The 255,651-nt window shown below is 45.3% G+C and overlaps 1 protein-coding gene and 2 long non-coding RNA genes across 4 annotated transcripts; 2 read left to right on the forward strand and 1 right to left on the reverse strand.

Moving 5' to 3' along the window:
- The first annotated feature begins 35,696 nt into the window (after positions 1–35,696).
- Positions 35,697–55,925, forward strand: LOC310664583. 2 transcript variants are annotated; one of them, XR_014504975.1, is made up of 4 exons: positions 35,697–36,390; positions 36,848–36,910; positions 54,697–54,758; positions 54,983–55,925. It is a non-coding gene; the product is annotated as an uncharacterized lncRNA (long non-coding RNA). The 2 variants fall into 2 exon arrangements; XR_014504974.1 differs by having other exon boundaries at positions 54,697–55,925.
- On the reverse strand, positions 40,791–51,247 carry LOC310664585. Its single transcript, XR_014504977.1, has 3 exons — positions 50,410–51,247; positions 42,979–43,054; positions 40,791–41,390 (listed from the first exon to the last, which is right to left on the reverse strand). It is a non-coding gene; the product is annotated as an uncharacterized lncRNA (long non-coding RNA).
- A 5,579-nt stretch (positions 55,926–61,504) lies between the features above and the next one.
- XYLT1 (xylosyltransferase 1) lies at positions 61,505–224,118 on the forward strand. Its single transcript, XM_083413406.1, has 12 exons — positions 61,505–62,540; positions 117,530–117,568; positions 156,889–157,420; positions 177,124–177,296; positions 180,238–180,440; positions 193,516–193,596; positions 201,072–201,288; positions 204,707–204,883; positions 206,962–207,224; positions 208,134–208,329; positions 213,506–213,839; positions 218,489–224,118. The coding sequence occupies exons 1-12, from the start codon at positions 62,223–62,225 to the stop codon at positions 218,809–218,811; spliced, it is 2,856 nt and encodes a 951-aa protein (XP_083269532.1). The 5' UTR covers positions 61,505–62,222; the 3' UTR covers positions 218,812–224,118.
- Positions 224,119–255,651: the final 31,533 nt, after the last annotated feature.

The raw sequence follows: 255,651 nt of genomic DNA on the forward strand, positions 1-255,651 counted from the left end.
AGATCAGACATTGTTCCAGTAAAAAATCTATAGTTGAGGCTTGTCCATTGGGGTGAATGGGTTCAGCCACATCAATCTCAAAATGAATTAATAAAACGCTTTGCTATTTATGGGATTATATATATATATATATATATATATATATATATATATATATATAGTCTCTATTGCACACTGTCCTGGGTTCCTTTGGAAGGAAAGGTAATTCACAAATGCAAGAAACAAATAACAATTTGAATGAACAGCTAGACTAGCAAGGTTATTGAGAAAGAGAGAGGGTGGAAGATAATAAAATTATTTGATACAAATCTATCATTCACAGTGCTGCTCCCACTATTGCATGGGGATGAATTAGCCACACCCAACTCCCCCAGGAAGATGATGATTTGGCTAGTTATTTTAATTGTTGTTTTGCAGGTCCTCTTTATTGTTATATTTCAATAAATACAACCATTTTTTTCATAATAGTTCATTTTGTGGGTCTTCTTACAAGATGTGGTGGCAAATTGCAATTCTTAAAAGTATCATCCTCTTTTCCTCACCTTTGCCACCTTGAGTCTTAAATACGCAGTCCTCTAAAAGTTTCAGCTACAGGATAACAGATCCCTGTTCCTGCCTGGTGGTGAAGCTGGGAAGATACACTTGTTAATTTATTTTAACAAAAGTACTTGCTCTTAAAGCTACTACATCAGACATAACATAAAGGTGGAGAAATAAGCAGTGAGTTGGTCAGCAGGGATGAAATGAAAGAACAGACCCTGTTTTAATTTAAATTGGGATCGATCTCCCTAATGAGAAGCAGAGAGTCAAAATAAATTACATAAATGGAGTTAATCATGATGGAGAAGAAAAAGAGTAACCTTGTGCCGGTCAAACTGATTTGGCTAATCCTAGCTAAAGGCAACCAGGATAATATATACTTTTGGTAATTTATTTTTTTAAAGGAATGTTCTCAGCATTTTTCTTGGGTTGTCCTTGAGGTCTGGAAGTTCTTAACAAGAGGAAAACTAGTATGTAAAGATTGTTGTTGCTGCTGCTGCTTCTCTATATCAAAGATGAGCAATCTTTCTTCCTGGACAGCCATGTTGCGTTCCAGAGTAAATTCTGGGGGCCTCATGCCAAAGGCAAAAGAGAGCAAATTAAATGAAGGTGGATTTTGGTTTTCTTTAGTAGGTTAGTTTCTTCACACTCACATGTCCCTCTTTATCCTCCATCAAGGCACACAAGAAACATTATTAGAGTTCAAGGACACTTCTCAGCCAAGAAAAAACATGTAAGTGAGGGCTGCTGAACAGTGTATCTGGGGAAGATCTGTGACCTAGCAAGAGCCCAGAGGGCCAGAAACGTGTTCTGAAGGGCCGGATTAGGCTTGAGGCTCCCCATTCTTGGTTTACATCCTTCTTAAAGGACTATCTGATCATATAAACTGGAGATTCCAGGGACTGAACCTTCTGCACACAAGGCAGTGAGCTATGGTCCTTCACCCCCTGTATACCAGAATGGTGGCTTGGGCCAACAGTCTCCCACCACCACCTTCTGGAACTTAACCACTTCTTAAAATTGTATGTCTCAGTTCCATCTGGGGTTCGGGAGGTAACCTGGGTGGGATTAAAAAGTGCTCCACCTCTTATTTGTCCTCAATCATCATTGTCTGCTTCTCTTTCCCCGGGGATTGCAAAAAAACCAACAACAACATCCCTTTGAAAACAAAAGGAAACAGAATGAATTGGGCAAACTATACATTTATGGATTCAATCTGCATCATTTGCTTCCGAGATTTGGATTCTTGGTTTTTAAAAAAAGAATCGAGAACTTGGTGTGTGCAGAACACTCATAGCTCTTAGAATTCATTGCTAATGAATGTCAGTAACAAAAAGCAAATCAAGAGTACACTCTGTCCTTGAATTGCTAGGTAACTGTTCTAACCCAGGCTGAAGAAGGACTTAAGATTTGCAGTTGAAATAAAAGCACGGAGACCATAGATCTTTGAGTATGTATCTACCACTGCCCTCTACTGATAACAAAAACACTTAGCACGAATGTATAAAAAGATTTAATTTCTACCATGTTTTTGGCATTGTTGTACCAACAGACCTATAAGTGGACAAAGTGTGCGTTGTTCTGTTGTTATACTGGAGTGCACTGAGGGCTTACATCTCACGCCATGCTTTTAACCCTTTCCTGCTGTACTAACAGTTTGCTTTATACCTGGTTTCCCTAGGATAATGCATTGGAAATATAACAGCTGGAAACTGATGTCAGGAAATAAATATATGGCGTGACTGCATTTAGAATCCCGTTGTGTTGTTGAGATGTTGCCAGACCACCCATTAGGCAAGGTATTCACATTACCTAATGGGTGGGCTGGCCATATCTCAACAACAGATCAGGCAGAGGTGGTGGATAAAAATAAATAAATCAAACCATGAGTGGTAGTGGATAGGTTTTCCCCAGCCCATCTACCACTGTCTCTGGCCTACAGCCCCAACCTGACTTCAGAGCTGCCTAACACATATTTGCAGGCTGGCCACAGCTGCACATTTCTTTGCGCATATTTGCTGCAACATTGATGCTGTAGACTAACTCTGTAGTAATAGAAATAATAATAATAATAATAATAATAATAATAATAATAATAATAAAATGAATGAATGAATGATTTATTATTTATACCCCACCCATCTGGCTGGGCTTCTCCAGCCACTCTGGGCAGCTTCCAACCAAATATTAAAATACAGTAATACATCAAACATTAAAAGCTTCCCTAAACAGGGCTGCCTTCAGATGTCTTCTAAAAGTTTGGTAGTTGTTCTCTTTGACATCTGGTGGAAGGGCGTTCCACAGGACGGGCGCCACTACCGAGAAGGCCTTCTGCCTGGTTCCCTGTAGCTTGGCTTCTCGCAGTGAGGGAACCACTGCGCTGGACCTCAGTGTCCGGGTAGAACGATGGGGGTTGTAGCCTACAAACTGCCCAGAACGTATGTAGGAAGAGTTCCTCAAGCCCTAGAAATCTCAGAATAGTCAGCAAATGTCTCTTGTGTGTTTAGACGCTTGTCTCTGCCTCCTCTCTGCTACACGTCAGATGTATTTGTGAGTCTTTCTCAGGCACATCTGTGGAGATGTGCTCCTACTAAAACTTTTGCTGATTTTTTCCTCTGTCTTCTGTCTTTCACATTTATTTGTTTGTTTGTTTGTTTGTTTGTTTGTTTGTTTTAAAAATGTAAACCATTACTTTAACATTTTCTAAGCGGAGTAATGACAGTCCAAACTGTAACCCTGAAATAATAAAAACTAAGCTAAAGAAACATATCAATATACTAGTGGTCCAGGGCACAGTCTTACAGACCAGGGGGAACTTGTGAGATATATATATATCTGAAGCAAATAATTGGTGGCAGAGGGGAAGGCATTCAAGGGAGTTGGGGCAGTACCAAAAAATATCCATTTTCAATTCACTGCCCTACGATGTTTTGCAGGATGTGATGCCAAGAGTAAACTTTCCCCATGCAATGTAAATGATCTACATAAAGGTGCAGGTGGTCTTTCAGACCACCTGGTTCCAAATTGTTCAGGGCTTTATATGTCCTAGGGACGCGGGTGGCGCTGTGGGTTAAAGCCTCAGTGCCTAGGGCTTGCCGATCGAAAGGTCGGTGGTTCGAATCCCCGCGGCGGGGTGCGCTCCCGCTGTTCGGTCCCAGCGCCTGCCAACCTAGCAGTTCGAAAGCACCCCTGGGTGCAAGCAGATAAATAGGGACCGCTTACTAGCGGGAAGGTAAACGGCGTTTCCGTGTGCAGCTCTGGCTCGCCAGAGCAGCGATGTCACGCTGGCCACGTGACCCGGAAGTGTCTCCGGACAGCGCTGGCCCCCGACCTCTTGAGTGAGATGGGCGCACAACCCTAGAGTCTGTCAAGACTGGCCCGTACGGGCAGGGGTACCTTTACCTTTACCTTTATATGTCCTGAACAACTAGTGCAGAAACCAAAAACTATTGTAATTTTTAAATGGATGGTGCAATTTGTGTTAGTTTTTGTCACACCAAAAACGGGATAAGTCATATTTTGCTCCACCATCTTGATTTGAAATGCCACCCAGCACCCAAATCTCAAGGGAGACTGACACCCCCACCTTTAGCATGATCCTTTCCTAATTAATAGTGGCCCTCATGAAACAACAACATGTCAAACTTATTTGCTTAACAACAACCTTTATTAGAGGCAGACGTTTAAGGCTCTCCTGGCAAGGCAACACATTAGGAGGTTATTTTTGTCCCATCACACTGCCATCGGACGCTCATGAGAAATATAAGAGGCAAAACTCTAGGTGGTCTCTTCGTTTCATCAGCAAGCAAATTGGTTCAAAGGATGGTTCCATTTTCGTGTTTTAGAAGCTTAAAAGCCTTTCCGTGTTGACTTCAGCTGGACCCTCACTTCTTAATCTAGAGCTTTCACAAAAGCTTCCTTTCTCTTCAGCCACCAAATGATCTTCCACCTCCTGATCAGCAACACTAATAGCACAGAAATCTTCTCATTAGGGAAGCTGGCCTTCTGCCCCTGATGTACATAAGACCCGGACACCGTAATGCAAAAGACACTTCCAAGTTTATAATGATGACAAATGCATGCCAATTTGTGAATCCAAGTCATGAAATGGGTTATTTTAACCCATCGTTCTTTTGAGCCATGGGTTTCTCATACAGAAAACTAGCACAATGGGAAAAAGAAGACATGACTCCAAGATAATAGATGAAGAACCATATATTCAAAGATGGTTTCCTTAACATTGTGTCCCAAAGATAAGGTTTGAATATTCTCATAAGTGCAGAAGTAGGATGCCACCAACCCAGTTCTGTTGTTACTATGAATTAATTTATTAACTAGATTTCTGTCCTGCCATTCCTCCCAAAGGAATCCGAGCAGCCAACACGCAAGAAGAAGAAGAAGAAGAAGAGTTTGGATTTGATATCCCGCTTTACCACTACCCGAAGGAGTCTCAAAGCGGCTAACATTCTCCTTTCCCTTCCTCCCCCACAACAAACACTCTGTGAGGTGAGTGGGGCTGAGAGACTTCAAAGAAGTGTGACTGGCCCAAGGTCACCCAGCAGCTGCATGTGGAGGAGCGGAGACACGTACCCAGTTCCCTAGATTACGAGTCTATCGCTCTAAACCACTACACCACACTGGCTCAATGACAAAAGAGATTTTCCCTTCTCCTAGATGGGCTACCTTGCCATGTTGACAAGCCCCATCTGCTTAGTGGTAGAGCATGATTGCTGAGATGACTCAGTTGGTAGAGCATGAGACTCTTAATCTCAGAGTCAAGGGTTCGAGCCCCAAGTTGGGCAAACGATTCCTGCATTGCAAGGGGTTGGACTTGACGACCCTTGTGGTCCCTTCCAACTCTACAATTCTATGATTCTAAGATCTACTTTGCATGCAGAAAGTCCCAGAATCAATCCTCTAAATCTCCAGATAGGGATGGGAGAACCCTCCATCTGAAACCCTGGAGAGCTGCTGCCAGTCAGTGTGGACAATACTGAATTAGATGGAGCAGTGGCAGCTTCCTGTATTCCTACGACAGGCTTCCTCAACCTCGGCCCTCCATGTGTTTTTGGCCTACAACTCCCATGATCCCTAGCTAGTCAGTGGTCAGGGATGATGGGAATTGTAGTCTCAAAACATCTGGAGGGTCGAGGTTGAAGAAGCCTGTCCTATGATGTGTAACCAGAGGTAAGCAACAGCAAAGAGCAATAAGGGAGAGTTGGGAGTATATGCTAAATATTTGAAGTGTGTTTGTAAAAAAAGACTTGGGTCTGTTTACGTAGGATATATAAAGCACTGTGTTTTGCTGCCTTAAATACTGAATTGATGAAAATGGGACGCTTTTTTCCATGATGGATATAACGATCATGTAATTCACAAAATATATGAGCCATTAAAGCCCTGTGACATCTCTTCCCCGTGCTAAAGATTGTAAGTGGGATTAATGGTACCAATAAATCCATTCCCATAGGGAAGACTATAACAACAACAATCCCAAAAAAGGGGGAAATGGTAGGAAATATAGCCCACCTGGTAGGTTTATGGCCTTTCCGAACACAGTAATCATTTTAAAGAGATGCTGATTAGTGCTGGCAACAAGATTGGAACTGGAAGCTTACACGACATCCATTTAAACCGGAGCGCTAGGGAGTCTATAAGATCCCATTTTGTGGCTCAGACGGAGATGATTCATCCTGGTTGCAGGTGCGGCTTGTTCCTTGCACGCTTCCACAAATGGATGAAGAAAGCAAAGTTTGCACAAAGGAATCAAACAACAGAATCCAATTCTCAATTTGCACAGGTGGGGCTGGTTTAGCAAATCGACACCAGTGCTGAGCCAAAATCTGTGCTCCAGTTGCGGTTTTGTGTTGCTGGTTTATCTGCATTGTTGTTGTTGTTTTGGGTTTTTTTAAAATAATTTCCTCCCTATTTTCAGGGCTTGTTGAGATTTCTTTAGCATTTCTGCAGGAAGGAGTTATAGTTATTTATATAAATATTTATAAACTGCACTTTAAAAAAACACACACACAGTGATGAAAGCACAAGGGATGGCAAACTATCAGGGAAGGGGGAGATGGAGTGGAATGTCCCATACAGGAGCACTCAAGACTGCAAAGTTTTGTATTATTGATTGAGATTCATTTTTCCGTTGAGACATTATAATTAATGGACTGTTCTAATTTCCTTTGAGACAACATTCCTAATTGCAGTACTTCTCACTTATGACTTCTAGGCATTCCTGTCGGCATCGATTCATTTCAATTTGCATTTCTGCACTCTTCAATTATAGATGCCCGGTCAATATAGGTAGGCAAGCGGTCCATTCTTTTCTAAGGCTGCCTATCATTTCAGAGGGAGAAAGGGGGAGAAAGAAAGGAGTTGTCTGGTGGAAACTGAATGCTGCAATATGTCCTGTTCTTAGCTAGGTCTGATGGTGACAGGGCAGCATAGGTGGGCACAAGGGTGGGCACTGGATGTGCCCAGACACGCCTAAATGTTTCTTTCTTAAAAGGGGGATCAAGGGAAATAGAACGACAGAAAGAGATGCAGGCAGAATTAAAAAGCTGGAAGGGATCTGGAAGGAATTCTGCCTGAGTCTGTCTCTGGAAGCAATGGCGGGGTGATTGGCTCCAGCAGCAGCAGTAAGCGGGGAGCAGAAGCTCATTTGCTTCACACAGAAGCTGCGGATCCATTCCAACCTTTTTTTTCTGCCTGCATCTATTTCTGTCTTACAGCTCTGCCTCAATTTGAGCTCTGCTTGCCACCTTTTGTAGAGCGAGATCTGGAGGGGTGAGGAGGTGCTTTTGTGGCATGCAAGCAAGGAAAAGCCATCCTGCCCTCTGCCCTCCAGATCTGCCCTGCCTCTGGTCAGCTTGGCGTGGGTCTTCTACTGTACAGGAAAAAGATACAGTGGTACCTCGGGTTACAGATGCTTCAGGTTACATACACTTCAGGTTACAGACTCCACTAACCCAGAAATAGTACCTCGGGTTAAGAACTTGGCTTCAGGATGAGAACAGAAATCGCGCGGCAGCAGCAGGAGGCCCCATTAGCTAAAGTGGTACCTCAGGTTAAGAACAGTTTCAGGTTAAGAACGGACCTCCAGAACGAATTAAGTTCTTAACCCAAGGTACCACTGTACCCTGTTTTGTCTTCTTGACCACTCTTGTTGTGGTTGTTTTGTTAGCTTTTGTGCCTTTTTACCCCTTCTTGTCCTTATTTCTTTCAGCTTGTCATTCCTACTGCTTTTTCCTTTGTTGAAATAAATAAACCTATACAAAACCCCAGGTGCCCTGTGGAGTATCAGAGGCTGGAACCCTGACCACTTACAGGGTTCTAGTTCAATGGTTTCCAAACTTTCCCACCCTACAGACTACTTGAAAATTGCTGCCTGTTGCTTAGCAGTTGTGATGCGCTGTGCTAGATGCTAAAGTATCTTCTTTAAAAAGTATATGAGATTCAAGTTTAACACAATAAAATGTAATAAGGCGCCAAGGAAGCAATTAAAATACAATTAAAAATCAATATTTGCAATTTAGCTGTAATGTCCTTGCTGTGCTGGTGCAATGTCGTGTTCAGCCACATGCTGGCATAGCCATTGGTATTCCTCTGGTGTAAGAATGATCAGTCCGTCAGAACAGTAAATAAGAGTTGGTCAACGTATAGACCAGAACTTGTGCAAGGAGCAACCGCGGGCGAGAGTGTAACCTTGCGAGCAAAATTCTCACGCAGGCAATTCCCTGTTTTAGACAACTTGCTCTGATAATAGATGCCTGCAGGGATCCATCGCGGAATTGTAACAAGAAAGTTCAGCCTGCCTCAACTCAAGGGACCTTCTGCATGAAGAATTGTTGCCCATCCTGAAAACACAACACTTGCCCACCTTGTTTAGCATTAACTACACTGACTGGGGGTGGTTCTCCTGCATTTCAGACTGGGAACATTCCCCAACCTACCTGGAGATGTCCAGGATTGAACCTAAGACCTTCTGCATGTAATACTCTGACTACTGAGCTATGGCCTTTTCCTGGGCTTCCAGAAACTCCCCACCCATTTTTGAACTCAATTCTTTTCTTTTCTTTTAAAACAGGAAGTATCCACAGGGACGCGGGCGGCGCTGTGGGTTAAACCACAGAGCCTAGGACTTGCCGATCAGAAGGTCGGCGGTTCGAATCCCCACGACGGGATGAGCTCCTGTTGCTCGGTCCCTGCTCCTGCCAACCTAGCAGTTCGAAAGCACATCAAAGTGCAAGTAGATAAATAGGTACTACTCTGGCAGGAAGGTAAACAGTGTTTCCGTGCCCTGCTCTGGTTTTCCAGAAGCGGCTTAGTCATGCTGGCCACATGACCCGGAAGCTGTACGCCGGCTCCCTAGGCCAATAAAGTGAGATGAGCGCTGCAACCCCAGAGTTGGCTACGACTGGACCTAATGGTCAGGGGTCCCTTTACCTTTATTTTTATCCACAGAGACAAGCAGCTCCCACTTCAGAAGATCACCTTCCAATGCTTGGAGAGCAATCAGAATGGCACCAGGAGCAGAACTAACACATACCCTTCCAAGTTTATTTAAAATGAATGCTCAGTGCCTCAGACGGGGGCTGCAGTATTAGCAGAATGAGGAGTGTGAGGAGAATACTTTATTTTTATGACAAGGCAGGAGGCGATGCTGAGGCTGTTTGCCTTCCCACCCACACCAGCTGTTGGGAATCAAGCCCAGGTTGAGGGAAGGTGGGAGAAAAACAGAAGATGGGGAGGAGCTGTTTGTGTTTTATAAGCCACAGAGAACAATGGAGAAAGGATGGAGGACAATGCCACACAGTGCCCCAGGAGAAGATTTTGAGCATGGTTCATGGTTTGTAGGAGAGAGTGAGAGGGGGGGAAGAAGTTCTCTATCCCACCCCATGTTTAACCCGATGAAGGGGCTCTTGGACCCAAGAGGTGGGACTTCTGCATTATCTTCTAGTGTAAGAGGAGTTGCGAACCCTCTGAGGATAGCAGGGAACAAGCTTGGGGGAGCTTACCCATTTTGGGGGGAAGATGTTTACATGCCACACTTCCTTCAGAGTCCACAGGACAGTTTAAAATAACAATTAAACAGTAAAATTAGAAATCTATCCCCAAACACTGAGGAAAATAAGGAAGGCAAGGATATGTGGCCTGCTCAGATTTGGAAGGTGGCTCTCGTAGAAAAGTTGACAGCGAACCTTAGATTAGTAAACACACAAAAGAAAACGGACATATTCCACGCCTCTCTGGAATGATTTTATCATTTGCACAGAGCACCAAGTAGCCCAATTTCCTCCATCGGCATACACCTGTCTATGGCTGAATTGAAGAAGGATTGGAGATTTTGAGAGATCAACTGTAAGGGAACCAGAGGAAGGTTTATTTTCAACTCCACCAACAACAACAGCAACAACCCATCACTATTATCTTTACAGTGGTACCTTGGGTTACAGACACTTCAGGTTACAGACTCCGCTAACCCGGAAGTAGTACCCCGGGTTAAGAACTTTGCTTCAGGATAAGAACAGAAATTGCACAGCGGCAGCGGGAGGCCCCATTAGCTAAAGTGGTACCTCAGGTTAAGAAAAGTTTCAGGTTCAGAACGGATCTCCGGAATGAATTAAGTTCTTATCCAGAGGTACCACTGTATTCTTAATATTATAATTTATAATCACAATTTCAAAGCATTTCAAATACGTATATATTCAATAATCTTCAATCCAACTGGGTTCAAACAACTTTAGATGAGGCAGTGAAATGAAGAGGACCAAGTCTATTTAATATTTTTTTTTATTTGCCTGGCTGTAAATGTTAATTTTTATGTGAGTTCTCTCTTTCTGTTAAACGAAATACTATGAGCAGAAGGGGAAGCTTAAACAGGTGTGCTATTCTTCCCCTCTTTTTCCTTTCTTTCTTTTTGTTACTTTTCCTTCTTCTTGATTTAGGTACAAGTTATGCAAAATGGTAGTTTATGTTGAGTTAACTTTGCTGCTGGAATCTTCAGATTAAAAAATCTGCAATATGCCCAACTTGATGTTACTCAATCCATTCATTTATAAAAAAAATAAAGAGTGAAATTATATATCTATCCCAAACTATAGAGGATAATAAGGAAGACAAAGGACCATGGTGAGAATTATGAGGTTTTGTGAAGAAGCAGAGTTTTCCCTTGACTTCAGAAGGATAAGGCAGGCGAAGGCAAGGAAGACAAAGAGGAGCAATATGGTCAGAATCTCATGCGAGATAAATCAAAGGGTCAATGTGCTCAAGACAGAAACAAGTGGAGCGAGATGAGAAACAGCAAGAAAATATCGCAGAAATCAATAAGGGATAAAATGAAAACCCGAGCCAAAGTTTTTGCAGACTTGATAGGAAGAAATGGATGGATCTGTGCCGTGTTGGAGAGATGAACATGACAAGACTTCACTGAAGAATTAATACAACGGAAACATGAAAAGGGATGAATCAAAGGAAAAGAGCAAAGCGACGTGCTTGAGGAGAAGCTTGGAGAGCAACACGATTAAAAGAGAATACAAAGAGTGAAGGAATGAGGGGAACCTTTACCATGAGGAAAGAAACATTTGGGGCTTTTTGGTTTAGGAAAAAAAAGGGGGGTAAAAGAGGACTTGACTGAGTATATTGCCCAGATAGGGGCATTTTGTGGCCCACGAGAGCAGTGAAGTAACTGAGACAGGAAGCCATATCCAAGACCGTGTTGATCGGAAGCCCCTCTGTTCCCCTCAAGTGGTCCCAAGTCTTCCCTCTTGTCAAAACACCCAGAAAACAAGAACCACCCCCTCAAAAAAAATGCCTCTTCAATTTTGGGCCCAAGCAGCTCAAAACAAAAATTAATAACCCAAGTATGCCAATAATACTGCCTCCTAGAAAAGACATTTGAGGGAGTGGCCCTTGTCATTATGCTGCCATCCCCCCACAAGTGGCTTTCTTCAAATGAACAGCTTCCCTTTGGTGCCATCTCCTTTGGAAACAAATGCAGTTGGCTCAGCTCTCTTGGAAGTTGAACAGCCTCTCAGAAGCTCTGGCTTTCTGGGCTGCAACCTCCTCTCCAGTCAAGATTTAGGCTTATCCAATGCCTAACCGCCTTACAAAGTTGTGGTGATTGCTACAAGATAGGCAAAAACCAGATGGCCAGACCAGTTTGCCAAATGGAAAAAAATCCTGCCCGGCCCCAAATATGGCGGCCGACTTCATCCATAGCAAGGTCGTAGCACAAGTAAAAGCAGTCAAAAATAATGGAGGGGGGTGGGAGATCTGACAAAAAAGGCAGAGGAAGGGTGCCAGGCAGGACGCAATTTAAACATCCGTGGAAGTGGGCCCAAGCATCCCTATTGGTTGGTTGGGCCTGCTATCAGGGCAATGCCCAGCCTAAGTCTCCCAGTATTGGTCAGTTTGGCCTGCCATTTGTTGGTCACTTGCACGGTCCGAGGCCTGACCGCAACACCACCCACTGAGGAAGGTGAGTGGACTTCTTGAAGTGAATTATGGCAGTCAGGTGGGCATTTCTGCTGGTGTTCTCCTCAGCAGTAGGAAATGCGGCAGGGCCCAGCTAGAGTAAAACAGGCACATCTATTCTGCAGTTGCCCCAGTGGCCGTGTTCGTTCCTACTGATGGGTGTCCTTCACTGTCGCACCACTTAATGTTCTTACAGAAAGGCTAGCTCACAATTCCTTAAAACAGGAATGAAGAACCTGTGGCCCTCCCTGATGTTATTGGACTTCCTCACTGACCATTGACCATGCTGGCTGGGGCTGATGGGAGTTGGAGTCCAGCCACATCTGGAAGGCCACAGCTTCTCTGTCCCTGTCTTAGCGCCTTAGATTCAGCCGTGAGAGTTCTTGGTGTTTTTCATGGAGTTGTGATTAATTTCCAGGACAAGGAGTAAAAGAAGATGGAGCACCATACTTTTAAAGCGCATTCAACACACCTTTAAAGCACATGACTTCTCAAAAGAATCCTGGGAATTGTAGATTCCCTCTCACAGAGCAGCAAGCTACAATCCTCAGGATTATTTAGGGCAAAACTCCATCTTTTGTGCATTCAACTCAAGAAAAGAACAGGCATCCATGTTGAAACAGCAGAAGTACAATTAGAATAAAAAGAACAAAGGATGAAAGAGAGGAGGCAGTAAGATAAATCTGGATGTCATGTACATAGCAGTGATGTTGAAGATAAAGTGAAGGAACAGAATCTTAACACGATTATAAGACTTTAAAGGGGGCTAAAACACAGCGCAATGGCAGCTGATAAGGAAAACTAGGAATGTCAACATCCATTAACGTAAATTTTTAAAGAGTTAACACAAGTTAAGAATGAAACAAGAACAGGACAGTACTATTTTTTAAAAAAAACAACAACCCAAAGTGTGAAGATAAATAGGGGATAAGAGAGAAATCAACTAGGTCAAAAACAGGAAAATAATGATTTTACAAGAAGAACCTTAGAAATCTTACCAAAGGCCGTTTCAGGGGGTATAAGGAGCTAAACAAAGAGTTTCATTACAGAAATGAAAGACTCTTCAAAGTTCAAGAAGTTTAGAGGAAAAACAGAAATGCTAAAGGACAATCAATTAGCAAGAACAGAAGGGCCAAGAGTTGGCTTCTTAAGAATGGGTGAGATCACTGTTTGCTTAAAATTAGAAGTGGGAGTACCAGAAAGAAGGAGAAAGGTTGAAAAATGTAGGAAGTGTAGGCAAAAACAGCAGAAGCTCCAGAATATAGAAAATAATTGGGTAAAGGATCAAAGTGGGGGGAGTATAATGGGCTTTATCGAGAAAAAAGAAAACATTGCCTGTAATAATGGTTTGTGTGGCTGAATGAATGAGAAATAACTAAGGAGTTAGAGGTGAGGAACACCCTCCAGTTGTCCCTATTTCAATGGGACATTCCCAGAATTTCAGAACTCATCCCAGCTTCTGATTTGATCCTGGAATGTCCCGGGAAGTCATCTTTTGGTGCCGTGTTCTCGCGTCCCGGTTTACATCAGGGGAATGTTGGAGGGTAGGGGACTATCCATAAGAAAGAGGTGAAGAAACATCAAATGGATGAAGAGAAAGATGGATGAATGTTGGTGAAGCAATGGGTGGCTTGCTTACCTCTGTGCCACACAAAAGCCAAAGGTTTCTACAGTCACATGTATCTTGCAAAGCAAAAGGCCCCAGAGCATTTTGGGTGAGGCCTCAACCCTTCATCCCTCTTGCCAGATCCTGCAAAATGATTCGGTCTCATGAGATCTCATGATAGTCTAACAGGGAAGCAAAACTTTTCCCTCCTCACTGCTCTTTGCGCCACATGCCCACACCCTCCAATATTTCTCTTATGAAAATAGGGAAGTCCTATTCCATTATTATTATTATTATTATTACAGTGGTACCTCGGGTTACAAACACTTTGGGTTACAAACTCTGCTAACCCGGAAGTAGTTGCTCTGGGTTGCAAACTTTGCCCCAGAATGAGAATGGAAATCATTCTCTGGCGGCGCGGCGGCAGCGGAAGGCCCTGTTAGCAAAAGCACACCTCAGGTTAAGAACAGTTTCAGGTTAAGAACGGACCTCCGGAATGAATTAAGTTTGTAACCTGAGGTACCACTGTATTATTACTATACGCTGCCCATCTGACTGGGTTGCCCCAGCCACTCTGGGCAGCTTCCAACATATATCCAAGCATTATAAACTTCCCTATCCAATGCTGTCTTCAGATGTCTTGTAAAGGTTGCATAGTTAGTTATCTCCTTGGCTCGGGGAAGGGGGCAGTGTGGTGTAGTGGTTAAGAGTGGTAGACTTGTGATCTGGTGAACCGGGTTCGTGTCTCCGCTCCTCCACATGCAGCTGCTGGGTGACCTTGGGCTAGTCACACTTCTCTGAAGTCTCTCAGCCTCACTCACCTCACAGAGTGTTTGTTGTGGGGGAGGAAGGGAAAGGAGATTGTTAGCCACTTTGAGACTCCTTCGGGTAGGAATAAAGCGGAATATCAGATCCAAACTCCTCCTCCTCCTCCTCCTCCTCCTCCTCCTCCTCCTCCTCCTTCGTCTCATAACTCCATACCCTCCAAAATTTATCTGTTGAAAATAGGGACGTCCTATCATACCCTCCAACATTTCTCTAATGAAATAGGAACGTCCTAAGGAAAAGTGGGACATTCTGGGATCAAATCAGAAACCAGGACAGCTTCAGTAAATCCAGGACTGCCCCTGAAAAATAGGGGACCCTGAGCAAAGTCAGCTCCTGTGTAGTGAGCCTGGAACAAGGCTTATTTTTTTGGTTCTCTTTTTCTTTTTCGTACTGTTTTATTGTTTAACTACATCAACAGCAAAGCCACTCGGACATTAGGGGGCATACCAATAAATAAATAAATAGAAATAATAATTTCCATTCATTTTCAGCGGTTCGCTTGGGATTTCAGGCACAACCTCAAGCAACCAACTTGGAGAAGTTTAATTCTCTCTCTCTCACTCTCTCTCTCCACTGGCATCTTGTTCCAAAGAACTTGTTTTTGTTTCCATGTGAAGAGAGGCAAGGAAGAAGGGGAGGAGGCTGGAGCTGTCACCCGCCTTTATGCTCAGTCACATTCACACTTCTCTCATTCTGATCAATCTGGCAGTTCTGCGGCAGGCCGGGGGAGGGGGCAAGAGAAAGCCCAAATAACAGTATTGTGTCGGGTGGGGGGGGGGAGCAAAACGAAACACAAAACAACATTACGGAGTGCACCAGCTGTGAAGGAGAAGAACAACAGGAGAGACGAGGGGAAGATTGATGAGGGAAGCCACATTGAACTTAACGGCGTGTGGATTGGTCTCGTGCTGTACGGTTAGCTAATGGTTGTAGTCTGTGGCATTGGTCTTTGGCTGGTGGGTCTGGACCCACAGGTGGGTCGCATCCTGACCTGAGCTGGGTTGCATCAGCAACAGTGGGTTGTCTCCAACCAAATTTTTGCTCCATCTGCACCATATCATTAAGGCAGGATAATTCCACTTTAAACAGACATGGCTTTGTCCAAACAATCCTGCAACTGTAGTTTGTTAAGAGTGCTGAGATTAGTTAAAGGTAAAGGGACCCCTGACCATTAGGTCCAGTCACGAACGACTCTGGGGTTGCGGCGCTCATCTCGCTCTATAGGCCAAGGAAGCTGGCGTTTGTCTGCAGACAGCTTCCGGGTCATGTGACCAGCATGACAAAGCCGCTTCTGGCGAACCAGAGCAGCGCACGGAAACGCCGTTTACCTTCCCACCGGAGTGGTACCTATTTATCTACTTGCACTTTGACATGCTTTCGAAGTGCTAGGTTGGCAGGAGCTGGGACTGATAAACAGGAGCTCACCCCGTCGCAGGGATTCGAACTGCCAACCTTCTGATCGGCAAGCCCCAGGCTCCCAGCACTGCAATTCTCAGAATTCCCTCTTCCAAGAGAACTCTCTATGTAAGGCGATCCAAGAGGGCTCTATCCCAGACACATCAAACCCAGGTCTCCATATATTTGCGCTTATATGCATACTTTAATGTAATATATGCTTATTTCCCCCCCCCCACACACACACATTACTTGGCTGGAAAACTGCACTGCAAAATTCAGAGAAATGAGAATTTTGAAGGGTGGTTGTGTTTAAGTTCTGCCATTGCTTCAGAAAGTGTGAATTAGGCAAGTTTGCCTTTCAGTGCAACCCGCATCAAGTTTAACCCCCAATCCTAGTTGGGGAGTGTTTGCTGATGCACTAGTCATTTTCCAGTATATTATGCTTCAGTTAAATGGGGTAGGGCTGTGTCTCATCTGCCTCACATGCAATAGGGTTCCAGGTTCAATCCCCGCCATCTCCAGTTAGATCTGGGAGAGACCCCCAGCTACAACACCAGAGAGCTGCTGCCAGTCACCACAGACCAGTGGTCTTCAACTGGTCCAGTCCCAAGGCCCACCTCTGACTCCCAACCTGCAACGTAGGACCCATTTTCACATATTCACATAATATTTTATACTTAATAGTTTATATTTAATAGTGCCAATATGGCACATCATTAATCCTTGGATGGCAATTCACAGAGCAATAGACATAGTATTGCCTTGGCATTGCTGCAAGTTATTTTTACACTTGTCCCTTGTGCAGTTGAATGCACATGCGTACTCCGTCCATTTCCCTCCCACCTGCCCACCCTGCTCTGTTTGGACCCGGGTACTGGCAACCCATGCTACATCACTGGGTCCCCAGCATACTTCCATTCTGGGAGAGTTATGGAGAACCAGAGACACAGACTAGATAGAAAGTGTCCCTGCTCCGTTAGAAAGTGTCCCTGCACTGCCTTAGAAAGGTGGGTCAGAAATACATTTCTCCTTGGACTCAGCTATGTTGTTGTTGTTTAGTCGTGTCCGACTCTTCGTGACCCCATGGACCAGAGCACGCCAGGCACTCCTGTCTTCCACTGCCTCCTGCAGTATACAGCTGCAAATAAAATGTTTAAATGTGTTGTAAAGTGCAATGCTCATATGTGTCACTAGATGGCAACAGTGAGCTACACCGAATTCAATGTATTTCTCAAAACGTTTCTTGAAAAAAAGCATTTTCACAGCCTTTTTAAAATGTTTGTAGATTCCATTCTTGTAAAAGGCTCCTGCCTTTCTCCTGCCATTTTGCAACACTCTCTTGTCAGAAGACTGTGCTCCTTTGGTTTGGTCAGCGTTAGCTGGAGTATGGCATAGCAGCCAAAACAGCTTTGCACTGGCCCCACTGGCAGAAGAAGAGGAGTGTGGGGGGAGCACACTGCCCCCGGCAGCGCAATCCCAGTGGGGTGCTATCGCTGCTGCCCTGGGGCTGGGTGCCCCGCCCCCTCAGGTGGCATGCCATCCCCCCAGGGCACATGCCACACCCCTGCGGGCAGCGCGCCACGCCCCCGGGACGCGTGCCAGCCCCGCCCTGCCTACTCTCTGCCCCCCGGTGCTGGAGCATGAAGCTCCACCACTGACTGGCCCACCTAAGATGACCTCACACCCCACCTGTGCTGTGGACAATATTGAATTAGGATGACCCGTGGTCTGTCACTGCATAAAGCAGGTTGCTATCTCTCCTTCCTTCTGTTGGAGGCCAAAACAGCCATAGGCCCACCCTACCTTTCTACCTTACAAATGTGCCCCCACCCCCAGCATACCCTTGAGCCCAGATTAGCACAAATTAGGCTGGCTAACCAGATCTTGTGTTGCCCATCTGCTTAGAGGCAACCCACAATAAATCCAGAGAAGCCCAGCACAGCTGGTGTCTGTAACCGATACAGCCAGGCAGGGTGAAGAGGGGTAGCTGGGGGGGGGGGGGACAGCAGTGGCTCAGCTCAGCTTCCCAAGACGGTGTGAAGATGAATGAACATGTGAAGAGCCCTTTGAAAATAGAAAAGTGCTAAGTGTTATTAAGAGAAATCAAACCTGACCAAAAAGAGCAGCCCACGCATAATTTCTTTGAAAGCTGACAAAGCAATAGCTGTCACGGTCAGCACATAATATGACAAACAATTCCACCATATTAAAAAAAAAAAAAAAAAGTCTGGAGAGCTGTACATTTTCTAGCTGTGAAGTTTTATTAAACCCGTGGTTTTTTTTCCCCTTCCTTCCTCCCACTCGCCGGCCCCTCCCCTCCACTCTCGCTTTTGAACTGTCACTTCTACTTAAAACCTTTTCAGTTTAGTTGAGTTTCCCCTCCCCTCCCCCCACCACCACAACGGCTTCTCCCCCCCCCCCTTCCCCTGCTGCAGATTTCATAGGAAGGCTGAAAAGCATTTGGTGATTCATCGGTACTTTTAACTAACCACAGGAACATGGGAAACTGCCTTACACTGACTCAGATGGCTGGTCCATTGAGCTCAGCATTGTATCTGCTGACTGGCAAGGGCTCCCCAGAGATTCAGATGGGGTCAGAGGTGCTGTCCATTGAGCCCGGGGCATAGGTGTAGCTGGGGAGGAGGGCAGGAGCAGCTGCCTCCCCATAAATCATGTTAATAAATAAAAATACTTTACCAAAAGTATAAATAATCAGAATATTTGAAATCGAAATGCTCACTAGGGTCACTTGGATGAGGTTGTGGCGTTCTAGCAACACAACTGGCAACCCGACTGAGCGATAGCTGTGGCTTCCTCAAACTGACCAATCGCGTCACAGGTAGCTTGGTCCTTCTGCCACCCACCCCCAACATAAATCCTGTCTGTGCCCATGGTCTGGGACCCTCTAGATCAGCGGTTCTCAACCTGTGGGTCCCCAGATGTTGTTGGACTACAACTCCCATCATCCCTGAGCTCTGGTCTTGCTAGCTAGGGGTGTCGGGAGTTGTAGTTCAACAACATCTGGGGACCCACAGGTTGAGAAAGGCTGCTGTAGATGGAAAGCGGGTGCTATTTTGCTGAGCTACAGTCCTTCCTGCAAACATAGGATGCTGCTTTAGGCTGGATCAGACCCTTGGTCCGTGTAGCTCAGCATCGTCTCTGCTGATTGGGGATTTGGTTGGGCATCTCTCTCAGCCCCTCCTGGAGATGCTAGCGATCAAACCTGAGACCTTGTACATGCAAAGTGGATTCACCACCGCTGAGTTCTGGCTCTTCTCCCAAGACACAGAAGCTGCCTCACACTGAGTCAGACCCTTCGCCTATCTGATTCAGCCTTGTCTCTGCTGACTGGCAGGGGCTGGCCAGGGTTTCAAGCTGGGAGTCTCATGCTGGGGATTGAAGCTAGGAACCTGCATTTTGCAGGCCCTGTGGTGGGCTGCTTCCCAGATCTCCAAATGTGTTGGCTGATCTTTGCCTATCGCTAAGATATCGTATGCCTGTTGTCTTTGTCCATGGAGTTTTCTTGGCAGGGATACTGGAGTGGCTTGCCGGTTCCTCCTCCAGGTGGATCATGTTTGGTCAAAACTCTCCACTATGACCTGTTCATCTTGGGTGCCCTGCTCGGCATAGTTCATAGCTTCTCTGAGTTATTCAAGCCCCTTCGCCACAGCAAGGCAGAATTGATGCTTTTGAATTATGGTGCTGGAGGAGACTCTTGAGAGTCCCATGGACTGCAAGAAGATCAAACCTCTCCATTCTTAAGGAAATCAGCCCTGAGTGCTCACTGGAAGGACAGATCATGAAGCTGAGGCTCCAATACTTTGGCCACCTCATGAGAAGAGAAGACTCCCTGGAAAAGACCCTGATGTTGGGAAAGATGGAGGGCACAAGGAGAAGGGGGCGACAGAGAATGAGATGGTTGGACAGTGTTCTCGAAGCTGCCAGCATGAGTTTGACCAAACTGCGGGAGGCAGTGGAAGACAGAAGTGCCTGGCGTGCTCTGGTCCATGGGGTCACGAAGAGTCGGGCACGACTAAACAACAACAACAACAAAGATATCGTATAGGTCAGGGTTCCTACACTGTGTGTAAAAATACAATTACATGTGACTCCCCACTTATGTGGGGGTTAGGCTCCCAGGTACTGCACGTATATGTGAATTCACATATAGTGGGGAGCACCATCTCAAAAGCTTCTAAGCACCCTCTCAACCTCTAGAAACCCTTGGAAAAAACAGCAGCACTTACCTTACTGGCATGAATGGTGGCAATCGTGGCTCTCAGTCTTCCTCAGCAGTGGAGAACAACGTGTAAGCAATGACAAGGGGGTGTACACCAGTATCCCAAAGTGATGGACTGTGGGTCAGACTGAGGTTGCAAAGGTTTGTGGGATTGCTAGCCATTTTCCTCACTCTTTTTGCACAGTTTTTGCAGTTTTTGTGCTCTTTTGGGGCCATCTTGGCAGCTCAAATCAAGTTATTTGTTTATTTCCACATATATATGGTTGCATGTGAGTCAAATGAGCATAAGTGGAAAGTTGCTTGTTAAAATTAGACAGCCTCCAGCACAGTGCATTGCAATTGGTACAACGGGCAGGGAAAATCATTAAGTGGTCCACCAGCACTACTGGCAACTTTCAAGTGGTCCATGGGGAGTTGGGAGAACTCTGGAGACCACTCATTTAGGTATTTAGTTGCGTTAAATATTCCCAGATATAGGAGAGCGTTTTCAGCGGCTGGGTTTGATGTCAGCAGTTACAGAAGCAGGGTTTACAAGGCTGCCTTGGCACTTGAGAGGCTGTGCTTGCAAAAGCGTCTCATCCAAAATGTTAGCCCATGCTCTCCTAAGCTGTAACTTTTATAGGGATGTAAGATTCCAGTTTATCTCCCTGGTGCTTTCTCTTGGGAGACTTGGGTGAATTCTGCATTTCAATTTTAATGGCTCTAAGCTCGCCAGAGCAGCGATGTCACGCTGGCCACGTGACCCGGAAGTGTCTTCGGACAGCGCTGGCCCCCGGCCTCTTGAGTGAGATGGGCGCACAACCCTAGAGTCTGGCAAGACTGGCCCGTACGGGCAGGGGTACCTTTACCTTTACCTTTTACCTCGCTGTAGCCATGAAAACTAGGCCACAATTATTAAAGGGGAGGTGAGTTCAGAGTAAAAATCACCAATATTTTTAGCCATTCATGATTGATCATGGATTTTGTTATAAAGTTGGCCCGCAACTTATGCTCACTTTAAACACGTGGTGGCAACCATATGCAGATGTGGAGGGGAAATAAACAAACAGAGAGTAGGGGAAACCTGCCGTTCCCTGCTCTACAGCTATTTATTCCACAACCACCCAGGCATCCAGAGGGTTGTTTATTTACTGGACCCCGGGGAGGTGACTTTGAATGATTTTGCCTTTGTGCACAGATGCCCTGAATCGAACCCTCACATTAGTGGTGGGCCAACTGTACTAGGATACTTGTCCATTTGGGGACACGGGTGGCGCTGTGGGTTAAACCACAGAGCCTAGGGCTTGCTGATCAGAAGGTCGGCGGTTCGAATCCCCGCGACGGAGTGAGCTCCCGTTGCTCAGTCCTTGCTCCTGCAACCTAGCAGTTCGAAAGCACGTCAAAGTGCAAGTAGTTAAATAGGTACCGCTCCGGCGGGAAGGTAAACGGTGTTTCCATGCGCTGCTCTGGTTCGCCAGAAGCGGCTTTGTCATGCTGGTCACATGACCCGGAAGCTGTCTGCGGACAAACGCCGGCTCCCTTGGCCAATAAAGCGAGATGAGTGCCGCAACCCCAGAGTCAGTCACGACTGGACCTAATGGTCAGGGGTCCCTTTACCTTTTTACTTGTCCATTTGCATAGGTCTGTTGCAAGTAGGAACAATGGGACATTGTTTGGAAAATTGTGTATGTTGGGGAAAGTTGCATACAAAAATGTGTGAATCAGGAGAAATGCTGAGATGCTGGTGAATTTTCACAGGGACTTTTTAAAAAAAACAAACAAATTAATGTAGATATATGGAGACTGAAAAATGAGAACCTGAAAGAAGTTGTCATTCATCCATCCCTAGCAGTGATATATGAGTTCTTGAATTCCAAACATCTGTTGTGGCATAATGGTTAGAGTAGTGGGCTACTGCTAATCATAAGGTAAAGGTAAAGGTACCCCTGCCCGTACGGGCCAGTCTTGCCAGACCCTAGGGTTGTGCGCTCATCTCACTCTATAGGCCGGGAGCCAATGCTATCCGCAGACACTTCCGGGTCACGTGGCCAGCATGACAAGCTGCATCTGGCGAGCCAGTGCAGCACACGGAACGCCGTTTACCTTTCCGCTGGTAAGTGGTCCCTATTTATCTACTTGCACCCGGGGGTGCTTTCGAACTGCTAGGTTGGCAGGCGCTGGGACCGAACGACGGGAGTGCACCCCGCTGCGGGGATTCGAACTGCCGACCATGCGATTGGCAAGTCCTAGGCGTTGAGGTTTTACCCACAGCGCCATCCGTGTCCCCCACAGCTAATCATAGCTAGGTTCAATTCCCAGCTTAGCCATGAAACTGAGACACTGAGTGGCCTTCAACTTTGAGAGTTTTCTTCTTTACCAGTGCATAAGTGACCACCCTGTCTTTGGTCCTGGCCAGTGGCTTGCCCCACAGTTCCTGGCTCACCTAAGGCTGTCCCCACAACCTAGCCCTCATACTGAGATAAATGTATGTAAAGAGCTTTGAACACTCACAGTTCTCTCTAGACTATACACATATGCTTGCATCCAATATACCTGAAGGAGCGTCTCCACCCCCATCGTTCAGCCCAGACCCTGAGGTCCAGCTCTGAGGGCCTTCTGGCGGTTCCCTCACTGCAAGAAGTGAGGTTACAGGGAACAAGGCAGAGGGCCTTCTTGGTAGTGGCGACCGCCCTGTGGAACGTCTTCCCATCAGATGTCAAGGAAATAAGGAACTATCTGACTTTTAGAAGACATCTGAAGGCAACCCTGTTTAGAGAAGTTTTTAATGTTTGATGTTTTATCATGTTTTTAATATTCTGTTGGGAGCCGCCCAGAGTGGCTGGGGAAACCCAGCTAGATGGGTGGGGTATAGATAATAAATTAGTCCTACTCAGAGTAAACCCAGTGAAATTAACAGGTAAGACTAATTTAGGTTCATTAACTTCATTGGGTCTTCTTTGAGAACCAGTGTGGTGTAGTGGTTAGAGTGTTGGACTAAGACCTGGGAGATCAGGGTTCTCATCCCCACTTGACCATGAAGCTCATAACCTAACCTATCTCACAGGGTTGTTGCAAGGATAAATTGGAGGAGAACAATGTAAATCATCTTGAGCTTCCTGAAGGAGAGGTGAGATATAAATGTAAAAATGAATGAATGAATGAAATGAATGGAGACTGCCCAGAGTCATTGCATGTTCGACTGTGAGCTATCTTCTCACATGACTAGTCACTGTTCCCTGTCACAAGCTAAACTGGTGATGTGGGATTAGTTGGGCACCACAGAACATTGGGTTATCACCAAAGCTAGTCTTATTCAAGGTATGTATACCCATTGAAGTTAATGGGCATGACTAACTTGGGACCAATAATTTCAATGGATCTGCTCTCAGCGTACAAACTATTATATGCTTCAGTCCCACAATAGGCTTGTGGGGAGCTGTGGGGAATCAGCGGGGGTGGGGGGATGCAGAGAAGTTGTGTTTGATCATCTTCTGTTTTTCTCCATGCCTAATTTTTAATTGCTTTCCATTCATCAGTATTTTTGAACAAGGAAAATGATAAATGAGCCCGGGAGCTCAACAGAACAACAATTTCAAATGAACCTAAATCGCTCAGTTTGTATGCATGCAGTTTTGACACCTGTGGGGCTGCGGGGGGAGGGGGGCGTTCTGTTCCGGGGGTTTTTTTTCCGTTGTTGAAAAAATAATTCAATTTAATTTTCAGGTATGTCCATGAAATGTGCAAGCATTCTAATGGAAAAAGCATAATTAAAGTCAGCGGAAATATAAATGAGAAGATTGTGCTATGACTGGAATATTGTCTTGAGACAGAATGGTATATTACACAAACCAGATTATTAATTCATAGGTTTGGCATTTAAAAAATAATAATCTTCTAGAATATCAAAAAGAAGAAAGCTTCATTATTCCCATGCATAATTATTGGCTAAGCAAAAATGTGCTAATAACAGCAAACTCCGCATCCTACGAATAAGTTTGGTACAGAAGGGAGGGTGGGCACCTCCATCATTAATGTCGCCAGAAGAAGCTGCTGGGGTAGAAAGTGGCAGGCGTGTCTGCAGAAAGAATCAACAAGAAGGGATACTGTCAGCTGCAGCAAAGTGAGATTAATAGGAGGTGGAGCATGACACAAATCATCTCAGAGTGGGAGTTGATAACATGGGGGAAAGCCTTCCAGTGGTTTTCAACCAGTGTGTCATAAAACCCTGGGGTGTCTTGAATGATGGTCAGGGGTGCCTTGGGCAACACTGGCCTCTGTCCCTCTTTCCTTCCTTCCTTCCCTCCTCTGTTGCCCTCTCATGCCTCCCAAAGGCTTGCACACCTGTTTGTTGCAGCAGTCCTGGCTACAAGCTCCGCAGTTGAATGGTGCCTGTGGGAGGCAGCTGTCTTTGAGGCGGCGAGGGGGGCAGCTCAGAGACCAGGGGCGGCGGCAGCAGCTACCCAGAGGACTCCCAAGGAGAGTGGAGAGGAGAGGAGGCTGAGGAATCACTCCAGAAGGAAGGTGCTCGAAAAAGGGAAGAGTCTGCCAGCTCTGCAGACATAACTGGGATCCTGAGACCCACCAATACAGTAGCAGCAAGTCAATTTCATAAGTCGTGTGTATTCATTCCTTCATTCATAAAGTCTTTACCCTGGCATTCAACACATACTTTTAGGGCCTGGCCTATTCTTTTGACGGTAAATTGGTTTAAAACTGATTTTAGGTTTTGATGTTTGAGGGTTTTTCCTACACTCAAGCAGTATATATATATATGGGTTTTTTTGAAAGAAATAAATGATATTGTATTTTTTTATTGCTGTCATCTACCTTGGGATTTTAGTGAATGGTTGTATAGAAATCAAAACAATGCTAATATTCATAATAATAGTAGTCGTAATTCCACCCTATTCCCAGACCAATCTGTTGTTGTTTTTAAAAAATCTGCATTAAAAAAATAAACTCCTGTTTTATCATAAAGCACATATTTAAACTTGCCTTTTATTTTAGTGCATGCACTTCCCAATGTATTTTACCCTAAAATCTGTCATGTTTTTAAAAAAATGCATTTTGGTACATTTTTTGAGCCATTGAATTGTATTGCAAGATTCAAAGGAGTGCGAAATCCCAACGGATAATTTTGTTCCAGTTCAGGAGGTGCCAATTACGGTCAGTTTGCTTAACAAATGAAGACCAAAGGAAACTCTCTTCAATTCCTGATACCTGTATGAAAACTTTAAAGGAAGCAGGAGATGAAAATGAAGAATGATTACTGCAAGCTGTGACAAACTGCACATATGCTGATTCTGGAATTAATTTAGGAATCTTCCTATTTGAATTGTTAATTCAGAAGGGAAGGGTGGGTGGGGAAAACTGGATCCAGGAACGGAACTCTAAAGGAATAGAACAAGGGGAAGATTTCATAAGACGAAGGCTCCATAAGGACACCAGAAATTGTCTTAAGCCAAATCAGACCGTTAGTTCATCTAGCTCTGTATTGTCTATCTCACTCAATGGTTCATCACCTTGTCATGTTGAGTGGGCTTGCATGTTCCTATAACCCTTGTGAGCGAAGCCATTTGTTTACAAAGCTATTGTACTACCAATCTTACTGTATGCTTGTGAAACGTGGACCACTTATAAACGCTATCTCCAATTCCTCGAAAGATTCCATCAATTATGTCTCTGAAAAGAATTACACATCACCTGGGAAGACAGGCGAACTAATACTAGTGTTCTGGAAGAAGCAAAGATCTCCAGTGTTGAAGCAATGATTCTTCAACATCAACTTCGTTGGACTGGTCATGTTGTGCGGATGCCTGATTAACGTCTTCCAAAGCAACTACTCTATTGCTAACTTAAAAATGGAAAGCATAATGCTGGTGGTCAACAAAAGAGGTTCAAAGACTCTCTCAAGACAAATAAAAAAAAATGTAGTATAAACACTGACAACTGGGAAACACTGGCCTGCGAGTGTTCCAATTTGGAGAACAGCCTTTACCAAAGGTGTCATGGGCTTTGAAGAAGCTTGAACTCAGGACAAAAGGGAGAAACATGCTAAGACAGGCATGACCAAAGTCTGTTTTAGGTGCCTAATATGGCCCCCCCTTGCCGGTTTTATCTGGCCCCTGTGGCAGTTCATTTACTGGGGTCAAATCCTTGAAAAAACCTCAACAAGTTCAATCCTTTAAAAAGCTCAACAACTTTGGCCAGCCCTCACACATGTTCACTTCATCAAATCCGACCCTCTTTGAAAAAAGTTTGGGCACCCCTGTGCTAAGAGGAAGGTAGAGAGCCAGTGTGGTGTAGTGGTTAAGAGCGGTAGTCTCAAAAGTCTGGGGAACCGGGTTCACGTCTCCACTCCTCCACATGCAGCTGCTGGGTGACCTTGGGCCAGTCACACTTCCTTGAAGTCTCTCAGCCCCACCCACTCACCTCACAGAGTGTTTGTTGTGGGGGAGGAAGGGAAAGGAGACTGTTAGCCGCTTTGAGACTCCTTAAAGGGAGTGAAAGGCGGGATATCAAATCCAAACTCTTCTTCTTCTTCTACACTTGGTAAACCCTCACTGTGATCAACTCCCACCTGGAAACCTATGTCCCCACTGTGGAAGGGCGTGTGGATCCAGAATTGGTCTCCACAGTCACACTGACCATCAATGACTTCAGGATTTCAGACCTTTTCATCTCCGCCTTGACATGCCACGGATTTCACTGGGGTCCAAGAGGAGCAAGCACAACTCCTTGACAGAACATCTCAGCACCAGCAAAGACACCACACCACCCCTCTCCTGCCTCTCCAGTTTTGCCTCTGCGTAGCTCTCAGCGTACGATGCCAGAAAAGAAATCATAAAGTACTGCTAGTCCTGGAAGAAAAGCTAGAAACGGACAAGCCAAGTGACTCATTCCATTTCTTAGTTCTCTGGCAAAAACAGAATGTGCTGAGGCAATCCATTCTGTCAAGCTTTGAAATGTTTCAAGAACATCACTTGTGGCTCAGAGAACAGGTAGGGGACCATAATTAGACACGTCCTCCTGTGTCATTTTGGGGATGGCCGGAGAGTATCTTTGGCTATTAGAAGAGCAATGGCAGGGCGGAGATCTTTCATGTGAGATGGGAAGTGGCATGAGTCTCTGCTCAATTTGACAGCTTGCATTGAAACAAATTTTGGAAGTCTCGGAGAGGTTTTTTTCATGTCTGTTTCTCTCTTGCAGTGTAAACGAGAAACCACAAAAACAGTTACTGAGAGAATAGTTGGAAAATACTTTTATTTATTTATTACATTTATCTTCCAAGGATATCAAGGTGGCATACATTGTTCTTTTCCTCCCCATTTTAGCATCACAACAACCCTGAGAGGTTGGTTAGACAGAGAGGCAGTGAGTGGCCCAAGGGCACTGAATGAATTCTATGGCTGAGTGAGGATTTGAACTCTGGTCACCCAGGACCTAGTACCACACTCTAACCACTAGGCCATGCTGACTCACAGGTATTTCACATGCTATAATAGGGTGCCATGTGTCCTACTATACAGAGGACAGTCCTCTGTTTGAAGGCGTCCTCTGTTTAAAGCTGGGGGGACGACTCTGGATCCCCCAGAGGCCCAAAGCAGCCCTCCAGTCCTCTCTATCTGACCCTCAAAACTTTCCCCAGGCAACATCCCTCACTGGCTGCAAATTCTGCTGTTTCTTCACCCCTGGTCCACACTGACTAGAGGGGTGTCTGAGTGCATGTGGAAAATAGCCAACTGTACAGCCCGGATGTAAATGGCTATGTGAACAATAAGAAATGGGAGCAGGCGGGTCCTTGAAGTTGCCCATCAGCAGTAAGCAGAGCTGGCTTGAAGGCTGGCCCAAAGGCTGCATATGGGAGAAGAGAAAATGCAGCCATAGGGAGCTTGCAAAGGCTTTAGTGAAGGAGGCAGGGCTGTGCAAATAACCCTGGGGAAACCCCCATTTGTGTGCATTGGAACCTGTGCAACCAGGCTGTGGGTGCAGGCTGAGCAAGGGGAAGAAGGGATGTGGAAGAATTCAGTTGTATAAGAACAGTTAAAGGCTTCTTTGCAGGTCATGGGAGGACACCCATCTTTCCTACTTTACAGAGGACAGTCCCTTACCCAAAGGGCTGTCCTGTCCAGGTCTGGTTTCAAGGGAAAGAATCACAAGATGGGAGAGCAGCAAGAGCTTTGAAGCTGCCTGTATTGTATAGGACGGGTGGCAACCCTAATTGGCCTTGAGGTGGGTGTATAAACTACAGGTGGATCTCAGCAGGCAGCAAAAGGCTAAGCACACACACACACACACACACACACCCTCATATTATCTTCTGAGCAATTCTCCTTCCCAGAGTGCCCATTTGTTTTACAAGGTGCAATTGGGAACTTCACTTTTCTATCATAAGGTATAATTCCACCCTTAGAGCCAGTCTGGGTACATATAAAGCGCAGCCCCTATAGTGGTGAAGCCACTAACCGCTCACAATACAAATCCCACATGATTAATACTCCTACTATTCACTAAAAATTACTTGCAGACCAATTTGTTTCCTGAGGCACGCCCTGTATAATTACATTTCGCTGAATTGCATCATCCACGGCTTTGCTTTTCAAATGAGAGGGGGGAAATGCCAAATTCTCAATTTAGCTTGGAAGCTACTTTCTCCTTCCTTGAAAAACCTTGATCCTTAATCGCAGCTTTTGTGAACTGATTCTAGTTTGGGTTCTCCATGGCGGTGGAACACACATGTTCAAAAGAGCGTAAATCTTACATTCTGAGGATATGATCCAGCTCAGTTTAAACACCATTAAATGCTGCTGGCTTCAATAGGAGAGATGTAATTATGTGCTCAACCCATACAAAGAAGCATGGCTTCCAGTGCAATTCTGTGCCTGTCTACTCAGAAGTAAAGTCCATTGAGTTCAGTTGGGCTTCTTTCCAGGTAAATGGGTATAGGATGGCAGCTTTACGCTTCCCTTTAATGGGATTATCTCCCAAATGTGTATTTCACTTGCTGATTTACTTTACTTATTAGTATTATGGAGCCACAGCCTCTGCCTCTATAAAGGGTATTTATAAAATCTCATTCTGCCATTATAGTGAGAAATGATGGGGCCACGGGTGCTGTAGCTTATACTTAGAAAATGGCTCAACAACATAATTTGAAACTTGGCGGCAAAGGAGAGGAAGGGTGAAGAGTTGTCAATGCCAAATTTGAGAAAGAAAGGATAAGGAATTGCTAATTTTGAACAAGTTGAACATTTGATGAATGATTCTGGCATTTTGATAGGTATTGCACATTTTCTCCCCAAAGGTTTTGCTACGTTGGGCTTCAAGGGATGTCTCCACTTGCACTGAGAGCCAGTGTGGTGTAGTGGTTAAGAGCAGTAGTCTCGTAATCTGGGGAACCGGGTTCGATTCCCCGCTCCTCCACATGCAGCTGCTGGGTGACCTTGGGCCAGCCACACTTCTCTGAAGTCTCTCAGCCCCACTCACCTCACAGAGTGTTTGTTGTGGGGGAGGAAGGGAAAGGAGAATGTTAGCCGCTTTGAGACTCCTGAAGGGGAGTGAAAGGCGGGATATCAAATCCAAACTCTTCTTCTTCTTCTACTGCATCTTCTGGTTTTGTTTTGTTAGGTCAATGAGAACATTTAGTACCATGCAGGATTTTATTTCAGGTTTTCAAAACCAACCATGATCCTATGTACTGGAGATGTATGGGAAGAGTCAGAGGGAATGCCTCACCTGTGCCTACTAGGCACCGAGCAGGGGATTGGGCAACAAGTTTAAATGGACCTTTGATCTGGTTCATGAGGCCACTTGCTAGGTTTTTATGGCTAAGTAGAACCTCCAGGCTTAGGGGCAGTGTATCTTGGACATCCCTTGATGGAAAACAATCCTAGGAGGTGGGCTATTGCTTCATGCATAGGTTGCTGGATTCAGCAGGGCTCTTTTCCTGTAATGCTACAATATGTAAAGACAAGTTTGCCTATTATGGCCCTGGTCAGTCTTGGATTAGATGGCGTTCAGCTGTCCTCAAGGAAGAGATGTTTCCCCTTGCATGCAAGCATCTGCATCACATTAAAATATTGTTCCAACGAGAACACAGCTGGCTGCCAAACATTATAGGTGGATAGCAAAACATTTTCTGAAATGCAGAATTTCCAGGACCTGGTTTATTTTTCCCTTCCACCTTGGGAGCCCCGAGAGGGGTAGACCTTGCTCACTTGCTGCCTTGCTCACCTTGCTGCCTTGCTCACTTGTGGCACTAACTGCACCAGTGCCTGCACCCCACTGCTCTTCCAAGGGGTAATCAGGCAACTCAGCTGTTTGGCAGGCAAAAACTCACCACTGTGCCAGATAGAGATGTCCAAAGGCACCATTTTCCATTCCGCTAAGTATTTGTTGCACGCAGCCTCAGTTCCGTTCTGCTGCATTTCGTCTCCCACTGCATTATTCATCTCGCCATCCACTGTGGCAAGATTACATAACTTATGCAATTTACATACTTAACTGCATAAATTGCACAAGCTACGTCGTCGTTACATTGTTCCACCGCTTTCGTTTCAATGCAAAGGAAATGCAATGCAAATTACAGAGGAAGAGGGCTGAAATCAATTGTGTATTGCAAATTATATGGCTGGATAGGCTTTCAGAAATACAAAGTTTTTAGTAGGCATCTGAAAAAGTATTTAGTAGGGTGCCTGCCTAATGTTAATCTTTATTAACGCGCGCTCTCCCTTTGTCGTTGTGGGAGAGGGCTGTAGCGTTTTTATTGGTGTGGTCCTTGGCATAGGAATAAATACATGTGAGGGTTTTGATATTTTTATGTGCATTTTTTTTGTTTGTTTTATCATGTAAATAAAAGGGTAAACAGGAGTCCGCTATTATTCTATCCTCTCTCTCCTTTTTCCAGACATGATGTGTCTTGCTGCTGATAATGCCAGTTGAGCCCAAAGATCCCTTGGTGTAGCAATCAAACTGCCTGGAGATTCCAAAACATGCAGCCAAATCATGCGGTGTGTGTTTCCTGACTGTGCCAAGGAGGAGCTCTCATGGTTTAATGCTCCCCGCAGGAAGTAACATACTAAGTGAACCCCACCAAAGCTGTGAGGCCAAAGTTTCCCCTGGTACAAATGGAAGGTTGTCTATTGGCTGGTGTCTATTGGGACTGGTTGGGCGGAAGGCAGGGAGACGAACAGTAGGTGGCGCCAGAGCCAGCGGTAAGCAGAGCCTACTCATTCTTGTTTTGTTCCCATCCTTCTCCTCTCTAAGTTCTGCCAGGGAAACACTGAGACTATAGGAGAAGAAGGTAACAAATAGTGTCATACCCTGGACTAATAAAGTAAGAAGGCAGGCTGGTGGGGGCCGGCTAAGGTTGGTGGGGCAGTGCCACCCTGGTGTCCCAGCCTCCATTGCATTTTCTATCCTAAAGTTCATATGGGGGAGATGATTTTCATTGGGCCGATGGGGTGCAGGTTTAACCCTTCCTCCTTTTCCATGTGCCCTGGCTCCAACCCTGATCTCACCCTCAGGGCTGTTATTCGGAATAAAATAACTAGAAACATCCCATGCAATGGCTGGAGTGACCAAGTGCCCTCTGTCTGTAGGAATCCTCTGTTGGAAGGGCAAGTCTGCCTTTCAGATAAAGAGCCATAAGAAAGGAAAGCAACTGGGAACTTGAAGAACCGTAGCTCAGTGGAAGAGAATCTCCCTTGCATGTTGAAGATTCCAGGTGTGTTCCCCGGCTTCTCCAGGTAGAGTTGGGAACATGCCCTACCTGAAACCCCAGAGAGCGGCTGCCAGTCAGTGTAGACAATACTGAGCTGGAGGGCTTCCTGCGCTCCTCCTTAGCACCTCGGCAGCAGACTGCAAATGCAAGGGTGACATGGTCATAGTCTTCTCCAAGGTGGTGTGACTTACTGTATTTATATATAATTATATGAGAATCTACACCTATGAATTTAGGATGTGCATATATATTTTTGTAAATCTTTGTCCTTTTTTTTTAGTGGTGCAATTCCTTCCTTCTGATGTAAAAATTGGGGTTTTGCTTTTGGGGCCCAACTCCCCATGGGACACTGAGTCCCTGAGTCAGAGAAAAATGGATGGAGGCTGGATCCAGTGGAAAGCAAGGCAGATATTTATTATTCTGTTGCAACAGAGTCCACTACCCTCCTTCCAAGAAGGGAGAGCACCTGAACAAAAGTGTGCAGGAACCTTTAAAGGCTTTTGATATTGCCCAATCCCCTTAGCCAAAGACCCCCCCCCAATCATCATACATACATCATAGGAGATGGTCTACAGCAGAAATCCATGGTCACCGATTGCATTACCTGGGCAGCCTGGCCATTCTTTTGTGATGGTTCCTGAATTCAGGTCACAGGCCCACCATATTCATACAAAAATACACACTTAAGACAAGATTTGTAACCGAAAAGACAGTGGGAAGGCTTTCCCCATTTGTCTCCCTTACTGCAGAGGAATATTTGGGAGAGTCAAAATGGCTCCAGGATTGCTCTCCTGTCCTATTTCAGACACATGGTTTATGTACCATATTTTTTGCTCTATAAGACGCACCAGACCACAAGACGCACCTAGTTTTTGGAGGAGGAAAACAAGAAAAAAAATATTCTGAATCACAAAAGCCAGAACAGCAAGAGGGATCGCTGCGCAGTGAAAGCAGTAATCCCTCTTGCTGTTCTGGCTTCTGGGATAGCTGCGCAGACTGCATTCGCTCCATAAGACGCACACACATTTCCCCTTACTTTTTTGGAGGAAAAAAGTGAGTCTTATAGAGCAAAAAATACGGTATATATTTAGATATGTGTGCATTTATGAATATTTATTCTATATTTGAGACCTTAGAATTCTTATAACACTCCTTCCTTCCTTCCTTCCTTCCTTCCTTCCTTCCTTCCTTCCCAATATCTAAGTGGCCAGCCCAGCAATCATCCATTTTACATCAAATCCAGTTTCCCCCTCGTTTAGCAATGTGGAGAAATCTCCCAGATTTTTACTGCTGAGGCAATTTCACCAACCTCCACTGTTCAGATGCTTTGCATGTCCTTTACAAAGACTGAAAACAGATGCCCTTGTAAAACTCTAGAAGTACTTAAAGGGAGAAGAGAAGTTTCAAGATAGACCCATCTCCCTTAAGGGCTCTCAGCTAAATACTTGAAATCATCCGTGCTAGGCTTATCTGCTCCTCAGAGGTCACCTAAGATCTTAAACAGCATTTGCTTTTTAGATTTACCTGAAGTACTTGGGTTTTAAATGTGGACAGGGAATTAAAAAGAACGATCCAGAATTTTTTCTTTCTTTTAAGGACATTGATTTTTCTTTTTTTAAAAGGAAAATTCACTGATAAAATAAAGGCTTTTAAACCCCTGCATCTCTACTACTTGACTCTTAAACCGAGATGGAAAATTAGCAGATAATAGGGCTTGTTTTGCCAGTATGCTTGATAGGCTGCAATCTTGCTGCTTGCGCAAGCAAAGGAAATAACCCCAAATTCCTTGGAAAGCCTGTGGTTGTGCATTACCCACAGTGGATAAATAAATACTACTTTGTTGTGTGTGATGTTTAACAGGGTAGTTTAATAATTATTTATGCAGTGCAGAGGTGGGCAATATTTAGGACCTCACACAGACACGTACGTGTGAGCACACTCCTCTTTTTTCAGGAAAACCCAAAAGTTGTTTTTTTTTTTTTTTTGAAGGAAGAAGACCTCAATTTTTCGATTGACTTGCCGAAGATCCAGGACAAAGCACCAGACGCATGGCAGTCCTAACACACACACATACATAACATTTTTTTAAAAAATCTTCCCTATACAGGGCTACCTTCAGATGGCTTGAGGGTCAAATAACTCCATACCCTCTATGAAAATAGGACTGTCCTAAGGGAAACCGGGACATTCTGGGATCAAATCAGAAACGGGGACAGCTTCTGTAAATCCAGGACTGTCCCTGGAAAATAAGGGCACTTGGAGGGTCTGAGACATGCAAGAGGAAGAGAGAGGGTACACAATGAGATCTCTGAAGTCTGCAATATCTCAAATACCACCCCTCCCAATATGAAGCAATTCAGACCCTGCAATCATCATCTGATACCCTTCTTCATGTGCCTCTTCCTCAAGAGGTCTGGAGGATGGAAACACAAGAGCAGACCTTTCTCTGCACTGGCAACCCGCTTTTGGAGTCCTCTCTCCAGGGAGGCTTGCCTGGCGCACCTTCATTACAAAACATTCCTCTCCTCCCAGGCCTTTGGCTAATTAAACAATATTTGGTCTTCTAAACTGTATATTCCTGCCAACCTAGCAGTCCGAAAGCACGTCAAAGTGCAAGTAGATAAATAGGTACTGCTCCGGCGGGAAGGTAAACGGTGCTTCCGTGCGCTGCTCTGGTTCGCCAGAAGCTGCTTAGTCATGCTGGCCACATGACCCGGAAGCTGTACGCCGGCTCCCTCGGCCAATTAAGCGAGATGAGCGCCGCAACCCCAGAGTCGGTCACGACTGCACCTAATGGTCAGGGGTCCCTTTACCTTTAAACTGTACAGTGGTACCTCGGGTTAAATACTTAATTCATTCTGGAGGTCCGTTCTTAACCTGAAACTATTCTTAACCTGAAGCACCACTTTAGCTAATGGGGCCTCCTGCTGCCGCCGCGCCGATTTCTGTTCTCATCCTGAAGCAAAGTTCTTAACCTGAATCACTATTTCTGTGTTAGCGGAGTCTGTAACCTGAAGCGTATGTAACCAGAGGTACCACTGTATATGTTTAGAGGGGTATTCATCGAATCCTAGAATCGTAGAGCTGGAAGGGACCCAAAGGTCATCTAGTCCAACCCCCTGAAATGCAGGAATCTCAGCTAAAGCATCCATGACAGATGGCCATGGATTAAAAACCCTCAAGGAGGTGAGTTAAAGCCCTGCCCTGAGTTTCTGCAGAGACGGCTTCTGGGATCTTTGGAAGTTGCAGGAGAAGCCACCCAGCTGAACTGAGAATTAAGGGATATGATGGTTGCTTAAGTTACCTCCATCACCTTAACTATGAGTGAAGAAAGTTGTTAGGTATAAAGAAATAAATCTACTTGTCGTCATAGGAAGAGCACTGTGGACTGAGATCTCTCTTCTTATCACCAACTGCATTTCGTCCATAGCATCTGCTTCTCATTTGGGTCAGCTTCTCTGTGCAGATTGTTAGCAAACTAATGCCATACACCGATACAGAAGCTTGTTCCAAATTCTCCTTGGCTTCACTGGAGAGTTCTTAAGTACTTGACTCCAGGGGTGCTGTTCAGTCCAAGAAGCCCAGCCCTAATTTGAGGCATGGAAAAACTCAGAATGTGTAATGTCCTGTGATCAGACCAATGGCTTTAGTGCTGTGTTGAACCTGCCTGCCAATTTCTCAAAAAGAGATCTTCCCCCATGAAAGAGGTTTCAGTTTTTCTGTCTCGTTCATTTTACTGCTTAAGTGAGTACAAGGTTGAGCTTGTCTTATCATTGCGAGGTAGCTCCCAAGGGAAGGCATTACCTCATGAAACCTTCCCTCACATTTTAACTGAAGCACAGGAAGCCAAGGAGGCTGGCTTAGAGGTCACCAACACACTGCCCTCAGGAGGCACCAATGTGTCTGGCAGTACTTCCTAAGGTGCCCCCTAAAGATCTTGGTTTTTAAAAAATCCCCTCAAAAATTCACAGTGCACAAGAGACAGTTTGCATTTCCCGCTCAGTTCCTGTTTGCTCAGCCTCTTGTCCATTGAACCTGCCCCTTAATCATGTCCACATTTCATTGCATGACAGGGTTGGGCACGAAAAGAGGGAAAGTGCCAAGAGTGTCTCTCGGTGACTGAGCATGGTGGCAACTGATATAGGTGTCTTTTTCATTTTCTGTCCCTCTTTTTCTGTTCTTTTCGATGTGGCTGCCATTTTGTGTTCAGCCATTCACCAGTGTCAGCCATTTTGTGTACTTCCAAACAGGCCCATCCAGAGCTTAGCCCACCAAGGCCCAGGGCAAATGTACTCAGCTGCCCCCTCCATCTGCATGAGCCTGCTTCCACACACTTACCCAGCACCAGCTGCCATTTTGTGTTGTGCCCAACACCCTGCGGCAGCCATTTTGTGACTGGCACCATTGGCGCTTTTTGAAAAAATTCAGATGCGCCTACCGGTTTTCAAAGGGCATTTCCTGGATGCCTCCTTAATTGATGGAGAATGTTTGGGGTGAGGGAACAGAAGAAATCCAACCTAAATCATATGGACAGAAATGTGATGTCTTTTGACTAAGTAATTCACCAAACAAGAGCATGAGTTTCTCCACAGTCAGTGGGTAAGAGAAGAATAATGTGTCTGGACTTAGCATAAATCGCTTTTGTTCAAAACAGGATCATATTTCTTCCCTGTCAGAATCCAAACTTCAATATTTCCACTACAAAACATTACATGTCACTTCCTTCTTGGTTACAATGTCAAAATAAAATAATTTCATGCATGATGAAGAAATCTCACTGCTATATTCTGCTCTGTGAGAAACTATCATGACGAGGTTTAAGAATGAGTCAAGTACAAAAAGACGAGGCGGCTTTTTATTATTACTGCAGTTCACCTCCACTAAATTTACCTGATGGAAACAACCAGTTATGAAAAACGCTTAATCTAGACATGCTTTTTCTTTTAAAGGGTGGGTGGGGTAGAGGGAGGGACATGACAGAGGTGCAAAAGATAATGTGTGGAATGAAGAAAGTGGATAATAAGAGGATTTTTTTGTTTCCTTTTCTTACTGCTAGGACCCGGGATAAGCCAAGGACAGTAACGGGCATCCCATAGCCCTTGAAGACACACCTGTATACGTAAGCATTCCCTTGAACTTGTAATCTAATTGTTTAAATCAGTTTTTTGCTGTTTTTTCATTGCAGGTATTTTAATGCTTTTTATGGAATTGTTCCGCATTTTAATGATGGAAAGATTTCATAGTTGATTTTACCCTTGTAAAATGACTTGGAATCCATTTTGGCATGTAAAGCAGCATATCAATTAAATGGTTATTACGTTTACTGTTGCGTTTGTAACCCATCTTTCCTCCAAGGGGCTCAAAGTGGCATGCATTCTTTCCTGCCCTCTCTGCTTTATCTTCACAGCAACCCTGAGAATTAGGTGGGCAGACAAAACGGAAGTACTCCTTCACACAGCATGCAGTTAAACCATAGGATGTGTTGTTACAAGTTGTAGCGAGGGAGACCAACTTGGATGGCTTTAAAGGGGAATGAGACTAATTCATGGAGAATAAGGCAACCAATGGCTACTAGCCATGACAGCCATGTAATGCCGCCTCTTCCCATATGAACTAACCCCGGACCCTGTGATCATCATCTGAGGCCCTTCCTTGTGTGTCCCCTCCATGAGAGTCTTGGAACGCAGCAGCATGAGAAAGGGCCTTTTCTGTGGTGGCTCCCCATTTGTGGGAGGCTCTCACCGGGGAATCTCAGCAGGCACCTTCATTACATATCTTTAGGCACCAGGCAAAAAACATTCCTCTTCTCCTAGGCCTTTGGCTAATTAAGCTATCTATGACTGTCAGGGGTCCCTTTATGTTTACTATGGCTTTCTAAACTGTGTGGCAGGGGGGGCTATTGTTTTTGTTTGTTACTATGTTATGCATTTTTGTGTTTTTATATTGTAAACGGCCATGTGATCTCAGATGAAAGGCAGTATAGAAATTTTATTATAATTAATAATAATAATACCTAAGTGAAAGGCAGCAGGCTTCGAGAAATCCAAGGTTAGCGAAGGTACAGAAATCTGAGGGGGTAAAAAATGCTACTAGGTTGGGGAACCTCAGTGACAGTTCAGTGAGGACTGAGCATGCTCAGTATCCACAAAATGTTTACTATGTGAGAAGGGGAAGAACAGAATGCAGTGTCAGAAAACTCGTGAATAAGGAGCGCTCTATTTTGATCTTGAGGTCCAGGGTGCATTCAGACAGCACTTGATTCTATTTCCCCGGCATTTCGTTACCTGCTACTTTTTGTGTTTTGTGTGATGTTTTAAGTGTTTAAAAGTGTAAAAGCCACTTTTAGAAAACGGGTAGAATGACTAATGCTGTCAACTTGAAAAAACTGCATTGCAATGTCACGTGACAAGATTTTGGGTGGTATCCCAGCATGCATCCTTTCCCACTATTTAAAATTCATCACAACATGGTGGTTTGTGGATCAAAAGGGCACAGTTCCGTAACACAACTGGTAATGCAGTGTAAAAGGAATGTATGAAATTGGGACAAGAGGCACCAGCGTTGGCAACCACTAAGGCTTTGTCTGAAGGCAGCCCCAATTATCACCTCACTAATTTGCCCCAATTAACACCTCACTTCGCTTTCCAGTAGCCAGGTGAACTTCTCTCAGTCACTCTGTTGTTCCTTATGAAAGCATTCTATCCTTTACGCAGGCAGCCTTGATTTAAGAACTCCGCTACTTTGATGGATGTGGCCAAGATGATCTTTTGGTGGAACAATGCACGGAAAGAATCCTTACAGAATGCTCCCCTTGTAGCTGGTCCTTTGGCAGCTGATCCTCAGGGACGTGTCACATTTGAAAATGATTGATTATTCATTCACCTGCGCTGCCTTGCATGGAACAGAAGCTTCGACGTGAGTTGCTTTCTGGTCCATATGAAACACCACCATCTTAGAATTTAGCACTCATGTCCTGTTTTGAGGCTTCCTATCTGGTTGGTCAATCTGAAAACAGCTTGCTGGACTAGATAGTCCATTGGCCTGATCCCACAGCCAATCTGATGCCAGCCAGATACCCAACTTTCCCTAGTCCCTAGTCCTTTTTATTTTTTTTAGCGCCTCTGAAAGGTCAGCACCAAATGCTGACCATGACCAGACAATAAGCCAGGTGTAGGGAAGCTTTAATCCTGTTCTCCAGGTGTTGCTGAACGACAACACCCATCATTCCTGGTTATTGGCCATGCTTGCTGGGGCTGATGGGAGTTGAACAACAATTGGAGGGCCACTGGTTGCAACAAGCCATGGATATTGCTGCAAATACATGGAATGCTCAATTAAAATGTAGGCATCTCATTGCACAAAAGCTACAGAGGGAAATGTCATAATTTATGTATAAACTCATATTTCAAATTTATTATTATTATTTTATTTATGTATACACTGTTTACATACCAAAATGGCCCTTAAGCGGTCTACAACTATAAAATAAATTGCAAAATCCATGCATAATTAAAATATACAATAAAACTGTTCCATCAAAGCATTAAAACAGCCTTAATTAAAATATACAACAAAACAAGCCAGTTAAAAAGCATAACAAATAAAACAGTTATCATTTTATTTATCCAGTGGTTTTTAATATATTCACTTGTTTTGTATTTAGTATTTTTCTGTAATATGAAATGACTTCTAGACGATTCATAAATGACAGCAAGAAATAAAAGTTTAAAATTCTTAATTCTGTAATTGAACCATGCAGACACAGCCAGGTATATCATCCCTGACCACTGGTCCTGTTAGCTAGGGGTGATGGAAATTGTAGTCCCAAACATCTGGAGTGCTGGTGTTTGCCTATGCCTGCTTTAAGAAAGGGGTTCTGATGAAAATTCATCAGCATTTTAGCGCACATTTCTTCTGAATTGACAATTTTGTCTGCTATTTTACTGAGAGGAGCTACAGTAGACACTTTTAAATATCTAAAGGGCTGCCACTTGAAAGATGGGGCAAACTTGTTTCCTCCTGCTCTGGAGGACAGAACCCTCTTAACTTGGAGATTCCAACTAAGAAAGGAGATTCCAACTAAGCATCAGAAAGAACTTTCTGACAGTAAAAGCTGTTCAACTTTCATGAGTGGTCATGGATTCTCCTTCCTTGGAGGTTTTTAAGCAGAGGTTGGATAGGCACCTGTCTTGTATGTTCTGGTTGATATTCCTGCATTGCAGGGATTGGATTAGATGAGCCTCTGAGTCCCTTCCAACTCTACAGTTCTATGATTCTAGGACTCTATATTCCAGTGGTGGTGAACGTGATGATGTTGGACTCCAACTCTCACCACCCCAGCCAGCAGGGTCAATGATCAGGGATTATGGGAGTTGTAGCCCAGAAACACTTAGTATGTTTAACCTGCAGGAGAGATGACTGAGAGGTGATATGATTTGTTGTTGTTGTTTAGTGGTTTAGTCGTGTCCAACTCTTTGTGACCCCATGGACCAGAGCACGCCAGGCACTCCTGTCTTCCACTGCCTCCCGCAGTTGGTCAAACTCATGCTGGTAGCTTCGAGAACACTGTCCAACCACCTCGTCCTCTGTCATCCCCTTCTCCTTGTGCCCTCCATCTTTCCCAACATCAGGGTCTTTTCCAGGGAGTCTTCTCTTCTCATGAGGTGGCCAAAGTATTGGAGTCTCAGCTTCAGGATCTGTCCTTCCAGTGAGCACTCAGGGCTGATTTCCTGAAGAATGGATAGGTTTGATCTTCTTGCAGTCCATGGGACTCTCAAGAGTCTCCTCCAGCACCATAATTCAAAAGCATCAATTCTTCGGATAGCCATCTTCAAATATCTGAAGGGCTGTCACATGGAACAAGCTTGTTTTCTCCTGATCCGAAGGGTAGGGACTTGAACCAATGGATTCAAATTACAAGAAAGGAGATTCTGACTAAACATTAGAAATAACGTTTTTGACAGCTGTATGACAGGGGAACTGGCTATGTCATGGGAGGTTGGATTGCCACCTGTCAGGGAGCCTTTAGCTGTGATAACCTGCATTACATGGGGTTGGACTAGATGACCCTTGGGGTCCTTTTGAACTCTATAATTCTATGATCACAGCAGCCACAGGTTCCTCACTCCTGCTGTATTATATGAAGGGCATGTATGATATCACACTGGTGCTATGGGATCAGTATTGTAGATATAGCCAACAGTTATATTTGTGGTGGTGGGGCAGCCTTTGATTAGTGTGGGAAAGAGTTCAGGGAATTTCAAGCGCATTTGTCTGGACTTTGGCTGATTTGGTCACCATGACCATCTTCCACCATGCAAAATCAGGGCTCAGAAAAGAGGTTGCCTTTGGACATAAACTTTGCAATGTAAATCTGTATCCTTGATTATGACATCTAGTTTGGAAATCCTTGACAGAATACCAGGCTTTTACTGCACTCTTCTTGCCTAACTGATTTCAGCTGTTCATAACAGTTTTGAATGGCATGTGATGATGGCATAAAACTCAACTTAAAAGTGTAGCATGGAAAAGAGCAGCCAGCTCCAGCAGTGATAAGTTGAAATGTGTTTTGCAGAACTGGCTCCCGCAGTTTTCAAAAGCTGACAACAGAAGGGAAAGAATAATAACATTGGAGAGAGGGATGGGTGAATCTGTCAATTTCTTATTCTTTCATATTCTTGTTTTTCCATTTTTAAGCTTGGTTCTCCCTGTTTCCACTTGAGTTCACAAAAACTTTTTTTTTTTTTAAAGTCCTCGTGGAAGTTCGTCAGCAATTTCAGTGTGATTTTCCCCCAATATCCACATTTTTAATACAATTTGCCCAGCATACACATTTTTGCAAGCAATTTCTCCTAATATAATGCATTGTGTGTGTGCTCTTTTCACCAGTATATGCATTTTAATGCACATTTACATTTAATTTATGTTTTACTGTAGCAAACGCATTGTTGACAAAATTCACAGAAGTGCAAATTTCAAAGAATGAATGTGTTTTGGTCCTCATAAAGTTCCAAGTGGTGTGAATTAGGTAGGTTTACCTTTAAATGTGAAGTGAGCTAAACTTCTCCCCCATCTCTAGTTTGGAGAAGGCAGAGGCCTGCAATGGGAGCTGGGGCTTCTTCTTTTTGATAGGAACCTGTTTTTCATTTACAAAATGCAAAGTGCTGGGATTCATTCTCCCTGCTCCCAAAGCCATGCCTTCTGACCCAGAGATCTGTATATACCCCCAGCCCCTGCTTTATTGGAGATATTGAATGCCTTGGTATTGATGGGAAATCACTCTGCATATCCTCAGAGGCACTTGTGTTATATCAATACAACATTCCAAGGCTGAACCTTGATCCTAAAAATGTAGCTCATTAGCAAACTGTGGCTCAAATCAATCCCCGATAGTGACTTGTGGTAGCAGGAATATATGCCAGAGGTTTTTGCTTTTGTCTTAAGGGTACTTCAAAAATTGTTCCCAACAGAAATCTATATATTCTCCCCTGATATCTTTAATATGATTAATGGAACTGACGTTCAAGAGAGCAGGTTCCCTGGGGGAAACTGTTTCCAGGAGAACAGCTCCCAGTCTTACATTTTTAAATGTAATTTTTCTATCCTTTTTTTTTTCAACTGAGAGCTGCACCGCAAGATTCAGACAAGTGCAGAATCTGAAGGACGGGTGTTATGAAACCCACACTTTAGTCTGAGAGGTGCGGACCAGGTCAGTTCAAATGGAAATTTATGAAGAACAAATCCCCAATTCTCAAAAATAAAAGCCCATATATGTGGGGATCCCTGTGGTGAGGGAATGGTACTCAAAACATTTCATGTATGTATTTAACCAAATTTGTAAACTGCTTGGTTGTAAAGAAACCTCAAAGCAGTTAATAAAGAACATGCTATGGGCCACTGTTTGCTTTTTTAAAAACTTTGTGTACCTCCCAACTGAACCCTGGCCTTCTGAACTGAACTCCCAGGGTTGAGCCCTCGCTTCCATTAAGGTTTAGTTGCTGGCTAGATAATACTTCGGAGAGCAGAATACTTTTTGTGTGTTTATTTCCCATCATCTGTGCAGTTGTCCCCCCCCCCCCTCAAAATATGCGCTGCGCCAGATAGAGATGTCTCCTCAATACTCGTGATGGATGGCTAACCCAAATTACTTTGAGGCATCTGAGTTTTCAAGAACTTCCATTAAGTTACCTCATTTCTTGCCTGTTTGTTCTGCAAGGCAACCCTGGGCAATAAGGCGAAGATTCCTGATCTTCGTAAACATGTCCTAGAGATAAAAAAAGAAATTGTTTCAAAATGCTGCACCCTCCTTTCCTCTGTATCTCCACATGCAATTTCCTCTTTGCCAGGCTTTGAATTCAGAAAAGTCTCAGATGTGATTTTCCAAAACTCAAGCTCCATCTTTTTAAAAGCTTTTAATCATAGCTGCCAAAGACTCATCCCCCGAGGCTGCAATCCTGTACACCAGTGGTTCCCAATTAGCTAAGTTCTGTGGATCCCCTGTTTTTCAAAAGCCAAGCCATGGACCCCCTTCTTTTGAAAATGATGATATCTCTGTAGTAGTTTATGTTGAGTGAATGGTGCCACCATATACCCTCCAAGACGTCCCAGCACAAAATCAGGACGTGCATTTTCTGGACCACAGTCTCACTTGATTCACATGACCCGAAAAATGGGATGGTCTGGACAGTTGATGGGTATGTGCCATGGGCCCTTTGGGGCCCGTGATCCACCAGGTGGTAACAGTTGCTGTATGCACTTACCTGGGAATATTCCATTGCATTCAGTGGGCTTACCTCTGTGTGCACATCTATAAGACTACACTGTCAATCAGAGGGTTCTTCTACTAGGCCATCATAGGAAAGCAAATGGCAGCTTTCAATGCAGCTACGAGCAGTTACTATATTCTTGGGAGCCATCCTGTTCTTCAGATTTCCAGGTTTAGGGACCGTATGTGCATTATGCTGCTCAAATCAACCTCCATGTGAATCACTAGGTGTAATAAACTTAAAGCATTCAATACTCAATAATGGCTGGTGCCCATTCGACCTGCAGAGGGAGAAGGCAGGGAGCCCAAACAGTAGATGGAGCCAGAGCTGTTGACCACCAGAGCTGACTATAGATTTATCTCCATTCTCCCCGCTGCTGCTGCCGCCGGAGTGGTACCTATTTATCTACTTGCACTTTGACGTGCTTTCAAACTGCTAGGTTGGCAGGAGCTGGGACCGAGCAACGGGAGCGCACCCTGTCGCGGGGATTCGAACCGCAGACCTTCTGATCGGGAAATCCTAGGCTCTGTGGTTTAACCCACAGCGCCACCCGCATCCCTTTTTTGATATGTTTACAACCCACTTTTCTATTCATAGCAGCAACCAATTGGGAGGACCCCCCCCCCAACCTACAACAGGGGTGGGGAAGAGATCTGGCAGGCTGGATCCTGAGCTCCTATATCCACCAAGGGCTGCCTTCTAGGTTTTTGCTAAACCTGCTGTTGTTGTTTTATTTATACCCCACCCATCTGGCTGGGTTTCCCCAGCAACTCTGGGTGGCTTCCAGCACATATAAAAACATAATAAAATGTCAACCATTAAAAACTTCCCGACACAGCTCCATTCTGGCATTTGGAGGTGGGGGGGGGGAGGAATTTCCCAAAGGCAGCAGTGGCAAAGGCTCATTCATCAGATCTGTGACTTGCAACGTGCAGCTGAAGCTGGTGAGCAACATCCTTCCCAATGTTCCCTGGTGGCTGGGCTGGAAGAAGGCCTGGGAATGTGCTGCATCGCATAGCACAGGGTGGGGAGCTTTTTCCACCTGGTGGGCCAGATGCTGGTTTTCCCCACCTCCACCAGGCCACTCTGGCCAGTGGGTAGGGGTGCCCACTTGTCCATTGCCTTACATAACCATGGCAGCAGGTGAGCTCAAAGGAAGATCCAAGGCAATCTGAGCAGGGCTTGAAGTCACTGTCCATCAGCTGACTGGCACAGACTGCAAGCCCTGCTTTCAGGACTGCAAGCCCTGCTTGCACTCAGCAGTCCCTCTTTAGTGTAACTGATGCCAGCAGGCTTGAGGTCACTGCCCATCAGCACTGACTGCAAGCCCTGGGCAGGGGTCAGCTGCACTACAGAGTTTCCCACTGGGAACGCCAAAGCACGGCCGATCCCAGTGGACTTGCTGCCACTGCTGGTCAGCTGATGAGCAGTGATAGCAAGTCTCCCTTGCGAAGGAATCACCAGGAGTGCCCTTTAAGTTCCCATTGGCACCAGTGGAAACCTCCCATCAGACCAATAGCAACTTCATGGAGGGAGTGATTTTCAGCAAGATAGGGAATAGGGAAAGGATGGCCCGTCACAACCCTATTCACCACTCCCTCCCCCTACAGTGGCTATTCGAAGAATATAATACCTGAGCACTAAATGCTTCTGTGCATTTAATGTCACATATCATTTTGTGACATGCCCTGGTGCTCAAGCTTGCTAGCTCTGGTCTTGATACTGTGCGCTGGAAATTCAGCAGTGCCCACACCCAGCAAACCAGCTGATGATGGACTGGTGTGTATTTGACTTCAGACCCAGCAGGGTGAATGTGCATCAGGACTGAAAATTGAACTTTAGTAACACAGGTTTCCAAGCCAACGGCTAGAAGACTTTGTTTATACCCTCTTCTTTCAGTTTCTGATATGTCTAACTGATGCCGCTTTGCAGTCAGAGAGGAGACCATTGGTTGGAAAAGTGGCTAGACACAATAAACTGCTTTATTGTCATTAACTCTCCCCCCTCCCCAACCTCGATATGGGAAGCTTGACAGAAGGCCATTTATGCAGACACATTCCAAGACTTTGCTGCTTGACAATGCACCTTCTCTTCTACCAGAGGCCAATCCATGTGGGGAAATGGGACACTGGCCCATCAACCTCAGCCACCCCCAACCTGCCTGCCTTCTTACTTCCAACTAGGGTCCAAGAACGAGCACTACCTCAACTTCCGACTCCTTAATCCAGGGGTGACTGACATCAGCTCCAATGTATGGCAAGATCTCATGAGAAGACTTTTTCTGAAGTGGTGGGGGAGCCACGAGAGAACCCCAGTGCAGCTGGACACCTGGAGTAACTTGCTGTAGTTTTAAGGCAGTTCAAAGTAGCTAGCCTTCATGAATTTCAGTTGCAATGCTCTGTGTTGGCCCCTAATTCTTCCCCTGGACCTCAAGAGCAAAAGCAGTAGTGAACCTAGGGAGAAGCTCAGAGTTTGTGTAGGAACATGCTTTTAGCTACCAGGAATCTTTCATGCCAAGGCTCTCCCGGGATGGAAGGTCTAATCAGGACGAATGAGAAAGCAGAGATCCCAGTGAGCAGTGACCCAGCAGATTGCCTGTCACTCTCCTATCCCAAAACATAAGAACAGCAGTTCTAACGTGAGGAAGAGATCTTTATTCAGGCTGATAAAAGTATGGGTTCAGCAGCAAGCACAGGATCTAAAAGTCTTGATGCCTAGGTACACGAGTAAGGTGAAAGATGCAGGACTGAAAGGATGCAATGAAGATGTCCCAACAATTTGTCATGCTGCTCCCACCAAGCTTTTAGATGTGAGGCAGGGCAAGCTCACTGACTCTCCTGCTTTATGATACAGCCTGCATGCAAATGCATGTTCTGTCTGGGCTGCTGCGTCTGGTCCCTCGGTTCCCAATTTACAATAACTTTTGTTTGCAGTTATGTTGCTTATCTTCTTCTCCCCTTTCTTGCATTCTCTCACTCACTTGTCCTTTCCTTCCATCTCAGCCTCTTCCAGTCTCATGCTATTCCTTTAGTTCCATCCAATTTGCATTCACACTCCAAACTAGCCCCTTCTCCTGCAGCATCAATCTGCCAAAATTTATCCTTGTGGTCCTGAGCATCCTCCAAGACCCACTGACGCCACAGTGGTCTCATTCTGGGTTGGGTGGCCTGCAAGGATGAGACCCTTCTCAGACTCTTTCTCTCCTTTGTCAGCCTACAGAAGCCAGCTGCAGCAGTCACTTACCTCCTGTTCTGCCTGCAGCTCTCTATTCACATTTGGGATGAGAAAATCTGTCTATTTCTCATCGATGTCATTTTCACACATGTTCGCCTATAAGTCTGTTCCATCTGATTTTAGCATTAACTTCCATTTAAGAAACAATAAAGTCTGGACTGAAATTTTAAAGCATATTTCCCCTACAGTATGCACCTTTCCAAATGCCAGAGCAGTTTGAAACTACTCTGACAAGTTAAGCGTCTGAGAACTTTTTTGCCAAATTGAGAGAAAATGACATAATCAGTGGGCAGCTAAATTCTGATTTGCCCATTCAGAGTTGTGAAGTGTGGATTAGGCCAGGTCATTATAGGATTTGCAAAGACAAAATAATCTACATGATTATTTTCAACACACCCACACAAAATAAATTGCAGTCATTGCTCAGTTGTTACGGGGAATCTGAAAGTGTGAAGATAAAAGTTCATTGCTTGCTTTAGGGACTCCTTGATAACACTTTTCAAGTCAGTACATCACTTGCTTTAGGGATTACAAATAACATTTCTCAAGCCAATTTTGCATTGCATAGCTAAAACCTTCTCCCAGTGAACAGGGGACTTTTTGTATGGAGGAACATTCTGGCCTATGAGCCCACAGGCTGATTGACTTCCTAGGGAAGGAAAGGGGAACCCGTGGACATCCAGATGTTCTTGATCTCCAACTTTCATCAGCCCAAACCAGCAGACCCAAAGCCTGTCCAACCATCGGGTAGTATCATACCTAACCCTGATTTGATGCCAAACACTGAGTCCTCAGGGGATGAACCAAACATTCCACAGGTCAAGGAAATCTTGAGGGGCAAGCAGGGTCTCTTGGAGGCGGTATGCCTGGAAATCCCAGGTGTGAGAGAAGCATCCCTGTGTAAGAAACCCTGTCAAATTGCAGTCAAAGGGGCCCAGGGGCTTTTGTGCCACTATCAAAGGTTATGGCGGGGAATTAAAAAGCATTCACTTTCCTCTCTGAGGTTGTGCTTATATTTATTTATCCCTAGAATCATAGAATTGTAGAGTTGGAAGGGAACCCAAGGGTCTTCTAGTCTAACCCCCTGCAATGCAGTAATCTCAACTAAGGGATCCATGACAGACGGCCATCCAACCTCTGCTTAAAAACCTCCAGTGACAGAGAGCCCAGAACCTCCCGAGGGAGACCATTCCACTGTCAAACAGCTCTTACTGTCAGAAAGTTCTTCCTGATGCTTAGTCAGAATCTCCCTTCTTGTAACTTGAATCCATTGGTTCAAGTCCTACCCTTCAGAGCAAGAGAAAACAGGCTTGCTCCATCTTCCATGTGACAGCCCTTGAGATATTTGAAGATGGCTATCATATCTCCTCTCACTCTCCTCTTTTCCAGGGTAAACAAAGTCAGGTCCTTCAACCATTCCTCATATGGCTTGGTTGACAGACCCTTGATCATTTTGGTTGCCCTCCTCTGCACACATTCCAGCTTGTCAACATCCTTCTTAAACTGTGGTACCCAGAACTGGACACAGGACTCCAAGTGGGGTCTGACCATGGCAGAATAGAGTAGTACTATTACTTCCCTTGATCTGGACCCTGTACATATTTCTGATGATACAGCCTTGAATAGCATTAGATTTCCCCACCCCACCCCACTGTGATTGTAAAGCCATTGTAAATCTCTCCTTCTGACTAAAAGAGAGGCATGCCAATCATGGAGGACCCCTTTGGGAATGTGGTCCTGTGTCTACAAAAGTCTCCTTCCAAAGATCAAAACGAGAACATTGAACTGGGTTTGGAAGCTGTTATAGTGCTGGCATAATGCCGCTTTCCAAGAGAATACTATGAAGAGGTACCAAGTTGTAGGATTGGGTCACTAATCATCTTAAAACCCAAAACTTCAACTTATCTAAATAATGCCCTTTGGCTGTGACTGGGCCAAGGACATTTCAAAGTTGACCACATAGAGCAAAAGTGCCTACAGGGCTCTGTGTTTAGAGATGGTGCTTCTCAGTCAATGACTCTGGGCACTGTGGAAGCTCTAGTCACTTATGATGAGGCAATGCATCCTTGTTAAAGAGTTCTGGCGATAGAAGGTGAGGGCAATTTGGTGACTTAACAGAATGGCCAAAATGAGAGAGTGGGAATGAAAGCTAGCTATGTATTACAGTGATGCTTTCACGAGGAAATGGACCGTGCATTTAATAGCCCATGTTATGACTAAGCCTATTCTGAGTTGGATGAGACCATAGGCTTGAAATTGTTTTGGATAATCACAGGGTCCTTTCATAGCAACCTTCAAATCCATTTCAGTGGAAGAGCTTGAGGATTAGAGAAGGCATTGCAACTTTTGAGAATGTATCTAGAGGATCCTCTAAAACTGGGGTGGGAGACCTTTTCGAAGAGGGCCACATTCCCTTCTGAACAACCTTCTGGGGGCCACTGGCCAGTATTAGGTGGGGCCAGAGACAAATGTAGATGGGCGGGGTACAGTCATCATCACCAGTGCTTTTTTTAATACAGAAAAATGGTGCTAGGACTCACGCTGAAGTTGTTAGAGTAAGTACCACACTTTTAATGGGGGGGGGGTACCAGTACTGCTTACCCTTGAATACCCCCAGAAAAAAAGCACTGAGATTCATCATCATCATTATCCAATGAAGAAGCTGATATAATGTATAAATCTCCTCTACGGTCTTTGTGCTGGCTTTAAAAGAAATATTGTATTTAAAATACACATATATTAATTGTGCAGTCTCACCACTGGCTGAGAAAGTGTCATGCTTTGGATAACAATTTTTCAAACAAAATTTAACACACTAATTTTCTTGGGATGAAGATCAAGTAGCTTTCCATTCGGGATGTACCTAGAGGGCAACTTGTTCAAGTTAAGCTTATTGAAACAGAAGCAACAGAATGTCAATTTGTGGTCTAACAGCATGTCATATCTGAGAATTGAATAAGCAATTACATGAGGCTAAATTGAATTTATTTCAGTGCCAGATTTGTAGTCCACTTGTTGTTGTTTTTTGTTTTTTATTTTTTGACTGAGATAAAATACTACTCTGTCTATACAGTAAACATGTTCTCAGGTGTCATAATTTTTAAGTTAGCAGCTTTAAAAGTTGGCTGTTTAACCCCCCCCCCCCTTTAAAGTGAGATGTGCTACATGCTCTTTTACCAGACTGCAACTAGTTAGACATCACTGTAGGGAAAAGAGAAACAAGGAACTCTCCTGTGCAAATGAGTTGTAAGCAGAAACAATTACGTGTGTATGAAAAAAGAGGTTTCTGGAGACCCTACAAAATCAAATTGGAGGCATGGCATGGCAGTCCTCAGTTCAGATAAGTTTCATATTCTCTTCTTGCAAATTACATGATCGCCATTGTGGAAGTGATGTCATAGCATCATGAATCAGATTTGGCTCTGTGATGACATCACAGAACCAAATCTAAACGAAGACAGCCACAAGCCCATCAGGTCTGTGTCCCTGCGTCAGTTCTGTCATGCAGAAATGTTGGTGAGTTTCCACGATGATTTTTTAAAATTGCAAACTGATGTGGAAGTGTGGAGAACTGAACTTAGCACTGGAAAAAGGCAAAACTAAAAAAAAAAACAACAACCTGGAAATAAATTCATCCATCACTCAGCACCTCCTGCAGAATGTGTGGCTGGAACACTGGGTTTGGTCTAGGAGGAAAAACAGACATGAATGAGACAGAGCACCTGGAATTTTGTTGGAGCAGCTCTTGAGAAACATGTGCTAATAAGTAGGAAGAAGAGACACTGTGTACTTGGGGATCTGTGGCAGAAGCAGTATGTCAGTTTCTGAAAGGATGGGCGCTCGCTGAGTCAGACACGATTACTGGCATTGCCGCAGACCACCAGGATGGATTCTGATGCTGCTTGCTACTCATGTTTAATCTGGCCTAACTCCTTGGAAGGCTGTCCTTTGACATCTCTCTAAATCGGAACACGGTCCTCACACGCCTGGAGGTTCTTACACAGCTGCCTGGGATTTGTTCTCAGGACCGCACCTTTCGACAGCCACCAAGGCAAACCGAGTAAGATCCTTAAGCTTGCAGCACAATAACAAGATTTTAAATGCTTCTTCACATCTTGCCTCTGAGCTCTCATGTCCGGGCTCCTACCTAGCACATGCAGAGCTAGACTCTGATACTTGGAAGCAGAAAAGGGGTCTTTATTTGCGCAAGTAACCGTACAGCATCGGCAGCAGGTGCCATGCTCAGGAGTCACGACTCAGGAGCAAAGCAAGAAGCTCAGAACTGGACAGAAGGAGCAGAGAGGCTCTAACAGGTTTCCCCTCCTGGCATGCTTTTGAAGATGAGGCGTGGCACGCTCACTTGTGGCACGTTTCTTGTGCTGTGGGAATACCAGAACCTAAGAAGAGCCTGCTGATTCAGGCCAATGGCTCGTCTAGTTCAGCATCCTATTCACTTATATATATAGGAGTCTTGGTTGACCACAAACTTGACATGAGCCAACAGTGTGATGCGGCAGCTAAAAAAGCCAATGCAATTCTGGGCTGCATCAATAGGAGTATAGCGTCTAGATCAAGGGAAGTAATAGTGCCACTGTATTCTGCTGTGGTCAGACCTCACCTGGAGTACTGTGTCCAGTTCTGGGCACCACAGTTCAAGAAGGACACTGACAAACTGGAACGTGTCCAGAGGAGGGCAACCAAAATGGTCAAAGGCCTGGAAACGATGCCTTATGAGGAACGGCTAAGGGGGCTGGGCATGTTTAGCCTGGAGAAGAGGAGGTTAAGGGGTGATATGATAGCCATGTTCAAATATATAAAAGGATGTCATATAGAGGAGGGAGAAAGGTTGTTTTCTGCTGCTCCAGAGAAGCGGACACGGAGCAATGGATCCAAACTACAAGAAAGAAGATTTCACCTAAACATTAGGAAGAACTTCCTGACAGTAAGAGCTGTTCGACAGTGGAATTTGCTGCCAAGGAGTGTGGTGGAGTCTCCTTCTTTGGAGGTCTTTAAGCAGAGGCTTGACAACCATATGTCAGGAGTGCTCTGATGGTGTTTCCTGCTTGGCAGGGGGTTGGACTCGATGGCCCTTGTGGTCTCTTCCAACTCTATGATTCTATGATTCTATATAATTTTTATTAGATTTTGTATTTTACAATTTAGAATACTCTTTTAAACATCCTTAAAATATCAGTTACTTCCCTTCCTCTCTTTCCATGGTTCATTTTGCCAATCGTAAAACCCTGCATATTTTACACATTTTATTCCATTATTACATCCATCAAAACTGTTGAATTTATCTTAATGCTGCCAACATTTTCAAGTGTACACAATTTGCCCCCATATACAGTCATACCTCATGTTACGTTTGCTTCATGTTACATTCTTTCAGGTTATGTCCCACGGCAACCCGGAAGTACCAGAAAGGGTTACTTCCGGGTTTTGCCGCTCGCTCATGCGCAGAAGCGCAAAATGACATCACGTGCATGCTCAGAAGCGGCAAATCACAACCCGCGCATGCGCAGACACGCCACTGCGGGTTTTGCTCTTTTCATGTTGCGAACGGGCCTTCGGAACGGATCCCGTTCGCAACCAGAGGTACCACTGTATTCAATAAACATTTTCCAATCTTCTCTAAACGTATGTTCTTCTTGTTCTCTTATTCTATATGTTAAGTCCACAAGCTGCACATATTCCATCAGCTTTAGTTGCCATTCTTCTTTAGCTGGAACCTCGCTCGTTCTCCAAAGTTCAGCATCCAGTTCTCACAGTGGCCAAGCAGACACCTGTGGGAAACAAGCAAGCGGGACCAGAGTACAACAGCTGTCTGCCCACCTGCAATTCCCAGCAGCTGGTATTCATAGGTGTTGGCTGCAGGTGGGCACTCCCATTGGTGGGTCTGCTCCCATCTGCAAAGGCATTGTCTGGTTCTAGGTGACAAGGCTGCACCCTCCTGATCAGGCCACTTGCTGTTCAGCTCCACATCTTGGCTGATCAAAGCACTCCCCAGGCTTCCCTGGGGAAGATCCTTGCTCCCCCCTTCCACAGGGCAAAGAGGGGAGTTCCCTCCTCCTCCAACCCAGGTTCCCCCTCCCCATATTTCTGCCTCCTCTCCCATTGGATCCTGCTAACCCAAACCTGATCCTGAGACTGTTGGGGGACTCACGGCATCTAATGTGTGTTCACCCATCAGCAGAACTATCATCATATCTGATTTTCAAACCTCAATGCAGATAACTCTCTGCCTTCCCTCTGCAAGAAATCCCTTGAGAATGGACCCCAGCAGTAACGAACAGAATTTAAAAAAACAACCCAAAGAGGATTTCACCTTCTCAATGCATTTCTCATCTGAAGGGGGTCGGGTGGGGAAGCCAGCTCACATTCTGCTTCTTAATATAGATTAATTTAAATCCAATTGCTGTGCTGCAGGACGGTATAAAAATCAGGCCACCCAGTTTTTATTGCTGGGAAGTGGTTGTGATCCTGGGTAACAACGAAGAAATACAGAGCCGCAAGCAGAATGTTGCTTGCATGTTCCATAGCCCAGCAGTTCTATTCACTGTTGCTTGCACGGTAGGGCATGGTTCTTACACCAATCAGGCCCTGTTTTTCTTAATCTCACAGCAAAGATTGGAGAAACACAGATTGTAGAGTTGGAAAGGACTGTGAGGATCATCTAGTCCAACCACTTGCAATATTTGTTTGTTTGTTTGTATGCCTCCCTTATCTCAGGGTGGTTTACAACATAAAACTACAATATAAAAATCACAAAATACGTAATCAAATAAAAACAAAGACAACCCAATAACCCCCCTTTCCAAAATACATTTTAAAAGGGCATCAGATGTCAATCAGCCAAAGGCCTGGTTAAAAAGGAATGTTTTTGCCTAGTGCCTAAAGGTGTATAATGAATGTACCAGCAGAACTTCCTTGGGGAAAGCATTCCACAAATGGGGACCCACCACCGAAAAGGCCTGTTCCCATGTTGCCACCCTCTGGACCTCTCGTGGAGGAGGCACATGAAGAAGGGCCTCAGAGGATGATCTCAGGGTCTGGGTAGGTTCATATCGAGAGAGGCAGTCGTTGAAGTACTGTCCTGAGACATTTAAGGCTTTAGAGGTCAAAACTCGCACTTTGAATTGGGCCCGGAAACTAATTGGCAGTCAGTGTGCTCTGGCCAGGATCGGTGAAATACGTTCAAACCATCTTTCGCCCAACATGGGGTTCAACCCCACAACCCTGAGATTGGAAAAGGCAGTGGTGGAACACGTGCCTTGCATGAAGAAGGTCCAGGTTCAATCTCCAGCAAGTAGGGCTGGGAGAGACCACCCCTGTGGCAAAAAGTGTGTGTGAAGAGCCCATCGCTGAATTTAGAGAGTGTTCCAATAGGCCAGAGTATATAAGGTCACTTTCTTGAGTCTCCTAGTACCTGGAGGCAATGCAGGTCTGTGGCACCTTGTTCCAAATGTGGTGCAGGGGTTAGAGCATCCTTTCTCAACCTTGGGTCCCTAAATGTTGTTGGACTACAACTCCTATCATTTCTAGCCAGCATGGCCAGTAGTTTGGGATGACAGGAACTGGAATCCAACAACAGGCTAGATTCGAGTGTTGGCCCTGGGAGACGCGGGTTCAAATCTTCACTTGGGCATGAAGCTCATTGAGTGGCCTTGGGCTAGTCTAATCTACCTTAATGACTGTTGTGTGGGTTAAATGAGGAAGAGGGTGGAAACCATGTATGTCACCATGACCTTCTTGAAGAAAAAAGTAGGATATGAATGCAATAAAATAAGTAAACAAATAAACAGAATAAAAATAGTTTTCCTGTCTTGCTTCATGAACTCCTTGTGAGATTGATCTTGAACTGTCCCATAACCTTGTTTTTGGATTATGTTTTGGACCTGGACAGATTCTCTATGCTTGTGTTTGGCTTGTGAAGACTGATCTTCACCTCGAACCCTACTCTTTTGGGTGTTTTGGTAAAAGACTTTACCCTCTTCGGACTGAACCTCTGGCCCCTGGATCATGACAGCGATGGTAGAAGTTGTCACTCAAAACATCTGGAAAAACCACGTTGGTGGGGATGCTGCTCTAACAGTACACACTAAGAGCTTACATGTGTTCTGAGGCACACTCTTGCCTTTTTCTGGATTCCCCACACCTCCCTGTGTAAAAAGCCCTTCTTTGTTTCTCAGATATGATACTGACCTGTCTGAGAACAGAAGTTCAATTGACCCACAGCTGACCACAAGATGTTAGGCCAGTCTCCCTGTAAAGCTTCTCTCAGACATCGCCATTCTCTTCCCTGTGGAGTTCTAGGAGAACACTAAGACCAAGGAGGAGGGGAGCTCACAGGCAGTGCTGACCTCTGGACTGTTTAGGTAAGGAGGTGGGCCTGTGGGTGGGTGGGAGGTGGTGGAAGCAGACTGAGGTTGGTGGGGCAGTGCCCCACTGGCCATAATAAGACCAGCCAGCACTGCATGTGTGGTGAATATATCATTTCTCCAGGAAGGTAAGATTTGGAAGAAAAGAGCAGGGAGGGGGTATTATTTTGTGAAATAAGCATGCCCTAGAGTGATTGCTCTGTGCTCATAAAACAATTCCATTTTCTAAGTCCCTGACACTAAATCTCATGGTGTAAAAACAAATTGTTTGGAGAAAACCATGGATGTTACAAATCATTCCTGTACAAAGCAAACAAGCTATTTACTGAACATCATAATGCTCCCTTTAAGGTCAAACAAAAAATTGTGTGTGTGTTCAAAAAACAACAACAGAACTGTTAAGCTCTGCTGTAGATCCCTAAGCTAAGCACCCTTGCCTTTAAACAACAAATGCGAAAAATGAAAGGAGCACATATGCGGATTCATATGCACATCTGGCTTTGGGTTCTTTATTTCTAACCTCCAAAGTGAGCTGGCTTCACAAGGCTGAATTCATATAGAAAATCCATGCCCTACTTGTGATTTATGACACCACATAACTACTCCAAGATGGTGCGATCCAAAATATCTCGAGGAGGAGTAAGAAGCCCCATAGAGCTCTCAAATGTTCCTACTTGGCATTGAAGGTTTCAAAAACTGTTGAGAGAGAGGCAGGATTAAAGAATCCAGAGACAGTTTTCTTACAATGGCTCGTAGCAGGGGGAAGAAAAAGAAGAAGAAGAGTTTGGATTTGATATCCCGCCTTTCACTCCCTTTTTAAGGAGTCTCAAAGCGGCTAACATTCTCCTTTCCCTTCCTCCCCCACAACAAACACTCTGTGAGGTGAGTGGGGCTGAGAGACTTCAGAGAAGTGTGACTAGCCCAAGGTCACCCAGCAGCAGCATGTGGAGGAGCGGAGACGTGAACCCGGTTCCCCAGATTACGAGACTACCGCTCTTAACCACTACACCACACTGGCTCTCGGGAAGGGAGCCTCGGGCTATCCTGACCTCTTTATCTGGCACTTGGGCTAGAGAACTTGTTCCGTCTGGGGGCCACATTCCCTTCTGGTTAATCTTCTGGGGTCAACATGCCATGGATGGTTGAGGCCACAGGCAAAAGTTGGCAGAGCAATGAGTACGAATTTTGTCTTTCTATATAGTCTAATTTTTACACGCACCTCTGTCTATCCTCCATCCAGATAAGCATGATCAGAGTCCATCTTCAAATATCTGAAGGGCTCTCACGTAGCAGGTGGAGCAAGCTTGATTTCTGCTACTCCAGAGGGTGATTGTATTATTATTGTTATTATTATTATTAAAATTTCTATACTGCCCTTCATCCACAGATCACTGGGCAGTTCACAACATAAAAATACAAAATGAAAACACAAGGTAGACCCTGAAACCATGAGTAAGACAACAGATTCCAACAAAACATTAGGAAGAACTTTCTGGTATCAAGAGCTTTTTGACAGCAGGATGGGTTGCCTTGGAAGGTGGTGGAATCTCCTTTAATGGAGGTTTCAAAACAGAAGTTGCACGGCCATCTATCAGGGATTCTTTAGCTGTGGTCAGTGCATTACAGGGGGTGGGACTAGATGACCCTTGGGGTCCCTTCCTTGGGGTCCGTGATTCTAGGATTCTGTCTTGGTTTAAGCTACCTTGCAGAGTTGTTGTCAGGATAAAATTGGTATTGGGAGAGAGAACCAGGTGTGCTGCCTTTTGCTCATAAGAGGAAAGGCAGGATAAAAAAAAATTACAGCAAATAAATTAAAGCAAGTCTGGAGAAACAACATCTAGCACTTGTTTCATAGACCCTTAGTTTCTGAAAGAGAGTTTCTGCGACAAGCAAATCTTCCAAGCACAACAGATGTGTAATATGCTTGTTCTGTTCTTCTAAGAAGTAGCCAGCTGAAACCAAGAGGTACTACAATTTAACATGTTAAGCTTTGTGCCCCAAGCAATTAACAACACTTTTCAACCTGAAATCGGTGTTTTACACATAAGGCGGCTTGTTTTATGTGCAAAACAAAAGTTACAGAAGCACAGCTATTACCCACCTCCCAAAATGTTATTTTGCTCAGTTCTGTGCGGACAAAATCAAGATTGAAGCATAAGGATGGCCTGGCTTGTGGGAACAGAGCAAGCTGCCTTATACTGGATTAGACCATTGGCACATCTAGCTCAGCTGACTAAACCAATGGCAACCAAGCTAACACCCACAGGATCTATGGCACCCCTGAAGACTTCTAGTGGCACCTATGACTCTGAGCTTTCTTTCTTTTTAAAAAAAGTTTCTAGCCCTCCTAGATAGAACCTCACGGGGCAAGATGAACTACCTTGTGAGCAATTTCTGTGAAATGAGAGTGGTGTAGCTACCTTGTATTTTTCCTGGTATTGGGTGGCGCTGTGGGTTAAACCACAGAGCCTAGGACTTGCTGATCAGAAGGTCGGTGGTTCGAATCCCCGCAACAGAGTGAGCTCCCGTTGTTCAGTCCCTGCTCCTGCCAACCTAGCAGTTCAAAAGCACGTCAAAGTGCAAGTAGATAAATAGGTACCACTCCGGCAGGAAGGTAAACAGCGCTGCTCTGGTTCGCCAGAAGCAGCTTAGTCATGCTGGCCACATGACCCGGAAGCTGTACGCCGGCTCCCTCGGCCAATAAAGCGAGATGAGCGCTGCAACCCCAGAGTCGGCCACGACTGGACCTAATGGTCAGGGGTCCCTTTACCTTGTGAGAGTTGTGTAGCTACCTTATACTTTCCTGGTACTGAGACATGCTCAGGGCTATTAGATCTAGCTGGTGCTTCTCACCACTCCTCAGCACTCAGCCAGTCCATGACAGCAGTGTTTCAGGCATCTCGCAGCCCTACCTGGAGACGCCGAGGACTGAACCTGGGACCTTCTGTGTGCAAAACAGATGCTCTGCTACTGCACTATAGCCCTTCCCCCCAAAGGGCACAAAGGAGATCTGGCTATAAATTACTTTTAAAAATAAGATAGTTGAATGCTAGCAAGCACTTGCTTGTTTTTGTTGTCTGGGAGCATTCTCGGCCTTCACCAGCGGGCCTGTGCAATCTACCCTTTGGGTTGTGACTTTTTTGTTAGGTCGATAAAAGTGTGCAGTATAAATATATTATCATTCACTGCACACAGTGCTGCCTTTTCAAATGCTCCCCCCCCCCCCGGTTGTTGGCTGTGGTCTCCCCCCCCCCCCCCCCGCTCCTTTCTCCTTCCCTCATCTACTTTTCTGACAAATGACCTTGATTTGTAATGCAGGCAGCAACTCGTCCCCCCTCGGCCCACGTAGGCCTCAGCGTTTCCTTCAGGGAGAGCAAACTTCGACAGAAAGCTCAATATTTGAGGACCCATTGGCACATTTCTCAGAAGCAGCCTCAAGACAGGCCGTGATATGAGTGGCGTCTCCTAAAAATAACCTCCTTCCATAGGCGTGCCTGCACTGTTGCTTCACAGCTTCCTTGCTCAGGGGCTTCAACCTTCACTCAAGCTGCTGGAGAAAAACGCCACAGTAGGGAAGGCCCATGGCTCAGTGGGAGAACATCTTTTTTGTGTAGAGATGGTCCCAGGTGTCTCTAGGTAGGGCCGGGAGATAGCCACTCCCAGAGAATCATCACGGCAGACAGTACAAAGCTAGATGGACCATAGTCTGATTCAGTAAAGTGAAGGGCTGTAACTCTATGATACTACTTTAAGCAGTCTGGGCTTTCCCCCGAAAGAATCCCAGGAACTGTAGTTTGTCAAGGGTGCAGAGAGTTTTCATGCCCCTCACAGAGTTACAATTCTTAGAATAGTTTCATAGTCAATCTCTTTTCACAGGGAACTCTGAGAATCTTAGCTCCCTGAGGGGAATAGGGGTCTTCTTAGGAGACCCTTAGCACCCTTTACAAACTACAGCTCCCAGAATTATTTGGAGGAAGCCATGAGCACTTGGAAGTGGTATCATAGGGCTTTCAGGGTGTGGTGTGAATGTGGCCAGTACTAAGCTAAATGGTTCAATGGCCAAACTATGTTTAAGGAAGCTTCCTCTGTTTGCACAAGTCATCCGTTCTATTTCATCACAATAATGATGAGCCAGAATCTGCTCTTAAAAGGGGGTGGAGAACCTCAGGGCCAATAGAGAGATGAAACCCTGGAGAGTTGATGCCAACCAGCATAGACAATAGTAGATGGACCAATGACCTCCCTCAGTATTAGGGAGTGTTCTAGGTTCTTAAATGCAGCAAGTGGCTGAGAAGGCACACTCTGTACTACCAGAGAACAGGATGGTATCAGCTCAGCAGAGTTTATCTCTCCCAGACCTTTACTCCAAAAACGCAGTTGAGAATCTGGCCCACTAACTTCTTAATTAAGAAGCAAAGTACCAATTAATTGTGAGGCTGTTGCTATGCGGGTGCCACATCACAAGAAAGGAGAGCAGATAAGGGGGGCACTTTGACTGTGCAATGAAAAACATGGAAGATAATATTTATTTGGTTCAGCTGAAAAGAAGTGTCACAAAACCTCAGCGCTTGAGGAAATAATAAAGGACAAAAAAGCTAATTGTCTTGAGTAGATTTTTGCAGGTTTCTAGAGCTGCGGCTGCAATTGTAAGGCTGCTTTTAAGCAGGGAATTATTTTCACCTATCACAAACCTCTCTGCGTGGCATTCCAAGCGGCATGTTATTATTATTATTTTAAAAACTGAAATCTTTATATCCATTTGTTAGTAATAACCCACCTGACAGCTTTTATCAGCACAAGCTCTAACAGACAAAAGGCTGTGCATTTGCAGGAAACTAACAAGAAAAAGTTGTTCAGGTTTTGCTGAATAATTTAAGTATGATCAGTAGTAGTAATAATATTTTGCTCCAGTTATAGAATCTTAGGATCACAGAGCTGTAAAGTTGGAAGGGATCCCCAGTGGTGTCATCTAGTCCAATCCCCTGCATTGCAGGAATCACACCTAATAACAGGTAGGGGATGGCACGTACACTGACATTTGAAATACTTAGTCAGGCAATGAGTTGTGTGGTGGCTTTTGGGTGTCCCCTCTGTTGAGCACTCCCCATGATGTTTTTGAACAAAGCTGCACGGAGCTTGGTTGGTGGCAGCTATATATTGAGCATTCATTCTGATTTGTTTGCAGGGAGGTTAGATGATGGTGATGCACCAGGCATTATCCCACACTTTCCAGTGCATTTCCCTCCCACTTTCTTTATCACAAAAGTCTTGATTTTTGGAAGGAAGCGGGTTTCATTGCACAAGAGCTCTGAATCAACTCTAATTGCGCAACCTGAGCCTGCTATTTATAGTAAAATAAGTGCTAGCGCTCACTTACAGATTCAGCTAACTTCAGTGAGGATTAGCCCTAAACAACTTAGGCCCACAGCACCTTAAGGACTGTCTGCTTCCTGATGCTCCACATCAGTCACTGAGATCTTCGGATGAAACACCTTTGATTGCCCTTGAGCAGGCATAGGCAAACTTGGCCTGCCAGTTGTTTTGGGACTACAACTCCCACCACCCCTAGCTAACAGGACCAGTGGTCAGGGATGATGGGAGGTGTAGTTCGAAAACATCTGGAGGGCCGAGTTTACCTATGCCTGCCCTTGAGGTTTGGCCAGCCTTTAGTATGGCAGCCCTTGCGCTGTGGAACTCCATCAACAGAAGTTCAGATGGTGTGCTTTATGCTTTCTGTTTAAATGGCTACTGTTCAAATAGGCCTTTGGAATGTGATTTGTTTTTATCGATGTTATTGTAGTATTATGTTGTCATGTTGCACACCGCCTTGGTATGTGTGTGTGAGTTGCAACATCCTTATCAAAAGGGTTTTTTTTTTTCAAAGCTCCGCTTAAATGCAATCGACTTGTTTTCAGCAGGACTTACTCGCCAGCAGGTGCACAGTGGCGGAGCTCCATGCTCCGGCACCGGGGGAGAAGAGCAGGCGGGGGCGGGTCGCCCAGCCCGGGCGGGGGGCAGCCGCGATGGAACCCCACCGGGATCGCGCAGCCGGGGGCGGTGTGCTCCCCCCGCCCCCTCTTCCTCCGCCAGTGCAGGTGCATGCATAGGAATGCAGCCTTACAGACCCGCTGAAGCCCGCAATCTTAGGCGCAGTGTTCCCCCAAACTGTGGCTGCGTACACACACCATCCATACATGCCTGCAAAAATCTGGGAACTGTAGTTCCCCCTCCACGGAGCAACAATTCCCAGCACCCTGAACGAACTGCAACCCCCGGGATTCCGCGGAAGGGCGGGGATGCGCTTGGGCTGAGCGACGTCTGTGCACGCAGCAATTGCTGCGAGGCCAGAACAACGCGCGGGCGCGCTCCCCCCTTCACACGCCGACTCGCGTGCCTTTAAGAGCGCGGCGTGCTCTCCGGGCAAGAGCTCGGCACGCGGAGCAGCTCTCGCTCGGCCCAGAGGCTCCCAAACCGGGAATCACACCTGCTATAATAGTCGCGGATTGAGCCGCCCTTAAAGGCACAGCTGGAAAGGGGTGGCCGGGGACGCGGGCGCACGGCAGCTAAGCCGGGCGCCCCTCTCGGTTGCGAGCCGTGCCAAGGCGCAGCCGGAGAGAGACGCCCCCACCCCCTGCCTGTCCAAAGCCCCCAGACCAGCTTCTCCTCCTCCTGAAACAAGGCGCCGCTCGCTCGCTCGGCTGCGCCGCCGCCGGCTCCTCCCCACCGTCTCCTTTGCGCGCACGCCCCTCGCCGGCCAAGCCCCTCTCCTCCCCTCGGCTCGTCTGGAGCGAGCGAGCGCGGGGCTGCCTCGCCTGCCTGCCTGGCTGCCGGAGGGCCGGGCCTCCTCGGCTCCTCTCGCCTGCCTGCCTGCTCTCCGCCTCCTCGGCCGCCTCCGCCTCCTCCTCCTGCTGCTGACGTCTCGTCCGTCTGAAAAACTCCAGGCGGCGGCGGCGGATGCGGCGCTTCTGAGTGGCTCAGCGAGCAGCAGCAGCAGCAGCAATCCCGAGCAGCAGCAGCAGCAGCAGCCGCCGCCGCTGCCTCCGCCGCGAAGATGGTGGTGGTGGCCGCGTCGCCTTCGCCGTCCTCGTCCGCGGCCGCTTCGTGCGCCCGCCGCCTGGCCCGCCGCTCGCGCTCGGCGCTCGTCTTGGCGCTCACCGTGCTGCTCGTGCAGACGCTGGTCGTGTGGAATTTCAGCAGCCTGGACTCCGGCGAGGAGGAGCAGCAGCGCCCGCCGCAGGGCAGCAGCAGCCGCAGCGCCAGCCGCCGCCGAGAGAAGCGCGACCTGGAGAGCAGCAACCCTGGCCACGACGGGCACCGCGCGCACCAGCACCGCAAGGGACCCGGCGCCTTCCGCGCCAAGGCGGCGATGGTAAGGGGCGCCTTCCCTCAGCTCGCGGGGGAGGAGGAGGTGAGGAGCGGGGAGAGTGAGGCTAGGAAACGCAGCGGCTTCCCCCACCCCCCTTCCCTCCAAAGATGCTCTGAAGGGCAAGCCCTGGAGGGCGCCGCCGGTAGCCCTGGAGAAGACGCCGTGGCCGCCTTTGCGCGCCTTTGCGCCCAAGACGCCTTGGCGCGCGTCTTACCCGTCTGGCGGCGCACTTCTTCGGAAGGCAGCCTCCGCTTCGAAGGGACTTATTGCGGGGTTAGGGGGCGCGGGGTGGTGGGTTAACCCCTTCCCGCCTGCCAGCTGCGTCTTTCCTTCTCTTATCTCCCTCTCCCCGCCTCCTCTCTCGTACTCCCCGCGTGGCGATCTCGTCTATCGGACTGTGTTGGGTTTCTATGATGGATGTCCCTTGGGGGGAAACAGTGTTGTTGAATTGGGCTCCTTGGGAATTTTGCACAAAGTGGACTTTAAAAACAAACAAGCACGCGCGACATACAGCCCACCAAGCCTGATCTAATGCGTTTTGGCTCCGATGTGAGTCCCGCTGAGGGCAGAGCCGCACCATGCAATATATGGGCTTGCTCAAGAGTAAATAGGGATTTCCACCGTGGCAGGGCTTGCTGGAGGAGCATGCCTCTATGCGCTTGGTGGGACTTGGGAGGAAACATTCTTAAGATTTGGGGCTGTCATTCTGAGACCTTGGGCACCTTTTGGGGTTTACCTTTAAGTGGAAGAAGGATGGGGTACTGATGGTGAAGGGAGAAGTCCCTTAAAAAAAAAGACTTTAAGGTGGCCAATTCAGAGAAAAAGTAGTAAGATGATTCATGACAAGATATGTGTGGTATTTTCCCCCTTTCCATGCTCGATCATGATGTTTGGTGTCTTGCTCAAAGAATAGTCAGGAGAAGTCCTGGGAGTCCTCTTTGCACTCTACAGTTCTTAGATGGAGCGGGTTGTCTCGCAGTGTCTTCTTCTTCATCTTTGCCAAGTAAGACTGCCTTCTATGAACACAGTCTTAACGATGTGTCCATAAGTGACTGCAGAGTCCAATTCTGGATCCACACATCCTTCTTGCAGTGTGTGCCATGGATGTAGAGGTGTCTTAGGGTTGAGGCATCAGGCAAGGGATGGATGGCTTCCACATGCCAGCTTGTTCTGCACTTGGTTCAGTTCACACATGCAGGTGTACCACAGCATCCACAGGATTACAGTGGTACCTCGGATTACATACGCTTCAGGTTACAGACTCCGCTAACCCAGAAATAGTGCTTCAGGTTAAGAACTTTGCTTCAGGATGAGAACAGAAATTGTGCTCCAGCGGCACGGCAGCAGCACGAGGCCCCATTAGCTAAAATGGTGCTTCAGGTTAAGAACAGTTTCAGGTTAAGTACGGACCTCCGGAACGAATTAAGTACTTAACCTGAGGTACCACTGTACGTTGTTCTCATGAAAATGCCATCACATATCATCTACCCCCTATTATATCCAGGTTTGCTGTTTCTGGGTTGTTGTTGTTTTTTTAATAAAAAAAGCTTTCTGGATTTTCTGTTGAAATTATAACTCTGGATTAAATATGGGCTGGAAGGATCTATTTATGAGAACCATGTCATTTGGGCTTAGGGAAAGTGCCCCGAGGACCTGTAGAAATATGTGTCTCTCTTTTATTAACTTGAGTGTATCCTGGTTTTAAATCTGCATTCTAGGTGAGGATGCGTGAACCAGTCAATTTCAGTTTATCGTTTTTCCCTGTCTTAAGCTTGATTCTCCACATTCCCACAACTTGTGACAGAGTTCATCAGCATTTTAGTTCGAATTTCTCCAATATACGCATGGCTGTATTCAATTTTACCTAATATATACATTTTTGCAAAGCAGTTCCCCCTAACTATAATGCATTCCTTTACATTACTTTCACCTGCTATATGTGTTTAGTATATGGATCTTTGTACATATAGGTTGTCTGGAGAGCTGCACTGCCAGATTCAGAGAAGGGCAAATTTCGAAGTTCGGCAGTGTCTTAATTTTGCTTATTGTTTCAGAAAGTGAAAGATCAGTAAGTTCGCCTTTGAGTGTGAACTGAATTGAATTGCTCTCCAGTCCTTAGCCAGGGGCAGGTAGCCAGGGTTTTCTTCCAGACACGGAGGAGTTTCTGAAAGTTGGATCTGGGTGCTAAAGGGAAGAAAAAGAAGAAAGGACTTGAAGCACACAATTTGGAAGTCTCTTCCAGCTTGCGATGTGCTGGTGTGGTGCATGTACTCCTACACCCTGTCAGTGGCGTAGCGTGGGTTGTCAGCACCCGGGGCAAGGCAAGTAATTTGCGCCCCCTAACCCTAACCCCCAGATGTTGCACCCGGTGCGGCCGCCCCCCCCCCGCACCCCCCACGCTACGCCACTGCACCCTGTGGCATTTTCTCAAGCCGGGGTGGCTCACCCTGGCCATAGAGCAAACTTTTCTGGGACCCCACTGATTTTAGCAGAGTTGGCAAAAAGGCAAAAGTCAGACTCAGTGCTGGGGTCGGTGGAGAGATTTAAACCTCTCTGCAGAGCCCAGAAATGGATCTCTGCCTGCCACCCCAGACATCGGATCAATCATTTGATGAGCAGGGAAGGCTGACCGAAGGAGGTAGCTCTGTGCATGTGTGCATATGCAACAGTGTTTGATGGGCACGACTCCTCTTTGAGCGCACTTGCCCCTGCTATGTGCCTTGCCCAGGCTCACCATCCCTGACGTAGGAGTCAATTCCTAGAGGCCAAGGGCCCTTTGCCCCCCCCCCCAGTATTTGAGGTCCTGGACCCCCCCCCCCAAGTTGAAGGGCATTGCCACTCAAGTGGTGTGCGTGTGCCGTGTCATATGATCAATTATGTGGAGCGAGGCTGACTTGGCTCCTTCTCCAATATTTTCTTCAATACCCTAGGCTTTGGGTGGCAGGTGCAAGCCACATTTTAATCAAAGGAGTTGTTCAGTTCCCCATATGTTTTAAATATGTGCTTTCTGGATTTTCAGTCTCGGAAGTGTTGAGCCAAGGCTTGGGTCCAGAACCTCCCTTTGAAGGCTTGGACTGAGTCTTGGAGCATGCTGAAATCCTAAATTGGATGCCTCTGACCCTGTGCTGAGTTAGTGCCATTGTCTTACCTGCGCGAGTAACACTGCCACCTCTTGTGCAGCTACGCCAAGAGCTTGTAGAGCAAACCAATAAAATTTGAGACAGAATCTTTCGAAACCGTAGGCTTGGTCTTTGCCCCTCTCGAAAGTGACCCAGTGCTTCAGCGGCATTTTCCTTCGTCTGGCTGGCCTTGCTTTCGACAAGCCTACCTGAGTCGACGTTTCCACAGCACTGCTTTGTAAAGAACTCCTCAGTCCGGAGGTTTGAACCTCTTCCACCAACGCTCAACACAGCTGTAATTTTAAAAAGTGTCTGCCTTCATATTCAAGAAAGGTAGCCAGCATAACTCCTTTGTTGGCGGAGACTGCATGTCTGCCTCACGAGGATGCTGCAGTTTCATCCTGCGTTTAGTTGGTGAGTTGAGCTAGGAGGTGACCACTAAAGACCCTTCCCATTCTAGCTTCTAGAAGATCCCATCTGCCTCACTGTGGTGGCACTTTTATGACTTAAATTCTAAGCAACCCCCCTTAACTCTAGCTCAGTCTGTTTGGATTCTCTAACTGGGGAAACTCCCTCCAAGTCAACCTTTTCTTGGAGGGGGGCAGTGCTGAGGTGTTCATTGGGTTAAGAAAGGCATTCAACACATTCTCAGAGGCGTCCTTTTTCACGTTGTTAAAGACGTTGTTAAAGAGGTCCAGAAAGATCTACAGTACCCCCAAAAAAACCCATTAAAAATCCCCCACTGTGTCTTGTGATCACAATATTTCCTTGAAGGAAATCTTGTAGATCCAATGAATTAACTCTACCTGGCGTGCCTGATTTAGATCAACAACAGCACATTCCTCCTCTCCTTAAAATTACCCCAATAGTTCCCCTAGGAAGGACAGAACAGCCATATTTTGGAATGCAAATATTTTTGTAGTCAGATAGAAAGTTTTGTGCATTTTTTATTTTAAGGGCAGCTGCCTTAAATCATTTGAAGTTGCCCTCTGTCCTGGCTTTGGGGTTTCACAGCTGAGCTGTAGCAAAAGCATCCTAGTTCTGGATCTCTCAGAAGGCCGTTTTTTAAACTTTCAAAGCTGCCGTGAGCTGTGTCACACCAGTGCGAGTTAACTTCCCTACTAAGCATTAATCTCGCTTTTTAAAACACACTCTTTTCCTTGTGCCCTTTGGCAGTTTGCTCAGCTGTTTCGGGTGTGGGAGCCCCTGGCTATCACCCACAATTCTTCCCTTTGGCTATCAACTGATAAGGGGAAGGGGAGCAAGAAGAGAAATGTCCCAGAGGCCTTTGGCACATCAGCAGTTTCCCCAACTACCTTAAAGGCACAGGCTCCTCCCGGATCTCCACTGCATTTCTCTTCCATCTCCCTTCTTGCGTTTGCGACCTCGCCCGCCCTCTTCTCACTGGAGCCCTCTAGCCTTGGAGCTCAACTTTTCCCCACTCTTTTGAGCCCAGAGGAAAGAGGAGAACAGAAGCCCTAAGTGACCTTTGTTTTCCTTTTGGAGGGTTTGCTGTGCTATACCCACCTGAGGAATTTCGTTCCCTGAAGCAACCAAACTATCCGCAGGGGACCTAGTTATGAAACAGCAGAGGGGAAAGTGCTCTAACTGGGTTCTCTATTATTAGAAGCCCTCTTAGGGGACTCAATTATTTTGAAATGCATCACTTGCTGAGTCATCGAAATCTCCCCCCAAAGTTGAGGGGCATTTTCCTTCGCTGCTGGGATATTTGCATTGGGGATATATATATATATATATAAAATCTTCTCTCTGTGTATAATATTGCAAAGCAAAGCATGGTGCTGAGCAGTCCCTGAACAGGTAGATCAAGAAGAAGGACTTGCGATGCTGATGAAATGGGCAGCAATGTTGCAAGGAATGCATGTGGTGTTGAAAATATTGCCCCCTCACACATATTTTAAAAAATGAACATTACGGGTTGATTTCAGGCGAGTTCTTTCCAGAGCACACCCACTGAAATGAAGGGACGCAAGTTAGTCCTGCCCATTAATTCCAGTGGGTGTACTCTGCATGGAAAACAACTTTGTATCTCTCCTGCTAGAACAGGCCGGGAGATGTTTGTTTTACTTACCTCTTAAGGTAAGTAAACCTTAGCATTATCTTCTCCTGAAGATATCCTGCAAGGCAGGCAAGGATTAGATCAGAGGTTTCCTGTGTGGTGTAGTGGTTAAGAGCGGTAGTCTTGTAATCTGGGGAACTGGGTTCGCGTCTCCGCTCCTCCACATGCAGCTGCTGGGTGACCTTGGGCTAGTCACACTTCTTTGAAGTCTCTCAGCCCCACTCACCTCACAGAGTGTTTGTTGTGGGGGAGGAAGGGAAAGGAGAACGTTAGCCGCTATGAGACTCCTTAAAGGGAGTGAAAGGCGGGATATCAAATCCAAACTCCTCCTCTTCTTCTTCTTCTTCTTCTTCTTCTTCTTCTTCTTCTAAATGGACTACCTTCCCAGGTTGTTGACAAGCCCCACCTGCCCTTCACGTCCCTCTACAGCTCATGCAGAAAACACCTTCTTGACCATTGGACCCACTATTGGTCTCATTCTCTCAATCTGCCATAGCCTGTCTTCACATGCAGGGGGAGTCCCTAACTCACCAAGGGTTTGATACCCATTGGCTACCCTCACCTGGTTTAGCCGGCCAATCAAAGCAGCTGCTGTCACATGCTGACAGCTTCTGGGAGCCACAGGTGAGAGCTGAGTGCAGGGTGGGGACCAAAGGTGGGCAAACCACCCTCAAAGGAGCACGATGTGTCCCCTCACCAGTGGTACTCCCCCTCCTGAAATGCCCCCATACACCCCCTGGTTGATATTACCTGTTTACTAAAAGGATTCATATGCCACTTTTCATTCAGGGTATCAAAGTTGTGTACAGCATGATTTAAACAATGAAATATAATTAAAACTACATCAAATGATATATCAAACAAGGGGCATGTCTCTTGACGACACTCCTTTTTCAGGAAGCCTTTTCAAGCGGAGGTTTTTATCCTTGTCAGTCTCTTGTATCGGATTCGAAATTGCTTTTATTGTTGATGGTTTTTATCCTTAATTGCTCTGAGATGCTTTTATGGGAAGTGATTCATAAAATAAATAAATAAAAGTAAAAATAAGCATACAGTCCTCATACGGTAGGCACGAACGAGTGAGCGGGTGATCAATGGTCTTTAATTCACTCAAGCGTTTGCAGTCCAGTTGCCAACAAGAAACCACCAGTGAAGGTGTCCGCTGGATTTCTGAGGGGAGACTATTCCACAAAACAGGCACCCCTACAGAGAAACACCCTACTCCTGGTTGGTGCCAGGTGGGTCAGAGCAGGCTGTGGTGCCACACACGGGGGGTTCTTTATTTGGGAGATGGTGGGCCCAGGTCCTTATCTTCCCCCACCCCTCACAGGCCAAGTTTGACTGTTGGTTGGGGCCACAGCCCTGTCAGTCACCTGATGCCACTGTGATGTCATCAACCCATTTTTTTGCATAGGGCTGTAAATGGAAGGCACAGTCAGCTGATCACTGGGCCTTCTGCTATGATCAGCTGATTGCCAGGACTTGCGAAGTGATGGGCATAGGACGGCCAACCAGCTGATCGTTGGGTTTCTGCAAAGTCCTATTGGCCCAGCCACTTCTTTCCCTGCACCTAATGCCCTATGGCAACAGACGTGGGCCTGGTGGGTATGACTTGGCCACAGCGACCTTGCAGGCCACACAGAGAGCCCTGGCAGGTTGAATTAGACCTGATGCTTTATGTTCAGCCTTTTACCACCAAGGCAAGGGTAGCCAACAAGGTGCCCTCCAGATGCAGGTGGACTTGCAACTCCCATCAGCCTCAACTAGCGCAACCAATGGCTGGGATTGACTGGAGTTGTAGTCCAGCAGCATTCAAGACACCACATGTTGATCTTCCCCTTTCTCATTTTTTCCTCACTTTCAGCCCTATGAGGTAGATTGTACACACACACAGAGAGAGAGAGAGAGAGAGAGAGACCCTTGAAAACCCAGTGAGCTATTTATGGCTGAGAAGTAATTTGAAGCCAGGACGTCTGGCCTGATATGACTTCGCTATTGCACCTTCCTGGCTTTTGGAGACTGAAGGACTGTCATGAAACAGGAAACTGGACTTTGCCATTCATGACATCACAGTTTGTTAGCACTGGCACAACACAAGTGGTTGTAATAAGAATGACGAAACGCACCGGAGGCAACGAAATCATTTGACGATGGGATATTTTGGACCTGGGGGTCGAAGGAAAAGGAAACTTTTCTCCCTGCCCCCCCCCCCCCCGTTAGCACTGAGGGAAATCTTATTACAAAGCTTTCCGTTAACCAGGCTCTGCTTAATAAAACAAACAAATCTCTTCAGCCTCTGAGCTAATGTATGCATTATTTAAGAACACTGTTAAAAGGCGGCAGCCTAAATGGATGGGCTACTGTGTCAGTTGTCTCATTAAGTCTCTCTCTCTTAGGCTTTCTCTTTTTTTAATTTGGCTTTTTACGGCCCACCTAAGATTTGAGACAGATTATAAACCACTTGGTTCATATTCACAGCATCTCTGATTGGTGGGCAAGTCGTGCGCTATTCCCAAATGCCGGATCTTTCAGAAGCGCTCTGCTGTGAGCTTTGGCAAGTTAACGGAATGCAAAGGAACAGAGGAAACTGCCCGGTCCTGAATCAAACCATTGGGCCATCTAACTCAATATTGTCTACACTGACTGGCAGCAGCTCTCTGGGGTTTCTGGCAGGGGACGTTCCCAGCCCTACCGGGAGATGATGGGTTTTGAACCGGGGATCTTTCTATTTATTTTCTCCAAGGAGCACAAGATGGTACACATAGTTCTCCTCCTTGTTTAATCCCCACAACAGCCCTGTGAGGTAGGTAAGGCTGAGAGGCAATGATGGGCCTTCATGACCAAGTGGGGATTTGAACCCTAGTCCAACACACTAACCACTACACACCACACTTGTTCACTCAGCACCCTGAAACTGCACTGTGGAACAACCAGAGGCTTTGGATCATGATAGATGCTTTGTTCTCACCCCCCCCCCCTTTTAATATTAAGGTTTCATTGTCCATCAGTTTTTCCCACCCACCCCCCCAAAAAATTTCCATATCACTCTGCAGTTGTTCTTATTTGAAATTAAAGCCTATTCATTTTTCTGCTGTAACAAGAGAGGACCAGCTGTTGTACACAAGAAATCTATGCCTGGTGTGCAAATCCCACCAAGTGTTGAAATTAACAGTATGAAATAACCCATACGGTTACCTGGTTTGTATCTTTTCCTGAAAATACTTTTCTCATCCTTAATTTTGTGTGTGTTCCGAAGATGCAACGTTCCGTGTAGATATTTCCAAAACCTCATGTTGATGCTGGATGACTCGAGGGGAGAGGAGCATGAGCTGGGGTATAATTTGCAAATGTTGTTCAGAGCGTGTGGCTTGCAATCCTCCTGATTCTTCTCTGCAAAGCTGGAGTAAATTTTGCTCCTGGCAGAGTCAGTAGGGCCTGTTGCTATCCAGAACATAGGAAGCTGCCTTGCACTGAGTCAAACCACTGGTCCACCTAGTTCTATCTTGTCCACACCAGGGACATTTCTGGCAGTACCTGGAGATGTTAGGGGTTGAACCCAGACCTCCTGCATGCAAATCAGATACCCTACCACTAAGGGACGCGGGTGGCGCTGTGGGTTAAAGCCTCAGCACCTAGGACTTGCCGATCGAAAGGTCGGTGGTTCGAATCCCCGCGTCGGGGTGCGCTCCCATCGTTCGGTCCCAGCGCCTGCCAACCTAGCAGTTCGAAAGCACCCTCGGGTGCAAGTAGATAAATAGGGACCGCTCACTAGCGGGAAGGTAAACGGCGTTCCGTGTGCTGCGCTGGCTCGCCAGATGCAGCCTGTCATACTGGCCACGTGACCCGGAAGTGTCTTCGGACAGCGCTGGCTCCCGGCCTTTAGAGTGAGATGAGCGCACAACCCTAGAGTCTGGCAAGACTGGCCCGTACGGGCAGGGGTACCTTTACCTTTACCACTGAGCTACAGGCCTCCCACTTTTTACCCAGCTACAACTGCACAGCTAAGGTTTTCCTTGGGGTTTACCTTCTGCTCTTTAATTCAATTGTCCCATGTTTCGTTAGCTTGCAGCCAGGCTTGAGGTGACATTAACTGCACCGTCTCATTTAACTTGTCCTTTACAAAACAAGCAAACAAAAAACGCAGGTAGCACCAACTGTGTATGTGACTGGTAACAATTATTAGAATCGCTGCAGACAGGGAGGAGGAACTTATCCGTTTCCTCTTCTGGTGCTTTTCTGACGCTTCCATTGGCATCGGGGAGAAATCCCCTGTGGGTACTTACACGGGATTTCCCCCAAGGCAAATAAAAATCTTCTGAAGAGGGACTTTCCGCTGGACTGTAGCAAGGGAGGAAAGCATCAGAGAAGTTCCTCCTCCAGGCTTGCTGCAATCCCAGTAATTAACTACCCTCCCAAAACAATGGATGTTGCTTGCATTAAACACAGTAGCGCCTGGTGTCCATTGAGACAGGGCAGAAGGCAGAGAAAAAGAAAAGTAGCTCTCTGCCCGCCTCCCCAAACAATCTGGTACCATCCAGATGTTTTGGAGTACCATTCCCCATAGACAATGGTCAGGGATGATGGGAATTGTAGTCCAGACCATCTGGAGGGCACCAGGTTTGGGGAAGACTGCCCATGATGATGTCAAAGGCTGTAAACCAGATCTTTTAGTGGCTGTAAGTGTGCATGTCTCTGTTATAGACTGTGGGGCTGTTCTGTTTGGTGGGTTGTTGTTGTTAACACCAGCTGAGGATTCTGGCTTTAAAAAGCATAATTACTGTTGCTGTAATAATGGCATCAAACAAGCAATTATTTTTTTGTGTGTGTTTTAAATTTTGCATTGCAGAGCACAATTTCCTCCTTGGATCAGTGCAAACATTTTTATACGTTGTGCTCCACAATAGGCCAATAACAACACAGAAAATTTATTCACATTTGTCATCTGGCTGTGCCATTTCTTGGTGTTAGAATAACGGGTTGCTGCCCCCAGGGAGTTGCCATGCCGAATTAGAAAAAGCCTATCCAGTGTCAATGATACTCAAAAGACCTGCACATAGGAATGGAAGAATTTCCCTTTTTCCCCAGCATGGAGAAGGATGGGGAGAAAACTGGGGCCGGCTGGCTAAGACTGTCATGAGTAGTGTTAGAAGCTGAGGTTTGAAAGCTAGGAGCTAAATGGCACCTTAAACCTAGGTTATGGGCACAACAATGGAATGTCTAGGCGTGCTTTTCTTAAAACAAGAATTCAAAGCTGAAAATGAATGAAGGCACCTAAAATATTATGTTCATTTTTCGCATGGTCTAGTCCTTCCCCCGGGACGCGGGCAGCACTGTGGTCTAAACCACTGAGCCTCTTGGGCTTGCTGATCAGGAGGTTGGCAGTTCGAATTCCCGTGATGGGGTGAGCTTCTGTTGCTCGGTCCCCGCTCCTGCCAACCTAGCAGTTCAAATGCACCCCAAAAAGTGCAAGTAGATAAATAGGTACCACTCTGGCGGGAAGGTAAACAGTGTTTCCGTGCACTGCTCTGGTTTGCCAGAAGCAGCTTAGTCATGCTGGGCACATGACCCAGAAAAACTGTCTGCAGACAAATGCCGGCCTGTAAAGCGAGATGAGCACCGCAACCCCAGAGTTGTTTGCAACTAGACAACTGTCAGGGGTCCTTTACCTTTACCTTTTTTAGTCCTTCCCCACCCACCCCCCTGATATTCTTAAGTGGCTCTCTTCTCCAGTCTACTCCAGAGAGTAACTGGAAGTGGGAAGGCAGAAAAAGGTCCTCCTTTCCTTCCACTCTGCAGTTTTAATCTGAAATCTTAGGTGCAGGACTGTGCCCAGAGCTCAGAAACTGCTCGCACTAATGAAATTCCTGTCGCAAAACACGCCTAGAACAATCGGAGTTTCGAACACTGGTCATGAGCTTTGATGCCACCTTCTATTTGTTTCCCTGCCAGTCAAAAACTGCACCAAATGGACCAATGGTCTATCTTAGTACAAGGCAGCTTCCTGTGATAAATATGGAGCGCTGGCAAGAGTGATTTCCTCTTCCTTCAGCAGCCGACTGGGTGGGGAGTGACAGACAGAGAGGAGGAAGGATGGTTCCGTCCACCACTGACACATGACCGTAGATAGGACAGGTGTGGCCAATGTCCCCAACTTTTGGCCTAGGCCTTGGAACTCTTTCCCCCATATAATATCACTTTATATGTTCCAAAATTGTCTTTTCTCGCTGGGAGGCAAGCAAAACTTGAGGTGTAGCATGCAGAATCCAGAGTGTACCATGGAGGGTTACCAACTTTTTTAGGCTGGTGGGAACATTCAGAATTCTGAGAGAGTTTTGTGGATGCCATTCACAAAATGGCTGCCATGGTGCATGGTGCTTCACAAACTGGATTGGCGGGGCATGGCAAAAACACAGAATGGATATTTCGTGAGATCTTTTGTGGGTGCCATAGGACACACTGGAGGAAACTCATTGGCAACACCTGGGGTAACAAAATGGGGGAGTAATAACAAGATGGAACTGGAAGAATATTCTCATTGCTAGTTTCAACCCTACCATTCCAGGAACATCACGTGCATCTGGATTTAAGTATGTCAGTTGCCTCCTAAAAGAAAAGGGCCTCCAACTCAAACAGTCTGGAAGGTCCAGAATCCCACTGATGCCTAGAGAACACACAGCCCTTGGAAGGTTGACCCAGTTCTAATCCGACCCTTGGGATGAAATAGATTCTCCACCCCTGCTCTAAACTTAACAAGTGTTTATACCTGCATAGCTTTCTGGTCATGCACTGTTTGCCGAAGAGGGATTCGGCTTAAAGTTTCCTCGCGGACTGTAGCCATAACTCATGAGTGCTGCAAGCATGTTTATATTCAATCCATAACTGGGAGAGTACTCTCTTTGCTTACCACCGTAAATGGTGAGGCTCGAGGAGTTGTGTTCCCGATTTCTGCACCGCATAGCTGTTGTTTCTCGTGCTGAGCAAAAACGGAAGGTTACTGTGGGACACTTGTCATCTGCCCTCTTATTTTGAGAGTCGATTTGGGAATTCTTCAGAGGTCTGAACTGATTATACCATACATACAATTGGCCTCTTTTTCTTTCTTTCCCTATTTTTTTATTTTTTGGGTGGGAGTAATAATGGGTTGAAATGCCATAGTCAGTTATTTCGGGAGACTTTAATAAAATGACTTGGCAAAGAGCAGAAGGCTTCATTGAATATTTACAACAGCCTGGCTGAGGTTTTCTCCTTCAGGTTTTGGGGTGGAGCAGGTTTAGCTGTTTTCACATTATTGTTGTATCTGTGGTCTATTATGTTTGGGTTGTGTTCTGGTGAATGGGGCCTTTATTAAATAAATTGGCTGAAAGGAGTGGAGGGATGACACTGCAGAGTCCTGTGATCCCTGGGTTGTGAATAGTTGTTAAATGTCAAATTGCATCTAATCTTTTCTCATAAGATGCAGTTCATTTCAGCTGCGTCTTCCTACCACTATTATTCTTTTGATAAAGGCTAATTATACATTTGGTATAAATAGTCCGATCTTCAGAAGAATCATTTAAGTGTGTCTGTATGTGGCAGGGTGGACATTACCCCTGATGCCAGAATTTAATTTTGAGTAGGGATCAGTGAGCATCCTTGACCTTGTCCCAAAGGGTTGAGATCTCCAGAGCATTTTGAGATCATCCTTGGTAGAGGAAACTGCCTTATACCAAGGATCAGGCTATTGGTTTATCTAGCTCACTAACTGATGTGATGGGCACTGGTTCTCTACGGTTTCAGACAGGTAGTCTCTCCCAGTCCTACCTGGAGATCCTGGGGATTGAACCTGGAACCTTGTGCATTCAAAGTAGATGCTCTATGACTGAGCTAAGAACTGCCCAGCAAGGGACTCACTGGTATATTTCATGCAGAATGGGTTCTCAAAAACCTAGCTTGGAGCAGAGGCAAAGGTTTAGCTACTCCCGGTCTCTGGAGGAGTGGGCTGCCTTTTATCTTTGGGAACCAGACACCAAGTCCAAGCATCTCCCTACCACACTCATCAAAGAGGAGGCTGTTGTCTGCCAGGATTGGGAGGACAATTCCCATCAGCCCCAGCAAGCATGGCCAATGGCTGGGGTAGATGGGAGCTGTAGTTCAGTAACATCTGGAGAGCTAAAGGTGCCCTATCCCTGATATAATCCAATCCGCTGATCAGTGCAGGAAATCCAGGGTTAGAAGATCTCAAACAAGCCTCTGTTTTGAAGACATATGATGCCCATATGCTGCTTCCAGGATCTGGGTCCCGCCTGCCTCTTGATGAGTGAAATCTGCCAATTTCAGTTTCTTTCTCTTTCTCATTTCCTCACTCTTTAACTTAAATTCTCCAGTTCATTTCTGCATCAATCCGTGAATATTTTTTAAAATGAAAATTGACCCGCATTTTACTGCCACATTTTACTCCTAATATACACATTTTTGCAAAGGGATTTCCTCCAATGGAACACATGTTGGAGTGTTATTTTCACTGATGTATGTGGGTTTCTTTGTAATAAGTTTTTATACTGATGTATGTGTTTTAATGCACACTTTACCCTAATATAGGCACTTAATGTGCCCTTTACCTGGTTGGAGAACTGAGCTGCAAAATCCAGCTGAATTTCAGAGGGTGGTTGCATTTCAGTTTGCACTAGGTAGGTTCAGCTACCATGGGAATAGATAATTTCTCCTCCATCCTTACCTCTGAATACCTGTCATGGGGGGAGACAATGGGAGAGGGATCTTCATTCGTTTATTCGTTCTTCCATTTATATCCCACCTTTTCTCCAAGGAGCTCAAGGTGGCATAAACAGTTCTCCCCCTTTCATTTTATCATCACAACAACCCTGTGAGGTAGGTTAGGCTGAGAGACTGCAACTGGCCCAAAGTCAACCGGTGGAGCTTTGTGGTTGAGTGAGGATCGGAACCCTGGCTCTCCCAGGTCCTGGTCTGACTCCCTAAGTACCACACCACACCATGAGCAGGGCATGAGTGCTTCCCAGAGACATCTGGCTGGCCACTGCAGAGAACAGGATGCTGGTCTGGAAAAAGGCATTTTTTCTGGTTCAGAAAGGCTCTTCTCATGTTCATCCCTTGGCAAGGGCAAGCCCAACCACTTCTGCAGGTAATTGACTCCGTTGTTGAATTGTTCTTACCATCAAGAGGTTTCTCGCTAACGTTCATTTAAAATATCCTTGACCACTTGGATTTCCATGGCTCTTTTCTTTTGTGGTATTCGGAGCTGACTTTCAAACCACCCTAATGCAACAATGCCATGGCCCTCAATGGCATAGTAAGAGCCGTTCTGGCGTGGTGGTTAGACTGGGGAAACATGGGTTCGTATCCCCATTTAGGCTGCATACACAGCACACCTTTGAAGCATGCCCTCCCCTCCCCCCAAGAATCATGGGAACTGTAGTTTGTTAAGGGTGCTGGGAATTGTAGCTGGACTAGATGACTCTTGGGATCCCTTCCAACAATTCTAGGACACTATAAGTTATTTCATCAGACACACAGAAGTATATCTCACCTGTGCTCTGGGCGCTTGGTATAATCTCAAGAATGCCATCACAATTATTAGTCACTATATTTTTCAATCTTAATGAGCCTTAAAAGAAAACAAAAAACCCACACTAGAATTTCCACCTTGCCAAGACTGCTAGGGGTAGCAGCAAAAGATGCTTCAGTGTCATGCAGAGGCAGCCAACATGTTGCCCTCCAGATATTGCAAGACTATAATTCCCATAATCCCTTACCATGGTTGTGCTGTCTGGGGCTGATGGGAGTTGCAGTTCAACGACATACAGAGGGCCTTTCATTGACTACCTTTGGCATAAAGGTACCACAGCAAAGATGGGAAAGCTTTTACAGCCCCAGGGCTACCTTCCCTTCGGGGGCCGCATGGCAGTGGTGGGTGGGGCCAGATGAAAAAGTGGATGGAACAGAGGATGCACATTCTCATCTGTGCACGGTTTCTACAAGCTCAAACCCACTTGTGTCCTCCATCAGAATTCAGGGGCACATTCCAACCAGGCAAACAGAGAGTGTGAAGGAGGGCCAGTGAGGGCTGTGGCCTGGGGAGAGTTCCGAGAGCCATTCAGAGAGACATGGAGGGCCACATTCAGTCTCCAGGGCCCTTGGCTGCTCACCGCGGTACAATAGCTTTTGCTGTCCGCACATTGGCATATCACAAAACTTCCATGTCCTGCAGCCCTGGCGCTAAGCTCAATTGAGGCAAAATGCCAAGATGGTTTGCAATCTGAAGTACTGCATGGCTACAAGGTATTATTCTCCTGGTGCCCACACTAACAGCTTTGCTGGCTTCATTTACACAAGAACTTCCTGAACAAGCATCCAGCTGCTATCAGGAGGCAGCTCCTTGAAGCAGAAAAGCAACATGGTTGAGGGCTTGTTATTACAACAGTAGCCGAGACCCACTTCAGCACGAGAGTCCCATTAGCAAGGTGTGTACCACGTCCAGACAGTTGGCAACCAACAACTTGGAAGGAGCAACAGGGGAAAAAGGGGAGGCAGACTGTAAATTTTGAGAGGATCAACAAGGTTCTCCAGGTGTGTGGTGGGCAATGTTGAAGTGCAGGAACTCATTGTGACAGCCCTTAGAGCCACGCTTCCAAAGAGAGTCGAAAAATGCAGGCAGTTCTCCTGCACTCATTCACATATATGTATCACACACACAACACACACACACACACAGCAGTATGTAGCAGCAACAGTCCGTAGCGCAATGCCCAAACCCTATGCATAGTTTACTCCAATGCTATGACTCCAGTCCTATGCAAAGTTGCCCAGGAGTAAGCTCCCTTGAACTCAGTAGTGCTTAATTCTGACTGCATAGGTTCAGCTTGTAACACTGAGGTTTAACAAAGATATTCAGCCAGCTGAAACACAACTTTTAGTATTTAATAAGAGGTGCAAGCAACCTTGCAGGGAAGTGTAGGAACACCATCGGGAAAAACGAAAGAAGTACCCAGCCTCTATTTGATTCCCTGCCCCCATTCTCTGACTTCCTCTGCGGTAGTCTGCCACAAGCAATAGCAAAATCAGAAAGTCTTGTCACCACCTTTGCTTGCCAGGCTAAGAATGGCAGACGATGCCATCACTCCTCTCCCCCCCCCCCAACCCCCTTCTGGAGCTGTTCTCTCCCTCTACTACGCAACCAACAATGATGTTATCAGCCTCTACTCCACTTGTAAGAACTGTGTTGTTTTTAATTTTTCATGTTCTTATTGTGTGGTTTGTCTTCTTTTTACTGTTATAAATAACTTTGATACATTTTTGCAATATTTTTAATAAATAAATAAATATAATTCCGGTGCTCAATTTTTAAAATCAGTTTTACTTTATACACTACCTTTCCTTGGAATAGTTCAAAGCAGAGGACCTGGTTCTCCACTCACCCTCTTTAACTGCTCAGCAACTCATTAGAGGTAGGGTATCTGTGTGTGTCTGGCCCAAGGTTTCCCTCTCAAGGAATCCCAGGAGCTATAGGGTGTTGGGAATTGTAACTCTATGAGAGAGAAACTACACTTCCCAGGAGTTGCACTACCTGTATCCAAAAAGCTTTTTACAAATATGGAGCCTTGCTTAAGCACCACTGACTTATGTTTAACAGGACTTACTCTCAAGGAGGTTCATGTGTAGTAATGCAGCCTAACAAACCTACTGAAGTCCACAATTTTAGGCACTCACTTCCTCCAAATATCGCACCACTGATTTCAAGCCCATTCTGCATCTCAGGCCTAGAGACGCGGGTGGCGCTGTGGGTTAAACCACAGAGCCAAGGACTTGCCGATCAGAAGGTTGGCGGTTCGAATCCCCGCGATGGGGTGAGCTCCCATTGCTCGGTCCCTGCTCCTGCCAACCTAGCAGTTCGAAAGCACGTCAAAGTGCAAGTAGATAAATAGGTACTGCTCTGGCGGGAAGGTAAACAGTGTTTCCGTGCGCTGCTCTGGTTCGCCAGAAGCGGCTTAGTCATGCTGTCCACATGGCCCAGAAGCTGTACGCCGGCTCCCTCGGCCAATAAAGCGAGATGAGCGCTGCAACCCCAGAGTCGGTCACGACTGGACCTAATGGTCAGGGATCCCTTTAGCTTTACCTTTACCTACATCTCAGGAATTCTGGGAAATGTACTGTGCTGGACTTGATGGGCCTTTGAGATTGATCCAACAGAGCTTTGCTGAGTTCTTCTTAATTGCTTTCACTTCGCTCATTCCTGCTAGCGCTGGGAAGAAACTAACCACCACCCCCGCTTTAGCATTGTGGTTGAACAAGGAATCAGGTTTTTGTAATGGAACAAACCATGGTGATAAGCTAGGGCTTGTCCTTGGCTCGCCAACCATGGTTTGTTTGAGTTCAGGGGTGGTGGTTTGTTTCCTCCCCGGGCTAGCAGGGTTGAGGGAAGCAGGGGCAATGAACTCATGCATGATAAGCTGTGGTTTATGGCCTATTGTGTCATGTGGGTGTGGCCTTTGAAGTGTTGTTGAAGCTATTCTAGAACAATAGCCCAAAATCAAACTATACTGCGGCATATTGTGCTGAACACAGCCACAGTAGATCTGCTAAGTCTTCAAGGTGCTGACAAGGCTCTGTAGCGTCATACCAGAATATGTCTGTCTGGAGCCGCTTGACCTCAAGCTGTTTGTGTGAAGGATCAAAGAAGCCAGTCAGTTCTTCAGCTAAAGTGTGATTTTTAACAGATGTTTTGGTATCCTGGTTCTCAGATGTCCTCAGGCTCCCTTTAGCATGTGGATGCATGGCTAAGGGTTGCCCAGGTCATAGAAGCTTATGAACTGCCTTTGATCATGCTAGATTTATTGGCTGACCCGACTCGCTACTCTGACTGGCAGTAGCTAACCTGTGGTCTCCAGCCGATGTCTTGCAGATGTTGTTCTCATCACTTGATGGGACCTTTGGCGTGCACAGCACATACTCCACCACTCGGCCTCTCCCACAGGTCGACTTTGACATTGGAGCAACCAAGCCAAAAGCTGAGACTCCATTATTTCTGGGATGTGGGATCAGCTTAGCAAATGGATTGGGCAGGCAGAGATGGTCACAGGTCGAATAGAACCTTCAAGAGTGAACACAACCCATATATAACTCTGGTGCAAAGGCCTATCCATCAAGGCAATGTGGTGGCCATGAGCACAATAGTACTCTTGAGGCCTTCCCCAGGCACCCATGAGGCCTCTGAGCCTCTCCACTCAGCTGTCTCTGAGGACATGAGGTAGTGAGGGAGGTTTCACCCTGACATCTCACGGGGTCAGGCCACCACCAGGGCCCAGCACCCTGAAGGAGGAACAAGCTGCATTGGCTCTGGCGCTTCGCGTCTCATTCCTCTCTCGATTTGAGGGCCAGGGAGCGATGGTGCCTTTCCCCAGCCTATACTTCTGTTGATGCAGCCTAGAATAGCATTAGCTTTTTCTTTTGCTGCTGCTGCTGCTGCTGCATCACACTGTTGACTCATGTTAAGCTTGTGGCCCACTAAGCCCTTAGATCCTTTCTCCTTTTACCGCTAGTAAGCCACAGATTCTGGCAACTGCTAGCATGGAGGAGGAGGAATGTGGTCCTCTAGGTACTGCTGGATGGCATCTCCCATCATCCCATGGAGCACATTGGCTGAGTCTGATAGGAGTTGGGAGGTTCCACCAACATCTGGAGCCACCCAGAGTGGCTGGGGCAACCCAGTTGGATGGGTGGGGTAAAAATATCATCATCATCATCATCTGGAGGGTAACAGCTCCCCCATTCCTGTGCTACAGAGGAAAGCTATAGATCCTCTTAACCCAGCTAACAAGTTTCTGTTGAAATAAAAGCTGAAACTCCAGTCTGACCCATCCCCACCAGTATGGTGCAAGTGATCACATAGGTGTTGGTGGATGTGGTTTCTGATGCAATCTGTTGCTGTCAGGCAAGAAGCAAGGCTGATTTGACTTCTCTTTTCTGTGACCAGAATAATACTGTAATAATAAAAATTCTACGGATGTGGTAGGGGAGGGAAATCCTCTTTACCTCAACCAGGAAGACTCAAAAGCACTTTTGTTTTGTCAGTTTTTTGCGGGGGTGGGCGGGCTGTGTTAACAACTTACTTCTACACACCCTTTTCTTGGGAGTAAGCCCCACAGGTTTCAGTGGGGCAGTGGCTTTCAACCAGTCCAGATCCAAGACTCACCTCTGACTCCCAAGCTGCGACATGGGACTCACTTTCACATTTCTGCATTTGAATTCTGCTTAATAGGGTTAATAATACTCGTTATTTGATCCTAAAAGGGCAGACAATAGGCAGTGTGTTACGCGGGTGGCGCTGTGGGTTAAACCACAGAGCCTAGGACTTGCCAATCAGAAGGTCAGCGGTTCGAATCCCCATGACAGGGTGAGCTCCTGTTGCTCGGTCCCTGGTCCTGCCAACCTAGGAGTTTGAAAGCATGTCAGAGTGCAAGTACCGTATTTTTCATCCCATAGGACGCTCCGTCCCATAGGACGCACCTAGTTTTTTGGGGGGGAAATCAAGGAAAATTTTAGCAGGCTGCTATCCGCAGCATGGGGAGCCCTGCGGGGAACTCCTGGAGGGCTCCCCATGCTGCAGATGTCTGTCCGGCACGCGGGGCGCTCTGCTTCAGGGCGCCCCGCCCGCTGGGTGGCAGGCTGCTATCAGCAGCGTGGGGAGCCCTGCAGGGAACTCCTGCAGGGCTGCCTAGGCTGCGGATGTGTTCCCGAAGCGCCAGGCTCTCTGCTTTCAGTGCGCCCGACGCTCCGGGAAGCAGGCTGCTATCCACAGCCTAGACATCCCTGCGGGACCTCCCACAGGGCTGCCTAGGCTGCGGGTGTCTTCCTGAAGTCTGGAGAGCGAGAGGGGTCGGTGCGCACCGACCCCTCTCGCTCTCCAAGCTTCAGTGAAAGCCTGCATTCGCCCCATAGGACGCACCCAGATTTCCCCTTCATTTTTGGTGGGGAAAAAGTGCGTCCTATAGGGCGAAAAATACGGTAGATAAATAGGTACTGCTCCAATGGGAAGGTAAACGGCGTTTGCGTGCGCTGCTCTGGTTCTCCAGAAGCGACTTAGTCATGGACACATGACCTGGAAGCTGTCTGCGGACAAACGCCGGCTCCCTCAGCCAATAAAGCGAGATGAGCACCGCAATCCCAGAGTTGTTCGCAACTGGACTTAACTGTCAGGGGTCCCTTTACCTTTACCTTTACCTCAGGGTTACTACTAAATGAAAACTAGTTCTGCAAAGTGGCAAGAGAAAGCTGTGAGCCTGTGGTTAACCACAAATACGTATCTTGTTTAAAAGAATGGTTCATCCCATTCAGCACTCGTGGAAATTGATAAAATGAGCTTCTAATCACAATAGCATGCCCTAGTCCAGACACACATATAGTTTTGCTCTGGTCTGGTCAGCCTAAGCTGGAATCCAGCATAGTGGCCTCAGCTTTCCTGCAGCCCACCTGGTATGGCCTCGTGATCTACCGGTGGTACCTGACCAGTGTTAGAAACTCGGACATATAAGCTAGGTGCCAAATGGCCCCTTAAACCAGGGTTGTGGTCGCCAAAAATGCCTAGTTGCCATTTTGGGGCCAGACAGCTCGAAAATCGTATTTTTCAATACAACTTTTTGGTTCCGGAAATTCGTTCTGATTGTGCAGAGAAAAAATAATGGATAGAATTCTATAGGATGTGTGCTAATGTGTGAAAACTGTCAAGATCCAAGGATCCCCAGGCATGAAGCTCCAGATGGTGGAGAAGTCAGCTGCCATCCTGGCGCCTGGGCATCTTCACTTGGTCACAAGTGGCCGATAGCCAGGTGCAAAATATTCCTGGCACCTGAATTTCAAACACTGGTCCCAACCCACTGCTTGAAGACCTGTGCAGTGGGATATACTTCTGAGGAAGCAGGCATAGGATCATGCTTTAGACCTCTTTCAGCAGAAAGAAATAGTGGTTGTATGGTCTTGAAAGGCTAAAAGATCGGTTTATTGCATCAGTTTTTGTGGTTTGGAGTCACACACCCAGGGCGAAATAAAGCCTTCATGCATGCCATGAAGCGGACTTCAGTCTTATGATCAAATTATCTTTCTGTTTTGTTTTGAAACTTTCCTTTTGCTTGAAAATGTCCTCAGCTGTTACTGTTGCAGTATGTGTTTTGGTTTTCTTTTGTATGTTTTGTACACTACTTGCTTTTGTCTGAGCTTTTCAATGCTCTTGTATGCCTGCCTGTGATGTGCGCACACGCCTTAAGAGATGGTTTAAGGAAAGGGGGGGGGGGGCAAAGGCTTCAGCCAGAAGTCTGGTGTTGGCCACAAGCCTGCTGTGCTCTTATTTATTGAAGAGCGAGAGTTAGCCAGCCACTTTTAACATTTTTGATTAAAAGAGTAAATACATACACACATATCTGTAAAAAATTAAATAAATTCAGAACATGCAGTGTTCAAAATTAGCCAGGCGCCCTGCGCATTTTGTGACTGGCAGGGGTCCAATTGAGACCATGTGAGATCTCTGGATACCAGGTTGGCGACTGACATCTCCACCTGGCTGGCCCCTCCAGCTTTCTTAAGCAGTTAAGCAGAAGAGCTTGCGTATTGCATGTATATTCCACCTTTTCCTCCAAGGAGTACATAGTTCACCCTTCCCTTCACAGTTAATGCTTACAATGACCATGTTAGGTAAATTAAGAGAGTGTGATTGGCCCAAGGTCATCCAGTGAGCTAAATGGGTAGGGGTTTGAACCCTGATCTCCCAGGTGCTGGTCCAACACTCTAAGCATGACCTTGGCTTCCCAGAGCACTTCTGCAATGGGGCAGCTATATAAATTAAGCAGGTAAATAAATATGGGGAAAACAAAATGTCACTTAGAGAAGGATCTGCGATATTTTCCTTGAAGCTTGCATTTGTTTTATTCAGGCTTGTTTTATTTGCAGTTTTAATGTATTGTCGACCACTTTGAGATTTTCTTCCTTTATAGTCTAAAGCAGGCATAGGCAAACTCGGCCCTCCAGATGTTTTGGGACTGCAACTCCCATCATCCCTAGCTAACAGGACCAGTGGTCAGGGATGATGGGAATTGTAGTCTCAAAACATCTGGAGGGCTGAGTTTGCCTATGCCTGGTCTAAAGTGATATAGAAATGAAAATTTAAAAATAAGGCTCATTGCAAAAGAAAAAGAAAAAAAAAGTGCCTAGACATTCCGTTGTGGCGACTGTAACCTAGGTTTAAGGCGCCATTCATATCTGAGTTTCTAACGCTGAGAACATGTGAACCATAATTATGTAGCCCAGCCAGGGCAACAAGCCCCATCCTATCTGATGGATGGCCCTGTTGGTTGTGACTGATAGAGTCCAGCAATTGGTCTGAGATCTCCACTGCTTGGTCAGATACAGGAATGTCCACTATCTAATCCGCAGTGTTATTCTGCTGGGTTTGGGGTTGGGTATATTGCAGAAGACCATCCCTGACCATTGGCCATGTTGGTTAAGGCTGAGGAAGTTGGGTGCCCAGCAGCGCCAGGAGGCCCACAGGGTCCTCACCTCTGAGCTGAAGACTGCTAAGGATGTGCTCTGGTGAGGGGAGCTCAGGAATCTTAACAGCAAAAACGCCTGTTGAAGGGCAAGCCATATGCACACCCACAAGCAAAGAGGAGCTGTGAGATTCACCACTGATGGAATGCCATGGCTGCTTTTGAAGTGTCAGTACAATTCCATAATGAGTATCATCAGCCAGATAACATCCCATAGATATGTTCCGTTTGATCTATTTCTGGAGCGTGCAGAATTGGGAAGAAAAATGAGGGAGACGCTTAATAATTCTGTGGCAAAAGCAAAGACACCACCAAATTGTTGTGGAGACCGCTCCCAGCTCAAGGGATGCATTTTCTCCCCTTCTCGCGCTGATATCACACAAGCTTTGTTCTGTGGGCTGCCCTCTCTGAAAAAGGAAACAATTTGTTTCATTCAGACCTCGAAATGTTTCTGTGTATTCCGTTTCCAACACGCAGCTGGGTCTTTCACTCCCAGTGAATAGGGTGATCGTAGACGAGCCTGCTTGGAATTGAAGCTCATTGAGTTCAGTGGGATCTGCTTCCATATTGGTGGGTCACATTTAGGCTGCAATCCTATACACAGTCATGTTCACTTCGTAGAGTCTGGTATGGCTGCTTTGTAAAGTCCAGTCAAAGCTAAAGCTGAAACTGGTTCCAAATTTTATGTCTTAAACCCATAGGTGGTCAAAAATGAGCCATGTTTGTCAGCCACCAACAAACATGGCTTCACTCTGGCCATGACTTAGTGTGAACATGCTGGCTCCCAAGAATGTAGGAATGTTTTGTTCCTGGATTATTTAGGAAATTTTTTTGTTGCAGAGCATGGTTCAGGAAGAGGAGACATTATGATCCAGGGTTTGGACAATGTGCTTAAACAGTAGTGTTCATCTTTTTCATACCCAGGATCCACCTTACCCAAACATACATTTGGAGACCAATTTATTGATATTTTACCATATATTTGTATGGTAGGTTGCAACCCACCTTGGATTCAGCCATGACACAGTAATGGTTCCCAAACCACCAGCTGAAGATCAGTGTGCTAAGCCTGAACCTTGGTTGGAGAGGAGCAAAGTGGTTGCAGCCTCTTTCTTGGGAGCCATTGTGTTTGTGCAATTCTTCTAAACCATGGTTTGACTCAGTGCTATGTGTGAATGAGGCCGTTGTGGTTTGCTGCCAGAAATCAAACCATGGTTAGTCCGCTGGGCTGGGGCTGGTTCTGAACAAACCACACTGTAGCGAAACAAACCCTGGCTTGGTATTGAGAGCTATAGTGTTTCGGCTAGGAGTTCATAACCATCCAACACATGAAGGGTGTAATAGAAGCCCTATGACCTTGCTCAATTATATGCATGCAAACAACTCCCCCTCCCACTTGTTTCCAATAACAAGACCCCCACCCTCAAACACTTCTTAATGCAGGACAAGCGAGTTTGTGCAATGTCCCCTCTACATGTTGGATGTATGCACAACCCGAATGTCTTTCTCCATGTTAATATTTTGTTGTTGTTGTTTAGTCATTTAGTCGTGTCCGACTCTTCGTGACCCCATGGACCAGGGCACGGCAGGCACTCCTGTCTTCCATTGCCTTCCGCAGTTTGGTCAAACATATGCTGGTAGCTTCGAGAACACTGTCCAACCATCTCGTCCTCTGTTCATATTTAGTCTCCCCTTTAAGTCTACTTATATCACTCTAGCTGGTGGTGGGATTTCTGGAGCGCAGTGCCTTTCTAAAACGGATATTGCTGTTTTTCTGAAAATTGCTTACTTTGTAAGATGGACTGTTCTATTTATCTGTATGCACCTGAGCATCCTTTATGTATCCCCCCCCCCCCCCGCTGACTTCGTTAAGCTCCTTCTAAATTACATTGTTTTTATGGGGCTCAACACATTGCCTTGCTAAAGATGCTCATGCGGAAGGTAATTAGCATTGAATTTTGCAGTGTGATGGATTGTGGTGAAGCTTAATTGCGGCTTGTAGGTGCGTTGAGCTCTCTATACATATATTTATGCTTAGCTGTGTGATTTTTTCTCTCTCTTTTGGAATTGCTACAAGCAGCTGAGTTTCTATTTTGATAGCAACTCACTGCTTGGCCATTCCATAAGAGTGTGTGTTGCTGCTGTCATTTTTTAAAAGTGAAAACAACATTATGCAGTATAACACAGGGTCACTGCTTCAGACAAGGGGTGAGGGACCTTCAGCCCTCAAAATGTTGGATTGCAGACCATGCTTGCCAACCTTCACTGTGGCTTGTTGAAACCAGGCAGCTTCTTGGCCCATGGTCTGAACAAACCATAGTTGAACCCCCCAAACAAACCATAGTTGAGATGAATCGTACAAACCATACTTAAGATTAATGGTTTTCAGTGGCATGACAAGCCACTTGCAGTAGCTCATTCTCATATGGTTTGATGTGACATCTAAACAGTTCCAATGCTATTTCACTACTTTTGAGTTATTTTTTATCTGCTTCTTCCTTGTAAGCCATTATGCAGGTCAGAACTTACTAATTTCCCGTACCTTACATTATTTTTAATGGAAGGTATTCCCATATCCATCCTTTTCTTTAGAATCTCTCAAGTTGATTCTACAAGCAATTTGTTCTGTTCTGCAACTGGTCTGCTAATCAGAGGTTGCAGTTTGAACTTATCACCCTTTGTCATCCTTTGTGGTGTTAGATTACCTTTGCTGTTGAGATTACAGATGTCCTTCTCCTTGTTTGAGGCTGTTTTTCAAAAGGTGGAAGGTCACCCAAAACTCCTCAGTATTAAAGGCTGAGGAAACTCTGTTCTTTTATCCTTTCTTTTACTGCACGTTTTTACAGCTTCTATCATCTTTGACTGTCTGTTCCAGATTCTCTGGTGCTGCTTTAAATTGTGGCCAAACTGCTGTTCCTTCTATTATCTTAAGAAAAGGAAAAAGTGGTGCCTGCTTTTCTTCACAGCATTGAATCAACCTTTTTGCTGTTTGCTATACTCTATCTCAGCTCAGACGTCTGATTCGAGCCATTGCTAAGGGAAACTTCACTGTGGTTTGCAATCAGCTGGCAAACCAGAATTCGAAACTGTGGTTTGATGTTGCTGAACTTCTATGTACCCTGCAGCTTTTGAAAGTTCAGAGTTAGGTCAGGGGGTGGGTATAGCGAAGGGGCAAAACTCTACCCACTACACCACACTGGCTTTCTGGGTAGCATCTCTTCACGATTGGACTAGATGACCCTCATGGTCCCTTCCAATTCTGTGATTCTATGCAAAGCATGCGCTCTTCCACCTAGTCACAACCAGTATAATGCAATAATGCAAACAACAAAATCTAACATTTGATGCAGGAGCAGACCTGCTGGATTAGGGGGACAATTTGCTCCAGCATCCTCTCTCCAGCCAGATTCCTCTGAGACATTGGAATACAGTGGTACCTCAGGTTAAGAACTTAATTCGTTCTAGAGGTCTGTTCTTAATCTGAAACTGTTCTTAACCTGAAGCACCACTTTAGCTATTGGGGCCTCCTGCTGCCACTGTGCTGCCGCTGCAAGATTTCTGTTCTCATCCTGAAGCAAAGTTCTTAACCCGAGGTACTATTTCTGGGTTAGCGGAGTCTGTAACCGGAAGCATATGTAACCTGATGTGCATGTAACCCAAGGTACCACTGTATAGCTTACTGGTCGCTGTTGACTCCACCCCCCAACCACCACCAAAATTGAGTTTTCAGCACTTCTTAGGTTAATCACTGGTGTCCTCAAAAGCTTTTCTTAAAACTATTTTTGGATAACTTAAGTAAATATTGCCAATCCTGTTGGCTCAAAGTAGCCCCTTGAAAGGAAGAATGGAGATAAAGTAAAAGGAATCCCACATGACAAGCTGAGCAGCCTTTGGGGTAAAACTGGAAGATTTAGATAGCTGCCTTTTCTCTCTTGCCGTCCGGGTGCCAAAGAGGTCATTCTGGAATTTTGGATTGCCCAACACTTAATCATTGTCTTAAATATCTCCTTTATGGGCAGATGCCAAAGCCGGATTATTACCACTCCTTAACCTTTGGGCAGTTTTGAGATATTTATGACTCCAGTTTTCCCCCAGAAACTGAGGAAGCTGAAAAAGCTCATGCAGCAAGTGTTTTGTTGCTTAAAACAAATCCGCCCAGGCAACAAAAGGCAGTTAGGATTGATGGCAAATTAGGAGGGCGGAAAAACACTTTTTGACCAAGGGCCACATTTCCTTGAGGTCCCCCTTCTGAGGACTGCATGCCATTGGTGGGTAGAGCAGCAAAAGTAAATTTTGTTTTCAGGCAGTGGGCTGTCCTCTAGATTACACTCACAGGGTTGTTCAGAAGGGAATGCAACGCTTGGGCTGAAAAAGTTTCTCCACCCCTGGCTTACACCGATTCTGGCCCGACTGCACTGGCTGCCAAATAGCTTCTAGGCCCAAATAGCTTCATAGGCTGGTGTTTACCTATGAAGACTTATGTGGCTCTGGACTTCAGTACCTGAAGAACCACCTCTCCCCATATGAACCAACCCAGACCCTGTGCTGGTCATCCAAGGCTCTTCTCTTTGTCCCCACTCCCCGAGAAGTTTGCAGGGTGGTGACACAAGGAGAGGCCTTTTCGGTGGTGGCTCCCTACGGGGAATGCTCTTCCCAGAGAGGCTCGCTTGGCACCATCATTACAGGTCTTGAAGCGCCAGGCATAAACATTCCTCTGTACCCAGGCCTTTGGCAATTAAGTAATCTCTGGCCTGTTAAAGGTGGGGGGGGGACTGTTATTATAATTATTTTTATTACTATGCTTTGCTTTATGTCTTTATTATTATGCTCTGTAAAATATGTTTTTAATGTCACACACTCCTCTGAAAGCTTTTGATAAAGGGCATTTTTTAAATTGTAGTAATAATGATGATGATCATAGAATCATAGAGTTGGAAGAGACCACAAGGGTCATCGAGTCCAACACCCTGCCAAGCAGGAAACACCATCAGAGCACTCCTGACATATGGTTGTCAAGCCTCTGCTTAAAGACCTCCAAAGAAGGAGACTCCACCACACTCCTTGGCAGCAAATTCCACTGCCGAACAGCTCTTACTGTCAGGAAGTTCTTCCTAATGTTTAGGTGGAATCTTCTTTCTTGTAGTTTGGATCCATTGCTCCGTGTCTGCTTCTCTGGAGCAGCAGAAAACAACCTTTCTCCCTCCTCTATATGACATCCTTTTATATATTTGAACATGGCTACCATATCCCCCCTTAACCTCCTCTTCTCCAGGCTAAACATGCCCAGCTCCCTTAGCCGTTCCTCATAAGGCATCGTTTCCAGGCCTTTGACCATTTTGGTTGCCCTCCTCTGGACACGTTCCAGTTTGTCAGTGTCCTTCTTGAACTGTGGTGCCCAGAACTGGACACAGTACTCCAGGTGATGATGATGATGATGATGATGCCAGGGATGTGAACCTGGGACTGTCTGCATGACAAAGCATACATCCTACCACCAAGCTAAGCTCCCTTCCCAAGTATGAGTGGAACATAGGAAGTTCCCAGGCCTGATGACACAAACAGAGTACATTCTTTGTGATAAACCCTGTTTTGTGGAACTACCTCTCCACAGAGGTACACCTGCCACCTTCAATATACTTCTTTGGGTGAATAATGAACACGCACCTCTTAACCTTTACACCTGGGATGTGTGTTTTCAGGACCCAGCCCTAACCCTGTGAGTGTAATTTGTTTTAACTGTAATTCTGAATTTTAAACTGTGGCAACCTGCCCTGGGACTTGCTAGTGAAGGGCATGTGATAAATATTATCGTTAGGTATATGTATGGCGTGTTAGGGAAGAAGTAATACCTCTGGTGGGGGACATGTCCTTCTCCTTCTGGGGCATTTTGCCCACCTTTAGTCCCCATCCTGCACTGAGCTCCTGTGGCTCCTAGAAGCTGTCCGCATGTGACAGCAGCCACACCCCGGGAAAGAGCTTCAACTGGCTGGCTAAGCCATGTGAGGGTAACTGGCGGGTCTCAAATCCTCAGTGAACTTGGGACTTCCCCAGCAAATGAAAACAGGCTCCGGTGAATTGAGTAGATGAGACCAATAGCGGATCCAGCCATCAAGAAGGCAGATTTTGCACATGCTGTAGAAGAAAGTGAGGGGCAGATGGGGCTGGACAACCAAGGAAGGTAACCCATCTAGGAGAAGGAAAACTCTGATTCTAATCCTCCGCTGTCTTGCGAGATATCTTCGGGAGAAGATAAGGCTCAGGTGTAAACCCTACACAAATCTGGAGTCTCTAAGACGGTTGGATGGCGCCATGTACGCCTCTTTTCAGCAGCTCCTGCAGCCAAGCTGGTGCTGAATGTATTTTTCTGGTTTCCTTTGGACCACATCAGAGAAGTCTGAGAGGGGGAGTCTTGTCATCTGGGCAACCCAGGAACTCCATACACCATCTTGCACAGCGTGGAAGGTTGCTTAGGTGCTGCTAACGCAGCAGATTGACTTCACCCCCGGAGATGCACCTCATTGTCTCTTGTGAGACAGTGAAAGGGAACTCACGGGTCATCTAGCCCAGCCCCTGCAATGCAGAAGGGCTTGTTATGCTGCTGCTACTACAGCAACAATGCTATTGTGGCTGGACCGGAGGAAGGACCTGCGCTTGGGAAAAATGAGTGCAGCATTATTATATGGGATAAATGTTTACTCTTTCCCATTGGCGCGCGCATACACATACACACACACACCCTTTCTCCAGCATGGTCATTGCCCCAGTGGCTAAGAAGGCGACAGACAGAGATCGTCATTGTGTTGGCACCCTGCTTAGCACTGCCACATCGATTCACTTTGGGAATGGTCCGGGGGCCGGCGGCAAAGAAAACCATCTTAATGGGCTCTGAATGAGCCCCAACCGCCAGCCATTGTTGGATGCCGAAAGGCTGCAATCCCTGAGTTATGGCACTGCCTGCCGAATGCTGTGCTAGATCAGGGTCAGGAGGCAGCTTAGCATGACATCAATCAAGAGCGGCAACACAGAGGGGGCCTGCTGAGGCTGGGGCGGGATTCCCAGGAAACACGCAATGGGGGGAAGAGGGCGATTAAATGGTGTCTGTCTGCAGTGCTGGGCTTGGAGCTGCAGCTAGGGACAAAAAAAGGGACCAAAAGAGTGTGTGTGTGTGTGTGTGTTCTGACTCTACATGCTGAAACGTTAAATAGCTGGTTTTGAGCATTAGTGGAGATCTTCATTCCTTGGGCACTGTTAGCCCTCCCCCCCAGAAGCTCTCTATCTCCCTCTAATGCCTCTGCTGTTCTGCACTGCCTATCCCATATGCTTGAAACCATTTCCCAGAACCTGTGTGATGCCTCCAGGATTCCTCATGCTTTTAATGTGCACTGGATTTAATGTTAAGTGTGTGGTGCAGATCTGCTCTCTGTTTCCATCGACTTGTAGTTCGCTTGTGAACTAGGGTCAAAAGCCTGTTTTCTGAGAAAACCCATTGGTTTGATTAAACCAAGAAGCATCACACGCAAGGCAAAGGGAGGTGGAGGAGGGAGCACACAAGCAGTGGGTTCATATCCAGTTCTCCAAACCATGGCTGGGAGGGTCATCTGAATGCAGTCACAGCTAAAAATTATATTGGTATTTCAACAATCCTCTCTGCACTCCTTTGCAGCTTTGTGTGGTGCAATTCAGTTGTTGGACTTAATGTTCTCCCCAGGACGGGAGGCTCTTGGGATGTTAATATGTATTGTTTCAAAAGGTGATGATCCAGCACTGTTGCATTTGAGAAACTTCCTGCTCATTATTTGGATTGTTACCCCAGGCACCTGCCCAATGGCACTGGGGGTGGTCCTTCTTTGCTTTAGAAGCTACATTTTGCTATTCATATTAAGGAAGCAGTGAGCTTTAGCCCATTGCATCAAAAATTTATCAGCTGTGACATTCCTTTTCCTGAGTTGCAATCTTCCCCCAAAACTGGGCATTGGGTTGCTTGAGATTTGACATAAATAACCCTGGAGGGAGGCAAGGTCCTATATATCAGTGGAGGACTATTCAGGGATTCTGAGTGACCTGGGATTTCCAGCACAAGAGGTACAGAAATGAAGCTCTGAAGATCAAAAGTGGGCTTACGAGATCATTAACATTAACTAGGTGGTAGGGGAAGGCAGTAAGCCAATATTACCACACGTCTTCTAGATTTTCCTGATCTGTTTTCGTTTGAATGATTGTTTTCACAACTTGTCACATACATGATCTTGTTCGTTTGCATTAGCCTTGACCAGACTTCCCACAATATTTTGAAATCTATAGGTCAGGGGGTTGTTCTTTTTTTGTGAGGGGCTGGGTAGTGTGATTATATATGCCACTTTTATCTCTTATCTCTAAGATAAATGCTCTAAGAGAAACGCAAAATAAAAATCGCTAAGATAAATGCAATCTTAAGAGCAAATCAGTACAGTTACTGTTGCCAGTTATCAAAGGTCGAGTTCAGTTGATTGTGGTTGTGCTTATATACACGTTTGCTTCTTAATAAAATGCCTGTTCTAAATTACTGGACTGAATCTGAAATGTCATATAGAATACAACACAGTAAGGTGGGTCAATAAATAGATAGACCAGGAATGGGGACCTTGTTTGACCCTCTTAGATGTTGCTGGGCTACAACTGCCATAATTCCTTACCATTTGGCTGTGCTTTGCTACAGCTGATGGGTGCTGGAGTCCAATAACATCTAGAGGGCCTTTGCAGAAGGGCCATAGGTGAGTGGTCGAGCATCTTGCTTGCATGCAGAAGGTCCCATGGCGCTATCTTTCTGCATTTCATGCCCTTATTAAAGGTAAAGGGACCCCTAACCGTTAGGTCCAGTCGTGGCAGACTCTGGGGTTGCGGCGCTCATCTCGCTTTATTGGCCGAGGGAGTCAGCCTACAGCTTCCAGGTCATGTGCCCAGCATGACTAAGCCGCTTCTGGCGAACCAGAGCAGCGCACGGAAACGCCGTTTACCTTCCTGCCGGAGCGGTACCTATTTATCTACTTGCACTTTGACATGCTTTCGAACTGCTAGGTTGGCAGGAGCAGGGACTGAGCAACCCTGTCACAGGGATTCGAACCGCCGACCTTCTGATCGGCAACTCCTAGGCTCTGTGGTTTAACCCACAGTGCCACCTGCATCCCATGCCCGTATTAGTTGGCCACAAAACAGCCCTGTCATCTCTCCACTTGCCCATCACCCTTCGTTGCTGCCTGGACTGCTCCAGCATGGACCCTTCCGTGCCTCTCCTATGAAGAAAAAGCAGCAGCCTTAGGCCACGCCACCAGCATGTACCGCAGGGGCCACAGAAGTGGATTGTATAGAAATGGGTTGTCCAATTGATTTGATTTGAATGTTGTTGTTGTTGTCTAGTCGTTCAGTCGTGTCCGACTCTTCGTGACCCCATGGACCAGAGCATGCCAGGCACTCCTGCCTTCCACTGCCACCCGCAGTTTGGTCAGATTCATGTTTGTAGCTTCGATAACACTGTCTAACCATCTGGTCCTCTGTCGTCCCCTTCTCCTTGTGCCCTCCATCTTTCCCAACATCAGGGTCTTTTCCAGGGAGTCTTCTCTTCTCATGAGGTGGCCAAAGTATTGGAGCCTCAGCTTCACGATCTGATTTGATTTGAATACCTGCAGACAATTGGTTAACCAAGTTGATTACTTTTAGAAAACTAATCAATTGCCTATTGATTGATTGATTCTTTTCAATTTTCTCTTTTTTTCTGTGGAGGAGGTTACTCATGTTTGGACAATTTAAGAACTAACCAGTAGGATTTTAAAAGGAGATGTCTAAGAAGAGAGAAATGGTGGGCTTCAATGGGATGGAAGGAAGGAGTGGAAAGGAAAACATGAACTTAGTAAATGTTTCCCTCCAAAATAAAATGACCACAAGGCCATATAAATAAAGAAGACCACAAGCAGCAGCAGCAACAACAACAACAACAACAATGGGAAAATGCAGATTCAGATAAATCAAATTTGATAATAGTTTTGAGAAATTTGCTTCTGGATAGTTCCAAAGTTTTGAAACTGAAATTAAAACATTCAGAACCAATATAATAAATACTATGAATGATGCAGAAAGTGGATTAGCAAATAGATTGGCCTTGTTAAAAAGAAAGGCTGGTGGAGCATGAAAATAATAAGAAACAAACATAACTAAGGCATTCAAACTATTGGAGCAAGACTTTAGCCAGCGAGAACTAGACTTTGCATATGCCACAACTGAAGCAGTAGAAAATAAAGTCAGATAGCAGAATATTAGACACAGGGGCTTTAACAAGAACCTCGGGGGGAATTACATAAAAGCTTCTCTCTCTTTCTCTCTTTCTCTTTCTGAATGTAAGATAGGAGATGCTAGGTAGAAAGCCTAGCTGCTCAGAGTGACTGGGGCAACCCTGTCAGGTGGGCAGGGTACAAATAATAAAGTATTATTATTATTATTATTATTATTATTATTATCATCATCATCATCATCATCACCACCACCACCACCACCACCACCACCATCATTAGTGATACAGCATCTAGGAATAAGAACATATGTACCCAGAAAGTGCCGTAGAGACATACTAATTCTGTTTATGAGAAGAAGAAAAAGGGCTAGAACAACCTTAAACAACCAGGAGCAACCTAAAGTTGAAGAAAACGGAGAGGTGTTTATATTGACCGATCTCTGCCCAATAACATTCAAGAAAAGGAAAAAATGAGCTTTTAAGCAGTTTTTATGATAAAGCACTGTTCTGCGATTGTATTGCACTGATCTGTTACTTTAAAAATTGAGGGAGGAATTACAGATAAAAAGTTAATTTATGACTATAAATGGGAATGGAATGGCCTGAATAGGGCAATTCAAAGATGAGGCTTAAAGAAAATTATATTTCATGACAATCCAGATATTCTGTTTGTTCAAGAGACACATTTCAAAGAAAGATAAACAATTCCTGAAATAATTTTTGAGGGAATTATTTACCATGCTGCTGCATAATAAAAAAGGGGGTGAGTTATGCTAGAGCTCAAGACTGCAGGCATAGATAATTGTTAATAAAAAATGGATTCAGAAGGCAGATTCTAGTTCCTAAAAATAAAGATGCAGGACAGAATCACATCAATCCATATTCCTTCTGTTGGATTCCCCCCCCCCCCCCCAAGGACATGATATATCAAACTGCACACCGGATATTAACCAGAAATTTCAGTGTGACAGTGCAGCTCCTGGAATATAGCAGGTTAGTCCTCTAAACAAATTCTGGATTTTCTGAATCATTTTGACATTGTACTTTTACAAGAGGACTGACAAGTTGAATTCATAATTCTTAATAGGTGCCACTACCTGGCAGCTATTCAGTTTGAGAAGGGAGGGATGGTTAGCATGCATTATTTTATTTTATTTTATTTTATTTTATTTTATTTTATTTTATTTTAGTTAAGACCTATGATTTTTTGCAAGCCTTTGGCAATTGCTGTACTAATTAGGCTCTCAGAAATCCTTCTGATGGTGGTCAATGCATACATATCACCCTGCTCTACCAGTCCCAACCATTATGATTAAAAGGATTACAGAATGTGAATAAGCATTTCATACAACAATGCATAAAGTCCCCAGAGTAACATGAAAGGCAACACAAAAGAAGAATTAAGAAGGTGGTCCTTTACAATATTGGTGGATGCTCTTAGACAACTTACAAAATTTCAAATGCTATTATCTAGTTTAGTGTCTCCAAAGGAACTATTATCAGAAGCATGGAACATGCTATCAGGTATACAAAATGGCAGCCCTGAAGTTAAAACTTCAGTAGTCGAGATAAAAAGGTTTCAAATACTGTTCCCATGTTTCAATACTGACAGAGACTGCTTCGTTACATATCGTGATGGTCACAAGAATTTGCTGATGTTGTGGTAAAGGAAAACTTCTAGAAGATGTGTGGTACTTGAATTCGCGCAAATCACATGCAACACACACACAAGAACTACCTGTCATTTTTAGCTTGGAGTTGCATCCAAGATCAAGAGGTATTTAGACACATATGGCGGAATTACAATATTATAATGATTTTCTGAATGATGATGATGATGATTATAAATGATCGAATTACAAACCACAATTAGAAATGAACCCTATCAAGGTTTGATTTGTAGAGTAACCCCCAGATTTAGGGGTTCATACTCACTTCAGCATAAGCTTTCTTGGACCAGAATCCACTTCAACAGATCCTATCACCTCCCTTTGGAACATTTCAATGGGACTTTCCCCCTGTCCCTCCCTCTACCCGAAATTTGCTTTGTAGAGTAACCCCCAGATTTAGGGGGCATGTAGGGGGAAGAGTACAAGTGTACAAGTGGGACTTTCTCCCCCTCTCTTCCCCCTACATGCCCCCTAAATCTGGGAGGGACAGGGGGAAAGTCCCATTTTGCAAGCACATATCCTTGTGCAGACAGGATGATTACCTAGTGTTACATTGGATGCAAGCCTATCTATTTTGTTGAAATGTTCCAAAGGGAGGTGATAGGATCTGTTGAAGTGGATTCTGGTCCAAGAAAGCTTATGCTGAAGTGAATCTGTTAATCCTCGAAGCTTCTTGTAACCCTGTCTCTCTCTTTTGGTGTATCTGCTGCAACAGGCTAAGACGGCTTCTACGCTGCGAGATTTACTAATGTAATCTTTGCTAGCCAGATTCTCCGTTGGCTAATTCACAGGTTAGGAGTGCTGCTGCAGCCAGCCTTAAGTGGAGCCCTTTGTACATCTCTGGTCAGTTCCATCTTCTCCCCCACCAGCCCAGTGCGAGCTGTACAGTTGTACTTAAAGACAACCGAGCTGATGCAAGTTATTTATGCAGTAATGATCTTGGAAGCGGGCATTTATCATCCTTTTCTAAACACACGACACACGGCTCTGCCCTCAAGGAATACAGTTTAAAAACCAATATAAACATAGCTCTAGTCTGCCTGATTCCATTAGTCTTTGCTGTGCTGAGTGCATATTCAAGGACTCTGAAAGAAATGGCAGCGGTGGAAGGGAGTTAAAGAAACCATTCTTCATTTTGTAGTTACACTTGGGTGTAAACAGCACATTCATTCAGCAAAATTGGGCGGCGTTTCTTTCTGTGCCTGTTGCCTTGATGGTCTGTTGTGAATAATTTTTGTATAAAAAAAAACTCAAAAAGGCTGCCCAGATGGAAAGGTTGTCTAGAAATCATACCCTCTCCCATAATATTGGGTGATGGCATGGGGGGGTTGACTCACTGCCTTTCAGCAGTGAGTAGGGGGGCTCAGGGGTGCCAAATATTGGGGGGAGGCAGGTAAGCCCTGCCCCACGTAATCACAAGACAACACACACACATCACTTGAACACACCGTTAACTTTGGGGAGGGGCAGCCCCCTTGAATATATTATTGGGGAGAGGCTGGAGGAACCTTGGCCCTAGGAGTTGGCTCCTGGGGGAGGGCCACATTTAAAACTACAGGGTATCATTAAAGCCTTTAAATAACCATGGCTTTCACCCAAGAATCTGGGGAACTATAGTTTGCTAAGGTTAGGAGGCTGCAAAGTGTTAGGAGGCCCCTGTTCCCCTCACAGTGTCAAAGTTCCCTGTGGAGAGGGATCAAATTTTAAATCACTCTTGGAATTGTAGTTCTGGGAGGGAACTTGGGGTGTCCTGGCGCTGTGGTCTAAACCCCAGAGCCTAGGACTTGCCGATCAGAAGGTCGGCAGTTCGAATCCCCGCAACAGGGTGAGCTCCCGTTGTTCAGTCCCAGCTCCTGCCCACCTAGCAGTTCGAAAGCATGTCAAGTGCAAGTAGATAAATAGGTACCGCTCTGGTGGGAAGGTAAACAGCATTTCTGTGCGCTGCTCTGGTTCGCCAGAAGCTGCTTAGTCATGCTGGCCACATGACCCGGAAGCTGTATGCCGGCTCCCTTGGCCAATAAAGCGAGATGAGCGCCGCAACCCCAGAGTCGTCCACGACTGAACCTAATGGTCAGGGGTCCCTTTACCTTTACCTTTAATAACTCTCAGTGAACTCTAGCCTTCAGTGGTTTCTGTCAACTGTATTCAGAAGCATTACTGCCTCTGACTGTGGGAGAAGCCTTATCCTCTGTGAATTTGTCTAATCCTCTTTCAAACCCATACAAGTTGGGGAGCATCACCACCTCCAAAGGAACAGGCAATGCGGAAAGGACCTTAGTCCAGTGTTTGTGTGAGCGCACGCGCACACACACACACACATATACACACACAAAGAGGTATTTTAGGTCTCTTTCATTTGGTTGGCCACCTAATTTGTTTTTCCTTGGTCTCGGCACTCCCATGTCATCCTGGACACCACGAGTTAACTTTAGGGCTTAGAAGAATCTGTCTGCGTTGGGCCTCCCTTGAAGGCCACATGAGAGGGGTTGGCTAAGTCTGGCTGATGTATTAATGGCTTCTTTCATAAGAAGTGTAAAGACTGGCTTCATGTCAAGTTTGGACAGGCACTCTGCCCTGCCATTGCGCACAGAACGGTGGTTCTTCAGAGAGCCACGGAGCCAGATGCAATGGGCTTTCCGTCTTTTGAGAAAAGCAGCCATTTCAGAGTGGTCTGCCCCTGACAAGGAGCCCATTGTGTGGCAGGGAGCCTCCTACGTCAGCCAAGGTCATCTGCGATTGAATCACAGTTGCTCCGCACTTCCTCAGAAGCAACTGTCTTAATATGCTGCGTTCCCTCAGCATGGAAGGAAGCGATTTGTAGTAGACTGCTTATAAAGTCATTTCCTTTCTCGGGAAGGGTTTTGACTATACTGCTGGGGGTTTTCATGGGGAAAAAGCGGTGGCTAGTTCAGCTACGTCATGTGCCCGCAGGAAGCGGGGAAAGGAGGAAGAAAGGAGGTTCAATAAGTCTCTACCCCTATTGTATCTATGCAAGAACCAAAAGCAGTCAACAGCTACAGTCATTTCATATGTTAAAAGCACTGTGATGCCACATGAAACACTCATGGTTTCACCCCAAAGAATTCTGAGAGTTGTAGTTTGCTAATTTTGCTGCGAGTTGTTAGGAGACCTCTAGTTCTCCCACTGAATTACAGTGGTTTGACAGTCACCCCTCATCCCAGGGCCGGATTTAGGTTTGATGAGCTTAGGTTTGATAAGCTACTGAAGGTAATGGGGCCCTTTATATGTCCAGCTGTCCTTTGTCAACAACAAATTGTCACTGTTTTTTGTGTTGACTATATGCTATATGGTAATTTATGGACCTAATAGGTATCTGTCAGGGAACTGCCATCGGAGCAGGAGGAGGTGAGAGGGCTCCCGGATGATGGTGGAGAGGGTCCCAGTAGGAGGAGGGATAGCCCATACGCTGGGGAAGGAAATCAGCGTAACACCAGTGGAGAAGGGGAGGAGATAGAGGAAGTGGAGAGGTGGCTCCCGGACTCTTCGCAGGAGACAAGCGGAGAGGGGACAAGTGCTCCTTTGCCCACACCCACCTTGCGCAAAAAGCTTTCGCGCAGGCAACGGGGGAGGAGACTGGGCGTCAAGCAGCTTTTATGTTGGAAGAGGTTTAAGAAATGCCCACTGACGGATTCTGCCAGCGACTGAGGCAGCCACGAGATAGAGGCTGCCCTGTCAGAAAGGGTTCAACCATGCAACCTAGCCAGGAGTAAAGGGAACTTACGCACAAGCAATCCCTAGAACCACTACAGTATCTAAAGCCATTTGCCACTGCTGTTGTATGTAGGTTTTATTTTATTTGTTTTTTATCTTATATTTTGGAAATGTACGTCCAGGTTTTTTTCCTTTTGGGGGGGCAAGAGAGTGGGGCCCTAAGCTATAGCTTGTTTAGCTTGTACGTAAATCCGCCACTGTCTCATCCCAGGGAAGGCCCACAACTAAAATTATGCATGTCCGGAAGCAGTCATCACCATCCCACCATTCCAGAGGCCTGCGTGAGTTGTTCTCTTTGCCTACACCTCCCTGCAGTTTATGTTTTTTTCAAGTGGTAAATAAGAAAATTGAATGTTTAAAAGTAAGGCTCTGGAGGACATTGGATGATAGTGCTTGAAAAGCCTGGTAAGTGGGCTTTTGATTGGATACTCAATCTGATCGTGTGACTCTCCTTCATTTCTACAGCAGCACCGCTGGTTTGTGTTACGAAAATTTTGGAATGCAGTCTTTTGAGGGAAGGCCTGTGCTTCTGCTTCAGAACCCCCCATAATAGGATGAGATCTTTTCTTTCAACTCTTGGGAGTTCTTTTAATTTCCCTTTTCCCATTCCCCAATTACATAAGAGTGTGCGCTTTTTTTACAGCTTGGTACAAGCAAACAGAAGTGTGCAAGAAACAAAACTGAACAGATGTGCAGGAAGCAATATATTGCGGCATATCTCTGTTGCTTTTGCAATTTATAAGAAAGTTGCCTTTTAAGTTAAGAGTCCATAGGGCAGGGGGCGGAGTCTCAGACCCAAGGGCCATTGTGGCCCTCCAAGTTTCTTTGCCTGGCCCTTTAGACTCTCTCTAGGCCACACCCCTCTGAGACCCTGCTTCGCATCCCGAGCATTTTTGCCTGGCCAGAATGTATCCTGTTACTATTTCCTCCTCTTTTAGATGTAGCAGCCATTTTGTTTTACGCTAAAACCAAGGCAGCCATTTTGTGACTGGTACCTGCAGCGCTTCCTCAAAATTCCAAACATGCCCACTGGCCCAAAAGGGTTTAGATATATCTGGTATGAAAAAAATAATGTGGATTTGCTCCCAAGTCCACAATGAGTTGACTCTCTTCTCCCACCGTCTAATACAAAGCAGTTAAAAAAAAAAAAAAAACCTTGAGGAAACCCATAGCAAGAGAACCTGCTATGCTAATAGGCTTAAAAATAATTTTTCCCCCTTGAGGAAGGATTGAGCAGTGTTGATTTGCTCTGAGAATGATGTTTTATATTCTCAAGTAGTTCACCAGAAAGAAAAGCTGATTTGACGTATCTATAAACAAGTTATTCCTTCAGTTGCAGGGTATTTGGTGAGAAAAGCCTATATATATTCTCTTGACGTTTGGAGTTTTTGCAAGAGGAGTGTTTTTACTTAAGAAGGTTTTGTACATCCAATGCACAATGTAATGTCACTTACAAAGATGCTTTTGCACTACTAACACATTTCTGGCCAAAGTCCCATGCCTACCTATGTTACATGGAAATGCTACAATTCATAGCTTCACCGTCCTCCTCTCCAACCGCTGACAGTCTAATGAACTAGATCAGGGATGAGGAGCTGGTGGCCCTGCATATGTTTTGGACTACAACTCCCATCATCCATACCAACTGAAGCTGATAGGCGTTGGAGTCCTTGAGTACCCGGTATATGTTTTGGACCACAACAGCCATCATTCCTATTGGCCATCCTAGCTGGGGCTGATGGGAGCTGAGAGTCCAAAACCTATGCAAGGCTTTGGGTTGGCAAGGGCTGGCCTGCACTGATAGGCAGTTCTCTCCAAGGTTTCAGGCAAGGATCTTGCCCAGACCTACTTGGAGATTCCAGGGATTGAACCAGGGATCTTCTTCAAACAAAGTAGGTTCTCCATCGGGACTGCCGTTGAACCAGCAGCCCACCTGTCTTGTCCCAGTGTAACAAGATGCGTCTTGCTGAGCAGCTGGTCTTGCCTGTGAATTGTTAAACAGTAGAGCACAGAGCGGGCAGACTGATGGGATCTTTTTGGATATACAGTCCTGATCTGGATTAGAGCCCCCTACACGGGCAACTACTGTTGTGGGTGTTTTAAAAAACCAAAAACAGCCCTGCACTTATAAGGCATGATGCCGTATCTAACATCAACTCGTTATTTGGCCTTTAGTCCTTCCTAAGGACTGCAAGAGATAAGGAGTGTACTCAGTGATGGATTCAGCCAAAATCGGTGCAATTAATAGGTTAAGGCTTGCAAAAAAAAAAGGAAAAGGAAAAATACATTATAAATGTCCATGTGTCTATTTTATGTAATTAGGAAGCTTGTAATGTGTCCAGTTAATGATTAATTGGCATGTTTTCTGCTGACATGCCTGCTCCTCTTCATTACCTTATGGCACACAGCACAGCTAGAAGTTGCTGTGGCTAAGATACGAGACAATAGGTTTCTTTTCAAAGCTTTTAGATCAGGGATGGGGAACCGTCGGCCCTCTGGATGCCCTTGGACTCCAACACCCATCATCCCTGACCATTGGCTGTACCTACTGGGGCAGGTGGGAGTTGGAGTCCCCCACCTTGTTCACCATCTCAGTTTTAGGTTACGTCAGGGCAGAATATAAAGTCCAAGTTCAAAATGTAGGATCTAAGGTTGTATCCAGTGCCAGACCTAGTCAGTGGACCCATTCAAGTTAATGAAATTGACAAACTACGTCTACAGAACCTCACATTCATATCTGGATATGTGCTGCTTCAAGTTCTCTCCGTTGTTCTCTTGTTGTTTACTTCCTGCATCCGCATTAACCCTGTTGTTAGTTTTAGATTGTCCACCCATCACATAGGTGGTCATCCCCTTGGTCTTTAAAAATTGTAGGGTCTTCATACTAACACTGCTTTATTCCATCAGCCTGAGCCATTTCATTTCACTTTTAATTTGTACACTGTACTGCCTCTCTGTATTGCTATACATACGGCAGTTTACAAGCTGAAGAAACAAGCAACAACAAAGATCGCACACCTTGTAACAAACTGATCCAGTACAAAAATATCCTAATAGAAACGTAACTTTAAACAACTTATATTAAATAAAGTAATATTCAATAATACATTTGAATATAACAGCACACCGTGAAATCAAATATCAACAAATAACAATTAAACAGAAATTCACTCTTAACAATTGCAGTTAATAATTTCTAAACTATAATCAATAAAAGTCATCTCTTGCCACATGTCCTGTATATGTTGATTTTAACTTTGCGGCATTTCCACTACATCTGTGTCTTGATCATGGTTGTATCCAGTTATTAGTTTTTCTGTCTTTTAATGTTGTTCCTAACATTGCACGTTCCATTTCATGTTGCATTGTTCACAAGCTGTTGATGTTTCTCTGGGTCATGGTCCTGTTCTCTGCTCCGTAACACACCACAGGTAATGTGCATATATTGAACACATTTCAAAGGAAATGACTAACTTAGAGCCATTCGTTTCAGTGGGTCAACCCTGAACTGGATACAACCCCCCAGTGTCGCTCTTTTATGGGAAGCTGAATCTGAAGATGACCTTCTATAACATTGCAGATTCATATCTCCATGAGGCAGCGTTCTCATCCTGCAGGCAGGAATTTTAAATCAGAATGGGAAGATAATGTACCATCCAGCCAAGATGCAGCAGATTAACAGACTTTTTTTGTATATTGTGGAATGGATGTGTTTGAATTGCCATGTGTCCAGTTCTTTAGTGCTTAGTGTTGTTGAATCCACTATGTTCCTGAATTGTGCTCTTACAACTGATGTAAACAACTTTGGTTGTCCTTGTTTGGTCTTTCCACAAACAACCTAAGTTTATACTAATGAAGGGGAAAGCTCTTGGGTTGTATCCAGCAACTCAGAGTAGACCCAAAACACATTTGCTTGCAGTGGTGTTGGTGCTTCATTGGTGCTTTCCTCTTGCTTCGTGGTCCCAACACAAACAGCCTCCCGCAGAATAGCTTTTCTGGCCCTGAGGGCTCAAGAGCAACTTCTCTTCTGCTGAGAACATCAGCTTGGGAAGTGGGAGAGAAGCCAGTCCCAATACCTAGTGCACACAAACACACCACAGCTGTTAGTTGACACCCCACTTCCCCACCCCCCAAAAACAAAGTAGGTGAAGAACAATTGCACATTTTAGCAAGCCTGCAGCATGGCTTGGTGGAGGTGACATACTGTAAATAAGATGCTCTGTCTCCACAGTCAGAGTCAGAAGGAATATTAGGTCAGTTGGTTAGAGTGTGGTGCTGATAATGCCAAGGTTGCAAGTTTGATCCCTGTAAGGGCAGCTGCATATTTTTGCAACAACAATCTGCATGCCTCCCATCTGACTGGGTTCCCAGCCATTCTGAGCAGCTTCCAACAATACAACATGAAACATTAAAAAACTTCCCTATACAAGGCTGCCTTCAGATGTATTCTAAAGGTTGCATAGTTACTTATGTCCTTGACATCTGATGGAAGGGCGTTCCACCAGGTGGGTGCCACTACCAAGAAAGCCCTCTGCCTGGGTGACTTCACTTCTCATAGTGAAGGAAGGTCCTCGGAGCTGGACCTCCAAGTCCAGGCTAAACAATGGGGGTAGAGACGCTCCTTGAAGTATACAGGGCCGTTTAGGGTTTTAAAAGTCAGCACCAACACTTGTGAGTCTGTGTTTTGTTTTTCTTGTCCTGTAAATATAATAATTCTTTCTCTCACGCACATGCACACACACACACAATCCCACTCTTGAATGTTTGAACTGATTGCACTGTGTTACAAACCAGCATGCCTCCTGTTAGGGTTTGGATTTAGGCCAGTGTGAACCGAGAGCAGAGCCCAGCTGTGAGTTAGCTCCCTCTCTCTCTTTCTCTGTGGGAGGCTTAAAACAAGAAGTAGTACTTCTGTAATAGTCCCTTGGGGGAAAGGATAATGAAACAACCAGGCTTCGAGTTAGTTCTCTTTCTGGAGGAAGTATTGCAGGAAGGGAAGCCTTTATACCACTACGGCATTTTGTTTTCTTGTTCCCTTTATCCTCTGACATGAACTGTGACTCAGCCACTGAAAACGATGGGGCAGAAATTTGATTCAGTTCACATTTAAAGGTGAAATCCCCTTTTTTGCCCTTTCCAGAGCAATATGCAAACCAAAATACAGTGGTACCTTGGTTTAAGAACAGCTTAGTTTATGAACAACTTGGATTAAGAACGCTGCAAACGCAGAAGTAGGTGTTTTGGTTTGTGAACTTTGCCTTGGAAGCAGAATATGTTTTGCTTCCTGTTGAGTGTGTTCCATTTGTAACCTGAGTCCCCCACTGCTATGGGAAAGCACACCTCGGTTTAAGAACGCTTTGGTTTAAGAACAGACTTTTGGAACGGATTAAATTCATAGACCAAGGTACCACTGTACAGCCATCCCTTGAAATTCTCTGTATTTCACAAAGCAGTTCTCCAGCCAAGCAACGTGTAGAAAGAGAGCATTTGCTAGGGTTAAATGTGCATTGCAATGCATATATAAGGGAAATAACATATAAAATGCATTATAGTTGGGATATTGTGTATGAAAATGTGTACAATGGGAGAAATTTGCGCTAAAATGCTGGTGTGTTTTCATTCAAACCTTTTTTAAAAGGAAGAATAAGCACACTTGGAAATGTGGAGAACTGAACTAAAGGTTGGGAAAATGAGAAACAGAGAAATCGAAATTGGCAGATTCTCCCAGCCCTGGCTGTAATTCTGCAACAAGCTTTTGTTTCTGAGTGGACAAGCTGATGTTCAGTCAGAGCTATGAAATTCTCCACTAATTTTCTATAAAATGTATTTGTTGGAGAACAAAAAGATGACCTTCAATATACATCCGGAAATTCCCTCTCAAGATACTGTTATGGGTTGCTGTCTAGCGTTCTCGTCTTGGTGGTCATTAATGCGATAATATTGCATTAGTGGTGGATTCATACTGGACCATCCATCCATCAATTCACTTTGTTAGTTCTAGGGTGATTCCTCAGTATTACAGCATTCTTGCCGTCTGGAGGGGCCACTCTAGCATTGTGGTGCAACAAAAACAAGAGGTATAAAAGAAAACCTCAAACTGGAACATTTCGGCAGGAAGTTAGGGGACATGGATTGATGGGAAACGAAACAGCATGTCTGAAATATACTCGGCGTCGAGTGTGGATTTCATGCTCTTTATTCAGCTCATAGTAGTGAGGAATGAAAGTTCCCCCAAAATATCTGCTTTATATACGTTATTTACACAATGGGCCGCACGTGATTGGCTAATTCTGGGATTCTCCTTTAGGCCAATCAGGTTGCGGATTCACTTCCACCTGGAGTTGGATTGGGTGGCTCCTGCGGACCAATCATACTGCTGCATTGTTCTAGGACCAGTCAGACTGCTGCATTCTGGACCCTATTGTTCTAGGACCAATCAGACTGCTGCATTCTGAATCCTATTGTTCTAGGACCAATCAGACTGCTGCCTTTTGGATCCTACTCAACTCAGTACATAACAATGTCTGCCCTGAAAGTTTTGCCGGCGCAAACGGTATCGAAAGCACAATCACATATAACTGCCCCGGTACCATGCTAAGCCACAAATGCCCAATAGAAAGGATGCCTGTAGGAAACTTTAGAGAGTGATCTTATTGATTGTTATATGGGGTGGGGGGCGGGCTCTGGTTCTGGTGTCTTTTGTGTGAGTGATGGCACGTCCCCATTTGCCCAAGCTGAAAATCACCCCAGCTCCCTCTCTGCAGGCTTCTCCAAGTTCTCTTTATTAAACGGTATCATTTGTGTCATTGTCGGGGAAAAGATGGCTTTGCAAATGCCAAGCTGAGTATCGCCGCAGCCCTATTGTGTGTCAGCTCCTGAAAGGAAAGATAAACCTGCTCGTTAATAAATTAAAACACTGGTGATCGCTCTGCCTGTAACATGTTATACAACATAGCTGGCTTGTGTAACTGACAGGTTCAAATATCTCCAGTGGACAGCTGTGTGATGCCGCCATCTGAGGCAAGCAGGGAGCAAAGAGGACCTGGGAGAATTGTCTCATAGAACAGTATTAGTATAGCTTTCCGTGGAAGTTGATGGATTTGAGTACTCTTGGAGCCCCTATGAATGCATCTTGTAAAATAGAAAAATGGTATTTTTGCTCCTTCTTGCCTGCAAGTTCTAGGTTTTCCCGTTTGTGTGTGTCTACAGACTCCAGTTTGCATGTTCCAGATGCTATGTGGCAGCAGTGGGGAAGATTTGACCCTCTGGAGGTTGCTGAACTACAACTCCCATCAGCCCCAGCAAGTGTGGTGGGGGGCCAGGGATAATGTTTTAATTATTACATGGAATGTGCCGCCTCAGATTTCTTGCATTCCCTTTTAAAATGTGTTTATCAGCAGCAGTTTTTTGGCTGGAAGCTGGCTTGTCTTCCTCTGAATGTTGGGCTTGATCTCGAACCTTCAGATTTTAGTTGAAGACTGTTTATGGACGGGGTTGCCCAACTTCTCATGTGACGTGGACTGCAATAGTACTTCAACATGGAACCTGCAGGCTGCCCACTGCCTTGTGACGCGGGAGTGGGGAGCGAGACCAAAATTTGGCACACACACACACACACCCACCCACCCTCATGCTGCCTTCCCAAAACCAGGCAATGGGAAGGAGGTATGGGGGCTGTGTGTGTGTGTGTGTGTGTGTGTAATGTTGCTGAGAGCCACCCAAAAAGGCTGTGAGGGCTGCATGTGAGGGCCACCCTGTGCTAACACATTCTCATGATATTTGTACCTTCTTCAAAAGGATGTTTACGTTAGCTGATGGTCCAAATCTTTTAGTAATAAGCCACATCAATTAGGTCTTTCCATAAATGTTATTGATGTGCAAGGGTGTTGCCAGGCAAAATTTAGAGGACATACAAGGCTGCCTTGTACCGAGTTAAACTATCAGGCCACTTAGCTCCATATTGTCTACACTGACTGGCAGCCTCTCACCAGAGTTTCAGGCAGAGGACGTTCCCAGCCCTGACTGGAGATGCTGGGGATTGAACCTGGGACCTTCTGCATACAAAATAGATGCTGCGTCACTGAGCCATAGCCCTTTCCCACATAACCTCCGGTTTAAGGACATCCATGCACAACAACATTCCATGTTAACTGCTCATAAAACCTGCTCTGTGACTCATCTTGGTGTGTCTTTTGAGTTTTCGGAGGGTCCTGCTGATCATTTGGATAACCTGGCTGTTGCCAAACATCAGCTAACCTTTTCTAGGACTAGACTTGCCTTCCTTCTGCTGCACTGAGGGGCCATTTGGTGGGTAAGCCATATAACATAGGACTCTCCAGCAGGAATCAAGCAACGGAAACATGAGCACGTCTTTTGTTTGCATGTATGCAACAAACCACATTCAGTGAAACCACATTGTTGGGCTAATGTTTTATCACTGAAATTCCAATTGACTTCAGTGTTCATTATCTTCCTTTCTTTGAAGGAAATAAAGCAGTCCCCAACTGCTGCTAGAGATTAATGATTTACATCATCTGGGCAATGGGACGTTTGACCTTTATTTTATTTGATGAGATGATTATTTCAGGATCTGATTGGTAATTTCTCTGCCCTCCAGATATTTAAATGGGATGAATTGTAATGCAGTTTTAAAATCATGAGGAGATTGGGGGTGGGGAGGGAGAGAATGCATATACAGGGCGCTGTTAATGTGGCTTTTCAAAAATACAGATGTGGAAACCCAATTGCAAAGTTTAAGATCTGGTGTAGATTAGTCCTACTCAGTGTAAGGCAGCCTCTTAAAGTGGAAACACAGGTTTCAGTCAGCACCTAGCTGTGAGCAGGGCCCTATGTGCCTCAGAGCTACCCATAAGTTTTCAAATTGGGCTGGCGGCGCTTGCTTTTGAGAGTTCCCTTTCTTTAATATTTCTATGTAGGAGGTTGTCACCTGATGTCTCCCTGTAAAACATTGTCCTGGGTTGTCTCCAAACTATCAGCATTTTGCCGGAGGGATTCAATCACATACATCCCGTTCATCTAACAGGAGTGGCCACCAGGACCATAGAACACCGGTCCTGAGAGATCTGCATTGGCTCCCAGTACGTTTCCAAGCACAATTCAAAGTGTTGGTGCTGACCTTTAAAGCCCTAAACGGCCTCAGTCCTGTATACCTGAAGGAGTGTCTCCACCCCCTTAGTTCAGCCTGGACACTGAGATCCAGCGCCGAGGACCTTCTGGCGGTTCCCTCATTCTGAGAAGTGAGGTTACAGGGAACCAAACAAAGGGCCTTCTTTGTAGTAGCGCCCATCCTGTGGAACACTCTCCCATCAGATGTCAAGGAAAAGGCAGCTATCCTATTTTTTAAAGACATCTGAAGGCAGCCCTGTTTAGCGAGGCTTTTAATATTTAATGCTGTATTGTTTTTAACACTCGATTGGGAGCCACCCAGAGTGGCTGGGGAAACTCAGCCAGATGGGCAGGGTATAAATAAATTATTATTATTATTATTATTATTATTATTATTATTATTATTACTACTACTACTACTACTATTACTATTATTACTATTATTACTATTACTACTATCTAACTGGGTTGTCCCAGCCAGTCGGGGCAGCTTCCAACATATATAAAAACATAACAAAACATTAATCATTTTTTAAAAAAAATCCTCTGCAGGGCTGCCTTCAGATGTCTTCTAAAGGTTGTATAGTTACTTATCTCCTTGGATCGGGGTTCTCATAACTCCATACCCTGCAACATTTCTCCAATGAAAACAGGGACGTCCTAAGGAAAAGTGGGACATTCTGGGATCAAACAGGAAACCGGGACGGCTTCTGTAAATCCGGGACTGTCGCTGGAAAATAGGGACACAAGGACCTGTGGTGTGGCTGTGGCCTAAACTCTGCATAAAGCTTCTTGCAAGCAGATCTGGATGAAAGTTCAATCAACAGGTTGTCTGAAGGGGCCCTTAGGCTTCAACCAGGAATTGCCCCCTTGTGTCATGACACCCCCCGGAGCTTTGGCTTTGCTTTCTCACATGTCCTGCTGTTGCAGTTATGACAGCTGCTCCCAGACTGTTTCACAGGCCTCGGGCTACAGGTTTGTTTTTTTCTGAGCTCGGCTGTCTTTGACACAGAGTACCTCTTGGAAACAAAGCTGCTGGAAACAAAGCTGTTGAAGTGGAAGTTTTTGAGGGAAGGAAAAGAAGAAGGGATGGAGGGGGAGCCTACACCATTGCTTCCCGTTCTTGAAAGGCATCCATTGTGCCTGTCAAATGTGCGTTTCCACCAGCTGTTCCTTTTGCAATAGTGCTGGAAGATGCCCCAGTACTTTGAAACGCTGTGAGTTTGGCCTTCCTGCCTGTGAGAATAAGCCCCCACTTCCCCCCTCTGAACCCCATGCTTTGATTAAACAGGACGTTTCTTAGCGGCGATGGAAGCAAGAGGGTGTCAGGCCGAACCTCAGCCTCTCTCATTTGGCCCACTAGATGCGATAACTTCCGCTTTGACAGCCGCACAAACGGCGACACGTCACCTTACGGCACACGGTGTTTCTTTGCCCATTAGACAGGAAGTGTGGCGCTGGGTGCCAAGGCTATTTGCAGGTTCCCCAGCCGCAAAATAGCTCTCAGTTGTGCAGGAGCGGGTCCAGCTGAGGAGAGAAAGAAGCTATTCTTGTCAGGGTGTTGTGTATTGGAGAGAGGTGTGTGTGCGCGCTTAAAAAGAGAGTTTGTGCACATATATATATATGGGATATTCAGGCATGGCATCTGTTGCCAGCTTGACAAATAGGAATGCTTTATGTGAGTCAGGCGTTGCCCAGGGTTTAACCCCCGAAGCAGAGAGCTGAAGGGGCTGCTTACGTAAACGAGCTCTTTCATTCTTCTTCTCCCTCTCTTGCAACTCCTGCTAACAATATCCCAGCTGCCATTCATGAGGAAGGGTGCCAGGAGGTAGGAGAGGATGAAAAGAGGGTCTCCGTGTTAGACCCTCTTTGCAGAGGAATTGGCAAATCCTGCTTCATCCCCAGCCCCCATCCTGGCCCTCCTGCGAGAAGCAAATAGGAGAAGGAGCAGGGTTCTATTCAGATTCCTTGGTTACTGAGAAAAAGGGGGTATTTTTCCTTACCCAGTGTTTCATTTGGGAGGGAGGAGGCAAACATGGGTCTCCAGCTGTTTTTGGACTACAATTCCCATCATCCCTGACCGCTGGTCCTACTAGCTTGAGATGATGGGACTTGTAGTCCAACCGCTGGAGACCCAAGTTTGGGAAAGCCTGATCTAAAGAAAGGTGCAGTGTGTGGTTTCTCAACTGCTGAATAATGGCAGTCTATACTCTACACATCTTGTGGTTGTGATGAGACGGTCTTCCCAGGGACTCGTTGCAAGTCTTGTGCTTATAACACAAGAAGACCCCTTCTCCTGGATCAGGCCAAAGGCCTATCTAGTCCAGCATCTTGTTCCCCCCATGATGAACTAGATGCCTAGGAAAAGTCCATAAACAGCACCTGAGCATAGCAGCACTCTACCCCCTTGTGATTCTCAGCAACAGTGGAAGGAGAACATAGCCTTGTCCCCCCATGAATTTGCCTGGTCCCCCTTTAAAGCTATCCAGATTGGTGGCTGTCACTCCATCTTGTTGGAGTTGGGTTCCATTCAGTTCAACTGTGGGCTGTGTGAAGTAGTTATTCTTGTTGTTCATCTTTGTTGGATGGCCTTAAGTTCTAGTTCTGTGTGTGTGAGAGAAGAATATTTCTCAGCCCACTTTATCCACACTCTTTATCATTTATCCACACACTTACCATCTTCATACACTCTTATCGTGTCCTCTCTTACTCACCTTTTATGTGATTAAAAAGTCCCCCAAAGCTCAGTGGTAGAGCAGATGCAGAAGATTCCAGGCTCAATCCATGGCATCTCCAGTTGAAAGAATTAGGTGGCAGGTTCTAGAAAGACCTCTGCCTGAGACCCCAGGCAGGTATAACAGGGGTGGGGAACATTATTCAACCTGGTGAAGATTTGCCCCACCCTCCACCAGCCATTTTTCTTAGGTGGGCAGCATTGCCCACATGACATCACCATGATATCAGGTGACAACTTCACATGGGCTCTTTTTTCAGTCTTCAAGAACTCATCCCGCCCTACCACTGACTGTTTTTGCCAAGTGTGGTATAGTAACTGGTCCAAGGTCAGCCCAAGAACTTCGTGGCTGAATGGAGATTTGAACCTGAGTCTCAAATATGAGGTGTGTGTGTTTTGCTTTTGTTTCAGTTTAATCTTTTCAGTTATTCTGTGTATTTGCACATGCACGAGGGTGCATGCACACACACACACACACACACATATATCTTCTGTTCAGTCAGCAGTTCTGAATCTCTGTTCTGTTTTGGACAGGCTCCAAGGCTCCCCGGGACATCAAAACTTTCTGGCAGCAAACCCAAGCTTTGCTTCCACCTATTTTCATTGCTCTCTCCTAGAATTCCATTATCTCACAGCATGTTAAGCTAACACTTAAGAAACATTATTGCATGCCAAGGTCGTAATGGTGGAACCCTGGGGAGCGAGACCACACAATATGGTCTACAGGCACCATGATGTTTGACTTTTCTTTCTCCCTCCTTCTTAGCAGCTTAAATTCTGTTTGGTGTGTGTGTGTGTGTGTGTGTGTATAAATCTTCACTTTTGTTAATTGGCTAGCACCCTTAATTGTAGAATAGAAGCTGTTGTGGTCTATTCTCTTAAGCTCTGTGGTCCAGGGCTGGTGTTTGATGCGAAGGTTATCAGTTTCTAACCGGAAATGTTACTGGAAAAACCTCTGCAGCAGGTGTGAGGAACCTTTGGCCCTCCAGCTGTTGTTGAACTACAACTCCCATTATCCTTTTTTAAGGGTCCAGGGCAGGGGCCACCCATGGGCCCTTCGAGGGCATTGGGGCCCAAGCTGCTGTCCATGTATGCAGGCAGCTCTTCAGGTAACCTAGTCAAAGTCCATTTATAGGTCCATAAGAAGGCTCCCAAACTGGGTAAGAAACGTCAAGCAATCAGAGGGGCCCAGAATTTTCTAATTGACAGGCTGTGTTGAGAAAGTAGCAGCAATTCTGTTTCATGAGTTGAGCTTTTGATTGCTTTTGGAAGCCATGCAGAGTTCCGCGTAGCTTATAGCATAAGTCTTCCTTGGCTCCGAGTTCAAAATCAAATTAGCGATGAATAGTTTCTGACAACTTTATCATAATAATGTAACGGTGATACCCAGTGCAGTGAATAGTTTAATTATTCCTCCTTTTGACAGACGAGTTTGGTGCCAGGAACTAAGTATATAATTGTTTTCTGTCTCTTTGGAATACAGTTTGGGTGCACCTGGAGCTTGCCCCCCCTCTTCCTTTCATGTTGCCTTCCTTAGCTGTTAACAGGGCCTGAACAAAGTCATTCTGGACAGCTTAACCACCCATCTGCCAGACAATGGAATGGTTGGCCAGTAGTCATAATGCCCATTGCCAGGACCCAGGTTTGGGGGACCCTTGGGCAAGATGCCCAAACTGGAAGCCCCTACCTGAGTGGGCTCATTTCCTCCTCACTACCCATTTTATTGCCCCCCTTCCATCTGGTCCAAGTCCATACCACCAGCCAGAGAGAGCAACATTAATATTCCAGCCAGGCAAAAACACTCAAGGAGGGTGTGAAGGAGGACTTGTGAGGGAAGTGGTTTGGGGAGAGGAGGTGTGGCCTGAGGGGAGTTTTGAGAGCCTGAGGTTCCCCACTCCTGCTCTTCACATTTGTCTGGAGAGAGGAACATGCTAAGAGATGATGGAGGAGTTGAGTAGCAGGACATCCTGGGGCAATAATGGGCCCTCTGCAGGTAGCCAGCAGTGCCAGCTCCAACACTAGTCCTGGTAATGGCAGTAGCCCAAATGTGAGTGATTTCTTTGAAGAAGCTTTTCTTGTAACATGTAAGGGCCAGTGTCGTATTTATGTTGGGACTTCAACTGGCGTTCAACCAGCAGTCTTGGAGATGGGGACCCTCTTGCCTTCTCAGAGCACTGCATGGAAGTGCTTGTAAGATGCTCAGTGCTCTCCTTCTCCTTCCACCCAGCTTGTCTCGAGGACCACCCTTCTCTCTACTGATATGGCTTCTTCTTAAAACTCTTTCAATGCCCTCTTCCAGGAAAGTGACCTTAGAAGAGGGCCTCAGAAGCTCCCTCAGACTGAGTCAGACCTGTTTAGCTCAGTTCCATGTAGCTTGACTGGCAAGGACTTAATAGGATTTCAGACAAGGTTCTCTTCCAGCCCTACCTGGAGATGCCAGAGACTGAACCTGGGACCTTCTACATGCAAAGCAGATGTTCTGCCATTGAGCTGGTTTAACCTTCTGGGTCTTACCTGGCAGTGCAGATGTCCCTGTTCAGCTTTGTCACTGCATCCCTGTAGCTTTGCTAAGCAAGACGCTTCAATCAAAGAATCATAAAGAGCTGGGCTGCTGGGGGCTTGCAGTCCAACCCTTGTCATGGCAGAGCTGACAGTCAATTTAGATGGCCCAGTGGTCTCACTTGGTATGATGCAACTTCCTGAGTACCGAATGCAGCCACTGATCATTGGAGGACAGGACACAGCTCAGTGGTAGAACACAGGTTTTGTATGCAGAATGTCCCATGTTCAACCTCCAAGAAGTACCTCGGGTTACATACGCTTCAGGTTTCAGACTCCGCTAACCGAGAAATAGTGCTTCAGGTTAAGAACTTTGCTTCAGGATGAGAACAGAAATTGTGCTCCGGAGGTGCAGCAGCAGCAGGAGGCCCCATTAGCTAAAGTGGTGCTTCAGGTTAAGAACAGTTTCAGGTTAAGAACGGACCTCCGGAACGAATTAAGTACTTAACCCGAGGTACCACTGTATAGCTGGGGGAGACTCCTGTCTGAAAATTGCTGCCAATAGGCATAGATAATACCGAGGACCCAGATAGATCAGCTTCCTGTCCTCACTAGATGAATACGAAAGTTGCTTCCCAGAATTATTAATGTTTCTTTTAGCATGGAATCGTGCAGCTATAAAGCCATGCCTCATCAGGTTCGTAAAGAGGAAGAGGAGCATGACAGTTACCTGTTGCTATTTTGCCGGCGGCTCTTCAGGAGTAGATTTGCAGGTAGCTGCAATAACCAAGATGGTTAGAATTCTTCATCTCGGAGGGAGTGGGGGTGAGCCCCCACCCCCCACGAAGTGACAAGCAGGAACCAACTGTAAACAGAAGCCTTCTAATTCCGACAGGCGTGATGGATGAAAGAGAGAGCATCATTGACCTGGTTTCACTTCGTTAAGCTTTCCAATTAAGCAGGGGTGCGATAGAAAACGAGTCTGCAGGAATATCTGCAGCCATCAAGCACAGATGTTTTGCAGAAGTGTGCATGTTTCTTTTGTACTAAACAAACAAACAAACAAACAAACCACACAACTATTTTCCTTAAAAAAAAGAAAAATCTCATTGAGCTTGGGGAGGGGGCAGGGTTCTTAAATTCCCATCTTCTTCCCAGAATTTGAGTTCTGGAAAACATGGTCATAGTGGCTAGTACGCAGAGTAGTACAGTGGTACCTCGGGTTACATACACTTCAGGTTACATATGCTTCAGGTTACAGACTCCGCTAACCCAGAAATAGTACTTCAACCTCCAAGAAGTACAGTGGTACCTCAGGTTACATACGCTTCAGGTTACATACGCTTCAGGTTACAGACTCCGCTAACCCAGAAATAGTACCTCAGGTTAAGAACTTTGCTTCAGGATGAGAACAGAAATTGTGCTCCGGTGGCTCGTGGCAGCAGGAGGCCCCATTAGCTAAAGTGGTGCTTCAGTTTAAGAAAACAGTTTCAGGTTAAGAACAGACCTCCGGAACAAATTAAGTACTTAACCCAAGGTACCACTGTACTAGCATTGGATACAACCCTTTGCTCTTGGATTATTTCTGACATACATTGACTGAGATAAAAACTTGGAGCTGAACATTTCAGTCCTACTGGAAATTACGTCTGAGGACATTAAGGGGTGGGGCAGGCACTTGCTTCCCTTCCGCATCATGCCATTGAATGGAAACGGCCTTATGCTATGCAGTGAGGAGACCACCAGAACATTTTCAGCCTCCTCTTGAGCCAGAGGACAGGGGATGCAAGCTGCTCTTGATCCCAGTTCTGGGACCGAAGGAGCTCCAGCTTATCCTCAGGAAAGTAAGGAGGCAGCAATTTCCATCCTGTTCTGGATTCATGGCAATCAGCACTGTTTCTATTCTGCTACAGTTCGGCTTCCAATGAAATCTTTTTTCTTCTTCTTTTTTTTGTCTTGCTATTTGCTGCAACCGAAACTTACACAGTTAATTAGATAATAAATTTTAGTGCATTTCAATGAAAGGGAAATGTCAAAAACAAAGCAGAAAAATAATGTAATAGCTTATGTAATGTTTGTGGACTAAAAAAACCCCCCAATACTATGAATATTAATTTAATAATAATAATAATAATAATAATAATAATAATAATAATAATAGGTATGTCTACTTGCAATTGGCCTCTTTGAAATAATCCATTTATTCTTCTGTGTTCTTCTTGCAGGATCAGCCTCTCAATCCTTACAAAGGCTTGGAAACCCAGGTTAGTTCTTTATTATCATGTCCTCTTCTTAAAGTCTTTATTCAAATTCTGGGATGTTCTGGCATGCCCTTCCTTTGAAAGCCAGCAAAGCCAGGATGTCGCCTGTCATTACATCTCGACTGTGCCTTGTTGAAAAGTGTACATTTTGTCAGTTCTAAGGATGTCATTCCCACCTTGGAGGTGAAGCAACCTATTTGTACCGCACTTTCTGTATCGTCTCTTTATTTCTTTGCTCATCCTCCCAGACAGATGGCACGTTTTGAAGGAAGACAATGGCGTCTCTTTTCAGATTTTCACCTTCAGTGTAAAAAAATGCATCACGTGTCAGACGTTGCTTTTAAGGTCACCACAATGGGAAGTGTTTCACATATTCAGTGAGAGACAAGTTCAGTTTATTTATTATTTATTAAACAAAATTTTGGACCACTTTGCACCATAAAGCCATTGAAGTGGGGAGAACAGAGTACAAGACAGACAGACAAGCTCTAGGCATAATAAAATCAGTTCAGCAAACTCTGAAACAATAAAACCATCCATACAAACTCTATAAACAACAAAACAATTTCATCAGGCTTCCATAAATGACTGAGTCATATATTTGCAGCCCTTTGTGTGATGGTGTCATTAAATTCCCTTCTTCATTTCTTTGATTGGGGGGTGTGACAATTATCTTGGTGACAGGGATGCAGCGAGATGGCACAGATTTAATCCGTTTGCCTCAAGTGTGTCTGATATCATTGGCAGCTAGAATAAGTATTTCTGCCCTTGCCTCCTGATCTCTTAGGGTGGTATCCAAAGCTAGTCCTACTGAGAGTAGACCCATTGAAATTAGTGGCCTTCACAAACTTAATTTCAGCAGATCTTCTCTGAGTTGCCTACAACCTTTAACTCTTATTGACAGATCTTCTTTTTATGCCATTGGCTTAGCTGCTGTGATGTCACAGCAGCAGCTCTTGGAAGCTGAGTGCTAGCTACAGTCCACAATGAAGCTGCTGTTAAACTGCTTCACCTTTTGCCCATTGGCAGTAGGTTTTAGAGGTTGTTAAAAGGAACTTGGCTTGTGTGGTTTTCTGTGGCTATTTCATAGCCGCCTGTTGAAGAGGGAAGAGGATGGTTGCAGCTTGTGCATAGAATGGCTTTAAAAAAGTGTACTGGTGGGAGTGGTGTCTACCACAACTTTACCTCATCACTGAGTAAACACAACCAGCGCTACTACGGGGCAAAGACCTATCCAAAGCTTTTTAGATGTGATTTCCATTCTGTCGAGTGATTCTGCCGATGCTACTTTTGTGATTTTGTGACCTCAGTTTATTTTGTCATCAGTGGGTGTAGTGTGTGCGTTGTTGTTAATCATTTTATTCATTTTTTTAAACCACCCTGAGAACATGATTCAAGGCAGTGTAAACCTACTTTAGAAACAAAAAAAGGGGGGGGGTTAAGAGCAGCATGCCTCTTAGGAATGGGGGACAAATTCAGTTTAATTTGAATATAACAGTGAACCTGCTTAATAATTCACACTTTCTGGAACTGTACAATGCAAGCATCCTTCAAAATAGGAACTTATTTGCATTTTCCAATGCTGTTCTCCAGCCCAATAAATGTGGGGGGAAATGCGTGTAGTGAGATCAATGGGCAGGGAATTCCAGAGAGTAAGTCCTGCTGCCACACTGTAGCTTGGATTCCTTGGAAGCGTGGAACAAAAGTCATGTGGCAACTGTAAAAAATGCCAGTTATCCAGTTGGTCACATGATTGCTAATGGTGGTGGTTTGGGGAAAGGGAGCCAAAATGGCACCCAATCTCACCGAGATTGGTAAATGGGTCTCAGTTCTTCCCTGAACACAGCTAGGTAGTGTGCGCATGTATGTGTGCATGCATACAGTTGACTACAGTAGACATTTAGCATTTTAGCATTCAGGAATTGCCAAGCCTGAGGCCTGTGGTTTTCCATTTAGCCACAGAGCGTGTATAAAATGTCTTTGGCATCTGCCCTTCTAATTTGCCTTCTCCGACCCGAATGTAGTTCAGCCTTCATGCGTATTAATTCCTTGCTAAGTGAGTGCCAAGGCGAATGCCAGCTGGCTTTCAAAGACTCTGTGGTCCCCCCCTTTTTTTTCCAGGAGGACATAAATATTTCCAGAAGGCAGAAGAAACTGTGCTTACACACTCACACATGCGCACCTGTTCTTAAATAATTAAGATAGAGATTAAGTGTGTGGTTCTACATATGGATAAGAGCAAATGGGGGAATTGCTGGGTGTGTTTCAGAGCCGGGACTTCTCAGCCAACTGTTTTGCTAGTCTCTTTTATTTGAGATCTATTACGGGGGCCGGGAAACAGCTTTTCATGTGCGCCGTCTTTGTACCTTGCGGTGCTGAGACCGAGTCAAAGCAGTTCAAAAGCAGGAACTGAGATCAAGGAGGGCTTACCGGGGAGACAAAACTCAAATGATCGTGTTTTGCATGTTGTGAAAGGGCCAGAGTTTGAGCATCAAGAGAGATGATCATCGGAGGCAAAAAGATTTGGTTTTTGCTGCATTTTCTTCTTCTTTTCTGAAGCCATATTTCTCATGTTCAAAGCTGGCAGCAGAAAGTACGGAGGAGGAAATCTCCCATGGCTGTCAAGCAAACTCTGCATTGGGTTCTGATTTAAACTATTGCACTTACTCCCATGTGTGTATGTTTTGAAAAGAAGAGCACATAGCAGGTTTGAAATGTTCAATGCAGCTGATTTTTTGTGTGTTTGTGGTCGTGTAGCAATATCTAATGTAAATCTATCAATTTTCCACATCACACACAAAACACCATATTGCACAACACATCAACCACTTTGCTTTAAAATATTGTATCAAATTCTTACAGTTCACTCCAGTCTGTCGTCCCCCCGTCCCCCCCGCATATTGCCATGAGATCTCAGGAGGTTATAAACACAATGTTCTTGATGCATATAATCCAAAAATGTTTGCCACACATTATAGAAAAGATGGGGGTTAGAATTCCCTTTGGTCTCACAAATCTGGCACGTCAGCTTTTCAGCCAGGGCTATTGTTCATGCTCTGAATGCAACTGATTCTTGAAAGGTTGTAAAGACCTATTGCCTCTGGCTGCAGAAGTTTGAGGAATAATGGTGGTACTAAGCCAGGAATAGTAAACATGATGCCTTCTAGATATTGTTGGACTCCAACTCCCAAGATCCCCAGGGAGCATCAGCAGTGGTCAGCTGCGATGCATAAAAATAGGATGGGGGACACTTGGCGTGATAGGAGTACAGGTGAAAAGGACCTAGGGGTCTTAGTGCTTGACATGAGTCAACAGTGTGATGCAACAGTGAAAAAAAGCTAATGGTATTCTAGGCTGCATCAACAGAAGTGTTGTGTACCAGATCAAGGGAAGTAATAGTATCACTTGGAGTCCTGAGTCCAGTGCTGGGCACCACAGTTTAAGAAGGATGTTGACAAGCTGGAATGTGTATAGATGAGGGCAACCAAGATGATCAAGGGTCTGGAAACCAAACCTTATCAGGAACAATTGAGGGAGCTGGGTATGTTTAGTCTGGATAAGAGGAGACCGAGAGGTGGTATGATAGCCATCTTCAAATACCTAAAGGTCTTTCACATGGAGATGGAGCAAGCTTGTTTTCTGCTGTTCCAGAGTGTAGAACCCAAACCACTGGATTCAAATCACAAGAAAGGTGATTCTGACTAAACATCAGGAAGAGCTTTCTGACTGTAAGAGCTGTTGACAGTGGAATAGACTATCTTGGAAGGTGGTGGGCTCTCCTTCCTTGGAGGTTTTTAAGCAGAGGTTGGATGGCCACCTGACAGGGATTGTTTAGCTGTGGTGGCTGCATTGCAGGGCATTGCACAAAGATGACAGTTTGGGTCCCTTCCAACTGTACAATTCTGTGATGCCATGATGGGTGTCATAGTCCAACAGCACTTGAAGGGCTGCCCCTGTGCTAAAGGACAGCAAAGGAAGGGTGGATAAAAAGAAATCTGATTTCCAAACTCCTCTTATAATCCGTATGTCCAATACTTGTGAGCAGAAATTTCAGGATAAGAGCATCATGGGACATTGCTAGTTGTCCACCAGCTTTAGTTTGCTGCTGGCTATGTTTGGGGCAAGGGGCTGTTGCACAGTGGTGGTGCATCCGCCTTGCATGCAGAAGGTACCTGGTTCAGTCCCAGCAACTCCAGGTAGGGCTGGGGAAAACTGTCTGTAACCCTGCAGAGCCACTGTCAATCAGTGTAGACCAGGATTTCCCAAACTTGGGTATCCAGCCGGTTTTGGACTATAGTTCCCATCATCCCTGGCCACTGGTCCTGCTAGCCAGGGATGATGGGAGTTGTAATCCAAAAAAATCTGGAGACCCAAATTTGGGAAACACAGGTATAGACTGTACGGAGGTAGATGGACCAATGGTCTGGCTTTGTATGTATATGGCAGCTTCCCATGTTCTTCAGAGTAAATGCAAGAAAAAATCAAATCAGTTGATGGTTTTCCTTTAGGTCTTCCATTATCTACTCTCCAGATGAGTTAGTGATTATCAGGCCATTGCTGATCTAGAATATGTTGCCAGCAAGGGGTGTGGGTGGATGACTGAAAGGCAGCAGTTAACCATGCAGTTTGTACTATTAGACTAATAAATTGGATTTACTGGAAAATCTTACAATGATATAGTATTAACTCCCAACTCGTTGATGCTTCCAGAAGTCTTATTAACGTCAGTTTCATAAATATTCTCCCTTTCCATTTTTATTATTATGCTCAAGGCAATTTTCATCAAAACTGACAAACGTGTAACAGCAATGAACACATCAGCCTGTGAAACAATTACACCACAGTATACACAGAACAATGGAATAAACTGAAACTGTTCATAATAATAAGACAGTAGACATAAATATCAAGACACTGATATCTGGTAAAAGAAATTATTTTTTGAAATATTACTCAGTATAATAATCAGTAAAGTCAACCACATCAATCAGTTTATAATTCCATGTTCCCAGGGATTGGCCTTTGCCACCCAGCAGTGGAGGGGGAGAGTAGCCAGCTTCTCAGCCTCCCATATGGCAAGAAATGCTTTGCATTTGCATGTGAGACTGAGAACTTGTGCAGGAACTTAGGAGCCAATCAGTGTGCACACTGGTATAGCAATCATCACAACGTTCCATTGGCAGAAGAGGCATTAGGCTGCACCATTAGTGAGGAGGAGTGCCCTTCCTGATCTCTTAAGGCAGTGTTCCCCAACCTTGGGCCTCCAGCTGTTTTTGGACTACAACTCCCATCATCCCTCGCTAGCAAGACCAGTGGTCAAGGATGATGGGAGTTGTAGTCCAAAAACAGCTGGAGGCCCAAGGTTGGGGAACACTGTCTTAAGAAGAAGAAGAAGAAGAAGAAGAAGAGTTTGGATTTGATATCCCGCCTTTCACTCCCTTTAAGGAGTCTCAAAGCGGCTAACATTCTCCTTTCCCTTCCTCCCCCACAACAAACACTCTGTGAGGTGAATGGGGCTGAGAGAAGTGTAACTGGCCCAAGGTCACCCAGCAGCTGCATGTGGAGGAGCGGAGAGCGAACCCGGTTACCCAGATTACGTGACTACCGCTCTTAACCACTACACCACACTGGCGTAGGGATCTTAAGGGATCTTTGATCAGAAATCCAGTTCAGGGGCTGATGGGCCACAGCATCCTCTGCCAGTAGTCAGGTGGTGGAGTCTACCAGAATCAGTTTGCGCCATAGGCAGACCCCAACAACAGTTGACTCACAGGTGGGCTGTGTCGGTCAGGGATGACAGAAGTTATAGTCCTGCAACATCTGGAGGGCCACAGTTCCCCATCCATGGTTTAGGTTAGTCTCTTCTCCACAGGTACGCAGGCGCTGCTACGTCATGGTCGCTGTTGAAGGGTCGGAAAGGAATTTTCCTGCATTGGCAGGTTTTGCCTTTCCCGTAGCAAAACGTCACAACTTTGGCGGTTTCAGGCCTTGGGCGGAATCCTTTAGACTCTCTTCCTAAGGGGGGGGGATAAAGCGGTGACCCCCCCCCTTGCAGCGGTGATCCCAGGGTTCCCTATTAAAGGGGTCTTGAGGGGAGGCATTGGCCATAAGCCAAGAGGTTGTCATTGCTCTCCCCTGCGATGGTGGCAAAACGGGGGGCGGGCTCTCTGCTTGAACATATGTTCTCCAGAGCCAGCCCAATCCCCACACATTCTGGATAACCCTGATGTCTCCCAGAGCCCCGGCTGGGGACTGGGAAAGATGAACGCCCAATGCCTGAGCCAAGTTCTCCCTACATCTGAAACTTAATAAAGTTGTGGCCATTTTTAATCCCATAGCACATTGTCTTGAGTCATTCTTCCCCTCAGGGGTTGCCTGGGGTTGGGGAGACTCCTCCTGCCCACGCAAAATCTTTATAGCCAAGGAAACATTTGAACCATGGCCAAAGCTCAAGAAGGCTGCATGCAGGACTTGCCCCAAAGTACCATGGGAATTGTAGTTTGTTCAGGGTACTGTGAGTTATAGCTCTGTGGGGGATTAACCACAGTTCCCAGGATTCTTTGGCAGAAGTCATGCTTTTCAAATGAATAGTTTGTACGCAGCCTAATAGGACAGCTGTGGGTCGTGTAAACTTTCAAAGTTACATAGCCCCTACTTCTGTACAACCTGAAAATAACTTTATAGAAAGCTGATACCTCGAATCTTGATAATAAAGCGGCAACAAATCAATTAAGTTTTATCAGTAAGCTCCAGATCGGCTTCATGGTAACCTTTCAAAGCTGCCTTTTTCTTTTGACTTTGAAAACCCAGAAACGTGTCATTTGAGAGCTGGAAGAAATGGAGGTCGCCACCTTTTATTTTTGGCATCAAACTGATGACTGGCAGAAGTCTTCTCCCCCCCGCCGGCCGCCCACCACATATTTTTTTTAATAAAAAAAATTCATTTATCCCAATCAAAGAGTTTGAGCACATACAGCATTCTTCACAGTTTGACCTTTTAAAACTGTCAGAATGATATTAAACTGGGAGCATTATCATCTTATTTCGACTTGCGAGCCAGGGTGCCGTCTAAATCCTGCTTCGAATGGCGACTTTTTAATGTGACCTTTGGCAAGTTGCTTGTGTCGCAGCCTCACAAGGACATGTGGCTTGGAGTTGTTGTGTTGGAGGCAAAGCCTCAGAACTGGCATCCTCTCTGCAGCCGTTGGAGAGGGTGGAAGTCACAGTTTCCACCCAAGGAACTGTGGGGTTAAGCTCTTGTCACGACTATTATTGTCGTTTTCTTAATTGCCTTCCAAGCAACAGTCATGAGGCAATTTACACATTAGATTATTAGAAGCGGTTAAAAAAACACAAAAACAGCCATTACCTCATAAAATAAAGTACATTCTCAAGAGACTACATGCTGAATTGAATGTTAACAACAAAAACTGACCCGATACAGAAAAAGAACAAAATAAATGCTATGAATACAAAAATAAAGCCGTATTTCATTGGGACTTTCCATCTCCATAATAGACCTTTCATAAAGGTAACAAATGGCCGACAAATGGAGGCAAACTCCATAGGTTCAGCTGCATCCAGAGATACTCTTAATTTTATAAGTCAGGGTTTTTTTCTAGGAATTAGAATAAACATTACTTTGTGGAACCAGATATTTAAAGACAAACCCTAGGACTCCCTGTGATATGGTCAAAGGGGCAGCTACTGATAGAAAAATGACAAGACGTTTGCATAGGAAGTCTGTATTTCACTCGTCAGAAATTGGCAGAAGATGCAGTTGGGGCTGTGAACTCTGTTTTTGTTGTTGTTTTATACTTTTTCCTTTTCATTTTATTACTGGAGGGCTGTTTAAACTTCATAATGAAGTCTTGAGATTAAACAACAACAACATCTAACATAATATTAAATCCATACAAAGCAGACCCTTTCGACTAAGTCCCATTTATCTAGCTTGATAAAAGCCTGTTTGAACAAAATGTCCTTTTTTACTATAAATATTTTTATTTCGGGTTTTTTGAAATTATACAGCTAAGAAGATACACGTAACAAGTTACAATAGCATTTCCCTGTAATCCCTCCATCTCTCTCCCTGACGCGGGAACGGAGCGGTGTTTTTAATGGAAGATGTTGTTCCAGAGCTGCAGGTCTGTGTGTTGAAGATGCCGCACTGCAGAATTGCCCATTGAAAAATAGTGAAGGGATACCAAGTTTTTATAAAGTCATCTGCATTTTGTTTACCCCTCAGGGCTTTCAGGTGTTTAGTGAACTTTTCCATTAATGCCACTGTCCATATATTTTTGTCTGCATATGGAGACAATGTGAACTGTCTTCGCTTGTTTCCAGAAAGTGCAGATATAGGGCCTGATGTTACATTTGGGGAAATCGCTGCGTAAAATTTTTTAAAATGTGTATTTTAGACAAAATTGCATACAACTGTATATTCTGGAAGAAATTCTTATGATAATATTGATGAATTTTCATAAGAACTTTTTTTTAAAAAAAAAATCACAAGCTGATGTGGAAGTGTGCAGAACTGAAATTAAGTCTGGGAAAATGAGAAATGAAAATAGACAGATCCACCCATCCCTAATCTGCAGTTTCTAGCAAGTAGCAAGGTGAATCCTGCAAGCCTAATGCCTACCCACCTCTGCCCTAAGCTTCAGAAGGGGATATTGGCAGCTTCCAATGAGATGGCACCAGTGTGGGCGGTCTGGGGTCAACACACACGCTTCAGGTCAACGAGGGCTTTAGCTAATTGGTTTATTATAATGGAAGCTCTTGTAAGCAAGCTTCTGCTTCATCACTTGCAGATATTGGACTAAGAAGGAGATGGGGGTGTGTGATAGATTTTTACATACGTACAGTGCAATATTTAGCCATCGGTTAAAGGTAAAGGTACCCCTGCCCGTACTGGCCAGTCTTGACAGACTCTAGGGTTGTGCGCCCATCTCACTCAAAGAGGCCGGAGGCCAGCGCTGTCCGAAGACACTTCCGGGTCACGTGGCCAGCGTGACATCACTGCTCTGGCGAGCCAGAGCCGCACACGGAAACGCCGTTTACCTTCCCGCTAGTAAGCGGTCCCTATTTATCTACTTGCACCCGGGAGTGCTTTCGAACTGCTAGGTTGGCAGGCGCTGGGACCGAACAACGGGAGCGCACCCCGCCGCGGGGATTCGAACCGCTGACCTTACGATCGGCAAGCCCTAGGCGCTGAGGCTTTAACCCACAGCGCCACCCGCGTCCCTCAGTTAGTGTCATCTTTTACAAATGACTGTATCCACCACTCCATCCAATCCACCAGCTCCATGCCTTTGGTGAAGGTCTGAATTGTATTTGTGCACCCTCCTCTGTGTAATCAGGGCTCCAGATCACACGGAGTTGCCTATTCCAGTGGTGCTGAAGTCAAAAGGCTGGGCCAGTGATGTGACCCAGCTCTCCCTTCCCCATCAACCTTAAGAACCTAAGGTTGCGTCAGGTGACTATCCCATCTAGTCTAGCATCCCATTCTCACTCTGGCCAACCAGATGCCTTTGGGAAGCCCACAAGCAGGACCTGAATGCAACAGCCCTCTCCCCTCTTGTGGTTTCCAACTACTCACATTCCCAGGTGGACTGCCTTCGACAGTGGTGGGCTTCCCCTGCCTTTTGCTCCAACCTGTATGGAGGAAGGAAATATCACAAGAGACCTCTGCATGCTTCCTTCTTGTTCCAGCCCACAAATCCCAAGGCTATAAAGCCACCCCGGTGGTGGAGGGGTGCCCATAAAGCAACTCCACAAAGCCATCTGCACTTCATGGTAGCTGGTCTTAATCATTTTTCCAATCAAAGGCCGGTTGGCATCCTAATTGATTTTATATGATGTCCCTTACCAGAAGGGAGAAGGCGTGTGCTTACCAGGGCAGCACAAAGAGAGCAGGTCTATTCTTACTGCTGTATTTAATGCTGCTGCTAATCACGGAGATTAGGCTGAAACAATTACAACAGCTAATTAAAGAACAATGCGGGTTTTGGCATCTTTTTTGCAGACAGCACTACCGGGAATTCCTAACTCAGGCAAAGTAGAGATAATTAAAAATCGAGCTCCGGTTTCCTCGCACGGGCATCTGGATCATACTGATTAAACTGCAAACAAAACAAACGCACGCGCAAAAACAGATGAAACCAACACTTTGCAGCCTATCCAATTTCACTTAAAGGGCCTTTTGGACAATTCATAAGCAGGAAAGTAGAAAGGGAGAAGAAAAGGCAGGGAGACAGCCAACTCTCAGCAGCCAATTAGGTGACTAAGCTATGAAGATGGATTGTGACTCTCCCTCGCCCTTTTAAATGCCAAACGCTGAGTATTGCAAGCAATAGAGCCTCGTGGAGCACTCAAAATCGTTGGCGCTCCTACTGACCGTGTCTGGACAATCAGCTTAATAAGCCAAGAGGGGAATGAGCCTTTTGGCTGCACGTGCCGCTAGGGATGGATGGATCAGGCTCAATTCAGGCTGTGCCAATTTTACATGTGGCTGGTATTAAGTTTGTTCAGTCCTGTTATGAGCTGCATGTGTAGTTCCTCTCCTCCTCCCCGCACCCCCCCCCCAAAAAGTACAAAGATTATTCGGTTAAGGAAAGCTACTTCCAATGAGTTGTTTGGATGCCAGACAATAGGAATCCCTGGTGTCCCAAAGATCTGCTCTTTCCCCCTCTTCTTTTGTGCACTTTTGCTCCTTCTGATTTCCCTTCCTTTCCCCCCTCACACTTAGGATGCAGCTTTCCTGTGGTGGCTTCGACTGAGATCAGGTAGCCCCTAGACATTGTTTCCTGCAAATGCTGCTTTGCGATAAGTGAGGGTGGATGGAGAAATCCATTCCCCCCAAAAGGCAAATTTGAAAACTTTGCAGAGAGGCTTAGACAGCAGTTGAAAGCCAGACACTCATTAAGAATTCACCGTACTGTACAGTTAATTTATAGTACAATGGTGTACATGTCTGCTCATAAATGAGTCTCTGTGTTTAATGGGGCTTCCTCCCAGGTTAGCGGATACAGGATGGCAATGGGTTGGTGTTGGAGGAAAAACCGTGTTCTTGTCAGTGCTATATTTCTAGAGAAAGAGGTGCCAGAATTCACCATGAACACCTCCCTTGTTCTCTTATTATGGCAATGGCACCCACCTGAGAGGTGCCAGGACTGAGTTTCGTCGAGTTCCGGCTGAAAAAAAGCCCTGATTTTTGTGCCTTTAACAGCTGCATGGCAGGCAAATTCCACAGGTTAAGCATTTTCTAATATGGAAATGCAATTATGGAGAAAGCTGCTCTCTAATTTTGAGTGGAGGCCACACTCCCATCGCAGCTGCTTTCTGACTGGCATCGACAGGACTCTCTCAAAATTTGAAATCTTCCCACTGGTCTATAAAGGTTGGCACTCCTTCAGTTAGGTGATGGAAGCAAGGACTTGCAGGAGTTCTTCAAGTGGAGGCTGGGGACAAGGGCATTTTTAGTTCTGGATTTCATGGAGTAAGCAGAAGGCTGGATTTGGACTGCTTCACAAGGCAGTTTATTCAGTTTCTCCATTTGTGCGTGGCATGTGAACTTCCACATGACATCAAAGCCACTTCTGGAGAACTAATGGAATATAGCGCATGGTTGGAGTTTATTTCCATGTTATTTGATTCCAGAGGGGAAAAAATATTTGCAGCTGCTTAACCCAGAAAATTGCTGGAACAGAGGGACAAAATTTGGGGTGTTATACTGGCATACGATTCTTCCCTGCTGTTTTCTTGGGAGAATCGGGGGGGGGGGGACAGAAGTACACGTGTGCAGAAAAAATGGGGGAGCAGTGACGTCCAATGACACTGATTGTTGTGTCACACCCTGTCCATTGGTTTATAGGACATGTATGGCATTCCAGTATATCGGTCAAAAAGCCACAGTTCCATAGACAGCTGCTGCAGTGAAGATGGAACATAAGAAAATGGGTCAAAAGCACTTCATTATAATCGGGAAAACTAATATAATATTCCCCACATCTGAATGTGTGGTGGTCTGTAAGACTTCCTCCAATCCTATGATTCTCTCAAGCGCAATACAGTACTGCATTTTGGGGGATCAGAGTTTAAAATAGATATTACTAATGTTGTATGTCCAATATTTACATGCTTGTGTGTGTGTGTGCGGCACAAGGTGCCACTCTTAACATTGCTTGAAAGTATTTGAGCACACATCCTCTCATAAAACGGGACGGCTAGATTTACAAACCTAGCTCACCTTGCAATTCCCAGGGACGGCAGCAACGCTTAACATGCATAAACAACGGTGCAATATAAAAGATATTGATGTAAAAAGGCTGTAAATTGCTTTCCCAAATATATGCCTTCATGTCTCGTCCAATGCACACGATTACTCATATTTGTGCAGGGCAGAAAGGGGAGAACGTTAAGCCGTTTATCAAACAATACATAAAGCTCAAAAGCTAATGCAAAAGCAGTGGGTCAGTTCTCCCGGCAAAAGGGATAGCACACAACTGTGAAAAGTTATTGGCATGTTGCATTAATTCCCCACATTCTGCCCCCCCCCCTTTCAACAGAAATGCTCAGAAAATGTCAACTGGATGCCCCAAATCCAATCATCCTTACCACCATCCAAATTCATGTAGGAGCAACAGAAGCTTTCAGCACCAATCCAATGCAGCAACAGAATCTGGCTTTGCACAACATTCTGGTAACAAAGGAGGGAACTGCTGGCCATGTCAGCCAGGTCTTGCAAATAACTCAATTCATGCTGCTGATAATGCCAAGGTTGCAGGTTCGATCCCCCCTTGGGACAACTGCATATGCCTGCATTGCAGCGGATTGGACTAGATGATCCTCAGGGTGCCTTCCAGCTCTAGGATTCTGTGAATTCTATGATTCTCTGTCAATTTAAACAGCCTGAAGGGAACACCTACACGCCTCATTAGAAGGGCATAATTTCACTAATGGGCTGGTTCAAATGCATTGTGAAAGATGTGTGGTGGAGCAGTTACCACACAAAAGGGACGCAGACCACAAATACAACTCTGCTGTGAAATAGTGCATTTGCTGTACTCCAGCTCAGTTGGTGCTCCCCTGAAGTACAACCCAGCCTTCGCCATGGCTTAAACAGAGAACCCCCATTGCACAACTGCTTTAAGAGCCCTGCCAAAAATTGCCCGTGCTGCCTTATTTTATGTGGGGGGTCAGCCCCACATAGGGTGCATTGCAGTAATCTTATCGGGGCCAGACCTCCTCCAACCCCTGTGGGCCATTTTGACAGGTGAGCAGAGACTCCCACCTGTGAATCACTTGACATCACAGCAATGCCAGGTGTCCCATCGTAAAGGTTTTCCATTGCAAGCACCTGCAGAGGAGTGTCCTTTGCACTGCAGGCTTGAATTGAAACTGGCAGTGCAAAGGGTTATTTGTGCTTACAGCAGATCAGTGTAGTTCTCAGTGGGGAAGTCTGTAGCACAGCTGATCCCAATGGGTTTGTTGTCATTGGTCCAACAGTAAGCCTAAGCTTCCAGGGGTCCTCTATCCCTGGCATACATCAATAGTGGCTAGACCTGGTTTCTGCAGCTGAGGTTGTGTAAAGGGCATTTCTGGGCACAGCAGCTACCTGAGCATCCAAAAGTACTGCCAAAGGTTCCCTGGCTGCTAGTCCAATGTTCCTACCCTATGCCGGAAATCCAGAGCTAGCACACCCCTGCCAGATGGCTGTCCAGCCTCTGTTTGAAACCTCCTGCAAGGGAGAGCCCACTAGGTAATTGCTTCCTTTGCTGAGCTGATCCTTGAGATGTTTCTCCTAATTTCCAACTGAAACCCACCTTGCCATCTCTTATGCCCATTAAGGAAGTATAGGGGGGTTTCTTCTGCAAGTCCCAAAGACCACTCCTCAGTAACCCATAGCAGTGGGGCTGCCCCTATTGTGCGGAATAGCATTCCTGCTGAAATACAACAAGGCACCCACTATCTGAGCTTTCCGGAAACAGCTTGAATACATTTTTGTTTTGACATGCTTTCCCAGCTGACTAAATGGGACTCTGCCATGAGTGTCTATTTTGTATGCTTTTAGACTTGTCTTAGCCGTATTTGCTCTCTTGAGTGGGACAGCCCTTTGGGTAATTGAGTGCTGTCATTCCCACCACCACCTCCGTCTTCTCTTATCCAGGCCAAACCTTATGCATATTTTTTGCACTGTCCGCTAATCCAGTTTCTGGCTGTGACTCTCTATCTTCCCAGAATGCCTCTCCTGTGCCTTTAATGTGAAATGGCATTCAGGATGTGCCAGCTGGGGAAAAGAGACCCTGCAATTTCCAGCTGTGGGGCTTAGGAACAATTTTGTATTCCACCCTTCCCCCCCTTTTTAACGAGATAATTGCAAACATTGGGGCCAAATCATTGCTTCCCTTGTGCCAACCATGGCCTGGACTCCTGCACTGTGTGTAGGAGGTGCATGCATTAGTAATCTGGCATGGACACACCAGTTGAATGTTTTGTATTTCCCGAGAAGCAGTGCTTTGTGTTTGTGTGTAGCCACAAACACAAAAACCCCTCTTTCTACAGTGCTCAGTACAGCCTTGAGGGTTATCATAACAGTTTTGGCTGACTACATTTGTAAAGGGGGAAAGCTGGCAGGAAGGAGAGAGAGACGGAATGGGGTTTCCACGTCCAACAATCTGGTCAAACCCAGTTCAGCTATGCCTCATGCTGGCAGCAGGGAGCCCAGAGGAATCAAAGAGGCATGGTTTTCCTTGCTGGTTAAGCAGACCAGCTCAAAGGAAGCTAACCACGGGAAGGAGCAACAACCAATAAGGTCTGATACTGTAATAATATGTGGCATTTTTGCATATGCATGAGTCATCCACTGGCCGTTTTCATATAGGGCAGAAACTTCTACAGTGGTACCTTGGGTTAAGAACTTAATTTGTTCTGGAGGTCTGTTCTTAACCTGAAACTGTTCTTAACCTGAGGTCCCACTTTAGCTAATGGGGCCTCCCGCTGCCGCCGCGCAATTTCTGTTCTCATCCTGAATCAAATTTCTTAACCCGAGGTACTATTTCTGGGTTAGCGGAGTCTGTAATCTGAAGCGTCTGTAACCCGAGGTACCACTGTGTTTCCCACAAGTAGCAATGCCTGCTGTTGCTTTGTAAAACCGTAAACTGTGTATCTGTAACATTTGTAATATTTGTAACATCCCATGCTTGTTTCTTTTTTGGAAATAGCACTGAAATGGCCCTCTCGCTCCAGTAGCTATAACATATGGGATAAAATATAAGCTGTATTTAAAATATACATTTATTGACAGGCTTAACCTTTCCAGATAATATTGCTTGCAAAATACAGAAATATTAAGCCTATCCCCAGATTAAACTAAGCACTCTGAGATTGCTTGGATCGAAAAGGCCACCTGTTACAAAACTGGCTGCCGGTGAGAGAACTGTTGGGCATACCAATTATCCAGAGCTCTGATGAAGCAAGGAGATGCACTTTAGATCTGGGTATTCTGCTGCCTTATCCTAATATACTGAAGGGGAGAGGGATGGTGGTGGCATAACCCCAGCTGTCTTATTTATTTATGTGCATTTATATCTTGTGTTTCTTCTGTCAAGGAACTCATTTGCTTTCCATTATCTGGTCACCTATCCATTTACACCACCCTTGCTGCTCAGATATATTTAAAATGGGCCTATAAAACATAAAGGAGTACTAGCAGAGGAACATAGGAAGTGACTTTGTAGTGGTCAAGAACCAAAATGATCAAGGGGACGGATCGACTCCCCTATGAGGAAAGGTTATAGCATTTGGGACTTTTTAGGTTAGAGAAAAAGCAAGAAAGAAGTGAGATGATAGAGGTTTCTAAGACATTGTAGGGTGTGGAGAAAGCAGCTAGAGAAAAGGTTTTCTTCCTCTCTCTTAACCCTAGAACTCTTGGACATCCAGAGAAACGGAAAGTTGGAAGGTGCAGGACAGATAAAGTTCCATTTTTACTCGATCCTAATGCGCCATCAAATCTAATGCACACCTTAATTTTCACAACATAATTTGGCCAAAAAAGGTGAGCATTAGATTTGAGTAAATATGGTATTTCTTCGGTCATCGTTAAACTTTGGAACTTGCTCACACAGGAAGCAAAGAAGGCCACCAATCTGGATGGCTTTAAAAGGGGATTGGACAGATTCATGGAGGAGAAGGCTATCAATGGCTGCAAGCCACAGTGACTATGCTTGGCCTCCTCAGTCCACAGATGGGGGGGAGTGCTCATGGGCTTGGGTCTATCTTTTAGGTTTCCTGCAGGCACCAGGATGTCCAACATAGATAAAACGTAAACATTTTTAAAACTTCCCTATACACGGCTGCCCTCAGATGTCTTCTAAAGGTTGTATAGTTACTAATCTCCTTGGCTCAGGGGTCGCATAACTCCATACCCTCCAACATTTCTCCAGTGAAAATAAGCACGTCCTATTCCATACTCTCCAACATTTATCCAAAGAAAACAGGGATGTCCTAAGGAAAAGAGGGACATTCCAGGATCAAATCAGAAACCAGGACGGCTTCTGTAAATCTGGGATTGTCCCTGGAAAATAGGGACACTTGGAGGGTCTGCCAAAGTACATACTTTTTGCTCTCTGTTCCTTTCCTGCGGGCAACTCCCAGCTTGGCCAGGGATTCTGGGAGTCATAGTCCAGCAGCATCTACAGGGCTGCAGGTTCCTCATCTCTGTCATCATTATTATTGCTGTTATTTCAATTTATTATTAATAATTTATCTCCCACCCTTCTTCAAGAAGGAACTCGGGGAGGCAGCAGTAACTCCTATGTGAAGCAACGAGCAACTTTCGGTGCCAGCTAGTTAATTGCCTATAAATCTGTCAGCCTTCCATTATTAAAAAGTAGTAGAAGAAATCAACCTCCTAGTCCTCTTCATATCATGGGTTTCTGATATTTATTTTAAACCCCTAATTTTACACCGAGGCATTTTAATTAGTGTTGTTCACCCTAGCTTAGCTTCCCCCAAGCAGAAACTTGCTGGGATGAGCCAACGAAAGCTTCTGTTCATGAGGTAATCTCAAAAAAGGTTATTTCTCATGTTAAGAGTAATTCTTGCAGTCTAATCAAATGTCTGGGGACAAGTAATAAGCAATAATTGGCAGTCTTGGCTGTTTGTAACTAGAAAGATTGATTCAGCCAAACCAAAAAAAAAGTTATTTTTTTCTCCTCTCTCTCTCAAGTTCTTTTGCTGCAGTACCGTTACATTACTAACGTCATGGATATTAATTGTCTCCAATATTCATTCCATGGGGATTCCAGAGAACAGTGGCTCCGTCAGTTAATAAATTCACATAGTTTGAGGAAAGTTTTAGTTTATTAGAGCTACAGTATGACTTATTTTTTTCCAGGAATTGGTTAGGAGTGAGATATTTTGCAGTCACCATTATATATATTTCTCTCTCTATTTAAAAAAAATAAAATTTAAAAACCTCCCCAGGCAGCTAACATGGAAACCATGGACATACAGCTATGTCAAAGCAAATTAATGGAAGAGACACTTATTCGCATTATTTCACCCATTATTGGTGAAGCTACAGAATAAGTGTTTACGGCTTCTGGGGTCTGAAGCTATATTCACACCATCTATTTAAAGCACTATTGTACCACATTAGCCATCATGGCTTCCCCCAAAGAATCCTGGGAAATGCAGATTGTTAAGGGTGCTTAGGTTGTTATGACACACGCACAAAATTCCCCTCACTGAGCTTCAATTCCCAGGGAAGTTTAGCGGTGAATTCCTTTCCCCAGAGAACTGTGGGAATTGTAACTCTATGAAGGGAATACTGGTCTCCTGACAAACTCTCAGAAACCCAACAAACTACAGTTCCCAGGATGTTTTTTGAATCTCCATTTGAACACATTGGCTCAGGTCCAGCCCTCTGGAGCAGCAGAAAACAAGCCTGCTCCATTTCCTCAGTGTCTCAAACATAGTGTTGCTGTGGGGTATCACAAGAAATTTTAGTAGCCACTGCAAGCTACCACAATGATCAGATAAGTGATGCTCCTTTAAGTGCTTGCTTGCTCTTGAGAGGACAAGTCAATCAGTTGCCTCCTGGATTGGAGCCATGGGGCAGATCAGAGGGAGGGCTATGCACGGATCTGTGTATAAATCCTCAGTAATAAATGATTAAATAAGCCCACTGTTCTCTTTTCTTACCCCAAGAAGTGCATTTTTACAAGGGACCTCTCAAACCTGGAGCTGGCTATGGTTTTTTTTGTTTTTTGTTTTTTTTAATAATATTTTTTATTAAGGTTTTTACATAAAAGGAAAAAACAAAAGAAAAAAACAAAAAAAACAAAAAAACAAATAAAAACAATTCCATTTTCATAATATTCCTTGCGTTTACTTATTTCCCAGACTTCCCCACACCTCCCCTCACTGTATTCCAGTCCAAATATTTAATCAGCAAATCCCTTCCCTCTAACTTAACTTAATCTTTATCTTAATGTCTTAATATATCTTAATCTTATCTTAATATCTTAATATGTTAAACCTTTTAAAGTTTTCCATACTCCTTCACCACTTTGTTGCTAATAACCTTTTAACCTCCATCCGATGTCATTCTAACATTCATTAATCTTATAATATTTCTGTAAATAGTCTTTAAATTTCTTCCAATCTTCCTCCACCGTCTCTTCTCCCTGGTCTCTGATTCTGCCAGTCATTTTTGCCGAAACCTGGAGCTGGCTATGTTGAGGGGCCAAGACAGACCATTGAAAGGGCCTTGCTCTCCCTCACCCCTCTCTTCCTGCTAAATATAAACATATAAAGAGCAACAGAAAACCCTTTTTCGATGACTCATGAGTTTCGGGACTAGGTGTTGGGTACAGTGAATGATCCTCAGTTCCTACGCCCAAGAACTCCCCCTACCCTATAATCATTTTTCTGCAGTTTCACCACAATGAGTTTTGAGATAACTGCCTCCTTTTAATTTTATTTTAAATTTTTACTGGAGGCAGGAGGGAAAATGTGCTTTTCTTTTTGTTCCCCGTTCTTTCAACAATGCCGCATTTGTGCACTGGAGGTTGGCAGTTAGTTAATTTTGAGCAAGTATACGTATAAAAAAAAGAAGATACTTCCTGTTGATCATAAAGAAGAGCTCTGTCTTCTTCCAGGAAAACCACACACACACACACAGGGCACTGAAAGCTGCACTGTAGTATTTCACAAATCTGTTTTTTGTCCACATTGTATTTTGGACCTCCGACAAGGGCAGTCCAGTCGCCCTTCTGCACAGGGTTTATTCAGAGACCGGCTGTTACAACACAACCTCATTGAATCTGCAGCTGCGGAACAAGGGATCCTTTCAGCCTCCAGTCTATAAATGTTGTGTTTTCCTCCATTGTGAGGAAGCAAAGCTCTGCCATTCTTTAAGGAAAGGAGGACGCTGGCCTAGTTTTCACTGAGACAGTCAACCCAGGGCCAGATTAAGATGGCAGCGTGAGGGAAAGGACAAGATGGCGGCCCCTCATTCGTAAAGCAGTCTCAAGCCCTGTTTGCTATATACAGCTAAAGCCCTGTTAAACTACTTTAAACAGTTATGGCTTCTCCACAAATCCTGGGACCTATAGTTTGTTATTGGGGCTGAGAATTGTTAGGAGATCCCCACAGTTCCCCTCACAGAGCTACAATTCCCAGAGTTCCCTGGGAAGAGGGATTGGTTGTTAAACCACTCTGGGAATTGTAGGGGTTTTGGGGGGTTTTTTGCAAAAGGAATCACTGTCTCCTAAGAAGTCTCAGCACCCTTAACAGTTCCCAGGATGCTCTGGGAGCAGCCATGGTTGCTGAAAGTGGTACAGTATTACCACTTTAGAAGAGAAGAGCCCTGAAGAATCTGGCCAGGAGCCCATCTAATCCAGCATCCTGTTCTCACAATTAAAATAAAAAAAACCTTGTCCAAATGAAGCCAATCAGTGGTGTATGGCAATCGCAACATTTTCAGTGATGAGGATGAGCTGCTGACAGAGCTTTCGTCTGTGAGCAAATTCTACCTTCCTCCAGAGGAGCTCTCAAAAGAGCGGTGGTTGGCAGGTTCCCTTCCCTCAATTAAATCCTGTCAGCTGAGAGAACATCCTCTGGCCTCCTCTCCCCCCTCCCCCTTCCCTCAACCAATCTACCCATTTGCTTTAGTGCTGGATAAAACCAGCTGTGGACCATATGGATACATTGTAAGCTCTTTTGGATTCTCTAAAGTATGATTTAATGACCATGTGCTTGAATGAAGAGCATTACGATGGCTATTAGTTGACCTACATAATCAGGGGAAATGGGAGCCGTCAGCATTCCTCTGCCTTCACTTCAGGATTATTTAGTTAAAATGTCCATTCTCTCACACACCCCACCTCTCGCTTTCCTCTGCTCTGCTTGCTGCTTTTCAGGAGATGCAAATGCTTCTGTCTCGTAGAGCTGGAGTCAACTCATAGCAGCTCAGGCTTTGCGTTGGCAAGGTTTCCAGTTTGGCTCTCAACATCTTCATATAGATATATGAGCCAAACTACATGTGACAGTAAGCATGGTCTCCAGCTGAGTTTTACTCAAGAGTAGACTCACTAAAATCAACAGCCCTAAGTTGGCCGTGCTTACTAATTTCAGTAGGTCTGCTCTGGAGTAGGACAAGCATTCTATGCAACCCTTGGTATACAAATGCAATTTGCATGCATGTTTGAGATTAGTTTTTTATATACTGCTTAATCCCAAAATAGGCTTCTAAAGCAGTTTACAAGCACCCACTTAAAAGTACAAGCAGCCACAATTAAAATTTGCAACAAAACATGGCCATTTGAACAGCGCAGCAAGTAAAGCAATAGACTTAGGTCAAGGGAACCAAGGGAAGGCCTGTATAAAATAAGGGAATCTTCAAAAGCTGGCAGGGTACCAATACAGATGTGGCCTCTCATCTTTCAGCAGTGAGTACATTCCCTAATACCAAGTGCCATCAGTGGAAAAATCCTGCTAAATGGGTTCCAGGTGTTTATCTTAAGGCCATCATCAGGCAAAGGTGGGGAACTTGAGTTTTGTAGGAGTCTTTGTACAAACCCTGAGTTGCAAGCTGTTTTAATGTGCCCTGGAGTGTTTAGGGGCTTGTCCAAGCTGAAGTGGGATCTCAAGTTGTGCATATTTCCTCTTTAAATATAAAATCAAATTTTAGAGGCGCTTCCCTGCCTGTAATTTGGCAGCCTTGAACCACTCTGTAGGGGTTACAATGTCTGCAAATTTCACCCACTTCTGTAAAAAGGGAGGATGGAAGTTTGAGCTGCTTTTGACTCCCCATAGTAGTGAAGGAGAAGTAACAGAGATTGTTTTTCATGAAGCAGATTCTGAGCTGGACCTGGAGTCAAACTGGGCAGTGCACGAGACACTCTGGGATGAGACAGGCTGTTCCTGAAGTAGGATCCAAACTGAATCTTGATCCCACTGCACACGCCTAATAAATAGCTTTAATCAGGGAGCCTGAGCAGCTTTGAGACTGTACGGAAGGAGAGTCCAGTTTTCCCTCTCCCTGCCACAGTCCTGCTTCTGCATAGTTGCTTTGAGTTTCCCAGGAAGCTCCCGTTGGCACCAATGAGCTTCACACATCCATGCCCCGCAGATTTTCACTTAGTTGATTTAAAACAGGGTTGGGGGACCTTTTTCAGCTGAGCCCCACATTCCTTTCTGAGCAACATGCAAGTTGGGTGGGGCCAGGGGCATAAAGTGGGAGGGGCAATGAATTTAAGATTTCACCTTTTGTGTAGGAGGCTAAAGGTAAAGGGACCCCTGACCATTAGGTCCAGTTGTGACTGACTCTAGGGTTGCAGTGCTCATTTCGTTTTATTGGCCGAGGGAGCTGGCGTACAGCTTCCGGGTCATGTGGCCAGCATGACTAAGCCACTTCTGGCAAACCAGAGCAGTTCACAGAAACGCTGTTTACCTTCCCGCTGGAGCGGTACCTATTGATCTACTTTCACTTTGATGTGCTTTCGAACTGCTAGATTGGCAGGAGCAGGGACCGAGCAACGGGAGCTCACCCCGTTGCGGGGATTCGAACCAACCTTCTGATCGGCAAGTCCAAGCTCTGTGGTTTAACCCACAGCGCCACCCACGTCCCATAGGAGGCTAAGCTCTGCACAAATTCACATGGCTCTCTCTCTGTCCTCCATCCAGACAAGCAAAAGGCATTTGTTCAAGGACGCATGCCATCCAAGCAAAAGCTCTCCATGAGAATGCCAAACAGGGCTGGTGACAAAGGGTGTGACTCATGAGCAGAGGGGTGGCCTGAGGAGAGTCATGAGGGGCAGCTGAAGAGGCCTGTGGGGCTGCATTTGGCTCCAGAGTCCCCATCTTGCCTTAAAACATACTTACAGTGCACCTGGACATGGGCTAGCCAGGATTTATGTTGGGGGCCAGAACCTCAGTTAAGTATTTTTATTGATTTTTATGAATTGGGGGGGTGCCCCCGACTACCCCCATGTACCTGGAGCCCTGCTTACTACAGCAAACAGAGTGGGGGGCATGAATGAAAGGAAACTACCTGCAGGGAACGTGGCAATGACAGTGTTTCCTCCTTCACCAGTAGCTTCAAAGGGATGCAGTGAATATCCGGGTTGCCACCTGGCAACCCTAATTACACACCTGATAACGTTTTCCACGCACGTCTTTTGAAGCCTAGATAATATACGCCCTGCTGTTCCAAATCTTGTTGTGTTCTCTCAGGTGTGCCTTAACCAGCGTTCTGAAACCGCTCAGGCTTCTGCTTCAGATTACATTGATCTGCATCCTGTAGCCAGCTATTAGCTTAGCCTTAACTCATTGCTGATGGCTGCGCTCTTTTGTAATGGGGAAAGGAGGGCTTAGGTGCAGTGACTACAGCTTATCTGTGTTTTTGACAAGCACACAGAGCAGCCTGGTGTTCTCAGTTACGCCGAACCTCTGTGGTTCACCTGTTACTCTTGGCGTGTACATCTTAGGCACTTTTTTTGTTGTTCTGCTAATCCCTATACAATGCTCAACTCATTCTCAGAGTGTGAATCCTAATTAGCCGACATGGCGTCATCCATGCACACAAAGGATGTGTCGGCAGGCTCAAGAGAACTAAGGGCTTAGGAGAGTATACTGCGAAGGCTCCCCTCTTCCCATAGCCTGGTTTGGACTTAGGGCACTTCTGCACAATACACTATGATCCCACTTTAACAGCCACAGCTTCTTCCAAAGAATCCTGGGAACTGTAGTTTGAGATAGATAGATAGATAGATAGATAGATCACTTAACTACAAATCTCAAGTGGTATATAAAGATACAATATGAGAAAATAAAAATCAGTTTAAACTGTAAAATCAAACATCAATTAAAATGCCTCTCAGTATTACACCATATCAAAGCACGGGCATTACTAGTCACACTGAAAACAATGGGAAGCCAATGGGATCTTTGTCTTATTTAATTGCCTCTAAAACAGGGACGTACTCCCAACCAATGTGGCTGAACCTGGGAGAGGTCTGGTGCATTAAAGGAAGAGTAGAAAGCTTAGCATTTTCATGCCGTTTGGATGGAAAATGTAGGAGTTAAAGGCACCAGAAGACTGCCTGGGTCTCCCTTTGAAAGCAATGGGAATCTAATGTGGATAACAAAATGAATGAACTAGTGTGGCATTGCTTGTGAAGATGAATGAAAAGCAAATGAACCAGCCATTGAAAGTTTTAATAGTGCAACTAAATGGAATGAGTAAATGTGGGGTGGGAATCTTGCACACTACTAGGACCACACCATAAAAGGATTATCTGTCCACTTTGAGGTCACATTTAGTATAGCTTTCCCTTATATGTCAGGTCATTATTTCTCTTTCAGCAATAAGAACAACAAATGTAAGTGACATTGGAAGTTAATGCCTGCAGGAAACAAGTCGATTGAAAAAGGAGACAAGGCCCCAATGAAAGTCACCAAGTTCCAACTTCTCAGCTGAATCTCTTAAGCACCATGAGTGCATCTGGTGTGTGTTCTTACTCCGAGTCTCTTGGGTACGGCCCATAAGGTTATTGTGAAATCATGTTTTTGAGATCATCTCAGCAACAGTGTAAAACAAATTAAAGTTGTTGGGGGTTTTTTTCATTAGCCTTCTGTGGTTCTTGGAATTAAAAATTCAAGAATACAGAGAGGGTAGCATTTTTTAAAAAACAAAAACAAGTTGACTATCTGTTGACATGGAGAGAGAGAGGAATGACCTAGTTTTTTTCGCCCTCTACACCATAATACACGTATCCCTGTATACATTCCTCCTAGATTTCAAGCAGTTGGTTGTAGCCAAGGTTTCAAGTGACCTCCCCCAAAAAGAATAATCGGGGGACATAGGGAGGTTTCTACCAACACCCCTTGGGATGTTAAATTTTTTTTTTTATACTTCTGCAAACCATGGGGGGGGGGGGTCCCCTGAGCATGCTGACACCTCCCTCTTGTTTCTCACTGCCCCCTTTTGATTATGTATCTGTTGGCACTCCCCATCTGACTTTGCTATTTAGAAGGAGAGATCAAACATCAAAAGCAGTAAAAAAAATCATAAAGTGTGGGAGGGGGTGTGTTGTAATCCAATTAATCAACATAAAACCAGGAAGGTTTGATCATAAAAGCTCTTCTGGAATTAAAAAAGAAGTATCCAGAGCTTATCAACATATGGGAAGAGGTGAGGCTTGATGTACTTCTCTAGAGGAAAATATTTCATAGCCGTGGTGCCAACACTGAAAAGGCCTGTCCCTGCTACCCACAGACCAGACCTTTGCTAGTAATGGGTCCATTCTTAGGCCTCAGGTAAATCCATATAGATGGAGGCGATCCATGAGGTAACCTTGTCCTGAGGTGTCTAAAGATTAACAACCGGCATGTTTGACTAAGCATGGAAATGAATCAGCATGCAATGATCAGTCTGTAGGATCGATGTCAAGGTGTGCGAACTGCCTTTCTCCGGCCCTCACCTGTTGCAGTTTCCAAACTGCATGGCCTTATAACAAATCAGACAAACTAGTTTGGGCAGCAGCTATCCAGGATTTCAGGCCGGGCTTTTCCATAGCCCTAACCTGGAGATACCAGAGATTTAACCAGAGACAAAGTGGATGCTGTATTACGGAGGTACAGACCACCTCATCCTTCAGTTTGCTGAGGAGGAGGGAGCTCTGTCTAAGAGAGACAGTGTTGTGACAGCAGAGGCCACCAGTTAATATGTATTTAATCTAGTGTGCTTCTGCTGTCCCAGTGGACCTTTTGTTTCGGCTGCCTTTGTAATGAAAAGTGACAGTTGTTTCACCTACTGGTAAAAATCTTGTATAATTGGTCCCTGGATCAGTATCTGAAGGGGGGAATTAAGATTATGCTTTCCAGTGTGTGTGTGTGTGTGTGTGTGACATAATTCTTCTCTAAATGTAAATACAATGGAATGGGAAGCTTCCAAACAGGAGCTTTGCTTTGTTTACTTCATCTGTGTTGCCCGTAATCTGCAGGCTGTAATTAAAAGCCCCAGTACTTGGTGGTAACAATTAAAATAGTCCATGGGTGACTGATGACTGCTCTGTTGAGGTTTGTGCGATGTTTGCCAGTCAGGGATATCAAATCCAATTACCAGGTGGTCAAGATAGGAAGCACTGTAGCTCAGTGGCACGCAGAAGGTCCCAGGTTCAAGCCCCGGCTTCTTCACGTAGGGCTGGGAAGGACTCTCTGCCCTTTTTGCTAAACTTCTTTGGGAGGTTTTCTTACAGTCAGATGGTGTATAAACGTTATGACAAAGCAATAGAGAAATGCTTGGAGAGTTGCTGCTGGCCAGGGTAGACAATACTGAGCTCAATGGACCAGTGGTCTGCTGTCTATGTTCTAAGACCATTGAGCAAGGGCTGCTCAGATATGCAATTATGTGTTGACACTAGGTTCATTGTGGGTGCCATCGTGCTTTATGTGATTGGCTGCCAGTCACAATAGAACCATGAATATTGAAGTCACCATTCTGGTTAGAAATTTAAGGATGAAGGATCAGGGGGAAGAAGAAGACACTTTTCCAAAGTGTTTTTGAAATTTTTAATATTCTATTCCCTTCTAGGTTTGATTGTGAAGCTCTTTCCCCTTTCAATTGCTTGCAGACAATTACCGCGAGATCATTTTGCTTCCTGACCCTTTGCATCAGGGCAGAAAGTCAAGCACACATGAATTAATTTCCTCACCCTTATTGGCGCATTCATTATGTAAGAACGTCCAAAATTTACAGAGATGAGTAAAGATTCCTTAACAAACTCTACTGAATGTCCCCTCCCCCCAGCCACCCAGCCACATTGTTTTGTGGATTTGCCATGCCAGCTGATTGGGCTGGTGTGGGCTCATGAAAAGGATCTTTCCATCAACTTTTGCTACAAATGGGCCAGAAACCCATTAAAATCAACATGATGGTTTTACAGCAGGAGTAGTCTCCACCAAAACTGGTTGCAGTCCAACTCCCATCATCCCCGTCAGCCAGCAGAGCCAATGGTAGGGATGATGGGAGCTGCAGGCCCACAGCGCACCATATTGACTATCCTTGTTTTATTTATTTATAAATGGCCCTTCCTCGTGTGGCAGGAACAACCAGGGTGATGTACGTCAAACATAAGAACCAACGGCAGTGCTCATAGCTGAAAAATGCAGAGAGTTGCTAGCCCTCCTCAAAACAGACGCATTGAGATTAATGAATCTAAGCTAGGCCTTTTAAATGACTTTGATGGGTCTAACCTGAAGAGGACCAGCCTTGGATACAACCCGTATGCACTAAAAATAACAATAAAAATTGGATAGCAAATCATTAAATAAGGAATAATAAATGTATATATTTTTTTTCTAGAGCATGCAGGTGGATCTAGGCAACTAAGCAGCCGTAATGTTGGTTTTCAGCATTATGCTAAGAAGTTGACCATTCCAAGGAAAAGGGATTGTTGTGGTGGTTGTAGTTAAGGGTTAGAGCTTCCACACTCACCTTGTGATATCTTCCTCCCTCTCCGACCCTTGTTTATATCAGGGACCGCTGGTATGGCCGGATTTGTTCCAGTCTGTTTGAGAAACATTCTAATTTGATGCTAATACAAAATAATAAAGGCCAGCCAATTCAGACCTGCCTACAATAATAAGCAAAGCTGACCTCTTTCTCTCCCTCTCTTTCTTTCTTTTCAAAATCAGTGGATAGCATCCTATGGCTTGTTTTCCCTCTGTGTGTGAGAGAGCTTTATTATCACAAGTGCTGATCACAGAGATTACCATGCTCAGAATTGCAATGTGCTGGGCTGCCAAAGAAGCTGATCCCTGGCTGTTTATTTCTTCCATGACAGCATTATTACACACACACACACACACACACACACACACACATGCACATCCTCCTCCCTTCCTCTCACCCTGCACACATTGTTAAGCATCGCTGCTTAGTTACATTGGTATTCCAGCCAACGTGCTCTTGAGCAAACATTTCTCTGCCGTCGCCGTCTTTGCAAAGCCTCTTTCGCCTATGGCACCCAGACAAGGACACGGGGAGGGAGAGGAGACTGCGGGAGGGAGGAGAAATGAGTAATAATCAGAAGTATATTAAGCGAGGCACCAAATTCTCTCTCCTCTCCTGCTCCATCCCCCTGCAGTAAGAGCTGTCTTGAAGTCACCTTATTCAAGGCAGGGAAGGGTCGCTGTTCAGGAGCAAAGCACATGCTCTGCATGCAGAACGTCCCAGGATTATTCTCCGGCATTTGCAAACCAAGCTGAGAAATTGCTGGCCTACAGCCCCCATCAGTCCCAACCAGGGATGGTGGGAGTTGTGCTATGCAAAGAACGTGAGAACAGAAGAGCCTGTTGGATCAGGCCAATGGCTCATGCAGTCCAGCATCCTGTTCTCCCAGTGGCCACCCAGCTGCCCCAATGGGAAGCCCACAAGAAGATCTTGAACTCCACAGCACTCTCCCTTCCTGCAGTTTCCAGCAGCTGGCATTCAGAAGCAGTGCTGCCTCCAGCCGTGGAAGCAAAGCATAGTCACTGTGGCTAGTTGATAGCTTTACCCTCCATGAACTTGTCTAGTCATCTTTTGAAGACATCCAAGTTGGTGGCCATCACTACCTCCTGAAAGATCTGGAGGGATCACACTGGCTAGGCAGAGAGCAGGCGATAGCTGGCTAGATGATCCAACCCTCTGCCTTGGTGCAAGACAGCACCCTCTGTTTAGGGAAGGAGGTATAGCTCAGTGGTAGAGTACGTGCTCTGTATCCCACATTTAATCCCTGCTTGGAGAGCCGCTCCTAGTCAGCGTAGACAATAGCCAGCAAGGTGGACAATGGTCTGATGGTACATAAGGCACCTTCCTAATTTCCTATCCTTTTCATAGAGCCTAAATCTTCAACTGTCTTGTGTGTAGCCATGCCAGTGATCCATCTACCCCAGCATCGTCCATTCTGGCTGGCCGCGCCCAAGGTCTCAGGCAAAGACTTTTCCCGGCTCTTTCTATGTAATGAATTTTTTTTTCTACAACTGGAGAAGGCGAGGGCTGGAAATTCTGCCTACTAAGTACATGATCTGCCGCAGAGCTGCATCCCCTCCCCTGGAGAAGAGGTGTTGAATCTTCCTTATTGACACTGGTAGCTCACATTAACATATATAGCAAAGCAGTCCTCTAAGGCAAGGATAGAGGCAATGATTGTTCAAGGACAATTTAAAATAATAAAATAAAATAGGGACTTCTTGCTGGCAGATGAGGATAGTCAGAGTATATGGGCTCTGCTAAAAGGCTTCGCAGTTGTTGCCTTATCCCTTGATCTGAGATGTCCTTGTGCATCCTGCCCTTCTGTTGACAGGGTGAGGCCTTTGAACCAAAGCAGATTGTAAGTTACAGGGACAGGAGAGGTGGCAGCATTTGCCCTGGGTGGAAGAGGGAGTGCAGAACTACTTGTGGTGGTGTCCTTGGCAAGGAGAGAGACGCTGGGTTGCAGATGCCTAATTATGACCATTTTCTTGCTGCTGTGTAGCTTGGTGTGTGAGCGGTGTTGGCTCCATAGTGCCACCTCCTACGCATTGCTGCGGCCGCTGCCCAGTCGCTTGCCCTTGTCCCTCTGGCCCCAGCCAACACCACTGCTCAGAAATGGGGGGCAGGGTACCAAGGCAAATGGAATCTGCTTGCTCACATGGAGAGGACAGGTGCAGGAGGATCAGTGATCTTGTGGTGTGGTGCCTCAGTAAGTGCCCGAGAGTGCTGTCTCCTGAGCACAAGTCCCTTGGGATATCCATGGCGGTGAGATTCCTGCCAAAATCAAGCAGCCCCAAGCATGATTCTTGCATTGCAGGGGGTTGCATAACCCTTGGGTTCCCTTCCAACGCTACAATTCTATGCTCCACTTAAGCTGCAGTGCAGACTTCTCCACCCACCACGGCCAATGGAGCCACCATCACCGCAACAGCTGCAGCCCTGCTGCAAGCAATGGATGGGGCAGAAGGAGAGGGCAGACAGTTCCTGTGCCAGCCTAGAGTTGTCACAGCAGTGATTGTGTTGACAGCTTGGGATCCAAGAGATCCTGAGCCAGCTTCACCTCACCCCTTGAAAGCCCCATTTTGGGGCTTTTTGCTGGCCACCACCAGCCCATGCGAAGTCCACAGAGGTCAGCAGAGGGGAACCAGCACCTCCAGTCCAGCACAAGCAGCACATTGCTCTGCTACACAGTGGACTGCACCCAACCAAGTTCTCAAAGTAGATCCATTGAAATGAATGTATCCAAGTCAGTTGTGTCCATCAGTTTCAATGGGTGAACAGGACTGACTTTGGATGCCGCCCAATATCTCAAAATTGGGACGCAGAAACATTTAAAACAAAGCAGTGCAGTGCAGTAGCAAGTAGCTCTGATGGTCTCATCTACGCTTGGTTGGAAGGCAGTAAAAGCAAACATGCATCCCTTGACGACCTTCAGTTTAATAAACCTCTTTGCTGGCGCCTCCAAATCAGAATGCCCGTTCAGCAGCAAATTTAGCTTTCACATTAAGCTCTCCTTGAGACCTGTCACACAATTATTTTTAGGCCTGCTGCTTCTAAAACCAGAGCCGACGCGCCTGGCTCCGGACAGGCCTCTTAATGAAAAGAGACACGAGGAGAAACCTCAAAAGAATTCAGCAATATAGATCTCTCTGGCAATCCCAACTCAGGGAACAGCCCAGGGCTGAGTTTAGATAAAGGCTAAATTGCTGCCTGACAGTTGCGATTGGAAGAGAAAGGCCTATGGAAAGCAGTAGCACGAGGAGGTGCGGAGTCGGGAAATGTGTCTGGAGAAACTACCGGATACAAATGCAGCTGCTCGCATTAGCTTGTTAAGGGCGGAAATGGTTTCGTTTGCAAAAGACGTTGAGGGGGATGTTTGCATTAGAGAGGCATCAGAGGGGGTCTGTCTCTCGCCTTCTGTAGCGGCCTGCTTAGTTACTCTTTTTATTTTATGGATTGCCTTTGTATCCCACCTTTTTCTCCAGTGAGCATACATGGTTCTCTCTCTCCTCTTATAATCCCCACAACAACCCTGTGAGGTAGATTAGGCTGAGAGTGAAGCGACTGGCCCTCAAGGTCACCTGGTGAGCTGCATGGTTGAGTGGCGATTTGAACCCTGGTCTCCCCAGTTCCACGCTAATTACTGGTGGACCATGTTTTGACTAAATCTGGGGTGGGGGCTGTCAGAGATCATGGGTTCCCATAAGGGCCTTCCTCATATTAAGAACGAAAGAATCTAAAGTTCTGTTTTTAAATGAACCTTGGGAACTTGTGGCCCTCCAGTGATGGACACTAACTTGGATGGCTTTGAGAGAGGATGAGACAAGTTCATGGGGGATAAGGCTATCAGTGGCTACCAGCCACAATGACTATGGTCTGCCTCCCTGGCTGGAGGCAGCGATGCTTCTGAATACCAGAGGCAAGAGAGCTCTTTTGCTCAGATCCTTCTTCAATGTCCCCCCCAGACATTTGGCTGGTTACTGTGAGAACAGGTTGCAGGCTCTTCTTGTGTTCTAGTGGGGTACGAGAGGAGCAGGTCCTTGTCTTTATCAATCTCTGGGGCTTAAGTAGATCCACCCATAATTTTGCATGTGATGAAACCATGCAGTTTCCTCACCATGCAGACCAGGCGTTGTAGCTCAACCCACCTGGACAGCTTTGTTAGAAGCGTCATTTGTGGGGTGCGTGGGGTGATGGGTATGGACCACTGTTCATGGCAGTAATGGGGGAACCCGTTGTCTTCCAGAACTTGCTAGACTACAACCCTCATTAACCCTGACCATTGGCTATGCTGGTGGAGGATGATGGGAGTTGGAGTCCATCCACATCAGGAGAGCCACAAGTTCCCCAGCCCTGCTGTTGGGTTAGAGGCAAAGCATCTCAAGATACCAGTTGATGGGAGGCAAGCATTCGTATGATTGGCCACTGTGGAAAACTGCGCTGGGCTCAAGGGACCATTGATGTGCTCAGACATGGGTGATGCCAAGAAGGGAGGCAATTTGCACCTGTCTTTGCCAACCTGACTGGGTCTCACAGAAGCTGCAGTCCAAAATACCTGGAGGGCACCAAGTTGGGAAAGGCTGGACTAGAGGAAGACTGAACTTTTAAGAGTTGCAAAGAGTGAGGCAGTTTAATGGATGCCCCTAGCACACTGAATCAATTTTTGACTTTGGAATGAAATGTACTGAAAGGAGCTCTATCGATCTGTGTTGAATTAGATGTAATGAACTGGCTGGGTTTAATGAACTAGATTTACTGAATTTATTGAAATTAACATTGGTTGTACACCAGGATGTTAAAAAGTGTTGGAAGTCTTGCAGTTGCTATTAGAAAACTGAATTAAAATTGAGCTCGGAATGAAATGAATTAAAAGAGCCATGTGGATTTATATTGAATCAGAATTGGACAATAAATAAAATGTAGTGAGTTTATTGGAACTAGAAATTGAACTGATTAGCTGCAGTGAATCAGACTAAGGTTGTATTCCTGTGCACACTTTCCTTGGGAGTAAGTCCCTTTGAACACAGTCAGATTTACTTCTGAGAAAGCATGCATGGGATTGCACTGAAATGCTACAATCCTATTCCCAGTTTCCTGGGAATTCCCAGTATCCATGCAACTCAAACTTACTTTCTAAGTAGACATGCATCGGATTGTACTGTTAATTAATGTATTGGAACTAGGGAAATGACCCTATAGGATAGGATTAATGGGCTGAATATATTCATTTGGGAAGTAATTGTACATATATAACTAGTAATACATTTAGAGGCTATAAGCTGCCTTTGCTTATTTTAGAACACTGGGGGAAATAATGGCCTATTATAGTTGATGGATAAGCTGACAAGAGAAAAAGAGAGATGAGTATCTCGTAAAAATAAAAGCTTTAAAACATAAATCTTAACTGTTTCTTAGAAATCATAAACTGCAAGAGGGAAATAAAAAATATGTATATAACACTCCAATGTGTTAGAAAATATTACTTATTTATCAAGATTTACATACTGCTTGGTTGCAATAGAACCTCAAAAAGAAAGAAAACAATAAAATTATCAGGTAAAAACAACTACTACTTAAAATGTTCAAAAATGCACAGTGGTCTGAATTCCCAGCTGGCAGGAGCAAGGGCGCTGTGGACAGGGCTAGCCAGTGTCTCTCTGCCCCTCTCGCCTCACATTCTCAGTCCACACCTGAGCAAGACTGGTGAGATGCGGAGCGTTCTGCTATCCATCAGGTTTTTTCAACGTTTGAGGGTCAGCTGACATGTCTGCAGGTGGGGAGAGTGCCGTTGTGGTCGGATTCTGCTTGTGGGCTTCCCATGGGCATCTGGTTGGCCGAGGGGAGAAAAGAATGCTGGACTAGAAAGCCCTTTTGCCTGATCCTGCAGGACCCAGTTTCTGCAAGTCATAAGCAGGTAGGGTGCTGTTGTCTACAGGTCCTTCTTCTGGGCTCTCCATGGGCACCTGGTTGATCACCTTGAGAACAGGATGCTGGGCTGCCTGTGGACCACTGGCTTGATCCTGCAGTTCTTGGTGTTATGTTTTCCCCCCTTATAGTTAATACAGTTTTTCTCTGCAGAAGAAATAACACAAGAGTCTGATTGCAATCCTCAGTTAATGTCTGAAGCCTCTGAATTTCCAGAAACCAACAATTGTTAAAGTGCAATTTAATTTTTTAAAAAAATTAAAAGAGGAAAGCATATGGAAAGAGCAAACTGCATTAACATCTGTTCTTTCTCCCATCTGCTGTCTTTGGCTTTGCTCTTGCCCAGATCTGTCCAACTGGCTAGATTTCCAAGGAGGCTCATTGCTTATGAGCTATTTCTTCCAATAAAGTTCATTATTTTTTCTTCATCATGACTGAAATGGAGAAAACGTCTCTCTCAAATGTGGAACAGCTTTTTGAGAGAGGTTTGTTGTTGTTTTTCCCCCTTAATGAAAAGAGCTGGATGTTGAGAGAACAGGTGGAATATAAAATGGATCTGGCTGGGTTGTGGGTTGTTGTTTTTTAAAATGTCATGCTATCCAAAACAATTGTGAGATCACCTGGATCTGTTATCTTTTGTTTATCTCAGAGTCTGTCTCCCATTTCAAGCCTTGCGCCACCTTTCTGAAATTCAATGTATCTGCCACATAACAAAGAATAATATTTAAAACCAGTTGGCTATTACAGTTTCTTTCTTTTAAAAAGGGAGCCAGGAAGGTCATGCTAGGCAACAAGCCTGTAGGTTTATATGCGTTTCACACTGATTGTTGTAAGTATCGTGGGGGAACCTCTCCTGGTAATCTGTTCCTTTATATCAGGGCCACAGCACAAAAGGCCCTGCTCCCGATCTGACCAGTTCAACACTGAAAGGGATGGTCTAGGAGAGATGTGGGCAGGGCAGTGGAGGAAACCAATGTATGCTTAAGCTGCAAGGGTTTGATGTACATTCGCTTTCCTTATGTCTTTTGCCAACCGGCTTAGCCCAACTGAAACTGTAGCCAAAAGTGTGTGTTAGGTTCCACTATAACAAGGTCAGGGAGGTCTGTGCCCTCCAAGTGTTGCTGGACTACATCTCCCCTCATCCCTGGCATCTATCATCCACTACCCAGGCAAGGCAGAGGCATTATCAGAGAGCCAGGACACATACCAGCCGGTCAAAAACACTTGGAAGAGGGTGCAAAATAAGCAAGAAGAACCCCACTGGACCAGGCCATTGGCTGTTCTAGTCCAGCATCCCGTTCTCACAGTGGCCAACCAGTGGCTGTAGGAAACCCTCCAGCAGGACCCGAGTGTAAGAAGAATAAAAAGAAAAGTTTGGATTTGATATCCCGCTTTATCATTACCCGAAGGAGTCTCAAAGCGGCTAACAATCTCCTTTCCCTTCCTCCCCCACAACAAACACTCTGTGAGGTGAGTGGCACTGGGAGACTTCAGAGAAGTGTGACTAGCCCAAGGTCACCCAGCAGCTGCATGTGGAGGAGCGGGGAATCGAACCCAGTTCACCAGATTATGAGTCCACCGCTCTTAACCACTACACCACACTGGCTCTCCTCCTTGTCATTTACAGCAACTGTTATTCACAAGCATTGCTTGCCTCTCCTTGTGGAAACAGAGCAGAGCCATCCTGGCCTATAGCCATTCTCCCCCCATGATTCGTCCAGTCCTCTTTTAAAGCCATCCACATTAGTGGCCATCACTGTCTCCTGTGGGAGAGTTCCATAGTTCAACTCTGCACTACATGAAGAAGTACTGTCCTGAATCTTCCAGCATTCAGCTTCATTGGATGCCCACAAGTTCTAGTATTGAGAGCCAATGTGGTGTAGTGGTTAGTGGTTATCTGCGCGAGCGGCGAAACCTGGAAGTAACCGTTTCCGGTAGCTTAGGGCCCCACACTCGGCGGGGGGGGGGGCAAAAAAATAAAGGAAAAACCCTTGATGTTTATTTCTAAAATATAAGATAAAAAACTAATCAAATAAAACCTACGTACAGCAACATTGTTTTGTGTTGTGTAGGCTCCTGTGATGTAAGCAATGGGCCCTGCCTGCTAGCCTGCTCCCTAAAATATCACTGGTTTGCTCATTTCTATATATAGGGTGCCTACATTCTGCATGGATGGGTTGCAGGGCAAGATGTGCAAATGGCTTTAGATACCTATTAGGTCCATAAATGACCATATAACATATATTCAACAGAAAAAACAGCGACAATTTGTTGTTGACAAAGGACAGCTGGACATATAAAGGGCCCCATTACCTTCAGTAGCTTAGGGCCTCATCAAACCTACCGTATTTTTCGTTCTATAGGACGCACATTTTCCCCTCCAAAAATTAAGGGCAAATGTGTGTGCGTCCTATAGAGTGAATGCAGGCTGCGCCGCTAAGCCCAAAGCCAGAAGGGGAAGACGGAGCTCTGCGGAGCGCTCCGTCTCGCTGTTCTAGCTTGGGGATGGCTGCGCGCAAAGCCTCTCCAGGTCAGCGGTGTGCCTTCACCCCGCTGTCCTACAGAGGCTGGCAAGGCTGTTCCCAAGCCAGAACAGCGAGACGGAGGGCTCCGTCTCGCTGCTCTAGCTTGGGGATGGCTGCGCTCACAGCCTCTCCAGGGCAGCGGGGTGCCTTCACCCCACTGTCCTGCAGAAGCTAGCAAGGCTGTTCCCAAGCCAGAACAGCGAGACGGAGGGTTCCGTCTCGCTGTTCTAGCTTGGGGATAGCTGTGCGCAAAGCCTCTGCAGGGCAGTGGGGCGCTGCGCTCCAAAGGCTTCAGGGATCTTTGAGGCTGGCAGTGGGAGAAAGCAGCGCTTCCCCCCACCGCCAGCCCCACAAGCTCTGGTGAATGTACCTTGAACGCACCTTGTTTTAGAGGGGGAGAACAAGGGGAAAAAAATTTTCCCTGTTCTCCCCCTCCTATGGTCCGGTGCGTCCTATGGTCCGGTGCGTCCAATGGAGCGAAAAATACGGTAAATCTGGCCCTGATTCCCTTGATCATTCTGGTTGTGCTTACCTGAACCTCTTCCAACTCTACCATATGCTTTTTTGAGGTGAGGCAACCAGAACATAGTATTCCGAAAGCGCTTGCACCACAGACCCAGTGACGCGTGTTGCCTGGAAGACAAGGAAGTGTCTGAGGATGGGGGTGGCCTGGGGGGGGTAGTCCTGAGCACTGTATTTGTCCCCCCCAAGCATGAGGCTTCCCACCCCTCCAGCAAAGCCTAATGCACGTTGACCCTAACAGTAATGATAAGAAAAAGTCTCAGCCTGTTTATGTTGTCGAATTTTATCCCTCTTCTTCTTGAAGGAGCTTGGGGCAGTTATAGAGAGCAGAGGGTTATGGGGGGATTTGGGGAGGGGGGCAATGTTGAGCTGAGAAATGGAACTGGGCCAAATGCCAGCTCTTGACCTTCACGGCTCAGCTTAGCCATGTTAACACATCAGCCACCTGCTTGCAGCGTTTCCGCCCCACAAATGGCATGGGAAACAGGCCTTCAGCATAAGGCAAACATCTGTTTGGAGGAGCAGAGGCTTTTAAACATCTCCAGGTTTTGTTTTTTGTTTTTAATATTTTTTTTAAGTTCACCTTGTTTCCCATTTTTTTCACTCGTTCTTTTTAAATCGAGCGGTTTCACTCAGCTCAGTGAAGTGTGTTAGGAACATCTGCTTTTGGAGTAACCGGGAACAGTTTAGAGAAAGCAACTGATAGCAGGCGATGAGCAGATGCTGATTCTTGAGAGCTGGGAGCCGAGAGGGAAATTAATAAGAGTCTTTCAACGGGGCTTAACCATGGAGTGCTCTCAGTCCACTTTTTATTGGCCTGGGAAACAGCCAGGTTGCAGCTCAACAGGGCACAGCCAAGGCACATGTATACTAGTCTCCTAAGTTCTATTAGTTTTTATCTTCATTGTTAATGGTGATGGTTTTTAATTGGTTTGTGGTTTTCGGCCACGTTTGATCTATGGTTTTGTTTGTACTGCTTGGAAAGCATGCGCACGTCTCTAAAATTTCTAAATCAATAAATGAAATATGGTAGGCAGGGAATGAATGGTCCCAGTGGAAACAAAGGCACCAATAAGAGCATTGTGTTTTTCAATGGCTGATCACAAGAGTGGAAGGGAGGATTTTCATTGAGATCACAACTTGGGGAGCATCCTGCGGTTCCGATAAAAATCGCCACCTTGCACCAACCGTTACATTTTCTGAAAACCTGATGTTCTTTTTTGGAGGATAAGGCTATCAATGTCCACTAGCCGAAATGGCTTTGTTTGACCTCCACTGTCAGAGGAAGTAAGCCTCTGAATGTCAGTTGTCGGAAACCAGTGGAGGGGAGAGGGCTCTTGCGCTCAGATTCTGCTTGCGGACTTACCAAGAGACATCTGGTTGGCCACTGTGAGAACAGGATCATAGAATCATAAGAGTTGGAAGGGACCCGGAGGATCATCTAGTTCAATCCTCTGCAACAAAAGAATATGCAGCTGTCCCATATGGGAATTGAACCTGCAACCTTGGCATTATGAGTGCCACACTCTAACCAACTGAGCTATCAGAGACTTAGGATGCTGGACTAGATGGGCCTGTGGCCTAATCCAGCAGGGCTCTTCCTACTTTCTTGGAAGCTATTTTTATCCACTTGTCTAGAAATGTTCCCACTAAACCAAGACTGGCCAATATGGCTGCTCTCCAGATAAACTGGACTCCCAACTCCCATCTTCCCCATGGTCAAGGATGATGGGTGTGGAAGTCCAGCAACAACTAGAGGATGCCTGATTGGCTACCCCTGCACTAAATCATTCAAGTTTTGCCCTTCTGTTTTCATACATGCAGGTGTGTGTTTTTTGAGCAACATACGTGTAATTTCTGTATATGTTACCTGTACCGAACCCATGTCATAACCGAAAAGAAATCAGGCTGAGGACATTGGCAAGGCATCGTAAAACACTACTGTGTTTCTGCCTTTCCTTTCCAAAACATATGAACAACTGCGCATGCACAGCGACTAATATTAATATTAATTGTATCATTACCAAATAAATTCTGTGGTTCTCGTCTGCGGGGGGCTGGGGGGGATCCCAGCCCCCACAAAACGCAAGAACATCCCAATAATCTCATTAAAATGAAAGAAGCCGCCATGTTCAATTAGCATAAGTAACCCCAATTTGTAGCAATTGCTTGAGGATAAAGAAAACAGGACAACAAATCATGCAAATGAATAATTCTTAGTCTGTCACAGCAGTGGGAGCGACAGTTCAGTAGAGAAGTTCTGGGTATAATGTTAATAAGCTTTACATTTTTTACATTTGTCTTGCTCTGCTTGAATTATGTTTTCTTTTCAAAGCGATAATGACCCAAAACTACCGAGAGCAAAGAGTTTGAATGTAGGGCGGCAAACATGCAGAATGCTTCCTCCGAATTCGGCTGTGCTGAATGGCTCCGTGCCCCAGAGCGGAATTCGTTTTACTTATTATTTATATCAATCGTTCTAGGCTGCATTTTGACCCAAAGGGAGCCAAAGCAGCTCTCAATGTAAAATCCCCCCTCGCCCACAAAAAAAAAACCATCCTAGTCATAAAGCATCACAACAAAAACACATTTTAAAATAATGTAGCGAACAGCACAGTGGAACGAAACCATAAAATGGATGAGATCGAAGCCATCTCTCCAAATGGAAGACCAAACAGCAGTGGGGGCCAGTGTCCATTGGGCAGAAGGCAGGGAGGCCAACAGTAGGGGGAGCCAGAGCTAATGGGAGGCAGAACCACCACCTGACTGGTTGTAAGGAAGGAAGGCAGAAGTTGGTAGGGACCAGCCTCCCAATGCCAGTAAGGCAAGAATGGGTAACCCATAACCTTGTCAGAGCTAAATAATTCTAATTAGGTCCTCATCCTCTTCCCTTCTGTGTTCTACACAGTTCTTACTTCCATGCAGCTTTATATTTCAACAGGAACTTTAAAGAGTTTATATAGCGCAAGAAAATCCATTTTTAAAAGAGATTTAAAAAAAAACCAGAATGGAAGAGACAGAAGAGAAATGATTCAGTTCCATATTCCAGGGGTGGCTAGCATGGTGCCCACCAGATGTTCAATACCCCCCTCACATTGCTACATTTCCCAGCACCCTTCACAAACAATGAAACATGTTCGCATGATTCTTTGGAAGGAGCTATTGCGCTTTAAATGTGCATTGAATGTGCTTTCAAGGTCTGGTGCAGATGGGAAGATGGGCCAACGGTCTGATTCAGTGTCAGGCACCTTGCAGATCCACACAGGCCAGTGACCATCCCGAATTATCAGAGCAATAATTGTTTTCCCCCTTTGCTTCTCCAGGACGGCTACTTTTCCCACCGGCCAAAGGAGAAAATGCGGACGGACAGCAACAACGAGAACTCTGTCCCCAAGGACTTGGAAAACATAGACAATAGCAACTTTGCTCCCAGGACACAGAAGCAGAAGCACCAGGTGGAGCTGGTGAAAAAGCCCCTGAGCAAGCAGAAGGAGCGTTTGAGGAGGAAGCTGGAGCAGGAGGAGAAGGTGAAAGAGAACTCACTCCTGGGGAAAAGCTCCAATGAGGTGCTGCAGTACGGCCACCCGGTCCCAAAGACCAGCATCAATGGCAGCCAGTTGAAAGACATCCACAGGTCCCAGGCCAGGCAGCACCATCTGAAGAAGAATGGGAACAGCTCTCCTGAGCTCGCCTACGAGCAGCCCCCCAAATGCGAAATCTCGGGCAAGGAGGCCATCTCCGCGCTCTCCCGAGCCAAATCCAAGCAGTGTCGGCAGGAGATTGCCGAAATGTACTGTCAGCATAAGCAGGGGAAGCTGATGCCGGAGCAAGTGACTCGTTTCTGCCCTCTGGAAGGTAAGTCGGCCCATGAGGAAAGGAGAGATGTGGCTGCCACTCCCGATTTTCAAATAACATAAAATACAGGGAGCCCTAAAAATGAGTTTCAAGTGTGGGGAGGGAGTTTTGCGACTTAGGGACCGCCACAGAGAATGCCCTCTCCCCAGCCACCACCACCTGAGCTTCAAGAGGGCATCCTCCACGGATCTTAGCCCCCGAGAGGGTCTGTAGGGAAGGAGGTGGCATTTGGGGCTCCCACCATTTAGGGCTTTGAATGTTAATGGTAGTGCATGCTAACACACTGCTCACTCTACTGCTTGGCTGCCTTCTTCATCAGCTCTACTTGCCTGCTTCAAGATGGACACTGTCGATCTTGCTTGCTAGTAATCTGGGGGCAGAATTGCTGGATTCAGTCACATTTCAACCAATCCTCTCTGCTCACGGAAATCAAACACATAGGCAGATGGTTAGACTAGAAAAAGGTTGAGGAGAGCTCTGCTAGATCAGCCCATCAGACCTAGCATCCTTTTCTGACATTGGCCAACAGGCAACTGGTCTTCAGAAGCACAGGGCCTCTGTGGGTAGCAAATAGCCACGGCCAGCCTTATCCTCAGGACAGACAAAAAAAGGTACTTCACACAGTGCATAGTTAAACTGTGGGACTTGTTGTCACTGGAGGCTGCCATGTTGGATGGCTTTAAAACAGGTGGAGAAATTGGTGGAGGTGAAGATTACTGGCGGCTGCTAGCCCTGATGGCTGTGTTCTGCCTCCATCTTCAGAGGCAGTAATGCTTCTGAGTACCAGTTGTTGAAAACACAGGAGGTGAGAATGCTGTTGCACTGGGGGTCCTGCTTCTGGGCTTCCCACAGGCATCTGGTTGGCCACCTTGAGACCAAGATGCTGGACTAGAAGGGCCATTGGCCTGATGCAGCGTCTTCTTGAACTGTTCTTATATTCTAATAAAGGTAAAGGGACCCCTGACCATTAGGTCCAGTCACGGATGACTCTGGGGTTGCACGCTCATCTCGCTCTATAGGCCAAGGGAGCCAGCATTTGTCCACAGACAGCTTCTGGGTCATGTGGCCAGCATGACTAAGCCGCTTCTGGCGAACCAGAGCAGCACACAGAAATACATTCTAATACCTCCATAAATATCTCTCATTTGCCATTGGTTAGTGGCCATTACCTCATCTTGAGGAAGGAAACGCCATATGTCAAACTACACACTGTGTGAAATGGCATTTCCTCCTTCTGTTCCTTCTCCTCAGACACAGAGTTTTGGAGCGAGTTTTGATCAGTGCATATGCCCACCTGCATTCTGTTGTCCCTGAAGAGACTGTCAATCAAATCCCAAACAATGTCTATTTTTTAAATTAAAAAAACAGCAGTTCCATAATTTTCGGCACGACATCTGTATTCTGAGCTATGAAACGTTTACACTACAGTATTAAATTCCTTGTTGAAGCAGCTGATTGATTAAAGAACTCAGAAGTTCACATATAAATTACTTTCTGGTGTAAAACCAATGACGCTCTCTCTCAAGTTTTGCATACCTGAAATTGCTGGTTGTTGTTTTTTAAGCCTATTTTCTTTTAATTACCCAGAAGGGAAAAATAGATTGCTCTGTATTTTTTCAATTAAATGGAATGAAATGCAAATGGAGAACATATTCTGTTACTCAATATACACTTTCAACATAGCTGGAAGTTCAGGCTTCAAGCAACCATTAGTTCAGCATTTTGAACACCCGTCCTAAAGCAGTTATTGCTGGGATCTTGAAAATGCACAATTACGATTCTTAATAACCTCTAAAGGGATGTGACTGTCATTTAAAGGTCCCTGTGCAGCTGGCCTGCTTGTTGGTTAATAACATGTTTCTGATGCCCAGAAAAGAAAAGAAATGGGTAGCCCTTTTTGAGCTTGCTTCACTTCCATTTTGAACAATATGGAAATAAGGGACAAGGTAAGGCAGGGCAGGGCTGCGTTTTGCTGCCCAATCCCTGGCACTTGCAAGCTCTCCCCTTGACACCCGCTGGGACATCAATCTTCGTTTCACATTCTGGAGACACTTGCAGTTGCTTATGCTGCACTCACAGATACCAGGAAAGGTATATGCAAAATCAGGGATGAGACTGCTTGATCTAGGCCACATACACACCATACATTTAAAACACTATGATACCACTTATTATTGTTATTGTTATTACAGTGGTAAGGTAAAGGTAAAGGTACCCCTGCCCGTACGGGCCAGTCTTGACAGACTCTAGGGTTGTGCGCCCATCTCACTCAAGAGGCCGGGGGCCAGCGCTGTCCGGAGACACTTCCGGGTCACGTGGCCAGCGTGACATCACTGCTCTGGTGAGCCAGAGCCGCACACGGAAACGCCGTTTACCTTCCCGCTAGTAAGCGGTCCCTATTTATCTACTTGCACTTTGACATGCTTTCAAACTGCCAGGTTGGCAGGCGCTGGGACCGAACAACGGGAGAGCACCCTGCCGCGGGGATTCAAACCGCCGACCTTTCGATCGGCAAGTCCTAGGCACTGAGGCTTTTACCCACAGCGCCACCCGCGTCCCTAATTACAGTGGTACCTCTGGTTATATACTTAATTCGTTCTGGAGGTCCGTTCTTAACCTGAAATTGTTCTTAACCTGAAGCACCACTTTAGCTAATGGGGCCTCCTGCTGCTGCCGCGCCATTGCAGCGCGATTTCTGTTCTCATCTGAAGCAAAGTTCTTAACCTGAGGTACTATTTCTGGGTTAGCAGAGTCTGTAACCTGAAGCGTATGTAACCTGAAGTGTATGTAACCCAAGGTACTACTGTAGCTTCCAGCAAAGATACTACTAATACTAATACTGTACTAATACTAATAATACCAAACATTAAAAGCTTCCAGAAACTAGGATAACATTAAAAGCTTCCCCAAACTATGATACCACTTAAACTGTCGTAGTATCCCCCCCAAGACTTCTGGGAGCTGTAGTTTGTTAAGAGTGCTGAGTTGTTAGGAAACCCTCTGTTCTGCTCTCAGAAATACAATTCCCAGAGTTCCCTGTGGAGAGGGCTTGATTGTTAAGCCACTCTGAGAATCGTAACTCTGTGAGGGGAATAGGAACCCCCTAAGGACTCTCAGCACCCTTGGTGCCCAGTAAACAACAGCCTTGTTGTGAAGAGCGAGGGAGACAGAATTGTCACTATCATTGGAATAATGTTGCTTTTTACCTGATTGCCACGAATGAGTCTTGGGTTTGGATGAAAGGGAGTTAATGGGCCAGAATGACTGTCTGATGTCCCTTAGTGGTCAGTGAGCAATTTGTGCCAGCCACATCCTTTGTTTGGAAAAATTGCAGGTAATTGAGCCAAGATGAGTGATGGATGTCTCTTTAAGGGCACTAATTGTTAGGAGGTGATTAGTCCCACATCTTCCCTGGAATGTGGAAAGCCATTTGGGGAAAGTGGAACACCTTCTTCCCCATCACCCACTCCTAGCTAAAGGTCTGGGGTTGATGTGTGAAATCTGTATGAGAGAAGCTGCACTTAAAATTTGGAAGACAGACATAGGGGGAGAGAAATGAGCTGTGTCCCTGGAAGGCTGAAAATATCTTGGGGCAGCTCTCTCTGGGGATCTGGTGTGGGGCAATGGGTCTGCTGATTTGATAACAGTGCTTAAGCGATTGGCCTCTGTCATTGCTGGAGGTGCAAAATCTATTGCCCTCCTATTTGCTAGACTCCAGCTCCCATCAACCCCATTCAGCATAGCCAATGTTAAGGGATGATAGGAGCTGCAGTCCCATAACATCTAGAGAGATGCACATCCCTACCTCTGGCCTATGCCCGGCTTGCATATTTAAAAGTAATCGCTCTAAGTCTGCAATGAGCTCCTTGGTAGTGCTGATGGACTCTCCTTGATTTCTAAACCAAGATTGGGTGGCCATCTGCCAGGGATTCTTTAGCTGTGATTCCTGCTCTTGGAGTCCTTTCCAACTCTACAATCCTGTGATTTTGTTATTCTATGATCTCTCCTCTCCCAGGAAGCCAAGCCCTTGCAAAGCATTGCCCCTGGAACATTTTGCTACTTTGGGGTCCCCAACACATTTTGAAATCTGTTGTGAGGACCACAAAATACCCATTTCACAGAAGGAAAATCAGCAGTGCTTAAAAGCAGGCCCTCCCAAAAAAAACCCCAGAACAAACACCTGCACAGACCTTAAAATGAATTAAACTTATATATATATATAAAAGGAGGCAATACCCTATAAAAAAAGGCACCTACCCCACCCTAAAGCCATAAAAAAAGTAGAGGGACAGGGGGTCTTAAGAGGCACCAACCTGAATGTTTGCAGGTGTCATAGCACCCATGGGTGCCACGCTGGGGGGGGGGGGAATCAGGGTGTAGCGTACAACAAATGCAGACAGGAGCCTGGCCACTTCCTTTTTATTTCCAGGATGCGCTATGCTTGTGTCAGCATCACTTCCCATTGGCACAGGAATCGACTCCTGCCAATTTCCATTTTGTCCCCATCTCTGGGGATAATTGATAGTCCGGAGAACCAGCCGGGGTGTAATATTTAATATTAATGCCTGCTCTCATGCTGGTTGTGAATTAGCTTTGCTAGACTCAATCATATGTCCTCAGCAGGCACATGTGTAATTAAAAAGGAGCGCACATCGGGTTCACAGTTGCACTGAGATCTGCCTGCTGTAAAAGGGCCGTATGTTCCTTTGGGTTTGCATACTGGAGGAATGTAATTATGGTATTGCTAAAGACTTCTAGGGTTCTGGTAGATTCTCCCCCACCAAAAAAATATATATTATTTTTTAGAATAACACTCACCTTACCTGGAGCAATGCTATTTCCAAAATAGAAGGGTGGGTTGTTTTTTAGCGCAGGATTTCTTGCTGTGCTTTCCTAATGAATAAAAGCAATGGACGCACAAAGGGAAGCTGGATTTTTGCTGAAGTTCAGTTTTTGCACACACCAAAAAATGGATGGGGTAGGAGTAATGTTCACAAAAAAAACTGGCTTTCCACACTTTTTTTTCATATCCCTCCATCCCACACTTGTTGTTGTTTAGTCGTTTAGTCGTGTCCGACTCTTCGTGACCCCATGGACCAGAGCATGCCAGGCACTTCTGTCTTCCACTGCCTCCCGCAGTTTGGTCAAACTCATGCTGGTAGCTTTGAGAACACTGTCCATCCTCTGTCGTCCCCTTCTCCTTGTGCCCTCCATCTTTCCCAACATCAGGGTCTTTTCCAGGGAGTCTTCTCTTCTCATGAGAGAAGAGAAGAGGTGGCCAAAGTATTGGAGCCTCAGCTTCAGGATCTGTCCTTCCAGTGAGCACTCAGGGCTGATTTCCTTAAGAATGGAGAGGTTTGATCTTCTTGCAGTCCATGGAACTCTCAAGAGTCTCCTCCAGCACCAGAATTCAAATAATTCATAATCCCACACTTAGAATCATAGAATTTTTGAGTGAAAAGCGACCTGAGAGTCATCTAGTCCAAATGTAGGAATCTCAATTAAAGAATCCCTGGCAGGTGGCCATTCAACCTCTGTTCAAATTTGAAAGGAGAGGAAAAGAGGTGAACTTGGGAGCAAGCTATATTCGGCAGGGAAGAATCAGAGAGAACTGGGTTGTTTGAAAGGAAGGGAAAGGCAAGGATGGGAGTGGGGCCCCTGCTTCACTTCAGATCAACAAGCACCAGCTTGAAAGTCAGGAAAGCCTGGTTTAAAAATATGTCTTGTTAATGAATGGTTAGGAGATACAGAGCAAATCACATTGAAGCATGGCATTTGAGATGTGGTTTCCTTTGGGCCTTAATTGGATTAGTGGGATCATATTAAAGATATAGCGACTATGCGATGTTTAGAGGATTATTCAGCCCCTTTCTCTTTTTCATTTTTTGTATCATCTAATCCTGTTGATTGGGAGCTGCTTTAGAGTTAACTGCAACCAGGCAAGCAAGGCCCAAGTGCTGCTGTCCCATCTGCTCCCAAGTGCCTCTTGCCTTACCGCAGCGGAATATCACAGAAATGGAAACAAGCATGGTGGCTTTTTCAGAAGATGCCCGCATGATAGCTAAGCCCCACTTTCGCTTAGTGCTACACCGAGTACTCCAGATTGCACACGTCAACCCTGATGGTTTCCCAGTCATTTAAACTTTAGGAAACGCTTCTTAATTATCAGAGCATTTCCAGGAATGCAGTAAGCTCCTGGAGATATCAAGAATCCTCTGTCCCTGAAAGGCTTTTTTCTTCCTTTCTTTTTTTAAGGCTTTCAGGGATGTGTTTGGATATTAGAGACACTTGCCAAGGTTAGGGCAGGAGTGGTCAAAGAAGGTGGTTAGAGTGGGCCAAATTAGGCAGAACATATGAGAGTATGAGATGCCCCTATGGATGGGTAAATCTCAGTTTTGGTTTCTCTCTCAATTCTTCATGTATCCAGGCTTAAAGTTCACTTCCCCACATTTCCACATCAGTTTTCAACTTTCCCCCCCCCCAAGTCCTCATGAAAATTGATCGGCGTTTTAGTGGGAATTTCTCCTAAAATACAAAAAAAAAAAATTTATATGGCGTTGTGCCTGATGTCCTCAATTTTTGCAAAGCAATTTTCCTTAATAGAATTAATTTGCGAATAGATTCATTTTTACAGACACTGTCCCCTGGCATATGTGTTTTCGTACCCTTTACTTGGTGGAAGATGGGCATTACAAAATTCAGAGAGTAGTGTGAATTTGAAGAGATGGCTGTGTTTTGCTTCTTGTATTGTTTTGGGAAATGCAGATTAGGTAGAATTACCTTTAAATGCAATCTGAATTGAACTTCTCCCCAGTCCCTGGAGAACCAGCCAGTGTAGACAAAACGGATGGACAAATAGTCTGATATGGTACGAGGCAAGTTTCTGTCTTCTTTAAGAAGGAAAGGCTCCTCCAAAATTTCCTCCCCATTAGTGAGAATGTCTTGGGGAGAGGATTTTTCCATGGAGTTGGGGCAAACCTTTTGGTTCCTGCCCACCTTGTTAGCAACAGACTATTGTTACACCCCCACCTTGGCAACAGGCTTTTGTCCTGAGTCAGTACAGGGTTAACATACGTGGAATATATTTTTATCATAAACTTTTAGCTGCAGGGATTTGATGTAAGGTGGTGAAGACAGAAAGGCTCTATTTTGTTATGTGTGTGCTATTGTAACTCGGCACACACACACACCCCTATGAGTAATCTCCCAAAGCCTGCCAAACAGAACCAGTGTTAATTGCTTATGCTAGAATCTATTTGCTGTTGGAAATGTCACACCATAAATTATGTTTCATTTCTCCATCTGACAAGCAATGTACCCGAAATAAATTGGTCCCGTTTCCACTCTTCTCCCTCCGCTCTGATGTCAAATTTATTTGCGGTATCCTTCAATTGATATCCACGGCGTGTGTCGTGGGTTGCGTTGCTGTTGTTTTTTGGAACTGCAAAAAGAAACCCGCAAAAAAAAACCTCTAATCAATGTTAAAATAGCTGAAATGCTGTTAATAAGCACAACAGCAGCAGCAGCAGCAACAACAACAACAACAGAGTGTGGTTGGTGCAAACAGTCCAAGCAGGATGGTACAATTTAGTAGATTTTGGGGGGATTAAAATTGCATTGAGATCGTCCTTTTCAGCAGTAGGAAGCCAAGCCAAGCCGATTGACAGTCTTGCTAGGGAGAGAAACAACTCTTGCTTATTCACGAGTGTCAGGGCTGGAGTCCTAAACAGGTCAGTGAGAAAGGATGCAGATCTCTGTCGTCAGCAAAGCGAAAAAATTATTCAAGGAAATGAACATACAATGCGGCGTAGTGGTCTCAGAAACCCTTCCCAGCAGGTCTTGCTCCTGTGGAGCAGTTGCCAGGACTGAAGGTCCCTGCCTTCCACCTTTTCTAAGGCTCCCATCTAAGAAAGCAAGAGTCCTGAGCCCTCTTCGAGTGAGCTCCCGATTCTTCCTTTGAAGTCAAATCTCCTGGTGCCTGGTGATTGACTGGCGAGAAGCCCCACCCACCAAGCAAAGGTGACCTAAGGAGGGTGGGCCTATTCTGTATCCAGCCCAATGTCCAGATCCAGTTTCCCATCCCTAGATGACACTGGTAACTGGATGGACTAATGGGGGATAGGGCTATCAATAGTTACTGGCCACAACTGCTGTGTTCCACCTCTCCTGTTGGGGGCAGTATACATTTGAATGTCAATTATGTGGAATCACAAGTGGGTAGGAGTGGTCTTGCCCTCAGCTCTGGCTTTGGGGATTCCAACTGGGGCCTCTGGTTGGCCACTCTGAGAACAGGATGCAGGGCGGATGGGCCTTTGGCCTGATCCGGCAGGGTTCATCTTAAGCTGCTAATGCTCTGAACTCTGTAAACAACAGCTTCCTATCTTTGCCATGTTTGCCTTTGGATCTGCTGCCCCCTGCGAGAAAATGAAGATTCTCCTCTGTCCGTGTTTCATTGTCCTAAAGAGAAGGAGGGGAAGTTACGTTATCGATCAACCAGGCTTTTAATATCCCCGAAATAGAGCAAAATGAGAGATGGAATCAATAAAGATTATTTCCCTGAGTCTAATTTGAGCCCTTTGCCTTGATAAATCCTCCCCCCCTCCTCCTTTCTCTCATTTCTTTTTTTGGTGACATCCATGGCGTTTGTTATATTACATCAATATTGTTGCCTTTTCGGTTAATTTATTTCATCTGTGACGCTTTAGAGGCCGTGGTTAACTGCCCGCAGTTACCTGCGCTTTGAAGGATTAGAACCTAAAAATGGATTATGTGAGATCAAAGCAGAGGAGAAGAGATTTGAATCAGGCTGCCTGAGCATCCATTCCTGCGAGGGTTGGCATAGTTTTGTTCCTTCTATCTGGAAGGGCGAGGAAATCCGTGCAGAGTTTAGGAAAGACAACTCGATCCAACTGGGGCATGGGAAGCCTTATACGGAGTGAGGCTTTGTCTACACTGACTGGCAGTGTCTCTGTGGGGATACAGAAAGCAGTCCCTCCCAGCCCTAACTGGGGATCAAACCAGGGACCTTCTGCTCACAAAGCGGATTCTCTCCCACTGAGCTGTGGCCCTTGCTCAGTGCTTGCATCAGTACCTCAGAAGAAAGAACCAGATTGTCCCTAGATCTCCTTGTACATCTCTGAACTCATACCTGCCAATGCTTATCCGTTATATGTGCTAACAAAAGTACTCATTTAGAGATCTTTACCGAAAAACAATTGTGCACCGCCAACACTTTAAAAAAGAATAAAGGTGAACAGCATTGCGGTTACCTTAGAAATCTTGCCTTGCTTATTACTGCAGGGAAAATATCCAGTAAATGCCGATATTACCTTAGCTAGTGTAAGGGAATTAGCAAGAAGCATGTGGTATAAAAACGTTTATTTGAGCAAAATGGCCAACAGAAAGTGAAAATTGCTTTGCAGCTTGTGCAGAGATGTGAAATAGTAAAATGATAAAGGTGATTACAACTTATACAGACTACCATTCCCCCTGGGGCCATAAACTTAAACTGCTTCTGGTATAAATCTATAATATATAGGCAGAAAGATGCCTTATATAGAGTTATTCAGGTGTTTCCCCCACCACCACCCATTTAACGTGAGCAAATTATTTTAATGATTGTTGCTGTTATGTATACAATGTGTTACAAGCTATTGCAAAACACCCTAGACGATACAGAAATCTAAATAAATCAGAATTATGGGATATTGAGGCCTTAGCTCAGGATAGGTTGTTATAAGAAGGCCTCCAAATAATTAGCTGTAGGGCAAAGATACAGAACCTGTGGCCCTCCAGATGTTGCTGGACTACAGCTCCCATCATCCCAGACCATTGGCCGTGCTAACTGGGGCTGATGGGAATTGGAGTCCAAAAGCATCTGGAAGGTCCAAAAATACCTCCCTCTTCCCCTAATGGAGGCTGGTCCACTGCTGACCTCTCTATATAACCAGTCAGGTGGTGGCTCTGTGTCATGGACTGGCTGGATGCAAGGAGAGATGGGAGGCACCAGTTGGGGAACCTCCAAGGGAACCCGGATCCGAGCCAGAGGATTGGTGGTGGAACAACGATGAACGGTCAGAGAGAGAAGAGGGAGCAGACTGGGAGGAGGAGGAGGTCTTGGAAGCTGAAGAGGCAACAGGGTTTAGTGAGCAGGACGGGGCTGTGGCAGAGAGCAGTCCAGAAGCAGAGGCAGAATCTGAGGTGGGTCAAGAGGCAGAGATGAGGCAAGCTGCTGAAGAAGCCTAGGAGTCTCCCCCTCTTACTGCAACCAGCTTTCCTCCCAGAAGAAGTATGAAGAGGGCGGAACAAAGAGAGACAAGACAAATGACAGTGAGGCTGCTGGGGAAGGAAGCAAGGGAGGAGGAGACTTAAGGAGCAGTGGGAAGGCGGGGATCTTCAGTCCTCGCAACTGCCTCATCGGGGCAAGACCTATTGGGAAGAGTACCAGTGGGTGCTAGCCACCCCTTCCTGGAAGGGGTGGTGGGCATCAGTTCTTTAAAAAAGGGGGGGAAAGTCAGCATAACCAGCCCTTCCCAAGAGATTGTGTCATTTATAGACATATTCTCAGCAGAGCTGGAGCTTTTCGTAGCCAAGGAGCCCTCGCAGGGCGGGCAGTACATCGAAAAAGCACCTCTCTGCATCCACCAAATAGATGATCCTTGTATAACCATTTAGTATTCACTGTGATCGTGTTGATTATGATGAACTAATTAGCTGTTAAGTGATGTGATAGGTATTTTTAATAGGGAATTCATTCTAATTCCACAGTAATGAATGTACTGTTACTTTTAAGTGCTATTTGTTTATGCATATGAGTCGATGGAGGGGATGGGGGGGGGAACACGGCGGGCTCATATGCTCCAACAAAGCAAGGAAATAATTGTGATTTGTCTCTGAGGGATGATAGCATCTTCATAATTAGAAATGTCAAAAAAGCAAGTTTGCTGTTAAGATTATTGGTCTGGCAAGATAGCTATCCTTGTAAATTAGATTCCATATCGCTGTATCTCGCTTGTACATGTCGTGTACCAGCGTCCTGGTTATTAGGCGCTGATTTGTAAAACACAAAAATGATTTCAGCAATTGCTTATGACTATGAAATCCTAAATGAAGAGAATTATATTTTGTTTTGATGTTTTGGGTTTTTTTAAAAAAATATTAAAATGCATAAACAGCTACTTTGCCGGTGCATTCTGGTTCCATATAGAATGCAGTTTGCATGCGACTGGATAGTAGCCAGGAGAATATCCAAATAACAAAAATGACTGGCATGCTGATCAGACTCCCTATACCTGTGAAATGCAGGTTGAAGAGGTTAGTTTAGAGACCATAGAATCATGGAATTGTAGAGTTGGAAGGGACCCTAAGGGTCATCATCCCTAACCATCCTGTCTGGAGTGATGGGAACTGGGGTCCAAAACAACTGGAAGGTACTACATTAGCTATCCTTTGATTTAGACCAGGGGTCAGCAAACCTTTCAGCAGGGGGCCGGTCCACTGTCCCTCAGACCTTGAGGGGGCCGAAGTATATTTTGAAGGAAAAAATATGAACGAATTCCTATGCCCCACAAATAACCCAGAGATGCATTTTAAATAAAAGCACACATTCTACTCATGTAAAAACACACTGATTCCCGGACCATCCATGGGCCGGATTTAGAAGGCAATTGGGCTGGATCCGGACCCCGGGCCTTAGTTTGCCTACCCATGATTTAGACTTTCTCCATGCCCCCCAGATCGTGTAGATTAAGAAAATCAGAGTTTCACAAATTGGGCTAGCCACATCACCCTCCACATTAGTTGACTGGATTTCTGCCGTTTCCCCTTTTTTGCTGCAGAGAATCACACAAAGTGTATAACCAGACAGGCTGAACAGATGCTGCCACATGTGGACCAATTGCATTTCCAGGCCCAATTCAAAGTGCTGGTGTTACCCTTTATCGCTGTAACCAATGGAAGTTGAAAAGCATTTCATGCGTCATATCCAATGCTAGTCCTCCTCAAAAATAGTCCCATTGAAATTAATGCTTTTAAATGTTTCCAATCAGTATAATGGGTCAACCTTGAGTGGGCCTAGCATTGAATACAATCCCATCAATCGCAATTTGTAGCAAACGTAGATTTTATAAAGCATTGTGAAAACTTCAAAGGAAAGGCAGAGGTGATATTTATAAGGAATATTGTCTTTTCCAGATATTCTGCTTTGATTAGCAGCTATCTTGTCTCTTATCCATGACTCTAGAAGATGCATTAAAATCATGCTTTGAGGGTGGTGGGAGCAAGGATCCTGGAAGAAAAAGAAAACCACAACATTATAAAAAAAGACATAAGTACTGGTAGTGTAGTGGCAGAAGAGATCATCTAGAAATCCCCCAGAGGCAGAATATCGGCTAGTCTGGAAAAAGATTCAGCCCAAGAGGTGAAAACAGTGATTGAAAGCAAGTGAGTAGGAGGGTGTGATAATGGTAAGATGGCTTCTGCAATTGTTGCTCAAGCTGAGTAGCTGTTTTGTCGCCTGTGTTGTACTGCTGAAATCAATTATGCTAATTGTGTGAATAAGTGCTATTAAAAATAACAAAGGGTTGCAGAATTTAGCCCTACCCTGTGGTTCCAGTAATGCAGCTATAATGATCATTTATTGGCACAATCTAAATAAATAGTGTGTGGAGCTGCAAAAGGAACGGCGTTCTGCTATGCCTGCTACCCATTTATCTTCGATAAGTGATGTACACAATGCAGCTGCGTAATGTGTCAGTAGGCAGAAACATTCTAGTATGCATTATATGTTAGAGCATAAGAAGCTTGCCTTTAGACCAAGTCAGACCCTTGGTCCATCTAGCTCAGTGTTGTCCACACTGGCTGGCAGAAACTCTTTAGGGTTTCAGACTGGGGACATTCCCAGCCCTGCAGATGTCAGGCATTGAACCTGAGACCTTCTGCACTCCCTTCTGGAGTCTTTGAATGTAGAGGATAGGATGTTGTCCTGAATGTGGTCCCACTTCTGACACCCTGTTGCCTAATTCATGCAGGTATGGGTAATGCATAGCTGTCAACTTTTTTAAAGAGAAATTCCCTTATTCCGAATAGGTTTCCTCGCAAGTAAAGGGGAAAATTGACAGCTATGGGGTATTTTAGCATGTGTGTCAACAGGGGTTTATAGCACTCCCTAGCAGGGTCCTTAAAAAAAAACTCCACAGGCCAGTTGCAGCATTTCTGCTAATCCAAGGGGAAGAAGATGGACAGAACCAGCTAGGTTGTACTTTATGGGACAGCACATTGCCTCCTGATTGCAACACAAAACTCACCAACTTCTATTTTGATGTCTTAACTTTCAGCACAGATATCAAAGGAGCTCAAGGTGGCATTCATGGCTCTCCCCTTCCTCATTTAATTCCCTCAACAACCCTGTGAGGTAGGTTAGGCTGAGAGGCAGTGACTGGCGCAAGGTCACCCAGTGAGCTTCATGGCAAAGTGGGGATTTGAACCCTGGTTTCCCAGGTCCAAGTCTGACACTCTAACCACTGCTCCACACTGGTTGAAAACATTCCAAAGTATAGTACATAGCACTTTATGGAAGGCCACTGAGGCCTTTAGCAAAGGCAGGAATCATAGAATTGTAGATTTGGAAGGGGCCACGAGGATCATCTAGTCCAGGCATGTCCAACCAGTAGATCTTTTGCCCCACATCAGGCTCGAACCCACAGCCCTGAGATTCAGAGTCTCACGCTCTACTGACTGAGCTAATAGGGACTACAGATCTTTTCTTACTCAACCAAGCACATGCTGTTATCATTGTATGTGGTGCAAGTCAATGCTGCATAGGGGGTTATTGATCATTTAAATGTCATCCCCAAACGTACACCTCAGCTTCTAAATATTAATAAATAAAAAACTATTAAGAGTAATTGCAATCCTGCTGATTCTCAGCAACCAATTGTTTTAGCTCTATTATTATCTGCCTGTTCTTTAAACAATTTAGAAAGAAAAATGCAATTTTATATCGATCTTTTTTTCTTGTTCCATTAAAAGGAATTGATTTGCTTCCCTTGTATAGCATCAAGCTGAAATTAACCTGACATTCACTGCTTGAGAAAAGAAGGCATCTTTTGAAGAGGTTGGGGCCCCCATAGTGGTGTTGGTGGGTGAGAGATTCGGGAACATGCTTTTGTTCACTACAGGAAACTTTCAGGCTGATCCCAAGACTCACTGCGCTGGGAGATGAAATGCTAAGAATAAGCTCTATTGAACGCTCTCCTAGCGTAATCTCACCCAGACATGATGACATGCAAATGCTGCCTCTAGGGGTGGGAGAACCCCTCAATTTTGGTTTCTCTCCGTTTCTTATTTTTTCCCCAACCATAAAGTTCTCCACATTTCCACATCAGTTTGTGATTTAAAAGAAGAAAAAGCCTCATGAAATTTCATCAGCTTTGTAGTGTGACTGTCTCCTGATGTGCACATGACTTTATGTGTACAAAGCAATCTCCTCTAATCTAAAAAAATCTTTGTGTGTTATTTTCACTAAAATATGCATTTATCGAGCACATTTTGTACCCTTTCCTGGCTGGTGAACTGCATTGCAAACTTCAGAGGTTTGTGTGCCTTCTGAAGGATGGCTGTATTTTGACTCTGGTATTGTAGATGTGCTTTCACACACAAACATTCTCCTCCATCCCTAGTTATTGTTGCAATATTGTTGCCCGTAAACACACACAAGCCAAATCATAGGATCTGGGTGCCAGATTTGACCACTCCAGTGGCATTTTGGTCACTGAAAGTTTATGATCAAACAGCCACTTCTTGTAATGTAGTCAAGTTTCGTTTTGGTTTGTTTGACTTGGTGGTTTTCTTCTTGTTTCTGCCAAGCTATTCCCACATTCTTACTTCAGCTGATCACTGCTGCTTTGCCTACGCAGGTAGATTTCAAATGGGTCACCTGGTGTCATTGCAAACATCAGGTGATGGAGAGGTGGGAAGACTTGCCCAACAGGGAATGGGGGAAGATAAGGATCAGGCCCACAAACAGAATCCAGGATAATTCTCATTGGGAATATTGTACACAGGGAGGGGAGGTTGAACTCTCCCCCCCCCATGCTAAGAAAGGGGAGTTCTCATTGGCTCCAACTTCTTTTTTAAAATGCTAGCGTGATTCCAAACTGCATGCACAATGTCACATGGAATCACTCATTTTTAGGACTCATTCAGATCTAGCACTAAACAAGTGGGACTGGGCAATAAACGATGGTTTGTTAAAACAAGAGAGCTTCATAAACCACCATTTAGCACCATATCCAGACAAGGTCTTAACACTGGCCAGTGTATATTATATTTTAGTAGCATGATAAAACCCCTTTTCGGAAACCATCTTTCTGAGAATGGTTCATCCTCCTCCATTCAATGAATATTTTCTAACGTTTCCTAAGCTAAAATGCCTCATATGAAAGAACAGAAATTACAGGGGTCTCTGATGTCCTGCTTTTGATATTGGTTTCTCATTGAAAAAACTGTTACTCCCAAAAAAAAACACCCAACCCATCAAGGAAGAGAAACCTGTACCTCTCCAGATGTTGGGCTTCATCAGCCCCAGCCAGCATGTGCCAGGGGTGATGTGAGTTGGAGTCCTACCACATCTGGAGGACCAGAGGATCTCCATCCCTTATACATCAGGCCCCACTGTGGGATCTCACTTGAATCTAGAGTTCAGTGACTCTTAACCGAGCAGGCTGGTATCATGCACGCTAAAGTGAAATACGTTGATCTCTTCCTAATGTAGGGGAACAACCATAGCTCAGTGGCAGAGCACACACTTTCTGTGCAGACAGGCCCAGGTTCAGTCACCAATATCTCCAATCAAAATGGTGCTCCTCAAACATTTTGAAGTGGGAACCACCTATAGGCCTAATTAATCTTCTGAACTTTGTTTTTCCTGTTTATAACAGAAAACGCAGAATGATTACATTAGATTACTAGCACAAGACAATTTTATATTTTATTTTATAAAATAAAATAAAAAATGTCCAGTAGCATCTTAGAGACCAACTAAGTTTGTTCTGGGTATAAGCTTTCGTGTGCATGCAGATACACTGAAACAGAAGTCACCAGACCCTTATATATAGTGGGAGGGTGGGGTGGGGTTTTTTTCTCAGAAGGGTAGTAGGAGATGGGTGATTGACTCAATGGGTATGGTAAACCTGTTGATGACTGTTAATGACTATAATTAGTCCTACAGGGAAAAGCAAGGGATAGTACAGTGGTATCTCAGGTTACATACGCTTCAGGTTACAGATTCCGCTAACCCAGAAATAGTGCTTCAGGTTAAGAACTTTGTTTCACGGTAAGAACAGAAATCGTGCTCTGGTGGCACAGTGGCAGCAGGAGGCCCCATTAGCTAAAGTGGTGCTTCAGGTTAAGAACCGTTTCAGGTTAAGAACGGATCTCCGGAACGAATTAAGTACTTAACCTGAGGTACCACTGTATGCAGATGACCAAAAATAGCTTTAGCATATGTAATGAGACAAGAATCCAATATCTCTATTCAGACCAGGTTTCTCCATAGTTTTCAGTTTAATAATAAGTTACTAAACTTTAGCATGCACACAAAAGCTTATACCCAGAACAAACTTGGTTGGTCTCTAAGGTGCTACTGAACATTTTTTATTTTTTTTAAATTTATTTCTACTGCATCAGACCAACACGGCTACCTGCCTGAATTTATAGTTTGTTTTTTCATTAATAATGTCTCTCTGTGTACATACATACATACATACGTACATACATATTGTATCTATTTACACGTTTTATATTTATTGTGCCTACTTAATACATTTACTTTGTACAAAGATACAGTTCAAGGCTGCATTCACATGGAAATTTATTCCCTTTTCTTGATGTTTCCCTTATTACAATATGAACTTTCCCATGACCTAAAATCCACTTCCATAAATAGAACGGAATATAACACAAGTTTTGCAAATTTCTGTGTTGTTTCCAGAAAAAAAATTCATTTGCAAATAGCACAGAAAATGGAGCATTAAACTTGCACTGCATTCCGTAGTATTTCCAGAAGTAGCTTTTACGTTGTGTGAAAGCTCAAAATTCATGGCAAAACCCAATCCAAATGAAGAGATTTCCTCCTCTCTTTTGAGATCCTTCTGAGTTCTTTTGCAAGGCAGAGTGGGGTAAGACTATTTTTCCTTCTTAATTCAGAAATACTAAGTTCTGTCATTCTTGTTTTTATTGGTGTTGCCCTTGGGAACAGATTGCTAAGGATGATAAATTGAAGAAATTGAGGCTATATAAATAGAGATTTATTACTTGTCTGTCTAGTTTGTTTTCTAAAAATGAATCATTTCCCCCCCTCAAAAAAAAAATAGGGGATCAACTAATGATTTCCAAACTCTCCAGCGTGCCCTCAGAAAATGTTTGCTACTGCTTAAGTCTGATTCATCTTTTTCTGGCACTCTAATAAAATTATAATGCTGTGGGTTGCTGTTGTTTTCATCTGTGCATAGAAAATTCCACTCTCAATTTTGGTAGCCCTAATGCTGGAATAATTTGGTTTGAGGATCACCTCTGAAAAAATCAAGGCTAAATGGGGGTGGGGGAGAGAGAGAGAGGAAATGAATATATGTATTTGAAAAGAGATTACCAGGTCCTTGAAAAATACAGAGCCACAACTATTTTGCAGATCACTTTAAATCACTCCTCCCCTGAGATGGATGACAGCAGAATGAGGTACACAGGAGGAGAAAAATTGACCCAAATCCTTATTCTGTGCATATCAGGAAAGCTCTAGGGATTTTGGTGCAAAAGCAGCAACCGTTTGCAACAGCTGAGAGAGTGGCGAATTTGTGAGAGGGAAGTAGTGATATCTTTGCTTTTCTAAGCCTAATTTTAGACTCGCCCAACCATGTGCACACACCTCGTCAGCTCCCTAGCCAGCTAGCAACATAAAGCTTCACATTCCGTTAGGTATTGCATGGAGTTTGCCAGCTAGCCTAATGGATCTTGCTCGCCCATAACGGCCGCCCTGCTAAGCATTCAGTAACTGACAGCTTCCTCTCAGAGATTGGAATACTTGTGAACATTCCGTGACATTTCTGCTACATGACCTCAGCTAAGGTCTTCATGGGAGTCCTCCCCCCCGCCCCATTTTCTTACTTCCCATTTAAAGGCAGCATGAGAGGGAGTAGCAGGGGAGCGAAGAGCCTTCCTAGCAGTGTTCAAAATTCTTCCTGATGTATAATCGGAATCTCCTTTCTTGTAACTTGAATCCATTGGTTTGAGTCCTACCCTCCATATCAGAAGAAAGCAAGCTTGCTCTGTCCTCCATGTGACACACCTTTAGATATTTAAATGTGTCTCTCGTGACTCCTCACAGTCTCCTCCAATCCAGGCTGAACATACCCAGCTCCCTCAACCGTTCCTCATAAGGCTTGTTTTCCAGACCCTTGGTCTGCACACGTTCCAGCCAGATGCCTCTGCTGTTGGATTCCAGCTCCTGTTTTTCTTTATTTTAATAAATGTATATACAGTGGGACACGGGTGGCGCTGTGGGTTAAACCACTGAGCCTAGGACTTGCCGATCAGAAGGTCGGCGATTCGAATCCCCACAATGGGGTGAGCTCCCATTGCTCGGTCCCTGCTCCTGCCAACCTAGCAGTTGGAAAGCACGTCAAAGTGCAAGTAGATAAATAGGTACCGCTCCAGCGGGAAGGTAAACGGCATTTCCGTGCACTGCTCTGGTTTGCCAGAAGCGGCTTAGTCATGCTGGCCACATGACCCGGAAGCTGTTCGCCGGCTCCCTCAGCCAAGAAAGCGAGATGAGCACCACAACCCCAGAGTTGGTCACGACTGGACCTAATGGTCAGGGGTCCCTTTACCTTTACCTTATATACAGTGGTACCTCAGGATGCGAATGGGATCCGTTCCGGAGCCCCGTTCGCATCCTGAATGGAACGTAAGACGCATCTGCGGGTCGCGTTTTCCCGCTTCCGCACATGCGCGTGGTGTCATTTTGAGAGTCTGCGCATGCACAAGCGGCGAAACCCAGAAGTAACGCACTCCGTTACTTCTGGGTTGCCACGGATCGCAACCCGAAAGTGCTCAACCTGAAGCACATTCAACCCGAGGTATGACTGTAATGCTGAATGCCACAGTTTCTAAGCCAAACACAACAGAGGATGCAGGAGGGACACCACAGCTCAAAAGCAGTAGCAATGACTGGGGTAAACTTACTTTAAATGCCTGCTGAAATAAGTTCAAAGCATGGGGAAGTTCAGCAGGGAGGGAGTTTCTGATCTCAGCCTTGAGGGAATTCCACACACCCTGCAATGATAAGTGTGTGGCTCCTGGTGGATAAAGGCCAAAGAATGGGTGCCACAAACAATGACTCCCAAAGACCTCAGGCAGGGATAGAAGGCATCAAATGGTCCTCAACATATCCTGGACCCAAGCTGCATTCAATGACAAGGTCCTTTGCAACCAGCCCTCCTGCCAACATAGCCGATAGTCAGTGCTGTTACTCTGGGGAAAGTGAGGCCAGAGTCTTCCCTCCCAAGGCCATGTCTCTCATTGATGATTGCTTAGGCGGAAGGGAGGGGGGAGCTCCGCCTGCTGAAATGTGACCCGAACTCGTCCCCTCAGCCCACCCGCCCTGGTACAGCACTCTGCAGATGCCCTGACTCTGTTTTGTTTCCAAACAGGCAAAGCCAACCACAATGTACAGTGGGATGAGGACTCCGTAGAATACATGCCAGCAAACCCAGTCAGGATCGCATTTGTCTTGGTTGTTCATGGCAGAGCTTCCCGGCAGCTGACGCGCATGTTTAAGGCTATTTACCATAAAGACCATTTTTATTACATTCATGTTGACAAGGTAATATATCACTGGTTATAAATTGCCTGTCTCGCCACCTGTCAATCTGCCCCTCTCCATTTGCTTTTGCCCATCTCCCTCCTTTTCCTTCGTCATCTTTAATCTCCATTTTTAATGTCACTTATTGTGTGTGTTTCCCCCATACATCATGGTTTATGTATGTGTATCTCCAGCCTTTCCTCCTCTTCACTGTGTCCATCCATCCCTTTTATGTATCCCAGGTCCATTTCTAACTGTAGTATGTGTACAGTGCTAACTGATGAGCCGTTCCAGCAGGCATGGGGAACTTGAGGCCCTACACATCTCGGACTACAACTCCCATCAACCCTCACCATCAACCATGCTGGATGGGGTAGATGGGAGTTGGAGTCCAGGAACATCTGGAGGGCCATAGGTTCACCACCACCCCTGCCATTAAAGGCTCAGATACTAATTGAAAAGAGCTTCAGCTCTCCCCAGACCAGATGGAAGAGAATTAAAAGGGGGAGTGTTCTTCTTGATGTTTCCACATTAGTTTACAATGAACAAATGGATTTGGTCTGTGATAAGACTTGCAGAAGAACGTGAAATAAATATTAATGGTGCATCCTTTGCACATCTACTCAGAAGTAAGCCCCATTGAGTTCATTGGGGGTTGCTCCCAGTTGAATGAGAGGGAGGGTGGCGCTGTGGGTTTAACCACAAAGCCTAGGACTTGCTGATCTGAAGGTTGGCGGTTCGAATCCCCGCGACGGGGTGAGCTCCCGTTTGTTCGGTCCCTGCTCCTGCCAACCTAGCAGTTCGAAAACACATCAAAGTGCAAGTAGATAAATAGGTACCGCTCCTGTGGGAAGGTAAACGGCATTTCCATGCGCTGCTCTGGTTCACCAGAAGCAGCTTAGTCATGCAGGCCACATGACCCAGAAGCTGTACGCCGGCTCCCTCAACCAATAAAGCGAGATGAGTGCCGCAACCCCAGAGTCAGCCACGACTGGACCTAATGGTCAGGGGTCCCTTTACCTTTACCTGAGAGTGAGTCTGGTTGAACTCAGTGGGGCTTACTTTTGACTGAGGAGACATGCCTGGAATTGCACAGCAATTGTCACTTTCGTTAGAATACTATTTTCTGTACAAACCCCCACTCAGAATTCTCTCTTGTGAAACAGTTTAATTGAAACTATTCCAAGAAATGTGTGAACTTCAAATTATTATTATTATTATTACTACTACTACTACTACTACTACTATTATTCCTACTATTATTAATTAGTTGCCTTTCAGCAAACTCCTGTAGGTAACATTCAGGGTCCCCATTTTCACATAACAGTGAGCCACAAGGACAAGCAAACCATGGTTTACCAAAAACATAAGAAGCTGCCTTATACTGAGTCAGACCAGTGGTCCATCCAGCTCTGTATTGTCTGCACTGATTGGCAGTGGCTCTTCAGAATTTCAGGCAGGGTGCTCTTCCTGCCATATTTGGGAGATGCTGAGGATTGAACCTGGGACCACTGTGTGTAAAGCAGGTGCTCTACCACTGAGTTATGATGCTTCCTTGTGTGCCTCCTCCCCGAGAGAGGTCTGGAGGGTGAGCACACAAGAACAGGCCTCTTCTGTGGTGGCTCCCCACCTTTGGAATGCTCTCTTCAGGGAGCCTCACCTGGTGCCTTCATTTTTATTTTTATTTTTAAAAATAGTTTTTATTGGGGGGGGGGTTGTGTTACAAACAGGGAATGCTGCATCTGTTTTCTCCACTTTCCGTTCATCATGCTTTTCACGGTTCGTTTGGTGAGAGACATTTTTGTCATAGACACCTTACATCACCTTACAACACAAACAAGCTGCCTCATAGTACAATTGCAAGTCTGGCAGGGCAAAGCCTCCACTTCCTTTTGTATTTACTGAAATTTTATATTTAATTCTTGGCTTTCCCCCCTGCCAGATAAATTTGGGGGGGGGGATCCATTCTTTGAAGCAACTTGCATTATTTACCATCAGAATTGATTGTAATAAAATCAGCATCCTAAGAAGTACATTCATTTTAACGACTGAAATTCTACCTAGCAGGGGAAGTTTCATCCTCCCCCAGGTCTCCAAGTCTTTCTTAACCTCTTTCCCCAATTTAATATAATTGTTTACAGATAAGTTGAGGTTCCTTGCTTTCAGCTGAATTTCCAAATATTTGACTTTTTTACTTATTTTTAAACCAGACAACCTTTCTAAAACATTTTTTCAACTGCTCCTCCATGTTTTTAACCAACATTGTGGTTGTGTCTGAATTTATTTTAAAACCTGCCACTTCTCCAAGCCTTTTAATTTCTTCTAGCACTTTGGGGACGCTCTCTAATGGTTGTTCCAATGTTGACACTCCATTGTCAGCAAATGCCCTTAATTTATAGACTCTACATCCCACTTCAATACCTTTAATTCCCCTATTTCTCCTCATGTTCTGAAGCAATATTTCTAATGTCTAGATACAAATGGGGAGCATTGGTCAGGGGTGATGGAGAGCTGGACTCCCAAAAATATGTGGAAGGCCCCGGATTCCCTGTGCCCATTCTAGGATGAATTGACGATAGCCTTGGACGCCCATCATTCACAAAAGCAAAACTGAATATTGTAAATAGATGGCGCTTCCCAAAATGAAGTCTACCTCAGGCTACAACCCGATACACACTTGACTTGGAAGAGGATTTAACTTGTAAGCAAGCACATCTGGCATTCTATAGGTTTTTTTCTTTGCAATGAGTCAGTAAATGCTTTGCCACACGAAATGGAGAATATTTCCACCGAGCCTCTCTCGGTGCCTCTTCCCGTTCCATCTGCACTTAAGGAACATTGGAGGAAGATAATGATGGGGAACATGGCTGTATGGTTTATGCATGTGCAAATGTGTCAGAAGCCTTTTCATTAAATTTTCTCCTCCTTCTTGCTCCCCCCACCCCACCCTGTCGCCTTAAAGCGCTCCAATTACCTGTACCGGCAAGTGCTCCAGTTTGCGAACCAGTATCCAAATGTGAAAGTTACTTCTTGGCGCATGGCAACGATCTGGGGAGGAGCGAGCCTTTTGTCGACCTACTTGCAGAGTATGCAGGATTTAATGGAAATGAAGGACTGGCAGTGGGATTTCTTCATTAACCTAAGTGCTGCGGACTACCCAATCAGGTACAGTGATTCACTCCTTTTGGAACTAGTTATGGTTTCCTTGTTATAAGAATTGCCTTGGCTGGATCTGACTTAGGGTTCTTCTAACCCAGTGATGTGTTTCCAGTGGTGGACAGCCAAATAGTTTCAACAACCTTCCAAGAAGCAAGGCAGTAGTTCAGGCATGGCCAGCTTAAAGTACCAGCATTGTTATTTCAATATGTATGATGCTTTTCTACCCAGGTATGTCCAAAGTGGCTTACAACACGATAGCAAAAAAAATACATCTCAATGCATCATTACAATAATAAGCAGTCTAATAGCAACTCATTTCAAAACATAACTTGACAATCCGATTTTCTTTTAAAATCATTTAAAATCATTTAAATCATATCAACATTGTAACATTTAAAATTCATTATAGAACGGGCAATGATCATGAAAATGAATTTGTATGTTTTTGTGCTGAAATATAGAAAACTAGAATAAGAAAAGATGTGACTTTTCCGTGCAGACAGGTATTAATAAATGGTGTAACCAGGAGCCAATTCATCAAAAACACCAAATGCATGAAATAGCATCCAGATTGCTTATACAAGGGCTGCCAACCTGGCACCTGTGGGCACAGAGATGCTTCCAGAATCCTTCTCTGGTGCCCAAAAAGATTGCCAACCCCTTCCTCAGAGCCTGCAGCAGATGATCTCTTAATGTTCCACTCACTAAGGCCAAATCTACACTATACATTTAAAGCAGTGTGATGCCACTTTAAACTATTACGGCTTCCCCCAGAGAATTATTGGAGCCATAGTTCATTAAGCGTGCTGAGAGTTGTTGGAAGACCCCCTGTTTCCCCTTCACCAAGCTACATTTCCTAGAACTCCCTGGGAAGAAGGATTAACTATTGAACCACTCTGGGTGTGTTTAGTGGGGGAAGGTGGAGTTTGACCTCAACTTTGCTTGACCTTGCCTTTACCCTCTGCTTTGTCGGACATTACCTTGCTAGGACTTGACCTTTCCTTGACCAAACTTTCCTTGACCTGGTTCTGGAACAGGGCTAGCAGTATGTGGCCGGATGTCCCCAGACTCTCCACCTAGTGCAGGTTCCCACTTGAGCTAGAATTCTGTCCTGCGGTTGAGGTCACCACCTGGGACAAAGCCAAAATGTCTTATAAAAGACCCATAGCTTTGCATCTGCTTTGCATGCAAAGGGCCCCGGGTCCAGTAGGGCTAGGAGAGACTCCCTCTCTGATACTCTGGAGAGCCCTTACCAGTCAGTGCAGAAAATACCAAGCTTTATGGAGCATTGGTCTATGTTCCTAAAAATAAGAGCTAATCAAAAGTGGAACAATTCTGCCTTGGCAGGTTGGGTGCTCTTCTTTGATGAAGATATTTAAACAGATACTGACAGGGGTGCTGTAATTGCAAACTCCCTGCATTGCAGATCCTGAATAATAAGAATAAGAATAAGAATAATAGAATGCTAGGTGAGGTTGTTTAGAAAACCCCTTTATGTACTCCAGATGGGCTTGATAAACTCTTTAACTGCGAACAAGCTGATGGCTGGTCTTTAAGGAAAGGTCAAACCAAATAATATGCAAGTCAGGGGAGTTGTTTTGTGCTGTCATAAGATGCATTTGCTTCTTAGCTCTTATCCAGAGTACAGGCTTCTCTCTGTTCTGGGTAGTGAATTTCCCGGTAAGAAGGAATGTTCTTCTTGTTTGTTTTTAAACTGTACCCAGAGGTGCCCTAAGGTCGGAATCAAGAAGGTTGGTTTGTCCTTTCTGTTCCTGCCTACCCTCAAAGGGAGGAAGGTGGGGAGGCTGGAGGCGGGAGACATTAAATCTGGCAGCTTTGAGAAAAGCCACTTCTTTCACAGTGTCACGGTTGGGCTGTGGGCAGCAGTCTGGGGTGAGCTGGGAATAGGGGTGGAGGGAAAATCCTATTCAGTTTGCATTTAAAGGTGAGCCAACTGAATTTGCACTTTCTGGAACAAATAGGAGAAAAGAAACACAGCCAGCCTTTGCAATCTGCACTTCTCTGAATTTTGCAGTGCCAAATAAATGTTTACCAGAATGCATATGCTGGGGTACAGCGTGCATAAAAATGCATCTATTAATGAAAATCACACACAAACACACAAACACACACACACACACACACACAAATGAATTGCATGGGAGAAAGTTGTTTTGCAATAATGTGTATATTAGGAGAGGTTCGCGCAAAAATGCTGATGAATTTTTAAGAGTTGGGGGGGTGCTTTTTTTTACAAAAGCAAACTAATGTGAAGAACCTAAGACTGAGAAACAATGGGAAACCAAAATGGGCAGATTCCCTCACCCTAGTTGGGAACCGACAGCTGTAGGGCAAGCTGGCAGCCAGAGCCAAAGGACAAGTGAGTCAGGATTGACGGTCCATAGAGGCAGGACCACAGAATAACAAAGGATGCAGGAGCACACCTGAGCTCAGGAAGACCATGTTGCTCAAAAAAGAGATGGGGAACCTTTTTCAGACTGAGGGCCACATTCTCTTCTAGGCTACCCTTGCCAGTGGTGAGTGGGGCCAGATCCAAAACTGGGTGGATCAATTGTTTTAAATTGCACAGCCTAAATGTCCTGCATCACCCCAGCAATCAGTCAACATTATTTGGCCATTGTGCAAGGATAAGTCATATTTTGACTACAAAGGCACTCTTCTCTGAAAACCAGGAGTAATTAAAATGTCTGCCAAAGAAGAGTCCCCACAAAAGCATGATGTTGGACCCGCCCCCCCAAAAAGGGCAGATGAGGCATTGACAACCCGCCTCTCAAAAAACATTGGTTCAAACTTTTCTTTTCAGAACTTTCTGTCCAGAATTTAAGACCATTGTGTCTAATAGCTATATTGACTAATCCTCCTGATAACAAGAAAAAAGCAAGACTAAACGATGAGTGTTTATTGTCTCAGTGAAACCACAGTGGACAGATTGCCTGACACCACTCTGTTGACTTGAGTTGTTTGCTAAATGTGATAAGCAAAGCTGTAATTTACATTGAAGCGCTGCTGTTCAGCTTTCACACTAGCTTTGCAAAACCTTGAAGGGGAGAAAAGTTATTTTATAAAATGCAGAAATGATTGGGTGCCTTGCGGGGAAAGTTCCCTAGTTAACCTAGCTGTCATAAAATAAAATAAAAAATGTAATGGCAATGGGAAATGAATCCAGTTGGCTAGAGATGCACATTTCAAATGCTGTGCTTCCTAGTTTGCAGTATTCAGTGACTGAATGTGCTTTACTGAGTTAGGCTTCAGGCACAAAGCCAATGAGAATCTGTTCTATTCTGCCTTGGTCAGACCCCACCCCTGTGTCCCAGCACAGTTTATGAAGGATATGGACAAGCTGGAACATGTGCAGAGGAGGGTGACCAAGATGGTCAAGGGTCTGGAAACCAAGCCTTATGAGGAACAATTGAGAGAGTTTGGTACATTTAGCCTCTAGAAGAGAAGACTGAGAGGTGAAATGATGGCCATCAAAGACCTGAAATGATATCTGGATGATGGAGCAAGCTTGTTTTCTGCTGCTCCAGAGGGTAGGACCCAAACCAGTGAATTCAAATGACAAGAAATGAGATTCCGACTAAACGTTAGGAAGATCTTTCTGACGGCAAGAGCTGTTCAGCAGTGGAATAGAGTACTTTGGAAGGTGATGGACTCTTCCTTCATTGGAGGTTTTTAAACAGGTTGAATGGCCATCTGTCAGGGAGTGTTTAGCTGTGATGGCTCCATTGCAGGAAGTTGGATTAGATTACCCTTCTCTGCAATTCTATTCTAACTGGTCTGCTCCCCTCACTAACCTCCTAGCAAGCTGATATATGGATTTTCACCTACCACCTTAAAGAAGGAACATCAGGTAGCTGTTGGTGGGTCAGCCTAGGACAAGGCAATCTGCGTTCAATCCGCAATCATCCGCGTAGCTTACTAGGCATACATGAGTTAGACAACACTAATTTATCCCTCCCTCACTTGATGACATCCTAGTTTATTCTGATGCCCCAAAATTCCATGTTCAGCCTGTACATTTGTCCATCAACACCCCAGAGAAAGCAGACTCTACGCAAAGCTGGAGAAGTGTGCTTTTGGCCTGACCCAAGTTGAATTTGGGGGATTGTTAGCACCCCCAAGTCATTAAAATTGATCCCCGAAAAGTTCAGGCTGTCCACACCAAGAATTGTGAAGGTGCCCAGCGTTTACCTGGCTTCACAGATTATTACTGGTGCTTTATCCTCAAATTTGCCACAATAGTCATTTCATTGACAGATTTTTTGTGAAGTCAGTCCATCTTCGACTGGGCCCCTGCAGCTCAAAGTGCTTTTCTCAACCTCAAACAGGAGTTCACCATGGCATCTATGCTTGTCAACTCAGATCAGACAGAACCATTCATTTCCAATGCCTCCACTGTGGTTGTTGGGACCGTCTTACACCAATCTCAACTTCTCCATCCATGTACATGTTTTTTTCTTGAGAACTGCCCCCCCCCCACTGCAGAATGCATCTTGCTTGCAGAAATGTGTGCATTAGTCAAAACGTCATATTGAAAATGTGTTTATTTGCACTAAAATGCTGATGAACTTCCATGAGGATTCTTTAAAAAAGAAAAGAAAAGAAAGTATAAATGGCTACAAAATGTGGACAGCTGAATTTAAGATTCAGGAGGGGGGATTATTGGGTTGTTTTTGTTTTTATTATGTATTTTGTGTTTTTATATTGTGACTTTATGATGTGAACTGCCCTGAGACCTGTAGGATTAGGGAACTACAGTCGTACCTTGGATCTCAAATGCCTTGGTACTTGGATGTTTTGAATCCCAGACGCCACAAACTCAGAAGTGAGTATTCCAGTTTGCGAACATTCTTTGGAACCCAAATGTCCAACGGGGCTTCCACGGCTTCCAATTGGCTGCAGGAGTTTCCTTCAGCCAATCAGAAGCCGCGCTTTGGTTTCCAAAGGTTTTGGAAGTCGAATGAACTCCTGGAACGGGTTCCGTTTGTCTTCCAAGGTACGACTGTATACATATTTAATAAATAATAATAATTTTTGAGAAATGAGAGAACCAAAATGGACAGATCCTTCCATCCCTACCTGGGACTCTCTGCATTAAAAGGGGCCCCACTTTCTCTGCAGGCCCACAAGAACAGGAATGAATCTCACCAAAACAAACTCTTCCCTCCTCCCACCGCCACCCAAAAAAGTATCTACTGAACAATCTGTGGAAACCCAGGCAAAACCCAGCCTTTGTTGTTAAAGCGAACATTTTCTTCCCGTCAGTGAAATGAAGAGGAAACATTGAAGGAAAGGGGGAAGTATTGAGGTTAGGAAGCTAGTCCAAAGAGTTGCGGAGCACATCCCACCATGTTGATATGAGAGAGGGAGGGAATTAAATGAAAATCCATGCGTAGGCAGGCCAAGCCATTGGTGGTGCCTCACCTGTGTCCACAGCAATCCCACTTCATTTTGGAATTGGGAAAGGCTGGCCAGGCCATGGCTTATTAATACCGCAGTCCAGACAGAACAGGTGGCATTCATTTCTGAGCATTCATTCAGCGCTTCTGACCTTCATCCATACCAGCCACACAGGGAAGGGTTGTAGCTCAGTGGCAGAGCATCTTCCTTCCATACCAAAGGTTCCAGATTCTATCCCCAGCATCTCCCGGTAGCGCTGGGTGAGACTTCCACGCACAACACCCTTCCGCACACAGTCCCTTAGCAAGCACCACGTGCCAGAGTGATGCGTACATCCAGCCACAAAGCAGCGTGTTTTCATTCATCGTAAGATTTCACTGCCCTGTTTAAAAAGATGCCAAACACTCTGGTGAAACCCTGATAAGCTTTGAATAACCACTGGGACTTCGAGTTTATCCAGAATACACACCACATGTTTTCCTTTCCATCACTGAAGAGCCAGAGCAAAATCCTGGGCCGTCGCTATCAGCATTCCCCACCCAGCCAATGCTTCACCCAGCCCCATGATCACTTTCCCAACCGAGCATGTAACTGTTCAGAAGATCCCAGCCCCTCCGTCTTGCAGAAACACACAGAAACGGTTCTGATGCCATTTTATCTGCCTGCGTTGCAGCTTTGCACCAAGGTGACGCTTCTTTCCTGCTGTGAAGGCAGGGAGAAATATATTTTGCTATATGATTGCCATGGTGGTTAAAAAAAAAAAAATAACCCACACCAAGAGAGGGTTTCCCATATCCTTATCTTTGTTCTACAGATGTTGGGGTTGCAAATCCTGGCTTGCAGCCAAAATTCACTCCCAAAATTAGGATGGGCTGCCTCTTACTTCACTTCATATTCATGAAAAGCTGGGATATGGGGAATGAGGCATCGTGTCATCCATTTTTACAAAACAAAACCAGGGTTGGCATCACTAGAGCAGTATCCAGGGTCCAAGTACCCGAGGACGGCACACAGATGAGGTCCTGTCCTCTGTTCACAGAGCTGATTTCTCTGGCAGCAGTGGCAGGGTCTCAGAAGCAGCCCAGCATTTCAGATTTCCTGTAAGTCACCCAAGAGATGTTGGCATGGAGGGCAACTGAAACGACAGGCAGTTTGCAACTACCTAGCACGAGTGCTGCTGCCCTCCACCACCACCACCACCAATAAGTGAAGTGTGGAAGCCAATGATTTCAAGAAGGAAATGACACTTTGCAGGTGATTGAGGGGCAGGGACTTAAAACTGAAGCCAGCTCTAGGCCACATCCACACCATACGTTTAAAGCAGTATCATACCACTTGAAGCAGTCATGACTTTCCCCCAAGGAATCCTGAGAACCATAGTGTGTTAAGGGTGCTGAGAGTTGTTCGGAGACTCCTATTTCCTGTACAGAGTTCACGTGGAGAATAGATTTACTGTTATACTGTTCTGGGAATTGGAGTTATAAGAGGGGAATGGGGGTCTCATAGAATCATAGAGTTGGAAGAGACCACAAGGGCCATCGAGTCCAACCCCCTGCCAAGGGTCTCCTCGGCACCCTTAACAAACCGCTGCTCCCAGAATTCTTTTGGGGAAGCCACGACGGTTTAAAGCGGTCTAAGAGTGGTTTGAATGTGTAGCGCAAATGGGGTCTTAGTTAACTAAGCTATTGGGCTGTTCTGTTCCATCCATAGATGGTACCCTCCAGGCAGCAAAGTTTATGGTGGGTCCAGCACCTTGGAGAGCTCAGAGTGATAAAGTTGCTCCTGCAAAGGTTGGAGGTGAATTGAGGAGGAGCTGCTATTAAAATGCCACCATAAATGTCGTTGATGTTCACTGGGGTCATCCAAAATAGCTGGAAGGTTTCTGGACAGGTAAAAGGAAGCCATCCTTCACATAGCACAAAGAAACTGGACTTTGGCTTTTATATAAGATTTTGGATTTGATCCAGCGGGACTCTGGTGCATTGGTGACACCATCTATCTAGAGGCTGCTGTCAACTGGCCATGGAAGCAATCTCCATGGGACAGACTGTGTCTGCCAGGGATGATGGGAGCTGTAGTTCAGCAACTAAGTAAAAAAAGCATGTGCATGAGCTTGCATTTTAAGCCATTATTATTAGCGGTATTCAGTTTAGAAAAGGTTCTGGGCCTATTAAGAAATACTTACTTGGCACCAGGAGGCGGGATTGCCCCCACCCCATTAACCAAAGACATTTCAAGGTTCCTTAGGATATAATCATAAAACATTCCAAGCAAATGAAGTTCTGCTTTCTAAGGATAATGAGACATTGAAGGTCTTTATGAACGCTCAGCTTGAATAAAACTAATACCCCTAGTTAGATGAAGAAACCCCCAATAGAGGATTTTCATCGGTGACTGAGCCTCTGTTTTCCTTTCTTTCCAATAGAGCATTTACATATCACAGCATTTTTTGGCTGAGGTCCATAGTTTGAAACTCATTTTCTTCTCTTACCCTTGCCACATTCTCTCCTAGTCCTCCCTGGGTTGTCATGTAAGCTTGACGTGATGTTTGGTTTTTGCTTTGTTTTTAATGTAGTCTTCAAAAACTTTTCTCAGTTTAAACTTGGCCATCTGAGGAACGATACATTTAGAAAAAGAGCCGCCAAGGTTTTCAAAGTGGGTTCCTTGGAGTAGTAAGAGACTGGTACACCTTTTTACAAGCAAGTGCAGCCTGATATCAATGGCTGCTGACCACAGTGGCTATGTTCTGCCTCCACTGCCAAAGGTATTATGTCTCAGAATAGCAGCTGCTGGTATTCGGAGACAGGGAGAGTGCTTCTGTGCTCAAGTTGCTCATACAGGGAAACCACCACCTGCTGTTTATAGCATAATAATAAAATAATAATATTTTATTTATTTATACCCCACCCTTCCCGGTTCAGAAAACTGGGCTCGGGCGGCTAACATATTTAAAACACTTAATTGATGCAACAAAAAACAGCATAAAATACAGTATAAAACGTGAATAACAATAAATTCAGAATTCAAAAATCAATTTACGGGGGAAATCCATCCAATAAATATTAGATGATCACCAGGACTAGCTGGCTAAATTATTCCTATTTGGGCCAGCGAGGAGACCAGGGGAGAACTAGCTGTGGGATCCCAGAGCAGGTAATCTTCATAAAAAGGGGAGGGGGAGGGAAGGAAGGGAAATAAAATATCAGGCTAAGTTTAAATTGAAAGCCAGGCAGGGAATTGCTCTGCCTTACAGGCACTGCAGAAGGAAATTAAATCCTACTGGGCCCATGGGACAGAGCATTCCACCAGGTTGGAGCTATCACTGAGAAGGCCCTGGCCCTGGTAGAAGATAATCTGAGAACGTAAGAAGAGCTCTGCTGCATTGGGCCAGAAGACTTCTCATAGCTAACAACTAGATTCCCCAGTGGGAAGTCAGCAAGCAGGACTGAGCACAACAGCACTCTCCCTACATGTGATTCCCAGAAACTGGCATTAAGACAGTGGAAGTAGCCTCAATGTTTCTCAACCTAACCTACCTAATGGTTTGGGGCAGGGGACTTGGTAGTGTGCCTACAGAGGAAAGTTAGGATGCACTAGGGTTGCCATAGGACATCCTAAGGAAAAGTGAGATCTTCCAGGATCAAATCAGAACTGGGATGGCTTCTGTAAATCTGGGATTGTCCCTGGAAAATAGGGACACTTGGAGGCTCTGAGAATCAATTCCCCAAAGCCAGTTGGAACAAGAAGTCACCTGTCAGAAGAACAACAACAAGGAGGGAGCTAGTAAAGCTTCTCTTGGGAGGGACTTTCAGATTTTGGGAGCAGCCAGCTTCTCCTGTTTTTTTCACTGGGGCTATTCTATAGGTCTGGGATTTTTTTTGTTGTAAGTGTTCTTTTTATATTTTGGTATTACGCTTTATGGGTTGTATTCCACTCAGTCCTGCTCAGGTTAGACCTGTTGCAAATACTGGCCCAGAGGACCATGTTCATTCATTTCAATGGCTCTGGACTGAGTAGGATTAGCACTGAGTTGTATTCAAAGCTAGTCCTACTCAGAACTATGCCCATTGAGATTCATGGACATAACAAACTTCAGTTGACATTAATGAGCCTGTTGGGTATATTCAGTGGATAGCTAGAAACTGGAAAGAGGCACATCTGGAAAGAAGTACATCTAAACAGATGTACAAGAATGGTATAACATAATTTGGGACATAGCATTTAATGAAAAACTGATACAATAAATTTCTGTGGGTAGAGGGAGGGAACTGAAGAGACTTTTATGGCAGACTGGTGGTCATTTGTCCAGCCCATGAACAAAGGTTCTACAGAACAAACTGTACTTGCTGCATTCTATAATACATTAACATTCTCCTCCATATTGATGAAACTTTCAGTTTCTCTCCACTTCTGTTCCTGTATGAACCTTTAATATTATTGTTTACATCTGACTATGCCTTTGGGTTGTGGGAAAGGGTTTGTAAATGTATTTAAAAATATATATGGGAGGGATGCGGGTGGCGCTGTGGGTAAAACCTCAGCACCTAGGACTTGCCGATCGCATGGTCAGCAGTTCGAATCCCCGCGGCGGGGTGCGCTCCCGTCGTTCGGTCCCAGCGCCTGCCAACCTAGCAGTTCGAAAGCACCCCCGGGTGCAAGTAGATAAATAGGGACCGCTTACCAGCGGGAAGGTAAACGGTGTTTCCGTGTGCTGCGCTGGCTCGCCAGATGCAGCTTGTCACGCTGGCCACGTGACCCGGAAGTGTCTGCGGACAGCGCTGGCTCCCGGCCTCTAGAGTGAGATGAGTGCACAACCCTAGAGTCTGTCAAGACTGGCCCGTACGGGCAGGAGTACCTTTACCTTTACCTTTATGGGAGTGAAATGGGGGGGGGAATTAATGAGCCTGTCTACTTTGAGCAGAACTTGGGTACAAACTTTTAAAAGTCACAGTTAAAGACTCTTTTACGTAGCAAGCGACTAATACACTGAATGGATAACAATAATAAATAAATATAATTAGATCTTCATCAAGGGAACGCTGGCAGTAGAGGCAACGGTTGAGAATTTTGCATAGCTGTTGTGTTTCAGGATTGTGGCATTGAAACACAGCTCAATGAAAAGATCGCAAGAAACAAGAGAGCTCAGCATTTTCTTTTTAAAAAATGATTATTGCACTTGTTAACTTGTTAAATTCATTCTTGGAGTAAACTTAAAGTAGGAAAGTAAAGGTAATATCTGAAAAGATCATCCGAGCACGCCGGTGTTTGCCTAGAAACGAACCCTAAGATGTCAGCCATTGAGGCCTTTTCATGTGGAAAGATCGCTAAGTAAATTCCCTAAATGTCTATTCATCCCCCATAAGATGGCAAATCAGTGAAGCAGCAAATGTGAAAATCGGCAGGGCTTTACGATAGAGAGGGAGAGAGAATGTGTGTTTCTTCCCCTGCAAATGCTAAATTGAAATGCAGATTCTGACCCCGGGAGACTTTTAAAGCTCACTTGAGTGAGCATCAAAGGAAGGTCTCAGGCTTCTGCAATCTAGCCATTTAGGTTGATTGATAGACAGATACTCCAATTGGTCTGGACTTAGTCAATGGTTAACTTGTTCGTTATTCATCAGGGCAATAATGAACTGTTCCTTGAGATGGTTGGAGAGTTTGTAAATGCAGGCTACTTAGGGGGATCACTGTGTTGATAGAGTTCCCTGGCTGGGTTTGCTCCCTGTGCAACTTGGAGTACGAGTCATTTTGCTCCACAGGCAACGTATTCAAAAGGAATTGCCGCAGCATTTGAAAAAGAAGTTCCGTGTTCCCGACTACGGGCATAGAGTGACTCAAAGCACATTTTCGCGGATAAACCGCTGCAAATGTGCCTCTTTCCCTTTTCAATGTCCAGCTGGGTGTAAGTGGAACCTGCAACCCAAAATCCCACAAGTTCAGGGGCAATAATGCTTCTTGAATACCGGTTGCTGGAAATTCTGCTGCACTCAGGTCCTGCTTGTGGGTTTGCCAGAGGCATCTGGTTGGACCTTAAGAACAGGATGCTGAACTAAATGAGCCACTGGCCTGACACATCAGGCTCTTCTTATGCTCTTAATTGGTAGTGGAACCTTGTTTCCTGGAAGAGTTTCAAGCTAGCTAACCATTCCCTCCTTCCAGAATGCTGTAGTCTTGTTAGACTTCTCAACCTGTTGGTCCCCAGATGTTGTTGGACTACAACTCCCATCATCCCTGAGCTCTGGCCTTGCTAGTTAGGGGTGATGGGAGTTCTAGTTCAACACCATCTGGGGACCCACAGGTTGAGAAAGGCTTAAGAAAACCATTCTGTTTCTTCCTTTGCAAGTTTTCCATTTTTTTCTTTTCCAATTAACCATCAGCATTCTGTGACTACTGAGCATGCTCAAACCTCAATGAGTTGTTGGGAGATGAGTTGCCTTTTTAAGAGGGATAGGGTTTTTTTGTATTTCTGCAAACTTCAGGGTTCTCAAGAGCATGTCTCTCTGTCTCTGTCTATCTTTTTAAATAAATGTTATTAAGACATAAGGGGGGGGAATATAGAGTTTAATATCTTTTCCTTTAAAAAAAACCCCAAACCAAGACTTTTATCTAGATACTATAAAAACACAAAAAGCGGGGAGAAAGAAAGAGAGAGAGAACAATTAAAAAAGTAAATAAATAGAATAGAATAGAAGAGATTAAAAGAGAAAGATAGAGGAATAAGATTCAGAAAGTAAAGAACTTGCAGTTCTTCATCTGCCTGCTATATAAAAACAATATTCACTTTGTCCAATCCAACATAACACCCAACAAAGCTTCTTTCTATAAACAAACATTATATTCATTCCTCAGATCCAGATATCATTATTTCTTTTTCTTTCTCACACAAAAAGTTCCTTTCTCTCTTGTTTTTAAATTCCAGATCGTCAGTGCAATCCTTCCCCAAAAAGTGTTTGGTGGCACCTTAAAGACTAGCAAGTTTATTGGCATAAGCTTTTGTAGATACCATAATAAATCCTTTAGTCTTAATGCACCACAACACTCTTCCCGAGAGACTGCTCATTTTAAAACCTTCTTAGAGCTGCTCCTTTCCCCAGCTGCTGCCTCCAAGTACTTTGAAAGGATGTGAATAATTTTACAGGTGTGTTCCCTTCACACTTTATGTCAGTTTTGTACTTGTGCTTTTCACAAGGCTGTAGTTTTGGAGTCAGGACCGTTCAGAGCTAGGTAAAATGAGTGGGCAGGTGTAATTCAGTTTTTTTAAAAAAATTGTATGGTTAACTGAAATACATTTTAAATATGAAATAATAGATAATCTGAATGGAGAAGCATCTTCAATATGAAGTGAAAATCTGTTTGCATAAATTGCTATTGAATTTTCAAACTACAATTTAGTCAGCGATGTCTTTCAGTAATGTAACATTTTATCTTCTTTTACGAGGGAGGATCCCTCAGATTTGATACAGGAAATACAAATCCACTGAATTTTTGTTTCAAGAAGAGAAAGAGGCAAAGAGGCTCTTCTGGAATGTGTCTCACATGATATCAATGACTAGGCAACATCTACTTGCAAATCTGAACTTATATTTCAGTGGTAAAGTTCCTGGTGTGTATGACTAACTATTAGTCACTGTTTTAATTTTTTGTCCCAATCATTTCACAGGACAAACGACCAGCTCGTTGCCTTCCTTTCCAGATACCGAGACATGAACTTCTTGAAGTCCCATGGAAGAGATAATGCAAGGTAATGTGGCCCTTTCTGTGCCTCTCAGTATAATAATAAAAAATTGTGGTGATACTTCTCATTTCTTTTCTTTTCTTTTTGCAGTCCAGGTGAAATTGGGTCACTTTGTGTGATCAGTAAAACCTGCACTTTCAGCTGCAGTTTTCCCAAGAAAGATGTACAGATCTGTGTATTGGATAGGGCAGAGCCAAGCATTCTCAAGACAGAACGCTTGGATCAGAGTTTGACCCCACCAACCTCAGTCTATCCCAGCCTTAATTCCTAAAAAGAGCAAAGTTGAATGTCAAGCCTGGGCCATGGGTAGAAGTTTGAGATGAGGCCTTAAACCAAGAGACTCGCCCATTATTTAGGACCAAGGAGTAAGTCAGAAGCAAAGGACAAACAAAGATATAGGAACAGATTAGGGAGCCATTGTTGTTTAAACAAGGCTCTGCTGCGGCAGGAAGACCTCTTATATTGTTTCCTGTCCTGCGGGGGCAGCCTGAGTCCATCCAGGGCCTGAAGGTCCTTCACTGAGAAGCTGGCATTTGCAATTCAGTGGCTGACCACGCAAGGCAGACACCCAGTGGCGTAGCGTGGGGGGTGCAGGGGGGGCCGGCCGCACCGGGCACAACATTTGGGGGTTAGGGTTAGGGGACGCAAATCCACAGGTTAGGGGGCACAAATTACTTGCCTTGCCCCGGGTGCTGACAACCCACGCTATGCCACTGCAGACACCCACAGATCCCAGTAGCTCCTGATAGTGAGGAGGTGATGTCGTCTTCCCAAAACCCACATTATCCGCCCATTCCATGCAAGAACAGGCTGTGGTTGCTCAGAGATGACATTAAAAAATGCACTCTGACCCAGCTCAGGGGCGCCATTCATTACCCGCCTATTCTACCATTTTAGACAAGCCGTTGAAATAAGATTCCAGATCTAAGCCAGGCACAAAATTAAGCCCATTTCGCACCTTCCAGTTAAACGGTGGCAGATTTGAGAAGGCTTACCACTTCATGCATATATATCAAGTGGGCTGGGGGGGAGAGAGAGATCTCTGTCTTTTTGTCACTAAAGTGACAGTGTTGTCATTTTATTTTCTTGCAGAGTATCAATCTGCTCAAAAATATGAAAAGCTTATTATATGTTTATCTACTCTAATCTGGTTTCTCTTTTTTTACAAAGAGTTTCCTGAGATCAGCTTATATATTTTATCTCTCTTGCTAATACAGTTTAACCATATCTTAGGACAGTACTGTGTCATATTTTTTAAAGGAGAGACTGTTACTTATCATTCTCAGTAGTGCTGAACTTGGATGGTCTCGTACCAATCCCTTTGCAAGTGACACTGGGCCACCCAAAATATGTTGTTGTCGTTTATTCCGTGTTTCAGGATACTGTACAAATCCTTCCAGGGTTTCAAGTAATATTAAGACTTATTAGTAGAATCACTATATTATCACAGTAACTATATTAAAACAAAACAATTCATAGAATCATAGAGTTGGAAGAGACCACAAGGGCCATCGAGTCCAACCCCCTGCCAAGCAGGAAACACCATCAGAGCACTCCTGACATATGGTTGTCAAGCCTCTGCTTAAAGACCTCCAAAGAAGGAGACTCCACCACACTCCTTGGCAGCAAATTCCACTGTCGAACAGCTCTTACTGTCAGGAAGTTCTTCCTAATGTTTAGGTGGAATCTTCTTTCTTGTAGTTTGGATCCATTGCTCCGTGTCCGCTTCTCTGGAGCAGCAGAAAACAACCTTTCTCCCTCTTCTATGTGACATCCTTTTATATATTTGAACATGGCCCTATATATTTGAATATGGCCCTATATATTTATATATTTGAACATTCGTCAGAGGGCATATCCACACCATACATTGGAAGTACATTATTTCACCCAAATTATTCTGGGAACTGTAGTTTCCTATGGGTGTTGGGAACTGTAGCTCTGTAAGGGGTAAACTACACTTCCCGTGGTTCTTTGAGGGAAGCCATGTGCTTTAAGTTTATGGTGTGGGTGTGACCTAAACCCTTTCCACACTGAGCAGTTGGTAGGTAGATGCTGCTGCGCAGAGATCGGACAGAGGAAAGTCCAGCTGAGGGAAGCTGTTCAGTGACTTTTGCACCCCTCTCCCAGAACCCCTCCTACATGGCAGTCTGTGGCAGATATGTTTGGGCTGTGGGAAACTGGAGCAGACTTTGAAGTCTGCCCACACCGCTTTGTTTCCTGAGATTTTCCCCATAGCGCACCACATGGTCCCAGGAGATATGTCTACGGCAGATCCATTCCTTGATCTGTTGGTTGTGGAACTACCAAGAGGACCCTCCCTGCCTATCTTAACACCCAGCAAAATTTGTAGGAGCAGAGGTGGTCATTTGGCTATCAACTCACTTAGGGCTGTGTGAGCACACCTTGAACTGGGCCCAGAAACAAGCCAGCAACCAGTCATAGACTGGGGCCAACAGTCTTGGCTTCCTGCAAAGACTACTGGGAAGTGTAGTAAGTTCAGGGTGTTGTTGAGGGACCCCTATTCCTTTCACAGAGCTACGTACAGCTCCCCAGAAAAGAGGATTTGTTTCTTAGACTACTCTGGGAATTGTAGTTCTGCAAGGGGAATAGGGGTCTCCTAACATCTCTCAGCACCCTTAGCAAACTACAGTTCCCAGGATGCTTTGGGAGAAGTTGTAACTGTGAAAAATGCTGCTTTAAATGTCTAGTGCAGATGTAGTCTAAGTTGTTTAGGGCTTTGAACACATATGTGAATGCAACTTGAATTGGGCCCAGAAATGAACTGCGAACGCATTGCTTCATTTTGACTGGCAGGTTTTGCATTAGCTGGCATTCCTGTCAAACGATGGAGTTAAATTAGAAAGGCAATAAGAAAGGGTTATGGAGATATGCCTCCCGTTCACTTCTGACTCTTGTGATCATTGCTCCTCAAACACTGTCAAAAGAAGAAATAAGAGCATAAATTATGACCGTTCCACACAAAGCCATAAGATGCTCACCTCGGCTGGGACAAGAGCAATTTGGATGAATTAAATCTGCTCATCTTCTCATTAATTTAATATTAAATTGTGCTAATGTGCCACTTGGCCTCTCCTCTGGGGAATAATAGGCTGGGTCTTTAATGACGATTCTGCCTTTGGAATACATAAACAGTTAATTGCATCTTAGGATGTGCTGTGATATATAGGTAGGGCTGGCATATCAGTTTATGTATTATTCAGAATCAATTATCTCTTTAAAAAAAACAACTGAAAGTGCTTCAAATTAATTACAAAGAAAGCAGTAACAAACTTGAGGGGTTGCAATGGAAGACAGTCGGATTTCAGGAAAACATCGTTTCAGGAGAGCTGTTCTGGAACCATCTGTGGGCAGAAAGTGGTTGGGCGAAGGGAGAATGTTCCCACAAGTTGAAGCCCGCTCCCCGAAAGCTGCTGTTCACTTGCAGAAGAGAATGGCGTGGCATGGTTTCAGGGGCACTGTTGTGGTGGAGTGGAGTGGCAGCCTCCATTGGATGGGGTAGGAGGAGTTATGGCAGACTTCCTTAAACTCGGCCCTCCAGATGTTTTGAGACTCCACTTCCCATCATCCCTGACCACTGGTCCTGCTAGGTAGGGATCATGGGAGCTGTAGGCCAAAAACATCTGAAGGGCTGAGTTTGAGGAAGCCTGAGTTACAGCATAGAGAAGAGCATTGGTAGTTAAGAACCCAAGAAGAGCTCTGTTGGAGAAGACCACAGATGCTTCTGGTCCACCACCCTGTCCTCACTGGGACCAAAACAGATGTCTATGAGACACTCACAAGCAGGATCCGAGTGTAAACTGCACCTTCCCAGCAGCAACTGGTTTTCAGAAGCGCACTGCCTCCAACAGCGCAGGTAGAGCACACCCATTGTGGGCAGTCGTGGTGCTTTAGTAAGTTGAGTTAATAGCGCACTGTGTGAAATGCTGTATGGCACCAGCAGCAGGGCATTTCAATTCTGCTCCCAAGCAATTGCTGGAAAGCAGTTCCTCAGCAGGGAGGATGCACTCAGTGTTATCAGCAGAGTGTTTCTGAGCAATTAATCAGTATGCTGGTCTGAATGGCACATCCAGTAAATGCTTGTGTATTTCTGTAACAATGAATCACCCATTTAATACCCAGCACTACTAAGTACTGCACATAGAGCAGAATTTATTATCCCTGCAGCCCAAGTATTTTAACCTCTTGGCTCCTGGTAGCATTAATGGTCTCACTAGTTTTGGGTGCAGCTCTGGTTTTTTTGCCGGGGGGGTGGGGGAGGCAAGTTACATGTTTGAAATTTTAGCCAAAGGACTCATTGAAACACGTTGGCTACAAAATTCCTTCTTATTGTACCTGGGAAACATAATGCAATAATTGCCGGAGCTGTATACAAAATAAAATATTATTAGAGCACAGGATGTTGTTGTTTTGGTTTTAATTTTTTTTTTTTAAGTACAAAGCAGGGGCATTTAGAAATGCGTATGTTTTACAGTGACTGCTCTGTTTCTCCACTTTATCACCTGGGTTGCCATAAAACAAAACAAAACAAACTTTACTGCTCATTTTTGGCAAAGCGCCCTCACTTGGCTTTCTAGCCTATGCTATTTAAGGAAGAGATTTTTGTTTTATTTTTTTGAAATTGGTGCTAAAATAAATAGGTGTTCTGAAAAACTGGGGTAATATAACTCAGGCTGCAAGGTTAGGGGCAAATGCATGGGAGCAGTGTGAATGCCACTGCAGACGAGGGTGCAATAGCAGTAGTGGGAACAGGATGTGGCCCAGATCTGCAGGGGGACATTGGAGCATTTTGCATACAGCGACAGTGGCGTAGCGTGGGGGTTGCAGGGGGGGGCGGCCGCACCGGGCGCAACATCTGGGGGGGTGCGCTCGCACTCGCAGCTCTCTGCCCCTACCTGGCTCACTCACTCTCTCTCACTGCAGTGCTGGCTGTGCGAATCCGATCCGAGCCGCCGGGTCGCCGCCCACTGTGGAGGGGGGGTGCCAGGCGTGCGGTGCGGTGCGGAGAGAGAGCAAGGGACTATCTGGGGGAGGGACAGTGAAGCGGGGGGGCGCAAATTACTTGCCTTGCCCCAGGTTAGGGGGCGCAAATTACTTTGCCTTGCCCCGGGTGCTGACAACCCACGCTACGCCACTGTACAGCGAGAAAAAATCTTGGGCCACCCCAGTAGCCCCATACACATAATTGCTTGAGAATTATATGAAAACAGACCCCTCAGTGCAGCTGCAAAAGGTTCAGTCCTTGATTCAAAATGGCTTCCAGTTGTATCTCAACATCGATGAAAATCTGCTCCTTGATTTCAGGAACCATCATGCAAAATTTGGTACAATATCTTAAGGGATATTTAAATGCACAGCAAAGATGACAAATTACTTTCCAAAATATCTAGTAGATGTTTTTGAGGAGGCAGCGTATGATAAAAATCTTCATTTGCCCCTGTTGTTGGCTACTTTTAAGGAAACCCATCGATGTTCTTGCACTTCACCGCAACAAACTTTTCCATTAAAGTATTGGAAACAAATACATTTTGTGGCATAGATACAGCCTCTCCGCTGGGTGAAATATGTGACTGTTCGAACCATATGTTAAAAAGTAACAATGACAAATGGTTTGTTAGTAAATACTCCCAACAAATCTGTTGGTTGTTAATTGCTAGGAAGAAAAGCAGGGGGGGGGGGACACCGAACCCTCTGCCAACCTTTTTAATTCCAGAAGTCATTTAGATTTTATTGCAGAGCATTAGAATGATTAATGCTGGAAGAGGAATATTTAATCTCCAATGGACAGCGCTGATTTAGTTTTCTTTGTTCCTTACCTTTCACTGGAAGGACTTATCAGAGGTGGGATTTCAGGTTTTCATTTCAGTTGTTGCCAAGTTGCAATCAGCAATTAATTAGCCTCGTGGGTGATATTACTCACTTTGAATTGGGAACCGGACAATCCCTGAAGAGTATCTTGGCTCCAAGCTTCTGCAGGGACACACACACACTCTCTCTCTTACACTTTTTTTAAAAAAAAACAGGGGTGCAAAGCCTTTTCCAAGCCAAGGGCCACAATCCCTTCTGACTAATCTTCCAGGGGCCACATGCCAGTGGTGGGCAGGGCCAGAAGTAAAAGTGGGTGGAGCAATTAATGTAATTTCATAGGCTAGTTTTTACACATTCTCAGTCCCTTTGTCTGCCAGCCAGGCAAGCAACAGGCATTATTATACAAATTCAAGGACACATTCCAGGCAGGCAAAATTTTCTAGAGTGTGACTTCATTATACAGCTTTAGGCGCTAGGCAAAAACATCCCTCTTTAACCAGGCCTTTGGCTGAGTGGCATCCAATGTCCCTTTACAATGTGTTGGGGGGGGGGGAATGTATTGCGTTGTCTTTGTTTTCATTTTTTCTGTCTTTATATTGTGATTTTATGTTGAAACTGCCCTGAGACCTGCAGGTATAGGGCGGTATACCAATTTAATAAATAATAATAGTAAAAATAGGTCCTGTGAGGAGTGTGGCCTGAGCTGAGGAGAGTTCTGAGGGCCTGAAAATAATTCATGTAAATTGCATATTCAAAGTAAACATGTTTTTTTTTCAGAGGCGTCCCCACCACCATCACCAAATAATAGAAATAAATGACTGAACTTTCACATGCATGCATATTTAATTTCGCAGAGAATTGCATAAATATTGTATTTGGAGATTCTAGAACACCCCATTAAAATTGCAAGACATTTCCATTATCCCTTTTATAATAGAATGTGGAATTAGGAGCTCATCTATGGAAATAAAATGAAATAAAAAATTCTCAACTTCTTATCTTCCCTTTTGTCCTCTAAGCGCCGTAAACGCACAGAGAGGCTCGTATGTCTGGGCTTTGTTTTTCATTAATTAGATTTGGAAAACAGCCCATTTTCTTTCTCTGGGCTCTGTTGCTTTTTGAAATAAATTCTAATCAAGGATAAGAATGCTAACTGCTTAAGCACCAGAGTTTCGTGGGGACCAGGAAGGTACACAAAGGTGTTTAGTACAATGTTTAAGAGAGAGAGAGAGAGTCAGTGTACACACCATATACTTAAAACACATTTCCCACTCCAAAGAATGCTGGGAACTGTAGTTACACCTCACCGAGCTACAGCACCCAGCACCCTTAAGAAACTACAGTTCCCAAGATCCTTTGGGCAAAGCCACATGCTTTAATTGTATGGTGTGTACACAGCCAGAGAAGGGAGCTAACTGTCCCTTATTTACTATCCTCTGTTTTCTTGTACCTGCTGCTGGTGAATCTTCTATCCCTCAGAAGACAATTTGCATGACATTTTTCACAATGGAGGATGTTGTACTCCTGCTTTAGTTGTTTCTCTCTTTCCCCCGCCCCCTTTTACATCCTGCTATAATCACATATGTTCCAAGAGTCTCTATCTTTCATACTCGTTACGTGTATTTTTAACATTTCCTTTCCCTCCTCTCCAGGTTTATTAGAAAACAAGGGCTGGACAGGCTTTTCCTGGAATGTGATACCCACATGTGGCGCCTTGGTGACCGAAAGATTCCGGAAGGAATAACGGTGGATGGCGGGTCAGACTGGTTCCTGCTGAACAGGAAGTTTGTGGAATATATCACCTTTTCTAACGATGACCTGGTGACAAAGATGAAAAGGTTCTACTCCTACACGTTACTCCCAGCTGAGGTGAGCAAACTTGTGGAGAGCCCTGTCCCACCACAGAAAAATAAAAACAGCACCGGGGTAATTCCTGAATGCCTGAATTATATATGTTCAGTGTTATGAAAGGCTTTTTCCTTTGGTTATTGGTTGGTTGGTTGCTTTGAAGGTGCTCCACTTTAACATACATTACCTTTCAAAAAAATCAAGGCCAGCCCTATCATTAGGCAGGGTGAGGAAGCTGCCTCAGGTGATGGAACCTGATTGGTATGTTGTGGAGGGAGCAGAATTCTTGCTGGCTGTCATGACGACTGTGCTCTGCTTTCATTGTCAGATGCCGAAATTATTCTGAATGCCAGTCATTGGAAGCCACAGGAGGGGAGAATGCCTTTGTGCTCGGGTCTTGCCTGCAGGTTTCCCACAGGCACCTGGGTGGCTACCATGAGAACAGAATGCTGGACTAGATGGACAAAATTGTCACAAAGCCCATGTCCAATGCTACCATCTTGTGGCAGCGGATTCCATACATTATATGTTGCATTAACTGGATTTTTTCTTCCTCTGTCATTCTCATTAGTAATGGTGACCAAAAGTTATATTAAGTGTGTAGGTGACATCCATCTTTCTTCTATCCACTAGACCTTAATGCAGTCAGAAGACGACTGATCCCCTTTCTCCTTTTCGCTTACACATATATTAAATGTTCTCCTTTTAATCCTGCTTCTCCTAAAGGGAAACGAAAGGTATCGTCTTCCCTTTCAACTCTGTTAACTTTTTATTCTGCTTATCTTTGCAACGGCCTTCTCTGCTAGTATAAAAGGACAGGGCAGTGGGTAATTGGGTAGGTTTCTCTTCCCCTCCCCTCCTCAGTCCCGGCTTTTTGCCTGAATGACAATGTATGCCTTAATGGGTTTAACTAGACAATTCAAGCGTAAAATCCATATTCACTGGCCTGTCATTTAACGTTTTTTTAAAAGGGGGCAAGGGGCTTGTCCAGGGGGATAGGCGGTCAACCATACTAATGCCATTCCGTGTGTCTGTAGGTCACCCTATAGTTGATATTTTACAAAAGAACTCACTGTTCTGTAAGGGCCTTTTGCTTTTTCACCGCCCAGTGTTTATCCTGTTTCAGTTTTTCTACCCACAAGATTTCCTCGGCTAGGTTTTGTATCCGACTCCTTCAAAATAATAATAAAGATAAATAAATAGGGAGCCCACTCTCATGTTAACCTAGCCCGGCCTTGTCCAACCTGATGTGCGGAAGTGTTGGACTATAACTCCCATCAGCCCCAGCCACACAGTCTGTCAGGGAAATTGGGAGTTGTAGCTCATAACATGGGGGGGTGCATAAGGTCTGGGAGAAGAAAAATCCTCGCCACTGTCCCAAAAAACAAAGCCTTCCTGGACACGGGAAGATAGGAAGCTTTAAACACTCGTGGCTTGTCCCAAAGAATTGTGGGAGCTGTAGTTTGCTAAAGATGCTGAGAGGTTTTAGGAGACCCCTTCCCACCCCCACCCCCGCAGAGCTACAATTCCCAGAGTATGTTAACAATAAGTCTATTCTCACAGGGAACTCTGCACCCTTGACAAAACTAACCAGGTCCCAGAATTCCTTGGTCAAAGCCATAACTGTTGGTGCCATAGTGCTTTAAATGTATAGCGTGAACATGGCTCTCCAAGGCTTCAGTCAGGGGTTTTTCTCAACCCTAACTATAGACGCCGGAGATTGAATCTGGGGTCTTCTGGATACCAAAAAAAAAACCTCTGCCCCCCACCCCAGTTATGAATGTGAGCAAAACTTCTCAGAGATGCTGGGGCCCCAGTAACTGCCTGAGGGTGCCTTGTGGTGGTGCTGGGCCTGTCAGTCTCCATTACTATGGGATTTAAGTAAACACCGAAATTACAGTGGTATAATTAGAAGAAGAAGAAACCCATTGGAATTTCTCACTGCCTTGCATTGGCAAATAGACTTAGCAGCTTCGGAAATAATTGCAAGAGACAGAGCGTCCCTTCTGTTGCCTTAGGGGCAAACTGGGTCTTTCACTGCGAGGTCAGTTTCACCTATGGGCACATTGCAACTTCCAAATAAATCAGCGGTAGTAGACAGAGAGGAATTGGCTTGGTTTGGGGTGGTTGTCTTTTCTTTTATTACTTTTACTATTTCCTCACGTTAATTGGTGGGAGATTTTGACCTTGAAATCACCACCACCACATTGGGAAATTTATCTGAGGGGGGAAAAGGAGCCTGACTGGAGATGCAACTTTAAATGCAAGACAACAGAATTAAATATGATCTCTTCCTCCTTCAGGTGCTCCTTTCTGTGGCGCTTTTCAGTGTTGGTGTTATAAAACCACTTTCCTGTTCCAGAAATCTAAAATGCAATAACTGTCCCAGGCTATCTTCTAGAATTGTCATTTTTAAATAATTGATAGGGAAATTTTCCTCAAGGTTAATCTCCTCCCCACTACAGCAAAACACACACAAAAAACCCCCCAAAAAACCACAATGAGAGATCTTGTAATAATCAAAAATACCAAACACGTCAATTAAATTATTAAAACAGCAGCCAGAGAGAGAGAGAAAACAATGTATTCGATTTTAAAATGCATTGACACAGCAGCTTAATAAAATCTTTCTGTCTTCCTAAAATTCAAGAGGAAAGGGGTCGGCATAACTTATTTTGGGGAGGGAGGTTCATAATCTTGGTACCAGGGCTGGATTTAGGTTTGATGAGGCCCTAAGCTGCTGAAGGTAATGGGGCCCTTTATATGCCCAGCTGTCCTTTGTCAACAACAAATTGTCACTGTTTTTTGTGTGTTGAATATATGCCATATGGTAATTTATGGACCTAATAGGTATCTTTGCACATAGCAAAATATGTATTTTATCAAAGTAATTGTTGAACTTATCTTATATTTTGGAAATGTACATCCAGTGTTGTTGTTTTTCTTTATTTGGGGGGGCCCCCAAGAGAGTGGAGCCCTAAACTATAGCTTGTTTAGCTTATAAGTAAATGTGGCACTGCTTGATACCCTTTTCGTATACCACTTGAGAGTCTTTTTGGCAAAAGGGCGAGGTATAAATGCTGCAAATAAATAAAATAGTAATAACACACACACACACACCAGCGGTCCACAGAGAAAAATGGTTTCAGAACAAGTGCAGCGCACTACGTGATCTCTTCAGCCCATATGCTTGTAACCCTCTATTAATGTGCTTGACTCCATACATTTAAGCATTCCTACCCCCACTTTAACAATAATTTTTTAAGGGTGTTGGGAATGGTAGCTCTGTGAGGTCGGCACCCTTAACAGACTACGGCTCCCAGTATTCTTTGGTGGAAACCGTATCATGAAAGCGCGGGATGGATGTGACCGTAGTGTCCTCTCACTCTAATGTACCAAAACACCACTGAGTTTTGTGCTTCTCCCCGTCTCCCAACAGTCTTTCTTCCACACCGTCCTGGAAAACAGCCCTCATTGCAACACAATGGTGGACAACAACCTGCACATCACAAACTGGAACCGCAAGTTGGGTTGCAAATGCCAGTACAAGAATATTGTGGACTGGTGCGGCTGCTCCCCTAATGATTTCAAGCCGGCCGATTTCCACCGATTTCAGGTAAGTTGGTATTTTATCAGGTTTGTTAGTCACACCGTCATAAGGCTGGATCCAGCAGGTCTTTTCTTAACGTTCTCATGTGTAGAATTGGAGTCCATCATTAACCAGAGGACACCGTGCTGACAGCTTCTGCTCTATCCCATACTGTCTGCTCTACCTGACAGCAGCTCTCCATGAGATCTGGTCACTGCCGCCTGGTCCTTTTTCCTTCCTTTTTTAAAAGATGGTGCCAAGGGTTGAATCTAGGACCAGCTGCCCTTCCCTCCCACAGAAGCTCCACCTGGTGTTTCAGTCTATGGTGTATCTAGAGCTTTGAACGTTAGCTTTTTTAAAGAATCTAGTTCAAGCTCAACATGTCCAGAAAGGAACCATTGCAAGTTCGCCTTCATCCCTTTACAAAACAAGCTAGTTCACAGTTCAATTCAAATTCAACCAAATGACCCTCAGCCCCCCCACCCCCCCAGAAAAAACACACCAACATGCAGAAAGTTACTGGCTGCTGTGCTGAAATATAAAATATAATTAAGAAGGCTAAGAAAACATCCAAAAATGCATTTACACAGTGGAATGTGAATTGTTTACTTATAGCTCGGTCAGCAGAGCATGAGTCATGGGTTTGAGTCCCACGTTGGGCAAAAGATTCCTGTATTGCAGGGAGTTGGACTAGATCTGACCCTCGTGGTCCCTTCCAACTCTACTATTCTATTATTATTTTTGGCTCTTCTTTTCATTCTATGATTCTATTTTTCCTCAGAAATTGTGATCTTGAAGCTTAAAGGCCCAAAGTGTCTGAAGCATTAAAAAAAAACCCCACACATGTAAGAGATGATGAACTGGAAATCAGTCAAAGTCCCACCCCAAAATGAATTTAGTTCATGTTCTGTTCTCAGCAATTATGGGAGCTATATGTTCAGGCATAGTTCAGATATTTTTGAACTCATTCAGTAAACTTCATTAAACCAAACTAGTTCATTCCAAACACTGGGTGGAGGGCTCCCACTTGCACAAATGAGGTCTCAGGATCAGCTGCTGGCATTTTCAGTTTTAAGCATCTTAGGTAGCTGGGTTGCCCAACAAGTTCTGGAGGGTCGAAAGTAAACCTGCATTCCTGATGAGAATGCTTCATGCATTCCAGGCATTCTGGCTGCAAATGGAGAGAATAAACATAATTGGAGCCACTCCGAAAGCAAATTTGACGGGTGGTGTTGACTTTTCAGAAGGCATGTTGCACCTTTTGATCTAGGCGCTTTCAAGCTTGACACTTTCTATCCCTCTATATTAAAAAAAAATGTGCAGAAAACAAAGAAGGCTTTTACAGTCTAACAGAGCGGTGTTAGAGAAACACATAAATCGTGAGCAGCATCCCAGTTCAGCCTGTTATAGAAAAATGTAAGAGGCCCCGATCACCAGCATCCGCTTTCCCAAACACTTGTTAACATATCATGGCTTCCACAGACACCAGTGTACCCACCAGTGCGTCCTGTAAATAATATGAGTAAATGCGTCCTGTAAATAATATGAGTAAATATCCCCTCAAAAACACACAAGAGACGATTTGCTTTCCCTGCTCATTTCCTGTTTGCACTGACTCAGCCTCTCTTACATTGAAGCTTTTATGTCATACCCCCATAGCAGCCATTTTAAGTTATAGCACCCACCCACCCATGGCAGCCATTTGTGTTATGCCAGGCTCAAGGCAGCCATTTTGTGACTGATGCCAGCAGCACTTTCTCAAAATTCTAAATGTGCTCATTGGCCCCAAAAGGTTGGCAACCCCTGCGCTCGAACAGCAAATCACCCATACACAAAAGTTCACAATTAAATTCCTTGGTCTCATCTCTTTGATACTCATTCATCCAACCTGCCAGGACTGTGTTGACACTTTGCAAGTGGCTTTTTCTTCCCACCCCCACCCTGGTTTCTCTGCATCTGAACTTTTTATGTCCCGTTTTTGCTGGAATTTTCTGACATCCGTTCTTGTATCAGCTTGACGTGTAAGGTGGGAACCTTGTGTTCTTCAAAAAAAAAATCCACAGAAACCACCTTGTAAAAAAAAAAAAATGTTCCTATTGACACAGCAAACCACAAGACCAACCTTCTTTGCGCGCAAATTTGAAGCGGTGGTGAATCAAGAAATAATTGGCCAGCTGGATTACTACTTGTATGGCAACTACCCATCGGGCACTCCAGGCCTGAGATCGTACTGGGAGAATGTCTATGACGAACCAGATGGGATCCATAGCATCAGTGACGTCATGCTGACCATGTACCACTCATTTGCTCGCTTGGGCCTGAGGAGAGCAGAAACCTCCTTCCACACTGATGGTGAAAACAGCTGCCGGTAAGTTCAGAGTTCCTTCAGTCTACAGCAGGTGGCAAGTACCTCTTCTCCTCCATGCAGCTGAGGTCTACATTCCCTCTGGGCTAATCTGTCAGCAGCTGCAAGCCAACTGGGATTAAGAAGCTAAGCTGGTGGGCTCAGGACAGGGTCAAAAATGAGCAGGGACTCCCCTTCTCCCTATTTCTCTCTCGCCAATCTCCAGTCTCCGTTTCTCTTTCTCTCCAATAATATCCTTTTCACTCTCACTTACTCTCGGATTGCGACTGCACCTTTCAGCTTTATTTATTTATGTAGACAACAAGGGTAGCACCTGTCTAATATTTTAATGGGAGGGAATTCCAGAAAGGAGGTGCCATAGAATTAAAAGCCAGATTTGTATATAATGAGACGTGGACTCTGCAAGAGGCCCTGTCCTGCAGAGCACAGTGACTGATTTGGTATATAAGGGGCAAGATGGATATTTTAGGTATCCTGGTCCCAAGCTGTACTGTAGAGGAGTTTATACACCACAACCAACACCTTAAACTTAGCCCAGTAGCCAGCTGGCAGCCAGTGCAATTTTTAAAAGTTTGTGAGTCTGGGAGCTGCCATTTAAATTTCCCACAGGACCCGCAAATGCCGAATCGCCCCAAGGGGTTGTGGTGAACGTAAATGGCAGCTCTCAATAGCTCTCAATTAACTGCTGCGGACTGAGAGTCCTTGCTCTCCGGGGTCCCATCTCGGTGCCCTTTGCCATTCCCCCACCCCACCCAGGCTTAAAAACAGAGGTTTAAGAAGTAGTGCGGCGCATCCTCATTCCAATGAACTCAAGGTCACTGTAGCTGTAAGAGCCTCACCCATTGCCAAACCACTAAATCTGTTGTTCTGCAGCTAATCAGACTCTTCTCCATTGGCAATTATGTTTTCCAGGTACTACCCAATGGGCCACCCATTCTCCGTCCAACTCTACTTCCTTGCTGATCATTTTCAGGGTTTCCTTGTCAAGCACCATGCTACCAATCTGGCTGCCAGTAAGCTGGAGACCTTAGAGACATGGGTGATGCCCAAAAAGGTGTTCAAAATTGCAAGTCCACCAAGTGATTTTGGAAGGCTGCAGTTCTCTGAGGTAAGCGTTGCTGTTATCTTTTGTTTTTCCCTTCCTCTTTTAAGCTGAACAAGGTTTCCTTTTCTTTGTTCTGTAACTACCATGGCTCCTACTTCCTAACTGAGGCCAGATCTGCCAGATATGGACTTCTTCACACTTTCATTTGACCCCTATTTTGAGTGCACTGTGTTGTGTACCAATTCATTCCCCTGGGTCCCAGAGCTTTTCTCGCTGTTCTGAGGCTGTACCTTGAGAAAATCCAATCTTGCTCGGAAAATTCTTATCAGGTGTGCAGAAAATTCAAAGAGAGATGTTGCTTAACCCATTTGCCCTGTGGATATCTCAGTCGGTAGAGCACGAGATTCTAAACCTCAGGGTTGTGTGTTCGAAATCCACCTTGGGCAAAAACAAAACCTGCATTGCAGGGGGTTGGACTTGATGACCCTTAGGACCCCTTGCAGCTCAATAATTCAATGATTGTAAGCTTCAGTTCAGCAGGTAAGATCAGATTTTCTTAGCCTGCCAAGGAATTTCCAGAGGATGTTTCCTTGTAATAATTGCTTTAAATTGTTTTTTATTGATTCCATTTAATCCCCACCCTTCTTTCAAGGTGTTCAGGATTGTGTACATAGTACTTTCCCACCCTCAACATTTTATCCTTCCAACAACCCTGCAAGGTAGTCTGGGAGAGTGACTGGCCCAAGGTCGTCCAATGACTTTGATGGCTGAGTTGGATTTTAGTCTCCCTGATTTCAGTCTGACTCTGTCAAGTGCTAAACCGCTCTCATCCTGAGCCACACATTCTTTGCAAATGGCACAGCTGCCTAAAGCTATTTATTTCATCATTTTTTCTTGCTAAATCACAAATTTTAATTAAAGCCCACACAGCTAATTGAACAAATTTTTGTTCGTAGTCATTATGTCCTGGCCTATAAATTCTGCATTTTCTTTGGCAATTGAGAGAGGCTTAGGTAGGCTTCAGTGTTTTTAATGGCATGTGTGGCAAATCGGCGACATTAATGTCCTATTAAGGAGATGGATGCCGGTCTTGTTCTGTTTATTGAGATATCGGTGGACTGAATTGCCGTTTTCATGTCCTGACAAATGATCGCACCAACTGTATTTCTTGGGATTGGCAATTCTTCTGTTGTTTTGCTGGTGTGAGGGCATCTCGCAAGTTAATGAGAAACGCACATGCAAGATAACAACTGAAACAGTATGTCTAGGTTTTACTTGCAGTATAGTTACAAGCGTCAACCTAACCTATTAAAGATCCCATTGGTTAAACTCAAATTGGGGGCTGGCCAACATTGGTCAACATTGTTCAGCATCCGCCAAGCCCTGCAGCTTTCCCAGGGGCCCCCATTTGGCCCTACTGCTGCTGCACCTCCTACTTACAATTGCTGCCTGCTCACCTGCCTTCTCCAGGAATCAGCAGCCTCAGGACTCATTTTTCAGGGGTCAAAATTGATACTCCTCCCTTAGCATCAGAGCCTTAAAAATTGGACTGGGCCGATACATGTCCTTGGCAATAGTCAATCATATGATCGATTCCCACAGAAAGCAGGGTTGAAGTCACTGCCTTGCAGCTGATGGGAACTTGACCACCCTACAGAAATCAGCTTTGCAAGCCATTTTAACTAGTGGTTGGGGCAACGCATCTGTCAATCATCAGATGCCATCATGATGTCAGGTGACTGGCCAGCCAGGTGATTGTCCCACCCACCAGTCAAAGTTGGTCTGTGGGGGTGAGGATCAAGAAGGTTCCAGCCTACCAAGCCAAAAAGGTTTCCCATCCCTGGTAGTGACAGTACTGAGACAGATAAACACTATTTTGTTCACTGGGGCACAGAGATGGGGCGCCTATGGTCTTCCAGATGTTGCTGGACTACAGCTCCCATGACCCTTCATTGTCAGCCATGTTGGCTGTGGATGTTCCACAGGGTGGCAGTTTCCCAGTAGGAGGTTAATTCCATGTGACATAGGTATCACCTCTTCATTTGTGTTTGTGTTTTTTGTGAAAGATGACGTTCATCCAAAGGGAAGGAGAAAGATGGACTTGGATTTCATTTAGGCATTCAGGGACTTCTGCACTAAGCCTTATCGGCGGAACTCAAAAAAAGTTTGTTTCTAGCCTCGTTAGCAGTTGCAATTCATCACAGAGAACAAAGTGAACTGGGCGGCAGGCAATTAGTGTCTTCTGTGTGGACCTAATGGTCCCCGTTTGTGGTGAGCAATGAGACACAAGCTAGTAATCAAGGCATAATTTATCTTGGGCAAATTTTAAGTGCAAACCCAAGCAGGGACCAGAATAAGTGATGCAAAAGCTGAGTAGGGAGTTAAGGAGCACCCTTCCCCCCTCCCAACCTCTTCAGAGGAAAACTGCAACTGAGTGGATTCTCTGATGGCACAGAAGTACAAGGGGATGAATGAGACACAGTGGTGATCAGCCTGTCTGCAGTACAGAAAGTGGTGACTTTGGGAGTTTAAATGCTTAGCAGAAGTGAACTTGATGCAGAATCCCTGTTGCAATCACGCTGGGACTGAGTTTAGAAAAGTAAGAAAGCTACCTTTATCACAGGAAATGCATGCTTGATAGGACAGGTCCTACTCCTGACTAGCTGAGGTGGAGAATGCAACAGGCTATGCATCTCAGCAGGAGAGACACCAAGTTGGAGGCAGTAATGCTTCTGAATGCCACTTGCTGGAAGCTGCAGGAGGACAGAGTGCTTTTGCGCTCAAGTCTTGTTTGTAGACTTCCCATAGGCATCTTGTGGACCACTATGAGAACAAGATGCTGGACTAGATGGACCACTGGCCTGATCCAGCAGGGCTGCACTTACATGAACTGCATGGGGGAAACAAAAATCTAGTGAGTAACTGGGTCCCAATCTGCACATTCGTCCAGGAGGTGCCAATCAGGTCAGTTCATACGGGAATTATCGAAGATCAGATTCCTTAAGCATGATCATCCTGAGCCCCTGGATTTTCCCGAAGTTGAATTTGGCATTCTGAGAATCTGTTCCTTTTATTCTTTCTGGCTGGGACGGGGTAGGAAATTCTTCCAGGTCTTGGAGATACTCAGATAAAATAAACACAATAGGGTTGCCACCTCCAACTTTACTTTCTGTTTCAATGCTGCATACCAGCAGGCCAGATCCTTATCTTTCCCACCCCCTGAGGGCCACGTTAAATGGGTGGGTAAGGCTGCCAACCTGCCAATCACCCACCATCACAGTGACAACCCATTTTTGCCCCAGTGCTTTGACGTCCCAACAATCAGCTGATAGTCAGGGCTTCAAATCTCCACACGCTGCTCTCTGCAAGGATCACCAACCAGTGGCTCAGTGGTGCTTGCAGAGAGACCTGAGCGATGATCTGAAGGCCCAAGAATCTGCTTTTGTCATCAGCGGAGGCATCGTTTCATTGGATTTGTGACTTCTGTACCTTCTTCCACCTTCTTCCTCCTTGTGTGTGTGGCCTGGGGAGTTCATATTTCACTGATTACAAATACTTTCAGCACCCAGTGCATGCCACATTTAATTGCCGTTACTTGTGTCCCTGTTGCCCCTTGGATACTAACAAACTATTACAGCTATCTCAGGCATAACTGAAACATTGGGGTGATGGGGAGAGAACAGCTAAGAAAATGTAAAGTCTGCTCAATGCTTGTGGTTGGTTGTAAATCTGTGTAGTTCTATATAGAAACTTGTTGTTCTGTGATTCTTCCCTTCATTCCTGCCACCACCTACTGGGCGTTAAAAAAAAAATCAGTTGAAGCTGTTCCAGGTGGTGTCAGGCTGAGCAGGCAACCTGCAGGTAACATATTACAAGCATCAGTGCTTTAGTGCCAACAAGAATTGTGAAGGGTCCTCAGGAGTAAAGCAGTGGTGAATGTAGAAGTGCAGGTCCCCCTCATGATAAGTCACAGTTGTGACCCCCTCATAGCCACACCCCTTTCTGAGACTATACAGCTTTCTATATTTATACAATGATCCTATGATTTTGCATTAATAATAATTAGGGATGCATTGCAATGATGCACTGGTTTTCTACTAGATCTACTAGATCTATTTTCTGTGCACATATAACTGGGGCAGATGGGGCTTCTCAGCCTGAGAAGGTAGCCCATCCCATCTAGGAGAACCAAAACTCTGATCCTAAACTTCCACTGCCTTGCGGGATATCTTCGGGAGAAGAACAGGCCAAGGAGTAAACCCTACACAAATCCAGAGTGGAGTCCCTAAGACAATAGGATGGTGCCTTGTACGCCTTCTTCCAGCAACTCCTGCAGCCAGGCTGGTGCCAAACGTATTGCTCTGCTTTCCTTTGGACCACATGAGCAAGAATGAGGAGGGGGTCTTGTTGTCTGAGTAGCCCAGAACCTCCATACACGCTGCTTGGCTTGCTCCTCAGAGAGGTCATTTCTGTGCTGTTAACGCAGTGGTTTAGCTTCATCCCCAGAGGTGCACTCCATTGTCTCTTGAGACAGACAGATGCCAACAAAATATGAGGAAATCATTTTGAGTATATCAGGGAAAATCAAGTTGTGTTTCCCTTGTATGTCACAGAACTTGCACACCATTCTCTTGAAACTCACACACCTTGTGTTTCCGGCATTCCTAAATGCTTAGCTTTAGAGCTACAGAACAGAAGAGCTCCACCTCCTCAATGTTATTGCCACTTGCCTGTTCCAGAGTGACCCTAGGAGACAGTCCTCAGGGACTGACTTGCCTCCTTTCAGTCTGGCTCCAGTGAGCACAGAAGGTGAAAGCACTTCTTCTCAGTTGTGCAAAAGCTCCCCCTTCATGCAGATTGGGTGGCCCCAGTGTGCTGGAGATGAGGACCCTGCTGCAGGAATAGTAATTGTTCTTTGACTCCCTGCGACCCCACAGAACCCCATCTCTGGTCCCTAGCATTGAGACAGAGATTGCATTCACAGATGCACAGGAAGGGTGGCTACTGGCTGCCTCCGTCAATCATTTAGCTCCATTTATCTCTCCCTTAGAAGATAATCCCCCCACCAAAAAAAAAACCACAGTGGGATGGAGAGCAGCAGAGCAACTCAGGACCCAGGACCTTATAGCAGCCATCCAACACGGCAATTACAAAAAAGAACAGAATATGTTGATTTTTAAAGCAGTTGGTTGTTTCTTTCAGTGTTACCTGATGTGCAGTGCTTCTGTTTACCCTTCAGATTGGAACCGACTGGGATGCTAAGGAGAGAATATTCCGGAACTTTGGGGGACTCATTGGCCCCATGGATGAACCAATCGGCATGCAGAAATGGGGGAAGGGCCCCAACGTCACTGTTACTGTCATCTGGGTAGACCCCACAAACACTATCGCCGCCACGTATGATATCCTAATAGAATCCAGCGCAGAGTTTACGCACTACAAGCCTCCGTTGAATTTGCCTCTCCGCCCCGGAATCTGGACTGTTAAGATCCTGCATCACTGGGTCCCTGTAGCGGAAACCAAATTCCTGGTGTCTCCTCTGACATTTTCCAACAGGCAAAGCATCAGGCAAGGTAAGTCCTTTTCGCGAACCAAACCGTTATTTGCAATTACAGCTTGGCCACAGGTGCTTAACTAAGATGGGGCTTGGGTCAGATCCAGAAAGCCTCTTCTTATTTTTCTCATAACATGATGGTGGCCACCAACTTAGATTGCATTAAAAGGGAATTAAGGAAATGCAATGGAACGTAATGTTTATCTACGGCTGCTAGCCATGAGGGATACATGGTACCTCCAGGATCAGACAATTGCCTCTGAATTGTCGTTGTTTTGTGATTGTCAGTTTATTTACATACCACATTTTCCTCAAGCAAATCTCTGCTCAAAGCAGTTCACAAAGTCTAAATACAGTGATATGGTAACAATGCATAATAAGACATACAATATCACTGCAACATACTAAAAAATTGATAAGCAGCAATTAACACTTCATTTTGCATATATAAATGTTTAAGTAAGCATGCAGCTGGAGAGTAATAGCAGACGATGAACACATTCTGCCTGTTGGTTTCTGTGCTGCATCCTAGAGGGGGAAGAGATGTCAACAAGAGCATGTTCCGTATCTTCCATAGACTCACACCTAAGGGGTCAAAGAAGGCACTGACTCCTGTCAGGGCTGCTGTAAGGATGGATTTATTTCAGGTCTGTGGCTTCACAGGCCTAACTATTCCGGCCTGTTTCCACTGCCCTGCTGCTCTGAGACTGTTTGCATCCTCCTGGATCACATTCACACCATAAGTTTACAGCAGTATGATACCACTTTAAAGAATCGAGACGTCCCGCAAAAAATCCTGGGAGTGCTAATTTGTTAAGGGTCCTGAGAGCTGTTAGGGGGCCCCAATCCCCCTCACAGTTAAGCCATTCTGAGGATCGTCATTCTGTGAGGGGAGCAGGGGTCTGTGAAGAACCCTCAGCACCCTTAACAACCTGCAGCTCCCATAATTCTTTGGGGGAAGCCATGACCGTCTAAAGTGGTATTGCACTGCTTTAAATGTGTGGTGTGGATGTGGCAGAGGTTTCCTGTCCTTTCTCTTTTGGCTGAGGCAGCTGTACACCTCCCCTCCCATCAGGCAGGTGAATAATGGGAGGGCACTGCTTATCTCCTTCCAGCGCAGGAATCCAGGCAAGGATTCCTCAGAAGCCATTCCTTGTTTGCTGCTTGGTGGTAGGGGATCGGGGCCTCTTTAAAGGGCAAAGTGCTGGCGAATGAGCCCCTGCAACTCATTACAGCATCCCAGAGGCATCTGGTTGGCCACCGTAGGACAAAAAGATGCTGGACTAGATGAGCCTTTGATCTGATGCATCATGACTGCTTCTTAGTACAGGATGCAGTCCAAACAAAGTTAACTTTCCGTTAACTTTCCTTAATTTCAGCAGAAGTGCCTGTTAGAGTCAAGCACTTTGATAATGACCACAGAGATTAAGGAGTATTCTACTCACTTGAGGAAGGAGTTCATTACTGGAAAAAGCATTGCCCTTCTATTATTTATTGTACTGGTGCAACTCAAGGTGCAAGGGGCGGCACTGGTGCAACTCAAAGTGCAAGGGGCAGCTTTAGGTAATGATTATACGAAGGAACCAATGCAGTGCTGTCGTCTAAAATGCAGGTATAGAAGGGGGACCTGTTGCAGTTTCAGGTGCGCCTGTTCAAGCAGACAGTCATGCCCTCTTCCAGGACGCTCTGTTCCTTTCCCACCCCCCATTTTCATTTCCATCTTTCCAAGGCTACATGCTAGTGATGGATGAGGCCAGAAGCGCAAGGAGGCAGAGCAATGTGTGTATATTTTGCCTTTGTTCTGCAGCCCCGTGTAGGGAAGTTTTTAGTGTTTGTTACGTCTTACTGTGTTTTCATTTGTTGGAAGCCGCCCAGAGTGGCTTGGGTAACCCAGTCAGATGGGTGGCATATAAATAATTTTATGACGATAGTTTCTATGCACCATGACACCACCACCCCTCTCTAAGCACCATCCAGGAAAACAAGAGGCATTGTCAGGGTTCGAGGACACATTTCACAGCCAGGGAAGAAGGAAAAAGGAGCGGGACAAAGCAGGGGTGGTTCAAGATGTGGCCCAAGAGGATATGTGGCCTTGAGAGAGCCCCGAGAGCCAGACAGAGAGGTCTTGAAGGGCCACGTTTGGGAGCCTGAAATCTGCACAGTTGGAATATCGTGGAAAAGGATACATGATTTCAAGAGGCACACTGAGATTAGAGCCGAAGTTTAGAAGAGCATTTACAGTGTGAGCTTCTGAGTGTGCCTCTCCAGGACCTTGCAGTTCAGAAACATTATGCTGCATGCGGAAAATTGTTACAAAGCCTCTTAGCTTTCTTTTCTTCCTTTTTTCTTCCTTCTTTCAGCATTTTTTCGCTTTGCCACCACTTGCATTACTTAAACTTACTTCTAATGCCGATGCGAAACTGACAGAAAAATTAGGACATCTCTAAGAGCCATTTTTCTGATATTTTGTGAACAATGCCAAGGCTGCCACACACAGAAAATCACTACGCACCTCTAGATTCAAAGAGCGGTATAATGAGACCTGCCTTTTATGAAGGATAAATAATAGGGCAGAACTAAAGGATGGGGAGAGGGTAGCTCGTTTTCCGTAAACTTCTTCAGCCACAGTGATTCCCCACCCCCACCCCACCCAAGGATCATGTCAAAATGGGGCTGAGTGCCTATTCAGAGTGAGGGCAGTGTGGCGGAGGGTGTGGCACAAAAGGAAGTCTGGATCGGCCGTGTCAGAGGCAGCCTGCCTCCGAATGACAGTTGCTGGGATTTGCAAGTGGAGACCGTTCAGCTGTGCTTACGTCCAGCTTGTGGGCTTTTCACAGGCATCTGGTTGGGCACGAACAGGATGCTGGACTAGATAAGCCCTTGGTCTGATCTAGCAGGTGCCTACAGTGAGAGCTCATGCCATCTGAATAAATAATAAATAATAATAATAATAATAATAATAATAATAATAATAATAAATTCTATTTATACCCCGCCCTCCCCAGCTGAAGCTGGGCTCAGGACGGCTAACAACAATCAAAATAAAATCAGGTAGAATTCAACTGCCTTGGCAAGCGAATTATATGATCAAAGCCATAATAATCCAGACAGAAACAGCATATTTAATATAACTGAATAATCGGGGTTGGCTGGGGGGGGGGGGGGCTTGCAAGGGAGGGGGGGTCACCTCAAAATAAAAGACTTAGGTCTCAGACAACCACGAAGAGTGTCCAAGCCAGGGAGACGGAGCCTTAGCCAATTTACAACAGAAGATCAAACTGTTGCTTCCTTGCACAAAAGGAAGAGCTTAGATAATTGGCACGAGCTGCAAATTACACAGGCGACGTGGCAGGAATTGTAGACACTAGTATGTCATTCCTGGCCCACAGACCCACTGGAACACACAGCATAGTTCTCCAAGTCTGAGAGGGCCTTCTTGAATGAAGGCATTTTGCCCTGGAGGTGGTATGTATGTTTTGGCATAGTTTGGCGAGTCCCTTCCTGGCATTAACCCCAACCACCTCTATCCCAATTTCCATATGTGAATTTTGAGCTAGTTTCCTACAGGCAGTTTTAAGCACCTTTCATGTAGCACCATGGACACTCAATGAAGCTGAATGTTGGAAAGTTCAAGACAGGTAAAAAGAAAGCACTTCTTCACAGAGTGCAGAGTTAAACTATGGAACTCGCTTCCACGGGAGGGCACCAAATGGGATGGCTTCAGAATCCCAGTTGCTGGAAACCACAGGAGGGAAGAGCGCTCTCATTCTTGAATCCTGCTTGTTGGTTCCCCACAGGCAATTGTTCAGCCACTATTGAGAACAGGATGCTGGACTCGATGAGCCAGAGGGCTGATCCACAAGGCACTTGTTAGGTCCATTCCAGGGATTGCTCTGTACAGTGGTACCTCGGGTTACATACACTTCAGGTTACATAAGCTTCAGGTTACAGACTCCATTAACCAGAAATAGTACCTCGAGTTAAGAACTTTGCTTCAGGATGAGAACAGAAATTGTGCTCCGACGGTGCAGCAGCAGCAGCAGGAGGCCCCATTAGCTAAAGTGGTGCTTCAGGTTAAGAACAGTTTCAGGTTAAGTACGGACCTCCGGAACGAATTAAGTACTTAACCCGAGGTACCACTGTACTGCTTTTAATGAAGGGGGCGTTCCCATTTTTGTATTGCTACACACTGTGCCAGTATTTCATTAGGAGGTTACTTTTACACACACTTATTTATTTATTTCTTTATTGATTGATTGATTGATTGATTGATTGATTTAATTTCATAAAATTTATATGCTGCTTGATTTATCAAAGGGAACTCAAAGCAGTTTAAAAAAACAACAACAAAGCAGTAAAATTATCACCAAGAAAAGTTAACAACAGTTATTTAAGACGTTCAAAAAATTAAGGTAGTGATACATTAAAAACTCACGTCAACTTTCTAAACATCCGGGTAGCTTTGTCTAAACAAAAATGTTTTTAGCATGCACTAGAAAGAGCACAGTGAAGGTGCCTGCCCGATATCAAGAGGCAGGGAGTTCCAAAGGGTCGGTGCCGCCACACTAAACCACCAAATGGTTTTTAATGGCAGCCGTACGCAGAGCGTGCTAACGGTAGTTTTGATCTGCAGGTCAGATTGATTTCGGTTTGTTGTTGTTTTTACAGAAGAAGCTACGAGGTTGCACGGCGGACCTCCAAAGAACGCCTACATGGAGCAGAGTTTCCAAGGCCTCAACCCAGTTCTGAATATCCCCATCGACGCTGCGCAGGTGGACCAAGCAAAGAAGAATGCAGCCCTTACGGGCAGCAAGCTGGAGAACTGGGTGGACAAACTGGTGGGAGGCATGTGGTCAGCTGTGGATATCTGCAGCACAGGCCCCACCTCCTGCCCGGTCATGCAGGCCTGTAGCCAGACGTCTTGGAGTTCACTCAGCCCAGACCCAAAATCTGAGCTGGGGCCTGTTAAACCCGACGGCCGTTTGAGGTAGCACAGGGTACACAGCCCTTCACTGGCTTTTAAAGGGGAATTTAACATGGCTGCTCTTGTGACATGGGGGGAGGATTCTCCACCTGCCCTCCTAAACTTGGGCTGGTTTCAAAGTGGATTAACTGCCAGGCATCCTTCAAGAAAACGTACGATTTAGTTTTCATGTAGTTCCTGGAAGTGGTACGGTCGGTCGCCAGCTAATTTCATTGAATGGCTGTCATTCTAAACTCCGGGAAGGTGTGGAGAGAAGGAAACCGGTTTTTAAAACATGCCTTAAGTTTTTAGCGCGGGTGCAGTATCAAGACTACAGATTATTTAAAACCACAATCTGAGGTGTGTTGGCTATTTTATCACACACACACACACACACAGAGCTGATAAATAGATGGTAAATGAGTAGCAAAATGGCAGCCGGTTTAAAATGCTGAAATTGCCATCGTTCCCCATGCCATCACTTCCCAAAGCAGCCTAGCAAAAGTGTTGACATTATCACTATGCCAAGCTGTGTTTTGGGGCTCCACATCCCCCTTTTGTTATGTATGTAACTATGTATTTATTTATTTATTTCAGTCACACACACACCACAACTCACTGACATTCACAAGAGTTCAATATTTGTCATAGCAGACTACAAAACACTTGCAGAGAGCCCCAATGGGAAGAAACCCCTTCCTCCACCCCAGCATTTTTAAGAAGTGGTTTCGGGCAGGGAAATAGCAGCTGTTTAGGGAAGTTTTTAATGTTTAATGTATTGTGTTTTTAATATTCAGTTGGGAGCCTCCCCGAGTGGCTGGGGAAACCCAGCCAGAAGGGTGGGGTATAAATAATAAATTATTATTATTATTATTATATAGTTATAACAGGGAAAGAGTTCAACTACTTCCACCAGCCTGTGCTTAATCCTCAAGCTACAGGGAGCTGGTGTTGGATAAGGAGTCTCTCTGCCTCAGACCCTCAAGAGCTGCTGCCGGTCAGAGCAGTCAGCCCTGGGCTTGGTTTCAGGCAGTTTCCAATATTCTGATTTTAGAAGGTTGCAGGAGGGAATCCTGGGTAGGGTGCAAGGCAGGAAGACCAGCAGTAGGTGGCGCCAGTGCAAGGCAGAGGCAACTCATTCTAGTCTTGTCCCCATCTTCCTCCCTGATAAATTTCTACTGAGGGCAAGGAGAAGGAGGAAGATGACAGCACTGTGCCCCCCCCCCCCAAGAATGGTTGTCAGCAAGAAGACAGGCACATGGGCTTATGGGAATCAAGGCCTAGACTGGTGGGGCAATCACCCCAGTGGGTCAGTTTGGGACAAATGACTCTTTGGGGCTAGTGTTAAAAGCTGCTCTTTCATAGGAGGGAGAGCAGCGCCCCCTGGAGTGCATTTATGTGTTTTACCTGTGACATTTTAGCAGGTCTTGAGCACAGTTGTTTTTCCACTTTTGGGAGCTGATGGCGTATCATTTGGTCCCCAGGCAGCGTAACACTGAGGAAAAAGTATAGATTCTGTTAACATTCAAATGGCATTTTAGTCCAATTAATTTCTAGCTAAGCTCTTTGGCATAAGTTGTGCAATCTACATATACAGGTGGGTGTGTTTGTGTAAAAATAGCCAGTTAATGTATTTTTTCTAAAAAGGTTTCTTTCTCTTCTCTCCCCCCCCCCCCCCCATTTTGCACCTGTGTAAAACTTTCAGGCCTACTCTAGTGCAATCCTGTGAATGCGTACCTGGGCATAAGGGCACTTCCAGACTGCCACTGTTTTGCTGTGGGATTCAGTCACATGCTGGCAAGTTCAAGTTGTGCCATTGTAATTGATTGGGAGGGTCCTGTGTGACAAACCAGCTTCCCCCGTCCCACCCCAGATTGAACTTCCTTGAGATAAGGAAAGTGATGGCAAATTGGAAAGTGTTGGCTTTTAAGACCACATTACCTAACCCATCTCACAAACAAAGCTGAACGAATGACCATTCAAACAACCATCTCCTTGCAAACAAATCAGGTTGGCTGGTCGGTAAACTGGTACCCTGGAAGCAGCCTCAATCCCAATTACCGTATTTTTTTGCTCTATAAGACTCACTTTTTCCCTCCTAAAAAGTAAGGGGGAATGTGTGTGTGTCTTATGGAGTGAATGCAGGCTGCGCAGCTATCCCAGAAGCCAGAATAGCAATGCTGCTTTCACTGCACAGCGATCCCTCTTGCTGTTCTGGCTTCTGAGATTCAGAATATTTTTTTTCTTGTTTTCCTCCTCCAAAAACTAGGTGTGTCTTGTGGTCTGGTGCATCTTATAGAGCGAAAAATACGGTAGTTTAGTGGGGCTTCCTTCTGAGTAGACCTGCACAGACTTGCACTGTTCTGTAAGCTCACCTGTTGGGAGAGCCTGACGACAGAAGAAGCACGTCGCAAGAATCAGTTAAATTCCCTTTTAAAACAACTGCAATGGTGACCGTAAAAAAAAAAAAGAAACTTCTGAGTTTCCAGTGGCTTGCTAATGTTTTTCCTCTCACCATCCTGTTTGGTTTAAAGCTACTACCGTTCGCTTTGGACTTTGAAATTGCAGTGTCAGCTGTGCTGGCATGAAGGCAGAGCATTAAATGTTTAGAGCTGGCAGCAAAGGAGGCTACATAGGAGGGCGGTTTTAGGTATTTATTTGTATTTTTAGTCAATGACTAATTAGTAGGTGCTGCTTATGCAGCTTGGAGATTATCTTATCTTACTAACGAAAGCTGCCTTTATTAAGAAAAGGCCTTTTTTAAGAAAAACAAAACAAAACAAAAAGACATCTCATTTCTCCCCCTTCCCTTTTCCTGCATTCTTGATTTCCACCCAAATAAGAATTCTGACTACAAAAAAAGAAAACCTAGATGTTCCAATTGCTGATAAAAGAGGGGAGAGAGGATGGAACCCATTCCGTCAGAAATCGTCCAGTCAGAGGTAGCAGCTGCTCGTATCAGTGTACCCATCCATGTCTATCAGAATCCTAGAAAACCACAGTTCTATTGGTCCACATGGTGCTTCCATGATCTCTGCCATTGTCCCTGCTGGCAAGGGCTGATGGGAGTTTGAGTCCAATAACATCTGGAGGGCCATGGATTTCTCTGTCCATGGCTTAGGTGCTTCTGTAAGAAGACCTTCTCTCCTGGAGAACCGTCCCAAGTCCTAGCAGAAGACCAGAAGCCCAACATTCTCATGCTGAAACAAGGAAAGCCCAGATTTCCATCCAGCCTTGCGGAGCTTATTCATTCATCTGTGTTCATCACTCTCTGAGCTGCACCCAAGTGGTCTTCCTTGAAAACGACTGTGCTGAGTTGATGTGAGCCAATGGCGTTTGATGTTTGGCAGGCATCTCCCATGCTTGGGTCATTGCTTCAGGTTGTGCTCACTGAGCGCCGAACGATGCATATGCAAATCTACCCAAGCTGGGATTCTGTCCATCCTTCTTTCCTTGAGCGTCTCAGGTCAAGGCAGCTTCCGAAATCTATGGTGCAGATCACTCAGCATGCAGCAATCCCCACAGTTGCTCCCAGTAGACTGTGACGCATCTTGAGCTTGACTCCCTGGTTATGTGGACTGTGGAAACAGATCCACTGCCTGGAGCTTCTAGCACACGGATGAAGCCCTACACCGGGATTCCCAAAAGCTTCATCTGTCGGCTGAACGGATGGGAAAGTAACTGCTGAGTCCACCAGGTTCTGCTTGCCTGCAACATCCGCTCATTCTTGGCACATCAGCACCCTGTGGATGCAACTCTTTGCACAGTCGCAGAAGAATGAGATCTGTGGCTCAACGGGCACGTAACCATGTGCAGGATCTGAGCCAAATTCTTTAGACCATTCTGAGCGCTCCACTTCCACTCCACCTACCCATCAGCTCTTGTGCTACAACACCTCCATGCGGAATGTCACACGTTTGAACTCGTGCAAGGAATCTTTGTGGTTGTTCAAGAGCTTCCAGGGAGCACAAAACCCCAAGATACCACTGAGCAGCATAGGGAGGGCTTAGCTCAGCTGTAGATCCTCTGCTTTGCACGCAGAGGGTCCCAGGTTCAATCCTTGGCATCTTCGGGTAAAGCTGGGAGCGAAACCTCTCTGAAAGCCTGGGCAGCCACTGCCAGTCAGTGTAGACAATGCTGAGCTCAATGGACCAGTGGTCTAACTCAATATAAGGCAGCTTCCTATGTTCCTTTCATTAGGCAGCTGTAAGAGTCCTTATGTAATGCAAAATATTCTTTACTCTCCTCCTTCTCCCCCTCCCCTGATTCCTGATGCTTCAGAGGTGGCCCTTTGCACTTCATTCCGAAGCATTAAATATATATGTATGTATTTTCCAGCTTAGTATCACGGTAGCAGTTTATGTCATCTGTTTTCCTTGACAAATTCAGATGCTGTTAATCAGGCATGGTGGGGAGAACTGTGGCCCTCCAGATATTGCTGGACTACAATTCCCATCATCATGTGGGGGGGGGCCTCCATCCTTGCAGTTTCCTCCCCAAAAACACCTGTTTTCATTCTCTCACTTTCCTGCCCAATTGCTTCCTGCCTTGGTTACCTTCTTTTGCTACCAAAGGTACTACCTCACTAATTCTTTGAAACGTGTTTACCTAATGAAAACAAGAAAAGAGGGTTTGGGGAAAGTGGGGGGAAATAGCTGAATGTACAATCTATGCAAATTCTTTCTTTCTTTCTTTCCTTCTTTCTCTCTCTCTCTCTCTATTTTAGTAATTTAAAATAAAAAAGACAAAGAAAGAAAACTTATAAGTATTAGAACTTGCCAAATAAACAGCAAGATACTGTACAGGTGCCTCTGATAGCAGAGCGATCTTCTACCCAGCACAGTTCATTGTGCCGTATTTGTATATTATAAAAAAAATGAGTTGTCTTTTGGTTCCGTTTGTGATTAGAATCACCCTTGATGGAAGGAGGTGGTTGGCGTTGCTTTGTTAAAGAACAGCACCTTCAGATTTGCTGGGGAAATATGCCGGACGAAGAAATGGAGCGTGCTTTGTAGGGGGGGGGTTATGTTGGTTGCCATTAACAGACAGCGATGGCAACAGCAAAAAAGTGTGGGGCACTGGCTCCTTTTTAAAAAAAGCTTGGGAGGCTGTTGGTTGAGAGATTTCCCTATGGGTAAATCAGGTTATCTGGACTGTTTCCAACTCAGTGTTCATGCCATGGCATCCTATGAGTTGCCCCTTTTAGAGAAGCCTTAAGTTCTTTCATCTTTTTTTCAATGTGGCCTTAAAACTGTGTGTGTGTGGAAATTTTAGCTGTTGTATATTCTTTCTCTCTTGACTATTGTCAACGTATTAAAAAACAAAAGCACCTTGAGATGACTGTGGCCTTTTTTTTCCCCCACACCCTCCTGCTGCTGCTGTGCAACTGTCACTTTTTACGCACAGTGCAAGTCCACGAAAGGACATGTTTATAACTGCAAGATCCTGGGGGAGGATGGAGATGGGGCAACATTTTGCAGAAAAGATCAGCATTATCCATTTTTGCAGAAAGAAAGGAGGCTTTGGAAATATCGGCAGTTTTCCTTTTGCAACACATTGATGGTAAGACGGTATGATCCCTCTCACTAATGGGGAATGTGCCTTAGAAGAAACTCCTGGGTTTTTACACCCATAAAAATCTGTTCCGCACACCTATCTGAGAGCCAGTCTGGTGTAGTGGTTAAGAGCGGTAGTCACGTAATCTGGGGAACCGGGCTTGCGTCTCCGCTCCTCCACATGCAGCTGCTGGGTGACCTTGGGCCAGTCACACTTCCTTGAAGTCTCTCAGCCCCACTCACCTCACAGAGTGTTTGTTGTGGGGGAGGAAGGGAAAGGAGATTGTTAGCCGCTTTGAGACTCCTGAAGGGGAGTGAAAGGTGGGATATCAAATCCAAACTCTTCTTCTTCTTCTTATCTGAGTGCAGAGAAAGGTGACCAAGAAGATAAAGGGTCTGGACACCAAGCCTTATGAGGAATGGTTGAGGGAGTTGGGTATGCCTAGTCTGAATAAGAAGCCGAGAGGTGATATGATAGCCAAATATCTGAAGGGCTGTCGCATGAAGATAGAGCAAGCTTGTTTTCTGCTGCACTGGAGGGTAGGACCCGAACCAATGGATTCAAGTTACAACAGAGGAGATCAACGGAATCATGGAACTGTAGAGACAATAGTCTATTCAGGGAGGTTCACTGACCAAAGATTCAGTCCAGTGCTGATCAATAGAAACAAGGAAGCGTTGGACAACAAAACATTTGCAGGATCACGAGTCCTGGGGTGCAGCCTGCAATAGATCCAGTTAGAGTTGTTGTTGTGACCACCATCATCATTTTGTATTCGGTAACTGCCCTTTACCCAGGGCAGGTTATAGCTTTAAAAATATAATGCAATTAAAATGTACCAATTCATTTGCAATCTAGCTGGGTTGGAAGTTTCCATAGGAAACTTTTCCAGTGAACTTCAGGAGGTGGAGGAGAACAGGGGAATGAAATGGGGGAAATCAATGAATTTTCAGGGATTGGGGGACACCATTTTTTGCCACTCAACTGCTTTATTTGATTTAAAACAAAACAAAAAAGCTTTCTGACTCCTTTGTCTTAGTGTCCATGAGACAACCAGTTGCCCGACCTCATTCCTGTTTTTCACAAAATGGTCTGGTGGGAACATCTTGTATGGTGTGACTTGGGACCCCTCAAGACTGTTGGTATTCATTCTGTCTCATACCATTAATGCAATAATAGTACTGGACCTTCCACACATTGTTCTGTTTTGTTAGTTTTTCTGTGATTCTTCCCTACCATTACCACATTATGGCTGTCTGGAGGGGCACCCTGGCATTACAGTTCAATGAAAATGAAACCAAAAAAAGCCCAGACATTGGTTGTGTAAGTGACAGGATTCCAGCAAGAAGTTTCAGGACATGCACTGATTGTCCAACGAAGCAGCATGTCTGCCCCAAAACTTTTAGAGGTGTGAACAGAATGAAAACAGGATTACATATAACCTCCCCAAGACCATTTGGAGCACAGGCCATTAAGGATTCTTCCGCTGCGATTCCTGCATTGCTGGACTAGATGTCCCAACTCTACAATTCTGTGGTTCTATGGACGTGCAGTACAGTCTAACATCATCAGGAGGGCTACAGGTTTCCCAGCCTTGCTTTGGGCTGTTCTTCTGGAAGGAGCAGTGTATAACCCAGCCTTGGCCAGCAGAGAAGGGGGGGGGGAATTATGCTCCCAAATGCCTGCCCCCCCCCAAAGGTGTTTCACTGAGCTTCCCTTCCTCCTCCTCTTCCAAGTGGCAAAAGAAAATGCAACTCTGCTCTAGGCACAGCAGGGGAGCCTGTTCCTTGCTTTGCCCTATGCTGTGCTCACCACATCCCTGTCTAATCCACAGAGGATGATCTTAGCTTTTTACTAAGGAGATTGCATCAGCACTGGTCAGGAGTCTTGGAAGCAGAGGGAGGGCGTTTCCTAAAGGAATGTGAATTTTTAGGAGGACGCCTCCAAAAGAGGGATGAGGAACCTCTTGATGCAAGGCCCAAATGTGGCCCCCGGGACCCAGGCCAGGCCAAACACCCCTTCCAGTGACACCCGCCACTGACCCTGCGCCTCATCCCCAAGTGTTTTTGCCAGACTGGAATGTGTCCTTGAACTCTAATGTCTCCAGTTAGTGAACATGTGCAGAAACTAGCCTACTGTACATACTTTTTTAAAAAAATGCTTTCATTGCCCTGCCCACTTTTACCTCTGGCCCCACCCATTACTGGCATATGGCCCCTGGAAGATTGCCCAGAAGGGAATGTGGCCCTCAGGCTGCAAAAGGGGCTCCCCAGCTGTGATCTAATATGACAGGGAGCATTGATACTTCGTGCTACGGCAGCTGGCTTGGATTTCCCTCCCTGCCAAACCACAGTATTGTATATTGGGGAGACAGTGGCCAGGAATGTGGGTGGGGGGAAATGGGCAAAAGCATGGGAAATGGAGCTTCGTACCTCATCTGAAATGGCAGCCACTGCGGGGGGAAAAGAATATCAAATGTAAGGGGGGAAAGTGGCCTTGCACTTGTGGAAAAGCTTGAGCTCTGAGAAATTCCTATATTAATGACAACCCAGCACGGAAAGTATCGTGGGAATATTGGAACATGTGACACGGAGCATAAGATCCCTCCAAACTCCCCTGTAGTGATATTTTACTAAGAAGTGTAACAACAATGTTTCTGTTGGTGCTGTTGGGGTTCAGGTCAGATGTTCTTCTTCCAAGTGGAAGCTAGCATCTCTTCCCCACCCCATGACCTCCACTATGGACCCTTCTAGATTTCCATTTATTGTGCATTCATGATGACTGGCCCTCATGATTGTGTCAGGGCAGGTATAATCCCACTCCTAATACAGTTTGCACCCCTATTACCCTCACAGAGCAACAACTCCCAGAGTTTCCTATGAAGAGGGATGAATTGCTAAACCACTCTGGGAATTGTATTTTTGGGAGAAGAATAGGGGTCTCCTGTAGCAACGCTCAGCACCCTTAACTAATTTCAGCGCCTGAATTCTTTGGGGGAAGACATAGCGATATGTTTTCGCATTGCTTTCTTCAGAATATAGTGAGTCAGTCTACCCCTTTGCTCATTCTGTGGGGCCCTGGACTACTCCCTGGCAAGTCCCACACTGACAGCACTGACGGGAACTTTTTCAGTCTACAACCACACCTCCACCCATCCCCATGATGTTCTCTCATGAAAGTTCTCATTTGTGATGAGAAATGTCACAAATGGAAGGCAGAAATAGCTAAACCTTTGGCTAAGTAGCTGTTCTTGGATGCCACCAAAGCTTCTCTTGCCATGTGGATTTGTTAATTTGCTGCGGTGCAAACAGCAACCGGCTGATGGGCACAATTTACGACTTGTGAAAAGTAAAGACACTGCAAACCCACCCTTAAAGAGGAAAATGAAACACTTGAAGCTTTTTGTTTTCTGCTTACTAAAGTGGTTTGTTGCTAAGAAACTGAATGAACCATTGCCCGTTAGCATGCATCCACAGCTTGTTGTGTAATGCCAATATTTTCTCTGCATAGATGGCATGCTAAGTTGGCCCTACAGAGCAGAGCAGATATGATCAATGGGTTGCTTTTGCAGTCCAGAAGTCATGCCATGTCCCACAGAGGCTGTAAAAAGAGGTTTCTCTCTTAGTTGGTATGTGTTTTTTAAATCCACAACCAAATTCTTTGAAACTCTTGTTCAGAAGTCATTCAAATTCCAAACTTCTCGGTTTGTTTAGCATCAGAATTAAGAAAAAACACAACCCTATCCATGCCTACTTAGAAGAGAGGTGAGGAACCTCCAGCCCATTGACAAAATTGGGGGAACACTGGTCCCAATTTGACTCAGGAGACCACTTCCCCAAAACCACACCCATCCGCCACAAAGCTGGTGTCATATGTGACATCAGGTGTGCGGCAGATAGAGATGTTGCTGCAAAATGGGGGACTTGATCATGCAGCCCACTCTTTCTGAAGCTGTTAGGAGATGCTGATTTCCCCCATAGAACTACCATTTCCAGTGTGCTATCAGTTCCCCTTCCCAGGGAATTTTGGGCACTGTATCTCTGAGGAAATAGGGTCTCCTAACAACTCTCATCACCCCTAAACTACACTTCCCAGTATTTTTTTGGTTTTGGGGGGAGCCATGACTCTTAAAGTGATATAACACAAGTCATGGGTGGGGATCCTCAGGCCTTGCTAGTCTGGATGGAGAATCGAGAGGTACATCCCTGGCCTGTGGCCCCTGGAATGTTGCCCTGAAGGAAATGTGGCCCTTAAGGCTGAAAACATTCCCCACCCCTCTTCTAAGGTCTGCTCCCTTTGCGTGTAAGCAGATTGTTGTCTTTCCTAATATAAATCAGACCAGACTAAACTGAACTCAGGTAGTTGACAGCTACCAAACAGCTAGTTGTATGCTTCCCTATATGCAGTAAAGCTTCCCTCCACCACCAGCGCAGTTACTCTTGTCTGATCACAGCAAACCAGAGCTGTCAGACTGCCTGCCTTGGCACCAAGTCGGTGCAGCTGGAGGTCGAAGAACATGGTTTTTACAGTTGCAATATGGTTGATGCAGCCCGTGAGGCCTTGCTGTTTGGATAATAATTACCTCCTATTGACAACAGCTGAGCTTCTCTGAGAAGCGCACAAAATCAATGCGCTGGGCATGACTAGCTGTATGACAGGAGCTCCCTGTATTACTCAGGAGGAACTTTCCAGGGGAAGATGAGGCCAGACTGGCTGCTTCTCCGTTTGACTGATGAATAAACTTATTAAGGGCCTGACAGGATGGCCTCCAGAGGAACCATCTCATCTGCCAGCATTACTCGCACCGAGTTACAACGGCAAGGTAGCGGTTATGTTTTAGTCATGAGTGCCAACAAGTGGTTTCAGCAGGATCTTTCCAGGGGAAAGAAAAGACTCCGAGCCTGCCAAGTATTTGGAAGGTACTGAAGGAATGCACGTGGCACTAGGCAGGTAAACAATTACTTATGAAGGGAAGCAGCCACTACCTCAAGGGGCTTGGCACCCGGAAGCTAGAGAATGCTGGAGGCCATAGGCTTGTGCAGCGCATGTCAGGAAGGTGGGCGCTCAGAGATTTGTTTCTTTCCGTGTCAATGAAGGAAGAAGGAAGATGGGGGGGTGACAAGACAAATAAAGGCAAGGAAAGTGTAAAGAAGAAAGGGGTTAACAGCCACAAGAGCAGTAAAGAAGCCGAAAGAGGAGATTTTGTTTCCGCAGAGAAAAAGACCTGTGCCAAGTGAACCAGAGGCAAGGTGGACCTGGAGGGCGGGGGGGGGCTCCTCCTTCTCCTCCTCCTTACCTGCATGCCACAAAAGATGCCTCTCATCCTTACAGATTTCACTCCATAAAAAGTGGTGAGCAGAGCAGAGATGCAAGCCATGAGACAGAGACAGATGCAGGCAGAAGAAAAAGGCTGGGATGAATCTGCAGCTTCTGCCTGCGACTGTCTCTGGAACTGGTGTTGGTTCCAGCGGCAACAGTAAGGGAAGAAGAGGGAAGGGAGCCAATCAACAACAACACAACAGGCAGAAGCTGCTGGTCCATTCCCGGCCTTCTATTCTGCCTGCATCGCTCTCGGTCTGCTTCCCTCCTTCATCCCTTCCAGCTTTGTTGCTACCCTACCGCTGCTTCTCCACAGGTTGTGGCAGCTGAGGTAGCTACTCTCCCCTCTCCTTTGCCACAATCCCCATTTAACAACATCATTAGGGGTGCCTGGGCACCTCTGGCACACCCTGTGCGCATGCCTATGCTAGAGACTTCGGACGATGCAAAGAAAGTTAAATTATCTTGCATTTGTAAGCAAAAAGGAAAAACCTCCATCCTTCCACCTTGTTGTCCGGTTACCTCTCCACCACTAGTTTCCATCTAAAATAAGAGAGAGCTTTGTTGCATATATGATGGCTTTGCAATAAATTGGTCCTCTTGAATAGAACATGGAAAGCTATTTGAGATTTGACTGTTGAGGTATTGCCCAGTGCCTCTCCAGGTATTCTGCAGAGTGTCATTGATGGAATAATATTGGTGGTGGATTCATACTGGACTGTCCACACACCACTCAACTTTATCAGTTGTTCTGTGATGCTTCATCCAAGGTGTGGGGGAGGGGGTCTTCACTGCCTCCTGCAGAAATGAGTTCCATAGTTTAACTATGTGCTGCAAAGTACCTTCCTTTGTCTGCCCTGAACCTGCTAACCGCTCAGCTTCAATGGTAAAGGAGGATGAGATTTCTAGTCCTGCAAGATTCGGAGGGCACCACGTTGGCCACGCTAGCTCTAGAACTGCTCCGCATCCTTTCAAAACAGCTGCAACCTTCACCTCAAATGTCCACCGCTTGCGTGTGCTTGTTCTGGAAGAGGTTGGGGGAAGGGACCGTTTCCTGCACACAATGACCACAAAAGCATCTTCCCTCTCTTCCTTGTGGCAAGAACTGACATTTTATACATTAGTGGGCATAGTTAATGCAACTCCTAGGAAGGAAGGACCATGCCAGGCATTCAAATTTAATTCACTGCTGCACCCTTAGGCAAATGAGATCTTCACTTGTTTTCTGCTCCTTCTCTGTTTGCAAGCATGTTTCCTGCCCCCTCCCCACAAAAAAATAAAATCAACAAAACTATAAGTTTAAAGAAAAACCACCCTCCTGCGACTTGACATTTACGCCTTTAAAAAAAAAAAAGTTGTCTGTCTCAAAAGACAGAGAAAGTACCTAAAGAATGTCCCAGTTTTCTGATAACCAGGTTTCCTGCATGTTTCAGCATCAAATGGAAACGATGAGCTCATTATCCTGCTTGACATGTGGGGGGGGGGCAGCATCTGTGTCTTCCTCTACATAAAGAGCAGCCTCCATAAAACATGGAGAGAGCCAGCACTGAACCAGCTTGTTTACTGCAGGGGAGGGGAACCTTTTGCAGACTGAGGGGCTGCATTTCCTTCGGGGCAACCTCCCGAGGGCCACAAGCTAGCCATGGAGGTGGCCGGAAGCAAAAGTGGGCAGAACGACAAGTTGTAAAGCCTGTATTTTGTACCGTAGACTCCACACACAGAGAAGAGGGCACAGCTTTCTCTCCCACACCCAGGCAAGCAAGACTCACGGTCAGAGTTCAAGGACAAATTCCAGGCAGGCAAAAGCATTGCGGGTATGATGTGGGACAGGTGAGAAGCATGATGGAGGATGGGATGCAGCCAGGAGAGAGTCCCAAGGAGCCTGTGGCCTGAGGTCCCCCCCCCCCCCCGGTTTATTGCTCAAAGCAAGTATTCTTCAAGGAAGATGCAGCTATATTTGGCCCGCCGGCAAACTCCCCAGCGTATGTATTCGCGGCTCAGTGTGAGGGTTTTTCCCTCCCTCTCTTCTGAATATCACCTTTATGGCACATTTTTCATACATAACATTCTTAGGCTTCCTAATCCATTCTGCTCTTTGTGTCTGGAGCCAGGGCTGGTATGGCTGCTGTGTACCTAGGGAATGTGAGGGGGGTGGAGGGGTGGGAATCTCTTGGGGGCCCAGCTCTGCAATTATTATTCTCCTTCAAAATACTAAAATGGAAGCGTTGCCGGTTCCGGTTGCCATGGTGATATTCTCCACGCCGCTCCTCCGTGGGCTGCGTCGGCCCACAGGCCCTGTAAGATTCTCTAACTTAGCCCTTTGTTTTAGTTTGTTTCGGCTGAGGGAGAAGAAGTTCACACAAATTGGCCCGGGGTTGTCACCACATGCAAAAACTCGAGGGTCCTGTCCACACCATATATTTCACAGCCATGACTTCCCCCATGGAATTCTGGGAACTGTTGTTCGTTAAAGATGCTGAGAGGTGTTGGCTATCTTTTGCGTGCCTGGTGGCCATGTAGCATTGTTCATAAGTTCTGGTTCATAAGTGTCCAATGCCATCTCCACCACCACAGGTCAACAGCTAAAAGCAGACACTTCTCTAGCCTCGATCTCTTGAGAAAGCCCCCTTAATCCAGCTTGTATTCTTCTTTCTGATGGTCACTAGATTCACAATAGCTCAGCAGCGGGAAATTACTTCTGAATTGCCTCTTGAAATGCGGCTCAATAAAGACTGAGGGATAACTGTGGGATGTAATCCACTGGGAGCAGTCAAATACAACATTCCTTGTTTTGCTAGAGTGGACATGCAAGGGATGTTTGGTCCAGCCAGTTGAAACTTCCTGTTCCTCCTGGCCTGGAGCATCCTTCCTTGCATGTGACTAGTGGGTGGGCATGACCTTTCCAGACCTGGTAAAAGGCCAAGGCATGCTGCCTTTTCCATCTTCTTTTCGTCCTGCGGACTTCCTGGAATGAACTGCTCGCTGCCAGCCAAGCAGTCCCTCAGGTCATCTCCTTATGGGGTAAACCTGTTTTTATACGTTTGTAACTTTAAGCCTTAAGCCTGCCTCCAGGGATCACACTGTGCTCTGCCTGATCATGAGTAAACTTCCTTTTTATTGCTTATGAATGGTGGCGTCTTTATTCTTTTAGGAGGGATTCAAGGGGTCTTACCAGGAAAGTATGAGAACACACTTCAATCTGGACAAGCCAGATTGAATTGCGTATTGTCTTACACGAGTTTGCAACTAGTTTTCTACTTTGTAAAGGGGAATGCACTCTGCTAAGTAAAGGAACTTGTTAGGAAGGATATTAAGGTAAAGGTACCCCTGCCCGTACGGGCCAGTCTTGACGGACTCTAGGGTTGTGCGCCCATCTCACTCAAGAGGCCAGGAGCCAGCGCTGTCCAGAGACACTTCCGGGTCACGTGGCCAGCGTGACATCGCTGCTCTGGCGAGCCAGAGCCGCACACGGAAACGCCGTTTACCTTCCCGCTAGTAAGCGCTCCCTATTTATCTACTTGCACCCGGGAGTGCTTTCGAACTGCTAGGTTGGCAGACGCTGGGACCGAACAATGGGAGCGCACCCCGCCGCAGGGATTCGAACCACCGACCTTTCGATCGGCAAGCCCTAGGCGCTGAGGCTTTTACCCACAGCGCCACCCGCGTCCCCCTAGGAAGGATATTAATAAACAATATATCCTCTCCTGCCACCCTGAACATTCCCACAATAGCTTTGTTGGAGCATTTAACCCAACCCAACGAAGGAGAGAAACAAGAGGTATTTCTAAGAAAGGCAAGTTTTATGGTGCAGGCTTCCCCCTTCTCCCCCCCCCACCCTGTTAACAAGGAACAAGACACATGCATTTCTCCAGTATCTCAAACTCCAATGGGGCAGAGCGGGGTGTTACTCCTAAGTAATCTCTGAGGGGTGCAGATTGATTTACTATGCTTCTGTACATGGTAGGTACCATTTTTACAATTCTATGATTTGAATGCTTGCTTTAGTTTAACTGGATAGTTTATCTGCATCACATGAGCAATGGGATCCGGAGAGGAACTGGCACCCAATGCCAGCTAGGAGCCAGTGTGGTGTAGTGGTTAAGAGCGGTAGTCTCGTAATCTGGTGAACCGGGTTCGCGTCTCCGCTCCTCCACATGCAGCTGCTGGGTGACCTTGGGCCAGTCACACTTCTCTGAAGTCTCTCAGCCCCACTCACCTCACAGAGTGTTTGTTGTGGGGGAGGAAGGGAAAGGAGAATGTTAGCCGCTTTGAGACTCCTTAAAGGGAGTGAAAGGCGGGATATCAAATCCAAACTCCTCTTCTTCTTCTTTAACACAGCTGAGAGTTTCAACCACCAGTTATAGCCAACGTAATTGTTTCCCACACTTTTTTTTGCAAAGAAAAAAGAAAAAAGGAAGGAAGCTGGAACTTTGCCCAAATCATTCAACTTTCCTAATCAGACAAACATTGCTATTAGAAACCCAGCCCAAGATTCCCAGTGCATCATTCTTTGTACACACACACACACATACATATTACACAGCCAGTCAATCTCCTTTGCTGAACGTGTCTCCTCAGCCCCCTCATCCTCAGCAAGGTCCCTTGCACGAGCACTTAACACTGAATTAATTAGCACGTCAATGGCTGCCTCTTTCCCATTAGTAAGTTCTCATCTGACACTAATTCTCTTTGGGGTGGGTGGGAAGGGAGCCTATTTAGCCCTAACTCATGTAATGGCTTCTGAAAAGTCCTAATGCAATTAGAGAAGTGCATTAAAGACACTTATACTTAAAGAAGTGGCAAAGAACTGCCTGCACCACAGCGACTGTATACGCATGATAAAGTCAGCACAGCAAGCAATGAATCACATTCAGCTGGGAAGCGTCCAAACAACAAGCCTGCTCTGAGGCACCTTCTGTGAGCCCTCCTCACACACCCCTCAAATGCCACGAATTTAGTGGGGCTCCACAAATTCATGGAAGCTGCCCCGGCTTCTGTTTGAAGACTGGTGTCCTGCTTCTGTCGCCTCCATGTCCTCTGGGAAGGCCAGATCAGCAGCCTCCGCCATAGGTTTAACCGCCACCGTGGCTGACCTCTGCCACCACCATATTCCCAGAAGTGGGCACAGTGCTTCCCATGGCCGCGGTGAGGCCAACTAAGCTACAAGAAGGCTGAGGACTAGCTTGGGGGTTGGGGGCGGAAAAAGAGGCGGCACAGGTAAAGCGGGAGGGGTTGGCTGGGGCACAGTGTACCAATCGGGCAGGAAAGAGTGTGTGGATCACATGGGGTGGGTGGGAGAAAGAGCGCACAAAGGTAAATAAATAAAATTAATAATAATAATAATTTTTATTTATACCCCACCCTCCCCAGCCAAGGCCGGGCTCAGGGTGGCTAACAAGCAATAATAAAAACAAGTTGAATGAATACAACTTAAAAACAAGATTAAAATACAACATTAAGATATTGAAACAATATTAAAATGCAGCCTCATTGCAGGAGGAGAAAAAGAAGAAAAAAGAAAGAGGAGGAAGGAATCCAATTGGCTCCAAGCCAAAGGCCAGGTGGAACTACTCTGTCTTACAGGCCCTGCGGAAAGAAATCAGATCCTGCAGGGTCCTTGTCTCATGAGGCAGAGCATTCCACCAGGCTGGAGCCAGAGTTGAAAAGGCCCTGGCTCTGGTTGAAGATAATCTAATTTCCTTAGGGCCCGGGACCACTAGGGTGTTGCTATTTATGGACCTTGAGGCTCTCCATGGGGCATAAAAGGTGGTATAAAATAAAAGTGGGTGTTTTGTTCCACCCACTTTTCACTTGGCCCCGCCGCCATTGGCATGTGGCCCCTGGAAGGTCACTCAAAATGGAACGTGGCCCTCAAGCTTAGAAGTCTTCCTGGATTACATCAAAGTTCCACTCACTACAGCCCTCCCATTGCCAACCTGAGCTATTGCTACGAGAGAGAGATTCCTTCTCCTTTGCCCTTAAAATATGATAAACAGAAGCGCGCCACTGCTGCACATCAATCTTCCATTTTTAGCTGTCACGGCTAATAGTCATTGATAGGCTTATCCTCTGCGAATTTGTCTAATCCTTTTTTAAACCCATCTAAGCTAGTGGCCCTCACCAAGGAATTCCGTAAGTTAATTAGGCAGCGCATGAAAAACGGGCTTCCTTTTATTCTGACGTGCTCATGGGATTATCAGATTGTTAAGTGCCTCGGCAGATAGAAAGCTGAAATGTGTTATACACAGTTCGAGACATTCCGATTACTTGAAAAAGTCTGGGAACGAGACGCTTGGAAGTTTGTCAGCTGAAACTTGGGACACGGAAGCTGGCTGCGTGAGAGAAGCCAGCATTCCAGTGGGGAATGAGCCAACCTGCTCATAGAACGCAAGGTGGTGATGAATAATAAGAGAATCACAGAACCATAGAGTTGGAAGGGACCTCCAGGGGACATCTAGTCCAGCCCCCTGCAATGCAGGAATTGCAGCTAAAGAATCCCTGGCAGGTGGCCATCCAACCTCTGCTTTAAAACCTCCAACGAAGGAGGGCCCACCACCTTCAGAGTCTCGGCCCAGTATACCTGAAGGAGCGTCTCCACCCCCATCATTCTGCCCAGACACTGAGGTCCAGCGCCGAGGGCCTTCTGGTGGTTCCCTCATTGCGAGAAGCAAAGATACAGGGAACCAGGCAGAGGGCCTTCTCGGTAGTGGCGCCCGCCCTGTGGAACGCCCTCCCATCAGATGTCAAAGAGATAAACAACCACCTCACATTCAAAATACATCTGAAGGCAGCCCTGTTCAGGGAAGTTTTTAATGTGTCACGTTTTCGTGTATTTTTTGTTTTTGTTGGAAGCCGCCCAGAGTGGCTGGGGAAACCCAGACAGATGGGTGGGGTACAAATAATAAATTATTATCATCATCATCATCATCATCATCATCATCTTCTTCTTCTTCTAGGTGAGCATGGGGCTCCAGTGGATGCTGGTCTATTGGGACAAATAGGGTTCTGACCCCAACCCTAGCCTGTCTGCCCTTGGTCATCTTCCACCTGCCTGCCTCCTTGCTTACCACCAGCTCTACCTGTCAACTTCCTCCTCCAAAGTTCTGCCCTTGTAGAAGCTCCTACTCCTCCCAGTTTCGCCAGCCTATCTGCCCCCCCCAACAGATTTCCCCGCTTTGGATTGCTGTGTAAACGCTTGCGTTATTAATCCTATAGCCGTCGCGTTCAGACTAACCAAGAAATCAATCATATGTTTTGAGAGCTAATAAGAAAATCCATAAACTGGACAGAACAAATAGCTAACAGATTTTCTCTGCCCTCGGCTGCAAATCAGGACAGTATCAAATACAAACACAAACCCAATAAAATTAGTCTAGAGCAGGAAAAGGCATCGATTCTTTTAAAAGTTTTTTTAAAAAAAATATTCAGTTTTTCTTCCTGTCCGGCTTGCAGAGCCAGTGTTAGAGTGCTGCACTAGGACCTGGGAGCCCAGGGTTCAAATCTCCACTCTGTACAAATATTTTCTCAGAGAAGAAAAATAAGGTAAGGGGAAACCATGTATGCCACATTGAGCTACTTGGAGGAAGGGTGGTATGTAAATCAAGGAAAAACAACTTGCTGAACAATTTGCGGGAACTTCATTTAGCTCTAATAAAGTGAGCTGTGGGTTTTGAAATGTTACAATAGATCAATGTATGGTCTCTGCTGTTTGATGTGTGTTTCTTAAGCCTTTGTGAGTCACCTTAGCAATTATTTTCAGCCAGGATTACTGAATTATAAAGAATAACAAAGTTTTTAGAGCGGGGCGGGAAGAGATGTGAATACATTTGAAGTGCCATGGGCCGCTACGAATGATATACCGTGATGGCTTAAAGATTTTCATGACGATCTCAGTATTTTCGGCGCAGCTGGAGGGTATGTCATACACACATTTATATATACGCTATCAAAGGAGGACATTGGTAATCTTTCGTAATATGGCGCCGTGAGAGACCAAAATTTGCGCCCCAAAAGGGAACTTGTCAATTATGGATCTTCTCCATTTGCACCCCTTCAGCTCGGCGTCCTGTGGGGGAGAACCACCTTAATGCTTCTGACCCTAAACCTCTGGCTTGGGCCTACCAGTACAAATGGACCTATTCCAAATTGTAATCCAAGGATGAGGAGCCTCTGGCCTTCCAGATGTTGCTCTCCCATGCTGGCTGGGGATGATGGTTGGACATCCGAAGGACACATCCCATTCAGGCAACAGCACTGCAAAACAGGATGAGGGAGTGGGGTGGCCAGGGATGTATTTCAGGGACCAGACAGAAGGGCTGGAGGCGTATTCAGACCCCACTCCTGACCTAAAAGCAAGGGCATTGCTTTAAACTTGGGAAACATGCAGCCAATTTACTCAGAGTTATCCAACAGTTGGAAGACATCAGATTTTTCCTTTCACAGTTGATACTTTGCCTGTCATTTTCAGGGCTCGCTTAAAAAAATTAATGCACATAGCATGTTATTAAAGGTTTTAGCCATCCTTGGTGCTTTTGAAGCTGAGTGGTTTCAGTTTATATAGATCTGTAAATCAGTCCTGTGGTTTATTAATTCGTTCAGTTTGCATCCTGCCCTTCCTCTTAAAGGAGCCAAAGGCAGTGAAAGAATCACTAGAACATTATCATTAAAATCCCAGCTCTAAAAATGCTTTGAAACACACAATCACAGTCTCTCGGCCATTGATTTCAGGGTTGGTTTCAGCTATTGATATTAGGGACCAAAGCCTTTAGTGTGGCAGGCTTTGCTCTGTGGAACTCCTTGCCAAGAGAAGTCCAGCAGTTCTTATTGAAATAACCCTTTCCCACCAAGGGAGAAGGGTTTCCAGCAACTTCTCCCCCTTGTGGTTCCTTGGGTTCAGTACCTGTCTCCTAGCCTGGGTGGGACACCAGAGATGTTCTGTACTTTTGTCCATTTAGATTGCAGCTGGAACAGGTCCATTTAAGAGGCCAGCATCTGAAGAAGTCTTCCAGACTTCATTACTGTATTATAGAAACACTGCAGTCCCCAAGAGAAAGGCGTATCAAAAGACCTGGAGGGGGCCTGGCACGGCAAAACAGCTTCTAGGCATCTGGATGTTTATCTGAAGTTCATCTCAGTTCCTCCAGCCTGCAGCTAGACATCCTCAGTGGCTGATTTGATCCGGTTGAGCTGAGGACCACTTGAAATAGCTTCTATCATCTCCTAACGACATTTCAGAACCCTGAGATCTCCAGCAGGATGGAGCCCAAAATACACCAAAGTCTTCTTTCCGGTGTTGCATTGATTTCATTAACCAATTGAGGACGACTTTCATTGAAACCTATTTCAAACAAGTGTGAGGAACTTTTCCAGCCTGAGGTCCACTTTCACTATGAGGAGCCTTCTGAGGGCCATATTCCTGAGTTGGGTGGAGCCAGAAGCAAAAGTGGGTGGGGCGATGGATGCGACAGTATAAATTTGAGGTTTTGACACAAACACCTCTCTCCAACCAGGTACATGAGAAGCATTGTCTCAGTTCAAGGTCACATTCTGGCCAGGCAAAAGATCTCAGAGAGAAGAGGCCAGGGGAATAGCCTGGGTAGTGAGTGGACATGGTCTGAGAAAAGTCCCAAGGACAGATGGAGAAGCCTGAGGTCCCTCACTCCTGGATTAGAACTTTGCTATTCACACAATTTTTGCCACAGATGCTCAGCTTCCAACTAAAAAACCCCACAAAACTCAGCATAATGTATGTTTTGAGAGGAAAAAAGCTGCAAATGTTAAATGTAACATTTGGGCAGATTTGTTAACTACAAGCAGCAAGAATTTCACGCGAGAGTCCTGGTGCCCGTATGCATTGGTGGAACACGCATAAGCCCTCTCGGCCCCGTTAAGCCCTATTTATGCCCCCATTACGTCCTGCCCCCGTTGCACCCCCATTCTGTCCTCTTCTGGGTCCAAAAGGCCCCACCCATCTGTGGTTGAGCGTCAACTGGACGTGTGCAAAATGGTCGCCACCTGTATTTACCTGTAAATGTGAGAAAGTGGCACACGCCATGCTACTCAACGTAGACCCACTAAAAATTTAAAAACCTTGTTAGTTGTGGCCATTCAATTTATTGGGTCTACTCTAAGTAGGACTAGCATTGGATACAACCCAGAGCGATTCATCAATCCCTTTTTTTAAAAAAAGCATTTGTAACAGTAGCATCAGGTGATATGTATGTTATTAGCAACACAGACAAAATAAGCAGTTTTTGCTTCTTCCATATAACATTTTCATCCCAATAAATCAGTGATGGGGAACCAGTGGCCCTCCTGATGGAGATGGCCTGATGCTCTGACTCGGAATTTAGGAACCTACTTTAGACTGAGTCAGACCAATAAGTCCATGTGGCTTAGTATTGCCTACACTGACTTGGCAGTGGTCCCCCAAAATTTCAGATGGAGCTCTCTCCCAGTTGAGGATTGAATCTGGGACCTTCTGCAAGCAACAGCCCATCCCCTTAGGCTTCCTGACTTATTTCACAGCCCACAGATATTCCAGGGCTGTGTCATGGAATAACCTGAGAATTTAAAATAAGTGAAAGCATTGGTCCCTCCGCTATCAAAACTGTCAAAACCTTAAATAAACAAGGATCGCTTTCCGTGCAGCCTTTCTTTTCTTCTTCTGCTCTCTTTTGCCAACCTGTTATCGGTCCCTTCACTTTCACCTGCATATTAAAAGGAAGCCGCTTCCATAATTCATTACAGAGAAGTGAAATAACAACGGCATCAACATGAAACAAAAAAGTCATGTTCATTATTAGCATATAAATGGCACATTCTGTCTCAGTGTCACAAAATCACTTACGTTTTCATTGATCACAGCACACAAAAATTAATTTTTGATAGCCTTTTGTGAATTAGCCTAAAATTCACGTGAGTGTGTGCGTGTGTGCTAGCAGCACACTGTGGATATGGCTATCCTCACCATATTTTCTTTTAATAATGAAGCAATTAAAAATACATGGATTGAAGATCTTATCTGGTTTTTCTTCTGGCCTGCCTCTCCATTATTCATGAAGGGATGTGTTTAATTCAGAATTAGTAATTGCAGTTATTTCTAGCGCAAATTGGGCCTTCTATTCTGTGCCATACTTCAATTTATTTCAGCAAATAGATAGATGGGAATATAAGCATGCCTGCCTCCCCCACCCAAAAAAAAAAAGTAATTGAAATGGCACGTCAGCAATGCCAAACAAAATGTCATGAACGGTCTTGTGACCCAGTGGTAATGCGGAAGAATGCTTGCAAATCAGAACAAACTAGGCATCCCCAATAATTTTTTTTAAAGATGCGTTTACAACAATAAAACAATAAAAGAAAACAAATTGTCTCTTGGCAGCAGAGGTAGCATAAAACAATTTGCAGAGGGGACAATAAAACGTTTTTTACCTGGCCTAAAGAAGGTGCTATGTGACCCTGCCAGGGGTGACATTATTCCATCAGTCAGATGCCACCGCAGAAAAAGCACACACCGGGAGGTGCCCACAGCTGGGCCTCTGAAGAGGATCTTCAGGCAGGGATGTAAAGACAGGTGGGGATCTTTCAGGTAGGCTAGTCCCAAGCCATCTAGCACAGGGATGGGGAAACTTCGTTTTTCTTGGCGATGCTCCGCGTGGTTGTGAGTTTGGATGCTAGGAATAAGGAGTTCTGAATGAACACGCTTCAAACCCAAAGACATCCACGCAGTGGTGGCTGGTGCCCATTGGAGGTGGTAGGGTGGAAGGAAGGGAGACCAACAGTAGGTGGCACTAGAGCCAATGGGAGGCAGAGCCAACTAATTCTTGTTTGGTCCTCATTCTGCTCCCTGATGACTTCTACAAGGGGCAAAACCAATACAAAGGAGGAGTAGCAAGGGCTACTCTCTGGACAGGGCTTGAAGGGATCAAGACTGAGGTTTGTGGGTCAGTGCCCCATTTGCCCTAATGGACCAGCGTCCACTGCATCCATACGTTCATAACCTTGAAGTCAGTTATTTTAATGTATTTTTGGAGTGGGTTGGAAGAAACAAAAGAAATACTTTAAGCAGAGTCCAAAAACTGATTGTTCTCCCTTTCCCTGAAAACAGAGAATAAGAACAATCGGAAAGAGAAGAAAGAGTAGATTGATGTGCGGCAAGGGGGGGGGGAGTGCATCTCACGATAACGAAGACAAGAAAGGGATACGCAGAAACACAAACATTAATTCTATCAGAAGCATTTGTTTAAGACAATGCAGCCTTGAGTTTTGTTGAAGTTCTAGTCTTAATATAGTGACTGAAAATTGCTCAAATGTTTCCCCTCCCTTTTCATGCACCATGTCTTGTTCAACCAAAACGGCAACATTGCTTTCTCGGACTATTGTTACGTTCAATAGCCAATCTAGCAAACAAGGCTTTCAAGTTTTAAACCATGTCGAACAAAGCAGAGCCACAACATCCTTTGCAAGGAACAGGATGGCAAGAGAACTCAAAAGAGTGACCTGGTATTTCAGCCGAGTGAATCAAGAACACTATAGACTGCTTGATGAGCTCAGACGCCAAAACAAAAAGGATTGTTACTGGGATTTTTTTTGTTAAATCAATGAATAAGAAGCATCCTCTGGTCATTCCACATTAATCTGTTTCAGAGACGCTGCTGCATGGAAGGCATGTTTAATTTTGATACTAGTTTCAAATGAGTTCCATTGTCACCGCTTCCTGCGATTGTCGGTAAATCTGAAGTTCCATATTATAAAGTGCCACACCTGGCCCAGACCATGGAGTCCTTCAAACACCTCACAAGTCGTGTACCTTGAGGAGCAGACAGGGCTCTCTGAATCCAATGAACAAGATACCCTTGGTTTCGTGACAGCTGAAAACACCACAGAGCATTTCAGCAGCAAAAAAACCCCCAGAATTCCTTTTCTTATTTCAAATGTTCTTGTTCCAAAACCAAGAAATGGAACATGTAAACCATATGTCAAGCTTCCCACTTTCTTTTTTATTTTATATTTCAAGTTGCGGTGGTTTTAACAGGAATGACAAGGGAAGCGAAATTCCACTGGTTTTAACAAAGGAAAGCCCTATCCTTTGTGTCTGTCCCAGGATGCACTGCTGGCCATCAGTCAGATGGCTTCAAAAGAGAAGCAGGCATATTCATGGAGGAGAAAGCTATTTCCAGGGCCATTATTCATATATAGTCATTATGGCAGGGATGGATCATACCAGTCATGGCTTCTCCCAAAGGAATCTTAGGAGGTGTCATTTGTTAAGGGCGCTGAGAGTTGTCGGGAGACCCTTAGCTACAATTCCCAGGGTGGTTTAACAATCCGTCCCTCTCCCCAGGGACCCCCTGTCATGCTACAGTTCCCAGGATTCTGTGGGGGAAGTCACAACTGCTTAAAGTGCTACAATCCTGCTTTAAATGTATAGTGCAGATGGGAGCCTAGTCATTTAGGAGCAACAGCACAGGAAGGATAGTCTGGTTTGCCACTGAGAAACTAGACTAGATGGGCCTTTGGTCTGATCCAGCTGGGCTTCTTAGGTCCATATGTTTAGAGGACCATTGATTTCAGTGGGTCTACTCTGCATATGACTAAGTTGGAGATTTCCCATTGCTATTTACATTTTGAATGAGAGCTCTGCATTCACCACAGCTTTTAAAGAACACCAGCTCAACGTTATACAATATTATCAGTTGCCATTCCAAAATTGTTCATTAAAACACAAGAGGTCATGCCCTCTAGATTAATTGATTCCAGAGATGAAAACACAGAGGGAGAGAGACACTACTTAATTGGGAGGGACATAAAAATAAAACTTACCAGCTCAAGTTGTAAAATCAGGTAAGCAATAAAATTAAAAGGAGGCTGGTGCATTGCAAACTGAGAATCCGTCTCCTGCATTGCCAGAACTCTCGCTTTTGCACAGCATTAGCCAGAGATTTATCGTTCACTGGGCGCCACTAAAAATATCTAAATGCCTGGACAATGGCACATTAGAGCCTTGTAAAATGAAAATTGAAGTAGGACTTGAAAGAGAATAGCATGAAATAACAGATTTAACTACTTCTGTACAGCTATGAAGAAAGCCAGTAAGACTGAGATTATGGTGCCAAGAAGCACACTTGCCATTTTTGATAGATTGTGGGGCCACATTCACACCATACAGTTAAAGCTCTGTGATACCATTTTAAACAGTCATGACTTCCCCGCCCCCAATGAATTATGGGAGCCAGCCGCAGTTTGTTATAGGCGCTGGGTGTAGTTAGGAGACCCCTATTTGCTTCTCAGAGATACAATTCCCAATGTTTCCTGGGACTAATTGTTAAACCACTCTGGGAGCAGAATATGGGTCTCCTAACAATTCTCAGCACCTTAAAAAAAAAAAAAAAAGGCTACATAATTCTTTGGAGAAAGCCATGACCATTTAAAGTGGTATCATACAGTCAGATAGGGATTTGACTCTCAGTTAAAGAGTCTAACTGCCAAGGTGGGCAGTTGGAGTTTGGATTAAGTGGCCTCAGGAGAGGAATTGGTCTGTTGGGATAAGCTAGGCCGTGAGAAGGGGCTGAATGGGTATTGCTGGTTAAGAACAGTAATAGCCATTCTTGGTGGGGAAAGTCTTTCTTGAGACTTAGTTTGGGAAAGAGTGTCATTTAAAATTCTCTGTAAAGAGTGTGCTTCTTAAAACTCAGTTTTGTGCCTCACTCCTGAAACCATCATGCTTAAAACCGTCAAAGAGTGTAAATAAATAAATATGTTGGACTTCCTTCGCCAACCGAGTTTGCGCAGCGACTGGGGCAATGGAATGAAAACTTGCCCACAATATCTCTCTTATCTTTATTTTAAATAACCACCAAACAGCTGCAACTCACAAACCCTCACCACTCTACACCAGCCAGTACCATACAAAGCATTTGGTCAACTTAAATAGTTATCAAAATAATAAATTACCCCATCGCATTGCTGCATTCGGTGCAGCAGGTAAACTCCCCCCTGCTAATTAGTCAAATTGTTAAGATAGTCAAATTGTTAAGAGCTCACAGATGTACTGCCATGCAGGTTATAATTACAAACAGACACCTCTGCATACCACCATTGACCACATCAATATTAAGAAAACCTAACACAATATAGTTTTGTTTCATCAATTCATCCACATACTGTGACCCTCTTGGCGGGGAATGAGTGGACACTGGGCAGCCTTCACAGAAGTACAATATGCCGTTGTTGTGTAAACAAACACTACCACAAACAGTTAATCCCAGGTCTTTCCTGCATTAGTATTGGGTAGAGTTATCTATTAAGACACCCATACAATCTGCCATGTTACCTAGCACCCATCTTCAGTGAGGGTGTCTGTTGTTACCATAAAATGGGGGGGGGGGGGTTGGCTTTAACAACCCAACTCCCAGAATCCCCCAAGTTCATTATTGGTCAGAGAAGAATGAGCTGAGGTGGGATCCAGTGAAAGCAAGGCAGATCTTTTTTTGATTCTGTTGCAACAGAAGCCACACACACTTTAGGTAGGTGAGGATCCAGAACAAAAGTGTGCAAGGCTGTAGAAATTGCCCAGCCCCTTAGCCAAGGACCACCCCAAAAGCATGGGTCACAGAAAGAGGCCGTCTACAACAGAAATTTGAGTGTGTGGCCCGCTTCCTGTCTGTCAAGATATCTTATGTTTGCTAGGTGCACCTGTGTCACCAATCAATAGACAGAATGACACTATTAAATTCTACAGTGATGAGAGCTCATGGGAAAAATAAGTCGTCCATGGGTGACCAGCAATGGTGACTGGTACACACTGAGATGCAAGGTCAAGGATGCCAATAGCAGGTGACGCCAGAGCCAATGACAAAGCCAACTCATTCTAATTTTGACCCCATCTTCCTCCCTGTTGAGTTCTAGGAAAGCAACACTAAGGGTCTGTACATGCTGCCCCTTTAAAGCACCCTTGAAGCACATTCTGCCCTCCAAGAATTCTAGGTACTGTAATTTGTTAAGGCTTGCTGGGAACTATAACTCTGTAGGGAGGGAGTTATTTGAAGGAAAGAGTGTGCTTTGAATGCACTTTATCATTTGTAGGCAACCTGAGACTATGGAGGAGGAAGCTGACAGCCGGGGTTATCCTCCCGATAGGTCGAGAAGGCAGGTCTGGCTGAGGGCAGACTGAGGTTGGTGGGGCAGTGCATCCATCACACTCGTGAAACAATCCTCATTATCTATCAGGGAATTAAATATGTTTCCTTGCAACTCACCGGAGTCTCTCTTGACGGTCTCTCGCTTGGCGATCAAGCACAGCTTTCTCTTCCTGCACTGACTCCCCGTCCCGGCCTATCCAAGCTTCCTTCGCCACCCCCTCGCACGCCAAAGGCTCAGCAATAACAGATTATTTTTTGCGACCTACTTTGTCGAGAAAATTGCCTGTATTCAGCCTGACTTTGCTGTCACAACTCTCGAGCAGCGATAACATTTTTGCTACATTCTTCTCTCTTATCTCTGAAAAAAATCACCATGGTAATTTTCTTAATGCTTTCAAACTTCCATTGCATAGCCGAAAGACTCGGAGCGTAATGGAAGCAAGCAACATGCCTGGGAGAGAACATTGTTGTCGTAACCAGCAATAACAAACGCTGCCCAAATTGTCTGCGCAAGTGTGTGCCATTTGTTGAAGGAGGCAAAGGTGGCGATGGTCCTTTGGGATGCGTGTGGATGTACATGTGCTTGGCTGTCAGCTTACACCAGGGGGAGGGACCCTTTTTCTTCCTGAGGGCCAAATTGCCTTCTGGGTGAACCTTCTGGGGGCCACATGCCAATGGCGGGTGGGACCATAAGCAAAAGTGAGTGGGGGAACAAATGTAAATTTTACTTTTGTGCAGTAGGCTAGATTCTACACACAGTCACACAACCACACACCCCTCTATTGTAGACAGATGCCACCCACCTCTGTTGTAGTCCCGCGCTGCTCAGTCACGGCAGAGCTCAGGGGTGGGCGAGGCCAGCTAACCAGCCAAGTCTCAGGTGGGTACTTGCCTGGGGGCAGAGTCCAAATGCAAGTTTCAGTCCAGTCCTAAGGTGAGGAGTATTTCAGTTCATGTAGACAGACGGTCCAGGGGTCAAGAAAGCCAAGAGTCCAAGGTTGCAAGAAGCAAGAAGCAGCAAGGTCTGGCCAGGAACAACAAATGTTGTTTCCAGCAACTGGCTGAAGCTGGGAACTCTGCTTAAGGAGAGTGGATCCAGCTGGTTCTCATCAGGAGCAAGAAGGCTGATCAGCCACAGGTGGAGTTACTCTGCCTTCTGCTCCTTCAGGCTGCTGCTCAACAGGTGAAGCCGACTCCTGGCCCATGAAAACCCCTGTCATTTGCCTCTGATGCCACACACCTCTGGCATTTGACACACAGACTGGTAAAGGTTGAAACCACAGAGAAAAACCAGCTGTATGCCTGCCTTCTCATTACTGCGCATGATTGACAGTTATTGGAGGAACAGCATTGTACGCTTCGCCTTTTCTGTCTATATTGCCATCTTCCCTACAGACCCTCTTGGGTGTTTAAGATCAGCAGAGGCCTCCTTTCCAACTTTTTCCTACACAAAACTGGGACGCTTGCCTTCCAGGACACGCTCCTGGGCGACTCACATGACCCACACCTCGCAAGAGAGGGCAAGATCGCTGCACCTAAAATGGCCGCCATGATAAGGTAAAGGTAAAGGTACCCCTGCCCATACGGGCCAGTCGTGTCCGACTCTAGGGTTGCGCGCCCATTTCGCTTAAGAGGCCGGGGGCCAGCGCTGTCCGGAGACACTTCCGAGTCACGTGGCCAGCGTGACGAAGCTGCTCTGGTGAGCCAGAGTCACACACAGAAACACCGTTTACCTTCCCGCTATAAAGCGGTACCTATTTATCTACTTGCACTTTAGGGGTGCTTTCGAACTGCTAGGTGGGCAGGAGCTGGGACCGAACGACAGGAGCTCACCCTGTCGCGGGGATTCGAACCACCGACCATGCGATCGGCAAGCCCTAGGCGCTGAGGTTTTACCCACAGCGCCACCCGCCATCAAAAAAATGGGATATCCCGTTTATCCTGAGGCACTTGGAAGGTATGCAGAGGGTAGTTTCCAATCTATGGAACTGGCACTGTTACACGTGCCACATAACACTCTTAAGAAATGTACATTTTATGTAGCAGCACTCATACTTTGGAACTTCCTGCATATTGATATCAGCCAGGCACCGACTTCACTGTACTCCTTCCAGTGCCTGCTAAAAACATTTTTATTTAGACCAGCCTAGCCAGAATGCTGACATGTGTTTTAATCTGTTTTTAATTTAGAGCTGGTTTTAATTATTTGAATGTTTTAAATTGCTGTTTTTAACTCTTCTGTTCTTTTTGTAAATTGCTTTGAGTTTTTATTTGCAGTCATGTGGCATATAAATTTTATGAAATAAATAAATGAATGAATGCTGGATTTTAAATTGCTGTCAGCCTCCCTTGGACCTGCTGCTGAAGGAGGAGTAACAACAACAATAATACTACTGTGATGTAATACGTATTCGATATCAAAATCCCATTATTATCAAGAAAAAGAACGTTAGCAAATTTTAAATCCTGCAATCTTGTAGATTTTCCTCTGAAGGTGTCCCACACTTCTCTTCTAATTCGTTAGAGAATCAAATCTGTGGTAAGCAAAGTAAATTAGATTCAGTGACATTCTGCTAATTGAGTCATTCCCCCTTCTCCGTGGCTTGGCTGAGTTTTTAATTACCAGCTAATCTCATCAATATGGTGGATGACTGGCAGCATGCAGATCACTGTATTACAACCACAGTGAATTAGAACGAGATGTTTTATGGCTCATTGCTTGACCCAGGGCTCTCCTGTCACCGCACACTGGGATGAACAGGGGAGCTGTGGTCATCAGCTGACCTGGAAGCAGAAGAAATAATCGCGCTGATTGCTCTAGCAAATAAGCAAGAGCGAAGACGGTACCAAAGTTTGAAGCTCCCTTCCAAAAGAAAGTGCAACAAGTGTTGAAAAGGAAAGTGAAGAAAATATAAGTGGTTCTGGAACACAGTCTTGAGCAGGGCCTGACACCAGTGTATCCACCAGTCCCCCCAAATTGTCTCTATCATTGATAAGGTTGCCAGACCTCCTCCAGGTCTGAAGCCTTCGAGTTTGCTTCAACATCTCCAGGGAGCAAGTAAAGGGCCAGAATCTCCAGATAAGAAAGACTGCCTTTAATAATATATATATTTAATATTATGAAGAGTGTGCATGCAGCTGGAAAACTTCAGCTACAAAGTGTAGCATGGGCACCCTGGGGGCAAGGGTCTGCCCTCCTCTGCTCCCCCCCCCCTTCCAATTAACCTCCATCTCCAGGACCCGCCCCTGTGACATCACCAGGGGCTGCCCCTGGGTCTCAGGTTAGGGCCCTGAAATCTGAGGGTCTGGGATGCTCCTGACCTGGCAAATCTAATCATTGAATATCCTGATTGGGGATGATGAGAGCTGGAAGACAACAACGTCCGGAGAGCAAGCAGGTGGGCTGATGCTTCACCCTGTTCGTTCGTTCGTTCATTCATTCCAAGTGTTCATATACCATTTTTCATTTTTCAAAAAACCCACAAAGCAATTTAAAAAGAAAGGGCAATTAAATACCATATGGAAAACATCAAAATCCATATATATATATATAAACATCAAACTTCAGAACACAGCATTTCACTGAGCATGCTTAAATTCATTCAAGATCCACATCAAGACCTCAACCAACCTACACTCACATGCTCTCAACAATTACAGAATCCCAATAAAGGAAAGCAGCCTAAAGTAGATATACAATAGAAGTGTTATTTCAATATAAGTTCCTCCTTCAGGGACTGTGGACCAGTGGTCCATAACTAAGAAGCAATATATTTTAGGGTGTTCATGATGTGAGCCCCTCCATCCTGTGTTCCCGTTGTATAAATGGGTAAATAAAACCATGTATCTTAAAGATACATCAGTGGTGTGCAGTCAGTGGACTAGGGGGACTAGGCTAGCTCCCTAAATTAGAGTATTAAAGTATTAAAGCCTGGTGCCTCCTTCTCAAAGCCCAGAAAGCTTCTGCCTGGCTTAGGGAGGGAGGCGTGATGCTCCTGTATGTGACGTTCCCTCCCACCGCCCTTACAAGCTAGCACTTCTGGCTCTAACTGTTCCCCATGAAAAATTTCACTGCATGCCACTGGTCTCCATTGACCTTTCCAAGGAAGATGAACCCTGGGTAAGCGCTTGGGACCCGTGGAGTTTCTCGCTGCTCAGAGACTGGAGGGTCGTGGAAGTACAGTGGAGAGAGGCAAGCATAGACTTCTGCTCATTGTTCATGGGCAGGAAAACAGAAAGGAAAAGCAGAGAAAGAAGTAAGAAGAGGGGCATAGGGCTTTGTTGGATCAACAGCACGGTCCCTGCTGGTGCAGGCATCAGCAGATGCTCCATGGTGCACACCTACAAAGCTGGCCTAACAGACCTTCTCATTTAAATGGCACCTAGACACAGCCACCCCTAGTGGACTGGCCAGCCACTTGCCACCACCAGGCAAGCTTCTCTGGGTCCACAGGAGAGGACAGTAACCAGCAGAGGGGGCTTAATCTAGAGCCTTCTCACACCTGGAAGTGCCCCTGTTGAAGTGTTACTGCTAGAGGCCACCAACCAGATACAAGGAGCCCCCTGCAGCCCAGCTCACTGGCATATTGTCTCCTTCAATGAAGTCATTCTGGCCTTTAATACGAAGAGGATTCATCCCATCTGAAGCATGTAACATCTCCCTTGTTGGCAAAGAATAAAGGAAACTCGTGTTAAAGAAAAAGGGCTTTCAAAAGATTTTTTTTATAATTGGTGTCTTCTGAACCAAAAGGGTAAAAATAAACCCAAGATACGAAGAAAGGCATAATGTTCCAAAGAACAAATTAGACATGCAAGAAGGATAAATGCTTTTCATCTTGACATGTTGTTCTCCAAGATGAGGAGCCTTGGCTGCGGGGGGGGGGGAAATCAATGGTGGCTTTTGTCATTTACTTCAGTGAGTCCAAAGGTCAAGCTCTTGATCTTCCTTTGGCAGCATCTGAAGGGCACTGACCAGAATATAGATCTAGTAACATTTACCCTCTGGCTAGAGGCCAGTTAAGAACATAAGGCAGGCCTGCTGGATCAGGCCAAAGGCTATCTAGCCCAGCATGGTGTTCTCACAGTGGCCAGCAGATGCCTGTGAGATGCCTTCAAGCTGGATGCAGCACTCTGCCCACCTGTGATTCCCAGAAACTGCTTTTCAGGGCCATAATGCCTCTGACAGAAAAGGTAGGGCACAGCTATGGTGGCTAGTAGCCATTGATAGCTGTGTCCTCCATTAATGTGTCTATCCTCTCTTGAAGCTGGTGGCCAGCCCTGTCTCCTGCATAGTCAAGCATCCTACTCTCAGTGTGTTAACCGTCCTGCCAAACATGCCATCACCCCAAGGAATGGAAGAGCAGCCTGCCCTACTTGGATCTCAAAGTGGACTTGCCAGATCCAACCTGGCAGTCCATTATGAGGTGATCCGAGGGTTTAAAAACACACTTTAAAGTACCAGTGAGGTGATCTGAGGGTTGCATGCTCCATCTGTTCCTCCTCCCACCCTCCAAATAATATTTTGAACTTTTGAAAAGAGCTTGCTCACAGCAGACCAAAGCCTGACCGGAGCATCAGACTCCTTGCCATGTGCTTTGGTAAAAGGGCCTTTTAATTATTATTTTTCTGCTGGAACAGAAAAATCTGTTCCAAGCAGTTTTGATTAAGTAGAAGTAACACACACCATCCACCTGTCTCAAGTGACAATGGAGTTCGCCTCCAGGGGTGAAGTCAAACCGCTGCATTGGCAGCACCAACATGACTTCTCCAGGACTCAAGCTTGGGCAGTGTGTATGGAGGTCCTGGGCTGCCCAGACAATAATTTTGCTCCTCCTAGATGTGTTACCTTCCCAGGCTGACAAGCCCCATCTGCCCCTCACTTCCACAGCATGTGCAAAAACTGCCTTCTTAACCATTGGATCCACTATTGATCTTGTCCGCTCAATCTGCTGGAGTCTGTCTTTGCATGCAGGGGAAGTCCCTAACTCACCGAGGGTTTGAGACCCATCAGCTACCCTCACCTGGTTTAGCTAGCCAGTCAAAGCCATTCCTGGACTGTGGCTTGTGTCACATGCTGACAGCTTCTAGGAGCCCCAGCTCAGAGTTGAGTGCAGAGAGGGGACCAAAAGTGGGCAAAACTACCCAAGCAGGAGCATGTACCCCCACCAGACATACTACCCCACCTCATATGTGTGTGCATATATATAATCTTACATATGAATTTGTGAATTGTGAAACTGAATGGATTTTTTCCTGCATTGATTTTGGATATCTGTTGATTCGGGTACCCTGAGTGGTGGTGAGTGCATGAAATAAAAAGTGGGAGGAGACTGTCTGTCTTTCAAAGAGTGTTTTCCACTTTATAGCCATGTGAATTTGCTTAACTCCCTCTCTTTTAACTATTTGCAGTTCTATAAAAGCTTCACATTGAGTTATAGCTGTTCAGAAATCTGGGCAGCATTTGATTTGTGCAATGATTGCAGTTCAGCCCTCTACATGAATAAAAAGAGAGTTAGGAAGTTATGACTGCTTCATCTCAGCAATGCTACTGATAATTAACTGAGCCTGTATTAGAAGCAGATGGGGGGAATGGGGGGGGTGCAAGCCAGTGAAATGGGGGAAACCAGTGTTTTGATGAAAATGGCATTATTGTTCCATGGAGTGATATTATTACTTTCTAAGAGACGAAAGCTACTGTCATCAATGGTCACTTTGCTTATTGTAACTGTACAATCCACAATGTGTCCCTCTTAGGATGTCTCCACCATCTTGAACATTCCAATATGGGCAAACAGACTGGCATTGTATTCAACTAAATTCTATAAGACTATACATTCATTTAAATTATGACTAATTTAGATCAGTTAAGTTCCATTCGAGCTACTCTGAGTAGAATTAAATCAGATACAACCAGGGTTTTCCACACACACCCCAGCCGGAACTCGCCGGAACTCAGTTCTGGCACCTCTCAGGTGGGCGCCATTGCCATTACTGTATAAAAGAACAAGGGAGGCGTTCATGTTGAGTTCCAGCATCTCATTTTCTAGGAAAAAAGCACTGGATAAAACCCAATCTTCCTAAAGAGCTTAGTAGTAAATATCTTTACTACCCAAGTTCTGGTTAGAGTAAAGGCAGATGAGACAGACGGTGTGCGTGTATAATTAAAAGTATGAGGCATCTTGAGGTGATTTACAGTTCAATAGAAACATACACAGAACAATTACATCTATAAAACCATTTTAAGAAAATGCGTATGTAACCCGAGGTACCACTGTATACACATACAGTGGTACCTCGGGTCAGACGCTTCAGGTTACAGACGCTTCAGGTTGCAGACTCCGCTGACCCAGAAAAAGTACCTCAAGTTTCAGAACTTTGCTTCAGGATGAGAACAGAAATCAGGCGGCGGCGGCAGTGGGAGGACCCATTAGCTAAAGTGGTCTTCAGGTTAAGAACAGTTTTGGGTTAAGAACAGACCTCCGGAATGAATTAAGTTCTTAATCCGAGGTACCACTGTATATATGCAACTAAAAACATGTCTATATATTGTTATAGGTTAGGGGGCCAGTGTGGAAAATAACCCTCCCTCCTCACTAGAAAACTAGAATATCATGGGGCAGGGCTGAATCTGAGACTCCCTCATTCACTGACTATGTCGCTGTGGTGCCAGGATTATTCAGGCGACATTTTCTGTCCTCATCCTTTGGATCCCCCCCTCGATTTACTAAGGAACCATTTTGATTGAGGATGTCCGAGGCAAGAGAATGAGCCTCGCTCAGCCCATGATGGAGTCAGTGCCAGATTTAGGATGGTGCATGAGCTTCCCCCACAGAGGGAGCTGAGCCAAGGGGACACAAAACTGAGACGGTTCATAACCGAGGAGAGCCACTTTGGGGCGCCAAATTTTGGCCTCGCACAGGGCACCATACTACAAAAGATTGCCCAGGTCCTCCCTTGATGAAGATAAGCCAAGCCTTCCCTTCCCTCCTGGTGTTTGGTGTCTATGGCCCTCCAGATGTTGTCGGACTCTAGCTCTCACTCCTTCCAGCATGCCTAATGGTCAGGGCTGATGTGAGTTGGAGTCCAATAAGATCTAACACAGGCACCCCCAACCTGCGGCCCTCCAGATATTTTGGCCTACAACTCCCATGATCCCTAGCTAACAGGACTAGTGGTTAGGGATGATGGGAATTGTAGTCAAAAACATCTGGAGAGCTGAAGGTTGGGGATGCCTGATCTAGCAGGACAGAGATTCACTACTCCTTGTTTATATCAAGCAATAACACACATAGCCAGACAATTTTGCACTATCAGGTATGTTTGGAGTTGCTAGGTGCTCCGAGTCCAGCATTTATCTAAAGTAGACTGTCCCGTTTGTGTGCTGCAAAGGAGGCAAGGAGAGGTCATTTTCTTCTTCTTCTTCTTCTTCTTCTTCTTCTTCTTCTGGAACTCAAAGCAGCTAACAGCACAAAAATGGAACACAAGGAAGATGATGCAGAAACGAATATTCCCTCTACAGGTATTTCTAATGTCCAATCTATGAGTGCCATTTCTTGTGTTGCCAAAATGGCACAACCCATGAAGAAGATGGAGATATTGGCAGTGTTGGGGGGGGAAACCGAAGTTCTGCAGAAACGCACAAAAATATTTAGAGCAGGAACCCCCAAAAACACCTCCATGAAAATTACTCCTTGCTTCTGACAAAAGCAACCAAAGATTGATACATACATACACAATGACAACATTCATGCAACACTGACAGATATCTCTCCTGCATTGATTCACACATTCATTGTTTGGTCTATCATGACATTGACAAAGACTGAAGGTAGCTTGCAAGCTTCAAAGCAAGTCTGAGTTTTCCAGTAGATGGAAATTGGTGTAATTGATTTTTTTTTTATGTGAACATTTTTATATTGCTGGTATTGTTGTTGTTAGCTGAGATATTTCATAGGAAGCTGTTGATAAAATAATAATAATAATAATGTAAGTACACTCGTACATGTGTAATTAAGGGAATGATAACTGAGTGTGATCTAGAGACCCAACACCAGGCAGACCATGGGAACCCTGAGATTACAATATTTGAATTCTAATTCTGCAGTAGCATTGCTTTGTTGCTGTTTCCATTGAATGGTGGGTCTGATTCAAAGACACAACATTGCTGGATCCAGAGAAGCAGCTGGGAAGTCTGAGGTCACCTCTGGTAGGGAAGATGATGTCTTTGCTTGCCTTGGTTGCATTATATAAGCCAAGAGTGCCCTCTGCTGAAATGGAAACTTCCACACAGATTACTCCCATATCAATCAAACTGACAAGTCTCTTCATTTCATCCTTCTTTTTGAGGCTGAGATCACCGTCTTTCAAGTACCAAGAATAGAAACATGATTTTCAAATGGCAGGGAATAAATAGGGCTGCTGGTGGCCGCCACAAAAATTTAAGCCCGTGTTAGTGTACTGAGGTAGAGGTGAGATTGGGGACTCCCTGCTCAGCTCTGAAGCCTCATGTCAAAGATCCTAGGCCAGCCTCCCTCTCCTGCAGCCACAAACTGTCACTATTATAGAACTGTAAATTTAAGAAATGTATGGGAGTCAGGGATGATCTACTATGAAGCTTAAGCTTTAGGGCCCCTAATCCCAGAGTGGCCCCAGAAACGAATTTAGACCACATTGCTTTAAAATGTTGGGTCCAGTAGAGCAAAATTGAGTCACATGATTAATTTTTTGTTGTACACATTTCAACCATCCCCAAGCTTGAGAGTCAGTAACACAGACGTTGTAAAGGTGTGGTGATCTGTCACGGAACTATCCCATTGAAAAAGGTATCAGTGGCTACCCAGACCTTGTTGCTG

Source organism: Podarcis tiliguerta (genome assembly GCF_965153285.1).
Source record: "Podarcis tiliguerta genome assembly, chromosome: 14".
NCBI lineage: Eukaryota > Metazoa > Chordata > Lepidosauria > Squamata > Lacertidae > Podarcis > Podarcis tiliguerta.

Coding starts and splice junctions, on each gene's coding strand:
- XYLT1 (XM_083413406.1), top strand. CDS start 62,223: ATGGTGGTGGTGGCCGCGTCGCCTTCGCCGTCCTCGTCCGCGGCCGCT. Junction 177,297..180,237: donor ATTACATTCATGTTGACAAG/GTAATATATCAC, acceptor GTCGCCTTAAAG/CGCTCCAATTACCTGTACCG. Junction 208,330..213,505: donor GAAGGCTGCAGTTCTCTGAG/GTAAGCGTTGCT, acceptor TTTACCCTTCAG/ATTGGAACCGACTGGGATGC.